Source organism: Argiope bruennichi, chromosome 2 (genome assembly GCF_947563725.1).
Source record: "Argiope bruennichi chromosome 2, qqArgBrue1.1, whole genome shotgun sequence".
Lineage (NCBI taxonomy): Eukaryota > Metazoa > Arthropoda > Arachnida > Araneae > Araneidae > Argiope > Argiope bruennichi.
In genome coordinates this window covers 120,835,625-121,068,479 of record NC_079152.1, presented here as the reverse complement: position 1 = coordinate 121,068,479, position 232,855 = coordinate 120,835,625, and the positions used below count along the sequence as shown (strand labels likewise).

General features: G+C 29.6%; 3 protein-coding genes and 2 non-coding genes across 5 annotated transcripts; 3 read left to right on the top strand and 2 right to left on the bottom strand.

Moving 5' to 3' along the window:
- Positions 1-3,202: 3,202 nt before the first annotated feature.
- On the bottom strand, positions 3,203-67,900 carry LOC129962314 (angiotensin-converting enzyme-like). Its single transcript, XM_056076060.1, has 28 exons — positions 67,802-67,900; positions 60,666-60,893; positions 56,097-56,261; positions 53,709-53,811; positions 53,133-53,276; positions 47,543-47,734; positions 39,486-39,583; positions 36,240-36,409; positions 35,597-35,721; positions 33,197-33,295; positions 31,591-31,735; positions 31,343-31,441; positions 28,904-29,027; positions 27,925-28,088; positions 21,569-21,706; positions 15,913-16,156; positions 15,138-15,302; positions 14,428-14,530; positions 13,391-13,534; positions 11,826-12,017; positions 10,188-10,285; positions 9,625-9,794; positions 8,060-8,184; positions 7,143-7,241; positions 6,648-6,792; positions 6,399-6,497; positions 4,082-4,204; positions 3,203-3,684 (listed from the first exon to the last, which is right to left on the bottom strand). The coding sequence occupies exons 1-28, from the start codon at positions 67,814-67,816 to the stop codon at positions 3,495-3,497; spliced, it is 3,906 nt and encodes a 1,301-aa protein (XP_055932035.1). The 5' UTR covers positions 67,817-67,900; the 3' UTR covers positions 3,203-3,494.
- Positions 66,710-66,782, top strand: Trnaa-agc (transfer RNA alanine (anticodon AGC)). Its single transcript has one exon. It is a non-coding gene; the product is annotated as a tRNA-Ala (tRNA).
- A 7,088-nt stretch (positions 67,901-74,988) lies between the features above and the next one.
- Positions 74,989-182,318, bottom strand: LOC129962313 (angiotensin-converting enzyme-like). The gene is given in 28 exon segments (XM_056076059.1): positions 74,989-75,490; positions 78,936-79,058; positions 82,327-82,399; positions 82,545-82,689; positions 85,010-85,108; positions 85,216-85,340; positions 87,504-87,673; positions 91,858-91,955; positions 96,112-96,303; positions 98,015-98,158; positions 100,319-100,421; positions 101,725-101,889; positions 103,057-103,284; positions 133,523-133,539; positions 134,836-135,017; positions 135,768-135,890; positions 137,592-137,690; positions 137,832-137,976; positions 140,073-140,171; positions 142,542-142,666; positions 142,944-143,113; positions 145,441-145,538; positions 146,368-146,559; positions 148,054-148,197; positions 150,783-150,885; positions 153,834-153,998; positions 155,810-156,065; positions 182,162-182,318. Coding segments are annotated over 27 exon segments (3,549 nt in total). The 5' UTR covers positions 182,200-182,318; the 3' UTR covers positions 74,989-75,490; positions 78,936-79,007.
- Trnaa-agc (transfer RNA alanine (anticodon AGC)) lies at positions 113,892-113,964 on the top strand. The gene has a single exon. It is a non-coding gene; the product is annotated as a tRNA-Ala (tRNA).
- A 28-nt stretch (positions 182,319-182,346) lies between the features above and the next one.
- On the top strand, positions 182,347-213,440 carry LOC129961073 (protein PFC0760c-like). The gene is made up of 2 exons (XM_056074883.1): positions 182,347-182,454; positions 212,055-213,440. The coding sequence occupies exons 1-2, from the start codon at positions 182,434-182,436 to the stop codon at positions 213,366-213,368; spliced, it is 1,335 nt and encodes a 444-aa protein (XP_055930858.1). The 5' UTR covers positions 182,347-182,433; the 3' UTR covers positions 213,369-213,440.
- Positions 213,441-232,855: the final 19,415 nt, after the last annotated feature.

The window sequence follows — 232,855 nt, the reverse complement described above, 5'->3', positions numbered from 1 at the left end:
AAAATATGCTAAATTGTCGAAGTTATCTCACACATATTTTCTTTTAAGATTGAAAGTTTTCATTTTTATTTTCAAATCATCAGCTGGGTAGATTCACTTTTTGGTTGATGCTTTTTGATTGCAGTTGACTGAATTGTACACGTTAGATTCAATACTTCTTTTTTGTTAGAATATTTCATTTGAAGATGAAATTCATTTAAATATGCAACACGGATGAAAATTTCATATTTGTCTGACTTTCCAACGATTTTACACTTATTACACTGAAGATACAAGAATAAAAAATTATCTCAGAGAAATTATGATAGGTTTTTAATATTTATCTCTTATTATAATTTATTTGATTGGTCAGATCTGTATTTTTAGACCGTGTAGTGGGAATTAACTTTTCTGTTACATTTTGATAGTAAAACCCATGAATGAAATATATTGTAATTAATTTTATTCTATGTGTTTTGAAACAAACGAAAAAATTTACGCTGAAATTTTGAAATAGCGCAGAGTACATTGTTTTGTATGATAGAAACTTCTGTTTAAATGATGTATCAATTACATTTAAAACAAATGCAGAGGAATTAATACTTTTGATAATTTCTTATTCCTTCTGTCGGAGTTAAAATGAATAGCACCTTAATATATATATGCATTTTTTATTAAAAAGAGTATGATATTTGATCTATTACAATATAAGCATATGCAACGAAGCATCAGTTACACTAATGCACTTATTTGATCTTACTTCCCGTTGCTAAACAATATAATTGTGAAAGGAATTACAATTTACTTTAATAATATTTTTCTTCTTCTTTTTTTTTGTTAGAAATTTCGCAGCTTTAATTATGCAAGGGGAAAAAAACTTGAGTAATTTATTTCTCACGCAAGCAATTAATACTATAAAAGAATGCGGCACTTCTTTTTCTTTAAAAAAACCTGTGCTAAATATTCATTTTCTTACATTGTTTTTTAAAGTCTGTAATAAGAAAGTGCTCAGGTACTACATGATTAAGATTCTTGTAACAGAAAAATGACTCACCTGCAAAATTGATTTTTGGATATTGATTTTTTAAAAATATTGTTCAATTATTGTGAAAACATATTGCCATTCCAATATTCCATACAATTCAAAAGCATTCTCTTTCAATTTTAAAAAAATGAAATTTCCTACTTCAGCGACATCCTCGATTATTTATTTCCTGTGAATCATCCATTATTCACCGAATAATATAGTTTAAAGAATATATTTTAATTAACGAATAAGGGAAAAGTATTTAGATCATAAAATTTAATAGGATTTGAAAAGTTTACATAATTTTCTTTCTCAAGCAGGCAACTTTAATTATTTTTTGCTGTTTACTGGATTAATAATTATTTCAATGTAACATTTTCATCTCTTATCTGGTTTCATGACAATTCAGAGATTGGTCTAAGGTTTCTCAGTTGAATTGCTCTTTTTCTTTTTAAACGGTCAATAAAGCGGGTATTTTTAATGTTATCGGTGTTTCTCGGTTTCAAATAAAATAATGAATTCAAACAGATCATTCATCTTTCACTTTCTTCCCCAATATAGTACATTTTGTATTCATCATCATTCATTGGGATAAGAATCCAATGTGTATTTTGGATTTCATTTGATAGATTGGGTACAAAATTTGACATAGTTTTAACAAAACCGCATATCAAATTCCATTCATTTCTACCTCATATGATGAATTTAATAAGGTTTTAATATTCTACTTTAAAGTGAGTAAATGCTATTAACATAAATTGATTCAAATTATTATAATTATATAAATTAAAAGTTTTAATTAATTATTCTACTTCTTAGATTGTTGAAGTATTGAGTTATTGGGATCACATATGCTTTGGATTTAACAAACAAACACCTTATCTGTTGGTGGATTCGGTCAAAAATTGATATACATTTACTGCTGTCTATTAGTGGGAAGGATCACATGAGAAATTTCATTCATCTAGATCAATGGTATTTGGAATAATTGCAATAGCCTCGTGGACGGACAGCAAAGAATATTTTCTAATGGTTAAGACATCGTTTAAAATTTGATACAAATCTTTAATTATTGTTTAAAAAATGCATGCCAAATTCCATTTAATTAATTTATGTCATTTTTAAATTACAATCTTCATCGGCAGGTAAATATTTTCCCATAAATGTGTTTTTTTTCAATCTCAAAGAGTTCTAAGTTTTGAAGGGCCGCGGTGGCCTGGTGGTAAGGTCTCGGCTTCGGAATTGGAGGGTTTCAGGTTCGTGACCCGAACCCTCCAATCCGATTCCACCGAAGAACCGTCGTGTAAGGGGGTCAGTTGCACGTTAAATCCGTCATGACCAAAAGTCCTCCCGCTGGTGTGGAGTGGAGGGTGCCAGCTCAGGTGTCGTCCTCGTCATCTGACCGTAGTTCAAAATGACGAGGTCCGTCCCAAAATAGCCCTAGTGTTGCTTCAAACGGGACGTTAATATAACCAAACCGAAATCTAAATTTTGAAATGAAACTGAAATGGATTGCTTTGTTGATAATATTTTCTGTGTACAAAAAAATTTAAAAAGGACACCACTTTTTAATATGTCATAGAATGGACGTGCTCAATATATTTTTTTGGGTTCAACGATGCCTCGATCAGTTGGATTTCCCCCTCTTTGGTAAAAGCATAAATCACACGTTTATAAGACGATTAAAGATGATCTCATAACACGAATTTCCAACATTACGACAGACATCCCCAGCATATAAGGCACCTTTGTGAGCATTCATTAATCGTTTCTTTGTCGAAATTAACTATATAATAGTAGTAGGGTAACAATTTGAAACAACCGCTTTAAAACATTCGTCTTCTTTCTGTTTCTGGCAGTACACCACAAGCTATGTTGTAACCATAATGCTAAATAAATGTTTTCTCATGCTGTCATGCTGTCAGATAAATATTTTTTCCTTGTTATTTTATTTTTTTCCTTTACTGATGTAATATCCTGTATTAGTATTATCGCAATTTCCACAGACTTCAAAGTAATTGAGCAAAATTTAATAGTAAAAAATTGGAGTAATTTTAGTTACACATTAAAAATTCGTAGTAAAAAAAAAAATGTTTAGTTGCATAATTTCAAAATAATTCACAAAAAATGTAATAAGGAGAAATAATACTTGCAATTATTTGTGGAAGCATTAAATAAAAAACACACACACACTAATTTTTGTAAATAAATAAATGTTTTATTTAAACATGAAGTGAATGACATTTTTCATATAATTGCTTTTTTTTTCTATAAATATGCACGGAAAAAAATGAAGAAAGAAATGCCGACAGATGAATACATATTTTTTCTTTTCATAGAATTCAAAAGCAAAAATCTGAAGAATTGTTCAAAATTCAACAGTGTCAAATCCTTGTATATGTATTCACTACAAATACATTTTAATGCTGTTGTTTCAGTTTCGATAGATTATTTAATGACTTGTTGACTATAGAGGATATTCAAAGCTTTATGGGCAGACCATAGGGTCGCTGCTGTTCCACCCCAAAGTTTCATTCTTGTTTTGAATTTTTAACCATTTCAAGAGGGGAGCGAAATACTCAACCAAGGGCTTGGCATTCATTTTGTGCGTTGCGCCCTGCGTTATAACTTTCATTGCTTCGTTCCAATGGACGGATTTACCAAGGCTCAACATATCACTAAAAATATAAAAAAAAAACTACATTAAGTATTTATCACATTTCTAAATGGTGGATATTTCCTTTTAAGGCATAAAAAAATCATTTAATTTTTCAAAATTCAAAAATAAGATATTGTATCATTTTACATTTTAAATTCAAAAACAGAAAATATATGAAATGAATAGCTAATGCTAATTTTAAATAGCATGAATAATTTGATAGCATGCCAAACAAATTTTCGCTTTCATTTACAGGAAATTGTTCAAGGATTTATGGCATTTTAATTTCATAATAGAAAGAAAAGAAGAATTATTATCAAGAATAATAATATAATGTTCATCAAGAATTATAATATTAAATTAAATTAAATAATTTAACAAAAATTGCAACTAAATTTTGAAGGTCATATACTTACCCCAACAACTGTCCTGCCCTCTTGTTCTTGTATATATCACATTTATGCAGAGGTCCTTTGTATCCCGCTGCATCGCATAATGCTTTATGGAACTGGAACTGGATAACATGACTGACGAAATATCTACAGAAAAAAATATTTCAAATTCAAAATATGAGAACAATGTAAACTTAAATATATATATTAAAATCTAAATTTAACCCTAATTAATTCCCAAATTTTTATCTTTATTTAGCCCATGTTATCTTCATTCCAAATTGCTCTCTTATATCCTGATCCAATTCTACCTTTATTATTTAATTAATTCTACTCTCTAAAAATTGTCAAAAAAAATTGTATATACTCTCTAAAAATAGTCTCTAAAAATCGTAGCTCTAAAATTGCTGAACACCGAGTGAAGGAATAAAAATTTGTTGATCTAAACACATTCTTTAAAAAAAAAAAGATCTCTATAATTCCCTTGTCTAAATAGACACGTATAATGAAATCCTTCTCAAAATCTCACAGTATATAATCATGGGAACAAATATTTCATTCTCTCTCTTCTTTTTTCGCCTCTGTGCGGACGTGCCTCATCGCTTCTGCTTGTACATAAATTATGCCTCCTAGGATGGAATAAAAGCGAAGTTTGAAATTCGAAAGTGTATTCTCTCTCTTCGGGCCTCTTTATTCATCGCTTTATTTAAAAATTATTCCTTAATATTTTTAAGTATATCATTTTGTAAAGCTGGATACTGGATTCTCTTCTTTAAAAGCTTGTTCAAGGAATTCGTATGCCTCTATATATCGAAAAAAGGAGAAAAAATTTATTAATTTTGAAGAGGACTGGTACGCATATTCATGATGGAATGGAAATACACATATGTTTACCTATGTAAAAATTAACATATCACGGAAAAATTTATCAAACTAATACAGATTATAACAACATTTACAGCAATGCAGGAAATGAAAACGATTTTTGGATTGGGATACAATTGTACAGAATGAATAAGTTTCAAGAAGAACTTTCAAGCTTTTATTTATATTGTTACAAACCTATAATATTGCTACCCGGCAAGAATAGAGTCATCGTAAGAAAGACCGTTGTACGATCGGTCCTGTACGTGCTGAGATCAATGAACTTAGAGCTTGGCGACAGACTTGGCGAGCATTTGGCGGCTTGGCGATAAATTTGGCGAGTTTGGCGACTAAATGGATAGTACCGGAAAGTTCGAGAACTTTCAAGATCCATCCACTAACAACCGAGATGCAGCCAGGTACGCCCTGATTGGTCAGAAGATTCTAGCCCCGCCTCCCGGAACTATAAAAGACGGGCACTCAGAAGCTACGAGGTTGTACCCACCCCTACTCTACAGACCTGATTCTTTCCTATTGGCCCTGACAACTCTCCCCCTCTCTCACACCCATGCTAACGGCTCTCTCGACCTGCTCCCAACTCAAGCTCGCCAGTTATGCTCCAAGTTCATGGCATTCTATAACGCCAGGCCTTCTATCAGCTAGGATCATGGAGATAGCCTTGCTACGCAAGGCGGGTGCTCCGGATAATTCTACCAAAAAAGCTACGAGGTTGTTGTTGTTGTTGTTGTGTGGATCGTCCGAGTCGTCGTGCGTATCGTCACAAGTGGTGTGAGAGGAGTCGGAGTCGCCGACACGTAGAGAAACTGGAGGATTAGACAGCAAGAAAGCTGCTGAACTAAAGCAATTAAATGAACTGCGTCATTACGATTAATTTGCGATATTTGTTGTAGAAGAAAATTTTTTGTAACAATATGTTAAACAAACAAAACAAAACAAGAATTTCCCTCTAAATAAATATTAGATTACTAATAGATACAAATATTTTTTGACTAATTTTCATAAAAGCTTCGCTTATGCCAAACTCAATCTTAAATGCATTTATTTACTTGACTTATTTATGATTAAAATGTGACTTTGTAAAAAAATAAAAATAAAATAAATAACTTCCTTGCTCTCTAGGGCTCAGAATTTCAGTGCGATTGTATGCTCTGATGCCATTACAACATATTAGTTCTTTCAGAAAATTACCAATTATTTAATTTTAATTAAATAAAATTAAATTTTTATACAATATGAAGTGTGCCATGTAGTTTAGAATCAGTGAACTTTTAGCAAGCTATTACTATATTGATAATAAGGAATTATGAAATATATTGATAACTGAAAACTAGAAAATAATAAAAATGTGAAAGTGTTAAAAAACACGTTTTTTTAGCGTATTAAAAATTTGAAATTTGCTTTATATATTCTTTATTCTTTTATGTTTATAAAATTTTTTATAATAAACTGTCCTTACCTTATATATGGAACATCGGCGATTACATGGTATTTAGCTGCTGCATCCAAATCATCGTTGGTTCTCTTGACTGGTGGGCAAAGTCCTTGGTATTTCAATCTGGATGGAGAAAAATAAGGCTGTATCTTTAAAATTATTAAAAATTCTTAAGAACTTTTAATTTAATTAAATCTTTGATTTTAAAATATGAAATATTAGATTTATATTATACTTTTTCATTTTTTTTAAATGACTGAAAGCATATTTTACCTAAGTTTCCACCATTCAGAGTTGAGTTCGTCTCTCTTAATACTGCCGTCAAACACTTTCCATCTCCAGGCGTCTATGAGATAGCCAAAAGGCAAGAAAGCAATCTTGTCCAAAGCTGTGTCCATCAGAGTGTTAATGTCGCTTTCTGTAAACATACATCTCTTAATCAATTGACTTCGATTAAGAAGTTTTTTAATAAATCATGATTAAATTATTTAAGGGAAGTCTTCAAATCATCAGTAAAAAGGATTATAAATAATTTTTTATTATATAATTATAATAATTTTATCTTTTTAAATCTTCATTGTCATAAAAGGAAAATAAATACAATTAATTTTTCTCTATAATTGTTGAAAATGCCAAGTTAATACGATCCAAATTTCTTAAATGAATTATTGTTATAATAATTGTAAAATAGAAAATCCCATAAAAATTAATAATTGATATTTTTTTGTTGATATATACTTTTTAAATCTTAAACATCATATTATTTACCCTCATCTTCCGATAATTCTTCAAGAAGATCTACTTCTTTCAGATGTTTTGGAGTTGCTACTGACAAAGCTATAGTGTCTCCTATTGCTTCATGGAAACCTGAAAGAAAAAATATTTTTTAGTTTAGTTAGTTTGATGTAAAATTTTATGAATATTTAGAAATTCGGTTTGATTTAAAAAATAAAATAAAATAGCTTTAAAGTTTTTATGATACAATAAGCTTTGCCTACATGTATTTTTACGATGTTTTTCGTATGTATTTATTTATTAGATAATTCAAACTTTCTAATTCTGATATTTGCAAGTTTTGGATAACAATTTATTAACAGGCTGTCTTCACTTCTTCATAAAAATATCAAAAGTGCAATGTAGTGAAAGAAAACAATTGTTGAAACATTGAGTATTGGAAGTTAAATTTGTATGTGCGAATTCGATGGAGAATTGTAGCCCAGTTTTCACAGATTCTATCCAATTATTTTTGACAATTATGACCGAAAATTAATATCATGGAAACTTACTTTCTTTTTCACAGGGGTTTAAATCGTCTAATTATTTGTCGCCAATATATAGAACAATCAGAAGTACTATAACATTTTCTAAAAATTCTGCATATCGAACATAATCGTAAAATTTATATATTTGGAATTATTTCCACACATAAAACTTTCAAATGAGTTAAATTTGTCTAATACATTAAATAAAGGAAGGTACAAAATATCAATTGAGTTTCAAATGATCAAATATTATATTTCAGTTCTTTAGTCGTAAAAGTATTTGTACATGAATTTTTTTATGCATGATATGAATATGTAAGCTAAATTTCCTACCATTTTTTTTTTTTTTACCATGAACTATAAATATCAATATATCCTTAAAACTTGTATAACTTGTATATTGTGCTAAGAAGGATTTCTTACCTGGATTTGCTCCTTCTCTGAAAACTAAAGGTTGACCAGCGTAATACATGAAATATACGATGTGGCCCATTTCATGGTGAACCGTAATGAAATCTTCCATATTTACCCGAGTACACATTTTGATCCTGCGAAATAAAGTTTTCCTCTTTTATATTGTTCGTGTCAAATAAAAAAAATTATTTACGCTAAAATTCTTCCCATGCTTTAAGTAATTTGTTTAAATTTATAAAGAAATTTCGCTTTTGATTGCTGATTTAGGAGAACATTCACCTTTGATGTGAAAAATTGATTGGATAATTAATAATGAAAATATGAATTTAAATTTGGAATAATAATTTAAACAGAATATACATGCATAGTAATATTTTCTGCCATTATTTTTTCAAATTTGTTGTCATTCATTGTTCTGTCATTATGGCGTAACTCACTTAAGTGAATGATACAAAACAGAAAAACAGATGGACAGATTTAAGTCCAAAAATATGCTTCTCGGACTTAGAAGGGGTTAAAAACGCGGTGATTCATTAACATTTTGAGTTCGAGATTTTGACGATTATAATATGTTCAGTTTGCATACTTTGTACAAGAGGAAGTAAAAAGTAATCGAAAAATATTTACTCTATTAAGTTATTCTAATTCCTTTAAAAGCTGCATAAAATATCAAAGAAATATTTAGTATAATGTTAATAATCAAAAAGTGTTAAGAAATGGAGTAATTTTTTAAATATGAAAATTTAAAGTTTCCAAAAGTTTTAATTAAAGTTATAATTATCATTTTGCTAATATATGGAGTTAGAAAGATAGTTCTGTAAATGGAAAATTTGAAATTTTCAGGCTTTCCTTTTTATAATCACACAAACTTTAGTGTTGAAATATTCTCAATAAACTTAAATAAAGATAAAAAATTAACTAAATAACTAAAACTTTTAGGAGGTACATCATTAATTGACTAATAGAAAGTTGATAAATACGTTAAGGAAAAAAATAAATTGCTGAACCGTTCTATTTTGAGCATTTGATCGAAAATAAATTCTTCAAAGTCCATAAAATTTGGTAAAAATTTTCTCTATTTAGAAAGGGAAGAATGAAGGGCAAATTCACTGAAGAGCGTTTAGATTGAGGAAAAAGGAAAGGATGGGTCTATTGGATAAGATATACTAAAAACGGTATTGGTAAGACGGCTGACACAGGAGAAAGAGAGAGAATAAAGGAAGAATGTCTATAACATCGTAAAAGCACTGCAACTTCTGTCCGTGATAAATGTCGTAATTCTTTGATCTTTACAACTCCTGATAAAAAATAAAATTTGTTGGCGACATTAGATGCCTAAGACAAAATTAACGCTATTTTTAGATATATCATCAATATTTGTCTCCTATACGAGGCCGTAACTCCGATGTAAACACGGAGAAACACTGTATATTATCATTCAAGACGCTCCTTTGCTATGAAATTGGAGCAGAATTGTTAACAATACTACATTCATAGGTAAATGATTTGTTCAAATTCTTGTATTTGTTTTCTAAATAGTTGTAATATAAAGAAAAGGTTTTTTTTTCTTTTACCTAAAATCTTTTCCATCTGCGAAGTCCCAAGCAGAAGCATGGCAAACCATTTCTCTGTTTTTCGGCTTTTCGATGATGGAGCGTTGCCAGAATTCTGGTGTCATTTTCTTCATACCAATGGAGGTGAAAAATTCTTCAGACATTTTAAACATGTCCATGGGGGTCATTATCTGCGAAAGTAATACGTTTTCAGAATTTTTACAGCCAGAGCATAAACTTTATCGATCAAAAGTTTTAGTTTTTTTTCGTGTTAAGACATGCGTTTCTCCTATGCGAAAAGAAACCTTTCTAATAATATTGAGTGAAAATTCATTTGCTACGTGGTAAAAGATGCAAGCATAATTTCTGCAATTTTATTTCATTATTGTTTAAGGTTTCTTTTTTCTTAAGAGATGTCAATAGACAGTTACAAATTTCAAACAATTTAAAATTTATTTAGGAATAATGATTTGGGAGAAAATGCTCCTTTTTCATGAGCATGCTCATTTTTTTAATGAAATGGGCATTGGACAGTTTCACTTACAAAGAAGCGAATTTGTTAAAAGTACAAGAAATAAATTTACCTTAGCTACCATTGCATCTGTTACATCAACGAACTTTTTCTTGGGATACGGTTTAACGATATCAAATATGTTGCCCCATGTTTGAGCCCACATGTTTCCTGAAAAAGAGGAAAAAAAAAGGAATAAAAGAAATTGATTTTTCTAAATATTAACTATCACAAAACTTATAACTTTTGTGTCACATCTTTCTTTGAAATTTATCACTACGAAATCAAACTAAACAATTCGTTAGTTGCTTTTTTTTAAAACAAATAGGATCGCTCTGTATCTGTCAGATACTCTAGTTTATATTGCTAACATTTGCAAACAATATAGCTTAGTAATAGAATAATGTAGATATAAAAACACAATTTAAAGTAGGCACAAATAAAAACACAATAATATTTTTCCAAAACAAACGAGGAAGAACAGCGAAAAATATTTTTTTCAGAAACATAGTGTCATCTAGTTATTGAAAAAAATAGCAATTTTGTATTTGTCAGAAAAGGGAGTGGCAAACATAATGTTAAAAAAAGAATCTTTCGATTGGAATCGTGTTGAAATACAAATCCATTGGTTATAGAAACTTAACCAACGCTTGAATCATACTAACGCATTTGTGAATTATTATTGAAATAATACTTGAAAATTACTTGAGAAAATTGATGTGCTGCAAATCCCCCAATTTTGCAAATAAATTTACTTCTTTATAGCTTCTTCCAGACTCATGTTCTAGATGATTTAGAATACAAAAACTTTAATTGAAAATAAATGCTATATTATTGTTGTTTGCTTTTTTTGAGAAAAATATATGAAGCATTAATAAATAATTAATTATATAATATGGAGAGGCAATATTAATTAGGCATGTAATATTAATTAGGTATGTAATCTGGGTATATTATATAATGTAATATGTAATATTAGGTATGTAATTTGTTTGATTACGGATCAACGATATAATGCTTAAGGCAAGACATTTTGAAAAAAAAATTACCAGAGAACTTCAAGAAACATTATAAAGTCAAATTTCGATAAGATGAATAAATTAAATAAAAAAAATTAGAAATTATCGTACAAAAATAAAATATATGGTTTTTAATAACGCTTCAGTATTAGTTGTTATGGCTTTACATATGTATAGCATTCTAGAATTTTTAAATTTTGTTTCTATCAATAAATGATAATACTCAAACAATTTTATGTATTAATTCGGGAACTTTGTCCTACCAATCCATAGATATGAAAAATAAATAAATAAAACTTGTTTTAAAAATTACTTAGGTATCTAAAACAACTAAATAATCATTAACAAATCGCTTAATATGACTATATTACTGGAATGATTGAAAATAAAAAGAAATGTGAAGTTGCAAATATATTTTATTAAAATTATCATTTAAAAGTAGGTATATATTATATTTAACCAACTAAACGTTTTTGTTATTGGAGGTTATTTTGAAACTTACAGTTTCTGTATATATTTACGTTTACTTCAGTTTATTAGCATTTGTACACTGCATCAAATGATTTATTCTAGAATGAAAATTTATTTTTATGTATTAAAATCTCTTTATATGATATTTTAAAGTATTTAATGTAATTAATGTAATGAGACTTTAAATTTGATTTGTCTACATCTGCGGTCTAGAAACTTACCGAGCAGATGTGCGGGAATTGGACCATCTGGTTTAATGCCACTATGTGGATAGCGTTGGATTAGCTTGCGTCTGACATAAGCGTGGAGTTGCTCGTAGAAGGGCCTGATAACGTTCCACAGTTCTTCTATCTCTTCTACGAACGAGTCACTTTCATATGCTTCCCTCCACATCTCCCCGTTATCCTTAAAACCTGTAAATAATTATGAAAAGCAATATTTTAATTTGGCTAACTAGAAATTCACTATAAAAATATATACTATACAATTCAGTTTCTATGTAAATTTACATTAAGATTAAAATTTACTTTACTTAACTTCAGTATAAATTGGCTTTATATATTTTCTGGTTGTTTATCAAGGAAAAAAATTGAATACTGTTCAATTTCATAAAAAGAGTATATCTGCTAGTGTCTGAAATTGTGCCATTCTCTGTTTGGATAAGCAAATAAAAAAATTTGTAAATAATTTCATTTTATGTGATAAATATATTTACAGCAGTATAAGCGCATTAGTTTATATATAATATGATTAAGTATTAAAAACCAGTTCCATATTTAATAAAATCTGAAGCTACCATAACTTTGCAATTAAAATAATTCATTTAAAAATAATTAAAAAAATAAAATTGAGTTCGCATGAATAACATGAATAATAGGCATAACACGATAACAGTATTAACCAAAATCTTTTATACTATTCATACTAATTTCAACAATTTGGATATATTTTTCTCAACGGAATTTCTTACTGTCTCTCTGCTTTCTTTTCTTTTCTTTTTTTTGCTAGATATACTAATCATGAATATTTTTTATTAAAAGTAACGGTAAGGGTTATTGTTACATTTAATTACAGCGAAGAGATTTTAAGGTAAAAATTATTTCTGAAAAACTAAATATAAAAAAATATTTGAATAAGAAAATTAAATAATTAGAATGTTATTATGAAACGTAGAACATTTAAAAAAACCGAATAAAGTAGCTTTCAATTGCAGTTGATTCGTTCAGGAATAGTATTAAAAAATAAGAAATTGAAATCATTTATTGAAATTGCAAAATTAATTGAAATTGTTTTTATAGGTATGAACGCTTTACTTTATCGCGATTTCAAACAAACTTTGTTAGGTCAATAATGATTATTTCTTGTTATTACTTGATATAGGAAGGGAGGCTTTTTCGAGACAGGCAGACCGATATTTTGCTTTAATTCTATCATTGTAAATTTTCAATAGTTTTGATAAAAAAGCAGTTGTTGAAGCCTTATCAATTTATATTTCTCTAAACTACTAATGAGATATAAAAAAGGTATAATTCTAATCAGGGCCCAATATCTAATTTATAAACTGGTAAAGATAGGCTCATAGTAATTGGAATAGTGTTTCAAATGACTTTAAGAATTACAGTAGAAATCCTGCATATCAATAAATATAATTTCGGTGCAGCTGTTTCAAAAGGACTATGGACTTATATTGCTAAGAAATCTATAATCATTTGTTATCAAAATTTTGATCTAGAAATCGCTGTTAATCAAAATTCTGATTTACAAATGATAAATAAATTATATTTACCATTCAAGCAAGCTGCTTCATTGGATAAGTCGACATATCTCAGAAATTTGTCCTTCACCACTTTGCCGGAAACATCTCTCCACTTGGTCCAAACGTGCTTCAGCTCTGCTTCGTTTCTGGAGTTGATGAGGATTTCAGTCAGCTCTGGAAATATTGCAAAATAATTGATTAATGAAGTGTTTTAAAAATAATTTTATAACATTTTTTTTAAAGAATCATACACATTTTAAAGATTAATATTGTTTAAATGAATCTTTTTTTCGTGAAATTACAACTTATAAATTTACAGACCCACAATATTATCCTAATTTAGTTTAAATTATATCAGAATTTTATTTTGATGTTTCCTGAGGGCTATATGAACTTAATATGACAATTTTTATATGTATGTATACTAACTGTAAATTGCGTAACGCGACATACACGCTCAACAAGACAGATTGTAGATCTAGAATTAACAAATTTAACAAATAGTTAATTTTTGAGTAGTATATGTTCAATTAGAACGGTCTTTTCAAAATTTTAATTATATTATTAATGAAAAGTTAATTAAATCTTTGACATTTGTCCTCAATAACTTCGGAAAATTTTATAGTACCAAATTCATTTTTACGACGCTTTAAAATTAAAACATGTTATTCAATGATGCTAGTTTTTCCCCCGCAACTTCTCTAATTTTAATAAATTTTTAAAATATTTCAAGTGTATTTTTCAACAATGACTTTCATCGCTTTAAATATTGGATTTATATTCATATACATTATTATGATATTAAATACAATTTTTTTGTGCATATGTTAAATTTTCTCAAAAGAAAATCTCCTGTGAATAATGTTGTCTATAGCAATGATCATCTCTCAGAGAAAAGAATATTCTAATAGAGCGAATTCGAGGTTGTTAACTTTCTCCTTGTAAATTGCCTTATCTTTCTTCCGTGTTTCGTGATATGGATTGAGTGACAGGGAGACATAAACATATTTGTGACTAAACACCCATTCTTAACTATTTAATGATTTACTCAATGTAAAAGTTCTTACCTGGTTCTAGAGATAAATCGCAATGTTTACTGTCAGTTGAATTTAATCGGCATACTTTCGCTTTCGCGTAAATATCTTGCATATCAGCAGTTAATTCACTAAGCTGCAAATAAAAATAAGCAATAAAATAAAGTGTTTTATAAACATGACTTCTGTTTTAATGTTAGTATTATCTAGTACTTAAATGCGTTATTAATTTTAAAGTATTATTAAAAAATTTATCGTGACTTATTTATTTTTAAGTTTCAGATAGCACTGATATTGGGATAAAAAATGTTCAGTCAAATTTCCAGAGTTTCCCATTTAACAAAGTACAAATATAGCCAAGGATGATTCTAAAACACAATGCAAGATTCTAACAATTCTAACTAGTAACCTTTCTGTAGTATCACTTTTATAGGAAGGCTCAATGGACTAGAAAATTAATAATAAAAGAAGGAATTTTAAAGAATTTTAAGCTTTCATTTATTAATAATTTTGTACATTATCATTTAAAAGTTTATCACTAATTTTTCCATCTTTTTTTCATTTTGTTTCAAATAACATAAAATTTGTCATTTGGCTTAATATATAATAGAAAACCTAGCAACACAGTGAATAGTTGTTGTTGCATAAAGTTAAATATTAAATCCATAATAAATATAAAATATATATCCAATATTCATATTATTAGATATTTATTAAAGTAAGGTATATAGTTAGTTCCATACCTCCGCAAATTTATCATCAGGCAAAGCTGCAGTTCCGAGGACGGAAAGGCTCTTGAACCACCTGTAAGCCGTTGCGTTTTTGTCTTTAAACTCCTTCCACGCAAAAGATGTTGCGTTTTTCCAAGTTTCTTTGGCCAGTTTAGCTACTTCTTGCTGCGTTTTCAACTAAATACCGGAACAAAATATTTCATAAGATTTTAATTCAGAATTTAAATATTCTCAAGTAAAAAATCTTCAATATTTATTTTCTAATATGTTATTTCATTGTTAATCAAGAAGGAATCATTCAAAAAACTTTCACTTCTGAGGTTTTTGGTGATAACCATATTATTTGGCTATTATCATATTTTAATGATGTAATCTAATAACCTTATTTAATAAATAGGTCTAAATAGGTTTTCTTTAATACTAAAGCTTTCGGCTTTTTTGCCATATGTTTTTGGATCTTGTCACATATTATATAAAGCGATTAAGACATTGTGATGGGTTTAAAAAAATATTTTACAATACATAATCTATAGTATTTGAGAGATGATATTTGTATTTTATATATTTTTAATTCAATCTGTTTTTCTAAGAATAATCAGATTTGTATTCATACATGATAGAATATCTTTAAAAGTTACAGCATCAAAACGAACAGTTGAAAATTTAATTTTCTTTAAATCCCATCTCTCCCATTGTTGAATTTGCTTTGGATAATTAAGTTCTTAAAGTAAAGCATCATATTTTTAAAAAAGTTTAATATATTATCATGCTTCATTTTAAAACTTACCATGACTTCTTTATTTGGTTCTGTAAGATTGCTTTGGTAATTCCAACTAGCGATGGCGGCTTTATTTACAGTTTGCGACACTAAACGATCATTGTTTTTGAGGAACCGCAAAGCTTCGTACACATTTGTGTTGCTTCCGCTCACGTACTTTTCTTTCACATTACTGCAATCTGCCGTTGCAGTCATGAAAAGACTCAGCAGACTCACAGTCAGTATACACCACATCATCTTGCAGATCAAGAATCTGCAAATGAAATTGTTGCAAAATAAGAAACGTACAGGAAAAAGAAGCACCAAATCATATTGCAAATCAAAAATCTATAAACCATACATTTTTTGTTAACTCCTTTAAAATAAGAAACGAATATGAATACATAATTGAGCTTACAAATCAAGAACAGATAAATCTAACTGATTTAAAGTTTGATGCATTGTAAATCAGACTGTGAGATTGTTTACATCAACCCTTTGAAAATTTGAAATTAAAATAAAAGGAATAGGATACAGTGAGTTCGCAATGAGCGAATAATTAAGTCGGGAAAAAATCGAATACAAACTCTTTCCCAAAATATTTTAAAATTCTAATATACAAAATAAATAAGCTTAAAACTCCTAAGCCTGATAAGAAAAATTTGAAATTACGAATATAATCTATGTTTAGGATACCTCATGCACAAAACGAGTTAAATGGAGTTTGGAGTGTGGTATTTGCAATAAAAATTTTACATTTGTAACAAATTTTGGATGATATTTTTTAGAAAGTCTGTTGGTTTATAAGTGATCATGATATCTTAAAAATATTAAGAACTAAATAAATTAAATTGGTCTGTAGTATTCATACTAGAATTTTAGATCTGGGCCAAATTTAGTTCTAGTGGCTCAAAGAAAATGATGTCCGCAATATTTCTATTACAAAATACATGCAAAACATAAAACGTGCTATATTATGTAAGTAAACAAGAAAGTAAAAATGAGAACACTGTTGCTGCTTATGCTTCAATAGCAAAATCATTTTCATAATAATATGCCCGAATAACAAAAGTATATGTTACAAACGGCATATTTTCTACAGAAGACCTAAATGAGGTGGTAGAAAAATATGCCACCAGACTGAGTGTCTTACATCTGTTAACCGATTATTAGTGTTTTTATTGATGAGATATAAAATAAAATAAATAAGATTAGTTCTTATTATTCTTTGAATAACTTTGAAGTGGCATACATCTAAATTTTAGAAAATATTTTAGCAACTTTTTGAAAATATCTATTATGTTCATTTGTGTTTGAATCAACAAGTTCCGATGTCGTAAGAAATGAAAATCAAGTAGAGAACTTTTTTTTAAGTAAACACTATATTATCTAGTAAGTTAATCGATCTCTTCTTGTAAATTCATTAAAAAAGAACTGCATTTTGAAAATCGTCAATAAAAAGATATCTAATAATAAAAAGATTCACTTATAGTGAATAATTGGTTATCACTTTGGATATTGAACAGATTTGATAACGAACACATTTGCAAAACATTTTTTACGTCTGGGGAAGAAAACATATTCATCAGAAAAAATACCACTGAGGAGTCGAATATCCATTAGCGGATCTCCAACTAGATAGACTAGACTATTAGGGGCACCAGGCTGAAATGGAACAGCAAACCGATCGATTGAAATACTTTATTTTCCGATACCGATTTGAAATACTTTATTGGCAAATAAACAAGTTTAGAGAAAACAAAACATACCAATCTATGAATGATTGGTATACGATTTGGGTAATATTAATACATTATCGAATATAGTTAATATCGAAAAACTATATTCCTTTATATTTCATTACATTCACTTAGAAAATTTATAAAATCGACCATGAAATGCCAGGAAATCTGGAATCATAATAGAAAAATAAAAGTAAATAAGATTTCACAAAGTTAATGAAATAAAAAAAAATATTAATCTAAAATACATCTTTGATACGCTAAAAATATGCTGAAACGTGAAACTAAATTGGTCATCTTATTAAAAAAAGGGGCTTCATGATTGTATGGGCCCGCAAAATAGCTTAATCTGACATTACATATACCTTAATGAAAAACAATCGATATTTGTTAGATTTCTTAACTTCTGCATCTACAATTTATTAGCTAAAAATAAACCTTAGAAATACAAGTAGTGTTTAGTGTTCTTATGTGATAAAGATGTCACGAAACTATACCAGATTTAAAGCATACAAGAGGTACAAAAGACTATGCAACCGCATTTGAATAAATATTCTAGAGGAAAAAATTCATCACCAGGGGAATAAATCATCGCCCTTGATTATGTATGTTTCCGGACTTTTTAATGCATATAAATCAAATAGTAAGCCATCATATAACAAATAATCTGATTTATGGGTTTATGGACCAAAAACAATCGATATTCTGCCCCATCTATGATTAGTTAGCAAAAAATTCAAGTAGTGAACATTTCTTTTGAGAATATTATATAGCTTATTTTATTATCTACTGTTTTTCTTGATAAAACGTTATTATAAAAACATACAATAAATTAATCAGAATCGCGCTATTTTATCATAATTACATTGATTTAAAACTTAATTTTGTTACGTTTGTAAAATTTAGAATATTAAAGATATTTTTTCCTTGGACATCTGTTGAATTACGCTGTTTCGAGTGAAACAATATATTTTAATAACTATAAAGAATGAGACCTTGTATTAGATGTTAATTTTTTTTTCAGTAAGAATTTTTTTCTGACTTTTTAGGCCTTTTTTTGTTTTTGTTTCTGTTCAGACATCCTTTTTTAAATCGAAGTCAATTTCACTTCGATTATATTCACATTTTGTGATTAAATTCTTTTAAAAAGTTTTTAAAAAATTTATTAATATAAATAATGAAATAAAAAAATATCGCCATTAAATATTTAAGAAAAACACACACCATATTTTTTGAAAAATTAAGCCAATTCCACTTTGATTATATTCAAATCTTGTAATTAAATTTTTAAAAAAATATTTTTAAAAAATTCCTAATATGAACAAGGAAATAAAAAATATTACCATTAGGAGAGTTAAAAAAATTTAATCTAATATATCTAATCCATCTAAAATATCTAATGCATCTAATAATTTATTCATTTAAAAATATTTTTTAATTAGGAGATAATTCAGATATCAAATAATATATAGTAAAATGTAAACCTTTACGTTTCAAACTTGTTTTATAATTGCTATTATGCAACCCACTTCCTTAAAAGGAAAGGAAATATACGATAACTTAGATTATTAAAATTTAACTAAAGTACTTCTATTTAACAATATACTGTTAAGTTTTATAGATAATATATTAATGACATATTTAATTATTTTAACAAAATGACATATGTTAAGTTTTATACTTACTTTTACTAAGCCTTTATAAATTTAAAGGAACTCTTCTTACATAGTAGAATTATCAATAAGAAATTATTACTTTCCACTTACAACAAAGATATTACTTAAAAGATGCCTTAGAAACTGAAAAACTGAAAATGCAACAACTAGCCTTTAAATGATAAATGTTCTCGAAGCTTGCAGCCTTTATGTACTGTGTTTTATCTTTCCTTCTTATCATTTCTTTACTTATCTTCATTATTTTGATGAATCAATTTCTGTTGCCCTCTTTTTTAGCATATGCAGAGGAAGACAAAAATATTATCAATAAGTTAAGGTAATTGAAATCAAACGAACAAAAATGATAGTACATTGTAATTTCACCTTTGATAAATATTCATTCAGAACCCGGAAAAGAAAAAAAAAAGAGAGAATTCTGCGATAGCCGGTTAAAAAAAAAATTACTTTCTGATATTTTCGAAACTTTCCTTTCAATTTACTATTGATAGCATTTAATAATGAATCCATTATCAATTTTTGAAAAAAATTTCTTTAAAATACTGATATACATATCTTATCTAATTATAAAACCATAAGTTTGACAAACAATATTATTTTTTTTAATTATGGGAAAAAAAAATAGAATCAATTTGTGCTCACGTAATACACGTCTAGTGCAAGGTTCCAATTTTCAAGTACATCTTGAAAGAGATTAAACAATGTAATATCAGAGCGCAAAGTAAGACACAATGCTGTCCGATCAGTCTTATTTAGTAGTTGTTACAGATAATGTAAGTCACATGACTATGATGTATACACGAATTGATTATTTTGAAAAAGGAAGGAGAGTGGAACACTTCCTTTTCGCAGCAGCTAGATAAATGATAATTAAGTACAAATTATTGCTTGCTCATATACGAAGGAAAATATATGAAAGTGAAAGTATTATCATCATTAATTCATTTAATTTGACCTGGAGCGTTTATTGAATTTCAATGTTTTAAACCCATATAATTATCATTAAAAAACATGAAATCAGAGCACAGGACAAAACACATTGCATTTAGATGATGAATGGCCTGTGCAGTAGTTATTATTTGACTGGAATATTAAGTAAATTAGCACCATAATCAATCTAAAAAGAAACCTTTTTTAAAAAGAAAAGAAAAAGCAGAAGCAAAGAAGTAAAATAATCTGATCTGGTACTTTTGAAGAATTTATACCAAATGAATTTCAATGTATTGGAAATAAATATTATTGGAATCATATTTATCTGTCCTTTTATGAAGAGGTAACTCAATAATTTCAAAGTGCGAGAAAGATAAAATTAGCTTTATAACTTTTTCGTAAAATTACAGAATTGCATAAAATTTTGGCAAAAATCGTTGACAACTTGTTGGTTTGTTTATTGATTTCCAAGTATATGAAATGATTAAAGAATTGGGGGAAAAACGCTAAAATGTTAGATGCCTGTGACTTGGTACGTGAATTTTTCAATAATATTTTGCATTAGTGCCAAATTTTACATTAAAGTGGCCAAAGAGAAAGAATGTTCTTATGAATGTGTAATTGTATCTCATTCTTACGCGTCGAAGTAGAGATGGGTTTAAGCACATTATGAGGGTCTTCTTTTATTAAAAGAACAATTCAGTTTAATCAATATATGTATATTCTTATTTCTCTATTTTAAAAATTAATATCACAAAAAATCAATTAAAGGAATAAAATCATTAAGAAATAATCCTTAATTATTAGTCCATTGTTTTCTCACATACAAATAAAAGCATTTAATTATCATGAATGATTATAAAGAAATAATAGATTGTGAACAAATATAAAATTAAAATATAAATTTATTTGTTACGTGACATTTTAAGTGCGAAATATGACATGACTAGTTGATGCAATCAAAATTAGTATTTCGATATATTATAAAAAAGCAATTACATATGCTTTAATTGATGATTTTAAAAATTCAAGCTGTAGTTCTAATATCTTATAATTAAAAAATATTTTTAAAATTTGTTTATAGGACATCTAGACTAATAGCAAGTTTAATCAACCAGCCTGGAGTCTGTTTTCAATTTAGAGGCCTTAGGCAACTGTCCAATCGTAAATCCGCCACTGCATCAAAACAAAATTTAAAATTCACCATATTGGGAATATAGGAAAAACTTCAAAATGGAATAAACACTTAAAGAAAGATTCAAAGTGTTAAACGCACTTTAAATAAAATGAGACAGACTCGCCATTCTTAGGTAAAATTGATTTAAAAAAATTATTACTTACCTTTTAATATACTTTGGTGATGAGGTGAAATAAAATCGTCTCAAAATTGAAAATAAAAAATATGAACCCTGAACTGAAGATTGGTAACAGAGTCTGTTTCTAATTTCTCGCAGAATGTGTATCTGAGGGCTCACTTGATATTAAAACAAGATGCATGAAACAAGAAGCATTCTTAATATTATACGTAGCACTTGTAAATGTTAAATGTCAAACGCAGAATGCCAACAAAAGGCGAAAAATAAGAAGCCCACCACTTGCTTCTTATTATGATAAAACGAAATATATGCGAGTGATGGAATGAGGGATCCATAAATGATTATGCACCTGTTAAAGGAACACCTGTTTTTAAAAAGTCAAGTTTGTACCTTCCAAATATTATGCACAGAAGATAAGTTATTTTATACGATATTCAATTAAATAGGGATCTAAAATTTGTACTGAAATAATAATTGCTTAAAATAGGAAATTGAAATCGAATTGAGGTTAATTTTTCTTGCGTAGAATAAATAGTTAATAAAATTTCTTATATAAAACTAAAAAAGGAAAACGTAAAACAAAAAATAATGATTGCTTATTCATATGTTATTGTAACAGTTAATATGCTGATGTGTTTAATGATTTTAAAACATTCTTTCTAAACCTGCTTTCAGCAATTCTATTCATAATAGGCTTGATTTTATACAATTAATGTAAAAATAAATATTTTATTTTCAATATCGTCTGCACAGTTTTTGAAAATTTATTTAAAAATAATTTTTGTATAAATATTAATTTTAATTTGGAATTTCAAAGGGTTTTAGAATTTCAATGCATTAAAAATAATTAATTACCAATAATATTAAAAATAATTTATGTGATCGGAAAGTTAATAATTTTTGCATTGGAACTTTTGTATGTATATTCTTTTTTAAAAAGAAAATGATTTATAAAATAAAGCATAATTCAGAATATAGAAAGTAAACAATCCAACAAAAACTATTTTCGAATTTCATATTTAAAAGAAAATTTATTTAAAACAATTTTACTGCGAATTTTTTTGCGTCATAGCTGAAATACATTTAGGGGGGAATTGCCAAATTTGAATCACTGTCATAACTTCAATTCTATTGAATATCTGGCTTTAAAATACACTAATTATATAGTAATGACGCTAATGTAATGCACAAAATCCATTTTTTAAAAGAGAAATTATTACTTGGTTATAATTAAAGAACAAATATACAAATTTAGATATTACAAAGCATGTTAATAAAAGGCTAATAATTTCTTTTCTGTTTTAAGGTCCTTGCGAAAAAAATTTCCTTGGCTTTTATTCAGTTTAATAAATTTATTTAAACCATTTAACGATCACATTAGGAAACTTTCTTGTTTCTTGAAAAGTTCTTTAGATTGTGGCGAATTGTTATGAATGAGAATAGAACCTGGGACTTTGTGGTTCGCAACCCAGTAACATGATCACGATACAAAAGCAATTGCTCGTGTGGCGTAGCTGTTAACTGACTTATAAGCTTTCACCCCAGACTCTCCCTCCAGTGAGTTGGAGGTGAGACGAACGATATGGTGTTGAGTGGTGATGTATTTAGCTGTTGAGTCTAATGCGCCTGTACCCATTTGAGTAGCGCCAAGCTTTATGGCGACCGTGTGGTTGTTGTTTGCTGCGTCAAGTGAGTCTGACGACTTTGTGTTGCTGCGTCAAGTAAATCTGACGACTTTGGTTTGCTGTGGGTAGATGGCGCTCGCCACAACAGCTGTACGTAGGTTGAAGGTTCATCCTCCGAGGTCACCAATGTAGCGAATTGTGATGCGCGAGGATAGAACCTGGGACCTTGTGGTTCGCAGCCCAGTAACATGACCACGATACAAAAGCAACTGCTCGTGTAGCGTAGCTGTTAACTGGCTTATAAGTTTTCACTACAAGATTAAACCACCAAGTGTTGCTTAAATTGAACTGTCTTACACCAATTGAATAATTATATGAATATAATCCGCTCTTCTAATATCTGATATTAGAAGTGCGATCCATTAAGCAATTAAATCATTAATAATTCTGATATAGTGGAAGTGGAAAAAATGGACATTAAAGTCAACAATTTTGGTTTAAAAAAGGAATAAAAACTAAGAATACGTAGTTTTGTATCATATAACAGAAAGTTTGAAGAATAGATATAATGCATAAAAAGTCATATTGGATTCAAACATTATGCGTAATTTTCAATTTGGAAATTAAAAACAAAATATTTTTCTTTAATTGGACTTAAAGGAATTGGGATCCCAATTTAAAAGATCGGTAATTCAATCTTGGCAACTAGTTTCTTATTTGTACAATCGTTTAGGATTATTTTTTCTATTTTTAAGTGTATTTGGCCAAAAAAAATCACATTTTTTTTTGAAGATACAAAATATATATATATATATATATATATATACTTGTTTTTCAAATTTAGAATGGCTCTTTATCAATGCACATTAAAAAACGATGATCTAGGTGGTCCAAATGTGAAGACTTTCTCTTACATAGTAAATTTTCTACTTTTATTACTATAGTAAATTGTATTTATAATTAGTTAATAATTAATAATAAGTCATTATTTTTATTTGAAAACATTAATATTAACATTTAATTACATAAAAAGACACAAATGATCGAACATTAGTAGTACGGACAGCAAAAATTTTATATTGAACTATATAGGACTTAAATTGATAAAATCAGTCTTTCAAAGATTTTATAAATATCTATCTATATATACATGCTACACAATGAATAGCAAAAACATTCTGTGTTTCTTAACAAAATAGAACTATAATAAATATTTGCTCCTTTTTTTTCATGGAAAGTGAAACGATAAAGAAAGTCAACGCCCCCCAAAAGTGGCCTCTCATTTTGACCCAGGCATACAAGATACTTTCTGTTGCGGTTCATCATAGGACATCGAGTAACCCAACGAAGGCCACAGCGGCTGAGTTCTAGGTCAACCCTCACGTTTGAAGGCCAAACTTTCTCTCTGTGCCCTTCAATCTACTGAGGGGACCTTCAAAAGAGGGCAACGGACGTTCAGCAACCCTGAAACGATCGAGCAAGAGCATTTTGGTAGGCGAGGGTCAGTGAATCCTTTCTCGTAGACTGCCCTTGATTTTTGACTCTGGGATCATTGATCTATCGTGAGCCTTGAAGAGCTGAAGTCGTTGTCTCTTTAATTAAGTTTGTAACTAGAGGTGACAGTTCAAACGAGAAGTTTTGAAAGACGATAAAAAAAATCCCCTAGCTGGAACTAAAAATTTATTGAATTTAACTGTAAATATCACTAAACAATCATGAAAAAATCCTATTTTATTATGTATTTTCAGAGATAGACGTTTTTATAATTAGAAATTATAATTAAACATTAACAATTCTTTGCTTTCAAATATTTATCACTTCATTATTTCTTAATGCTAATGATTAATAAATGTATTGACATTTGATGAATTATTTATGATTTGTTGTACATATTTATATTTATATCGTTACATTATAAAAGTGATATGTTTGTAATAATTTTAATAAAAAAAATTATTTTAAACACACTGCAAAACAACTTTCATCAAAGCTTCGATTGAAATTTACTTGTGGGGTAATTTGTTATGGCCTCATATTTTTGAACTGCAGTCACATATTGTGGACGGCATTTAAGTAAGTATACCCTCTCAAAGCTTCTATATCTCATCATAGCAGCAAGATGACCTTCGACTCTTGATAGATTTAACATGTGAGAATATTGTAAGAAATCAAATCTTTTGTGGAATTGGTATCGAACTATTATGATCAGAAAATAAAGGCCCTCTCAGGTTTCGCTCAATTGTAGCGAAAATAATCGTTAAAATGTACGCACTATTATTTCAAATGTATACACTATCATACACTCTATTATAAGTTGTTAAATAATGCATTACAGGTGAAGCAGCTGATGATTTTCAAATTACGGTTCTGTACGATCAGATTTTCTAATTCAGCATTTTTTCACTGAAGCGAAATAATTGAAAGAGTTAGATATTCTAACTAGTTTCATAAGATCCTACTTAGAGATGCGATTTTATATATAAAATTTACATTTACATCATCTTAAATTTATGACTTCCTCGAAATAGGATTTCTGTTTCCTTTTTCTAACTAGAATCGTTTCTGACGGGTGCAGCGAGCAGTCATCAATACACGCAAAGTTCTATAGTTTCCTATATATGTTCAACATTTCCATATAGTAGAAAAAAGTTGTACTACATATTTTAACATGGCTCTATCGTTAGACTAAGATGAATAGTTTTATAATTAACCTGCACAAGATTACCAAAACTGTACTTAAAAGCCTATTTAATTACCATAATACATTGATTAGCATTCGAAATATATTCTTTGGTAACAGATAAAATAAATAAATAAATTTAAAAAACAGATAGGCGATGAAATAATTTCTGTTGGATATCGTGCGTAACGCTCTTGTACTTAATATTATCATGCTCATAATGTTTTTACGGGATTGTAATTAATTGTAAAATGTGAAGTGACGATCAGTATTTTTCATCTCAGAAAAGTAGAAATTACCATAATGAAGAAAGGAGTTCAAAATTTGCAATTTTTGTAACACACACACACACACACACACACACACACACACACACACACACACACACACACACACACACACACACACACACACACACACACACAATTGGTATTTCTTTTATTATATGATTGAAGTAGAAAAATAAATGCATAAAAATCACAAAACTCATGTCAGAATTGTAAATATTTTATACTAATTCAAAAATTATTTTTATTAACATATATTTGTTGCTACTGCCGATGGGCGAGGATCGAACTCGCAACCTTATGGTTCGTAGCCGAGTAACATGACCACAAGACAAAAGAAATTTCTCATGTCTCGTAGCTGTTATCTGACTTATAAAGCGTCACCACATTACTCCCCCTTCAGTGCGTCGGAGGTGAGACGAACGATTTTTTGTCCTGTTTTTTTGCTGTTATTAGTGGTGATATATTGGCTGTAGCGTCTTATCCATTTTTTTTTTGGCTGATTATTTATCAGCTGCATTTTTTTCTCTCTTATTGGCCGATTATTTATCAGCTGCATTTTTATTTATTGGCCGATTATTTATCAGCTGTCATTTTATTTATTGGCCGATTGTTTATCAGCTTCATTTTTTTTTTCATTTTTTATTGGCTGATTGTTTATCAGCTTTGATTTTATTTATTTCTGGTAGAGGGCGCTACAACAGTTGTATGAAGATTTTTTGCGTATCACGTCATCGGGTCACCAATGTTGCTACTGGTGATAGGCGAGGATCGAACTCGCAACCTTATGGTTCGTAGCCGAGTAACATGACCACAAGACAAAAGAAATTTCTCATGTCTCGTAGCTGTTATCTGACTTATAAAGCGTCACCACATATTTAAACAAAACATACAGAGCTAATTCAAATGCAACTTATTTCTCACGAAATATTTATTAAAAAAAGTGTAAAATTTAAGGCAGGTGACGAATATATACCGTAAAATTACAATTTATTAGTAAAAGGTCTTAGCATATGTTGGTAAAAAAGAACACAGAAGAACAAAATACAGAGCATTTCAAAACAGAGGTTTACAAAGAAGGGACCCTTAATATCTTTTTTATTTTTTTAGATTTTGAAGAAGGTATTATCAGCAAGGTCGGATTATTAAATAGGCATAGAAGGGAATTGCCTTGGGGCACTACATTCTTGTAACATACTTAACTACTTACCATTTACAGGTATTGTATGATGCTATTAAACTATTAAACTACTATTTACTATTAAAAAATGTTATGTTTTATGAGTTAAAAGAAAAATTTAATTCTATTAATAACTATTATTTATTATTGCTCCAAAAAAAGTTTTTTCCATTTTTTTTACTGCTTTGTTTAAATTACGTTTAAACTTTAATTGTGCACTTTTTTATATGCAACGTAATGGAACTATTTTTTGAAAGTGATCAATCGTTAATCGCTTTGCTATTTCAACTTATCAATATTTGTTATTTAAAATTATTTAAATAAAGATTAAAAAAAATCTAGAAACTTTATTTGGTTTTGGAAGTTTAGAGAAGAAAAGGCGCCCCGAGATTTATATGTTTAATTCCTCGAAATATACAATAACACACGGAAAAAATTTCTATTCGCTATTTCCACTTTCATTTTCCGTATTGAGATGTAACTACAATACCTGTTTCAATGACAATTATATATGAAAGGCAAGTGGTAGCTGGTTCTAGTTATAGACAGATACATTTTAGTTAATTATATTGAACAGGCATGATTAGGGGCACGCCGTGGGATCGCTACTTCTCCATCCAATAAATTCGTCTTTGTTTTGTTCTTTCAGCCATTCCATGAGTGGGGCAAAATACTCCAAGATCGGGCCGGCGTCCATTTTTGAAGTCTTGCCTCATGTAATGACTCTCATGGCCTCTTTCCAGTGGACGGAAGATCCAAGGCTGAGCATATCGCTAGAAAGAAAATGCAACTTTTTTTTAAACACATTTTTATAAGAATTTTTCGCAGAGTTTGCTGCCCTCATTTTTCAAAGAGAGAAGTATTTATAATAATTATCAATAGCCTTTAAAGAATTTTAGAATTTTAATAGAAAAGAGGAAACTATTTTTATTTACAAATATCTTCCTTTTTGTTATTAAATTATTTTGATGAAAAGTGCGGTGCCTGAACCCTTATTTCTGGGATTTATTCCTATTTATTTTAGTTTTATTGAACTAGTGTATGAAGTTTTTATATCATCCATTAGAGTATCCATTAAGGTATTAGCATCTGAAACAGTTTCTCGAGACCACTTTCGCTGATTTAATATTTATCCGTAAATATTTCAAGTTAAAATGTTCTTTTACAAATTTACTTAATTTAATCTTAAGAAGTCAGAAATTTCTTGTATAGTGAATCCAAAAATTATTTTCTTAGATTACTGTAATTACTACTTTTAAAAGCAGCAGTTCGATAACAGTTTTTTTGCATTATATTCGGGAATCTATGATGGTAAAAAGAATGTGGATTGGGAATGTTTCTGATTACCTGGTTAGTCATATATTTTACTCTTTTGTCCATATTTGACTTAGTTGCTCTCGTTATATAGAGTTTTCAAGTTTCTGGAGCTATTAAGGTCGTTTATTTCATATAAATTCATAAATAAATGATGCTATAAAAATGATACCGGTTCATCTTATGCGATATTTTTCTGGAAAATGTTTTCAAAGATATTAATTTTATGTGTAATGATGTGAATATGATTATCTATTTTATGTCCAAAATTTACCTCAATAACTTTCCAGCTTTTTTTACTCTGGTATATGTCACATTTGTGTAGAGGTCCTATGTATCCTGCTGCGTCACATAGTTCTTTGTGAAACTGGAACTGGATGATGTAACTTACAAAATATCTGAAAAAAATGAATATATCATTATATTTCTTATTATGTAGGCATTTCTTCTTCGTGTGCCATTCAATAAATTCATATCTATTAAAAATTTGGGGTTTTGGATCTAAACATTATTTTCAGTAACAAACTATTACACGTCTAAATGAGAAACTAGGAAATATTATCCAGTCACTACTATTATAAAAACCACTTATAGTGTTTTTCTTGCTCTACGGTATATAATGCAACAATTAAGAACATTAAGAATTGCCGTAACAACTGCTTATGTTTAGATATCCATGACATAGTAGATATAGAAGAGCAACCGATTTGGTGACGGTAGATAATGCAACAATTAAGAACATTAAGAATTGCCGTAACAACTGCTTATGTTTAGATATCCATGACATAGTAGATATAGAAGAGCAACCGATTTGGTGAATGCATAATATTTACATCGGACCGAGAATATTAGAGATAAAAATACCCAAAAGTAATGGCTTATTCACAGAAAACTATGCTTAGGTGATTATACATTTCATATATAGCACAGCAATTCATTATTACTCATGTATGGTCATCTCAGCTTAACCGATTTCTTTTGGATATTTATAAGACCCCATTTTGTGTTTAGATGTGAATGTTACTAAATAGAAGAAAAGTTATAAGTCAGATCACTGACTCTTCGACCCACCCGAAAGCACACGGATAAATAATACTGAATGACCACCACAAAAGCAAGACTGGCGGGAACTGTGGTTAAGTCCTAAGGGCCATCACCGGCCACGGTACAACCCTTCCCGAAGGAAGTATGTCCCGTCATCGATGGGAGGAGCCAGATTCCCCACCTTTTTCTGTACCATCCAGGGTGGCGAGATCCAACCAGTAAGTATAAAATTAAATCAGTAACCATAAAATTAATTCATTATCTTTTGGTCTTTGATTTTATTAATGAAAATGTTTAATGTATCAATTAGATGGCTTTCTTGGCAATTAGGAAAATTCTCTTTAATAAGCAAACACGAATCTCACACAGATTTTTAAAGGGTCTAAATTCTATAACACAAAATATTAATTATATATTATTGTACATTATATTACATTGCACAATATATTATTGTACATGATATCTCGTGTAAGTTTTCTATATTATGAATGCCGTACAGTGATTATATATTAATTATCTAGTAAAATATCTTGTGTTTTTAGAGATACAATCAAAAATTTGCGTAAAAAAAATAGAAGAAATATAGAATTGTAATGCATAATTGGAAAATTCTTTGGTTTGTCTGAAAAATTCTTTGGCTAATAAAAATAGAATGCATTTGATGTAATGTAAATTGTAACTGTGTTTAGAGGAGTAATTTCTGCGAGTTAATGCTTTCTAAAATAACTGGAGCACTGATATGTCATGATTTCTTGTCTTTGAACTATGTTTATGAAACATGAATGATGTCGAATCAAGGCACGAAACCTGATACAGCTGGAAATATTACACGTGCGTTTGATTATCGCTAAATTTACTGTCATAAATAGAGATTGGATCAGGTTAGAATAGAATAATAAGAATAGAGAGATCGAAAACAATTCGCATTTATCCTTATAACTATGCATATAATATACAGGATTCACACCTATATCAGTTACACCCCCCTGAATTTCTAAATGGTGCAGCCTAGTCCATAAAATTGGTACCAAGATATAATAAAAAGGCTCTGCCCTGCTCGATGAGATGACTTAAAATGCTATCTATCGAAACATTTTGGAATTAGCAACTCTACCTTGTAAACGGTGAACGATACGAGAAAGAAAATTGTAGACCAGAAAAAGAAAACAGAAAATTGTAGAACATTCTCGATTTAATACATCCTTTCTTCTTTGCATTCAGGATCATTTATTTATTTTACTTAAAATCCTCTCCGTTAGCCGCTATGTACATTTGCCTTCCTGAATAGATTTCTCGCTGCGCACTGTGCAACATGGAATAGTTTTGGGTATTAATATGCGCAAGGTATCATTTTATATTAAATCGAGAGTGCACTGCAACTTTATAATGAACGTTTTTATCGTATCTTTCATCATTTACAAGATACGCCCAGTATTTCCCTAATTTACCGATAGATGGCATTGTAAGTCTCATTTAATAGCGAATAACTATTTTACTGCATCTAGACACGAATTTAATGACCTAATCTGTCACCGTTTAGAAGTTAAGGAGTGCATAACGAATATAAGTGTGAACCCTATATTTTTCTGTATAATAAAATGATTTTGATTAGGCATTCATTTCTGATAATTTTTTTTATGTTAGAGTGATTCAATATAAGAATGCAAACCTAATATAAGGCACACTAGCGGCAACGTGATATTTTGATGCAGGATCAAAATCATCCTCAGTTCTTTTCACAGGTGGGCAAAGTCCTTGGAGTTTTAGCCTATAAAAGAAAATAAAAATAATTTTTATTTATTATTTCATTTAAGCACTTTTGAAACCAATTTTCGTCGTATATTCACACTATTATGTCCATATAGCATTTTCAGGCAGTTAGCGCTTCTCTCCGATAACTAAAAATAAGCATTTTACCTGAAATTCCACCACTGTGAATTAAGCTCTTTGCTACTGATGCTTCCATCGTAGACTTTCCATCTCCAAGCGTCAATCAGATAACCAGAAGGTAAAAATGCTACCTTATCCAAGGCCATATCCATCAATGCGTTGATGTCATTTTCTGAAAAAGTGAACTTTTAATAGCTATCTTTTTTAAATTAAGAAAACTGCATCATTGCTAGGACTTGCAACATAATTTCTAAAAGTATGTGTCAAAGTTACAACATGAGATTATTGAAACACTAATATACCATACCTATTTTATATCCTTCAACAAATATTAATGATTTACAAATAATTTAAAGTAACTAAATGATTATAACCCACTTCAAATTTTGATGAATCCATGTTTTAAACTTTTCCGAGGCCAGAAACAGTATTATTAGAAAAATATATGTTACGTATGGTTTTATTCATTTGTATTTAAAGTGCTTGTAAAGTGTTGAACATAATTTATCAGCATAAAGGTCTTTATTTATCTGAAAGTAATTCAAAGCAATATAAGTGGATATAAGTTATTAAGATATTCGACATACGATTTTATCTTCAAAATTGTAGATGAATGTACAAAATCCAATAAAGCTTTAAATGTTCGTCGATTTTTATCTCAGTTTGAAGGCCACTATTAGTAATTCACAGCAAATCAGGAATTTGTCCCTTGAAAATCGGCTATTATTTTTTAAATCTCAAAAACTGTCACATTTAAAGTAAAGAAAAGTCAAGAGCAAAGGACCAGAGTGACACCAATTTAATATGAAACGACATTCTACATAGTTCGATCACTTGTTAAAAGAATTCTGATCCAAATTCCATGACATAGATTACAATATTGCTGCTGGTTGTAAGGAGGTTGTCTTTGTTTTATATAACAGAGGTTGCCAGGGAAGTTATTAAATTTAAAGCAATTTTTTAATAATGATAAATAATAGATTTCAGGCTTTGCATTTCATTTTCTATTAAATGAAATTTAACCGAAGCTTCCATGATTTTAAATATTCATTAGTGACTTCATTAAGTTTTATTAAATGAAAATGGGTTTTTAGGCCTTAAATTTTTCGGTTTTAAGGTTTATATTTTATAAGTTTGTGGATCTTGGCAACTTTCCTAATAATTTTAGAAAAAAAAAATAATTAAATTAAATAAAAAAAAATATTAGAAAATATGTTCAATAACTGTCATAATGCTGCTTATATCAGAATTACGATAGTCGCAATTTCCTAATTTAGTTTACAGTTAACAAGCCCTTTTTACTTTATTTTTTTAAGCTTATTATCAGACAAGCAAATACATTCTTATAAAACTTTTAATTTTCTAACAGTTGATGTTATCAAGATGTCACTGAGAAATTCATAATTATTCTTTTACAACCATATTTGATGAGAAATCATCCATACCAGTTCTTTTTTTGCTTTTTTATATTGAGCACTATTTCTGTACAAAGGGCATTAACATAGTAATGAAACATTAGTGTATGTAACCAGTTACACCGAGAAAAGTTAAAAATATATTAATTTGGCATAAATAATGTGTTTTGTTAAAAGACAGAAAGGAAAGAATATTTATATTTCAGAATGGCATTTACCGTAATCTTCTTCTATCTCTTCTGTAAGTCCTATGGCTGCTAGATGTTTGGGCGTAGCCACTGATAAAGCTATCGTATCACCAATCGCCTCATGAAACCCTGCAAAATTTGATTATTTTATGGCATTGCTTTTATTTTATTGATAATCTGACATTTGAATTTTTTTCATAGATTCAACTTTTGTATACTCTATTTTAATCGCCTCTTTCTTTTAACCATGAATACAATTTAAAGCAGAAATGCTGAAATTTCATTACATTTGTCTTATTTATTTCATTCATTCATGAGAATTGGAATTTTATGTTTGACCCTGATCGAATTCGTCTCCATACTGATCTGTTGGCCAAGATTAGCAAAAAGTCAGAGTTACCTGAATTTACTAGACAAATTCCGGCGTCCTGGCATAGGGGTAGCACTTCTTCCCCGTGATCTAGGCGTCCCGGGTTCGAGTCCCGGTATGGGCATGGTTGTTCTTCTGTTGTTCTATCTGTGAGATGTGTGAATGTGCCCTCCTGTAAAAAGGGGTTGTGCAAGCGAATGAATGATGCGTGAGTGGCAAAGTCGTACTCTTGGCCCTAGTTGGCGCTGCTATAAAAAATAAGAGACGTCCCACTCAGGCTTAAATCGCTGTCTTCGTAACAGCGGTCTTGTCAGTGGCAAGTGCCATAAGAAACAAACAAACAACAAACTAGACAAATGTCTCTGGAAACAATTCATAGCATTCCACCTTCGACTCTAAAAATGTACACTGATGGCAGTAAAGGAGATGGTGGCGTTTCTGGTAGTGGCGTGCACATTGAGACTCCTGAGGCAACTACTGATATTTTGTTTAGAAATCCTGTGAACTGTTCTGTATTCAGGTCTGAACTTATTGCAATCTATAAGGGACTTCAACATATCGACACGTTCTCTGAAATTGTCTTCGGAGACATTTGGATTTTAACGGATAGTCGTGCCTCTATACAGCACCTTTCTCATTGGACGAAAGTGGGGGGCAAGATTAACATGAATATCTTAGTCCTTATTGCCAGGCTCTCCGCTGAACACTCTATACACTTTCAATGGGTCCCCTCACATGTTGGTTTAAATGGTAATGAGATAGCGCATAACTTAGCTAAGACTGTCTCAGCTGACATATTTCATGGTGATGCAACACTAACTTATTCTGAAATCTCCTCTATCAAAAAGATGGAGTCGAGTGCACCTGCTCATCCTTGGTACTTTGGTAAGGGTCCTGGTTGGTATCACCGCCTGAATATCTCTAGAAAACAGCAAACGGCTCTCTCTCGTTTTTTGAGTGGACACACCAAATCCCTCACCTTCCAACACGGACGGAGGATCTTTACTGAATGTCCTTGGTGCAAGGCAGATCATGCCTCCCCCAATCATATTATTAAATGCTTAAATTTTATGATTTTTGAGATTTTAAGGGATCCGCTATTGTTTTTGGATTTTTTAGAGATCTTTGGTTTTATGGAGGTGGTATAGCGCAGCTAAAACACCTGGGATTAGAAACAACAAGAACAACATTTCATTCATTATAACTTCATTTATTTACCAGAAGATGAACTCGTCTATACAGGCTATTATTCTGTTGACATTATCTCAGATTAGCAAAGAAATTTATAGCAATTAGATATTCCTCAACAAAATATTTTTGAACTTCCAGTTTTAATAGACATATCATACTATTACAATTTTTTTGCGCTATTTCCAAACCTTCCACCATTCAATTCATTGTGCTATGTTTTTCAATACTTTTCTATCTGTGCCTTTATAGATCCTTTATAAAACATAAAATAACAATATTTTAAAAATGACGCAATTTAAAATCTTTTCACCATTGCTTGATTTTGAAGTTAAACCTTTATTGGGATTGTGAGTTCAGCAAAAAAAAAAAAAAACGTATCAAAAGCAAGCTTAATACTGAATTGTACTTATTCTACTAATAAAAGAAATGTAAATTATGCAAATATTAAACATAATTCTTTTTCCTTAGCTTCCAATAATAAATGCGATTAAATATTTGAAGAAATAATTACAACGGTTTGAGTTCCATTCTCAACAATGAGAATATTTTTGTAAAATATACTTAAAATATTTTAAAATATCAATTAAATTTAGACTAAAGAAATTTACAGCTACTAAATTGGTATCATTAAAAAAATTTTTAACTTTAAAATTGTGTAAAAATTTCTTTTATATTGGAATATTTTATCAAAAAGTAAGGTGGTAAGGGTCAAATTCAAACATATTTAGAATCAATAAAAATTAAATATCTCATTTATTTAACTAAAATTAATATAATTCCTCGCTTAAATATTGATATTACACATAATATATATTGATATTATTATTATTATAAAATAATACTTCTGTACTGTTAAATTGCTTATTTACCTGGATTTGCTCCTGACTGAAAAAGTAGAAGCTGATGCGAGTAGAGCATATCATATATTATGTGACCCATTTCGTGGTGAACTACAATAAGATCTTCCATATTTACGCGTGTACACATTTTGATTCTGAAAATAAAGATTTCAAGAACCAATAAAATTTGAAAATTCGGATTAAAAAACAAAACTAAAAAAGGGGGGCGGGATTTGTGGAACAGATCTCCAGACAACTTTTAATAACGAGCGTCATTCTGTTTCTTTTGTCTTTAACTGAATGTTTCAATTTCAAGAAATGACATAAGATAAATCATATTCCTAAAGTCAAATTTATGTAAATAATATTTATTAACAATAGCATGTTTCCTCAATATTTACTTTGTATGAATGAATATATCCTTGGATTTATTTTAATTTTGACTCTAATTTGAACTAAAGAACTAAGAAGTCACTGCATATACCAAGATTTTGAAACAATTCGCACACAGGTACTCCCCCTTTCCCCACACAATTACATTTTCCTGTAAAATTACTTCTTGCAGATCTGTGAAAAGGTTATGAGCACACAAGTTTTGGAGCTCACTAAAAATAATCAAATGATGAAAAGTATGAAATCTTAAATTCATTGAAAAGATGATTTGTGATTGTACCTGTAATCTTTTCCGTTGTAGAAATCCCAGGCTGAAGCATGGCAAACCATTTCTTTGTCTTTCTGTTTTTCAATGATCGAATAATGCCAGAACTCAGGTGTCATCTCTGGTAGGCCCAAAGATATGAAGAAGTCTTCTGCGATTTTAAACATGTCTAACGGTATCATTTTCTAAAATAAACAACAAACAACAACAACAACAACAGCAAGCAATATCAGTTTTTCGGATGGTTTAAAATTTGCTTTATTCTCTATTAGCACTTGTATTATAGGCAAAATGCATTTAAAAATGAAATATATGCTTAATAATGAATTAAACAATGTAACTGAAATAAATTAACTCAGATGTTCTCAAACTATGGGTCGCAATTATTGCTAAATCACGTGTCAATTTTCGGTGGGTCATGATAAGATATTCAATGTAATGTTCATTCTCGGATTCTGAAGCCCTACGCACCTTTGCGCATGCGTTAGAAGACGTTTATTTCGTCAAAACGAGGTGAGAAGAAAGATGACAAGAGAGATGTTTACATTTAGCAATGAGGAGAACTTAGAATAATCGCGATATTAGGAGACGTTCAATTTTCTGCGTGTTAATCCTTAGTGAAGTGCAAGCGTCGGAAAGTGCCAGTTTCGGGAATTTAATATAGATAACTTTTCACAATTTTCAAAAATTTTATATGGTCTTAAAATCTCCGTTTAGCTACACGATAAAAGAATTTCCGCAATGTACAAACAAACGACTCGTGGGTGTTCAGATCTTGATCATCTAATCAAAAACTCTTTTTCGTTATGAATGTTCAGTTCAATTTGATTAAGAATTATTTTTGCAGCGGTTCGTTGCCATTTGTGTAACATAAATTATATTTCATTTAAAGGTCTTTTTCTAAATAAAATTTTCTTTTTATGCCAGGAAACCTCTTTTGGAAAGATCATGTGCTGTTTGGCTTAAAATAAATAAACGGGAAGTGGTTTTGTTATAGACTAAGTTTCTAGGTTTAAGTTTAATTGCATAAAATTGCGGATGCAATTAAACAAAAGACTGAAACTCTTCAAATAATATCTGGACGTAAAATAAATTATTCTTAGAATTAAAAAAAAACGTAAGAAATATTTCAAGTAGTTTTATCCATTTTTACTTCATGCTCCCTAATAAATTAATTGATTCATTTATTAATTTTTCTAAACAAACGAAGAATTTTACACTAGTATTTATAAATTCTGAAATGTGTTCACAAAAGTCTGCTTATATTTGTACAATGAAATGTTAATGTAAAAAGAGTGTGAATAAATATTAATGCTTTCTGGTTCCATATACTTAAGGGAGAACAGTTATTTGTAAATAAATTGGAAATGAGCTATATAAGGAGAAATGTTCTTAATTATTCTCCCCCAACAGGGCAGTCCCTAAAGTACCTGGATAACCGGCCACCAATTAAAGAACGTGATGTTCGCTATTTTAATAGACATAGTATTGTTGTGGGGTCTAGTTACCTCCATTCTAGTGACGGGATGCATAATGGTTAATGATGGCCCTTAGGTCTCCAACCTCAGTTTTCTACATCTTGCTATCGCGACGATTATTATTTAATCAATCCTCGAGTGTTTAGACAAGGTGTGGTTACTGTAACGCAGTTATCCATTTTCTCTATTTTCAATACTTTATTGTAGACGCTTAGAAGTTCCGGTGGAAATTCTTAACATTGATAAGGGATTTTCTATTTCAACAAATGCTTTCTGTTTATGCCTACTGTCGTGAATTTTAGAAATACAGTAGGAGGGGTGAGCCAATACAAATACATCATTACTATAATGAGTAAGAATGGCATTCTAAATTTGAATTGGAAAAACAATATTACCGGAAGGAAAGTAATTTTAATCAATTGGTAATATTAATTCATGATCGGCAACAGATAGATTTTTACTATTGTGGCATCACTTAAGTTATTGCATCAGCCTCAAATATGGTGGAACATTTTTAGGCCAATTATATTTATATATTTATATGTATTATTATATTTATATGTATATATTGGATCATATTGAAGATAATTATCGCTGAAAACACATTCGATTATTTTATATTTCATAGTCCTTGAGATTTTGCATTAAATAAACTCGTCACATCTACCAATTCGTATCCTTTCATCGATATTGTAATATTGCGTCATTCCATATGAAGAGAGTTTTTCAGATAACTTTAACGAATGCTGAATAGATGCCTGATCAACAAAGTCTGGTTTTCTCGATCATATGCCACTTTTTGAAAAAAAAAAGAGGTTCTAAATTATGCGAGAATCTTGGGGATATATCTATTAGGAGCCAAAATACAGGATTCTTCAAGATCTTTAGATGTATTATCGTGGGAACTATAAAAACGGAGGCGTACCCAAGAGAATGATCCCTCTGTTTAGAGTGTTTATCTTTAATGAGTTCTCTCTGAGTGTTGTGTACTGCTGATATTTTTATGTGCTGTTTTTGTGAACCTCATTTCTTTGGGTTTTGTTACTTGCATTTCAGGTTTTCTTGCTGTATAAAGTGTCGTTATTTACAAATGTGCTTGTTGCATGTTTCAACGCACACAAATCGGATGGATTTTACTTAACATTTTATTAAAAAGAAAGTTTTCCTTAAAATTTTTCTAATAATTCTAATATAAAGATATTTGTGCTTTTATATGGTTTGTGAAGTTACCGAAAAGCAAAATATATTCTTCTCTCAAAGCTGATATATTCCATATTAACATCATTCTTCTGCTTGCTACAGCAACAAGGAAGTTGTAAGGCGGACTGTGGCTGAGATTTTAATTTTTCATGTATAATTTTAATTATCAGTTATAACAATCTCTTGACGTATTATCTCGGTTCTTAGCAGAAAATTTTAGAGGTCGAATTAATGGTTTGAAATTATCGCTAAAATGTATTGTCTTAAAAAAGGATTTCTATTTTACCTTTGGTCTTTTTTCCAATTTTTAGTTTAATTTTTACATGTGCATTTTTATATTACTTATAGACAAAGAACGAATAATAGGATTGTATTACATAAACAATTTTATTTAACAATTTACGAAAATTTCGTATCAATTGGCTTTTTTTGACTGAATAATTGTTAATTTAGATTTTTTTTGTTTTAATTTTCAGATTGTGGAGGTCAATATACAAATACAATTTGCTCTGAAATTAAAGAATTTCAAAGGAAATTCAGTTTTCGAATTATAATAAAAAAGATGAATAAAATTTTGAAATACCTTTTTCAGCTCTATTTGCTTTAGATTCACATACTTTTTATTGTTATATGGCTGAACAATATCAAATATGTTATTCCAAGATTCAGACCACACATTTCCTGAAAATTAAAAGAAATGAAAATTATCAGTAAAATAATATTGCATCAGCCACAAGCGAGGATAAATATTTTATAACAAAGTAAAAATTCATTGACCCGCTTTTTCTTAGTTAGTAAATTTTGAGAAACTAAATTAAATTTCTAATTTTTATTTTTTAAAGAAAAAAGTAACACAATCTGTAAAAAGTGCGAATTTGAGGAATTCCTAATTTAATCCCTGAGCCCGAATATAATTTTTTTGCTAATTATGTCGAATTATGTTTATGTGTATGATCTCATGAAATCAATCAGAGAGCAGGATGAATTTGATATGTGATTTTTACTCCAAAATTATAGATTTTTATCAAAATTTGACGAAATCCATTAAATGGAAGTCCATATGCATATGATCATAATAATTCAAAAACTCAGTCATCAACATAAATCAAATCTACTGGTGAGTTTTATTACTAGGATTATTACTAAAGAGATTCAATTTATCTTCAACCTATTGAGTCTTTTTAGAGGTGAATATCATGCGTTCTTTCCAAAAGAGATTTTCTAGGTCAGAAAAGAATTTTTGTGTAAAAAAAAAGGAATTTTTAAAAATAAATTAACAATTATTTATTTGAACGATAATGAACCATTTTCAATTTAATACGTATGCATAATGAACGTTCATAACGAAAAGGAATTCATCTGGATTTCTAATTTAACGAGAAGGCTCTAAGGAAGAAGCAACCTGAAGCAGAGGCCCAAATTGGAGAAAGAGACGACGAGACATTCAGAGCCGGCCTTCTCTTCAAAGGGGCCTGGGCGCAAAAAGTCATTTAGGGCCCTAATTTTTTGTAAAGGAAAAAAAAAAAAAATACAAATCTGAACATATGTTATTAATGCATATTTATTTAATGTGTGATTTTTTTTTTTGCTAATACATCAATTATTTTAGGAAAATTATAATTTTTTGCAATTTTTTTTCCATGCATTTAAGCGTTCTGAACACATGCTTGATCGAAGATAATTCTTTATTAATTCTAAATTGCTGAAAGAGCGCTCAGCACTTGCTGTAGTAACTGGCAACGTAAAGAAAAGTTTTAACACAGTTAATACATTTAGAAATAAGTCATTATAATTATTAGTAGTATGCATTGCAATATGTCTTGTGCGTTTTTTACATCGCTTTCATTCAAAATCAAATCCCATGACAAACAAATTTCTTGGATTAGGTTTTCATCTATGTCTGTGTTATAAAACTTTACAAAGTTTTTGGAATATTTCTCTAATTCATATTCATATTTTTCTAAAGTTGTTATATCGGAGATTAATTTGAAATCAGAAATACTATTTGGTATACTTTTAAATCCATCTTCTATTTGTACATAACAGTATCAATTGCAGTGTTAAAAATAACATCTAAATTCCTCTACTGGCTTTTTTTATAACTTCGAAACATAATCTTTTACTTTTTTCGAATTCGTTTTTCAGGAAAATTTTGTTTGTTTTTTTTTAATTTTCAAATTATGTGCTAACACTTTTGCTTCGCCGAAAAATGTGTAAAAGTTAGTTCTTAAATTTTAGATTCCAATTTTAATTTTATTGACTAAATTGAAAGCCGAGTCAAGAACCATTGTTTCTGCTTGAAATAGTTTATTGATAGTGTTAATTTTGGAAAATATTGCAAACAATACTATTAAACATAAAATAAATGAAATTTCTTGCACCTAATAAACTTTTAATTTCGGATGCCGCTGTATTATCGTTACTTACATCATTTAAACATGAATAAATTCTTCGAGGGCGTAACAAATTCCTTCAATCTGTATATACACTGCTTTCACCTAATCTGTTTTGGCTTCCCAACGAGTGTCGCATAATGGTTTAAGAGTAATGTTTAAATGCTTTGCAGAATTTCCCATCTTTTTCCCATTGCAGAAAGTAAGTAATATAAACATTGCAATATCCCCAAAAGTGTTTTTACTTTATATACTGCTGTAAGCGGCATCACAAATTAATAAATTAAAGGAAAGTGATAGGCAAGAAACATAAATGGCATGCGGGTTTAGAGAAAGTATTCTAGATTGCATTCCTTTACATTTCCCTTTCATGTTACTACCGTTGTCATATGCTTGCCCTCTACAATTCATAATATTGTTACAAAACCTGTAATTTTGCTTCCCAGCGCGAATAGTGTCATCATAAGAAAGACTGTTTTACAATCATCTGTATTGGATGCTGTCGGATACCGAGCCAGTGCTCCCAGAGCTTGGCGACAAACTTGGGACGAATTTGACGACAAAATAGATAATGCTCAAAACTTCGAGAATTTTGTCGATCCGTCCATTAGGAACCGAGATACGCCTGATTGGTCTAGAAGATTCTAGTCCCGCCTCCCGGGTACTATAAAATGCTGTCACTCTCAAACTTTGGTTGTTGTAACAATATTTAAATCAAGCTCAGTAATCTTTCCAATAGAGTTTTTGTTAGTCTTTCTCCAGTCACATCAGTTACTTCAATGAACCTTATAAATGACTCGTTTATAGTTAACCTTTTTTCTTAAAATTTTACATACCTAATAATTATTGAAGTTTGTTCTTTATGTGAAATATCAAGAGCACAACCCATTTGAATACTATAGTACATGGCTGGCTACTTTTATATCATGTTTAATTTTGTTAAGGACTTTATTTCCTAATGCAGAGATAATTTGCTTTTTTGAACTATGTGTTAAATGATGCACAATTCTATTTTTCGAATTTATTATTTTGTTTATATGATCCGTTGGTACAGGGTCGTATTTACTTAATAATTCGATCAAACATAAAAAATTTTTCATTATTAGGCTATCCTTTCATTTCGCGATTTCCTCAAAGTGGAAGATTATTTATTGGAAAAATAGAATCATTTAACTAAATTTGTTTTACCAATAGTTGAAAGTAAATGTAATCGTTTTAGTTATTTTTTCCAAGCAATAAACGAATTAAAATGACTACTAGAACGCGAATGGTCTTGGATTACAGTTGACAGTTGTAATCCAAGGAGAATAGTATATCTTCTTTTGGAGAACAATATACAATAAAAACATAACACAGAGTCTTGCGTTTTTGAATAAATGAACCATCTGCGAAGTTGGGTTTAACCATTTGGCATATTTTTAAAGTAGTACGTAGTGGAAAATGCCTTCCTTCAGTCTTTTTACCTTCAGCATTTTTAGCAAATATTCCCTTGTGTTGTACAAATCTGCTTTAACACAAAACATTCTAAATTTATCAATTATAGTACTTGGTCATAAACCAGGACCATTTTTACTCTCTTGATCGTATTTGTTAATATTATTTCCGTCATTATTTTCTGATTCGGTCATATTTGTATAAACACACGGTTCTTCAACAAATTTCACCGTTTCAACATTTTCATTTCAAAATTGTGTAGTTAGAGTAGAAATTTCTTCCCCAGTTCAAGTTTGAATTGAAATTTCTGAAGTTGAAGCAATTTCTTTTCCAGAATTACTTCGAAGCCAAGAAAAACGATCTACTTGTGACTTCTTGTGAAGTTTAGCTTTTCTTCTTTTCTGATAACTTTCTTTTTTGACACCAGAGCAATACTTTATTGGCATGGACATGGTTATATCTGTTGTTGTTGTTTGTTATGGCACTTGCCATGGACAAGCCCGCTGTTACGAAGACAGCGATTTAAGCAGGTGGTGGAGCGTCTCTTGCTTTTATAGTAGCGCCAACTAGGGCCAAGAATACGACTTTGATAATCACGCATCACTCATTCGCTTTCACAACCCCTTTTTACAGGGGGGCACATTCACACATCTCACAGATACAACAACGGAATAACAACTATGCCCAAACCGGGACTCGAACCCAGGACGCCCAGATCACGGGGAAGACACACTACTCATACGCCAGGACGCCGGCATGGTTATATCTAACAGTATTAAGCAGTTTATAGAATGAATGATCAAATTAATATATGCTATACTATACGCTATTACCTGGTAAGTGAGATAAGTGACTGTAAATCCACTTACCTTCTATTAATAATATTTGCACACTTGCACTAGACCAGGATCAATGTGCCATTTTTTTTAATTTTTTTTTTTGTGGATCAATGTGCTATTTTTTTTCTAAAGAAATGTTTAATGAGGTATAGACGTGCCATGAAATAATTTTAACTTCTGATTTTTGGGAAAATAATAAAACTAAATATTAACAACTCAAAACTGTTTATTTACTACGAATGTATAGTAGTAAATTTTATACGCGTAATTAAAAATAAAGTGACATTAGTGTGACTTCTGTTGTAGCAGATTAGATGACAAATAACCTATATTAGGATTGTCAGTTGTTACTTTTATCAGAATGCCTGCTGAATTGGATTCATCTGCCAAATGGTTTCTAAGCGAGTCTTTAATATTATTCATCTCTTAAAATAATGACTCGCAGGCATAGGTAGATGAAAATGTGGTTAAAATAGCATGAGCCAGCTTCTTCAAACAATTAAATGTGTCTGGAATCGAATTCCATGTATTACTGGCATTTTCACTTATATTACTTGTTAATCTTTCTATTTCAATCAAATCCAACTTTTTTGTTGTTTCAATAAATTTTTGAATCCATATTGAACTAGATTGGAAATCAATCACTTGCATTTCAAATTCTTCAATTTCCAACCAATCGTATTGGTACAAGTTCAGTTTATCAAATAAAGTCACATCAGGGTACATAGTAAACTTGAGCACCTCCAATAATTCTTTGAACTGAGAAAATCTCGACGAAAATTCCTTGATTGAAGACTCAATTACAGAAATAAATTCTTCTATAACTTTTTCTTCGTCTGGTTTCTCATGTACATCTAAATCTTTGATATTTTTTTTTTCAAGTTTGGGAAGTACTTGTAGTTTTTTGTAATAATATCGTTTCTGAAAGCAAGCAGTTTAGCGTCAAAAGTGCGAATGAGATTTATCATGACGATAATTGTTTCATTTGTGCCTCTAAGCTTTAAGTTCAATTCATAGAAATGTTGGCACATATCTGTAAAAAACACCAATTTTGAAAGCCACATAAGATTCAACACTGAGAAAAAAAATTTAAAATTTTTGAACGAACCAAAACTTTTTGGTTCGCTTTTTTGGCAAAAGGATTTGTGATTTGTTTCAAAATGCCGTTCCACAGACAATGTTTTACATACCACTGTTCCAGAACATAAAATGCACGCCGCTTTGTCCTCTTTACTTATCATGCCATATTTCTCAGTCCACCAAGTTTGAAATTTTCTGTTACACTTACTGTCTTGTATTTTTTGTTTCTTTGCTGAACCAGCCATGTTAAACAACAGTTAAAAATCTTAAATATAACACAAATAAACTTTAAAATGCAGCTTTTTCAAAGAAATTGACTAACGAAGTACAATCCTACCAATACGAATTGAAACTACTTCGAAGTTTGCATATAATGACGTTACACTCACTTTACAGAGTGCACGACGGTACGAACCAATGATATTGCACGATTTTTTCCATGCATAAAATAGGCAGGGAATGGAAATATGTGCACCGCGATAGATCTTTCGCGTTTGTTAATAATACTTCATAGTGAAATCTGTTATTTTGAAATAAAATGCAAACCGATTTGATCGGTGACGTGCCTAAAATATTGTGTCGCGTGCCATTGGTTCGCCATCCCTGCACTAGATTATAATGCATACTGTAAACTTCATATATTTCCGTATCCGTCAATTGCTTCATTTAAACTTCTTCCTTAATCCTTCTTATTCCGGTCGTGGCCGGTGAAGAAGTAATGCAGTGTGCATTGCTAGGAGTTGATCGTTTAATTTATCTTTATTTTACTTTTAGTTTCAAAAACTTAATATAAACAAATATGCACAGATGCACACATAAAATATATTACATTAGATGCATAAAAAAAGTAGATAGTTGATTATTTACAAGTCCATTTGAATCCAGCCTCATCCTCGACTTCTGGGAGCCGCATGCGCCCAGAAGTCGCGCCGCTCTGTCTTAACATGTCTGAATGGGATCTCCTTATTCATAAATGAACCCCCCCCCCCGCTTTATAAGTATCACTGCAATCGTTTCCCAATAACAGCGTAAGTCGAAGCTCAGCCAGACACATGGAAACAAACGTATACTTTCAGTATGTGTAAACGCTATTATTATGCAGAACATTATTTTAATTCTTGATCACAGTGGGGCACCTCAATCGGGGCACCCCGGTGCATAGCATCCACCGCACCCGCTAGATGGCCTGCACTGGAGACAGTTGCATCGTTGTCGTCTTTCCCAAAAAGATTTTCTGGGTGAGAAAAGAATTCTTGTGCGAAAGAAAGGATTTTTGAAAAATTAAACTAACAATTATTTATTTGAACGAATCATTTTGAATTTAATACGTATGCATAATGAACGTTCATAACGAAAAGGAACTCAATTGAATTTCTAATTTAGCGAGAAGGGTCTAAGGTAGAAGCAACTGAAGCAGAGGCTCAAACTGGAGCAAAAGGAAGCGAGACAGTTGTATCTTCATCGTATTTCCCAAAGTGATTTTCTGGGTCAGAAAAGAATTTTTGTATAAAAAAAGAATCTTTTTCATTAAATTTACAATTATTTATTTGAAAGATAAGGAATCATTTTGAATTTAATACGTATGCATAATGAACGTTCATAACGAAAAGGAACTCAATTGAAATTCTAATTTAGCGAGAAGGGTCTAAGGTAGAAGCAACTGAAGCAGAGGCTCAAACTGGAGCAAAGTCGACGAGACGGTTGTATCTTCATCGTATTTCCCAAAGTGATTTTCTGGGTCAGAAAAGAATTTTTGTGTAAAAAAAGAATCTTTTTCATTAAATTAACAATTATTTATTTGAAAGATAAGGAATCATTTTGAATTTAATACGTATGCATAATGAACGTTCATAACGAATGGGACTCATATGGATTTCTAATTTAGCGAGTAGGGTCTAAGGCAGAAGCAACCTGAAGCAGAGGCCCAAACTGGAGAAAAAGTCGACGAGACGGTTGTGCTTAAAAAAGAAGGATTCATTGATTCTTCCCAATGGTTCTTTATGATTATGGTCTGGGTATTATTGTACCCTGGTAGCAGGTGAGGCTGCTTCCTAACCCTTCCTTTTATGTTGAAGGCTTAACTTAAACTCATATATATATATCGGATATCACGAAATGGGATATCATTTGATGAATAACTACTATGCTTAAATGCTTTATCCTATAAATAGTTAACTAGTCAACAAACAAGTGCTGTAAAAAATCAATGGAATTCAATCTCGCAAAAGTTTTTGCGTGTAAGAATAGAATTTGTATCACAAAATGCCTTCTTTCTCCTTTCTACGATTTTCATTATTAAATTTTAAAGATTTGTCATGTGACAGATCGAATTTCAGAAAAGTTCAGCTCAGATTCAGTGAATTTTTGTAACAAATAATTTGTTGGAAAGAGTTTTAAGATGCATAGTTCTTCAAGATGGAATTATCCTATCAAATGATATATATTCACTGATACTGACTGAACTTCTAGATAATGAGAAAGAATCCTAACATTTCGACGACTGACAGATGATACTTAGCAGTAAAGTATAAAAATATTGAATATATTTATGGAAGTAGAAACTAAAATACGATGCCCATTCCTTAATATTTATTTAGATTTTTTCCCCCAAAATTAAAGAATCTATATATTTTATTAAATTTCTATCACACTTTAAAATTTATAAATGCAATCCAATTCAGCTTTATAATGCAATTTTCGCATTAACATTTTTTTTAATCAAATTTTTGGTGTTAAAGATTACTATCAAACTAACTCACCCTTTTAAATCTCTATGGAAATTAAAGACATGAAAAAAATGTATTCCATTAAAGCAAATTCAGTTTTTATTAATTTATTAAATAAAGTGATTAAAGGCAGTAAATGACAGTTTTTATGGCTTCATCTATACTTACCAAGTATATGAGCAGGAATGGGCCCATCTTCTTTTATATCAATATGTGGGTAGTACTGAATAAGCTTGCGCCTTACATAAGCGTGCAGTTGTTCATACAAGGGTTTGAGAGTTTGCCATAATTCCTCTATTTCTTCAACAAATGTTTCGCTGTCATACGCTTCCCGCGAAAACTCTCCAGTGTCTTCAAAACCTGAAAAATAAAAGCCCAAAAAATTATATGAAACAGTTTCTAGAATCTAAATGACAGTGCATGCAGCACTATGACACTGAATTCCATCATGACGGTTTCTAAATTTGAGCTTACAAATTTTATGGTTTACAAGTTTTCTCATTACATGGTTTATAAGCAAGTTAGAAGGGTTAGGGAACACCTAGACAATTTAGAATCAATCAACAATAATGCGGTGGAAATGCTTTTCCGATCTGATAGATGGCATTGAATGAGCGATAGAGTTTTCGTTATTCTCGCACGGAGGATTATTTAAGATTTAGACGAAACTTCCAATATTTTACAGAGCCAATTTACATGTTTTGTCCGATCCTGAAGAAAATCCTTTTATCCTTTTCATTTGTCAGGAGACAATTACATAATTTCAGACCCCAAATTTCTACAACTTTAATTTGGCGAAAAACATCATCATCATCATTAAAAAGTCAATGTGCCGACATCGTTGCAATTTTCCTTGCGGTTCCAGCAAAATGGGTCATCGGCCGATTTAGCAGTAAATTTTGTAATAATGTGTTATGTTTGATCACTAAAAGATTAAAGATGTCGTTCGCGGGGTCTGGTCTATCATCGTAAGTGTCATACCTTCATTATTTCTTTTTGGAGAAGTCAAGACAATGGGATCACAATTCCTTAGGCATAATCAAGAAACTGGTTGCATGTATCGTGAAGAAAATAAAAAAGAAATTAAAAAAAAAACTTTGTGAATCTTCAAAATTTTTTGTACTGTAGTTATGAAGGATTACATTTTAGTTCATGGGCAGCAATTGCCTCTCCTTTTGTGCATTATATTACAAGCCGTTTTTTTATCTACATCAAACATTCACTCACTTATGAGGTGTCTTTTCTCTTCCCATATTTTCTTTGTATTCTATTTAAATTTTTGATCATTAATTTGTTTTTATTACATCTCGGAAGGCCTAATTTATGTACTAGAAGCGCGGACAGAACGTTTCCGTTCATGGTTCATGTTTTCTCCACTATAAATATTTTGCTATAAAATAAAATTCCTGTAACATGCCTCTCAAACCGTTCCGTGACCAGAATGGTTACGGATACGGGGGTATGAGACGGCGTTCTGTTCTGTATATATATATATATATATATATATATATATATATATATATATATATATATATATACAGTGGTGGTCAAAATTGTGGACACTTTTGAAATTCGTTATGTTTTCTAACTTTGTATGCTTATAGAAAATGTTACATTTCACAAAATGCAAACTATTACATATCATTTTAAAGAGAATTCAATGTTGATTTCAACACAAAAAGCAAAATACAAATATTTGTAATACAAAAAAATTATTCTTACTTTAATGTGAATAACAAATACAGAGATGAAGTGGATTGTAATGTCTAACTTTCCTGACAAATCACTATTCTTGTTTTAGGAAACAATCAAATATTAATAATTGCTAGCAGAAGTTGACATCATGTTTAAAGTTGGAACAAGTCATTATTGTGCTTTATTTTGTAGAAGGAAGACTGTTTTTTATGCAATCAAATTGCAAGTGAGAAATTTTGTTAAACCTTTTAATATATAGTTGGAATTTTTGTAAATATTTATAATATTTAATCAAGAAGCGATGGCACCAAATAAAGGAATAGATTGGACACCTAGAAAGAGAACTACGATTAGTGTGTTACAAAAAGTGGTCTTTCCTATGCTGAAATTGCATAGGACAGATCGGTGCATCAATGACTACATCTGGAGTCCGAAAGTTTTGTTTACGATATCAGGAGACAAATTCAATTAAAAACAAAGCAGGAGATGGCTGAAAAAGGTGCACCGCATCTGTTGATGGCAGTAGAATAAAAAAACTATGTCTTCAAGATGGAAGAATGTCCCCAGCGGCCATCAGAAGTCAATTGAAGGAGGCTGGCATTTATGTCAGTTCAAGAACAAAAGGAGAAGATTATTAGATGTTGGAGTAAGAGGTAGAATTCAACGAAAAAATCCTTATCTCAATTTACAGCAGCATATAAAAGGATTACAGCAAGGGAACACATTAATAGGACAGATAATCAGTGATCACAAATTATATGGAGTGTTGAAACAAAGGTATTGCTTTTAGGTAGTAATGGCGAAAATATGTAAGACATAGAATAGGCGAAGAGCTGCATCCTGACTGCATTCAAGCAACTATGAAGAACTCAATTAGTGTTTGGTACTGCCTGTCAGCAGATGGTTTTGGTCTCCTTCATGTTATCTATGCTATCAAATGCTAGAAAATACATTGTCACTATTCTAGAGCCAAAACGTAACTTTCCATCAGTGATCTCTTTCCCAATAATGCATCATTTATTTTTCAGCGGGATTCAGCTCCTTGCTCACAGCAAAAATATCGAATGAGTGGTTTAGTACAAAGAGCATTTAATTGTTATCATGGCCAGGAAACAGTCCTGACCTCAAAATTATTGAGAACTTATGGGGCCGTTTGAAAACTCTTGTATATATGAAGCGTTCATCAAATAAAAGAGAATTAATTGAGACTATTATCGTTTCCTGGCATCATGCAATAATCAAAGAAGAGCTTGAAATTCTGGTCAGCTCAATAAAACACCTGTCTGAAGCTGTAATAAAAATATAAAGGCTACCCTACTAAGTACTGATAACTCAGTGCAGTCATCATCATCTAATGTATCTCGATAATTATTGCCACTCAACATTTTTTTGTATTGCAAATATTTGAATTTTGCTTTTTGTATTGAAATCAGCATTAAATTCTCTTTAAAAGGATTTGTAAGAGTTTGCATCTTGTGAAACGTTACGTTTTCTATAAGCATACAAAGTTAGAAAACATACCGATTTTCAAAAGTGTCCACACACAATTTTGGCCATCACTCTATATATATATATATATATATTGGCTTCAAATTAGGAATGATTTTCAAAAATATAGATATGTTAAAGAAACGAATTTTGACGACTAATTCAAAATATAATCCCAAAAATAATTAGCATTCTGTAACATCACATTCTAATTAGCTTGGTGAATCCAGCTAATATATAGATAACATGTTCGTCAATCACATCGATTAATCAGATTCGAATAATCGGCAAATTTAGAAAACAAGATTTAAACTTTTAATTACGCAGTAATGTCAAAACTGTTCATTGATAGTGTGGAATTTCAGCATAGAAGTTAACAGGAAAAAATCAATGAAAGTGGTTTTATCAACGTTTCTTACAAATAATTTACAAATTCATCCGATAATACTTATAAATGCTGTCGGTGCATAGAATCGATTGAGTGACCTAAAGCAGGGAATAATAAATCATCATAATAAACAAGTCAGTAAGAGTTGATTGCATAACAACGAATACAAATTATTTCAATGAATCAGTCAAGTGCAAGTAGCTTATTTACCATTTGAAGAACATCAAATTATTATCATAAACAAATCAAGATGGCAATATGTGAAATGTAGCGCCCTTCAGCTATTTTTTCTTTAATGAACAATAATTTTACTAAAAAATTGGCATCAAATTGCCAATGATTTTCTGCTTTATAGGTAAAGAGAACAAATCATTCGCCTAATTTTTTTTAAAGACATTGATGCCCTTTCAAGACTATATACTAAGAATAATCGGCATTTTGCATTGAGTAACATCAAATTGTGATTTGTATAACCAATCTAGAATAACATAACTTGTTGCACAATATTGTACAAAATGTTATGATATTATATTATTTATTATTTTACAACAGTATACAACTTTCCTATATTTACAATTAAAGTTTAACTTCAGAATCAAGTAATAATGAAACAGTTTTAACCTGCATATATTTTTTTAATACTTCTGCACCAATTTGTAAAAATAGTATATATATATATATAAATTACGTGTCACGTTGTTTGTCCGCGATGGACTCCTAAACTACTTAACCGATTTTAATCAAATTTGCACACCATGTGCAGTTTGATCTAACTTAAAAGATAGGATAGCCCTTTTTTTTAATTTTTAATTAGAATTTTAATTATTAATTAAAAACTAACTTTCCCGCCAAAAAAATCTTTTCATTTTCCCCACCGCCAAATGAGTACGGCTTCAGTTTTTTTCCCCCAACAGTCATGAGGCTAGGCTTAAGATTTTTCGGCTGATTATTTGAAACGATTCTATTTATTTTCTCAATGTTTGATTCATTTAAAATTAAACATTGTTAATGAATCGATCTTTCAGATTCATTCTTAAGTACTTTTGAATTAAAATAAAACCGAATAAAGGAAATTAAAAATTTCTAATCTGCATAGCGTTACCCCAACTGACGCAGAAAAACTCACGCATTTGCGTTAACGTAACTGGCGTTGAAAATTCACGCATGCGCATTGTGTTCTGATTGTTGACATGACAACCATTATCAACGGATGATTTAAATTATTTTTAGGTTAGTTGCATGTTTTTGTAATTAAATTGTATTTATGTTAGTTATATATTTTTTGTATACGCTTATAGTTTTAAGTACATCGTTTTTTTAGTTTTTTTTAAACCTGTTTTCAACCGGTTATTTTAAACGATTCGTTTTATTTTCTTAGTGTTTGATGCATTTAAAATTAAACATTGTTAATTAATCGTTCTGGTCATAATGAATCTGAGAATATTTTGTTGACATATTCTTGAAATATTATATAAATAAGGAAAGATATTCTTTAGTGACCATAAAGTTTAAACTCTCAGTGACTGTTTTCAGTAATCATATTACAAAAAAATACGTTTCAGTAAAAAATATTATTATATTAATTGCAGATTAATCCTTTCCACTTTAATTTATAGTATACATTCTACGGGAACTAACAGAAAATTAGAGAGATACATATTACGTTATGACTGAAGGCGTTTATAATATTATGAGAGAATTATATGACTATCAAAATTTGAAGTTTTAAAATATTTTGATGAAGAAGCTATTAAAGTAGGAATTACATAAAATATTTAATTATTAAAATTTTAACGAACATTAAGATTAGCGAACCGGCTGGTCGCAAAAGGCGGCTAGTATATATATATATATATATATATATATATATATATATATATATATATATATATATATATATATATATATATATATATATATATATATATATATAAATTTGGACTAATCGATTGCCAAAGGCGACTAGTATTAATAAAAACGTCTTTGAGGGAAGGAATGTTTATTTGTGTAGGTAAGAAAGGGTAAAAGTGTTATGATAGTAAGGGTACTTTAGAATTAGTCAAGTGGTGCAGGAAGAAATAATGGCTGGAAAACTGTAAGCTAGAAAATACATAAATTTTTAAATGAATCAGATTCCACTCAAAAATCTTGGTTGAAGAAGTTTCCGAAAGCGAATGCAATATTTACCATTCAGACAAGCAACTTTATTGTTTATTTCGCTCAAGCGGACAAACTTATCCTTCATCTTCTTTCCAGTCTCTTCTCGCCATTGAGTCCAGTAGTATTTCAGTTCAGCTTCATTTCGAGAGGACATGAATACCTCAACCAGTTCTAGAAATTAAAAAAAAATAAAATAAAATAAATAAATAAAAATAAAGGAATTAGCAAGTTATTCGCACTCATTTAAAAAATGTTTTATAATTTTTATAATTTGCCATTTTTTTTGTTAATAAATACATTTCATTTATTACAAAGGTATAAGATAATTTAACTCGAAATTCATTATAAAAGCAAAATTTTACATGGAATTTGTATTATTAATTGTGCAATTTTCAGAAATATAGATAATTTATTAAATTTATTTAACTTTTATTATTTTTTGTTTCAATATCGATAATTATATGAGGTAAATATTTTGCAGATGAGCAAAATAAATTAAGAACACAATAATCTAGATGAATGAAATTTCGAATAATCCTTCTATTCAAAGTTTGAGTATATATCAAATTTAGAACTAATTAGAATTTTTTCAGAAATTCTTACCAGGTTCTAAAGACAAATCGCAAGTCTCGCTACTCGACTTATTGAAACGGCAAAGTTTGGCTTTTGCGTAAATATCTCCCATATCAGCAGAAATTTCAGCTTCCTAAATATATAAATAAATAATTACAGTACTATCATGACTCCTATTTTTGTATTTACGTAAATAATGTTCCCACTGAAATTTAATTTTCATCAAGTTTAGATCTGTGTATTTATTGAGGATTTCAATGGCTGTAATGTTGGATTAATTTTATTTCAAAATTATTACTTTAATTAAATAAAAATAAAAAGTTTTTTTTTTATTTTATTAGTGTACTGAAAATAGGCAATTATTTGATTTTTATCAAAAAAAAAAAAAAAAAAACTGCAAATGTTTAATATTTAGAAAAAAGAGCTGTACGTAAATTGAAAATTTCCTCTCATTGATAATCCATATGTTACCGACAATTTGATTAATCGGTTAGTATTAATAATAACTGAGATTATTAATAATAATGACCACGATTAATATTTGCAATAACCGGTTAATGTCATAAATCGATTAAACACTTTTACCGACTATCTTTTATAATAATTGATTAATCATATTGATCATAAAATATGTAATTAAAATAATTAGGGAAAAAAAACCCCAAAGAATCAATCCTCCAGTCCACCTACTCATATAATTCCTAAATTTTGAAATTTTATATGGAAGTTTAAGACCTCTTAATATACTTCATTTAAGATCATCCACTTCCTACCGTTCATTTACGAGAGAAATATCAAAAACATTAACGAATGCACTATGCATTCTCCATGGACTGTTTTCCTAGCCCCATTTATTTCATATAAAAATTTGCGATGTCTATACACATCAATAAGGTCCCCCCTCCATCTCCCTTTACGATAAAAATTCAAAAGCTCTATTGAATTATACATTTTTTATGGGAGATAAACTCCCCAATTCCGGAAAGTGGTTTTGGCTCTTGTTATTCCATTTCAAAGCTCATGATATTTTTGTTTGTCATCACTGGTCTCTTGCACTCCTTTCCGTTTTTTATGAATTAATCGACACAGCCCCAACCTAAGCTACTAAACCGATTTCGTCAATTTCCGCACATAAGAACTCTTAGAGTTTATTATATAATATAAGAGTTTAATTTTAATCGGGATGATAAGATGAAGATCACTAAAATTGATTAAAGTGACTAATTTTATATGGCGACCGAGCATATCTAGAGTTTCATAGTTGCACAAATTCCACTAGCGAATTTAATTCCGCGCTTAAGCAGAAGATGAACCGATTCAAAACCACAGATAAATAGAGCTAGTTGTGCCGTAGCGTTTTGAAATCTCTGTTAGAAGATGTTGACGAATACATAGTCGTCGACTGAAGTGCGAATAAGGTTTTTCTATTTAACGGACACATTCCCAGTTGAAATTCATCGCCAATTAATGAAAGTTTACGGAAGGAGTGTAATTCAGGAAAATAAATATGGGTTTTGCGCCAGAAAATTGGACTAGGCAGAATAGGTAGGCGCGACTTATAAAGTTGAGTGCTATCAAAGCCACCCACTATAGATGCCAACAGGTGCTGTGTTGAAAGTCTAATTTGACGATTGCCTGATGAAAGACGATTGTCGCATTCATGTGAAAGCGATTTTACATTAATCCAGTATCTAGATTGGTAGTGAATATTATGCACAAAAACTACTCTAACAGAAGATGAGTTTTTACTGGATAACAAGGCAACTCTCAGACGACCATAAAATCAGCGAATAGTGTTGCCTTTTCAATATTTAAAGTGTATCAGGAAGAAGATACTCCTTTACTGCACTGTATCCTTGCAGATTAGTGAAACGTGAGTACATCATCTGTGACGCAGAAAACACTTCAGAATCGATGCTGAAGTTGAAAAATCTATCCTTATTGCGACATGAAGCTTAATTTATTCTATGCCGATTTAGATAGATTAGCACAAATATTTCAACAAACATGGTGATTATGTAGAAATATTATGTGCACCAATTACCACCAATTCTATGTGTACCAATTACCACCAATTTACTTATCTCTTATATTTCGTGAATTAACTTTTTCTTTCAAAGGACTTACCAAAGGACTTTCATAGTACTTACTTAATTTTACTTTTATCTTACTTTTTGAACCACGACCATATCACCAATATATTACTCATATACTGATGATATGGCTGTACGCATCTTTCTACGCACTGTTGACGATGTCGACATTATATATATATATATATATATATATATATATATATATATATATATATATATATATATATATATATATATATATATATACACTGAAATTTAGATAGAATGAATATATATTAATTAAAATTTAGGCATTTTTTTACCAAAACCAAGTTTTTCTTACCTCATTACGCTCTTCTTTCGGTAAAGCGTTTGTCCCGATAACAGAATGTGCCTTGAACCATTTGTAAACTAATTCATTTTCATCTTTAAAATCTCTCCATACAAATGATGTAGCATTCTTCCATATTTCCATGTGAAGCTCAGAAAATTCTTGCATCGTATTCATCTAATTAAAAAAGTATTTTAATTGCACAATAAGAAAAGAGAATACAGAAAGAGTTACTTTCTCGCATGAAAGTATACAAAAATACAATGCAATTATCATCAAAAAGTACAACTTCGAGATTATGACAAATCTTTACGTTTAAAGTCTTCTTATGTCTGTTTTAAACTGATTTTAGAATTATACGAAGCCATATGGCTCTAGAAATAGGAATGTAAGTGACGCAGTATCATAAGAACATGATAAATCAAAAACACATCATGACAGAAATGAATTTATTACAGTTTTGACACCAAATTATAATTTTCTATCCAAATTTGAACGAAATTAACGATGGAAAGTCTGTTTTTCTGTCCATTCGTATATATGCTATAAAAATTTATTTAGTATAAAAGCAAATAGTATAGTTAATAATAGTAATTGTTAATATAATAATTATAGTTATAATTATTAAATAAATATAAGTTAGTTAATAGTTAACTAAATATAAAAATTTAGTGATAGTTAAACAAATATAAATTCAAACTTTTGTATCTAAAAACATGTATAAAAAGGCTAATAATTTCTTCGCTTATCAGGTTATATCTAATTTCCCTTTATTTTCTACGGTAACAAGTTTGTTTATTTTAGTGTCTTTCCATTAATTAATCTTAAGGTTTAAAAATGTTTGGTATCGGCTTTCTAAATAGCTTATATTGTTACATTAATTCCTTTAATTCTTTTGATTTTTCCGGAATTTTCGGTTTTAATTCCGGTATTAGAAAAAAGAAAGAAAACGCAGGTGTTTCTTTGTTTTATTTGGCAGTTTTATTCATGAGTGTAAATATCTCAAAAAATAATGTGTAACTTATAAATTATAACAGTATATAAAGAGTCACAAAAAAGTGTAAATATCACTATTCAGTCTGTGGTACTATTACAAATTTTTGAAATGTGATCTTAAAAAACATAATGCATCAATTGTACTTCATTAAGCCTGGAGCGTAATTTTGTTCAAAAATTACCAGCTGTCGAAAACGCTCTTTCGGCATCTGCGCTAGTTGGTGGTACTGTTAGCAATGCGCGATATACTTTTTTCAAGTATTTTACCTCTAAATCCTTCATCTTCAAATAAATCGATTTCTCGTCGGATGGTTTTGGATATAACTGATTCCTGTATTGTATTTTGGTTTGTTGATTTTCTTTTCTTTTTATCGCTAATTCTAATTTTTGTTCAAGAAACAATTCCTTTTCACTATCGACATTAGTGTCATCATAATCTTCGGTAACTGTACCGAATTCTTCTGAATGTGGATAGGTTAGTGGGTAAAAAATTTTAAGAAACTTCAGTTATAAAAACTCATATATATCCTCATCAGTTATAAAAACTTGAAAGAACTCTCCCTTCAATTTATATCTTACATTAACTCGTTTACTTACAAATACGAAGTATTTTGTTTCGATCTTTGTAGTGAGATCTAGATAATATTTTGAATTTTTTTCCCATTGAACTACTGGATGAAACACTGGAAACAGGTCTGCTGTTTTGTTATAGAGAGAGATGGAAATTTATTAACATATCATGTGTATATTTTTTGAGTTCTTACTTTTGCAAACGCGAAAAATAAACAGATCGACACAGAGCCAGATTTCTGACCAACAAGGGGATGGTACGGGGTTGAAATCTGAGATCGGTATGAGATTTAATATAATGATAGTTTACATTTAGAATGTTCATTCATGAAAATATTAAAACGCAATGGCCAGTCATTTTCGAGAAAATGGTCCTCAAACTTTTGGTAAAGTTTATATACTGATAACTTGGCTCCCGTTCGGATGATCCTGATGGCATGGTTGTCGAGGTAACCGTCTCGTATACGGACTGTCAGGTACGAACCTGGCTAGGAATTTTCTTCTTTTTTATAACTTTTATTCAATTCAAAATTTGCAAATACTTTTAATTAATATGTTTTTAATTTTTTTCAACCAAAATAAATATTTATTATCAAACTACATAGTAATAAAATTAAAATTTTAAAAGAAAAAATTATAAATACAGATGCATTTTTTAAGCAAAATAAAATTATTTGAATTTAATTATTTACTTACAGATAGTTTTAATTAATACGCTACTTATATTTATGCAAGTATAAATGTTTATTATTTTAATACTTAAATTATAATTTAATATTTTAAAAAATAGTAATAAAGAATTTAAATGGTGATAATTATTAATTATAATACTCACATCGTAAATTTTTTTCAATATTTCTAAAAAATTATCCTATATACATTTACTTTCGGTTATATACAAGAACCAGAATGGTAACTATAGTAAAAACATTGGAAACAAAATATATTTCGACTTCTTGCACAACTGATAAATGATGATTGTGCACAAGAGCAAGGCTTCTTTAAGAGATCTATGAGAAAACAAATGTCGTTTGCATTTAGAATTCTCTCATCAGAAAGTTAGGCAGCGTACCATGCATACCCTATCAACTTATTAAAAATTGGTGATGACAATTGATGGTGTACAATTGATTGAATTTTTAAACTATCTTCGCAAGAATTTATTTCTTGATCATGTTCGATTAAATAGGAATTTTGTATACCCTTAATACGTTTTGAACCATCTGCCTACGCATTCAATAAATTAACACCTGCTCTCTACTATTTCTTTTGATTACTGCAGTTGGGGACGTCTGCTTACATATTCAAGAAATATCAGCTCTCCCTTCAATTTTTGATATAAATACAGCTTCGTTGAGTTAGAATTGATAATTTATTATTATGAAAATCCAAGAATTTGAAAATTGTTTGAAAATGATGCAAACAAGTTAAATTATCTGTAGCCATTAATGTTACGTTTTTAATTATTTTTCCTTTAAACATTAAATTATAATTTAAGTATTAAAAGAATATGCATTTACCCTTGCATAAAAATAAGTAGCATATTAATTAAAACTATCTGTAAATCGTTAATTAAATTTAAATAATTTTATTTTGTTTATAAAATGCATCTGTATTTATAATTTTTTTCTTTTAAAATTTAAATTTTAATATTATGTATTTTGATATTAAATATTTATTTTTGATCAAAAAAATTAAAAACATATTAATTAAGAGTATTTGTAAATGTTTAATTGAATAAAAGTTATTAAAAAAGAAAAAAAATCCTAGCCAGATTCAAACTCTGACCTTCCGCACACGAGATGGTTACCTAGGCAACCATGCCATCGGGATCATCCGTACGGGAGTTACGTTATCAGTATATAAGCTTTACCAAAAGTTTGAGAACCATTTTCCCGAAATTGACTGGCCATTGCATTTTATTATTTTCATGAATGGACATTCTAAATGTAAACTATCATTATATTAAATCTCATCCCGATCTCAGATTTCAAACCCGTGACCTCTCCTTGTAAGCTGAACGTGCCAAATAAAATAAAAAGAATATAAATATAAATGATATTATTAGCAAAATAAAAAAAATTAATATTAACAGCCTAATCGGAAGTAGTTGCCAGATAAACACAACTTAAACAGAAAAATTTGTAAAAAATAGAATTTCTATGAAATTTAAAATATTTAGGGCAGAACATTTTAAATACTTTTTTTGGTCTCTAGGGTTATTTGGAGATTTTCAGATTAAGTCAAGAACCCCAAGATAAAGGGTTTACTTGACAATTTTCTTATTATGCAAAGATCGCCAAGCTCTATTATATAAAAGACGTCAATGTGATTGCATTCCCGGATTTACTATGCAATTTTCAGATTACATGAAGATCGCCAAAGTCGAGTTGTCATTAGCCAAGTTCATGACAGTTTGAATTTTTTGGCGATTTATCTTTGGGGCAGTAAAACTAAATAAATGGGAGAGACTGGAGCTAGTTGTAACAATTTTTGGGAAAATGCTTGTATTTTTTGATATATTTACGATTCATTATTATAACTATTTTTTCATAATTCAACTAATATTCATTCACCATATGCATGGAAAAACACTCAATAATTTTGTTTATTTTAGCATCAGAAATATTTTTTTCAGCACCTGTGACAAGTTTTAATAATAAATATAACAATATTTAAACTTACATTCTGTTTACCAATATTTTATTAATTAAAATATACAAACATTCGGATTTTATGTAAAATTTATTAAAATAATGAAATTTTGGTGTAAAGATTTCATACCAAATTTCAGGTATCTATTGCAGTTTTAATTTAAATTTCCTGAAAGACTGGTATAATTACAAAAATATACTTTCGCATTAAGAAAAGCCTAAAAAATGAAAATTTAGAAATCGAATTTTAATCAAATACTGTACTTCCTCTTTGTATATGCCTCAGACATGAAAATAAAAATGGCATTATTATAGACGACAACATTAATGCCATCCGCCAGGAAAAGGATAAAAAAAATACCATTCTCGCTCTGTTGAGTTCAGAAAGATCACTTTCGTAATCCCAGAATATTTGCATTAATCTATGCAGGATGTCCGATGATCTCCGCTCCGTATCTGTGAGGAATTTCATGGCTTCGTAGGTGTTGGTGTTGGATCCACTCGGGTATTTTTCTACAGGAAAACTGCACTTAGCAGTTGCGGCAGCCAGATGGTTCAGTGCGAAGAAGATCAGCAAATACATCATCATCTAGAGACAGAAGATTCTTTAAACGTATATAAATGATTTCAATCCTAAGAAGTAGAGAATATTAAAGAAAGTGATTGTTTGGAGTACGAATTCATCACTAGTATTTTGGATCCATAATATTGCTTACCTGTACAGTTAGTTTCATAGTATGGAGATAAATTTATAGATATTTTAATAGATGCTGAATATTCGCTAAGTCAATGACCAATTTGGCCCATTGGCCATTTAGAGACAAAAAGGAAGGTTCTAGAAAACACAAGGATTATGATGATATCTCGATTAGGAGTTGAGCTTTAGAACTCCTTTAAGAATATTCGTAGCGTTGTCAGAAAAATCTATGTAAACAGAAGCTGCTAAAGCGAGCCAGACAAGTAAATTCACTTTGAAATGTTCAATGTAGGAAGCACACTGTAGTTATATTCTGAGAGGTTTGTGCAGTTTCGGTTGTTTAATAACGATTTGTTGGATTCTGTGTTGTTGATTACTCAATGTGCTGTCTTGTGTGCACTTGCGCTCTGTGTTTCTACCTATGCTTCATGTTTATTTGTGTCATAAAGCATTGTTATTCATTACTGAATTTGTCGGACTTCTCACCATATCCTTACCAGATGAATTTCCGAAACAATATTTAATTGATATAGCTTTAAAAAGTATGTTTTTTTACCAATATTTTAGCAGTTTTGTGTAAAAGAAAAGTTTTTACCGCAGAGTTTTAGAAAATGTGAAATTAAGTTTCACAAACACAAATCATCTATCATATTGCTTCATAATTAATTCCGGAGTGAATAGACTGATATTTGTCCACTTAATCAAGATAAAAAAAACTTTCTTAAAAAAATCCTCATCCTAAAGACCTTTATTCTGAAAATACTTACCTTTTTGTCGATTTCATTATTTTTCTACAACACATTAGATTTTTTTTATCCTTCACTTTAAGTTCATATAGTTTTCTCAAAAATTCTATGATTTTTTTTTCTAAAATAAAAAGGAAAAATTTCAACCTTTTCCCCGGTACTTTTCATGAACACATTATTTCACATCCATCAGTGCATTTCATTTTTCAACCTTTTCATTGAACTGAATTTAGAAGAAAAAATTAATAGCTTATTTAAAAAAAACAATACTGATAGATTTGATATAATCTATTTTAAGATGTTAATCGTTTTATCACCAATCTTATATTTCTTTAAAAAAGTTTTAGAAAGAAAGGACTGAATTTAAGATTTTATTTTAATGAGATTTTTTTATTATTATTTTCATATAAAAACTACTAGTGCAATATATTAAGTACCTTTGTCTTCAAATTTTTATACTCGAAATATTGTACGTAAATCATAATACTATGCAATAATTTATATAGTTCATTTGAATCAGATCTAGGCTTTTAACGGTATCAAATATTCATCATGACTCATGTGAAACTCATTGGTTCAGGTGAGCCAGCTAAACAAGCTTTTAGAAAAAACTCTTTAAAAAATGTTAATAAATTTTATTATTGCAGGGAACCACAGCACAGTTGAACTATATTTATTTGGATTATATGGGGCCAGATTAGATCCGCATAGTAAAAAAAGAACAAAAAAAGATATTTATTAGGAAAAGAATATTTGTTTGCATTGTACGAATTTAATGAAACTAAAAGCCGAGTGCTGTTTGTTTTGTATATTAATACGTTGCATTAAAACCTCATACTGGGAAATACTAATCGAAGTGAATTGTTCCGTTGGATTTTTTGGAGTTTACTAGGAAACTTTTGTTTGTGGATTACTTTATTTTCCTCAAAGCGGATTGGAATCTAAATATATTCTTCTAAGTGCATGGTATTTCTTTGTCACTGCCATTTTCCAAAAAAAAAGCCAGGTGGAAGTTTTTGAGCTATTATTACAAGGAGATCTATTAATTTCATGTTCTTTTAATAATTATTTTTCACATCTAAACTCAATTTATAACAAAAATTTGACTTTTGATTACTTGAATATTTTCTCCTTCCAAAACCCCAATATGGCTTTGTCATTCTTTTATTTGTTTCCATTTGTAGATTTCTTTTCATACCTTCTCAAAAAGACACGGTTCCTTTTTTCTCTCCCAATGTTCATTCACCCATCCCGTCTGATTTTGAATCCTCATGACTCTTAAGTACAAAGGCGTTACAGTTAAAGAAAAGTTATTCTCATTAGTTTTTTTTTTTTTTTTTTTTACATCTCTAACTTGACCTCGATTCATTTCTATGTATATCAGTGCTTCAAAAAATATCTGTGCATCTGATATTCTGTAATTTTAAATCAAAGCGAGAAAAACTTCTTAATGATGCGAATACAATCCACAATGATGTCATAAGAATCTAAAATTATAGGACACGATAAACATATCAGACCTTTTTTTCCATATAAAGCTAAACTAAAGAAAGGCTATTGGAACAAAACCAATAATGTAAGTGATAAAACAGTCTTAAATATCGCATTACTTTCAATAAAAGTTATTATATTTTATTTTTACATTCTGTAATTAAAATTTCAAGGAGCAGAAATTATTTATTTGTGCTTACTTAAGAAAAATTAGTGCAATAAAAGTTCTATAATTTTCACTATAATGTTGTAAAAATATTTAATAAAAACTTTGAAATTTTAGAATATTCTAAATTTTATAAACATTATTTTATATTATAAGCACATCAATATACTAAAATGATATGGAATATATTATATTGTACCGTCGAAGTATGCAGGAACAGGAACCTTATTTATGTACTAGCCGCCTTTGGCGACCAGCCGGTTCGCCAATCTTAACGTTCGTTTAAATTTTAATAATTAAATAGGTTGAACCGGAGTTTAACCCCGTTCTTCGCCAAGTTGCGATAACGCACCAAAGCTGGCAATCTTTATTATGCACTATAATTGAACATCTGCTTCTTTGCTTTTGAACATTTCGCAAGGCCGTTGTTTGCGGTTTTTAAAAATTTCGCCAAGCAGGGGATAAAACTCCGGTCGTACCATTAAACATTTTACGCAATTCCAACTTTAATAGATTCTTCAGCAAAATATTTTAAAACTTCAAATTTTGATAGTCATATAATTCACTCATAATATTATAAAGGCCTTCAGTTATAGCGTGATATATCTCTCTCTAATTTTCTGTTACCCCTCGTTGAAATTATACTTTAAATTAAAGTGTAAATGATTAATTTGCAATTAATATAATAATATTTTTTACTGAAACAAAGCATTTTTTTTAATAATATGATTACTGATAATAGAGTCACTGAGCGTTTAAACTTTATGGTCACTAAAGAATATCTTTCTTAATTTATGTAATATCTCAAGAATTTGTCAACAAAAATTTCTCAGATTCATCATGAACTGATCGATTCATTAACAATGTTTAATTTTAAAGGCATCAAACACTAAGCAAATAAAATGAATCGTTTAAAATAATCGGTCGAAAACAGGTTTTAAAAAAAAAAAACTACTTAAAAAACGATGCACTTAAAACTATAAGCATATACAAAAGATATATAACTAACATAAATACATTTTACTTACAAAAGCATGCAACTAATCTAAAAATAATTTAAATCGTCCGTTGGTTGTCATGCCAACAATCAGAACAATGCGCATGCGTGGATTTTCTTCGCCAGTTACGTTAACGCAAATGAGTAAATTTCTCTACGCCAGTTGGGGTAACGCTATGCAGATTAGACATTTTTAATTTCCTTTATTCTGTGTTGTTTTAATTCAAAAGTAATTCAGAATGAATCTGAAACATGGATTAATTAACAATGTTTAATTTTAAATGCATAAAACATTAAGAAAATAAACAGAATCGTTTGAAATAATCCGTCGAAAAATGTTAACCCTAGCCTAATTACTGTTGGGAGAAAGAAACAACTGATGCCTTACTTATTTGGCGATGGGGGAAATGGAAGATTTTTTTGGCGGAAAAGTTGGCGGTGGGAAAAATGGAAGATTTTTTTGGCGGGAAAGTTAGTTTTTAATTAATAATTAAAATTCTAATTAAAATTTCAAAAAAAGGGACCCCAGGTGCACATTCCCGACCTCTAAGGTATACATGTACCAAATTTGATAGCTGTATGTCAAATGACCTGGCCTGTAGAGCGCCAACACACACACACACACACACATTGAGCTTTATTGTAAGTATAGATATAGATGAACTACCTAAATTATAATTTAGAGTGCTCACTTTCTTGAAGGCCCTATCAAAACTATTCTCGTGAAAGCAAGGAATATATGTTGAATGTACTACTTAAGTGTGCTTATATATCAAATAATTTATAACATATATCAAATAATTTAGAGATTCATCAAGTCTAAATACGGAAATGAGCTTGTAGTGATCGTAGCGCCATCTTTTACTCATGTTATTCTAAAGCGCTACCTATCTACTTTCCCTAATACAATCAATGTTAATACTTCTCCCGGGGAATCCCCGTTCTGTGTATACGTGCGCTAAGCAGCGATGTTCCGATAGTTGTTAGTGTAATAAAGAGTTTATTTTTCTAATGGCGATGAAATGCTTTATACAACACTCTACATAAGCATCACCACAAGCTTGTGTCATAAAAGTTGACAGTCCGTCTTTTCATTATCAAATCATTTTGAAGCAGTTTCTTTAATAATGCACTAATTAAAGCTTTATTCAACTTTCCATTTGAAACAGAGTTTATGTTAGTAATTCTAGTCTTTGCAGGAAATAAAAAAAGACATGATTATTTACACTATCTCTATATGTGAAGGAATAATTTGGTAGGGAAGTTTTGAATTTTCCTAAGGCTTGATTGCAAATGTTTGTAAAATTGAGGCGATCTCTTACTTTAGTTCATTTTACTTTTAAATCTAAATAATTCTTGCTCGACTAATACTTGTTAGCTGTTTTCAATTAACTTCAGTCTGCAACTCATCAATATCTTACAAGATAGAAAAAAGATTAACTCAAAGGATAGTTTTTTTTTTTAACCCCAAAGTTCAGAAAAATGATGTTAGATATTTAGGGACGATTGACATGTGATTGCGACACCACGTGAGAAGTCTCAATTAAAGTCAATTCCATTTACTCGTATCTGCTTATGATTAGATGCTGTTTAAATATTTAACAAAGAAAATTCTTCTTTCTTTTTACACATCTGTATCTACAAACATAATTTTAAACCTAATTTGAAGTTTTAAAACGTAGTTTTATACAATATATTTCAGTTAAAAGATTCTTTACTGCTAAGATTATCGGTTATATCTTCCTAATCAAATTTCAGACAACAATCGCCTAGTTATAAATATAAAGCTATACTTTTGGAATAAGAGGTTCTAAGTTCGACTTGATTGTATCAAGATCTTTGAATCCATTGTGTGAGTTAAAACCGATGTCGAACATCAAATATCCATACAAGGGCGTGGAAGCTCAGTGGGGTGTTAGTCAAGATCATCGCCCCGGGATTCAAAATTACGAGGGTTACTCCAAAACAAGATTTATGTTGCATTAAAACGAAATGTTAATGTAACTATACAAAACATTTAATCAAAATTCAACTAATAAAGTTATTTTAAGAACCGCGTAAGGCTTCATTAATTCTCAAATTTTTTATTATGTGAAAATGTACTGTTGAACTATCAACATTTTCATTAAACGTTGCCAGACAACCAATTAGATCTCTCTACATTTCCTGTTTCTTCCTCTGCATAGCCTCTAGGAACCAAATGTGTCAAAACGCTGCCGTTGTTCCCTGACCTACATTTATGTTGGTCGCGAATAATTATTCGGCGAAAGTTTTAGTTCTGAATTGTAAATGATTACTGCAGCGTGAAGGGGGCGTAGCTCAGATGGTAGAGCGCTCGCTTAGCATGCGAGAGGTACCGGGATCGATACCCGGCGCCTCCAATCATTTTTAAAAATTATATTATTTTTGTTGAATACTCGCAAATAATGATCGAAGGAAGTCAACCTTCAGATACATACAAAATCTAAGATATGTTTTATTTTCGTATCAATGATGCTCAATCTTATGTTTTATTTTGCAAGATGGGAATAAATTTCATAAATACAAAAAGAACTTTCGGAACCCAAGATGAAATTTTTAGGTAAAAATGCATCACGTTTTCAAATTGTATTTTCCAGATTGGAAGTACGATAATTGATGACATCAATTTTAAGAATTCAGTTTTGATTGAACATTATTACTTTACTATCCGTGCCATATAGAATAATGAAAATAACTTAAATATTTTCGTAAATTTCTTAAATGGAAATTTTAACAATTTCTACAATATTTCCCTTTAGCTGAGCGTATTAGAATCTTTAATTTTAAAAAAGCGAATTTTTTTGTATTATAATTTATTAATATAATAAAATACAGATTTTAAATTAAAAATTGTTGAAAAATTAATGATGATGAATATGCACAAATGTTATTTAGCATTTTGTAAATTTGGACGAAAAGAAAAGAAAGACACATATTAATCACTATAAAGTTTTTGATGTCACAATTTGATTCAGAAAAATTAAAAAAATAAATTATGAAAATCTTTTGCGGTATTTTTATTTTAAATATTAAAAAATATTAACAAGATTCTAATGTAATACAAAGAAATCTGAAAAATATCATTATTTATTATAAATTACATTACATTATTTACATCATTAGATTACATAATTTTTTTTCACTCATAGGTATGAATAAGAATATTTTGTAATACGAAAACAGTAGATATAATTTTGAATCGCATTAGGAACAAAAATAAATAATAATGTAATTGCTGTAATTGCGAAGCATTACAAAAAAATGTTTTCAGCTAATTTTAAAAGCAATCAATTTTGTTATTCATTTAAAAAATTAAATAATCTATTATACAACACAAAAAAAAATTCTTTTATGAAAACATTAAAAGTTATATACCAACCTGTACTTTTCGCATCAACTTTTTGTTTGTAACCTATTTATTAGAGAGAGACAGAGAGAGAGAGAGAGAGCGAGAAAAAATAACTTGATGGAATAATAACTGCCAATTAATTAAAGGAAGTCGCAAACTGATAATTTTTTTTATGTATGATAAGAAATTCATAACGTTTTTCTTCTTCTGTTGACAAAAAACCTTAATAATGCATATATATTCAAAAGGTCAAACTGATAGACATTTTAATCTCGAAAGGACGTCAATGAAGCAGTAAACATTATTTAACTAGAGAGTGAAATTCTTTTATAGCTTGAATCCTCTTGCAACGAAAAACGCAGAAAAATATATTTATTTTGAAACAATCAGGAAGATAAAACAACTAATACCCAACTCTAAATCACTGGTTCGATTTCATCTATTATTTTCAAATGAAAGATCATGACCCATAAGTTTGTTATCCATTCTTACCATTTACCCTTTTCCAAAGAAATCTCAAGTGCTTTATACCCTTTTACAATACAAATGGGCAAAACACTCACGGCATAATCGTTCCGCCTCCAACCGATTTCGCCATTTTTTTAATTTTTGTTATAGGAAAGCTCAAGATATCTATATGCATCCTTAATGCTCACCCATCCGCCTTCTCTTTCGAGGAAAACCATAAAAAACATTTTCACTTTACATTCTCAAACTTTTGCAGTCCTCTAACACCAATCAATGTGCCGATTTCATCCCTTTTTAAACCATATGAAAGCTTATGGTCTTTTAGAGATATTATAAATGTTCTCATGTTACATAAAGCCTCTATTTTTTGGAGAAATAACTCCCCCCTCCACTACATTGTAAGTTTCTAACTTATAATGTCCCAAAGCTAACCACTCTACTGATTTCATCGAGTTTTATTTTCTATGACCCCCGTAAATGTGTCATAACAAATAATCTGACCATAACCTTCTTTCGTTATCGAGAGATATAGCCAACGAAATTACCCCAAGACAATGTCAAAAATGGGAGAAAAGAAGAATAAATAAATAAATATTAAAAAAATGCAAAAATGAAAAAAAGAGCCTAGAATCATCTTGTCCATTTAGAGTTTATGTCAGAAATAAAAACAATCTACAGACTTCTATCTTTTACCTGTATTTTTTTTAATCCAATCTGGGCGCAGTCTATTTTACAAGGAATTGTGTTAAGGCAGTTGTTTTTGTTCTTCATTTTGTCTTTATTTTTCTGTTCTTAAGTTTGTTATTACTTCTCTTTGTTAAATTTGACTTTTGTCCTTTGCTTTTTCGTTTTTCACAAAATTGTTTCAAGTATAAAATTCATCTTTGACTTCTATTATGACTCTACATTTCAAAATAAATAATTAAATCATATTATCTGCTTTTTAGGACTGAATTTACTATTGATCAAAATTTTTTAGAAATTTTATATTTTATCCAGTATTTGGAATAAAATTTAGCTATCGAAATTTGCATTAAACAATAATTTAAAATGATTTCAAAAGATTTATATACAGGTGAAACACGAGGATTATAAATTAAAAGAGAAGAAATTGACAGTATATATATAATGATATTTTAAACTTTTATTTCAATTTTAATTAATTTACAAAGTTTTATCTTAATTTAGCACATAGTAAGTTCATTCTCTTATTTCTTGATACAATTCCACTTTCTCTTCTTAATTAATTCAAGAGAAGTTTTATAAAATTGCAGAATCGGCTAAAGACCGACACATTCACACGCTCCGCGTGAAGGGATAAAAAATGTAAAGTAAACACATTCTTTTTAAAAGATCCTTGTGTTTCCTTTACTTGTGATTGTCATGCGCCAGAAATCCTTATCAGAATCTTAATAATATATTAGCACTGTAAAAAAATATTTTCCCTATCCATATCTCATGTTATATAAGACGAGAGATAATTTATTTCGCGCTTCTTCCCGTCTTCTTCTTTTGTGCCGCACTGTGGCGGACGTGCCTTGTCCGCGCCTTCTTGTAAATAAATCCTGCCTGCCTCCCGCGAGAGAATAAAACGAACTTAAAAATACAAAATCTCTTCACTGCTTGTCACACCTGCATTCTGCTTCACATAAAATAATGCACACACACACACACACACACACACACACACACACACACACACACACACACACACACACACACACACACACACATCGTCTCTTTTAAAAACGTGCTGCATTACATATTTTTTATTTAAATAATTATTTTCTTGTTTCTAGTTTTGTGAATGTGACATTTTACATTCGATTTTCAACTAACTTCCATATGAGCTACACCCTATATCAAAATTTGTGTCTGTCAGACAAGAAAACTATTTAATAAAAAAGTGTTTAAAAGAGAAAATTGTCAATCATTACTTCTACATGGAAAATAGATTCCGAACACATATTCGAAAAAAGTACGGACCGTTTCAAATATTTATAAAATAAAATTGTTGGTAGCAAGAGAAAATTACCCAAGCAGAAAGCGATTGAAAGTACTTACATATGTAGCAACAACAAATAAAATAATAAGCACAGTTTACAACATAAAACAGCTAAACAAACATAATGTATACCAGCTTTGCCAGTAGTATGTTGTTTAACCTAGAAATGTTTGTAGAATTCTGCATGAAAACTATCTAACAGGAAATAAATGATAAAGCATGGGTTTACCTAAGTGATTGCAACAAAAATAGGTGTATTTATTATAGGAAAAGAAGAGAAAAAAATGTACAATTTGATTCCGTCAATGCAAAGAAACTTTCAGTAAGGAGTTTATCATTATAACAGAGTTCTCATACAATGGAAAATAAAAAATGAGAAGAGTGGAAAAATATTAAACTCAATACACTATCAAGAGAAAGTCTTACGTCGAATATTTACCAAAGGAACTAGATTTCTTTACTTCTAATGGCCTTCAAAGAGTGAAACTAAATCATGACTGAACTTCAAGTTATACTTCTATAAATGCTACTGTATTCCTTGAAAAATGAAAACTGATGTAGGTATTGCATATGTACCTTTTTTACATTTCGGTGCGAAGTCTCTTGACTTTTTTCTTTGGCAAATTATGCCTTAAGTCTGTTGAAAAAGTGTTTTCCAAATATAAACCTACTACGATTGATAGACTCTGTCGTAAACGGAAAAGTAGAAGAAGAATACTAATCAATCCCCTTACGGAAAGTCCATATATTATTGAAATCACATTGCAGACTTATAATCCAAAAAGAAAACTATCAAATTAAACACTAAAAAACAGACTTAACATTTTAAATCGTTCTAAAAATGTATAAGCAACCTCTGTATTTTATTCTTTTGTTTTTAATATTTTTTTTTATAATCTGCTCTTTGATTGAATTATTTTCTTTGTTCCATATAACAATATATGGCTCTTGCGCCAGAAAGATCACAAAACAAATCGACAACTCCAGCATCCATTTCGGCAGTTGTTCCTTATGTTATGAATGACCTTCATGGCCCAGCGGACGGAAGCATCAAGGCCGAGTATATCGCTGGAAAACAAATGACACATTGTCAGAAAAGAAAGAAAGAAAGCTTTCCTATTTTTAAAGAATTTTTTTTAAATACACCCTCATTCCTCCTGCGCCTTTTTCAGTTATTCTTTTCAAATAAATTTCAAAGCTAAATAAAAGAAATTGTCTATTTGATAGATAAGAGAGACAATTATCATTTTTGAACACCTTCAAAGATAAATTCTTTTTTTATGTTAAAAGTAATAGTTGAATTCTAACTTTTGAGATTTATTTAAATATGGTGCGTTTAATTTTATACAAAAGAAGAATGCTTCCATATTTCGCTTTAGTTGTAAATCTCTTCTAATAACAAAGAAAAATGTGTGTGTTGGCGTTCTACAGGACAGTTCGCTTGATCCAGAGATAGAAACACAGAGAAAACGTTTGGCCCAGATATACTTTGAACTGAGAAAATAAGTAGCTAACAATGTTTTTTTATATTTTATTAATTAAAAAAAAATTACATGCTAAACAAATTAAATTTGTAAAAAAATACAAATTTATGTAATTTGTATTTCTTAAAAATTAAATATTTTATGTAATTTGTATTTCTTAAAAATTAAATATTTTATGTAATTTGTATTTCTTAAAAATTAAATATTTTATGTAATTTGTATTTCTTAAAAGTTAAATATTTTATGTAATTTGTATTTCTTAAAAATTAAATATTTTACGCAATTTGCTCTTTGAAATGCCACATTAGCTTAATATATCTAAGCTTCAAATTTTGATAACAATATAATCTACGCTATTACAAAAGACTTAACCCGATCTGTTCATTGCACAATGTACATCTATAATTTTCTGTCAGCTCCCACAAAATTTAAACTTTATACTGAAGCGGAGTGATTAATCTTTTATTAATACAAAAATATTTGTACAATAAGTTTTCACTGAAACCAAACATATATTTTTTTCAAAAATATGACTACAGAAACCATAATCGTTTAGTACTGGAGTCTTATATGTGCTGCAGAAAATTTTATAAAATTTTTGCAACAAAGAAACATTTAATAAATATGTCTTGGATTCCAAATTGAATTCAATTTTTAATTTTCCTTTCAAAAATTAAAAACTGAACAAATATTAATTTTTTGTTTGTTTTAATCAATAAGTGTACTTCTAAAAAATGATTAACTCCCCATTTTATAAAATCCTACAGACCTAAGGAAGCATAATCAGCGAACCATTCTTGACACTCCAACATTGAAATAAAAAAACAGTCCCTTTTGTGATCAAATCTAATTGAGTTTTGATTATCACTTTTTTAGGATAATCAACAATTTCATAATTTTAGTTCATTAGCCTTGAAGAAACAACAATTTTATATTAATCAGTCTAACATCTTTGCATACTCTGTCGGGAACATCTTCTTTGAAATGGAATAGTTTAAATCGCGCGTTTTTATAAGATAGTAATTTTCCAATTTTCATAATTCACTCAGTTTTAGTTAAGAACTGAAAGAGTCTGAATGGACCTTGATTTTTATTTGAAACATTAGTTTTTAAGAATATTTTAATAAATGTGAGTCAAAGGGCAGAATAAAAAATGTGTTATTCATCAGAACATTTACTGATTCAAACTGCACAAAAAATATTCTTTATTTCATTTAGGCCATTTTTCCAATCAGATATGCCAAATATTAACTGCGATGTTATTATCTAATTATCATAGTTTTACCTTTTTAACAGTCTAAATATTGCTGAATGTGTGCTATAAAAAATTGTTCTGTAGTTATTTTTGATGATTTATAAATATATTTTTATGCTTGTTTGATGTTGCTGACAGGCCCATGTCATATCGGATGAAAGCTAGACTTAAGTTGAAAGCTAATTCTTCTGCTTGGATGCTATGCCACGAGCAACGCTGTGCGGATACTGCTTGTGTTTCTATATAATAAATCATATAATACCATATATTTCAATATGACTCGAATATGAGATTATAACTATTAATATCAAAATTAACTTGTGTATAATTATCGAAAATATTTTAAAATAATATTTAATTACTATAATATATAGATTTATACTCGAAATTTATTTTTCGTGTAATAAACAATTTGGAAGGCGAAAACCTTATTCTGATTTTATTACATATAAATAGAATCCATGATATTAGTGCCATTTGTAACGAATGAATCAATATTAGTGGGCAAAAATGTGAAATGCCTTTAATTTATTTTTAAACTCATAAAACAAATCAAGAAGTTGGAAAAGAAGTTGGGGCTCTAATAAACGAGATGGAAATAAATCATTTTCGCAGAGTTTGTTTTGTGTAATTTACTGTATATTATACTTATTTTATTTGGGTAATTTACTTTTGTGTGTATATTGTTACTACGTACGTACAAGTTTGTAATTATTCACACACACATACACACACACACACACACACACAAACACACACAGACACACACACACACACACACACACACACACATATATATATATATATATATATATATATATATATATATATATATATATATATATATATATATATATATATATATATATATATATATATATGGTTGAGAAAGACGTGTATTAAAATTTTTAACAGTTTAATTGTTTAAATAAAACTGGAAAACATTAAAAATGTATTGAAATATTGAAAAACTTATTTTTTTTAGACGAGTGAAACAGAAATATTGAAACACATATTAATAAACGAACTAAATGAAAGAACAAACAGATGTTAAAATAATAGCAAATATTTCAGTTCAAAAATAGTTTTTATACATATTTAAATACGAAATACAGAGTTCATTTATATACGACTTATTTTATTACGATATATTTATTATGGAAAAGGGAAAGATTTAAAGCAGCCGATGAAAAATGTAGCACAGACGAACACAATAAAGTAAAATTTCAGGAACAGATTCTGACAAAAAATAATATTGAACAGAATGCAGTGTATTTAAAAACAAAAGCTTACAATGGAAAGTGCTATTGATATATTTTTTTTTTGTTCGAGTTATAGGACAGATGATATAAGGTGGAAAAATGAAAACAATTTCTTTTTGCTAATTCTATTCCCACCTTTCCACTTGAGCAGGGTTGGTTTAATAAAAAACATTGTAGGCACCTGCCTAAGGTCCCCAAGATCTCTACTTTTATGTAGTATTTAATTTTAATTTTGTTCTTACATTTAAGTTACAAATCTCTTGCATTCGAATTCGTTCATATGAAATCGATTAAATTTTGTAACTTTATTTTCTTTCTTCCTATTGTATTCTTTATTACATTTTGTTACTCGAATTTACATTTGTAATATTCGAATTCGTTCATATGAAATCGATTAAATTTTGTAACTTTATTTTCTTTCTTCCTATTGTATTCTTTATTACATTTTGTTACTTCTATTTTACATTTGTAATATTCGAATTCGTTCATATGAAATCGATTAAATTTTGTAACTTTATTTTCTTTCTTCCTATTGTATTCTTTATTATATTTTGCTACTTCTATTTTACAATGTTTTATAATTCTATAAAGCGTATGTAGCTTTATAATTGAAAGAAATGCACTGTCTTTTATTTAAATAATAATTATATTGTGTTAATTAAGTTTTGCCATAATTTTTTTCCATTTTGCTTAACATTTTAAATATAGATTTTGAAATTTTTATCGTGAAAATATTAAATCTATTGTTCTTGAAAGCGATTCGAAACTAATGTTTTGTTATTTTAATTTACCAGAGTTTGCTACTTGAAGCTGCTTATACGGAGATTAATATAAAAAAAATCAGTTTAAAAAAATCTGCTTTTGAATTTCGGAGAGGAAAAAATTAGGGATCCCAAGACGTGCATTGATTAAGGACATTGCAATGCTTAATCCAGCCTGCTACTGAGGTGTAAATATGATACCCGCTTCTATGAATATTATATATGAAAAGCAAGTGGTAGCTAGTTCTAATTATAGACAGATACATTTTAGTTAATTATATTGAACAGGCATGATTAGGGGCACGCCGTGGGATCGTTACTTCTCCACCCAATAAATTCGTCTTTGTTTTGTTCTTTCAGTCATTCCATGAGTGGGGCAAAGTACTCTAGTATCGGACCGGCATCCATCTTTGAAGTCTTGCCTCGTGTAATGACTCTCATGGCCTCCTTCCAGTGGACGGAAGATCCGAGGCTGAGCATATCGCTAGAAAGAAAATACATCTTTGTTTTAAAAGAAACATTTTTATAAGAATTTTTCTCAGACTTTGCTCCCCTCCTTCAGTACTTCGTTTTTCAATTAAAGTAGTATTTGCAAGGACAATCACTACCAAATTTAGAATCGATGAGATATTAATCTATTTGATAAATAATTTGATATTAATTTTAGTTCTTTATAAACCCATTTAGCATCACATTTAATATATAGTATATATATGCTACCTTTTCGTTTTAACAATTTTTTTTAGCCCTAGAGAAAGTGGGATTCCTTCTCTAAAGCCTGTGTAATTTATCAGCAAATATCCAGTATTGATAATAACAAAGAATGCTCGTTGTCAATTTCTAAAAAAATGCAGTCTCTTTAATAACAAACAGAAAACCGTTTTTTAAGAATATTTTTAGGTGGTTGTTATTTTAATACTGTGTTTGAATTCTTAGTTCTAAAATCTAGTGCTTTTTAGTGATTTTTTTAACCCTTTGCGTCGCCGAGTTCCACTATATGGAACAAATAACCTTACTCGTTTCGTGAAATTCAACTATAAATGTAATAAAATAGGTTTAAGATTCACTTTTTACCTTCTTTTTTAATAATAGATGACAATTTAAATCAGGCTAATCCATAATTTTCAGCAATAACGCGTTTTGTAAAAGCCTATTTTTTTGAGGAATTTTGTTAATTTTTTTCTATTAAAAATAAATTATTTATTTTATATAGTTTTAAATTTTTTATAAAGAAGTCTTATATATAATCTTTAGGCAAAATTAGATGTTCTATCATCTGGAACATTGGACCGGTCGTGTTACTCGGCGGGACGCTACGCTGGAAAGAAAACATTGGTGTCTTCGTTTTCTTTTCTCCTTTTTTAATGGAAAATGAATTCAATGAAAGGAATAATGTTTGGGAAGGTCAGAATTCTTGGAAATGACCGACCTTTACTCTGAGTCTAAAGTTTTGTGGTTTACTGTTTTTTTTTTTTTTTTTTCGTCTATAGCTTTGTCATCTTTACTTAGGCCTGCACGGAGTGTCCCGCTCTTTATTTTCAGTTTCGCTAACGTACGTTTTATATAACAGTGTAAATATTTTTAATTATATATATTATGGCTTATTTTTCTATTTTCAATGTAACTGTACATTTTTGTTGTAAATTAATTGTATTGAAAATGGTGCGGTGAGATAAACTAAATCTTTCCGAAACACCAAAACTACTTCAAGTATTTCCTTCCAATAGCGAATCTCAGCATGCCTCCTTGTGGTGCATCTTGGACCATGCTAAATCTGCTTCACAGGTATAAAGTAGTCTTTTTTTTATTCAAATGCATGAGATTTTACGCCTTTTCGCGCTTTACTGCAATGCTCACTTTTCAAAACTGTAGTGGCGAAATGTTTCAGCTGATGGAACACCCACAAAATCAAAAGGATAAGTACAATCCCTCATGAAATTTTACCAGTGTACTCCTATAGGCCTAAATAGGTTATCTACAACTTTTTTTTATGTGAGATTAAAATTTAAAGGGTAGTATTAAGAATCAATCATTATAGAGATAGACTTTTCAGAGACTTCGCGTTATTTTTATGATATCATATTAAAAAGAATATCTCAAATCTTTGATAGCTCTTTCAGAGAAATTTTGAGTTTAACTTTATATCTATTCAATTACCATTTTAATCGTCAAATGATGCAGTGGATAAGGTGAAAGATTTGCCTTAAATTTAAATTAGATTACTAATATTTTTGGAGAAACAACAATGAAAGATAGATCGAAATACAGCAGTTCGCATTCATTGGAGTTTATTTTTCACTAATTTATCACAATTTTAGTATAAATAAAGGAGTTGTATAACCAAAGGGGAATTGTAATTTTCCTTTTTTATTACTTTTTCATATATGAAGTATAGAGAAAGTATTATAATTTTTCAAAAAATCGCGATTTTGACGAATCAAAGTCCGAAAAACTCATTTTTGGCGTTAAATCGCTTTGTATGCCAATCATCTATCTCTCTGGTTTTAAATTAAGTTCCAAAACAGATACACGCATATTCATCTTTTATTATAAGAGAATGTGTGCATTTGTGGTGGCGCTCTACATTCCAAATCCTCTGACATACAGTTGCCTAATTTGGCACAAATACACTTTGAAGTATCATAATCCTAACCTTCAGAAGGATTTTTATGAAATTTAATTTATTAAATTTTATGTGAAATTTCGCGAAAAAATATCGAAGTTATTACTGACAAAACCAATTTTTTTATTATTATAAAATTTAAGAACAGCAGCCTTAATGAATCCATTTAAATGCCATGCAAATTTTTCTCAAATATAGCGCTTTTTTAAAATACATTTTTTTCATAATTTTTAACAATAGATTTCAATGTTGAACTGAAATTTAATTGAATTCATTATTTCGTGAAATATTTGATTACCTGATTTTTTTCAATTGCTGAAAGTTATACAAGGAGATTTTTTTTAAATATCTGTGTAATTTGCATGAGGAACATGTACTTTAAATGAAGTTACAATGCCCAAAATATTAGAACGTAGAAGAATCAGATAGTTATGTTTTTATTAGTACTATGATGTCTTGAACATTGACTCTATTAGGATATTTCGTATATATAATGACATAATGTTTTTAACCTACAGGATAGGTTAAAAACACGACTTTAATGTTCGTTCCAATTTAATCTATTAAGGTGCTTTTCTTAGGGAAAACTTTAAGTTGTACTTAGGAGCTTTAATTTAAATTAAGTATAGTAAAATTTCTAGGAGAACCAGCTGGTCACCAAAAACGACTAGTGTAATAAATTCTAATTTAATTTGCTTAACATGTAGCCATTATTTTAATAAGTAGTAAGTCGATAGTTTAGTTTCATTGTATTGAGTCGTTATGTCCTTTATAGGAAAAAAATTGCAGATTAGGTACATTTCTGGTTATCCGGTTAGTCATAGATTTGTAGCTCTGGCAACAGGAACTCAAATGCATTCTACTTGTGGCGTTGGCAACAGCAGCAAAAAAACTATTATTATTTAAAATAACTGGCTGATGGAACACTGTAAAATGTTGTCATTTTCTATTTGATTTTGCTGCAGTTCAAACTTTGAATTTAGTTGATCATTGATGTGCATCGCATATTTTTTCATCAATTATTTAAAGTGCTTTAAGAATTATTAATTAAATTCATGTTTTTTTTAACGGATGAAGTTGTGTATTTATTCTCCACAGCCAAAGATTTCAATTTTTTTGTCCAGATTTGACTTAATCGCTCCCAGCACTTAGAGCACTCGGTTATTTCGTATAAATTCATAAATAAATGTTGTTGTTATTAAAAAGATACAGTTTGATTTTCATTATTTTGAAAGAATTTTTCGACGACATTAATTTTATGCCTAATGATGTAAATATAATGACGTATTTAAAAGCCAAAACTGACCTCAATAATTTCCCAGCTTCCTTGCTTTGGTATATGTCACATTTATGCAGAGGTCCTTTGTAGCCCGCGGCGTCACATAATTCTTTGTGAAACTGGAACTGGATGACGTAACTTATAAAATATCTAAGGAAAATGAAAATATGAGTACATTTCATATTATATAGACCATTTTTCTCACTATGCCTTTTTAATAAGTTCATATCTATTCCATATTTGGATTTCTGAATTAAAGACATTATTTTCAGTAATATCTATTATATATCTAAAAGGGGAACTAGGAAATATTGTCAGTTATCATGATTGCCATTTTGGCATTTTCCGTGATAGTTGGTAGATTACTCAACATTTAATCATGTTATTACGAATCTATAATATTTTTTCCTTGCGCAATATGTCTCATAGTAAGAAAGGGAGATTTACAGGTACTTTGAATGAATATTGAATCAACGAGCCTCGGCTTTCATTTGGCGGCGAATTTGACCTCGGCGGCGAATTTGACCTCGGCGGCGAATTTGACGAGTGATTTGAGTTATGGGCATTTATCTAAGAAATTCTGTACCCTGTCAGAGAATATATATAAACGTGAAAGGCTGAATTCTCTCTTTGAAGTGTTAATCTCAGAGCGATAGCTCTTCGGCGATTTTATGATAAGTGGTAGACAGTGCTATGCTAGTTCTTAATAACGACGAACTGCTTACCAGTATGTTGTTGATTTCTGCAATTGCTGTCTTTGGGTACTCTTTGGCTATGTTTTCTGCCTGTACTTAGAGATCGTATTTATCTATTATTGAGTCTCTTCTTATCGTACATTTCTTGAAGTTCATGTAAAACAACTGATTCTATTTAAAAATCTATTGTGTAATAGATATAGCAAAGCAGCTGTCTTGTTTAACGCATAAAATTCACACTTAATAGAGAATGTTATAGTTAAATCATTCAAAAGCAAAGGCTTATAACGCGAGAACAACATTTGGCCAAGACTAAAAATACTATATATATATATAGGACTTGTGGTCATCTGTTTAACCCTTTAAAGGGCCATTTTTTTCTAGTCATATTGCCGCATTGAAAAGAGGCAGTCGACTCTCCATTAATCAAGAGATCGCAAGTTCGAATCCCACTGCAGACAATGCGATTCATAGTCTATGTAAATATTTAATTCCTTGCTTTTATGTTTTCCTTTATTTCATTTTCCAGAAGATTCTGAACATTTCTTTAGTTTACCAGACAAGTGTTCTGGACTTTTCTTACTGTCTCCAGAAAAGTATTCTGGAAATTTCCCTGCTAGTATAAAAGCAGAAGATTTGTCAGTCATTGTATTCTCAGTTCTGAGTTGAGTTAATAAATTGGTTTAGCTCTACTTCTTGTGTGTGTCATTGAGTTCCACACTAGAGTACTTACGTGACTATTTTTAGTCTTGAAATTAGAATAAGAAAAGGGATTCATTTAGCTTAATAGATAAATTTAATTTGCTTAATTAATTAATTTGATTAATTAATAATTAAGTAACAAATCAAGACGCATCATTTTGTGTAAGATGAAGAACTGAAGCATCTAAGTTTCTGTCTTAGTAAAAAAAAATGTCAGAACTTATGTTTACCTACATAATTTCATACAAATATTGATAAATTTGGTGGGAAGCATACTTCCCACGGCCCTAGAAAGGGTTAAATGATTTCTTTTGGATATCTGTAGAAAGGGCACGTTTCATTTCAACTTCAATGGCATTAAACACAGAAAAAGGTATCTGTCTCATGATTTCTTTCACGATGGACATTATCATTGCTCTGTGGTTATTCTTCTATACTTGCATTTTTCTGGCACTTCCAAGATATTTATGCGAATCTAACTGTTATATTTATTTGTTTTTCTATGCGAGAAATCATTTTTATCCTACTCTTGTTTCAGTTCAGGTAAAACAATATTGAAATTCTTCACAAAGATGCACGAAATTTTAGCAACTTTTTGTATGGTCATTCTGAATTATGGCATTAAGATTAAAATTGTATAATATGGAAGGAACATTAATTATAAAAGTAGATTATTTGATTATCAATGACTTTATTAATACAATTATTTAATCTATTACTTATGGAGAGAAGAACACTAATAGTAATAATTTATATACCTACACACATGTAACACCTCAAATCCTGCCGAATTCTGGTTCTTTGCTAGTTTTGCCATTTTAAACTTTAGGTTACAAAAACCTCTTAGTGTAATAGATGGTAACCATAAAGAAGTTCGCGAAAACTTCCAATTTTTTTCTTTCTTCGGATTCTATAATTTTTATCAGTAGAATTTGTTAAAAATAATCATTCAGATTTGAAGCATTTCGTTAAAGATTTGCTATATATAAATATATGAAAATATATTTTGTTTCATTCATCAATAATTAAGACTTTTGATTTTTAATCTGGATATCGTAAGTTTGTTTTCAACCCCTTAAATATTATTAAGATGAAAACATTTGTCAACCCCACACATACACACACATATATATACTATATATACACATACATATATATATTATTTTGAATACCATATAATATAGTGAAGATAATTCAATTATGTTATCGATTATCGTGTGTTAATAAGGACATGATTAGTATTTATTTAAGGAAAGTAATGAGAAGAAATGGAGAATTATGAATAATAAATGGAGAATTCTCTAGTTTTTTCCCGAAATGTTTTGCTAATTAATGTAGATTATAAGAGAAATAATGTAAATTTCATCTGTTTTATGAGGATTAAATTCTGTAAGATAGTATTTCCTTAACTAACTGTTGCACTGCAATGCCATGATTTCTCGGCTTCGAGATATTCTTACGAGCCATGTACGACTTCGAATTACAGTTTGAAACACAGAGGCATTGAACATGACATATATATTCGCCTGGTATTCTTTAAATTTATTATCATGGAAAAGAGGACGGAACAACTAGGCGAGAGATCGAAATCAATTCACATTTATATTCATAACAATACGTATAATATATTTGACTCCTATTATGATTAGAAACTTTTTGATGAGATTGTTGCGACATAAATCGTAAATATTTTATTTAAAAGTAGCTAACGATTATTTTAATAATTATAAATTTTATTTTGTAAATAGTTGTAAAATTCAGATTGGCAACAGTGATATTTTTTGGAACTTTTAATTTGTTGTTTAAAAACGCTGCTAGAATTTTGAATGAAAATAAGTTGATGTAAATTTGATAATATTATCTATAATGTAATAAGATTTAGTTTTATAGTAAGTTTGTCTGCATTTTAATTTTGTTGACGCACGAACACAACAAGATATTCGATTTTCTTATAGTTTTATATAAATTAGAGTGATTCATTATAAAAATGCAAAGCCTATGTAATCCGAATTAGTAGCAACATGATATTTTGCTCCAGGATCAAAGTTGTCTTCAGTTCTTCTCACAGGAGGGCAAATCCCTTGGTATTTTAAACTATAAGAAAATTAATATTTTTATTCATTATTTCCTTTAAATAGTTTCTAAACCATTTTCATCATATATTCATATTATTATGCCAACATAGCATGTTTAGAGCGGTTAATGCTTCGTTCCTATGTTTAAAAATACTGATTTTTACCTGAAGTTCCACCATTGCGAATTAAGCTCATCACTGCTAATGCTTCCATCATAGACTTTCCATCTCCAAGCGTCAACGAGGTATCCGAAGGGTATGAAGGCTATCTTATCCAAGACCATATCCATCAATGCGCTGATGTCGTTTTCTGCAAAAATGAGCTTTTTAATAGCCATCAGTTTTAAATTGAACCATTAGCAGCATTACTACTATTTAGAACAGAATTTCTGAAACTATGTATCAAAATTATAACATGAAATTATGGAAATATTAACACGAAGTACCTATTTCATAACTTTCAATGAATATTAATATTTTGTAAATAATATGGATAAATGAAATAATTTTATTACTCTTGGGTTTTCTTTCTCTAATAATTAAAATGCAAAAAAAGCAAAAATACAAAAAAAAAATCAAATTTTCAAATTTTAATGAATCCACGTTTCGGACCTTTCCAAGTTCATATGTTTGTTTGATTGCTAACATGGTATTCAAAACGCAACTATCAAAATTAATACAAGAATTTCGAATCTTTGACAACTTTACAACAGACACTAAATTAATGGAAAATACTAATATAACGGTATTTCTGGAACATGGTTCGAACTTTCATTCGAAAATATAGTCTTATGCAATGGAAAATTATGCAGTGAGTTACTTAAGAAGACGCACAAACTTAGATGAATGTAGATATTTTTTATTTATGTCATTATCTCTCATGATGACGATGAGATAAAAGAAAACATTTCTATTTCCGACCTGATCTCTCATGATGACGACAAAACAATCAAACACGTTTCTATTTCAGTCATTATTTCTCCTAATGACGGCGAAAATGGCTTAACGAGCATAATACGTTGCTGAATCTTTCTCGTAATGCGAAACATATATTAAGCGAAATAATTTTTTTCTATATTCTATTGAGTACAGAGTAGAATCTAAAAACTTCAGAGACAATTTTGCGAACAAGCAAAATTCCAAGATAGATATCATCACACTAAGAATTGAGTAATTTCAATGCGATATGTTGTTGAATTTCTTCTGAAATATACGACTACATCTATGTGCTTTAATTTAAATAATTACAAACCATTCTCGAAATTATTAAATTACAGCCGCTAAATTGAAAAATATTATCTCCTATTTTCACATGAAATTGCCATTTCTTTTTATAGCATTACACAATATGAACAGTAAGATCCAGAAACATATATTCAATATTCTGAAAAAATTTTTTATTTGACAACGGCTTTATTTCTGCCAATAAAAAAAGATTCAAATATATATTCGAACGCGCGATTTAAACCTAACATAAATTATTTGAAATGCGAGCAGCTATTCAAACAGCAAAATGTGTTGGAAATAGAAAAATATTAAGGCACTGTATTTGCAATAATGGCTGATGATAGCGAGAATGGGTCTTAACATTATATAGCAGATTATTAGAAGAGCAAGATAATATTTCTTAAAAATAATTTGGCCAAACTATCTGCTATTGAAAGCAATCCCCAAGTTTTTATTGAAGCAGTGAAGCACTTCAATATCTACGAATTTCATTCTGTAGCGACCTCTATGGGCCTTTTTACCAAATCTTCTCTCACCCTCTCTTGACCTTTTTTTTATTGGGGGGGGGTAAAATTTGGAAACATAAATGTGGATTGAAGGTAATATTGATATTGATCTGCTGCAACTAAAAATGAACTGAAACTTCCTTTTTGTTGTGAATTTTTATCGTAAGTGTATACGAATGGATTTTTTTGATGTTTGCATCTGAAAGCATTGGATAACAACCAGTGTTAATACACATCCCAAATTCATAGTTTGAAGTTACAGGAGGTTACTGTTTGAATTATTGAATACATAAAATGTTTTTCAACGTAAGTAGATTATTCTTCAAGAATTTTTCAGAAATTTTCATAAGAGTTATAATTAATCGAAATCTAGATGATTTCCTTCATGTTTTTCAATTCGAATTAATGATTTCGAATAAGTTATCTCATAAAATTGGTTTTGGTACCTTAAATTTTGAATAATTATGCCTTATATTTTATTAGGTTGCAGATTATAGCAGTTTTCTTTATAACTTTTGAAAAATTTACTTATCCGTAATTATTTAGTTGACAACTAATAGGGGCCATTTTTTAATTTAAAATCTCTATTAAATATGTCAAGAATCTTTTTTTTAAGTTTCTGATTTCTTAACAATTGAAGTTATCGAGATGTCATTGAGAAATTATAATTAAATTTCTCCAACCATATCTGGTGGAAAATCATCCATGTCAGTTCTTTACTTTTTTAATGTGTCATGATTTATTTCCGGACAAATGACTTTGACATCGGGGTGAAAAAAATTAATGTTCATAATCTGAAGTTTTAAAAATTAATAGTTTGGCATAAATAAGGTTTTGATAAACATTTAATATAAATTAAATTAATGAGTATTTACAATATTTCGAAATGGCATTTACCGTAATCTTCTTCTATCTCATCTGTGAGTCCTATGGCTGCTAGATGTTTGGGCGTAGCCACTGATAAAGCTATCGTATCACCAATCGCTTCATGAAATCCTGCAAAAATTATGTTTTAAAAAAATTTTCTTGATGGTTAGACATTAATGTAATCTGCACAGATCTCACCTTTATACACATTTTGTAATGATAAAGTGTCTATTGACATGGATTTGCTCCTGATTGAAAAGCGTGAAGCTGATGTGAATAGTGCATATAATATATTATGTAACCCATTTCAGGGTGAACTACAATCAGGTCTTCCATGTTTACTCGTGTGCACATTTTGATTCTGGAAATAAATTTAAATAATTAATAAAATATAAATATTCAAATTAATTAAAAAGAGAGATTAATAAAGAAAAAGAAGCAAGTATATGGAGGTCAGATCTCTAACCACTTTTAGTAAAAACTATAACAATCGTTCCTTTATCTTTAACTAATCATGCCAATTTTTGTACAGGCACAATTTAAGCTTTCTATATAAAGATTTTATGTGGGGTTTAATAACGACAGATTGTTTCTAAATTCCTTATTTCGAATAATTTGTATGAATGAATGTGTCCGATGATTTCATCTAGCTTGAGATAGCTGTTTCACATTATCAGCAACACTCTAGTAGTTCAACTATATCGCAGAATATTTTTGCACAAGATTGTCCAATATTCTTATATACATTCTTATCTACAATTTATATATAATTTCATAAAAATATCATAGAAGTATTATTGATGTCTCCTGGTGAAAAACAGTATTTCGTAAATAAAAATCATTGGAAGCTTCATGAGACTAAAAGATAATTATTAAAGTATGATTATAACAAATTTTATCATGGCTGTATGGTTATGTAATTTTATGTGTATCATTTTACAAATATGATGTGAGATGAATTAGGACCAATTCAGACGGGTTAAATGCGCAGGACTGACAAAGGATAAGAAATAAGATTGGTGCCAGTAAAATAAAATGATTCAGATATTATTTGGATATTTTCGTAGCAAAGTATAGATATCACACTTTGCACTCTACTTTCAATTAATCCTCTTTGCGATGAAGTTAGGTTAAAGAAATCACAGGGCCATCTAGGTCCTGCAGGCAACAATTAATGCACCGCAATATCTGGTCTAGTTCTGAGTCAATGATAATAATGGAAGCCAAGAAAAATATACATAAATTTTCCTTCTAATTGTTCATTATATGTTAGAAATTTTGTTCATTGTAAGTTCTTAACTGAAGGATTGGTTAAGTAAATAGAAGATATCTGTTTTTACTTTTTACTTAATTTTAATTCTGTTTAAAAGTTTAAATTGAAATGTAAGAAAACAAAATGTATGCTATATTTTTATTCATTAAAATTCTGGTACTTTCATTAGGACTTTATAAATTATAAACTGCGTTGTTGTTGCTGCTGCTTATCCTACTTTGATTGAACACCAATTCAAACCAAGAGATCGATTCGCATGTAAGATTGTAAACTTTATCCAGCGCGATGGACGATGCTGTATTTCAATCAATTATATGCGACTGATCCATGGAAAGAAGTACAGTGCAGCTTCAACTTCACGTGAGAAACCTCAAGGACTGAAAACGACTTGTCCTCGTTGTGTTTGCTAAGACTTAGCTGGACATAATGGGCTGGCCTTCATGCCTTGGTTGGCCATACTAGGAGAAAATCTCCCGACGTTCTTCGTACACCTCGTCCAGGGACACCCTCTCGCCACTAGCAGGACTTTGGGAGAGTTTATGAACTGTTAAAGTACAATATTTATTTTGGAGAAAAAAAATTTTCGAAGAAATAATACTGATGAGGAATAAAATCCATCAAATTCATTATGCCAATCTCAAAACTGAAGAACCCCTTATGAAAACATTTCACAGCTATAAATGAAATAATCATTCTTTAAAACATCGTTATCAATAAAAATTAATCTCACTACACTACAGATGTTGCTGCTGAATCAAGCTGAATTACTAAAATTAAATTTTTAACGGTAGTAAAGGAAAACCTTAAACGAAATTTTATTGTATAAAGATTTTACTTTCACCGATTGTTAATTATAAACATTCAAAATAAAATTGACAGGCGAAAGTTACGGCCCAAAATTAAACACTTATATTTAAATTTTGAAAATATTACCTGTGAATAATAAAGTATTAAATTAAATATTATAAATATGATTAGAAAAATTAAGATTCCAGTTCAAAAATTATATTATTAATTAAGATTTCAATTCACATGAATTAAGATTTAACAGGGCTTATTTAGTTCCTGAATTTAGTAAAAAATTCTCACTCTTGTACTCTCTCTTCACGCCCACATAATTATATTTAAGATTTCCTGTAAAATCACTTCTTACAAACCTTTAAATAATTTATAAGCGTTAACTTTTGAAGTTCACTCAAATTCTTCAAATCATGGAAAATGAGATATTGAAAGGATGGTTTGTAATTATACCTGTAGTCTTTTCCGTCGCCAAGATCCCAGGCTGAGGCATGGCAAACCATTTCTCTGTTTTTCGGTTTTTCAATAATCGAATAATGCCAGAACTCTGGGGTCATCTCTGGCAGACCCAAGGACGTAAAGAAGTCTTCTGCAGTTTTGAACATGTCTAAAGGTGTCATTTTCTGTAAAAAGAAGAAACATTACCAGTTTTCGAATGGTTTCTAAATTTGCTTTATTGTCTATTGACTCCAGCATCGGAAGAGAGAGTTATCCAAAAACAAAATATTTGTTTATTAATGATAAAACAGTGTAAAGATGACAATAAATTAGCGTCTTGAAGCAAAATGAATTATTCTAAATTAAAAGATTTTAAATAGTTTCATGCATTTTATTTTATATTATATGAAAAGTTAATGCAATTACGAATCAAGGCATGTTGTTAATAGGTTCCTTTAAACAAACGAAGAATAAGATCCCACAAAGACTTGCATCGTGTAGTAATGAATTCGCAAAGGTTTACTTATATTTTGCCAATAAGATGACAATCGAGATCTTGGTTTAAGCCTTAAATTTTAAAGCTAAATTACTTTCTTCACGAAAAGTGCTTTCATAATACAAAATTAATGAATAATCTTTCTCAGTTCTGTACAATACAAAATTTAAAAGAATTTAAAATGTATATGTTGAGTGAAAAGCAATGCTAACGCAAAAAGCAGTTTATTGAGTTTTATGAACTTGATAAGCTGTATTTTATATAATAAGATGAAAAGTAGCATAAAATTTAGAAATTGGTACCTAAATGATATCATCCTTTGTACCTATGTCTGTTCTTGCATTTATTTGTTCTATATGTATGTAAAAAAACAAAATGATTTTACGTCGTAAAATTTTTAAATTCTTATATTCAATGTTTTAGCATGTTTTAGATCTCTCAACCCTAAATAGAATAGCAATTAATAAATAAATGGCCATCTTAGTTCCATCGTTTGGCATTTATATATAAAGCATGCCCGATGTTCTTAATTTAGGATTTGTTTGGCAGTGGGGAAAATATGAAATCTCTAAGGTGATACTGGCATCTTAAGAGATTAAATTTTAACTCAAGATTCAAACAATTTTAAGAAAAGACAGCTGAAAGGGCTATTTGACCTCAGATATTAAATTTTTTTTTCTTGACTTAATACTTAATGTAACAACACGTGTAAATGTCTTAATACAAACTGCTTCTATAAACAAAATTCCTCTAATTATACAATTAAGAAATGCTCATGAATTACTTTTCATGGAGCCCCGTGCATCTACGGAATGCCAACGTAAAGAAAATAACCATTGTATCTTTGTTGTATTTATTTGCTTCCATTAAAATTTTTAATTTTTTACAAAGAGGATTAAAATAAATTCCAAATTCCTTTGAGATCCACGAAAAACCAGAAATATTCCACGTTCTTAAACAAAAATACAAAACATTATTTCAAAAATAGAAACAAATGCGCGAAAAGACACATACATGCACGCACGCATACACACGAACGCAAACATGCACTCTCACATACGAGTGCACGCAAGCACACACATACACACGTGCGCATGCACGCAAGCATGCACACACACCAAAAAACAATTCTTCAGAAAAATGCAACAAAAGAACTAATGGCCTTTCAACAAAAATTGTCGCATAATCGGAGAGCTGGCAGAAGTCGGAATGAAAATTGAGAGATGATGAATAGTATCATTGGTCATAAACAGTCATCTCCTGATGCTGCAATCTGAAATATGTACTTCCTAGTGCTGAAACATAATTTATTTTTTGTCGATTAAAAAGGAAAAGATACCGAAAAATGTTTCCATTTAGCATCATACTACATGAACTATACCATATTGAAGAAAATTATTGCGAAACTGAGATTCGATTATAAGGACCGGGATAGCTTAGTTGGTAGGGCTTTGGACTCACGTCCCTTGTGTAATGAGTGTGAACCCCGCCGGCCGATCACTCTCCGTTTATAATGTGGCTCGAATGTAGTACTCAGAACGGGATAATACTTTCCATTTTAATACAATGCAAATTTAGCACTAGCTAAATTTGTATTGCAGTAAAATTTATTAACTACACAATTTAGCTAAATATCTATATTATTTATAAAATTGCTATTTAGGCAGATGTCTTCTTTTCTTCGATGTATTGTTGAGCAAATTTTTCTAAAATGTTTTCGGAAAATAAACGCATGCTTGTTTCTATGTGGTCTGTGATCCCGGAAAAAAAGCAAAATACATTATACTTTTGTGCACAAACTATGTGAACGCCATTCTTCTATCTGGTTACATTTACAAGATAGGATATGGATGAGGATTCTAATTTTTCGCGTGTAATTTTAAATATGAATAAATTGTCACTTGCGCAATCGTTTCTGTCCTTGACTGAACATTTTGGATGTCGGAAATGATTTGATTTGATTTATTTGGGTTTTTCTGGAGCCATGATGTTCGTTGCATATTCAAATCAAGCAGAGGTCGGTCCCAGAGGAGCAACATTATTGGATAATCATTTTGTAACTGGAAGTACGTTGTATTTCCGGGTGAACTATCATTGGATGTTTGTTCTTTTTAAGTAAAAAGAACAGACACCGCCAGTGTGTATATACCGTAGCTGTATACTCTGCAAGATGCAGACCTTTTAGTTTTTCATTAAAAGAATTTTATTTTAATCTAAATGGGCTTTTTTATACTATTTTTTATACTTTTTTATACTATTTTATGTTATTTTTGTTGAGTAAAACTCAAACTATGTTGACCATTCTGCGCCAAACAATAGGTAAAATTATATAATTTTAAGACAGTCATCGAAGGGAGTATGAGGAGAAGCCAAAATGAAATCAAGATTCAGATAAATGGATAAAACTTTATGGACTTTAAAAATGGAAAGAGTTGGACATGAGGTATCTTATCAAGCAAGAAAGAAAATGGAGTGCAAGACTTTTGAAAAAACTGTAAACTCTGGGCGTTGAAATTTAGACATTCAGACAATATATGCTGTACAGACATTTGACAATGACATCTCGAACACGGAGGCGGTTGTTCACTTAGCAACAAGTGAAATGGGTGAATCTAGTGTGTCCAATGCGTAAACGAGTTAAAATAGTTTTTACTTTTCTGTTCGCAAATGAGGACCAAGATTGCACATGGGGTTTTTGATAGCATGAAGTTTGTTGTTTGTTTCCAGGTCCCACTGTCTCTGCCATTTAGAATAAACAAGCATTTTAATAAGTTTCTTTATGTTGCTCACAGGAATAGTAATAGCGATTGAAGCAATCGCCAATATGGCAGCCTTGTCTGCCTCTACGTTACTTAAAATTCCAACTTGGGATGGTACCCAACAGGATAAAGTAGTATAAATACGAGAAATTAGTTTATTAAAAATATCTAAAACCTTTAAAACCAAAGGATGAGGATGAGGATAACTGGATTTTAGAGAATGTAAAACGCTTAAAGAATCCGTATAGATGATAAAAAATTTTATCCTGGTTATTGGAAATTTCTTCTAAAGCAATAAAAAAGCACTCATTTCTGTAGTAAAAACTGAACATATGAGTGAAATTTAAAAGAGGAAACTGTATGAGGGAAAACTACAACAAAAGAGACAGGAGTAGCTAATTTTGACCCGTCAGTAAAAACTGGATTAAAATTTTGATATTGATATCTCTGTTCCAAGAAAATTTCTTGAACAATAAATAATATCTGCTGTATCTGACTTGATAAAAGTTTCAAAAGGATTCAAATATTGCTCTTCAGGGATTTTCTGAAGCGGGAAAGTATTTTCCGGCTGAGGAGCTGCATGGACAGGCAGTAGATTTAGGTCTAAAAGAACTTTTGTAAAAAAGACAGGCATGAATGACATGGCTTGCAAATGTTGCTAAAAAATCTCGTCGTATGAAAAAATTCCCATTTTGTCGCTTGATATCTATCCAGTTTTAACAAGCTTCTAATCAGAAATCGAAAATAATTTCGAAAACATTTCGATCGTAATGTTTTCGAAAATTAAAGTATCGAAGCCGTTATAAGGAGATAGATGTATTAGATATCTTATTTTTCACTCACAGAAAAATCTTCAGTTATATTTTTACTCATACATTTTCATATTACTTGTAAACTACGTGTGAATTTGCGAAGCACTATACTGCATAGGTAGTTATTTTATTTAAGAATATACAAAAATTTCGTTATCAATTTTTGTAAATTTAGAGATTTTGATTTTAATTTCCAGATTATAGACGCCAGTGTTTAAAAATATTTTGTCTCAAATTCAAAAATTTCAGAGAAAATTTAATTTTTGAATAATAAATAAAATAGTAAAAGTTTTTTCAAATACCTTTTTCAGCTCTATTTTTAGCAGATTCACGTAAGTTGTATTGGGATATGGCTTAACAATATCAAATATGTTATTCCAAGATTCAGACCACATATTTCCTGAAAAATAAAAGAAATATAAGTAATCATTAAAATAATATTATTTAAAAGAGTTGCCATTTGCTAGAAAAATACGTCCAATAGTTTACAAATTCCTTAAATATTGATTGACATGTTTTAAAAATCAATAAATTAATTCTTAAAATTATTGTTTTTACTTTCTTGTAGGCGATTAATTAAAATAGGCAAAAATTCTATCTTGAGAAGTCGATGAATCTCTCTATATTTTTTTTTCTTGAATATTTTTTCTTTGAATAATATGTTTTCATGAACAAGATAACTCAAAGTCAACCAGCGAGTTAAAATTGTATATTTCTATCAAATTTGTGAAGAAATTCGTGCAGAGAAGGTCAGTGTATATGTCCGTCTATATGCATATGAGCATAATTCAAAAATTCGTTCAGAGGTGGAACTGAACATATGTTTTCATTTCTAAAATCGAAGAGTGCTATTAAGTTTCTGATTAATCATATCTATAGGCTAATAGATTATCCTCATATAAGTGAATGTAATCAACGATTCAAAAATTCATTCAGCTATGGAGGTAAAAATAAATAAATGTTTTTATTATTAGAATTGAAAATCTTTATTGTTTCACATCAAACATATTTTTGGATTAATAGTTTATTTTCACATATGTGAACGTTCATATATGCCATGGCACAATTGGAATTATGGGATCTTCTGGTGGAGAACTGTACACTCCCCCAAAATTATATGCAAATTAAATGTTTTCATTTGCATTAAGTAGTGTCAATAGTAATGAAAATAAAGAAAAGAGACACAATTTAATTAAAAAATTTTATAATGTTATTTTTTCCAACCAAATATTAGTAAAATTTGAGCTATTTGTCATCATCAAACATCTTAATAATCGTAGTGACTACAGTGATTTTATAGTGACTACAATATGCATGTATTTTTTAGCATAAACAATCGAAATTCATCTCTGTGGATGTTATTTGAAGCTCACTTCAAATTTTGCACTAAGCTTTTCTTAAAATCTGCATTTCAGATAATGAGTGAACTCGGTTTTTTTTTTCTCTCACTTGTAGCATCTTTAAGGAAATCTCAAGTTTCGTAGAAACCAGTTTGAAGTGCATTAAACGATCTTGATGTCAAAATGTGGAATTGGGCATATAAAGTTTGAGCTAAATCCATTCAATAACTAGGTGATATGTTTCTTTGTCTATCCTTATGTATTTATATATTGTTACGAAATTTCCGGAGCTTCGTTTGGATAGTAGAAGTTATATGGTGTGGAGAACGCTCAATCAGCAGGCGACAGTAGAAAATAGAAACAACGACATTTATTTACACGAAGACACACAAGACAGCACAAAGACGACAACTATATACAGCACAGAAGACGATTATCTTCAGCCGAGACGTGCAGCATACACAGCAGCATACAAGACTCTCTACTGCAGACAGTAGCGCACAGCTTAGTTCAGCACTAGCTTGACTCCTTCGCTGCTCTGCTAATCTCTGGAAGACCAGTTCTTTACCGTCGATTCCGACTACAACTCTTCAATTCACGACGACGACTCTGGTTCACCACTCCTCCCCGGAAGCTGCAGCTCCTTTTATAGGTCTCAGGAGGCGAGGCTAGAAACCTCTCAACCAATCAGGAACGTTAGAGGCGTGTCTCGGTTCCTACTGGACGGATCGGGAAAATTCTCGATGTTTCGGGCATAATCTATTTTGGCGTCAGAGTCGCCAAATGGTCTTCAAGTTGGTCGCCAAGCCCTGGGACCTCCCATGGAACAAACTATGCTGGGAAGCAGCATCACAGGTTCGTAAGAATATGATAGATGAAAAAAACCAAGGAGCATGATAAATGAAATATAGTTCCTGGTCTTGACACAAAGGAATGATCTATAACAAATTTTGGGGTCACCTTGTCAAACAATAAACATTTAAACTACAAACTAAACTAAATCTATATAATGAAGTTAAAGACAAATCGTACCGTATTATGGTGTTTATTAAAGAGAAAATTGAAGAGTAAACTTTACTGCTAATTATTAAAAGAATAAACTCATTGACTATAAATAAAGTAAACGAAAAAAATGAACAAAAAAGAGAAGAAACTCGACACAATCACAATTTTATATAGTTAAAAATAGAAATTGTAGATTTTATTACATATGGAGGATGAATTTTAACTGCACTGTCTTTTTTGTAAATGACTGCCGTAATTTTTTTTTCTGTGACATTATTGAATAAAGTAACTATTACTTAAGATACTTTCAGCAGTGATGAGAAATTAGAAGAAAGAGAAAAGAGATTAGAATCTCTAGTTCAAAATACCATACACAATATTATTTTAAATTGGATTTCTGTATTATGATTGTATCAATCATTGCATTCGGCGCGAAGCAATTTTCACATCATGCAGGTTCCAGAAACAATATCAGCAAAATACTATCAAAACGTATATTAAGATAAGCGACAATGAAAACTCTGTTTTGGAATTTATATCTGAAGAAATCTATTTTTATCATAATTTTTACTTGTCGAAAGTTCAATAGTGAAAAGATTTAATAAAGCAATAAAATTTGTTTCAGTTCCTTTGCAACAGTAAAAAGTAATATTAAAAATTATGTTTAAAATTTATTCAGAAAAATTTGTTAAATACAGAAAAAAATGCTTAGAAAGGAAACATATTTCACTGATTAGCTAATTTTTTAAAATCTAAGATCGTACAAAATTAGTTTTTATGCCTTAATATGTCTTGATGTAAATATGTCTAACCTTCTGAAAACGATAACATTTCACTCGGTTTTTAATTAATTTAAAATCAAACTAAAACTGAGAAAGGCCTTATCTTAATTTTTACATAGGAAGTATTATGAAATATAACCATATTTTTTTAAATAAAAGTTTTTGCAGTAATTTCGTTTAAATAAAATCATTATTATATTAATATTCAATTAATCAAAGCTTTGTTAAATATTATTTATCTTCTCCAGAGAAAAACTTACGCTTTTAGACGATATATGCAAGACTATAAATTTCGAATAAAATTACTAATCTGTGAAAAATCGATGAATTTTTAAATTCCAATAATCTTCAACATTTGTTACATTTAATTATACTAAAAGTCGAAGATTTCTTGTGTACATATCTGACTCAAAAAATTAAGCTCATAGCACTTATTTAACAAATGTTAAGCGCTAAATCTCCCTGTTGGGTTGAAAACAGAACTAAAACTCACTTGTACTGAAACTCACTTAATGAAATGTCGCATGATGAATTATTACCATGCTCTAGCTAAGGTATCTCGTCTTGTTAGCAGTTAATCCATTAGGAATAAAATCAGTAAGAAAAAAAATCCATTAGGAATAAAATCAGTAAGAAAAAAATTCCATTAGGAATAAAATCAGTAAGAAAATAAAATCCATTAGGAATAAAATCAGTAAGAAAAAAAATCCATTAGGAATAAAATCAGTAAGAAAATAAATCTATTAGGAATAAAATCAGTAAGAAAAAAATCCTTAGTACTTTCATTGAAATAGTTGCTCAACTGAAAATACTTCTGTCTTTTTACAACGATTGAGAATTTCCCCCTTCTTTTTAGTTGCCATGAGGAAGATTGAATTTCTGAAAAGGTCAGCCCAAATTCAATGAAAGTTTTGCATTGGAATAATTTTTGTTGTGAGTTCTCCGATGTTTCAGATGAAAGCTTTCAAAATAGAATTGCTGTGTCAAACGAAATGTTCACTGATAGCATGCATTTCTAGATAAAAACGAAGAGTCCTAACATTTCGAAAGTTGACAAATGGTATTTAACAATAAAGTATAAAAAATATTGTATGTATTTAATCAAATTTCTAGTTAATAAAAGATGTGCATTCTTAAATATTTGCCTTGGTATTTTTATTTTCAAAAATTAAAGAATCTATTTATTTGATGAAATTTTTTATAACACTAGAAGATTCTGAAACTATATGCAAAAGCCCACTGTGTAATGCAGTTGCAGCATTAACTTTTGCTTTATATTTTTTTCGTAAAAAATGATTTATAGTAAATTAACTCGCATTTTTATGATATTCCTCTATATTCCTTAAGATAAATACAGTTCCCATTAATTTGTAAATAAAATGATTAAATGTAATAAATGACAATTTTTACTGCTTTCATCTATATTTACCAAGTATATGAGCAGGAATGGGCCCGTCTTCTTTTATATTAACATGTGGATAATATTGTATAAGCTTGCGCCTTACATATGCATGTAATTGTTCATATAATGGTTTTAGAGTTTGCCACAATTCCTCTATTTCTTCCACGAATGTATCACTTTCATAAGCGTCCCGTTCAAACTCTCCAGTATCTTCAAAACCTGAAAATAAAATTTGAAAAATCATGTTAAATAATAAGTGGTACCTAAAAGAACTGTACGAATATTGGGTTCGCAATACAAGGCCTTAAATTTGTGATTACAGAATTTATCTTTTTTATAGCATGACAATGACAAATTCAGTTTTTCCATTCACACCTCCCAAATCTGATCAGATCTTTTGAATGGGAACAAATTGTAGACCTCCCTCTGTCTCTCCCTGACATACACATTGTATAGTCCAAACTTGACGCCGAATGATTTTCACTTTCTTCTTTATCTAAAGTAGTTTCTCGCCGACAAGCACTTCTTAGATGAGGTGGGGAAAAAAATAATAGGTAGAATAACCATTACAGACTGGTTACCGTCAAATGTGGCTGATTTCCATGATTTAGGCATACAAAAGATTGCAGAATGTTATGACAAATGTTTAAATAAATATAGAAAATATGTAGAAAATAGAGAAACGTGTAAAATATTAAATCACATTTTTCTGTGATGTGCTTTTCCTGTGACTTATGCTTTATAAGAAATTCATCGGATATATATATATATTGATGATTCAGCAAATATACGTAACAAAAACCCCTCCAACACGCAAACAATTAATTCTATTCTCGGCTACTTAGTTTGATAATAAGCCATAATGATCCGTAATGTTCATAATTATTTTATATATGATAATAATTAATAACTGAGTCCACCTTATAAAAATTTTATTTGAATAACAATTAAAAAAATTATCCCTTTTGACTTTTAACAATGAATACGATTATTAAAAAAAAAGACGTGTTTTTGTTGTGGTTACAGGAATCGCAAAGCCAAAAATAATAAACATCCAACAATAACAGACAAGCGGGAAACAAATTGAGAGATGGTTTTTTTTTCGGAAAGAAAAAAAAAAAAAAGAAAAAAGAAAATCGATTTATCAAAAGAGTGAAGAAGATAGTCATGACTCCAAGTCGAGTTTGCTCTGATCGCAGCTCCAACGCCTCTAAATTCAAAGGGATAAAGGTTGCTTTTTGTCTTCAAATCAATCAATAAGTTATGTGTGTAGGGCTTTCTGGAGCTACTCTACCCACTAGTGTTTCTTTTGCTGTTTTTTTTTTTTTTTTTTTTTGCTTTTTTTTTTTTTTTTTTTTTTTTTGCTTTTTTCTATTTTTACGGTTGAAAGTGAAAGCGATTAAAAGTGAAAAAATAAGTAAAGTATCGGAGTTAAAAAAATGAAAAAATATGAAAATTCGATATAAATAAAGAAAATTTAGCTTAAATAAATTGCATTGAGCTACAAGGTGCAGCTCTGTAACAATAATGGTCGAGTTGCTATTGGAGTTTAGCCCTCCTATTTCTGAGGGGAAAAAATTGAGATCATGTATATTTGCCTGTGAGTTTGTGAACATGATAATTCAAAAGTTTAAGCATTTACATCAGAGGTTGCAACCTGAGTTCGAATCCCTGCTGATATACAGCGAATTAATTGGAGAAGCGTGAAATTTATGCTAGTATTTGGTGAGGATGTGGGGCATTTTAATAAGATTTATTCAATTAAATTAAAATTAATTTACATTTATTTAAAGGAATAACCAAATCATACAAGGGGAAATAAAGGTTCAAAATTCGGTTTGTCAGAGTATACGTAAATAGACTATAACACTTAGATTCCATTAAAAATTGTTTCTTGAAGAAATTTTTCAAAAGTATGCGAAACATTTACCATTCAGACAAGCAATTATGTTGGACATTTCGTTCAAGCGGACAAACTTATCCTTCATCTTCTTTCCAGTCTTATCTCGCCACTGTGTCCAGTAGTACTTCCGTTCAGCTTCATTTCGAGAGGACAAGAATATGTCTCTGAGTTCTAAAAATTTGAAAAATGGAAGTGAAAATAACAAATTATTCATGCTAATTTTGACAAATGATTACATTTTATAATTTATTTTTCTTGCTTTTGAAAAAAAAACTGTATATTTATATTATATAAAAATAAATTTAACATGACATTCGTTTCAAGAGTAAAAATTTAAAAAAATTAAGTTTATGTAATAATAGGATAATTTTATAGACAAAGCGATAATTTATTAAACATCCTTTTTTCCAATCCAAATAAAACTATATTTTAAAACACTAGACTATGAACAAGCTAGATTCAAAGTGCAAATAAATAGTTCAAAAAAAAAAATCCCGTCTATAGTTCTTCTACTTAAAGTTAAAATCTTCATCAAATTTTGGACCAAACAATGTATTGTGTTAAGTATTTTTACTAAGTACACAATAAAAATTTTCCTTTGTATTATGAAGTTGCATATAAAAGTTCATATTAAATCTTTGTTTATTGAGAATGTTGTCGTTTATCCTGAATGAAAGCATTATCTGAGAAATATATGAAAAAAATTTAATAAAATAAATGTTTTAAAGCACAATTTTATTAATATGTTTAAAGGTAAATTTTTTATTTTAATTATTTTCTTTTTAGTATTTTTCATGCTTTATCATTATAAATACTAGAATACTCAAAGGAATTTTTTCAGAAATTCTTTACCCATTCGTGTCTTTCGTAAAGAATCAAAATTTAATTTAATAACTGATCATTAAATTCTTAAAGTATTAAAATAATTTAATAACATCGAAAAATATAAGAAAATTTGAAAATTTTAGAACAGGAAGTTAATGAAATTCCTGTTACAAAATTGATTGGCATTTTTTATGAAAGAAATTTTTTAAGGCTTCTTGCGTTTTTTTCTCCAGATCAAGCATCTTCTTCCTACCCTTTCGAAAGATTACAACATTAGGGAAACAGAGATTTAGAAAGAAACTATTTTCAGGCTTTTCAACATTTGTAAGTAAAATCCTCTAGAGCTTACACAAGAAATTCCATTTAAATTTATCTATAATATCTTGTATTACTTATCATTAATTATTTCTATATTTTCCAATATTACTTATTTTCAAACTTTTTCAATTTGAAATTTAATGTGGCGAAAACATTTTCCGCAATGAAAAAAGCGTTTCAAACACAACTTCTAATACCACTGCGTTACCGGCTACTCTTTTCTTGGTTAAATCATCTGATGGGAAATTTAAATGTGCATACCTAACGATTACCTATGAAATTTTACAGAGGAAAAGAACAAAGGAAAATCGAAGCTCTAGGAAAGAAATTGCTTTGGATAGCGAAAATTCTATAGAAACTTTCTTTTTGACTAATGTCTGATAGGTCAAATGAAAACTGTGCTAGATTGTGATACGCTTAGATATTACAAGCAAAACCAAAATTCATACGAGATAAAATTTACACGCAGAAAGAAAAGTTGGGATACTACAGATCCAAGTTTAATATATAACAGCTGATCCCGCTTGCAATATTGCCGAATTGAAAAGAGGCACTCGACTCTCCATGGCCGAAAGGTCATAATACTGATCTCATAATCAAGAGATTGTAAGTTCGAATCCCGCCAGAAACAATGTGATTCACAGTTTGTGTAAGTATTTAGTTCCTTTATTTCATGTTCCAGAAGATTCTGGACCTTTCTTTAGTTTACCAGATAAGTGCTCTGGACTTTTCTTACTGTCTCCAGAAAAGTATTCTGGAACTTTCCCTGCTAGTATAAAAGCAGATGATTTGTCAGTCACTGTGTTCTCAGTTCAGAGTTGAGTTAATAAATTGGTTTAGCTCTACTTCTTGTGTGTGTCATTGCGTTCCACACTAAAGTGTCTACGTGACAATATAATGCAATAATATATACAAGAATATGTAGAATTCGCCTAAAATTTATTCCATTCTAATGAAGATAGTTTCCGAAACACATACCTTATAGATATTACAAACAAAATCAAAATAATATGTGATAAAATTTATGTACTGAAAAAAGTTTAGATGCTACGGAAACATCTCATGCATAGGAACAGTACCACAGTTCTTACACACGAGATGGCCCTACTTTTAATGAAATAGTGCAATTCAGAATATGTAGAAATCAATTATTGCGTTCGTTTGGAGATGCTTTTCAGAAGTTTTTACCTGGTTCTAAAGACAAATCGCACGGATCGTCACTCAATGAACTGAAACGACAAAGTTTCGCTTTTGAGTAAATATCTTCCATATCGGTTGAAATTTCATCCATCTGAAAATATAATTACATTTTACTAAAATTATTTAAAAAATATTATTTGCTTAAACAATGTTTCTATTGAAATTTAATGTCCGTCAACTTATGGATATATCTACTCATTTTCGATCGAAGATTCTAAAGAGCGAAATGCTTCATGAAATTACTTTTAGTTAAAAATTATTTCTTTAAATAAATAAAAATAAAAAAAATTAAATCATTATTTTATTAATTTTAATTTACTAAGAGGTGAAAAGTATTTTTAAATGAAAAACTGGTAGAACAAAATAAAAACGTAAAAATTAGGAGCGCCGATCGAGATACTACATATAAATTACAGTTTTAACCACATTGTTAACATATTTTAATTTTGGACTGAATATTTAGGTTTGATATTTTTATATTTATTGTAGCTTAATTTTCTTATAGTAGGTTAGCGTGGTGTTGAGATTATATTTTTTATTTGATCTGCAAATTACCGATGCTAAAATCATATCATACTCTTTAGTGTCCTATAATAAGTTTCTGTTTAAAGGGTTCCGCATTTTTATTAATTTATGCGTTCTAGATTTCAATTTAAAATTCATTAGACTCTTTTTCTTCTTGACATTGATATTGCTTATTTCATTCTATTTTAGTCATACGATTGACGTTAGTAAATATCTTCGTTAGCACGATTGGTATTCAGGAAATACGTTATTCCTATTCTTAAGAAATTTCTTCTGGATATTTCATCTAGAATCAACTGTTCCTAAAAAAATCATTAATTTTTTAAAATACTAATTCAAAAGTAGATTGTTAAATTTATAAAAAAATATCGAGTTCTGTAAAATATGCAGAAAGCCTTTACACTCAAATGAGATACTAGATACATAGTTTCAATACGTAGCAGATAGTTTTACCACTTTTATTTACATGTCGTTCTTTTAACGATATCAGTGTTTATTTACACACTGCTTTTAGTAACCAATCCCGATTCTACATTTGAAATGTAAACTCCTACAAATATTAATTTTTGAATATTTAAATATTCTTAATAGATGATATATCCGAACACTGAAATCGTGACATTCACATGTTAACTCTCAAAACCTTTGCATATTGCTTTCTTTCTCTAAATTTTAAAAACATGTAGAAATAATATTACATTATAATGTCTAGTGACACGATTGCTCACGTCTATTTATATGATGCCTGATTATTTTGATATACATTTTAGAAAGGAACGACATATGAAATGATATTTTATACGAAAGGAACGATATTTTATATGAAATTTAGAAAGGAACGATTGTGACGAAAATTAACTTTTTCTCACTTCATTGCGCTCTTTTTCCGGTAGAACGTCTGATCCGATAAAAGAATAAGCTTTGAACCATTTGTAAACCAATTCGTTTTCATCTTTAAAATTTTTGCATGCAAATGATGTCGCATTCTTCCATGTTTCCAGGAAAAGCTCAGAAGATTCCTGCATCGTGTTCATCTAATTAAAAATAGAAACGAAATTGTTAAAATAGCACAAATAGAGAATGGAAAGAAATGACTAATTATTTATTCCTTCCTATATTTAAAATACAGAAGGAGTTACTTTATTCCATACTAGCCGCCTTTGGCGACCAGACATTTCGAAAAATCTTAATGTTTTTTAAAATTTTAATAATTAAATATTTTATGCAATTCCTACTTTAATAGCTTCTTCATCAAAATATTTTAAAATTTCAAATTTTGATAGTCATATAATTCACTCATAATATTATAAAGGCCTTTAGCCATAACTTAATATGTATCTCTCTTTAAATTAAAGTGGAAATGATTAATCTTCAATTAATATAATAATATTTTTTACTGAAACAAAGCATTTTTTTGTAATATGATTACTGAAAACAGAGTCACTGAGCGTTTAAACTTTATGGGCACTAAAGAATTTCTGTCTTAATTTATGTAATATCTCAAGAATTTGTCAACAAAATTTTCTCAGATTCATCATGAGTAGATCGATTCATTAACAATGTTTAATTTTAAATGCATCAAACATTAAGAAAATAAACAGAATTGTTTGGAATAATCGGCCGAAAAATCTTAAGCCTAGCCTCATTAGCGTGGGAAAAAAACTGAAGCCTTACTCATTTGGCGGTGGGGGGAATGAAAAGATTTTTTTGGCGGGAAAGTTAGTTTTTAATTAATAATTAATATTATAATTAAAAATTCAAAAAAAGGTACCCCAGGTGCACATTTCCGACCTCCAAGGTATGCATGTGCCAAATTTGGTAGCTGTAGGTCAAACGGTCTGGCCTGTAGAGCGCCAACACACACACACATTGAGCTTTATATAAGTATAGATAGATGAAGGATATAAAATGAAAATTATTTTCACTGAAAACTATATGCCCTTGAAATTTTGGTAAATCTCTTTTTAAATCTGTCTGTCTCTGTTTTAAACTAATTTTAGAATTGATAATTCCATAGTTAGTTTTTTCTGATCAAAACAGGTTAGAAAATGAAAATTAACTAATTAGAAAGTTTCGAAATCGAATTTTAGACTAGTGCAATATTCTCTTTGAATACTTCTTATAGAGGAAAGTAAAAATTTTAAGTTGCATTTTAGATAAACGTTAGTAACACCTACGAGAAAAAGGCTAAAAATTATTACCATTATCACTCTGTTGAGTTTAGAAAGGTCACTTTCGTAAACCCAATATATTTTTGATAATCTATGCAGGATGTCCGATGATCTCCGCTCCGTATCTGTGAGGAACTTCATGGCTTCGTAGGTGTTGGTGTTGGATCCACTCGGATATCTTTCACCAAGGAAACTGCACTTGGCAGTTACAGCAGCCAGATGGTTCAGTGCAACGAAGATCAGCAAGTACAACATCCTCTAGAGACAGAAGATGTTTTAAATGTAAGGATTTTGTAAATGATTTAAAATATAAGAAGTACGGCACATTAGAGAAAATTGTTATTGAATGCTATCTTTCATCATAGCAATTAAAAATTTTGAGTCTCAAATTAATCAGTACTTAATCGATTTAATTTAGAAATGTTTTATATTTAAAGTTCTTGTCAGCTTTATATATCAATATTTTAGCTTAGAGTTTTAGAAAAAATAAAATTAATAATTAGCGATGAGCCTAACAGCACAAAACTTCTATTACTTTGATGTATTATTCCATTGCGGAATGAATAGATTTACTACTTCTATCAAAATGTATCCGGAATCGAGGCATAAAAATTGTATTAATTTTTTGTTCCAACTTCAATGCATTCTTCTTCAATGTAATCTTCTCCAAATGTAGTGTATTTCTGCAAGTGTTTTTTTAGTCATCAAAAACAGGCTTAAAATAGTGTTTATGAAATCTTCCTGAGTTCGCAGCAAATTTATTTATATTGAATTAATAGGCATAAAAGGGTGACTACTCAGAGACAATTTGAAAAGTGGAAATAAGAAAAAGTCCAATCATGCCATCTCAGGTGAATCCAAAGCTTACGTAACTGCATTTGCTGAGTGTATGCTTAAAATCTAATGAATAATTTTTGTACTGTGAAAATACTCATTACCGTGGTGCAAGATCTCACTAGATTTCTCGCTATATTTCAGGCAATTTTCAGCGAACTGTTTTGCGTAAACCTACCAAAAAACTTAAATAATAATTTTATTGACTGTCTAGATAATTAATAGGAATTTATATTGCACCACATAAGAGTTAAAGAAAACAGTCAACATTACATTGATTTTTGAGACAACTTTGACCTGTATCAGTCTTTCCGCCTTACTTAACCTTTTGAGTACCATTCATTTGATTGTTAAAATGCATAAATCTAAGTTTCAAAAATAGTAATGATGTATTTAAAAAGAGGAATCGTTTTGAGAAAGCACATTATTGTGTTTAGAACAAATTCAGATTGCTTGGAACAACTCGAGGAATATCGCAACCTTAAATGACCATTTAAAATTGCTTGCGAGATACAAAATCATATAGAAACTTGTTCACTAATATATCATATCATCAAACAATGATCACAAAAAACCAATTCTTTTATTTCATTGATATCTTGATCATTAATTGAATCTGTCAAATCACAGACACATCTATGACGGATTCTCTATTACCTTTAAACTTTTAATACAAATTAAATATTATTGTTTCACTTCTTTAAAAAAAATTTTGAAACATTTCAAATACTTTTGTAGCAAAAATTTCACAGCTAAAACAAAATTCAATTAATTTTGTTCGATCAATTCAATTAATGTTTAACATACGCCATTTGCAGACGATATATGCGACGTATATATTTTAAGTATTTCGGTCACATTTTGATCCCCGTATTATGCTATGGAGTACGTAATATGTTCATATACATAATAATATAATATAATATACGTAATATGTTCATGCTATGGAGATGAAAAGAACGATTTTTTTTAATTAAAACTTCTTCCTCAATATTTATATTTTGGAAGTACTTACTTTTTAAGTGATTTCGTTGTTTTCTAGGATACGCCTATAATTGAGTTAAAAATTCTGTAATCTTTTTCTTAGAATAAAAATGTACAAAAATATAAACCTTCTTTTTGCAGTTTCTATGTTTATTGCATCTTATTTAATAACTATCAATAAATTTTATTTTTCAATCTTTTCTTTGAACAGAAAAAAAAATGCGTTATCAGTATCCAACAACTAACACTGATTGGTTTAATTTAATAATCTATTATAAGGTGGAGATGATTTTATCACCAATCTTATTGTCCTTGAAAAAATTTTCATAAATAATCGCTCGAGTAAATTTTAAGTTATAGTTTAAAAATATATTTTTGTGACTATTTTTACGTAAGAACTACCAGAAATGTATTTAAGTACACATGCACACGTTTGTTTTCAAAATTTCCTGCTTAAGACATTTCGTTGTATTGGTATCAAATACAATATATGACTCGTGTCAATTTAATTAGCTGAAATGACCTAATCAATTTTAAATAAATGAATTGTTTTGATTTTACAAAAAATTTGAATAATGCAGGAAACAAATGGGCATAAAAACTCTACTTACTTGGCTTATTTGGAATAAGACCCGAATAATTAAGAAGGGGAAAATGAAATTTGTTTACAAGGTATTACTTTAATGACTATAAAAAAGCGTTTTTACGTTTTATATATTTACATTTTATATTAAAACATCATTATCATCATTAAAATAGTTTATTCTGCTTTTCTCAAGTTTATTCAAAATTTTTATTTGTGGATTGCTTTTTTCCCTCAAAGTTCTAATATATTCTTTTAGGTTCATGGCATTTTATATTCATGGCCATTGTATTTTTTCTATTCTAAGGAAAAGTGAGATGTTTTGTAATGTAATTGCAACCAAGTTCTTCAATACAAGTTCTTATTAAAAATATTTTATTTCTAAACACAATTAGTAACCAAAGTATGACCTTTAATCTCGTACATTTCTTTGCAATGCCCCAATGTGGTCATATCTCTGTTTTTATTTGCTCTTTATCAAAAATATAGATTATCTTTTACCCATTCCATTTGTTCAAGAACTAGTGTTACTCTCATTAGTATGTTTTATTTCTCGCATTTTCACCTCGATTTCTTTCTGTTCATTTCAATGCTAAAAACAATACTTGTGATGTTTCAGGTATTTGAGAGTGAGTCATTTTAAGTCATAGGAGAAAAGCTGATTAAATATACGAATTTAATTGAGATGATTTCATTAGAAATCAAAATCAAACATCACTTAAATCGCATTAATAGAGCATTCTCCATAATAAAATTAAAATGTGAACCTTTCTTGTAAATTTTTTTAAAAATAAAAAAATAAATAAAAAAGAGCTATTGCAATAAAAATAAAAAAATGTAAATGATAACATGAAATCTTATACCGCATTATATCCAATGATGATAATTATATTTTATTATAAGTTCTTTGATTAAAATTTCTAGATAAAAAGATTTATTTACTCACTCTTATCTTAGAAGATATATGATATAATTTTCTTTACTAAATTACTTTTATTATTTCAATAGATTGAAAAGAGTTTTGTGTATTTGACAGAAACCTGCAGAATATCAGGATATTTTATAAACTTCAAACACAATTAGTAAAACAATTTTACGACTGCATGATTCTTTTACTCTAAAGTGTGAATACTATCAAGTGGGAAATACTAAATTTACGGATTACAGTTAAAATTTTAGTATGCGATAATTTCTTGTAATAATTATTCTGAAATAAATTTTTAAAATATATTTTCAGCATTTTTATGTTTTGATTTAAATCGATTTTGAATTTAAATTTCCCAAATTAACTATGCTACTTTATTTTCAGAGAACACAAAAAATATTTATTTTATCAAAATAGTAATTAAATATATACAAATCTCCAGCTTTCACTTCAATGTTTGAGCAATTAGATGCAAAACAAGACGATGTAACTGTTATAAAGTAGGAAAAAAAACTTGAATTCTCTGCAGTCTAGTTATAAGAAATATAGAAAGAAAAAAATTAAAGGAATTATAACTGCCAATTAATTAAAGGAAGTTACTTACTGATTATTTTTATGCATGATAAGGAATAATATAGTGTTTTTCTTCTTTTATTCAGCGAAAAACATATTACGTATAACCTGCAGGCATATGCATTCAAAATGTCAAATTGATAACCGTTTTAATCTTCAAAGGATGTCCATGTAGTTGTCAAGGTTTATAAGCTTTATTTAGTTAAAGGTTAAATTCTTTTGTAGCTTGAAGTTTTGTCTTGATTAGAACGACGCAGAGAATTCATATATTTTGAAATAATCAAAATGGCCAAATCCTAAATCCCAATCATTCGTCCGATTTCGCCCATTTTCTTAGAGAGGTCAGAAAGCTCATGACCTCTCAGTTGATTACTAGAGGTAACTTAACCTGCTCATCAGCTTTGTGACAAAATTCATTGCACAGTTCCTCAGCCCCAACCACAGCATCTATTTCGCCAATTTCTATTACGCATGGAAGTTTAAGATTTATAGATACATTGTTAATGGTGGCCTGTCCCATTTCCATTCAAGAAAAATCACAAAAACTATATTTCATTGCATATTTATGTTCCCCAAACCAGTCACTGTGATGATTTCGTCAATTTTTTAATCCCATGGAAGATTACGAGCCCCTACATTTGTCATGTCCCAGCACCGCTGCCTTTCATTTTCTAGAAAAAGGTCAAAATAAATTTTTATGGCTCACTCAACCTCAATAACTGGACCGATTTCTTCAATTTATTCTCCGAATAATTTCACCTCTTTTCAAGCATAGTTCACCTATCAGATTATTTAATTATTATATTGCAAACATGCATTAAAACATTACTTTATTTTATTTGAGATAAGATTTAGTTCGTTTAAAATCGATTGAAATGCCTATATTAATATTACGGGCGTGCAATTTCTCATTGAAGGCAATTAATATCTTAATTATTTTCTTCATTTTGTAGAAAAAGCTATTTTAGTATTAACTGTAAATATTACGTAATTCGTCTCATTCTAAATTAATTTTGATTTATTAATTGCAAGCGTTGATTCTAAATAGTGCTTAAGAGTATTACATCCTTTTATGCCGAACAATTGGAAATGTTTGACCCTCCACTTTCTCCACTGCAATAAGACAACAGAGCATTTTTTATGGTTGGCTTCGTACTATAGCAAAGGGAATCGGATTTGCAGTTCTCTTTTATCCATTTGATCACTGAAAAAAAAGCTTTGGATTATTTCCCTAACGATCTGTTGTGTCTAAATTTTGGCACAAATTTAAAATTTTAGTTCTTTATACGAGCATATGGCCAACAACATATGGCAATACACATTTTGACAAATTTAGTTCAAAATTAGACATAGATTATAAAGTGGCTAGTAGGATCGTTATATTATCTATGCGATTTGCTATCATTCACATTTAGAACCATCTCTATCTCTACCAACAATAAAGATGAATGTGTTTGTGTTTGAGTGCTTTTTGGTGTTCCGCAGGCCAGTACGTTTGACCTACAACTACTACTTTTGATACATAAGTGCTTCGGAGGGTGAGAACGAGCAGCTGAATACGAAATTTTGAAATTTAAATTAGAAGTTTAATTAATGAAAAAAAAACCAAATGAAATTTTCGCAGTTTTAGGAGATAACTTCTAAAAATATTATAGCATATATATCCTTTTATATCTTCTTAAAATTCTAAGAACTACCTTTTCAATGAAAGCAATTTTTGCCATATATTCATTATTTCTACTTAAAAATATTTTATGCGAATTAAATAAGAATCAATGCCATTGTTGAAATAAAATTCAAATCGTTTTCCTTGTTGCTTTTAATATTTAATTCCAGCTTTTTTTTTTCTCCCAATGTTGATGATCAAGATATAGATATTAGGTTGTTTTTTCAACAATGAATAGGTTTACAAAATACAATATTAAATTGTATTTTGTTTCGAATACATTTAATAGAGAACGTATCCTGTGTTTTTTACCTCATTTATGCACATATGATTCATGTGCAACAATTATATGCACATAAATAAAATTTTTACATTTTATATATAATTTTTGTTACTCATTTGAATGAAAATGGTGCTTAAAACTATAAATTCTATTTTTACTTGTAATCAGAACGGAACTTAGTTTTAAGTAAAGAAGAAAAAAAAAGAAATGGAACGATTTCAAGTTTGTTGTAATATAAATTTGTAAGAAACCAAGAAACTGTTTGTAAGAAAAGTCACGAATAAAAATGATAAAGATTGCTGTAATTTTCTGAGCATTAAGATTTCTTTCTTTATGTCCTAAATTTTAAGGAATTCTTAATTCTTCATCTTTTATCTATAATTCAGTTTATTTTATATGGAATTTTTTTAACGTCGTGTCATTTTGAATTTCTCATATTTTCTTCCTAATATGTTCCTTTATGTATACTCCATTTTAGTCTTACTTCCATTTTCTCTTTTTAAGTTCGTGAAAAAAGATTTCTTGACAAATTTAATTTGAAGTTTCTGCTATTTTCCTTGTAGAAAAGTTTCATGCAAACAATTTGATATAATGCATCGTCTTCCTATATGACATTTGGTTTCAAAATAAATACGTGAATCTTGTTCACTGCATTTCAGGCGTGAATTTACCGATTATCAAAATTAGAGAGATTTTTCCACATTTCATATTTTATCCAGCATTCAAAACAAAGAATATGGTTATTAAAATCTGAACCAGTAAACAATTTAAAATGATTTCAAAACCTTTAAACGTAGTTTAATCATTCCAAAAAAAAGCGTAGAAAGTGGAAAAACATGTAGTACCATGATAATATTTTGGCTCGGCCTTAAAACACAAAATTTTAAATCTTTAACATATCCAATTTTGAAAGTGCTAAAGTTGAACATATAAATAAATTATAGCCCTTTTTAATAATACAAACTTTATTAAATTTATAGTAAACAGTACTTTTCGAAAAACAGAAGCATGATAATTTTTTTATCTAGCACTGTTCTTCTTCTATAGATGACCAAGATATTGCATCACTATCCAAATGAAGGAATACATATTAATCTTTAGAATTTTAACTTTATTTCGGAAATGTTTCCCATATACAATACACTCCCGAGTATCCTGCCTAATCTGGTGGATGGACTGGCCGGATAACAAAAAAGCCGGATTGTTTGGAGATCTATGAATTCATTCCTTTGCCCACGAATACCAGAAGACAAAGTTTTTAATCCAAAATTCACTGTAATAATAGGCATTTTCTCGATTCTTATTGAGATCTAAGCCCTCCGTTTATCTCAATATGGGCGCCGTTTATCAATGAATCATATTGACAATCAAAATCAATTGTTTGGGTGATTTTTCTTGAGTTTACTCTGAAGTTTCTGTATCTTTTTTTTCTCCTCAAAACTTTTTAGAATAAATTCTTCACTGCAATACAGCATATCTTTGTCATTGTCCTTTTTCAATCGAAGGCTAGGTACAATGTTTTGTGTCACAATTACAATGGGACTTTTTCAGGGCGTAATGTGTTATGATTATTTTTGCTCTACTTTTACAACTGAAATCAAATTATTCGATAAATAAAATTTGACGTTTGGTCCCGTACATTTTTTTTCTTTGCAAAACCTTCATTTTGTCTTGCTGATTTGTTTATATTTGTCTTCAGTTGCATATTTCTCCTAATGCTTTCTTAAAAAGAAAAAGATTTTTTTCCTCCACATTTGCCAATCAAAGTTGTTTAGAAATTTTTCAGGATTCTAAGTACAGAGGTTTCTAAGTTCAGGATTCTAAGTGCATTGCTGTAACAATACGCCATTTTTATTTGCATGTTTTATTTCTCGTACTTTAATCTCGCTTCATTTCTATTTATTTCAACGCTTAAAAAATATCTGTAGTATTTGAGGTATTTGATAGTACACAGAACGCATACTCGCAGGTCAAACCAAATCAAATATTCAAACAAATATCCAAATCAAATATAAAACCAAAATCAAATATCAACAGTAAACATAATATCAGAACTTTTTCCGAAAAATAAAACTTAAACGTGAATTTTTCCTTGCAAATCTTTATAAAAAGAAAAATGCTTCCTAATAAAAATAATAACGCAAGTAATAAAAAGATATTTAAAATATTATATTATATACAATAATAATAATTATGTTTTATTATATATTCAGTGATTTCAATATGAAGAAAGAAGAATTACTTATTCTCGCTTACATAAGATAAGTTAATACAATAAAAGTGCTGTAATTTACACTAATTGTTGTTAAAGTATTTAACCAAAATTTGGAAATTAGAAATTATAGCATATTCTAAATTCTAATAATTATTTTTTGATAATATAAGCACAATAATATACTAAAATGATATGAAATTTAATTGAAATGCTGAACTGTACCATTATATTGTATGTTGTTTATACAAGAACAAACTTTATATGCTACTTTTAAGGATGTATATAGACTTAAAAACTAATTTCTTAAAAGCTCCCACCAAAAATTACCCGAATCAGCAAGTGTTATATATGCTAAAGTACTATTTAAATATATTTATATCCTAAATATCTATATCTAAATCCCAAACTGAATTTATTCCATTTTCAGTCAAGATTTGATAATACATATTTTCCGCTGCTAAATTATTTTGGAGTGATTCCTTAACAACGAACTAAATACACTTTTATTCTATTTTCAAATTGAAGAGGAGTAAATATCAATTTATAATAACCATATGAATTTTTTAAAGGAACTAAGAATAAATGTTTATATACTACCAGTAAAAGAATAGTCTGGCGTGGAAGTTTTTGAATTATTCTAATTCTTGATTGTAAATGCTTGTAAAATTAAGGTTATGTTCTACTTTAAGTTGGTGTCAATTTCTTTTCGAGAAATATTCATCAATTATTTTGAATCAATTTTTTTTTTAAAAAACCAATTAATATTTTACAGGAGAAAAAAATACATACTATTATACCAGTAAAGGAAAACAATGAAAGACAGGAGAAAACGAATTACTGTCATATAAGTGAAAAACCATATGAAAATGCCCCATTGAAGTCCATTCCATATTCATTCACATGCATATGATTAGTGTCAATTTGACACTTATCTTCAAAACTTTTCTTTTCCGATTGCATATGCAAAAGTAAATTTAAACCCAACTGGAAATCACTCTCCATATTTTGGACACGATGCCGTTCAGTGAAACACATTGATAATGTATCCAGAAATAACTTTTCAACTTTAAGGCTGCAATGGCATAGTGCAATGGCACCACCCTTGGATTCTGGAAAAAAATTTGTGCTTGCGTCATTGATGTACATTTACTGACATCGTATGCCAAACATCCCTTAAAAAATATAAAAGTTTGGAGAAAGAGAGAGCATCAGTTCAGGTATCGTCTTCATCATCACAAGCGGTTTAGAACTATCCCTGTCCCAAAATAACACTTGTGTTTAGGTATTGCAATACCGGGATACCGAATACCAGTATTTTGAGCCATTTGTACAATTTTGTAATACCAGTATTCACAAGTTTAAATGCAGTTTTTTTTTTGGTATTTACTAGACATTTTTTTAAATTGCCTCCACTATATGTTCAGGGATCACCAACATAACAAAATAGTATACGTTTTTGTTTTTATGTCTCCCTAACGGGCGGAATTAATTGGACTGTGAATACAAAGTTGCATCGTACAATCAAGAGAAGTGATAAAATACTTTTTGACAACAGATTGTAAAAACCTCCGCGCTTTTGCGTAAGCGTTTGGATGGGTTTAATTCGACAAAATAGGGGTGAGAGGAAAGATGAAAGGAGGAGATGTTTACATTTACAGAAATCGCACAGAAGAAAGGCATACCGAAATAGAAAATGTCTTACGGTATTTACATAATTATAATGATTTTAAAAATTAAATTGGAAAAGAGACTAACCAATTCAAATCTGATCAAGTTTATAGTAAATTTTCTCAAAATTTGTTACCTACAAACCTATCCAAATTCAGAAGAATTCGGTACAGTTCTCGAAGATTGTGATGACACTAATATCAATAGTGAAAACGAATTGTCTCTTGAACACAAATTAGAATTAGCGATAAACAAAACAAAATCAACAAATAAAAATACAATACAGAAATCAGCTATATCCAAAACCATTCGATGAGAAATCGACTTAGTTGAAGATGAGGGATTTAGAGGTAAATACTTGAAAAAAATATATCGCGCATTGCTAACAGTACCACCAACTAGCCTGGATGCCGAAAGAGCATTTTCGACAGCTAGTAATTTTTGCACAAAATTACATTCCAGGCTTAATGACAGTACAGTTGATGCATTATGTTTTTTTAAGATCACATTTCAAAAATTTGTAATAGTACCACAGACTGAGTAGTGATATTTACACTTTTTTGTGATTTAAATAAACAAGATGTTCTTTTACATTTTTGTAATTCTTTATATGCAGTTAAAATTTATAAGTTACAAATTATTTTTTGTGATATTGACACTCTCTAATAAAACTGGCAAATAAAACAAAAAAAACGCCTGTGTTTCTTTTTTTTTTCTAAAATTTCTGCTACCGGTATTAATATTTAAAAAATATCGAATACTGGTATTGAACTTTTGGTCCGATATTGCAATCCCTACTTGTGTTGTTTCAAAATAGGATATTAATATAACTAAATCAGATATTTAATCAAGTTTCGGCCTTTAAAATGTAAAAGAATTATCTTAAGACCCATTTTTTTTAAATTCCATAATATAATACTGGTAAATTGGACAATTGGTCGTTGAACGTCGCGACTCTCATAGACCTAGAATTCGACCTTTCTACATCTTCAACTTTCTCCCTTTGTAAGGCTTTTGAAATCAGCTATTTGTGTCAACAAGTTGTTCGTGACTGACCTGCTTTTACATCAGCCTCGAATAGATTACTTTATAAACGTTTCAGAATTGAATCGTAACTGACGTGTTTTGTCCGAAGGGGGCGTAGCTCAGATGGTAGAGCGCTCGCTTAGCATGCGAGAGGTACCGGGATCGATACCCGGCGCCTCCATTAGTTTTATTTACTGTTCGTAACATTAATTGAAGGAATTTAATGCTTAAATTAATGCAGAACAAAAATATTTTGTTTTCATATCAAGTCACCTGGTGGAGACCTTTCATTTCCTTCGGAAAGAGAAATAAGAAATTTGAATAATTAAAAAGGTTTGGGAGGTTTGATTTTTTTTATCTGTAGCAAAAAAACTTTTTTTAAATGGATCAAAAGATATAATCAAAATTTAAGATATATCTTGGCCACATATTTATATTTAGCTGCTAATTTGGCATGCTTGTTATCACAGCACATTACAGTTAAATTCCGTTAACGAAATTAAATCATTACTTTTATTTATTTATTTTGGATTTTAAATCGTACAAAATTAAATAATATTTGCTATTACAAGAAATATAATTTAAATAAAATTTATTTATAGAAGCATAGATTTTTGGCTCTCAATAATAATCGACATTAAATACATTTGGTTATTTAAAAATTATTGTTCGAGTTAAATTTTCTAAATTTAAAATAAGGCCTTTTATTGAAAGATTTATACATCCAACAAATTTTTAAAAAAGGATAGATTATTTAAAAAAACAGATGGATGAAAATGCAAAAAGGACCATCAATATTTAATAGGATGTTGTTAATCTTTAAACACATGATGTTACCTTTACTCAACATTCCAAATTTTGTCTTCTAAAATATTATGAAAATAAATTTTAAACTTTAATGGTTGTTGCTGCCAATAAGATACACACTAAAATTATTATTAAATGAATTTACAACTAATAGGCGGCGTCTTGAAAACTAATAAAATATAAAATAAAATTGATGTGATTGCATATCATTTCTATTTTGTTTACACGCTTGAGAATATTATATTTTATTTCGCAAAGATGAAATAAAAGTGGCTAGTTGAAAAAAAAGATATTTTGAGACCGAAATTTACCACTTTTTTCGGCTTTTTGATGGTAATTTTTTCCAGTTAAATATTTGTTTGTGTTGTCAAGTTGAAACAATAGGCAAAAGATTTCGTTAATCGTACAGAACAATAAATAGTTTTTATTTTGGATAACCAGGATTGATTAAATATATTGAATGAAATTTGAAATAAACTACTTATATTTTATATCTTATAATTAAGTTTCTGTTTTAGAGAAATATCTGAGTTCAAGTATTTCAAATGTTTGTCTGTATTTCATCTAAGATATTTTTCTATAAAATTTTCTGTGTTTTTTTTTCTTTGATATTTTTCAAAATACTTAGAAAAACGTATTTAATTGAAAAATGTATTGAAGAATTAATTAACAATTCATTTAATAAGGACGATAAAGGGAATATATTTCTATATGTGGATTTTCCACATTTCAAAGGATGGCAGTAAAAAAATGCAAAAAATATAGTGTTGATTTGCATTTCAATAAAAATAATTGTGTCTAAAATTACCACATAATTTCTTAAATAATATCAACATGTATTTATCATTATAACAGAATAAAGATTTTTTTTATATTGCACATTGATTTTTATATTTGTATCAGAAATTAAATATTTTGAAAATTAATTCGTAGAAATTCTTTTTTAAAATTCATAAAATTTACCGGTATTAAAAATTATATCCAGAAAATTTTTCCTATAAAGTTTTACGTTACGAATCCAATTAGCAACACTAAACTTTAATCGCATTATTTTGATTTTTTTAAAGCATTTCAAGATATTTGTAATTTTTTTTATTAATATTTAAAAGCAAATTTTTTTACTTGCCGTTACTTGAAATAAAATATGATTTGTAACGAATTAATCTTAAGATTCATTTTTAAAAAATGGAAGTGAAAATACATTTTTAATTCTTTGTTTTTAAATCATGCATTTAAGGGCTAAGGAAAAATTCATTGCTTTTTTAAATCTCAGCTTTATTTTGTAAATTTAAACTACATTAACTACTGGCATTAACTTTAAGAGTTCAAGTTCTTATTCTGCAGTATAATTTCGTACTGAAGAGAACCATGAAAATAATTTTATGGTCAAAAATACTTCCATAAATTTCTCAAAATAGAAAAAGTTCTGCACTATTTATTATCATCTGATGATTACATTGGCATCTCCAATTTAAAAGGGCGAATTATTTGCACCGCAATTTAGTTACACAGTAAAACACAGATTTTTTAATTACGAATTTGTTAAAATTTGTGATCTCAAGCATCCTCAATTGTTAAGAATTGTTAAATACTGAAAATGCTGAATAAAATTGTATAAATTTGAGTAAAAAAAGGGAACAATTAATTAAAAATCATTGTGAACTTTTAATATCGCATTTTAATTCAAGAAAATTAGAAACTAAATTGTGGACGGCATTTTTATTTTAAAAATTTGAATACTTTGAAATGACTTTATTCTAACATAAAGAAAAGTAATAAATTTTATAAACTTCAAATAAAATTGTGTTAAAATCACGAAATTCTTCTCTTCATGAGTGTGAATACAAACAAGTTGAAATATTAAAATTGTTGATCACATATAAAATTTTGATGCGAGATTTTTTACTTTATGAATTGTCCTGCGAAATATTCTTTACAAAATATGTTTCCAGATTATATTTTTATTTTAAGAATACCGATTTTTTAATTAAAATTCCGAAATAATTATTCTATCTTTTATTTTTATTAAACAATTATATTTTTATTATTAAACAATTTAACAAGCATTAATTAAACATGTACAAACCTGTAACTTTCACATGAACTTTTTAGCAATGCAAATTCGAAACAACTCGATGCAACTGTTACAAAGTAAAACATCTGAATTCTCAGCAGTCTATTTATAAGTGAGAAAGAAAAAATAACTTACTAGAATATTAACTGCCAATTAATTAAAGGAAGTCGTTTGTGATAATTTTTTTATACACGATAAGAAATGTAACAGTATTTTTTCATAGTTAATAAAGATAAAATAATAAATAAATAAATGAAAAAGACGAAGTTCGCATAACGTACAGGAGTGCATAGGCAAAATGTCAAACTGAAAAACATTTTAATCTCGAAAAAATATCCAAAGATAAGTGGTAAACATTAAGAACATTTTATTTTTCTAGAGGTTACAAATCTAACTTGAATCCTCATCTGGACTCGAAAAACGTAGAAAATCTATATATTTTTAAATGACCAGAAATATCAAACCGCCAATCCTAAACTTTTTGCCCGATTTTGCCCATTTCATTTTTGAAATGTAATGCCCATGATTTTTAAATTAAGGGGAGGTGGTGGCCGTGATATAAGTTCTTAGCTTCTGGATCGGGAGGCGACAGGTTCACGCCTCGACCATACCCGCTTATACGCAGGTGCTCATTAAATCTGGCGGAGCCAAATGTTCTCTGGCTAGTTTGGAAGTTGAGTTGAGAGAGGGTGCCATCTTAAGTGTCTTCCTCGTTTAAAATTACGAAGTCCGTCCCAAAATAGTCCTAGTGTGGTTTTTAAAAACGGGGCTTTAATATAATGAAACAAAATGGTTTTTAAATTTGTAGTCAATGGTTACTTGCTTCTTCAGTTCTACATGGGAAGGAAAGCTTAAAAGCTCATCATTCCTATATAGTTCTCCAGTCAAATCCATTGTACCGATATCGTCAGTTTTTATTTCGTATGGAAGCTTAAGAGCATTAGAAGTAATCAATGATCAGTGACCTTCCTTCTTCTACCATTTTCTTGAGAAATCCCAGAAAATCTATTTCGTTGTACATATTTAAACGTGTAGAGTCACCCAATACCACTCATTGTACTGATTTCGTTAATGTGAAAATTTTATGAAAGCCTGTGATCTCCTGGGGCCGTCATTAATTGAGTACTTTCTCCGCCTTCCAGTTTCTTAAAATATCTCAAAATAAAATAATAACTTTTAAGAAAGATTACTTTTTCCCCATTGCTTGATTTTGAAGCTAAGTTTTAATTGCGAGTACAATAAAATTTCGAACATTTGATTAAAAACATATTATATATTGAAACTTACTGAACATGGAAAAATAAGCAAAATCTTGATGTCTTGACTATCAATAGAGGGAAAATTCCAGAATTAACAACAACAATGAAAAAATTAGAATTTCACTTCCACAAAGTAGTCTATTGTAGTAAAATAAGCTTAAAATATTTTTAAAAATTGATTAAAACAGAAAAAAAATACATAAAAATAGTATAATTAAAAAGTTAGAATTAAAATAGATAATTAAAATCATTAATCAATTTCTTTAATACTTTCGGAAGTTATTCTTCACTACACATATTTCCCCGTCTCCAAATTATATATGTGCCACGTTTTGTAGCTGTAGTTTAAACGGTTTGGTTTGTTGAGGCCGGCACATACCTGTACATAGACATACATACATTCATCTTTATTAGCTTAGGCCTTCATTGGTGAAAATGAGTTTCAAAATCATAATGCGAAGAAATCCGCGAGTAGGATATTATAATATGACAAGTAATAGTCAAGAGAAGGCGCCTTGTCTTTTAAATGATTTATCAAAAAGAAAATAAATTCTTCAGTGAAAAATCTTCATTTCGAAAATGTTTCTGGATTGAAAAGTCTATATCTCCCCACTTATCTTTTTCTATAAACAGTATTAATTATTAATTTTCTATTAATATGCACCATTATAAATTTTCTATTCATTTTCAGAGGTTTGTTTAAAGATAACTCAATCTTCATGAAAAGTTAAGTCTAAATTTAATAAATATTTTGTTTGTAACGAATAATTTGCTGCGGGAAACCTTCAAATGCAAATTCTTTCATAAGACTTGAAGATCGGCATAGGGATATCGCGTCCTGGCATAGGGATATCGCGTCTTCCCCGTGATCTGGGCGTCCCGGGCTCGAGTCCCGATTCGGACATGGTTGTTCTTCTGTGTTCTATCTATGAGGTGTGTGAATGCCCCCCCCCCCTGTAAAAAGGGATTGTGCAGGCCAATGTGACACATGAAGTAGCTAAGTCATACTCTTGTCCCTAGTTGGCGCTACTGAAAAAGAGCCGCTCACTCAGCTTAAATCGCTGGCTGATAACTGTCAGCGGGCTTGTAAAGCGCCATAAGTCACAGGTCGAAAGACTCTTCGACCTTAGCCTTATGAAATAAAACAATGTTCACGGATATCGTGCACTTCTAGATAATAATAGTAAATCCTATCACCTCGATGAATGAAACATAATTAAATGTTTAGTTAATACTTAATAAAACCGAAAGCATAACGTTAATCTTGAATGTCCATTTTTCATTATATTCTTCAACGTAAATCTTTCATTGCATTTTTCAACGAAAATCTTACTTTTTCTTATACCAAGAGCGAATGTCCACGAACCTCTTTACGATTCCTTAGTCTTAGTCTTAACGATTCCTTAGTCTCTTACGATTCCTTAGTCTCTTTCGAATCTCCACGTTTCAAACCGAAAAACTCATTTTTGGAATTATGTCTGTCTATATGCGAACAAAATAATGACAAAAAAATAACCTATTGAGTTAGATCGATGAAATGTGATGCATTGCCCTTTTTACCAAATTTATAGATTTCAATCAAATTTTGAACAAAATACATTACATTTGGAGATTGTCTGTTCTACTATCCGAAAATAACTTTCCACAATAACTACAAAATGGAGAAAGCTATAAGGATAAAATTTGAAACACCGATTTATATTTAAATCTGAAATGTAGATATATGTTCAATTTAGAACTAAATCCCTCTAGGTGTTAACTCTCTATAAATATGTAAATTTTGTATGCATGTAAAAGCGGTGACTCAAAAATGTAAAGTCTGTAAAATGTAAAGGCAGCGACTCAAAAATATAAATTGTCCATTAAATACGGTGTGTGACCTTGAGACTCATATTGTAGTTTAATATCAACAGTTTGTTTGCAATTTCAATCAGTCGGAAAAAATATAGAAAAATATATATTCGGTTTTTCTGGTACTTATGTATTTTTCACATTCCAGCAATTAAATGCCGCCTCCCTCCTCCAAAAATTTTTTCCAAAAACTAATCCTTAATAGGCTTGTCCGTATTTATTGCTTGTCAATTACAAGCAGTTAATAATACACAAATAACAGTTTTCTCTACTATCAAGTACACAACTCTTACATGGAAGACTCTGGAAATGAAAATCTGAGTTCCCAGGATGTTCAAGCCCTTGTTCAGAGTACACAATTATATGGTGTAAGTAACATATAAAATTTGTATTTCATTATTTTTTCAGAAATACATTGATTGGTTCAAATAATTTAAAATTTGATTCTTACCTCACTTAACTTTTTTTCCAGGGTCTAGATAAGAATGGATACTTCCTATATTCTTTTAAAATGCATTTAGTTTTTTTTTTTTTAGTTAAATATGTGTAATAGATGACAATACTATTAGTGCTATCACCCATATCTGCCAAGTAAAGGAATAAATATGGGATCTTGTTAAACAATTATGTGGATACTGCTGTATAAGCTTGAGCTTCACATAGACTTGCAGTGGTTCATATAATGTTTTTGTTTTAGGATTTGCCAAAATTTTTCTACTTACTCAAATAATCATTAATAAAATTTCCTATTATTTAGTGAATCAGATGTCCAATAAAATAATTGGAATGAAGGAATTTTTGAAAATGAATGAAATTTTAACCGAACATGGAATTTTATGGAATGAGTTTACTGATCTTGTTATTTATCCTTTATCTGCTGATTAGCCTCATCATGACACTGAGACTATTAGCATTTTAGTTCAGTTTCGTTTCGTAACCTTGCGAATATTTCAATGAGTTCTAAAACATTTATTAAAAATAAGAGAGGTTATTCAGGCGCATCTTTACAAGTAGTTATATTTCACAATTTATCTCCCCCTTTTGAAAAAATGTTGCATGTTTTTTTTTAAATTTGAGATATTTTAAATTCAGCAAGAACATGTTTCGAGGACAAATATCTTTAAAAAATATGTACTATTTATTTTAAGTGATTATAAGAAAATATACAATGCATTGAATTGTTATCTGCTTTAAAATGTAAAGATTATTTGTAAAACATCTTTATGTTTATTATTATTAAAACAGCTTTGTATTGTTTTAAAGTTTTACGGGATCATAGATAAGCAACAGATAAAAATGACTGAATGTGTTGTGTAATAGTATCTGTGAAAAGAGAAGACTGGAAGGTCTTCTTATCAATAATGTTTTATCTATATATTGATAACTGATTTTGTAATAAAAAAAATCTGAATTAAAATAACAAAAATCATCTATCTATTTTTGAATCGTCAATAAAATACACCCATCAGTATTTAAATTCTATTTATATAATAAAATTTGATAAAATAGTATGCATTTTGTTTCATTTCATTAATTTGATTCACTTCAAATCAATTAAATATAATGTTCAAATGATTAACAGATACAAAAAAATGCCACGTTTTTTTATTACTTATTGTCGAATGTAACGGTTATATGTAAATAAACACCACACACACACAAACGTTTCATGTTGCTTCATTGGACATTTTTACAGTTGCACAATCACCATTTTCAATTTGTATCAACCTCCTAATCAGGCTCAACTACCTCTGAATTTCCTTGACTTGTCGAATAAAAACACCATTTTTCTCGGTGATCTGAATGCTAAACACCTGTCATGGGGTTGCTCCACTAATAACAACAGGGGCTGTGAACTGCTTGAAGCTACCGATGATAATGCTTTGATATTTCTCAATGACGGTTCGCCAACGCATACTTCCTTTAGTTATGGAACTTCTGAGGTCCTGGACATCACTTTAGCTAGCCCGAGGTTTTATAAGTTTTGCAGTTGGAATGTTCTAAATAGCATTGGTAGTGATCACCTACCCATCTTGCTTAATATTAAGGATTGCAAGTATTCCTTGCAGTCCGTTAGTTATTACTGGAACTTCAAGAAAGCTAATTGGAATAACTTCAAACAACTTACCGAAACTTTACTTGGCTTTCATCCAATGAGCGATAATGTAGAACAGGAATGGCTATTTATAAAGAGTACTATCAAACACGCTGCCCGGTTTTACATCCCTTGAGGTAACATTAAACGTTTAAACCTTCCGATCGGCTTAATGATGCTTCCTTGACTGCCCTTTTCGCAAAAAGAGATTTGTTACTCCAAGCTATTTTTGCTTCAAATAACATTACTGACAAGGTTAAGCTGAATAAATTAGATGCAAAAATCAAACAGCTTTATATCATCCAGAAGAAGGAGTCTTGGAAAAAACAATGTGACAGCATTGATGCTAGGGCTCCTGATTCAAAATTATGGCGCCTTGCCAGATCCTACAGCAAGGACCAGCCTCAAGTGGAAAGCTGCAATATTTTCCTTGACTCTGATGGTCAAATTCCTCAGGATAACAAAACAGCTGCGAACATCTTGGGCAAATTTTATAAAAGCATAAGCCACTTGAGCTTTGCCAGAGATGATAAACAGTTAACAAAGCCAAAAAAAAAAAAAAAGGTCTATAATTGCCACACATCTCTGTTGGGAAGTCACAATTTCTATTATCTATTCTTTATGCACGAAATGGATGTACCCTTGAGGCATTGGACTGTAGAAAATTTCCAGGATCAGATAATATCCATGGACTTATGGTTAAACAACTCGGTGCCCAGGGAAAACAAAGACCTTTGAAGTTCTTTAACCTTTCATGGAAATTGGGTTGACTTCCTCGGGAGTGGAAGATGGCTATAATTATCCCTTTCCTAAAACCTGGAAAGGATTCTAGCTCTGTGGAGAGTTTTAAGCCCATCTCGTTGACATCTTTCGTTTGCAAGCTCATGGAGAGGCTTCTCCTGGCCAGGTTGAACTTTTATTTGTCCTCAAATGGACTTCTCCCAAAGGAGTAATATGGCTTTAGAAAAGGACATAGTATAATTGATCAGATATAATTATTTTGCCAGAATGTCAGAGATTCTCAAAACTTAAAACCAACAAACCACACTGCGGTTGCCCTTTTGTACATGTGTAGAGCCTTTAACAGAGTATGGAGAGAAAAGCTCATTACGAAACTTTATGATGTTTTTAGTATTAAAGGAAGAGCCCTGCTTGGATGTCTGATTTTTTACAGCTCAGATCGATTAGAGTAAAATACAAAAACACTTTGCCTGACCCTTTTAGACTGAGACATGGATTACCTGAGGGGTCAGTATTGAGCCCGTTATTGTTTTCTATATATATTGCTGGTATCGAAGAGGTAATCAGTAACTACTGTAACATGGGACTTTTTGCCGATGACATCATCTTGTAGCATTCTGCCTCTGATATAGGGAGGATTGAATCTAACCTCAACTCTGCATTTACTGAGGTATGTGCGTTTGCTGAAACACATAAACTTACGAAGCCTCAAAGTCTTTGGTTACTTTCTTTACTACCAACAGACGACTTTATAACTATCAACCAAGTGTCTTTATGAATGGCTGTCAATTAAATTATGCAATAAATGCCAAATATTTAGGCTACATTCTCGATCAAGAGATATTGAGCAACCGACATATAGAGGCTCTTGTAAATAAATGTAGGAAAAGACTCAACATACTTCAATATATTTCTGGACGAGACTGGGGTGCAGACGCTAATACACTGAGAACCACCTACATCTCTATGATCAGACCAATTCTAGAGTATGGTTTCCCAATTTACTTTTGCGCCTCAAAAGCTAACTTAGACAAACTTGAAAGAGTGCAATTAAGGGCTTCAAGGATAATTACTGGCCTTCGTAATATATGCCCTAATGATATTATACTGTACGAGAGTGATCTACCACCTCTTTCTCTGAGAAGTCACTGTCTTTCAAAATATTACAACACGCTCTTTAGCTACAATGATCAGCACAGAACTTCTGCTTATCTTCATTCATGGCATAATAATAAGTGTTTTAGGAAACACAACCCTTTTTCCTTCGCAAAAGAGCTGGGTCTACCTTTTGGAGATGTGGAACCACATTCCTTAAAGTCTTATTGGAATTTTAAGTTTAACCCTGATCGAATTCATTTCCATACTGATCTCTTGGCCATCATTAGCAACAAGTCAGAGTTGCCTGAATTTACTAGACAAATGTATCTGGAAACAATTCATAGCATTCCATCTTCGGCTCTGAAAATGTACACTGATGGCACTAAAGCAGATGGTGGCGTTTATGGTAATGGCGTGCACATTGAGACTCCTGATGGATCTACTGATATTTTGTTTAGAAATCCTGACAACTGTTCTGTATTCAGGTCCGAACTTATTGCAATCTATAAGGGACTTCAATATATCGACACGTCCTCTGAAATTGTCTTCGGAGACATTTGGATTTTAACGGATAGTCGTGCCTCTATACAGCATCCTTCTCATTGGACGAAAGTGGGGGACAAGAGTAGCATGAATATCTTAGACCTTATTGCCAGGCTCTCCACTGAACACTCTATACACTTTCAATGGGTCCCCTCATATGTTAGTTTAAATTGTAATGAGATAGATGATAACTTAACTAAGATTGCCTCAGTTGACATATTTCATGGTGATGCAACACTAACTTATTCTGAAATTTCCTCTATCAAAAAGATGGAGTCAAGTGCACTTTGGAGAGTCCCACCTGCTCATCCTTCGTACTTTGGTAAGAGTCCTGGGTGGTGTCACCGTCTGAATATCTCTAGAAAACAGCAAACGGCTCTTTCTCGTTTTGTGAGTGGACACACCAAATCCCTCACCTTCCAACACGGACGGAGGATCTATGCTGATTGTCCTTGGTGCAAGGCAGTTAAAGCGTCCCCCAATCATATTCTTAAATGTTCAAATTTTACTATTTTTGAGATTTTAAGGGATCCGCTATTGTTTTTGGACTTTTTAGGGATCTTTAGTTGCATGGAGTTGGTATAGAGCAGCTAAAATACCTGGGATTAGAAACAGCAGTTACACAAAATTCAACGTTTTGCTGAGCTAATTATGGTGCTGTAAAATATTATCAGAAATGCTTGTAAGAAAGCTTGGCGAAAGCTTCGTTTAGTCAAAGGGAAGAGGATATAAAAGAAATCAAAATGATAGATAGCAAACAAAAAATTGAAGCGAGTGCTAAAATAAGTTTAGCAAATTGAATGCGCTTGGCTCATTTGCAGCTCACACTACTATCTAATCAAGTGATCGCTTCTCTGTTTTTATTAAGAGATAGTAAAGTAAGGGTCATTTAATTAGTTGCTTTGTCAAAATATCAAACTCGAGTCATGACAATGAAAGTATTAATCGTCGCTAAATAAATAATGCGCTATCACTTGTTTACCGAAATTGATATTCATATCTTTGAAAATATTCCTCTCACAAGACTGATTTTTGCATTATCTTAAAGCTCAACCTTTTTAATGTTTTCAGTTTCATCTCAACGCAATTTCTTTCGTCGGTTTTAATGAATTTTTAAATTTAATTTGATTTATATATAGTGTGCTGTAATATCTTTTGGTATTTCCAAACATCTCGTCCTGTCTGACCTTAAATAAAGTAATTCTTCAAAAAAAATTTTTAATCAGATTAAAATTGCCAAAACGGCTTCAGTTTGAGTTATGTTTGATTTGCAACAAAATATTAGTATGAGAGGAAAAATGAATACATACATTTATTGTGTCTTTTAATGATTAAATCCTTCAACGAATAATTATTAACGATGTCATGTAAAGTGATCATTCTCAGTCGCATAATAACAGCCAAAAGCTTATAAACAAAGCATTCCTTTTTATCCACACAAAAAGTTTTACTCAAGATTACACACATTGAAAGACTTTAGATCGCAGCAATTGAATAATATGTTACACAGTTCAATGCGTCGTTATATATTTGATAAAATGTCATGCGATTATGATGACATTTTAATTAACTGCATCACATTTATTCGATATTTTCTAGTCCAGGCTGAATTAAATTATTTGATTTGTTTAAACAAATAATTGGAATGCAATTTAAAAAATTAAAGAAAGATTTAAAGAAAAAATAAAAATAAACAAAATTATTTAAAGGAAATAAATTATTTTGTACAATGACTCATTTCAATTAAAAATTTTACTTGACTAACTATACAATATTTAGAACTAAAATCTAGAAAGAAATTTGTTTCAGTGGTCACCCTAAAACTTTCTCGCATACTCTCTAATAAAGGCATTTACCTAGAGAACGTCTTGTATGACACTGGCATACAATAGTCACGAAATATTTATCTTTGACTTGAAGCTTGCCCTTTTATTGAATCTATCGCTTGATCCTTGGCAAATGTTTTGGCGATCAATCTTTAGCACGCAGTTAAAAGAATCCGAAAATCGAATTTGTGTTTTAGAAACGTTTTGCCCAACCAATTGAAACAGAAATTTGACACAAAACTTGATTTCTTTTCACAAAATCATATACCAAATTTGAAATATTTAAATCATTGCATTCTACAATTGTTGCTTTAACATGATCTTGACAGCATTCACGGTTGGATTTTGCTCAAAATTTGATAAGTGTCCATAATGTAAATGTTTAATATAGTATACACCGAATATTATTCATATACTGTCATAGTTTTGTAATTATCGTTTTAACTTATATTCGAACATCCGTACAGACAAACGTCTCTTCTGAACGGATCAAAATTTGATAGAAATTCATAAATTTTGTGTTTTTTCATCCGTCTAGCTGTAATCAGTTTTCAGTTATATTTGTCGCAGACAGACAGTCCTTTTACATTAAACTGATGAGAAATATCAAAAACATATATACACATTATTGTATCATACTAACTACACGAAGTGCAAGCGACAGACATTGTATAGGAATTACTTTTTAACAATACTTCATGAATTTTACAACATTTGTGTATATAGAGCTAGAGTAGATTAAATTACCAAATATAATAATGTAACAAAACATTTCCCCTTTTCAAACAAAATTGAGGTACATATCAATAATTCTCTATTAAAGTAAATTCATAAATATACCATAAATTCATAAAAAAATATATTCATAAAATTACCAGGATCGATACCCGGTACCTCAAGCTTTTATCCTTTTACTTTTTGGTACTTGAAGAAACATGATAGATATTCACATTAATTATTGACATGTTCATTGATCCGAAATTAAGTTTTGAGTTATGAACGAACTGTTTTTTCGAGGCAAGCGTCGTTCTCTCCGCTCGACGTTTCAGTGCAGTCGCATGTTTCTTCATGTTTATTTTGTTACCACTTGGTTTGTTAGATTAATATAAGATTCAGAAGGTTATGAAAATCCTACAGAAGACTATCTCCTGATTCCCAGGCATGAACAGAAAACAAGGACTTTGACAAACTCTCAACTTTCTTTCTACATCATTTAAAATATCCGATTACATTCGGAGGGGCTTTATTAAAATGATGATATTTGAAGTTATATTTTTCCATCATCAAATGACATTAAAACAAAAACATAACATATATTGCAAAATTATTTTATAATTTAAAATATTACTTAAATTATTTGAGAAAATTTAATTACAATTTTTTGCAACATATTTGAACCTGTTTCAAGCAATCTCGATCGGAAATTAGATGCATAAATAATATATCTTTCATTAAAAATATAATAATTGATTTATTGGAAAGAATTTTACGAATGATTCAAATTCTATACAAAATACTAGAATCTCATTATAAAATCATGCATTACTCTGGAATTTTGTTTTTTTTTTCAATGTGTAAGAGCTGCTTAACTTTACAGTGGTGTTTTGGCTCATTCCCAAGACTGCATTATAAACAAAATGAATGCCAAAGTTCGTACAAATGTTATTTTTAATAATATTTTTGTGATCGTGTTGGAAAAAGGAAAATTTTTTGGGAGAGTTTTTTTTTAAGTTTCAGTGAGATGAAAGAAGGATTTTTCTTAAAAATTTCCAAGTTGATAAGTCAATTCTTTCTTTCCTTGAGCAGAATTCACTTCCTTAAGTCTTTTATTTTGGAAATCTTTATCTTTCTTCCACTCTAATGAGTATTTATTATGATTTCTCATTTGCAGGCTCATTTACTCATTTTTCTTGAACTTGGAAAATCCTTCTTAACTCCCCTGGTGAGAGTTCCATCAGTTAATATTTGTTATAAATGTCATAATTTAATTACATCCTTAAAGATTTATTTCCAGGTTTACATTATCAATAGAAAATCAAGATACTTTCGTAATTCAAAATTAAGTTTCAGTTTTTCAAAAGTTTTCATTTTCCAAAATTAGGTTTCAAGTTTTTGATATAGAGAATGAAAAAAAGAAAAGTACAATAAATTTAAATCATTGAGATAAAAATTATTGGAGAATGCTTATTTATAGTATTGTTTGCAATTCTATTTTTCTACTGTCAAGTTATATTCAAATGCCTATAATTCCATTTCTATTTATCCCAAACGCAAAGCAGAAACACATTTGTGAATATAAAAGAACCAGCCTTTAGATAAGATTTTAAGAAATATTAATGATTTGTGGTCAAAAATGAGTTATTTACGTAGGTAGAAAAACAAAAGAAAAATTTGGTCTTCTAAACCAGATGACATGCTTCTGTTAATTATCACATGATTACGTCATCACGTGAACGAACTCCATTGAAAGATATGATCATTTTCCATTGAAAGATATGATTTACGAATTCATATTTTTCAAAACAACAGAATAATTCTTTCGAAGATTTATACCTCCACACTATATTTTGTAATCCATAATTAATGCATTTGCAAATATTTTTGATTTAGAGTTATTTAGTTGAAAATTCTCAGATTGTAATAACGAATTATTTTCAATATGTAAAATTTCTAACAAAATTCCAGCGAAAATTATATGAAAAATGAATATTAAACCTACAAAATTTAATAATATAAAATTATAAGCAAGAAACATATTCGTAGCAATTCATTAGTTAAAGCGTATGTCGAGTTTGGATGCCTTCTCTGTAAGTGTGATGTTTTCAGCCAAATAGTTTTTGTCATAGCTTTAGTTTAGTTTAGTTATATTAACGTCCCGTTTGAAGCAACACTAGGGCTATATTGGGACGGACCTCGTTATTTTGAACCACGGTCAGATGACGAGGACGACACCTGAGCTAGCACCCCCCCCCCTCTCCACACCAGCGGGAGGACGTTTGGTCATGACGGATTTAACGTGCAACAGACCCCCTCACACGACGGTTCTTCGGTGGAATCGGGTCTCTAACCTGCAACCCTCCGGTTCCTAAGCCGAGACCTTACCACCAGGCCATCGTGGCCTCTTTTTGTCATAGCAGTTGCTGTGGGTCACTGGCATATTTTTATATCAATCATGGTGAAAGTGGATAAATTGCATGGAACTGAATCTCTAATAAATAAGATAGCTAGCAAGGGGCGTAACTTGCATGGTAGAGTGCTCGCTTAGCATTCGGCGGGTACTGCGATCGATACCCGGCACCTGCGGCGCAATTTTTTAACTATTCTCTATTATGCAGAGTACATAAAGAAAAAAATTTATATTTTCATATCCATCACAAACAAGTTTAATCATCCGGAGTTCTGTACTGAGTTATAAATGAGGACGGACGAATAAAGGGGGCGTAGCTCAGATAGTAGAGCATTTGTTAAGTGGGGGAGAGGTACCGGAATCGACACCGCTTTGATCGCGCTGTTTTTGTTTCCCTTGATGCTGAGTATATCAAGAGAAAATTTATACTTCCATATCCATCTCAAACAAGTCAAGTATTGAATTATAAATGAGAGGTAACAGGCAAAACAGGGTTTGGCTCAGACGGTAGAGCATTGGCTTAGCATGTGGGAGGTATTGGGATCGATACCTGACGCTTCAATTTCACTATTTTATCTGTATTTGTTTTCATTGATGCTGAATATATTAACCCACTGGGTGGTTTCATTCTGTGTGTAAAACTTTTCGAAAATATTTACAGCAATAAAACCAGAAAACTGTTGTAAAAGCGCATGGATTTTTCAATAGACATGTACTGAAAGTGTTAGTAGGATTTTTTCTGCCCCTCTCTAGGTTTTGTGCGGATATCTGTCCCCAAGCTAAATACAAATTGCCGCTCATTCAAGTCAGATTTTATTGCTTTCCTTTATTGTGCGTGGTTACAAAAGTCAAGTATTTCTAGGAATACTGTAAGTGACGAAAGTTCCGCAGCATTTAAACTTCGATCTTCGAAGAGTGATAATATCGATATACGAGTAGTTGCCCAGCATAAATATAAATAGACACATATTGTCTTAATTTCTGCTAAGAACTGTATGCACAAAAATTAATTCCGATTAGCTAAGTATTAGTATTTAAAATTTAATTTAAATATAATTTTCTAATGTATACACTCTTTTTATAAAAAATGCAATGCAAATGTAGATAATAGTATATTCTAATTTTCTTCCTTTCTAAAAAAACACAGTTTATTGCTACATTTACTAGCTTTATCAAACAAGTAATTGACAAAATGTTCAGTTACAATTAGGTCTACATTTTTTAATTTAATGAATTAAATATGTAAAACACTTATGATATTAAAAAATTTGGCATCATTTCACTTTCTTGCGCTTATTAGGGACTGCTTAGAATGGAAATAACAATGAACTGAAATCTTTATTATTATGGATTCAACGAAGGAAAGCTGTTTTGCTTTAAAATGAACCATAATATTTGTCCAATGACCATTTATTAATCATGTTATGTCTACATACCATTTTAACATCAGTAAATGTTTTAGAAGGCAATAAAATAACGCTTTTATGTGACAACGAATATTTTAGGAGCCGACCAAATATTAAAAAAAAAATAGAATTAAGAAATTTTAAATTTTAGAACAGAATTTGAAAAAAAGATGGAAAATCTTAAGTGTTGAAAAGAAAATTTTTCTTTATTTTTGCAGATTATTTCCTTGAATGTAGAAGGAGTACCAAATTATATAAGAAAAAGGAACTAGTGCTGTTTAAATTTCTGTGCAATTGGAATGCGTGAATTTTACAAATACTTGCCAGTCTGCTTGAAAACTCTCGAAACTTGGAGGAATTATTCCATGTTTAAAAGTATTTATTGGTGTATGCATTTAATTTCACTTATGATAGAAATAAGCATTCTGCTATATCCAGAATTGCTGACATTCAACTTTTCAGTTTTGAAATAATAAAAAAATAAAAGAGATTTTTTTTGTTTCCGGAAATTCATAAAATTCTATTTTGCTAATGCTTTATGTAGGACATTAATACTTTTTCTATTGAAAGAGCCATCATAAACCGTATTCTAAAATAGGCAGAAATTAATAAACTTGAAAGATTAGAAATAATTTTTTTTATATAATTTGATACTTTTTTAAATAAATCTAAAGCATACATTTAGCAAACAAATTATTAAAAAACGTAGCTTATTCATACATCCTAGTTCAGCAACGGACGAAGTTATCTTTTGATATAATTAAATAAATAATATTTTTTGTGTGTGTTTCGTTAGAGGAAAGAATAATTCACAGGTTCATTAAATTTGATCCGTATGTACTATGGTCCAGATCCTGGAATTTCTCATTGTGGGTTTAACATAAATTCAGCTTAGTTTTCATCTATACCTATGCATTTTGTTATTAAAAAGTAATAATCGTGCTGAAGGAATACAGTTAGTGGCCTGAATTCACAAAATTAACTAATTAAATACTGATAAAAATGTCCTTATTTTGCAATTAGTTTCTAACTTTTAAGCTGATCCATTGATTTATGATAAATTTACTTTAGGTTTGACTATTTCGCATTTTTTGCGATTTTTCCTCTCGTTTCATTTCAAATTTCGAAACCAAATCGAAAATATCGACCTAAAACAGATAGCGAAATATTAAGTGATAATTTAAACTTTCTGATATATCACAAATATGTTAAATCCTCCAAAGATATTATAAGGTTACAAATAAGCGAAAACAAACGAAGGGGGCGTAGCTAAGATACGGGAGAGCTCGCTTAGAATGCGAGAGGTACCTTGATCGATACACGGCGCCTCCATCACTCTATTTCAAATATTTAAATTTTGCATGATGCTGAGAATATTAAGTGATAATGTAAAATTTCAAACCATCAAAAACAACAAATTCTCCGGAAATATGTATTGGGTTATAAATAAGCAGAAAGATTCAATGAGGGCGTAGCTGAAATGGTAGAGCGCTCGCTTAGTATGCGAGAGGTAACGGGATCGATACCCTGAGCCTCCATCGAGCTGTTTCAAGCATTTAAATTTCGCATGATGCTGAGGATATCATGTGATAATTTGAACCTTCAAAAACCAACTTAATTCTATGGAAATATGTATTAGATTATAAATAAGCGGAAATCTTCGAAGGAGCGTTGCTGGGATGGTAGAATGATCGTTTAACATGCGAGAGGTACCGGGATCGATTCTCGGCGACACCATCGCTCTGTTTCAAACATTTAAATTTCGCATAATACTGAGGATATCAAGTGATAAATTGAACCTCGAAAACCAACTTAATTCTATGGAAATATGTATTAGATTATAAATAAGCGGAAATCTTCGAAGGAGCGTTGCTGGGATGGTAGAATGATCGTTTAACATGCGAGAGGTACCGGGATCGATTCTCGGCGACTCTATCTCTCTGTTTCAAACATTTAAATTTCGCATGATGCTGAGGATATCAAGTGATAAATTGAACCTCGAAAACCAATTTAATTTTATGGAAATATGTATTAGATTATAAATAAGCGGAAATCTTCGAAGGAGCGTTGCTGAGATGGTAGAATGATCGTTTAACATGCGAGAGGTACCGGGATCGATTCTCGGCGACACCATCGCTCTGTTTCAAACATTTAAATTTCAGCATGATGCTGAGGATATTAAGTGATAATTTAAGCTTTCGAAGCATCAAAAACCAATTTAATCCTATGGAAATATCTATTGAGTTCTAAATAAGCGAAAGCTTTCGAAGGGGACGTAGCTCAGGTGGTAGAGCGCTCGCTTAGCATGCGGGAGGTACCGGCATCGATACCCGGCGCCTCTACCGTCATTTTTCAACTATTTTTTTCCATGATAATGAACATATTCAGAGAAAATTTATACTTCCAATTACATCACAAACAAGTTAAATCTTCCGTAGATCTGTATTGAGTTATATCTCTTCAGATTCAAATGAAAGATTTCTTGCTTGTTTAGATTAGCATTCTATTCTGATGTCCATAAGAATGGCTAAACTGTATCGCCCAATTCTCAGTCATGAATAGATGGCGATGTCGAGAGTATGGCTAACTCTTCCTCTCTCGAACTCTGCTTATCTTGAGTTCTCTGATCAGAAAATTTCTACTCTGAAATTTTGCTGATATTAATTGAGAATGATCTTGTTATATACAATTTGGTCAAAATTAAAAGATCTCTATTCTGATCTCTGTGTATAGCGAAATACTCAGTGTAAAGGCTCCAAAATTGTTGAACATACTATTCAACATTCAGGAAACGAATTACGAGAAAAAAAAACTAGTTCCAGAAACGCTGATAGATGGCGCTGTAGAACAGAAAATGTGCTAAAAAGCCACGAATAACCACAAAAAAAAACACATGATGTATGGAATTTTACCTTTCTAATTTCTATATCTGATATGAAAATAAAAGAAGATAAAAAAAAATTGAAGAAACTGAAACTGTCATTGTTACTGCAATTTCGCTTTTTAAGTGCAAAAATTTGCATAAACCTCTGATTTGCTGTTACCATTCTAGGCATATAAAGGATAAGTTTGGGAAAATGTCATTCTTATAGCGATGGCTTCACGCTTTGCTTGTGAAGTTGTTTTATGAAAACAAAGGAGATACTGCAACTGCACATCGAGAGTTTTGTCGACTTGAGAATTTACACAAAGAACCAGGAAGTACCAAATATGGTCGAAAATTTTGTTATACCCGCAACAGCACCAATGTCTTAATTCAATTATTTTATTCAAGATGAAACGTCTTCACACATTGGACTATGTGTATAGCAGTTTCTTCGGCAACATTTTTCTAATGATAGATTAATTAGTTGTGCGGCAACTTAACCATGGCGCTGTACAACAGAAAATATGCTGAAAAGACTCAAAATACTCATTTGTAACACATTTTATTCGAACGTATCAAACGTTCCATCACAAGGACCTTATCGATGCAAGGGAAACTTCTCAATGGGTTCCCTTCTTCCAGATGTAAAATCTGCATTCTTTGAACAGCTTGTTCAACTGCTGATCGTTATTGGTCGATTGAGATGCTTCTCACATACAGAGTGATACTGTCTTTCAAATCTGCCAATCATACCTCGATAAGCAAGATTTCCTAAGTATTCCATAAGCCAAAAACCACAGGGATTAAGATGTGTAGAACGGGATTGTTAAGTTATGTAATTTTAAATAATAGTTAAATAACCTGACCTTAAGAGTACTAATACACACACATGTATGAACACAAATAAACGTATCTGTATCTTCTAGCGAATACTTAGTGACTCAAATTGTGGTATGTCTAATGTATAGCGTATCCTAATTTTTTTTTCACGCACAAGAAGTGTAAATGCCTTCCAGTTTTCTAAAAAAATATTACAAATAAAAGATTGAATTCTCTAAATAAAAAGAACAGGATCATTTTTGTAAGTTAACAGAAGTTTAATTTCAACAAGTGAAATTTTACACATATCACTGCTTTCAAAACATGAAATGCACACACATATATAATGAAGAACAAAATAAGGTATAAATTAGCGGCTTACAATGGCGACTTTAGAAAGATGATTTGAAATCTCACTTAATCATCTCGTAACAGATCAAAATAATGGATAAAGTGTTTTTGAGATATTATTTAGGATATTTTTATGATTATATATGAAATGTGATTGCTATCGGTGGTATATTAAGGATGCTTATGGACACATCATTGGGTCGTCACTTTTCCATCCTAGGACTTCGTTCTTATTCTGTTCTTTTAGCCATTCCATGAGTGGCCTAAAGTAGTCCATTATAGGAGTGGCGTCCATCTTATCCGTTTTGCCCTGCGTTACTATTTTCATAGCTTCTCTCCAATGGACGGAGCTTCCAAGACTCAGCATGTCACTGAAATAAAGAAGAATGTGTTACACGTTGACTATCTAATGTCACGTAAATACATAAGAATACATTAGATGTTGTTAATATATTGTTACTTAAGTGCACAAGAATGCGTTGAATGTTATTAGACATTGTTACAGAAATACTCAAAGGTCTGATGAATGTTGATCACATTTATCGCATTACAACAAAGTATATAATGAAATTATAATTTATTTATTCTTTTTACGTATATATTGTGTAGATTATTTTTAACAACTATGGAATGTTCATCGATTCCCACTACAACTTTCTGTATTTTCCAACTTAAAGGCCCTAAAAGAAAGATTTTCTCACCATCGAATGATCAATGTGATAAGTAACAAACTTCTTGTCACTGCTTTTGGGTGGCTGAGATAATACCTATCCCCTCCCTCCTACAGTGATGAGAAACTGCAGAAGGGTAAATCAATCGCAGTGTCCAAAACGCGACATTTTAAAGAGCAAATTTGCTTTTCAGAAGTGAAAATTTCGTTAGGTGTGACAAACATTGCAAGCTGTTGACAGCAAGGTTAAAAAATAAATCGCAAATCCATCGTGAAGTTCAATTTCAGATGATACTTAATGCGTAGCTGTACATAATTAGCTATCAAAATTCAATTTTGAATATCTATTACATTTCAAATAACGTTTAATTAAAGACTAAACTACTATTTAAAGCCTCATTTTAAACTTTAGCACACAAAACGATTGAGTTGATTGAATTTGTAAACTTACGTTAACAATTGACCAGCCTTCTTGTTCTGGTATATATCACATTTGTGCAAAGGACCCTCATAGCCAGTTGCGTCACATAACGCCTTATGGAACTGGAATTGTATGATGTAACTTACGAAGTACCTATTGGACAAATACATATCAATAATTAAGAAATATAAGGAAAGCATTTCACAAATAAAAATGATGAATACTTTTACTTTTAGATAAAAACATCAATTAAGCCAGCAGTAAATGTAATGCTGCCGTAAATCCTTACAAGAATTTAAAATTATTCAGAGAGATTTTCTTCGGCAATCAAATACAGTACATTCCCAAGTATCCGTTTCGTGACTATCCGGCTTCCGTACTATCCGGTTTAATTAAATGAGAAAGAGAAGGCGTTGTATTGGCAACATTGCCAAGGCATTGAAAGCTGGCGTCTGCTATGATCCTCCTACGTGTCGCATGCAAAATACAAGTAATGGCAGAAAAAGAGTAAAGTTCTGCTCCTTGTTCATTGTTTCGTCAGTGTTTAATGATCTCAGTTGTTGCAGCAGACCGCCGTTCCTGATTATAAGTGCACAGTACGTACAGTATTCGTAAATTGTTCATGGGGTATGCTTAATGCTTTTTTAAGTGTACCACAGTGAAGATTACAGAATTTATGTTAAAATGTGAACAGTTCATATCCTTTAACTTACTTTTTCTCTAATAAATTCTTGAAACGTGCAGTGCTGTATAAACATGTATAGACTATCAGTACTGAGCCTTCTATTTCAATTCTACACCTTACAGGCAATTGTTTCTATGATTCACTGGGTCGAGGCCATGTTCACATACTGCATGGCTTGAGATAAATGGAGGGCTTAGTACTCAATATGAAGTGAGAAAATACGTATATTTATCAAAATATCTACTAAAAATAAGTGAGTTTTGGTATAACAATTTTGTCTCCTGGTATTGGTAGGCAAAGAAATGAGTTCAGAGAACTTCGCCTATCCGGCTTTTTTGTACCATTTCGCCACATTAGGCCGGATACTCGCTAGTGCACTGTATCAATGTTTCCAATAATAGATTGTTTATGCATGCCATCATAGTAAGCGCGGGTGACATATTCAAAGATGAGTTTGTATTGGAAAAATTACTCAGTATTTATTTCCCATATAACCCTATCAAGATAAAGTAAAAATTAATCTAATTTTATTAGGAGAATTGGTGACGATAGCATCTAGAAGGAATCGTTTGCTTTGCTATGGGGGATAGACGTTAGACGTAATAAGAATGTTCCATAGATACGTATTTTTAACTCCCCGCGACTGTCCAAACGTGAATGGGTCTTCATTATCATCGGTTATTTTTCATATTTTGGTTTGGTTTTATGGCACAAGGACCAGATTTGGTTATTCTACGCCAAACATTTGTTAGACGGTTTTCGTGTTAAAAATTCTTTAAAAAGATGCAATTAAATCCGATGTAAAATTTGAATTTCTTTTCAGAAAGCAAAATTATTCATATTTTTAATTCATCGAAATCTGAGATTCAGTTTCATCTCCGGTGATTATTCGTTAATTAAATAGAATTTTAAAATTTCAAATCGGCGATCATGTTGAAATAAATAAGCTATAATCGATTATGTATATTTCGTCAGAGAAGTAAATAAACTAGCATAGAGACATGCTAAATGTATGCACTCAATCATGTAATAAATAAAATACAACAAATTAAGGACTGAATATATTTTCGACAAAATGCTCACACATTACTGCCATTTCATGATTTCCTATACATCTTATATTCTTTTAATTGTATTTAGCTACTAACCTTACTAAGGCAACTACTAACCTTATATAAGGAACATCAGCAGCAACATGATATTTGGCTGCCGCATCTAAGTCTTCATCAGTTCTTCTGACTGGTGGGCAAAGACCCTGGTGTTTAAGTCTAGAAAAAAAATTTAAAAAAATAAACCCATTTTTGTATTGTGCTTCAGCTTCATACTGAGATTATTTTGTCAACTTCTTAAAAGGCAGGAACTAAGCTAATTTCTTAGCAGTTAAAATCTTTTTTAAAATAAACACTTACCTGAGTTCCCACCATTTTGAATTCATTTGTTCTTTACTAATGCTGCCGTCGAACACTTTCCATCTCCAGGAATCGATGAGATAACCGAAAGGCACGAATGCGATCTTGTCCAAAGCAGTATGCATCAATGTGTTAATGTCATTTTCTATGAAATAAGCAAATTCTATAGTTATATAGTTTCATAGTAAATACATTTAATGACATAATCAAAAAATTTTCATTAACAAAAAATGCCGTTTATATTTTATATTTTGTGCAATTCTTTTTTTCATTCTACATCTATGCTGGAGCCCAAATTTTTCGATTGCTCCCTGCTCAATGTGAGAAAAAGGTTCGCTTAGTAGTTCGTTTATTTTTCACGAATATTCTTCGGTTTCTATGTAACTTCTTATATTCTCACGAGATTTATCTTTCTGCAATTTCTAATATTAAAATATGGCGAAAGCTATGAATGATAGAATCACCAGTAGATGATACAGTTCGTTTTCCGACGAGATTCATAAAATTAAACAACTTATTTTTATCGTACGATATCTATTATCGGCATATTAATGTGATAAAAAAGTGCCGGGAATGGCGGCATTGAACAAAAGGATCAATTTATTTGTTAAAATGTATTGAATCTCCTTCAAAATAATATCCTCTGCTAATATCTGGACTGCTATTAACATTTTTTCCTATCATACAAATATGTCTTAAAGTCGTTTTTGTGAAGCCCCTTTTGTGTTCGTAGTGAATTTTCTTTTATCGAATTAATAAAAACAAAATCACAAAAAATGGGTCAACAATTTTATGGAATTAATGTGTAACGATGGAAACCATGGAACATTAATTCAATATTTTCAACTGTGAAAAAGGGAAAGTCACATGGTGCCTTATGAAGTGAATAAGAAGTTTATGGAGCTAGGCTATATTTGATGATTTTTTTATGAAACATGCATGATTAATAATGGCACTATGAAAAATCACATTATCGCTGATTATTTCACCACAGTTTTCGTTGTTTTTGATATTTTCCATATGAGAACTTGTTCATTGATGCTTCTAATTATTAAACGATGATCACTAAGTGCCAATTCTCTGATTTGATGATAAGCCTAAATGAATGGCTTTTCGGAGCATGATTCGTCCACTCAAGCTTCATTAGCTTCTTTAGACATTTTATTCCACTCAAATTTTCTTATTTTTGATAGTAAATTGTCTTTAAAGGCTTCACGCAACATTTCAAATACTTTATTTTTAACAAAAATGGCTTTGAGCAACCAAATTTTAATACATATTCTTCACGCAGTTACATTCACCGTTTTGAAAACTCCATAAAGTCACGCTCATATCTCATTAAAAATAAGAACTTAAACGATAAAAAAAATCCTCACTGTTGACAGAAGTATATAGAAGTTGAAAAAATATTTGATAATATCGAAGACTATAGAAATTATAGGTGGAATTTTAAAGAAGCATTCCGGATACTTTTTATTACAGTAGTAAGACTACGTTCGTTTTTAAACATAATAACTATTCATAAACACATTACCAAATTCAGGATAGTTTATTTGGCTCGAATGGTGAACTTTATAATTTGGTAACATGAGCTATTACAGATTATAGAGAAATTCATTTTATGTTGCGCAGAAACTTAAATTTCAAAGATGGAGATAATATTGAAGAAAAGAGCATAAAACTAGTATATTTAAAGAACAAATAGAAACATATTTTGCATATAATTAAATATTTTTTCATTACTTTCTCAATGATTTAGAAGCTGGAAAGATGTTAGTTAAATAGGTAAACTTAAGTCCTTTTATTACAGATAATGACATTTCTTACAGACTTTGACTAATTAAAAAATGAAAATAGAAATGAAACGATAAAAAATTTTAAAATATATTGTGCGAATTGTATTTTTAGCTTCAGTTTGTTGTAGAAATCTTGTGATGATAAATAAATTACATAATTTCATTATCGCTCATTCTAGATGTACACAGCAATCAATAATCTCTAATTGTATTTGAAGATAAATTTATGAATATTGAAACATAAATATCAAAATGTTCTCCAAGTTTTCGCTAGATTTTTTTCTTGCTCTAGCTCTCTAAAACTTATGAAAGACTTCACAAATACATTTCTAAATGATTTGGTAAACAACATTTTACAATGTAGGTATCGAATTATATTGCTAAATTTTGTACATATTAGTAGTTTACAAAAACAATATAAAAAGTATTATGCAAATTTTCTTACCATCGTCTTCAGCTAATTCGTGCAGGAGTCCAACTGACGCCAGATGCTTGGGTGTTGCCACTGACAAAGCAATGGTATCACCTACTGCTTCATGGAAACCTGAAATTATTAATTCATATTGCATTAATTTATTTATAAAAGTAAAACTGTTTTAATTACAAAAACTCCTTTTCAAGAATTTTTTTTTTCATTTTTTTTATCAACATTCTCATATACACAGTATACTTTTCAACCTGGTAGGGTGGCATGTTGGAATTCTGAGAAGGAGAAGTTTGCGGTATGGCGGTTGATTCTCGCCATTCTAGTTGGTATAATAAGGTGTGAAATCGTGCTATCATTTGCCGATGTCGGGACGTGCATCTTACGGTAGAGGTTATACCGTGACTGGTGATGTTCTATAGGACTCAACCATGGTTCCCACCTAAGCTGACGTAGCGTTCATATGTTTGAATATATCCGCACGCCTTCTAATGGGATAGAGTAGATATAATATGACTTACACAGCATACTAAGAGAGGGTAATGTAATCACTTTGGAAATGATCGTTAGATTTTGATAAATTTTCACGTTTGACATTTTTTGCGATTATTTTTATACAAACAATGACACCAAACCGAAATGAATTAGAAGCGGGAAAGTGTTATGTGATTTCAACCTAACAATGATAAATTTGCATCAGATTTTGGTTAAAACTCGTCAGAAGAAAGTCTCACAATTCATCTATTGATCTTCAAGTAAATACGATGGCATCAACTATAATGATATTACCGATAAAATGTGTCACCTTTGGTTTCATCGTCTTAATTGCAGGCTAACGCGAGCTTATTGGATCAAATTCGTCACAGGATTGATTGTCTGTTTGCTCGTTTGTCATATATACGAGCCTAAAAGCATAACAAACCAAATTTTTTAAAATAACATATAATTTTGACATGGAAATTGTAAATCTGTTAAATTTGATTCCGATCAATCAAAAGAATGAGACCTAAAATGTATATTCGATTCGTTTCGCTATATCATGAATTTTAACAATAAAAGTTTCATGTGGGGTAAATATACGGAAAAATTAATGAAGGAACATTCCCATTTTAGAGCTTATCGAGTCTGAAAACGAAACCATTTTCGGAAATAAAGTTGTCAATAAACTTGGAAAAGTGATTTTTTAAAAACGAAATAAAGAAGTTGAGGGAAGAACACTTCCACTAATTATTTTTAATATTCGCAATCATTAGATAATGGAACAATGATGCATAATGTCAGTGATACCACTAATAGAACACGGTGGCATCAACAAATCTTATTCTAACCTCCTTTAGCGACATTTGTACGCCTGGAATAGCGATTTTGTTTATTTTTAATTAATTCTTTTGTACATAATTTAATCATGATTACTGTAAGAAAATATTTTTATATTTCAAATTGTGAGTGACAATAAAGCGATGTTATTTTAATAATCATAAGATATAAGCAGATATAATTTATATCTTATATCTGTTCTATTCATTGTGCATATGAGCCATCCTATTAGAGTCTAATACCATGATATCATAGTGTTATTAAAAACGTAACTTTCCAGACAATTTATGCTCCAAATTTCACGGTACTATAAGTCATATCACTGACTTATAGTAGAGAGTCATATCACTCTTCGACCCGCCCGAATCCACACGGATAATAAATATTGAATGACCGGACCGCCGCAACAGCAACATTCGTGGGAATTGTGGTTGAGGGCTAAGGGGCATCACCGGCCACGGTACAACCCTTCCCGAAGGAAGTACGTCCCGTCATCGATGCGAGGAACCAGACCCCCGCCTATTAATATTCCCTCCAGGGTGGCGAGATCCAACCACCATGCCAGAAGCATCTCATCATCTTCTCGAAGTGTCCCCCCCCGGACTTAACTTTCCTATTCTTTATCCAAATTACATAGATATTAAGCAGAATTTTTCTTCCTTACCTTTCAACAATGAAATAAAATCAAGCAATTAAGTATTTGACGGACATATGAAAACTATTTGAATTTCAGTTCAACAATGAAATCTATTGTTGAAAGTTTTGAAAAAACCTATTTTTAAAAAAATTGCCAAGAAGAAAATTTGTGCGATAGTTAAATTGATATCATTAGAAATCATTAAATGATATTATATCATTAGAAAGACAATATTTTAAACTCTAAAATGGTGGGGAAATATTTTTTTTTGTTGCTATAATTTAATTTAACAATTTTGGAATCTATTGCAGTAAAACAACAGAATATTATTTAATTTTTAATTAATTAAAATGCTGATTAAAATTTTTTTAAAAATGCTTGAAGTGCATATTTCCACCTTTCAGAACACATCTATGAAAAATTCGGTAGCTCCTCAAGCGGTATGTATTGTAAAGCACCAATAGACACAGAGTGAGTGAGACATACGCATTCATCTATCTTTATTAGTAGTAAATATAGAGAGATAGGAATCGGACCTGGGTTTGCTCCTTCTCTGAAGACTAATGGCTGATGAGCATACTGCAAGTAGTATTCAATATGACCCATTTCATGGTGAACGGTAATCAAATCATCCATATTTACACGTGTGCACATCTTGATCCTAAAAATAAAACCAAAGTCTAAAGTGTGGACTATAATATAAAATTTTTATTATTTTTAATTCTTAAATATGAAGCCAGAAAAATTTTAAATAATGAAACACTCAGATTAAAAATCACAGAAGAATACATCTAAAATGAATATATATTCATTTTTAATTTGCTTTTCTAATTAGTAGTATCAAGTAATTTTAACTTTTAAAAGAAATGATTGAAATCACTAATCCGCATATTGCTGTGTTAGGTAAAAAATTATTGCCCATTAAGTTTGAGTATTACCTGAAATCTTTTCCGTCAGAAAAGTCCCAGGCCGAAGCATGGCAAACCATTTCTCTATCTGTAGGTTTCTCGATGATGGAGCGATTCCAGAATTCTGGGGTCATCTTAATCAAACCCAGCGATGCGAAGAAATCCTCTGAGCTTGTAAACATGTCCAATGCTGTCATTTTCTGTAATAAAAAAAGACTTTTAAAATTCAAAGAATTTGTGTATTATAGAGGCACAAAATAAATTTTGTATTTTAATAAGGAAAAGTAAAAAAAACCCATTGTGCTAAAGAAAATCACGTGCAACAGCCCTGGTAAATCTATATCTTGATCACACTTTATCTTCCGCGGTGCTGCAAGTTCAAAGGCTAACCATCTGTCACAGTCTGTACTCTCGTATACATGTAAATGCGATGACTTCAAAACGCAATGCCATAAACATATGAAATTAATTATGTTATTTTGTGGTTATATTTGCAGCTCTGTGCCAAAATTAATTTGAAATCGGTTGGAATAAAGACGTTTAAAATACACTTTTAGACAAGATTAGCATTATTTGTGTGCCTGATATATGTTATAACTGACATTATGTATACATTATACATAACATTACATTACACATAAACTGTTTCAAGGTAAAAATTGAAAAATTGATATACAGGCTCATGCCGTGCCTTCAACGTTTCACATCAGTTTTCAGATGATTTCTCAATAACCTTAATATACCTTCAGAAATGGCTTTCGGGCTTCTTCCCCATTTCTGCTTTTTGTGCCGCTCTGTGGCGGACGCGCAATGTCCGCGTCTCTGCTTGTAAATAATTATGCTTTCCCGATGGATTAACAAGAATTTAAAAATATAAAAAGTCTCTTCACTGTCTTGAAACTGCATTCTGCATCACATAAAATAATGCTTACACACACACATACATATACATTATATATATCACATTTAATACATTATATTATATATAATGTATTAAATGTTAAAATTGTGCACCAAATATTATCCATTTGGTTCTCACATTTTTATCGTGTAGATATTCTGACATCCAGACTTCCTCTGATTCATATCGTTCAAGATTAGATAGAGATCTACAAATGTAGCATGGAGTTAATATACCATATTGTTTGAGACGAGGACTCAAAATGTTTCTGAGTCTTCGCCTTTGTAAAATTTTGGACATTTATATATAAAAAAAATGTGTTTACCGTAGTCGAGGATGTCTAAAGAATGGAAATTCGACAAAACCTCAACATCGAAATACAATATTTTCAATGACGATTACAAGGTTTTTCTTCTTATATGCTTCATACACGAGAAAGTAATAAGGGAAAGAGTTTTATTGATTTAGAGTTTTACTGATGCATTTTGATAATATTGAATTTATTCAGACTTTGGCTTATTCACTTTGGAAATTAGTTATGTTTAATTTTAGTTAAATCGTTTAGATATGACTTCACGCCCATGGCTCCGTAAAATTGTTCGACATTATAGCCATATTATTTTAATTGCATTATATATGTTCTGTTTATCATGTGCATAGTCTTATCCGATAGAGACCATTTCTATAGCATCATAACACTATTAAATATATATAAGTACAGTTCATCTAAATTCGAGGTATTGTATTTTCACTTTTTTTATTCATTGTGTAATTCTACTCAAGCATTAAACAAATTTTTTTAGCTTTCAGAAATGCAAGAAAATGACGAGATTATATATTTGATGAAACAGTGAAAAAAATTTGAATTTTAGATAAGCAATGTAATCTATGGTTGAAATTAGTCAAAAAAATATTTTTAAAAAATTTCCAAATTTTTTGGAAAAGTTTGTTATTAAATTGGAATAAAGCCGATAAATTTTTTTTTAAATTTTGAATCGGCGGAAAATTAATTTCTGTACATAAATATTTTCGGAAATTATCACAGTATATATATCAAAAATATCTAAATTTTTAATTAATTAAAAAAAGTTTTAATTACTCCGAGTTCCACATTACCGTTCTTCAAGGTATATTTATACTAAATTTCATACCTGCAGATTAAATACTCTAGTCTGTAGATTACCAACAGAAACGCACATTTTTCTTAATTCTTTGTAGAGGTACTTGAAGCCATTAGTATAGAGCACTCAGTAATAGACGGTTTTTCCTTATGGTATTTTGATATAAACCAACTGATGGAAGGCTTGCAAATTTTAATTAGATAATTTTGATGGCAACAACTTGATTGTGATTTTATTTCGAGATTGTTTTTTTAATAACTCAATGTACAACGTGTACTATATACAAAAATTTATAACGAACATTGTGCCGGTCGAATTCATATTGGATCTTAATGATAAGCAATAAAAATATTCGCACCAATTTAAAAGTTCCTTATTTGTATGATTTTTTTCAAGATCCACTCTTAGTAAAATTGTACCATTTGCCTAAATTTTTTTTAACTTACAAAATAAAAATTTGCAAACTTTATAAAGGAAATTATCTGGAAAAGGAGATAAATTTTACCTTCGCTTCCATAGTTTCCGTTACATCAATAGAGTTTTTCATTGGATAAGGTTTTACGATGTCCAGAATGTTACCCCAGTTCTGAGCCCACATATTTCCTGAGAAAAAAATTATTAATTATTTCAGCTGTATCTACATATTATCACAGCGAACATCAATTCTTTACTACAAAAATAGAATACTCTCTTACTCTCTCTCTCTCTCTTTGAAATATAAAGAAAGATGTGTTTGCATATAAAATATTACAGAAAAAGAAAGTCTGAAGGATTAATTGTACATGTTAACAACATCCACTGCTATGCTAGTATTCTTTTACATACATTAAAAATGGGTGAAATAAATGTCAGCTTCATCTTAATGCAATTTAGTAGAGTGGCATCATTAAACTGGTTATTTTTTAAATTTTAAGATGGTATAATAATTATTTTTATGCCATAATAAGTATGTTTTTTAGAAGCTATAGTAAAAAAAGTTACTTATTAATTAATAAAAATTCTTAAAAAATCGTTCGATCCACACCTTCTAAAATATATTTTTACGAAATGGCTATGTGTTGATGACTCTTGGTCTAATTATCTATCCTTTAGAATGCATATCCTTTACAAGTATGGATTAAAGAAAACATATCTTTTTACAAGTATGGATTAATTAATACTGTAATGGACAATTCTGTCACAACGTAGCCACTTAAATGCAAAAAAAAAAAGTCTATGTCCAGAAGAATTTTTTTTAGAGCTGAACAGGAACAGTTATCGGCGAAAGTTTGAATCTTTGCGAAAAACAATTTATCCTATTTCTATTTTTCATTATCAATATATTATTACATTTAAATAAAAAAAAATTTAATTCCTAGCTGCATCAATCTGTGTTTAATAAAGTTCAAATTCTGACAGATCATTTCATAAAAACACATATCGTTACACGTACCTAACAGGTGCGCGGGAATGGGTCCATCTGGTTTAATGCCGATATCTGGATACTGCTGCATCATCTTGCGTCTGACATATGCGTGCAATTGCTCATAAAACGGTCTGATCGTCTGCAACAACTCCTCTACTTCCTCTTCAAAAGTTTCGCTTTCGTAAGCTTCCCTCCATAGTTCACCAGCATCTTTAAAACCTGTAATTAAATGCAAATTATTTTTACTTTCACTGTTTTAAGTAATGATCTAGGATTCAATTCAGCATACTTCTGGAAATTTCTTGTCAAATTTCAATCCATATGCATAATTCAGAGGCGGATTTAAGCATTTTACTGCCATCTGAAGCGCACATTATGAGATTTCTTTATATGATCAATTTAGTTTTACATTTTCACATTTTTGTAACATGTTTTATTTTAGATTAATATTTATTTTATTGTAATAACTTGTGAAAATATACTATATTAATTATTATGATTCTATCAATTATGGTCCTATTAGATTGTATCTATTAGAACCTTTATCTATTATGATTTTCTTCCCGGCATCCATGTTTGTGTGAAATATAATTGAAGCAGAATTTGGTCTTTATAAATATTCTGATAACTAAATGGACGCAATGAATCATAAAGAAATATGAACAATTATACTTGATCAAATGTAAATATTAACCATATACTTCATCATTCGCAAAATTTGTATTTTAATTAATCAGCTAGAAAAATAAAATTTTTAGTCGACTTACTTGCAGTTTCTTTCTAAGATTAACTGGCCTATGTAGTTAAAATGGTAATGGCCTTTATTTAATTAGTGTCCATTACCATTCCACTGTTATACTGAACGCCTAGAATTCAATTTAATTGTATTGTAATAGATGGCACCATGGTTTCTACTAATCCTAAGTGCTAAGTCACATAACCATAAATTTTAATAAAAAAGCGAGCTGCTGGCATTCGCTCGAGAGAAGCTTCTTCGTGTCCGATATTGATGTGTAGTTAATAATCTTGCGCTACGATGGCCCATAGTTTTGCAAATGGGTAGGCATCTTCTTAGGCTTCGCCCTTGGTGCCATCTAAATATTTTACTTCTAACTTTAATGTAATTAATCTTTCCCGTCCTAATTGTTAATGTCCTTTAAATTTTGTTTACTGTAAATAAATTATTTGTTTTTCTTTAAACGTTACTTCTTTTTTAAATCAGTACCCTAGACACTGATCCAAATAGGATTGAAGGGGCATTTTGTCCCACCCAGTCCTACATAAATTATAGAAACTTAATTGCATTAGATTCGAATTCACTAAGATATAATATTTCAAAATTTAATCGGAAAAGTAAAGTAAACGTAATCGGAAAAGGATAGCTATATATTTGATTTTTATATATGATTTTGGTAGAAAAATAATAATTTCAACTTAATTTTTACTAAAAAATTAATATAAAATCATTTTTTGAAATTTTTGCGGCAACGTATTTATCAGATTCTAAATTAGCGTTAAAAGGAATTTCAATATGAATGGGAAAAAATTATTTAAATGGATTCAAATTATAATCCTTCTCTTGATATATTAATACTTTGGTGCATTTACATTTTATTACTAAAAATATTTTATCCTACGCAACAAATTTAAAAATTTAAACCAACATAATTCCAAATAGTTGTTTGATATGAGGATTAAATAACAGATATTTACCATTTAGACAAGCAGCTTCATTGGATAATTCAACGTATCTGAGAAATTTATCTTTCATCTTTTTACCAGTCGCATCTCGCCATTGATACCAGGCATGCCTCAATTCAGGTTCGTTTTTGGATGTCATGAACATTTCAGTGAGCTCTGAAAAATTCGTAAAAAAAAAAAAAAATACATTTAAATGTTAACATTTACGTAAAATGTAAATAACACTCATATATTTTAATTTCATATATGCATTTATTCTTGGTAATGCATTAATTGTTAGCGGACAGAATGCACTTATATATTTATCATTTAATATGCACAATTTTAAAGAAACAAGAATGCTATATTATTTAAAAATATAATACTTTTGAATCGCAATCAAATTTCAAAAGTGATAGCCTCCAAATTTCCATTCTGCATCAATTTGGAGACATTTGATCATTACCGCAGATTTAAAATGCACCAACTCAACATCTTCGGCAAAACGTCAGAGAAATCAAGTCAAAAAATCCTTAGTTCTCTAGCTCCGAAACTGGTGAAACACAGATCGATAAAGAAAGAGAGTAAGACTAGGGTCTGTAAGAGAGGTGATAACAGTAAGTAATCGCGGTTTTTTCAGCTTATACATGAGAAATGAGCTTATTAGTGTTTTGAGATTTCTAAAATACTTATTTTAATCAAAACTATCCAATAATTTATTTGCTTATGTCTAAATGTTCCTCAGTGGTATAATTATTATAATAACAAAGATGACTAAAAATAGCACTACATAAGGCATCAAAACTAATTTGTCGGCATCAAGGTTAATGCAATTATACATGCCATTATATTAAAGACGAAACATGAACACTGATTGGAAGAACCTAGTAATTTTGATTTTTTGTTGCGTCAAACTTGTTTAGTTATATTAATGAGTACGACCAGAAAATAATGGAATTTCCTCTTAATAATTGAAAAAAAATAAAGAATTATAAAAGAAAAAATGAAAATTTTCTCTGCTGTTTAAAGAATTACTTTTAATATCTAAAAATTTATAAAATGATAAAGTAAATTGATTACGTAAGTAAAGTAAATTGATTGCGCATTGTGGCTTCAAGCGTCTATCTATAATTCTGAAATGATGCTCCTCAAAGCGTCCGAATTTATTGTAATCAAAAGGTTTCTTTTTTTAAAGTAACTAAAATAACTTATTATATAAAATTGTTATGAATATATAAAGTAATATATATCTATAAGATGATTCCTAAAGAATTTTAACAATTCAATAATTCATAAAAGAATGAAGATTCCTACGAAATCACTGAACCCCAACATTTGGCAGTCTAGTGTATCTGAAACGCCATTTGCCTTGAATAGTAATGCAAGTGCTTAGACCAAACATAAAATAGCCAACACCACCTATACTCCAACCTCTCCTATAAGAAACACGATCCATCATCGAGATATGACGGATATAATCACAACAGTACTACTGTATTCATCAGGGAATTGAAAACCTGCCTATTTGCGTTTGGCAACTTATTTGGTACCTACTCATCATAGAAACTAATTGATTAAAAAATACTGCCTGCTTAGAAAAAAATGTAAATAAAGTCGCGTTTTTCTTCAATGAAACCACAATTCATCGGCAGTACATTTTACAATAGTTTACTGAATGGAAATATGCGCTACATAGGATAAAAATTTGAAAGGAATAAAGGATAAGAAATGGTATACATTCTACTTTATTCAAGATCATGCTACCAGGAAAGGAATGATGTCTTTTGAAGCACCAAGAGCAATATTAGACATGCTACATCACAAGTGCAATAGACATATTGCTTAATATCAAGAAAAAGTGTGTTTCTTCGTTTGAAGTCAAAGTTCTCAGTGAAAGAGGGCAGACTTAACATTTAGAAGACATTCTTACAGTCAGGATCTTATAGTATGTAACATATTGCAGAAGCAACTGCAGGCCCATCTGTTGGTTCAAACTGTAAATTATGATAGTAAATTCTGCTTTCATAAAAAAATATCTTCATTTGTTTGAAAATTGTTTTGTAAACTTTTTATTATTAACTCGGTTCAAGTAAACTTTATACAGGTAGGCCGGTTTCTATTTCAAGCAAGAGGTTCAGAATATAAAGGGAATTATCACCACAGATGTCATCTCCTTACATCCTGCATCCCCGTTTGAAACAGAAGCCACCCACCAGTATAGAATTTGCTCGGTCTGATTGAACCAGGAGATTAGAAATGAAAGGATTTTAAAACTTCTCAGATTTTCTTTCTCTTGTAATAAATTTTTAGAAATTAATCACAAAATGTCTTTGGCACTTATTTACCATTCTTTTTGTGCTAAGTTTATATTTGTGATATTTTCGAAATATATAAATTTCATGATGAGTAACATATGCATATTTGAGAACAAATTGGATTTAAATACTAGTTTTTGTATACTGCGTTTGTTACATATTAAAAACAATGGGGAACAATAAATCAGATCTTTTTATGTTTACATTGAGCTTGTACCTGATAACGTCGCTACGTCTTTATGAATAAATACTGTTTTGGATTTGAACTTCAATAGCACTTAATACCTCTTATCACTTATACTAGTTTTCAATAACACGAGAATATTCGAATTTGTTAATGTATATAGTAAAGGTTAGTATTTTGTCATTGATAAATATCTAAATATTGAGGCTAACAATTGAATCTCAGTGCCTTTGATACATTGGATATGGAATCGAAGTATTTACCTGGTTCTAAAGATAAATCGCAAGGTTCATTATCAGAAGCGTTGAATCGGCAGACCTTCGCCTTGCTGTAAATATCTTGCATATCGGCAGATAATTCTGTGAGCTACAAATTATAACAAAAGATCGCATCATTTTCAGGAAAACAGTTCGATCACTTCACATTATCTCTCTAATAACCTTGACCGAAACCAGACAGCCTTTTTGTTACATATTATATGTTATTTGTACTCAAGTTTATCGCATTCGCAGAGGGTATTGCATAAAGCTACATAGCATAAAAGCTATCTTTAAGCAGTTTCCAAAAAGATATAAATGTCACAAAATACAAATGATTCATAATCGTTCATAAAGATAAAGTACACCAGGAGAATTTATTTTTGGAATTCAATATGTAATAGTTGAAAAAAATAAAGATTAATAATAGTGGTATATTTTGATTATACGAAACGCAGGTAAAAACAGGTTTTGATGCTTCTCCTCATGCTGTCGCATATGTTTTGAAGCCGCCCAAATTCTTCAAAGCTCTGGACTATGTAAAAAGATGTTGCGACATAACTGCATTTAATAAGATCGCAGTGTGTTGTTGCCTTTAGTTCAGGAGTAATTATAGAAAGATCTATAATTATTTAAGAAATCCAGTAATTTCTTAAAATTGAAGCCTTAATATATAGCCAAAAAGAACTACAGGTGTTGTTGTTTTTTCAGATATTACATTACATTTACGGCTTCACATTAATAAATCTCATATCTTATTAATTTGCAATAATTAAAAACAAACAAGGCTCTTGAAATAAACCTCTTATAAAATTAAATTCCTACTTCTTTATAATTATGGAACCCGACTTTATTAGGTGATTTTCAAATTATGCCAAGATCACATGCTATGTTATGTACAAGATTCTACGATTTCGTGAAGATGGTTTCTTGGCGATTACTTGGCTTACTTAGCGATTTTGAAATGATTACGCCAAGAACGCCAAGAGAATAGGTTTCCTTGGCAATTTTCAGATTACGCCACGATCGCCAGGGCCAAGTTAGCGACGGTTTGCTTCTATTTAGTGAATTATTCCAGGGCGTAAGAATAAACAAAGTGCCACTAAATTATTTTCCATGGTTTCCTCTGATCTTGAAATTTTGATTACTCCCATCAAGAAGCTTTAAATGCTCCGAACCTTTTATAGAACGAGATTAATGTTTTGCAAGGAGAGGGCTGGAAAATTGAATTCGAGATTAGACTTATTATAATGGTAGTAATGTCTTTAGGTTGTTCATTCATTAAAATATTAAAGCCCAATAGATAGCAAGTTTCGAAGAAAATAGCTCTCTAACTTCCAATATCGCTTATATAGTAATAATGTGTATATTGTATCAAGCCTTTTACTATTTTATTTGTAATTATTTTTCACAATTAAGAATAAAATTATGATTAAAATATAAAGTGAACGAAGATTATATTTTTGCGTTATAAAAGAGTTGCATATTAGTTAAAACTGTCTGTAAGTTGTCAATTTTATTTAAAATATTTTTATAATTTTTTCAGAAAGACAATTTCATGTCTTCAATCATTTTTTATTTAAGATTAAATTATAATTCAGATATAAAAAGAAAACACATTTATTTTTTCCTATGAAAATGAGTAACACAATAATTCAAGCCATCTTTAAATTATTAATTTATATAATTCTGAATGTTTTTTAAATGCATGTAAATTTGTCTTATAAATATTAAACTTTGGTTCAAGAATTAGGAGAAGAACATTAATTTTTGTATAAAAATGAAAACATATTAAATAAAACTATTTGTAAATAGTTAAATTAAATTGAAATAATTTTGAAAGAAGACAAATAAAAAAATTAAAAGACATTGTCCTAAGACCAAACTTGGGTCTCGCGAACAGTAAGCCAGAATCTTAGAAACAACACTGCACTGGTGATCGGTGACACATTTTTAGTATATTAAGCTATGCTGAAAGTTTGAAGGCCATTTTCTCGAAATTGGCTAGCAATTACGCTTCATTATGCTAAATCTCATCTCGAACAGTTTTACAACTCGGCCCCTCTCTTGTTACGAGATGAAATCAAACACAATTGTTTAATTTCGTATGACCAAGGAATAAACAAAATATGTATTATGCACAATTAAATTGATTAAAAATAAACTTTATTATTTGAATTTGTAGTTTATTTCGCTTTATTTGTAGTATTTGTAGTTGTAATTTCTAGTTTTTAAATAAATTATTAAAATAGCTCCTAGAACTTGTTGTTTATCTTTCTTTAAAAAATTAAGGTTTGATAATTCAGCTTTTAAAAGATAACAAGTGACTTTTAATATTAACTTTCACAAGACAGCATTGCTGTAAAGAACCGATATCAGCTGAAACAAATTTTCCTTGCTATTTAAAGCAATTGCTGCATATTTCTTTCAAAAAACAAAGACATATATTTATTTTCCCATTTCTGAAATTTTTAATTCGATTTAGAAAATTACATATTAAAATTCGATAAGAATAAAAAACCTTTTGATCGGGAGAATTTGTTTCATTTTCGAATGATTTAATCGATTTGTTTCGTAACAGTTCTCAAATGATTTTTAGAACATCAATTAAGAATTCATTAATAAAAGTAAAATATAAAAATATTTTTAAAAATAAACCACTTTTATAAGTGTAATAATAAAAAAAATCACTATTTTATTAAACTTATGACAATAAGATATTTCTTCCTTAAAATTTAAATTTTAGTTATTAGCAATAAGTATTATAAATATTTATATATATGAACATCTCAGCTTGATTCTAAGATAAAAACTACATCTTGAAAAAAGCAATTGTTGAAAGTAAAACATTCTACCAATAATATCGAATGCCCTTTCGCACAAGAGATTAAAAAATATCAATAAATTAATATATATAAAAATTCAGATTACGACTGTCAAGGTTTTTCAATATTTTATAATACATTCATAAAATATTCTGTTGTGAATTTTCTTTAATCTTTGTTTTTAAACAGAGATATTTGTATGAAACTTGTAAGTTGAACGAATTTTTCTCACCTCTTTAAATTTTTCTTCTGGTAAAGCTGCGGTTCCTAAAACAGATAGACTCTTAAACCATCTAAAGAGAGTTTCATTTTTATCTTTAAAATCTTTCCATGCAAATGAAGTTGCATTTTTCCAAGCCTCTTTTGAAAATTTTGCTGATTCTTGCTCCGTCTCCAACTACGGACCCAAAAGAGAGAAGAAAAATTAAACATTTCATCAACTTTAATACCAGAGATAATTGTTTTTTCATAATATTTCTTTTCAAATTATTCTACATTATTAGTAACCGAAATTATCATTTTTTTTTATTATTGAGATAATATAATGCCTAAAAGTGAATGTTTGTTTGTTCGTATTTTGCGCGCTGCTGTACCGTTCATCCGATTACGATAAAACTTTGCCAACTAATTGCACTTGCGCAAAGGTTTTAGGCATATTACGATTATTAGCATGTTATATATAATGGAAAGTTTTCTAGTAAAAACAGTAGTTTTTCTATTTATTCAGTGAATTGACAAACGATATTTCAGTTATAAAAGCATATATCGTGTTGATTGCTTAGTGAAAAAATATGCCTCCCAAACGTTTTAGTATATCTACCAGCGCAGCCTGTAGAATAAGCGGATTCGGGCTTCTCAAACAAACAAGGGAAGACAAGCCAGCAATGAAGCAGATTTGTTTGCGAATTGCAAATTCACGTGTTTTAGAATCTCAAAATCAATATGCGTTAAGAATCGTAAGACAACGTTTATGCGCTACCCGATCACGCGCATCAGAATCAGAAGATAAACATGTGGCAAGAATCGAGGAAACTATTCTTAACGGAAAGTCGAATCGAGAAGATGTGCTCTTTCACGCATTCCCATTATTCCCACCAACATGCCTTTTGATTTCAGACGACTTCAATTCCCCATTGGACATGGATTCTCGATGACCATCAACAAGGCGCAAGGTCAATCACTTCAAGTGTACGGATTGAACCCAGAAAATCCTTGTTTTTCACATTGCCAGTTGTATTTTGGATGTTCACGAGTCGGTCAGCCAAGAAATGTATTTGTTTTCGCTGAAGACGAAAAAACAAAAATACTGTCTACCCTAAAGTAGTTTACTCGAATAATAAAGTCGAAAAAAATAGAATATTATGTATACTTCTTCTTTGTATATCATTCAGTTTCAATTAATGTATTCAATGCCGACAAGAAAATAAATACAATTCTTTCCATCATTCTTACTTAAACAAGATAGCTATTACAAATTTCAAACGATATTTCCAAAATTACTTCTTCTGCGGCAGTAACGCGCCGAATACCAGCTAGTGTCTTATATAAAGACGGATATATATGATGTCCATTCTTAGCTTGTAATGATAACTAATTTCTTAAGTATTAGGGACAAGCACATACAGTCGGAAAAAAACCAATGTAAAGAATTGTATTTATGTTATCTGAATATAGACTTCTAAGAAGATTAGAAAATCTAAATTTGTACGCAGTTCCTCCATCCTGTTACTCACATTTAGTAAATTAATCTCGAAGCCTTCATATTTTAAGCAAAGAACTATCCATTCCATTGCGATCAAAATTATCAGAGCTCTCATTTATGGTACTTGTCGGTTGTAACGGTTCACCAAAAAGCGCCAAGAAAAAATTTCGCCAATTTGGCGATTTCGGTTGGCAGCATGTGATTCGCACGTGATTTGATCTATATTTATGAACATATTTATTATATATATTTATGCACTAGAGTATATTTTTATAATTTGGCAAAAGTTTTTCTTGGCGCTTTTTGGTCGTCGTTAAAACCGATAAGTACGTTCTTCGATCAAAATTATCTGATTTATTTATATACATCCACGTTATTATTCAATTCATTTATTATCCAAACATGTTAATTGTCCAAATGGCCTTGAATTATTGATATTTATCTATATTATTTTTAATATTATATATCTCTTATTCTATTATCTTAGAAATAGCCTCTGTTCTTACCATAACTTTCTTGTTGTGTTCGGTAAGGTTGCTCTGGTAGTTCCAACTTGCTATCGTTGCTAGGTTTGCTATCTGCGATGCCATCTGATCGTGAGTTCTGAGGAATTGCAGGGCTTCATCAACATTCTTGTTGTTTCCGCTGACGTATTTGTCTTGCACAACATTGCAACCCGCGTTTGCTGTTACGATGAGATTCAGTAAGCCGAAAACCACTGGACACAGCACCATTTTGAAATTATGGTATTTTGTAGGTATTCTGCAAATAAAACAATTGATCATCAACATTAAATATGAAAGGAAATATCAGCAATTAAAAACAAAAAAATTTTAAATAACCTCAGGAGTATCTGAAAAATCGATTCAATGTTGATGATGTAGGAAATTAATGTTATCGAAAATGAAGAAATTTTCTAACTGAGATTGTACTAAACTAATACAACAGAAGATTCGTTTTTTACAAGAATTACTCTAAAGAAAATCGTAACTCCGAACGCTATATGGTGGAACATCAAAAATTTAAATTCAAAATATTTATCCTTAAAAAATTGTTGTACCATTACATAAAAATTTGAACCATTACTTTAATTTTTTTTTGAACATAATCAATAAACAATTTTGAAAGAATAGGATTTCCCGTTCCTTTCACCAAAATATAGGAGATTCAGACTAAATATTTAACAAAAGTTATAAACTTATTGCGCTGTCAGTTTCATAAACTCTCATAAATTATTTCTCAAACTCTAGTAATATATTACGGCGTTTTTTTAATACTTATTTTTAATTAACGGTTTTTAATTAAAAAAACCATTGGCGAAATTTTTATCTGAAGTTTTTTCAGGTGGTAACTAAAGCCAATAACTTAATGTATTTACTAAAAAGTCTGATTCATGTCGAATTTCTAGAAAATTCATCATCCCATCACATGCCTCAAGGAAATTACAGAGAAATAGATATTTTACAAGGCGGATTTCCCATCAATCAAGTCCCATGATCAACATTTACTGATATTGATCTTTTATATAGTCTGTAACATAGCGATGCCACTTCGCTTTTTCTTTTCAACACACTTATAATTTAAAGAATACTTTCTACTTAAAAAGACAAAATCTGCTGAAACAGTTTTCTATTAAAACCCCAAAGTTTCAGATTCAAAAGCAAATATTTGCTTTAAAGCAATTGGTTTAATGAATAATCAACGAAATAATAAAGATATGCTATCAAAAAAATGCGTATTGTCAATACTTTTATGAAATGTCATTAGTATTTTGAGTTATTAGATTAGATTTTCAGGATTTAATGTTTATTTGTAGATAATATATCTTACCAACTGGATTTAACTAAACCTCTTTTTTCGTGATTGAAATTTTTATTTCTGTAAATGCTAAATTTATCAAATCCTCTTTTCAGCAATAAACTTGATAATAATTCTCTTATTTGCAGCATATATTATATTCTTCTTAGAAGTATGAAACCGATGCTAAATTTGAATTTTTCCAGTAGTATTTCATATGAACTGTGATATTTGAAGCTAAGATGATATAAACATATTGAGGAAATTAATATATTATTATATATTTAAAACAGAATTTTAATAAACAGAGGAAATAATTCAAGTCTAATAGAACATTTTGATATTGTTTAAAGCGCAACAATATTTCCATTGTGATTTTCATCATAATAATCTGCGGTTCAAAATTACGAGGTCCGTCCCAAAATAGCCCTAGTGTTGCTTCAAACGGGACGTTAATATAACTAAACCAAACCAAACCAAACCATCATAATAATCTGTAACCAAACAGATTTTGGAAGTTAAAACTAAATAAATCACTCTGATGTAAAAACTTTTATTCAGAAAATGGATACTATCTCATTCTTAGTTTTCAAAATTTTTTAAGTAATACATAATTTAATTTAGGCTTACACAAGTTTTACTAGGATAGGATTCGATGTCATGAGAAAAACGATCATATATCATCTCATCCTTTCAACAAGTTACTAACAAGCTAAATATTCTTAAGATAAATCTTATTGAAATTTTTATCATTAAATTTTTTCCGTAATGTATTTATCATGTTTGATTTTTTAAAATTCTATCGTCATCCGTATCACAATAGAAATCGCTAAACGTTTATCTCAAATTCAAATTCTCTTTCATTACTTTTTTCAGACAAATTATTAAATGAAAAATCTGTCATAATTCGAAAACCGAGCTTCGCTTGGCAGAGTATCTCTTTTATCTCTTTTCTTTTTTCATTTTTTAAAAAATCGTAAACAAAATTCTCGTTTAAAGTTATAAGCGAAATTTAATTGAATTGCAAACGCGCGATCCGAAGCCCTAACCACTACTGAATCCCTGATATGCTTATGTAGATTCTATGTAGCCACTTGTTAATATTTAGTTATAAAAAATGTTTCCTTGTGGAAAATCGCGTTTTTTTTTTCAGGAGTCACTTATGTATATAAACTTTGTCTAAATATAAAATTTGATCCAAATTGTTAGAGCAATTTCAGAGGTATACGAAATAAATTTATACATACATATATATTATATATATATATATATATATATATATATACAAGAATTGTTCGTTTAAAGTTATAAGATTAAACAGTTTTAACGATCTTATTCGTGCCTATTTTGTATCCATAGTTGGGAAAAATGCCATTGGAATTTATCTCACATTTTGACTTTGATTGCATATTGTTCGCTTTACTACATTTAGCAAACTTTCATCCATAGAGCAGTTATAGCTGAAAAATCAAATAGTAAAACCCTCCGCAGTAATGCCATATACTATATCTTCTAGAAAGCTCACTTTAAAACCGCAGGCGAATATAGTTTTCCTTAAATCAATAGATTCCTTTCTTTCATCCTGCAGATGGAAAAAAAAAACCTATTCATATTCACAACTTCAAGTTTAGTTTTGACCCTAGATGTCACTACAGTTTTCATTTCATTGAGTGGAAGAAGTGGAGTTCATCGTGTGAAACCTTGGAATTATTACAAATACATTTTTCTGCGCATTAATTTATGTATATGAGATGCATTTGATTATGCCTTCATTTCTATTCTGTGCTGTATAAAAGAAACATGGATTAATTTGACGAATGTCAATGACATTGTGAATTTAAAAAGAATTAAAATATTTCAATAATAAAGTCAGTTGCATTCCTTTCAAGTATTGTATAAATTTAGGAAATCATGGAAAGAATGAAGATCCTTTAGGAACTTATTCATTCAGAAATGAAACTGAAGATTCAAATAATGAAGGAGTTATTGTGAATGTTCAGTCATGGATGTAGATTAACATGTATATAACGTTCCTCATGCTCAGCTAGAATCTCCTTTTTGCTAAATTTTGTCTTTATATTAATCTGAAAAAAATTATATGCATTTTTCACTTGGGAAAACATGTCCACTGAAATGGTGCAAGCTGTATTATATCTATTTTAAAAAGCAAAAAACTGTTTCTATCCCTCTGTTATATAAAAAGTCTTCACTAAGTTATGAATAATAATATATTAATGCAAAATATCTATCTAAAAGAAACATAACAATATTCAGCGGCCCTCGGAGAGTTAGTACTACTGAAATATATCATATTCAACACAGTGATACGCAAAAGCAAACTTAAATACAGAAAAAAATGTGTTATTATTACAGTATTCAACCTAACAGGCTGTTAAATAGTGAATATTAATAGTGCGATAGGCACAAAGGATAAGGCCAGAATAAACTTATTGAAATTTATATTATATGAATAGTTGCAAAGAGTTTAAAAAAAAAGTTAACTAGTTACGCTCATTTTTCCCATTTGGATAATTTTTACTAAGATTTAATTCAAATTGCTTTTTAACTGTATTGCTTTATTAATTATTTTGTGGAATTAGTGATATATTATTCTATTTCTAGATCAAATTAAATTTTTTAAAAGAGTTGCTCGAGATGTTTACACTGATATAAATATGTTTGATCACACAAAATAAAATTATTTATGTCAATCTTTTTCGATTTTGTGTTTTCAAAGAGAAATCTACCAAAAATGTCTAAAATATCATTTTTGAATTGTGAAATAGTTTGAGTAACTAAAAATTAAGCTGACAATCTCTGAAACACCACTTAACAACAGGTTGTTACAACAGATTTTTTTTCCTAATATTTCATAACAATAATTGTTAATAAACTTCTTTAAGAACCAATAGACAAAGAAAGGGATAGACATATCCGAAATTAATAAATATAGAAATTTTCGGTTGAAAAGAATGGTATACCACACTTACTCCATTAGTTTGAAAATCAACCACCACGACCAGCTAGCTTACCGGTCTTCTCTGGTAGAGAGACCGAAGTTCAACTAATTTAGTAAAAAGTGTGTATCAGAAATAGTAGCAGTGTTTACGCTCCGCCAGTCCGTGCCCTGGGGTCTCAGTCACCAGAACCTGATTCTGGCCATGCGTGAAGAGCAAATCTAGAATTAATAATCTTCTGGAACGGCCCAACACTCAGGTCAACTTTTCATAATACTTGACGCATTTGGATTAGGTAGTCAGATTGAGAGGAAAGAAAAAAAAGGGAGAATATGACGAAAGTTGTTTTTGACTCTGTCTAAGTTTGAAATGATCATTTGAATTATGTCTGTTCTCTGAATGAAGGTTAGAAAAATAAATATAGGATTGGTGTTGCAATTTACTTTGACTTTGCTGGTTGACATTATAACAGAAAATTTACATATCAGGTGTCCTTCTTATACCATCATTAAATGTAGCTTCTTCAGCATATTAAAACTAATCATTAAATAGAAGAGATCATCTTAAGAGTAATGGCTAAATAATGGTGTTTAATATTCATAAAATGTTAATTTTTTTTTAGTCCCCGTTTCTTATTTTAAAAGAATACAGATGATTTCCTTGGGTCGTTTTGAGATAAATTTATGCAAGCCAAATTGTAAATAAGTAATGTAATAATATTTTCATACGCACATTTTATAAATAATCGAATATATATGAAAAAGCACGTAAACTGTTTGTTTCTATTTTCCAACAAACTATTTCTAATACTATTTTAAACTAAGACTTTCTATTAAAAAATGAAAAAAATAACCAAATAGACAGACGAGCTTTAATTCTTAAATCTACGTATTTCTTTCGCATTCCTAATTAAATAACACACGTTTTTCAGGAAATTACACATTATTTTAATTTGGGTAAAGGCTTTAAGAATATCCTTAGGCTTTCGAATATCCGAGGTCAGTGGTGGTTTGATCGTTAGAGACAAAACTGTAAAATTCTTAAAATTATTTTCAAAAATTATATTTTCGCCTTTTTTTGAGTTCACTTACATCTCCACTCTCAGAGTTCAATGACCAGCGAAAATGAATACCATCTGGACTCTAAAATTTTCTTGCATGCTCCCTAATAAATGTGCATTATTAGCTTATGCCATTAGTGAGCAATCTTTACCAAAGAACCAAGCAGCGATTTTTGGTGATTAATTGCTAAGATGCGGTTAATACAGAAGCACCAGAAAGCCGAATGTATATTTTGGGCGCCTAATTCCTGATTGAAATCGAAAATGAACACAGATTTACAAATTTAATCACAGAGTTTTATATTAAATTTGCCATATTTAAATCTTTGCATTTTTAGATTATCATGCTTCCATGCTTGTGAAAGTAAAATCGACAGATGGTGAATCCTATGACGGATTTGGTTCCAAATTTTGTTACATCTGTTCTTAAAATGTTTAAACTGAGTAACAAATTTTATACATCAAGCTCTCTTTGTTTTGTTATTGTAGTGTTAACATATATTCGAACTGCCAAATCGACAGATTTCATCAAGGCTATCTGAAATGTGGAGTTGGAATTTGGTTAATGGAATTGAAATTTGGAGGGGTTTTTTTTGCGATTATAATACTTTTTTTAAACGAATTCACATACGAAAAATAAAAATAAATAAAAACATAGCTATTAGAAAGAAAATGATCCAACAGACAGTAGAACGGGCTGTATGTCGAGAGCCCGAGAAAATCCATGGCACACATAATAGTTTGGTTGATTTGAGAATCAAATACAATCATTTCTCCCTTTGAATTTAGAAATACAAGAATTGCATAAAGGTTAGATTTGGTTTAAAATGTCACCAATTGATCTTTTTGGTTGTTTATGAATTTAGATATCGACTCTTGTTGCCTCAAAATAAACACATATAGTTTATTAAATATGTGTTTTCTTTTATTGGAGGCAGCTCTTCGAAATAAGGTACGTAAATAATTTTCTAAACATTGAGATGAAGCGTTTTCTGAAGGATTAATTATTATTAAATATTACATGAAAAAAATGATGACGTTGCAGACTATTTATTGCACATCTTATTTGACATTCATTTTTGGACGAGTTCTTACCAAGCCGACTGGTGGAAGAAGGAAATGTATATGAGAAGAAAAATACTGATGCTTTTATTTGCTGTACTATCTTTTCACCACTCGTAAAATATTCTGTTGACAAAACTACAAGGAAATGATATCATACATAGGTTATGTGATATTTCTGAAATGCAGCAAGATTCATGCGGGGTTTTAAAATAAAAAAATTTAGGCTGCTCATTGGTAAAGTAGATTATAAAAAATGCGATATCTCGATAAATATATTTCGCAGCAGTGCTAATTTCTACCTAAGGAACTGCAGGTGACCAAGTTGTGAAAATGTATCCATATAAATTTTGTGTTTTAGATTAATTGCTTCAAAGATTTTATTACAGGTTATGCCAATGTCAAAATTATGTCAGTGGAAGCTTACTTCGAACTGTTACTCGCTACAGCTGTAAAAAGTTGCAATCTGTGGTAAAATTTACTTGGTTGCGCATGGAGTAATGATGCGTGAATACAGAAATATGAAGCTTCAATGCCTTTTTTAGATTTTATGATTTTGTTTTCGTTTCTTTCTTTCTAAATGTCTTTTAATCTTTCTCCTTTTTTCAAATGTTTCATTCATCATTTTTCAATCACCTCACTTTTATATTCTTTCACAGAAAACGTTTTTTTGCTTGTTAGGCATTGTTAAATTATCTTCATTATTTAAATTATCAAGAATAAATTATTCCAATAAATATAATTTTTTCAGAAAAGGAAATAGTGGCATTTTGAAGACTTATGTTTCTATAATTTTTGAATTTATTGGGAGTAATGGGTATATTAAATAGACATTAAATTTTACGTATTTAATGTTTTGAAGCTTAATTTTTTACCTGACATTAAATTCAAGAATTCAGGTTTATTATAAATGAAAGGGTGAATTAATAAATAAAAGCGTTCATATAATTACAAAACACTTTTCATTGCTTTTTAGTTGTTATCATTTACTACTGCAACATTAGATTAAATCTGAATTTCGCTGAAGCAATTATTTGTGGTAATGAAATCTGAATGCTTTCATACTAAAGATGTCTAAAAATAATTAGTTTTTTTTATGCATTACTAGTAATCTTTGGCGACTAGTTGGTTGGACGGGAATATTATATATATTTGATTTCATGTAAATCCTTTTTTAACTACCCCATATTCATGATTCCACAAAATTGTCTGCATTAAAGCCGGATTATTTTAATTGTTTTACTAAAGTTTCATTTATCACGCGTATGAACTATCTAATGGAGACAGTTCCGTGACATCATAGCGCTTTAAAAACGTAAAAATCCGGTTAATCTATTTCCTAAATATCGCAATATTGTAACTGTTGTCTTATAAACCATACAGATATTAAACAGAATCCTTCTTTTAGCTTTCAACAATTATTTGATGAAACAATGAAAACGGTTTGAATTTCTGAGCAATAATATGATATCTATGTTATGATCTAAATTGTACAAAAAGCCGTTTTTTAAAAATAAAAAATTGCAAAAATTCAGTGAAAAAGCGCACAACCATTAAATCTGCATCATCTGTCAAAATTGTAATTAGAATTTTAATTAATTAAAAATTAAGCCGAATTTTGGCATTTTTCTGATATTTCTAAAAATATCTTGACATATTTTAAGCCAATATAAATTTTAATTTAAAATTCCATTAAATTTTTTTAATAAATTTGCTCATAAATGCATCTTTTTATCCTCCAAAGTAACATGCGCCAAATTTGGTAGGTATAAATCAAACGGTCTAACCTTTAAAATACCAACACACACATACATACACACTCATCATTATTATTAATATAGATTCATTCTTTTGGGGTATCTTTTTTATAAAAGAAATTAACAAATGGTATTGATCGATGAAAAGAAAGATAATTTCAATGTTTTAGTAATTTTAAACCTCATTAAAATTATAACGTAAAAAAATATAATTATTTCAATCATTGCGTTGTACTCATAAAATAATCGTATTTAAATTTAAATGCATAAAAAATTAAAATTAATTTTAAATACTTAAAGCTGATACAATGTTAATCTGATTATTTCATAGCAGAGTTACATCGTTTTTCTTTGAAACATCTAAAAAAAATTTAAGGCCATGTTATAATAAATAGTTAACTATGTTTCCCCATAATCAGAGTATTATAATTCTCAATATTTCTATCAATTATGTAAAGCAAATTATGCAAACATTGCATTTTTTCCCCTTGTGATTGGTAGATAGCGATCACATGACCCATGACACTCGAGGTTCGTTTTGCTAGTATTGTTTGAAATATTCAATGAAAATTATTAATAAGTCGTTGTAAGTACCTGACGGAGAAATCGCTACAAAAAAGGAAAAGTAAAGCTTTGATTAATACCAAATTAATAGTAAACAAATTTAAAATAATAGTATTCATTAATTCTACTATTAGACACATCGTTCGTGGCAACAATAATAAATAACTTTCCGGTTTGTTCATTTTTTTCAATTAGCTGAAATCTTTCGTTTCTCAACTATGAATCGTCTGAATACCTCAGCAATCCACGAATTGGGATCATAGTTCCAGCGATTATTCTAGGTTTGTGGTCAGAGAAAGATTGAGCGCGACATTTTGAGGTTATTGAAGCGTTGGCCTGTGGAGACTTTGACAAGTCAGAACAAAGGCGCACTTATTTATAAATACAATATTACTACTGATTCAAAAAAATGATGAAGATATGCCATTTATATTGAAAAGGTTGCCATTTCCAATTCGACTAGCTATAGCGATGATTTTATGGTCATCACGAAAGAAAGAGTTTTTAAGTCACAGGGTCAGACTTTTGACAAAGTTGGTCTGATTATTAATGAGAAAATTTCAATATTTTTACATTGTTAATTATATGCATCATTATACAGAGCGAAACTAGAGCTTGAATTAGAATCCAGATAAAGTAGAAATTAAAAATGTTGTTTTTGTTATACTTCAGGATTAACTAATCCACGCTTTAGCAAAGTTCGCAATGAAATTTTATGTCGAGGAAGCAATAAAGATAAAAGCAGTTTCTTAAAAAAATAAGTTTATTAAAGATAATTAAAAAAATCAATTAGCTCATCACTGGAGCAATCAAAATTATACTTTCATATAAAAAAGGAATTACCAGACCTTAGGCAAACGATTCGAACCGTTCCATCACATACCGAGACGTCTCATTCCTTCTTATATCCCTCTCAAAAACGCGAACCGAGGTTTTTAAAGCAGTTAGATTTGCATAACAGTTATTGCCAATCACTAATCTCTAAACTTAGAAAAAGGTCGGGTTTGAATCAGTCAGTTGTTTACATAAATTGAGATCATGATGAGGAATTGGAAAAAACAACACAAAGACGTCATAATAATTCGGATCCAAAAATTCATTTTTGTAAACAGATTCTTTCTAAATATCCAACAGTTTTTATAAACAAAAATATTGCTGTTGTTTTTTACCAACATGGCATCTTTAAAGATGCTGTGAGTTGGTAAAAATTAAACAGCCTAAAAAATTATAGTAGTTATCTTTTAATGGTATTAAAAAAAGTTTTATTCAATTTGTTTACATTTTTTTAAAATTTCATGTATTAATTTCATTCCTACCGAAAAAGTTAAAATTATGATAAGATTTCTTCTAAATTTTAACTAATACTAGACTATTTCTTTTCTTTTTTAAAAATTGGAATTGAACTTTTTTGTTTATGACATTTTAAATAAAAGTTTTTACATTTTCTTTTGATGTCTGGAAGGAAGGAATCAATCCCCCAGGAAACCCCACTAACTAGAAGACATGCATAATTTGAAGACAACATCGGGGTTAAGGAGCGAAAGCAAGTAGGGGATGAAGCCCCCCAGTCATTTAACACTTAATCATCCGAAACACCTGATTGTGTCAATTAACAAACAGTCAAAAGGATAATACATGTGTTTCATTATACCAGGTAAATGAGAAAGAGAAAAATATCAGCAGATGCCCCAGTTCTAAAAAGGAAGTCGCATAATTAATTTGACTTAAGGAAGTAGAATAATATTAATAATTGATTGACACACATTAGAATGGAGTAGTCCAAAAGCGTATGATAAATAAAATAAATTATAAAGTCATTTTGTATGGTTTAGAAAATCTAGTGTATCCTGAAGTATTTCTTCGAAATAAGTTATTCGGAAAATGATTTAAAAAAAAGCAATTTTTACAGTTTAATTTGGATTACTAATTTTAACAGACTTTTAATAGATTAGAAATTACATCATTACTGACTGCCTTCTATTTAAAATATGAAATAAAACTCACATATTCATTAAATCCATGTTATAAATGCATACGAAATCCTGTTAAAATTATTAGTATGCTAAAGATCAGTGTCTATATGATATTATAATTATTTACACAAAACAAAATATTTCTGCTAAGGCCATTAAGAGACATAAACATTTTGAACACCGTTCAATAGAGAATTCAGTAATTAAACTCAAGTAAATAATATTTTAAGATGAAGTTGTAAACCATAAAAACTCATTGGAAATTTTAAAAAAATGCATGAAAAGTTCTAATTAAGATGAATAAAAGATGTTTCAAATCTCTTCGTTTAAAAATGCTCTAAAATGAAACTGACAATTCCAGAAAATATGCTTTTTCTCCATTTCTTCAGTTGCATCGCTATCCCATGTATTTAAACTGAGTGGCCCGTTAAGCTTTCAGTTGATAATTACTTCTGATTTAGCCTTATTTATCGAAAAGTAATCTATATATTTAAAATAATGGCCAAAACCTAAGAAGCAATCTTTGAATATTCAAACTCCAATGTATCTATTTTGCCAATTTTTAAATGAAAATTCATGGTCCATGATATGGCATCAGAGATCAACAATCTCATTTTACTTTTTAGTTTCGAGATATATCTCAAAATTGCTGCTATGCTGTTTGTTCTCTAAACAAGGCAAATATTTAACTGTGTCCCGCCTCACTGATTTCGGTAATTTTCACTTCATATGAAATCTTATGGCCTTTCTATGTGTTATCAGTAATCATCTACCACTCCCATTTTCGAGAGATATCGCAAAATGAACCTTCCCCAGCATCAAGAACTGGACCGATTTCGTCAATTTATTTCATCCTTTTGCAAGTCTAACAAATCAATCAGGAGGCTTCACTTTCATTGCACAAGTTTAAAAAAGTGCTATAGATATGCATACAAATTTAGTTAATATGGCGTCCAAAGAATATTTTCAAAAGCAATTATTTAGAACAATACCTTATTTTATTTATGGATTTGAAAACTAAACAAAGCTAGCTAGTTAGGCTCTAAAAACAGCTTTATATTTTAAAATAAAATTGCTTTCCGTAAAAGTTTAAAGGAAATAAAAGAATTACACGAAAAAGTTATTATTAAGATAATGCATAATTATCTCTAATTTCTTCTTTTTCAGGGTGCTTTAAAATGAAAAATGATGAAATTTCCTCAGTTACAGTGAAATAGTCTCTCCTTCCTTTTAGAATCAATTATAAATATTGATTTAATTTTAATAAAAAAAATTTTGGCTATTTCCTTTTTTTAATTATTTTACTTTATCTGTTATTAGCTACTTTTTTTACCAGCTCGTTTGCCAAAATTTCATTAGTTATATAAAATTTCTATTGAATCGTCTGCTAAATGTTTAACCATAATGGCCTGAAAGTATTTTTAAATTTTTAAATTTTAATAAGCATATAACTCGTAGTAATTTAGAAATCTCATACAGTTAGATTCATTCTGCTTTACGCCTCTCTCATTTTGAAAAATTGCATTTAAAATTTTTATTTTTATTTTGAAAGCAAAATGGCTTAACTTCAATCTGATTGAATTCTTTACTGAATTGAAACGTTTGCAAATATATAGAAACAAAAAGAAGAATCATTCAACATTGTAGCTTTATGTATACTACAGAATATATTTCATGATTTACTAGGGATAATTAGATTAAAAAATGCAAGAAAATTCAATAAGAAAGCAAGACGCCAAGTTAAAAAAGGATAATACAATGTTTAAATAATAATGTCTAAAAATGAGATAATTTTTTTTAAAAAAAAGTATTCATATTTGCTTTCTTTTGATGTTGAAGGTTAAATGTAAATGCCACAGTATTCAAAAATTTTGTTCAAAGCGGGCTTTAAATAGCAAATTATTCAATATAAAAAAATACGCCAAATCTTTCATCAACGTTGAAAAGAAAAGTCAGGACAATATATTAGTAACAACAATCGAAACGAGTTGAGCTTTATGAAATGAAACTATGAAAATGTTGTTACAAAATATGCTTAAAAACATCTTTTAAATTTAGTTAAATTTAGACTAAAGAATTTCACTGCAAACAAATTGACATCATTAATAAGATAATTTCTCTAATTTTAAGGCCGTATAAAAACTTTTTTGCACGGTAAGATTTTGGAAATTATCGCTAAGTAATGCTAAAATCTTACTTAATTTTTAATTAATTATTTTTTTAAAAAAACCGCTATGATATACACATTACCATATGTACTAAATTTGATAACTGAATCAAGCGGCCTGGACAATACAGTGTCAATGGAAACACACATATGTTCTCTTTTGATACCAGAAAATATAGAGATTGTAGAAAAAGTTATTATTTTTTAGATCGTTTGAAATGATAAGACTAATACGGAGTTCAGAGCTGTTGATACATTTTTTAAGTATTTTTAATGGAATAAATAAATAATCGTTTGATTTTAAAAAAATATTTCTACAAAACTTATTTGTTCAGACTTTAATTAAATAATCGTTTGATTTTATAATGTTTTTAAAAGAAAATGTTTTTAATAAATAAAAAAATAATAAATATAATAAATAAAAAAATAATAAATATAATAAATAAAAAAATAATTCTTTAAAATGAAAAAATAAAACAGTTTTCTTTCTAGGAAAACTATTCTTGTTGTATTCTCCCAGAATACTAAGGAACTACCTTTTCCACAAACAATTCGTTCTTGGACTTCTTTTTGATGCTTGTCGTTTGACTAATGTAACGATAACAAAAAGTGATAGCTTGGAAATCATACTTTTTCTTGCAATTTTTTTTACAAAAAGGAACAGAAATTGAGAATGCAATTCAGAAAAATAGGAACCCATATTATGGACTTGATATAAAATTTGATAGTCCCCTCCCAAATTTTGGAATGTTCATCATTATTTTTTATTTCAAGCATATAAATAAATTTAATTTTTTTTTTCAGTTTTTAGGCACTTTTATTTTATACGATTTGTTTCAATTCTTCAGATATTCTGCGATAAAATCTTCACTTATTTCCTATTGTGCTAGTTTTGAAATTTTGTTCATTTGTATGATTTCTATTGCAAAATATGGATTTTTATATATTCAGAACTTTATTATCGGTTATATATTAATTTAATTAAGTTTTGATTCCATAGAAGAAGCGCTAGGTTCCAATGAGTTTGAGAAAAAACATAATTTCTTGATTATTATTTTATAATTGATTATATATTATAAATTTTTAATAAAATGAAAAAAGTTGCCCATACATATCTGTTATAAAATTACTTTTTAGTTCACAAATAAAAGTGCGTTTTTAAAAATTAATTTTATAATTTAATATAAAGAATTTTTAAATATAACAAATGTATAGTGTATGCCGAAATATCTAAAACGCCATATATCTTCAAAACTTCCAGGATGCAATCTTTGTCTCGAAATCAATGCTTTTTCAATGCATGTTTCTTATATTGGAAAATAAAAATATTTTAATATGCATTCTTGATTAATTTGTATAATGCATTTTATGTATAATACATGTATGTATAAATGCATTTTAAATGTGAAATACTCTGCCTTTCACAAATACAATTTTAGATATACTGGATTTTTTTTATAGAGCAGAAACTGAATCAGATTAATTAACATGATATTCAATTTGTTTTTAATTTATTTATTGGCATTGCCCTTGACGTGCTGAAGAAAATTATTTTGAGACTGAGAGAGAACAAGAAGACTGAAGAGAGTCTTTAGTTCTCAGTCTCAAAATAATTTTGGAAACGAATGCGGAAAAACGCATGAAACGCAATCCAATTTTTTTCGATAACAACATATATATTGCGAAATTTTTGCTGCTCATAATAGTTTTCTGAAGACAAGTGAAAATCATACGCACCCACATGCAACAAATATCATGTTTATTCATATGATGCTTTTCTTGCGAGCGCTGAATCTTAATACTTCCCACGCTTTCTGCTGAAATAGCGTACTAAAATAAACACAAAACAACTTGGAAAAAGCAAGTTCTAAGATTTTGTTGCGAAAATATATAGGACTAAAATAAATCATTGTATTATGTACAATCCACAAAATTTGATTTTACTAGTATTTCATGTGACAACCTATGAGATGTAAAGATGAGTTAAAGAAAACAACAAAATATGAAATGAAATCCTAAGATAAAAAAAATCCTTATTTTTAATTAAAAATTATTATATCATTCTTATAAACAGGAAAGTATTTATCAGGAAAGCTTTCTAATATTAATTATTTGAAATCCTATATATCCTAATCCTATAAATCCTAAGTCCCTATAATGATGCCAATGTCATTTTTTTCATATTCTAGCAAAGTGTAGCAACTCTACTAATTATATTATGATGGAATTTTCTTAGAGTGGTTGTTAATAGTATATATGTATGGCCTGTTAATGATTTAATGAGAAAATATCATTTATAAATCATATTAGACAATTTTCAAAATTACGTTTCTAAGGATTTTTATGTAAGATGATGGAGAAATAATTTACAAGATTTAAAACAACATATTACAACTGCTATTCCATCTATAACTGATCTAGTGCGTGTAAATGCATGGTGTGAAACTGAATATCGCTTGCACATGCTACTCTCATATCGAAATTTATCGATTTCAACAGTTCACATATAAGTAATTAAGAGAATTTTGTTTCTAGACCTTATAGTCTGTTCATTGCTTAATTTTGCAATCTGTCCATGAAATCTCGAATGTTCTGCACTATCAGTATTAATATAACATTTTTCCTTGTATTAGTTTAGTTGCGAATAATTAGATGAACATATAGAACACGCACTCCACTGACACAATTTAGAGCTATTTCCCACAAAAGGAATTCAAGATATTATTAAAACCAAAGCATGTCTTTATGATAATACGTACTAATGATTATGAACTCTCAAATCATTCATCCTGCAATTTTTAAGAGCCCTATTTTCTTTGACAAACGTAATCGTAATAACACAAATAATGATGAATTAGAAATAACTGATTATTTTAGTTAGTGAATGCTAATTTTTAAGTTACGTTTTTATAGCCGTCCTTTTGAAATCTTTATAACGAATATTAGGGAGAAAGAAACGTTATTCTTATTGCATTTTATGTCAGAAAACATTTCCGCTTTTTTTATTTTCTTAATAAAGATATAATAAATTTGAATCCAGCTTTGAATTTATATCATATTCTATTAATAAAACTATTTTTCTAAACAAATACACTATTGCAGTAAACTATATAACAAATTTAATGTTAATGAAATGTCATTTATTTCTAATTATTATATTTGTAAACTATTAAGTTGTTTTATTTACTTCGTTAATTTAATACCAAGCTCTCCAAATTGGTTTCTTTTGCTTTTTTTAATATATTCTTTTGTATTCCTTATAACTGCATTACTTTGAGAGAAGGTTTTTATTATTCATCTAATCTAATATAGCAATTATGGAGAATTTTATCTGAAATATGGTTTCATCTTGAAAATAAAGATATTCTTTTATTCTCCCTAAATAGCAATACTAAGTTGTGCTTCCTTTTAAAAACAAGCACGATTATTCTAAAATGTGCATTAGTTCTATGAAAATTCATTATCGTAATTCAAAAAAACAAAACTTTCTCAAAAATTTCTAAACTTGAATATAAATTTCTTTTTTAGTTATTTATGGCGTTTTATTGATGGGTGATTTATTTAAGCGAGAAAAGATTTATCGTCTCTAGCTTTCAATAGAATCCAATTTTTATTTAAAACAATCTCCTGATTCAAGCAGAATTAGCTCGGAATTCCTAATTAAGATAACTTTCTTATGCTTATAGAAGTGACGATTATCATAGGCTTTATAAGACTGAAAAATTTCAGGGAACAAGGGATGTACGGCATTCTCAAGCACCCCTAACAGAATGTATATTTTACTTTTTACAGCCAAATATTACGATGGAATTGGAAAATAATCCTTTCTCGAAGGTGCTAGTTATCCTTATAACGTCATGGAGCTTTCTGCCCTGCATTGTTCTGTTACATATGTAATAACTTGTTATTAAATCGACTTAACATATGGTCTAGGTCTACCGCACGACGACCCGCCTACCCGAAGTAGTGTAAGACCTTGAAGGTCGCCGGGGCCTTATTTATTTATTGAAATGTTTACAGATATCGCCAAAATATGGGCGGTAAATAAGAGTGTAGCTTATTTAAAACTTAACATGTAGCGCTCGTTGTACTTTTTAAATTAAAATAGGACAACAAAGAAGACAATTAATTCTTTGTTCCAGCCTTCTTATATTCTTGCTATGTCACTGATTCCGTTAGTCATCTTTTTAAGATAAAATGATGAATTAATGGTTTCTGAGCAATTGCATTGTTAACTGTACAATCAATTCTTCTGTGTGTACAATATTACTAATAATTTACATTTCAGATAGCATTAGACTAAGTGTACTATATGTAAGGAAATGTCTAATTCAAATTCGACACCATGATGAATCAAAATTTTGTAATCAATTCAGAAAAATTAAGAAAATTCTTAAAATAATCCATCAAATTGGTATCATTGATTATGTGTAATATTAAACAATATTTACGGATGTGATTTGTACCCATAGTCAATAATTTGCCAACAACATATGTCAGTGTCAATGTACTGAAGTTTAATGATCCAACCAAGTTGACAAGACATGTCTTATCCTGAAGCTACCTTTGTGAAGGTTAACATATTATAAATCAAGCATGAAGCATATCTTGTTGATAGGAATGCCATGTCAAGTACGTAGCATGTTGAACTCTATTAATAAACAGACAACGTAATCTGAGGTTGCTTTAAATGTCATCGAGAAGCTGAGTTCGGTGACACACTAAATAATATGCGGGCATTCAAATTGACCCTTGAATAATTAAAAGACGATATTCCGGTCCGATAAGCGTAATTTCTTTTGCATCGTGTGTGAATGGCCTGGTCGTTTGCGTCATTGCTCTGCGAAAATATTTATTTTAGTGCAAGGATTGGAACAAAACCAGTCGGATAATAAACAGCAAAGCTTTAAATTATCTTCCACTATGAAATAACAATTCTTTTTTATCGTTCTCTTTTTTTACGATTCTTTTAGGCACGAAAATGACATATTCTGTCGAAACGCAAATGCAAATTAGGTGTCTTTTTTTTTTTTTTTTTTTTTTTTTTTTTGTCTTTTTGCTTAGAGCATAATGGTCCATCTGAAAACAGCCGTGGAAAAGGAACCATTATTTATAGCTTTAGATTTCAAAATAGTTAATAGCATAAAACACTTGATGTGCAGTACGAAGCCAGCAAACAAAAGTTTGATCACTCGTTTAAATACTAACAGAAGGATCTTAAGTATTCATGTCAGATATAATAAAGAAGAGACTGCTTCCATTACCACATGATGAGACGAGATTCAAGGAAGTCATTTACTCTAATGGTATTTTATAAACCTGTTTAAAATCCTATGTTCATAAAAAATAACTTATTTAAATCAATTTTTGAGTTTTTTATTATAATTTTTTATATAAATACAGATTTTAAGTGATTTATTCCAACTATTTTGCATTTACCTGTTTTAAATATATTTCAAAAAAAACTTCAGAAGAATGTGAATACTTATTTGGCGTAATATTGCTCATATTCTGGTTCTTACTCCATAAGAATCCCCTCCATCAAACCAGGAAACAGAATTATTACATACATATTTATTTAAATATAAACAAATTAATGTTGCTTCATTTGGCGCAACTAGCAATGTTGCTTAATTATTACTTTTTAAAAGATTTTTATTTTAAGAAAGGTAGTCTCCGAAAAACTCTTGTAAATGAAAAAGAATAAAACAAATTTGAAAACGCTAGATCATTATTATTATTTGTAAAAAGCTGTCATCAATCAGAAAACATTTAAATTCTTAGAAGTATTGGGATCAAATCTTGCATACGTGATGATTGTCAAACATGCAAAACTTATTCCGTTCATTTTGAGTAAGTGGGTAGGGGAATATTGTGATATCAGAATACATGTGAAATAGTACGCCATAGATATTAAGTAATACGCTCAGTTATCTTTGTCGGGTGAATCTCACTCAAGTAAAATAACAGTCAGCATTGGCTTCTAATATTTGTTATTCAGCTGCTTTGTCCCAAAATAGAGAAAAGTTCAAGTGCACGACATAAATCCCTGTTTCAAAAAGTAATTAAGCCGATACTTGTTCCTCTTGTAGGCAGTAAAATAGTAGTATTGTGAGCCATTTAACACCATTATTGTGAGCCATTAACATGAATGAATCTGCCTTTTTGTACAGATTTCATTTGGGCCACTCGTAAAAGATGTCTATTTTGCAAGATTGCCAACATGTTGTTGTTTGTGGATCCCTGATCATTCAATCTTTACCATATACCTTTGAATAAGATAGGCTTTAATTTTTTTTTTTTACTGGAAAGTATCTGGAACATTGCTCAGTGTTTAGAAAGAAATTGTGTAAGGATTAATTCACAATTCTGTCAAATAACAGAACACCACTTTGAATACATAAAATTATCCAGATTCAAATAGCTCAAATACATGTAATATTTTGTAATATTGAATAAACGGTTAATGAGTTAAAATCAATTGCGAATTTAAGCTCCTAATGTTAAGAAACAGTTCCCTTTTTATTTCAATACTAGCCGCCTTTGGCGACCAGCCGGTTCGCCAATCTTAATGTTCGTTAAAATTTTAATAATTAAATATTTTATGCAATTTCTACTTTAATAGCTTCTTCATCAAAATATTTTAAAACTTCAAATTTTGATTATCATATAATTCATTCATAATATTATAAAGGCCTTCAGTCATAACGTAATATGTATCTCTCTCATTTTCTGTTAGCACCCGTAGAATTTATGCTTTAAATTAAAGTGGAAAGAATTTTTCTTCAATTAATATAATAATATTTTTTACTGAAACAAAGCATTTTTTTATAATCTGATTACTGAAAATAGAGTCACTCAGCGTTTAAACTTTATGGGCAATAAAGAATATCTTTTTTAATTTATGTAATATCTCAAGAGTTGGTCAACAAAATTTTCTTAGATTCATTATGAGCAGATCGATTAATTAACAATGTTTAAATTTAAATGCATCAAACACTAAGAAAATAAAACGAATCGTTTAAAATAAACGGTTGAAAACAGGTTTTAAAAAAACTACTTAAAAAACGATGTACTTAAAACTATAAGCATATACAAAAAATATATAACTAACATAAATACAATTTACTTACAAAAGCAATTGCAACTAACCCAAAAATAATTTAAATCATCCATTGATAACGTTGTCATGGCAACAATCAGAGCAGAATGCGCATGCGTGAATTTTCTTCGCCGGTTACGTAACGCAAATACGTGATTTTTTCTACGCCAGTTGGGGTAACGCTATGTGGATTAGAAATTTTTAATTTCCTTTTTTCTGTTTTATTTTAATTCAAAAGTACTTCAGAAGGAATCTGAAAGATTGATTCATTAACAATGTTTAATTTTAAATGCATCAAACATTAAGAAAATAAACAGAACCGATTGAAATAATCCGCCGAAAAATTTTAACCCTAGCCTCATTACTGTTGGGAGAAAAAAAAACTGAAGCCTTTCTCGTTTGGCGCTGGGCATAATGGAAGATTTTTTTGGCGGAAAAGTTGGCGGTGGGGAAAATGGAAGATTTTTTTGGCGGGAAAGTTAGTTTTTAATTAATAATTAAAATTCTAATTAAAAATTCGAAAAAAGAAACCCCAGGTGCACATTCCCAGCCTCCAAGGTATACATGTACCAAATTTGGTAGCTGTATGTCAAACGGTCTGGCCTGTAGAGCGCCAACACACACACACACACACACACACACATTGAGCTTTATTATAAGTACTAGCCGCCTTTGGCGACCAGCCGGTTCTCCAATCTTAATGTTCGTTAAAATTTTAATAATTAAATATTTTATGCAATTCCAACTTTAATAGATTCTTCAGCAAAATATTTTAAAACTTCAAATTTTGATAGTCATATAATTCACTCATAATATTATAAAGGCCTTCAGTCATAACGTGATATGTATCTCTCTAATTTTCTGTTACCCCTCATAGAATGTATGCTTTAAATTAAAGTGTAAAGGATTAATCTGCAATTAATATAATAATATTTTTTACTGAAACAAAGCATTTTTTTTAATAATATGATTACTGATAATAGAGTCACTGAGCGTTTAAACTTTATGGGCACTAAAGAATATCTTTCTTAATTTATGTAATATCTCAAGAATTTGTCAACAAAATTTTCTCAGATTCATCATGAACGGATCGATTCATTAACGATGTTTCATTTTAAATGCATCAAACACTAAGAAAATAAAATGAATCGTTTAAACTAATCGGTCGAAAACAGGTTTAAAAAAACTACTTAAAAAACGATGTACTTAAAACTATAAGCATATATCAAAAAATATATAACTAACATAAATACAATTTAATTACAAAAGCATGCAACTAACCTAAAAATAATTTGAATCATTGAAAACAGGTTAAAAAAAAACTACTTAAAAAACGATGTACTTAAAACTATAAGCATATACAAAAAATATATAACTAACATAAATACAATTTACTTACAAAAGCATACAACTAACCTAAAAGTAATTTAAATCGTGCGTTGAGAATGGTTGCCATGCCAACAATCAGAACACAGTGCGCATGCGTGAATTTTCTTCGCCTTTTACGGTAACGCAAATGCGTGAATTTTTCTACGCCAGTTGGGGTAACGCTATGCAGATTATACATTTTAATTTCCTTTATTCTGTGTTATTTTAATTCAAAAGTACTTCAGAATGAATCTGAAACATGGATTAATTAACAATGTTTAATTTTAAATGAATAAAACATTAAGAAAATAAACAGAATCGTTTGAAATAATCCGCCGAAAAATCTTAACCCTAGCCTCATTACTGTTGGGAGAAAAAAAGAACTAAAGCCTAAATCATTTGGCGTTGGGGAAAATGGAAGTTTATTTTGGCGGAAAAGTTGGCGGTGGGGAAAATGGAAGATTTTTTTGGCGGGAAAGTTAGTTTTTGATTAATAATTAAAATTCTAATTAAAATTTCAAAAAAAGGGACCCCAGGTGCACAATCCCGACCTCTAAGGTATATATGTACCAAATTTGGTAGCTGTATGTCAAATGATCTGGCCTGTAGAGCGCCAACACACACACACACACACACATTGAGCTTTATTATAAGTATAGATATAGATAGATAGATATAGATATAGATGTAGATATATATATACCAGGTATGTTGAATCTTCGACAATGATTTTTATACATACAGTATATTAGTACAATAGCTGGGATCATTGGCAACATAATGGGATAATTAGCAACAACAACATTCAACATTTTGTAACTACATATAAGAATTTGATAACATATAATTAATACATATTAATGAGGAAAATGCAAAATAAATAAATTAGTCAGTTAAATGTTCAGACAAATTTTACCTGTGTTAATTTGATATAACTGTGACAATTTTTTGAATTATGCCTATGATATTAGTTCCCTCATATATACATGCAGGAACAGAAAAAATTCTCTAATGAACAAGAGATGTGAAAATTGATGAGCGATTTTTCATTAAAATTAAACAATACATATTGAAAACAATACATATTCTTCTTTTCTTTTTTTTTTCATTATGTCTTGAAAGTTCTCAAATCATAAATATAATATTCTTGCAGCCAGTCATGCTGAACTAATATTTTTAAGCATCGCAGCATTTTATTTACTTTTACCTGTATTGCCCCGCCCCCCTCAAAGATCCAAGAAAAAAACCCTGTTTTTTTAATAACTGTTTTTAATTAAATAATCTTCGTCACTATATCCTATGAAAAAATTTTAAAATGCAGAAGTGAGGGAAACGAATTTGGCAACGAACCAGACATCTTTGAACAAATAATTTCAGAATTTAAAGATGACGTAAAAATTATTTTCTTTAAGTACTCTTTCCCGAAATTATTACTGAAAAAAAATCAAAGTTTCGAATTTGAAACAAGACAATTTACCAAAGAAAAAAAGTAATTTTGATAAGCTCCAAGCAAAAAAAGTTATATAACGTGTTTTTTATTACACATCATAAGTTCCATTTTTACTTAAAAATATACAAAAAAGGCACTGAGAACAATAATATATGCAGAAAAAAATAATATCCTCTTTTCTCCTTTTTCTTTTTAATTCTAAAGCGTTTTAAACAAAAGGAAAGCTTTACAATTATGATAAATGGTAAAAGTCTGTTGTTTTCTCGACCTTATATGCATACGGAGACAAATGCTACAACTGGGAGCCGTTAACCAGACATAATTTCTCATTGAAGTTCCGAAATAAGAAAATTTTAAATACATTGCAATGCTTTAACATCCCAAAATATTATTCGGACAAGGAAAGATTATGAATTATTTTTTATTATATATGATATATTAAAGCGTTATGTAAATAAAATACACCATTTTTAGAATTTTGGGGGGTAATTTGCTTTGAGCTTTCAGTAACAATTGATGCATAATTCGAAAAACAATTTATAATTGCTATTCCAAATTAAGCGATAGTTTAAGATTCTACAAATTCGTATCGCAGTTTTTTCTTAAAATAGGTGATGTTTTATTGTTTATGAAAAGATTTTCCGAATATCCATAGAGTTTATTTAATGAAAAATAAAAATAAAAATATGAAGAAAAGGCAGATTTTAGGAATCTAAATTTCATTAAATTTATAGTATAGGATTAAATCGGCTAATGATTCATTGTCTTAAATCTATAAGAAAACGTAGACAATTTATTTCAAAAAATTTCAAAGATAATTTTTAATGAACTAAGGAGTTAAAACCGAAATGTGTGCAAAAAAAATAACATTATCAACTGAAAAAAAATTTTAATAATATAAATATTTATTACAGTAAAAACTTAATTAAATTTTTGATACTTACGGTTATAAAATTACAGTATAGCTGAAACTAGGAAAATGCTTTTTATTGTAGCAAAGATACGGGAAAGTCTATCTACACAGGAAGATGAAGTCTTCTGGTTACTGTATAAAATAAGATTTAACTCTCATAAAGCTTCTAGAAGAGTATTGGTCAATAGCCGTCTTCAGTTGTTTTCAACACCTTCAATTTTAAACAGATTTTTATCTAATTTTTATTTCTTATCAACCATAAAAATAAAACGGAGCCACTTTTATAGATGATTTGATCCTTCTTCGCTGCATATGCGAAATTTGTAAAAGATGTTTAAAAACACTTAAATGAAAACGAAAAATATTTATTAAAATGATTTTGTTTTCAAATCGTCTGATGTTATTCCGTAAAAAAACGATCTTGAAAATTCGAAAGGTGATTTAAATCTTAAAATTATTAGGCAGAAAATAATATTTTAATGTTTTCAACCAAAGAGCTTACTTTTTGTATTGGGCACTTAGGGAATTTAAAATTAAAAAGCTTTAATTGATTTTTTTTACTTCATTTTAAATTAACATAAATAATTTTAAAACTTCTAGATATTTACAGCAAAGTTCTATATAACAAGCTTTAATCAAAGCTAGTCGTTAATAAATTGGTTTTAAAAATCGCTACTATTCTGAATATTAAAGTTATATGTCATACATACATTTCTGCAAGCTGATTTCGGTTTTACAAAATAAAATGAATATAGTATTTTGTAAAAAGAGGATGAAACAAGATGGCTTATAATATAAACTTTTATAGTATAAAATAATCGAAACACTTTTAACTTGGTCGATAAAGAAAGTGTGTGTGTGTGTGTGTGTGTGTGTGTGTGTGTGTGTGTGTGTGTGTGTGTGTGTGTGTGTGTGTGTGTGTGTGTGTGTGTGTGTGTGTGTGTGTGTGTGTGTGTGTGTGTGTGTGTGTGTGTGTGTGTGTGTGTGTTAGCAGAACTAGCCATTTGACCTAGAACAACCAAACTCGGCACCTCGGCACATACATAATTTGGGAGGTGGAAATGTACCTTCTCGGAAATATTTTTAAAACCTCAATTAGATTTTTAATTCATTAAAAATTAAGGGAAATTTTGTTGTTTTTCCCCGTTAACATCTTAAAAGTATAAAATGGTTTTGGAATCATCTTGAAATTCAATTAGTTACCTTTTTTTTAAGCATACCAATTTTTTTAACTATAAATTCATATAAATAACAATTTAGTTCGCAAAAAATAAAAATAAAATTTAGCTAAGGTGGTAAAAAAGTTAAACGTATTTAAATCAATGACTTGTTGATTAAGTTAAAGAGTGCTGTAATTGGAAGTTGTAGTTACCAAATATTAAGTGTGATATAAACATGACAGATTATAAAGTGATAATAAGCTCCAAACAAATGCAGTGTTCAAAATTATTATTTTATCGGATCTCTCAAGAGTATTATTACATAAATAATTAAATGAATAATTAATATGCCAATGTATTATAAATAATTAGCCATACATTAATTTATTTAATAATACTTTTAATAATTCAGTGTAAACACATAGTAGTTCCAATATTTTATATCTCACGGATTACGTATTCTTTTACAAAGTTAGTTATTTCGTAGCTAAGATAATAACATTATTTAATTTGCCCTAACTAATGGCCTACTCAACACAGCTTCCTTTTGGGAAATACTCCACTAAAATTAAAGCATTTCAATCCCATAAAATTTAAAATTTAATGTCAAAAGTTGCAATTATTTTTGTGCTCGTAAGATAAAATAAGTAGTATATTATTTTGATAACATGGTTAAAATTGTCCGAGAAAACATTTCAATAAAATTGGAATCATATTTTGAATAAAAATACTGGAATAAAAAATAATATAATTTTATAAATATTTAAAAAACTAGCAGTAAAAATACGCCAAATTTTTTTCACAGGGAATAAATTGAATGTTAATTCATCACTTTAATCCTTTTCATAGTCATTTACTGACATTTATACTACCATTTTTAATTAGTTTTAATTTATATCTATATTTAATTCAATGCAATTTACATTATACTCATTTAAAACTGAGAACTAAAATGTATTTTATTTCATATGGTTCATTTTTTGAACCATAATGTTCAACATTAATTTAAACCTGATGTAACGCCCAAATCCTATGACAAATGCTACTGAAAATCTGCCATTTAACTTTACGTTATCTTTATGCTGTATGATGATAATTTCTTGCTGCAATATTTTGGTTGGTTGTACAGCTATTTAATATATTATATCAAACTGGTTCACCAATGCGTGCTCAGGAGAGAAATTTTCATCTAAATATTTTTAGTATTTTTTTTTTTTTCCAAAATTTCGAATGCCATTTTTTTTTTTTTTTTGATTCCAGAAATTTTCCAAATATTTTTGTTTATAAATTAAAATTTACAAACAGTAAAGCCAAATTTTACCAATCTCTGATTAATATATTATTTCCAAAATAAATTTGAGGTATGAAAAAGAAACTACATTTTACAAATTTTGAAATTTCAAATTACAAAAAAATTTTTAAAAAATCAATATTTTGATCATATTCTAATAACAAGCATATTAAAAAGAAGAAGAAAAAAAGAAAAATTGATTCTTTCCTTTTTGGTTTTAAATACATATAGACTTACCTTTTTTTAACATTTTTTATCCAATTAATTGGTTTCATTTTAATTAAAATCTCAATAAGAACTTTGTTCAATATTTGGAATTTTAAAATTCACTATCTGATAATTTTTTTTCTTTATTTATATTATAAATAATTTTTTGCAGTAAGTAAACTTCCTTTCCAAAAGATTAATCAGACCAACTTCATTCAGATCTTTTGTGCGTATTAACCAAAGGAAATCTGAGCAGCACCTGCGGTGCGGGACTCGAAGGACATCTGCCGAAGTACTTCAAAATGAGGGCTGATTTTCAACAGGTAGCTTTTTAATATTCCATTCAATTGCTTTATCTTTTATAGTTACGCTTATTTTAAGATATTTTTGGATTAAGCTTGATTTAGAAAGCAAATATGTTTAATTTGTTAAATGTCATTAATTTGAATGTTTAATTAATTTGATTAATTAATGATTGATTGAAAAATAAAGACACTTCCTGCTAATTTGTGGTAAAACAAGAAATAGCTTGCTCATTAAAAAGTTCAAAACTTACATCAAATGCTTTAGGCGTTGTCACTTTGCCAATTAATATACAGTAATTATAATAATAAAAATGAATTGATAACTATTTTAATCATGGAAACATCATTGCATCATCAAAGTGTTTATTAATATTAATGTGGTTTTTGAAGATATTAAGAGATAACAGCTCTACTCATAAGTGGTAAAGGAGGTTTAATTAAAAATATAAAAATTGATGGATTTGATAGAAAAAATACTTCCCTACAATATTAAATAAATGGAAAAAAATAAGAGAACAAAAGGTCTAAGAATCAAAAAATAAGTATACAGATTTTGATATATGAATTCAGGTTAATGTATGTTTTGAATTTATGATCAATAATGTTCGAAAATTTCCTCTTGTGTAAAATAAGAAAATGTAATTAAGAATAACTTTGAATGGAAAAATAAGCAAGTGAATAAATCAAACACAACACTTTATGAGAACATGTGAGTGTCAAACAACTTTTCTTGTTCACTTTTATTTTAATACTAGCCGCCTTTGGCGACCAGCCGGTTCGCCAGTATTACCGCTCGCTACAATTTTCAATTAAATATTTTAAGTAACTTGTCTCTTAATAGCTTCTCAAACAAAACATTTTTAATCTTCAAATTTTGATAGTCATACCAAACTTATACTGTTGTTTAGATTGTTTCGTTCAATTTACTATATATATTTTGCTAATGTGTTGTCATTTCCGGTAAAACTTCAACTTTAATTTAAAGTGGAAATGCTGAAATTGCAATTAGTATAAAGATATTTTTTAATGAAACCAAGCTTTTTATTTTATTTATCATTTTTATTGTTATTTATTTATTATTATTATTATTATTGAATATGAGTACTGCAAACAGAATCGCTCGGTATTTAAGTCTTATGTGAACTATAAAATATTTTTCATAATTTGCGTAATATCTCAAAGAATAATTCAACAAAAATTTCTCAGATTCAGCATAAAATTCAGTTTTTAGTTTTGCTTTCAAAAGGATTGAAATGAAATCAATAATAATATTTTGTTCCGGCCTGTAAATATATTTCAAAAATGATGAAGACTAAATTTTACGCAGTAAGGTATCATATTCTGAGAAATATTCTGGATACACCAAATTTTAAATAAATGAATGAATGAATGTTTCTATTTTCCAAGATTAGCTAAGACTGATTTATGAAGTTTTGAATGTTAAAAATTTAGAAAAACTCAACATTTTCATAATCTTAGGCCAATTAATCTTGAGAAACCTGCGCGCTGATTGGCGTATTTTCTTTAAAAGGATCAATGGAAAATCTAACATTTTCCTTTTTCTTTTTTCTTTTTTTGAATAATGATATTTAAATTTTTATAAATCAGTCAGTTTAAGTGATTAATTTTGTTGATTGGAAATTAATTCTTTATTTAAAATATTAGTGTTTCAAGAACATTTTGTTAAACGTGATTTCCACAGCAGAAGCTTTATGTAAAATCAAAAATTAGTTATATATTAGAGTATTTATTGGATCAAGTTACATAAAATATAATCATTTTCCATTTAGACCATTTTAGCAGATCTGTGTCTATTACTAAAGGTTTACAAATTAGCAGTGTGGCCCTGATTTGAATGGATATCCTGTTCATATTAAACAAAACTTGCCTTAAAATAAAACTGATTTATTGGATTAATAATACAGATAGTGTAAAAGATCATAAAATAATTTTTCTTGAATTTATTTTTTAGAAAAAAATATTTCATATTTGTTTCATTTCCTACAGACACGTGACGAAAATCATATTTTTGCAGATTTCATTTCCAAAAAGATTTAATTTATTTTTAAATGGAACTTTAATCGATGTGATGGCAACACTTTGAAAAAAGCTAATTTTTTCCCTATGAATGCGAAACGTGCTCGTGCAGCTTAAATTTTATTTTTATTTTGTACGAAAAAAATTGTTGAAAAATATAGTTAAATTATTTATTTAAAAATTAATTAAAAATAGAAATTTAATTTTAAGGTTAAAACATTGGTATCATTTAAAAGATAAATTTTTGATGTTTAACTTGATGTAAAAATCTTTTTTGTGCGGTAATATTTTCGGAAGTTATAGCAGAAACACACTGAAATTTCGCTTATTTTTTAAATAAATAAAATTTTAATTAAAAATTCGAAAAAATAACCCCGAGGTGCACATTCCCGGCCTCCAAGGTATACACGTGCTAAATTTCGTAGCTGTTGGTCGAACGGTCTGGCCTGTAGAGCTCCAACACACACACACACACATTGAGCTTTATTATAAGTATAGATTAATAGCCTTTAGCGACTACCTGTTTCGACGAAACTAATGTTCAATTAAAATTTTCAAATAAATATTTTAGCTAACTTCGCCTACTAATGGCTTCTTTAGCAAAATATTTTTTAACTTCAAATTTTGATATTCATTAACTTATACTAATATAGAAGCCTCGCAGCGTTATGTTCATTATAATGTCAGCTCCCTTATGATTTTAACTTAAAATTGAAATGCAAGTGATCGAATTTCAATTAATGCAAAAACATTTTTGCCCAAATCAAACATTTTTTTCAAGAATATGAGCAAAGAAAACAGAATTCTTCAGAAGAGAAGTCTAAGGAATATTTTCTTATAATTTAGGCAATATCTCAAAAAGTTATTTAATAAAAATTTATCTGAATCATCATCATACAATTCAGGTTTTAATTTTACTTTCAAAAGGATTTAAAGGATGTAAATGATAATATTTTATTTAAATAAATAAATGTAATTCTGAAAAAATTGTGATTTCTAAGTTTTATACAGTGTTTCGAATTGTAAACAATTCATTAAAAATTTCTTAAAACCCAAATTTAAAAAAAAAGAAGAAAAGAACATTTCAACTACCGCGTTTATTTCTGATCAAATTATGAAATATTAAATATCAATATTTTAGGACAATAAACAATTTCATAATTTCAGACTAATCAATATCGGGAAAATTCCGTGTTCTGATTGGTTTATCTTCTTTGAGATATTCAATGGAATGGTACAAAACTCTGTGCTCTCATACGATAGTAATATTCAAATTTTCACAACTCAGTCAGCTTTAATTGAAACAGAGTGGGTCCTTCCTTTTATTTAAAACATTACTGTCTAAAGAATATTTTATTAAATATGGCTCATGGGATCAAGAGTCTGCATAAAAATATAAAATTCATAATTCATTACAATATTTACTGACTCAAACTTGTTAAAATAGTTTACATTTATATTTTTTTTCCAATAGAAACAATTGAAATTTAAATGCTGAAAATTCTGGAAATATATTTTGAAATTTTTTAAATTTGTTTAAAAATCTTACCCTACAGAGTTTCTAAATTAAAATAATGTAAATTTAATACTCTGTAATACTCTTATAAATTATTCTTCTTTCTGATTCTATGAATTTCAATATCATAGTTAATATTATTAGCAACAATTTTATTCGGGTTTTTTTTCACAACTTCTGTAACTTAAACTTGAGCAATAGCAATCCACGTGAGCTTGATTTTCTAACTCAAAGCATTTTAAGATTGTTTTTAAAACTGCAGTTGCCCCTTTTTAATTTTCTAAATAAATTATATTTTATAATTCATATTTCCTTTGATTTACGTATTTACATTCTGGACATTTTTCTTAAAAATTGTATGCCATGAGAGACAAATATAATAAATTTCAACAATTTGTAAGAATTCAGTTCTAACTTTTATGATTTATTTTATTATACTTCAGGGAAAAAAAATTATCAAATAATTGTTAAATAAATAGATTTTCTTCAGAGGATGCAGACATTCATAAATCTTTAAAACTGTATTTTTGTAGATAGAAATACAACACTGAAATTCTACAAATACAAATATCTTTTTAGGAATTTGTTTCAAAACCTAGATTACTTTTACTAATCAGTGCATCATTTTCATAAGTTTTATCAATCAATATTAAGCAGAAAAGCGGCAATTTCAATATTCTAAATATAATGATTTTTCTCTGGAAATAACTTTCCATTCAGCCACACATTTAGTACATAATCCATTTTACTAAATTTAAAATTTAGTTTCTATTTTATATCTAATCATCTTCTTTTAAAAAACTTTATAATTCCCACACAGTGTGATTATAATTTGATGATACAAATAAATACAACTATCAATCAAATGTTTTATTCCCAGTAAATAGTAATTTCAGCAAATTGTAAATATCGAACACAATCGACTAATCAAACATTTGTTGTCACCAACTGAAGTCCACGCTGATTATTTTGGAAAATACAATAAACAAATTTAAAAGAAGTTCCGGGTGGCTACATTTTATCTACTTTGATTGTAATTCTCGTATAAAACCAGATGGCAATACTGCTTTCAAGATTGAACATATTGTATAAAAGAAAAAAGTTATGCAGCAGATAAATCTTTTCTGATAAATTAGTTTTCAATTTTGATTTTAGTTTTTATGAAGCTACGATTAAAACTTCCGTTTCTTTTTTTAAAACCTGGAGAAATGTAAGCATTATCCCACACGATTTTTGCTTTCAATCAAATCTATCGTTCAGAGATTAACATTATGATAAAATGAAGAAGATCCCTTAGCTTAAGCACGACGACTCGAAGCATAAGCATTGTGGAACTACAGCACTCATCTGGATCCCCTGATACATGCGCAAGATTTTCAGTTTGCTGATCTTCCCTATGTTCATCATTTTACATAAGCAACATTTGGATACATTTGTGCATTTTTTAAAAGAAAACACTTCTTCCCATGCCTAACATAATATGCAAATAAAAGCTAGCTTCATTCCATTCAATAGTTAATAAAACATATTTTTGAAAAAAGAAAACTATTTTACAAGCATACCGTATATACTTTAGTTAAAATATAATAGCCTTTTATATATAAACGTAATAGTATAATGTAAAATGTATTGGAATATCATGAAAAAAAGTTCTGTGAACTAACAAATATAATAGAACAAGCCAGCGAAATCTGTAACATTGCATCCATTTTAAACATTCTTAAACATTCTGGCAATTTGTATAAATTTTTTATTACAATTTTCGGTAATTAATATGTGACATTCAAATTTGAGATACTTTTAATTGGATAGCAGCCCTTCCAAACAGGCATACCTTCTAGACATTATCACCAATCGCCATCGACAGTTATCATATTCTCGAAAATAATGGCTGCATTTGACTTCACATAAACGTAGTAATTATTTTTCAAGATTCCATAATCAATATCTTTTAATTATTTAATTGGGGAAGACATTTAATTTGTGATATTTGTGAAGTCTTATGTTCGTTATGCCTATGCACGTCCCCAATGAAATTAATTCCCGCGATTTCACAATTGTACGATAGATGTTACTGGACAAGCCATTAAACTTTCGCCTACAAACTCTCTCATGCTATGTTGAAATTAAAAATTATTTTTCCTCTACCGAAAGTGCAAACGATTACAAATAGAAATTTTATGAAGTTTCTGGTTTGTATCTAAAAGCTCGAATTATTTCCTTAATTCGCTTGAGATCTCACTTAAAATTTAAGCTTGATTATAAATGAGAAAATAATGAAAATTTATATAATTCACTAAAGTAAAACCTGATTTAAAAAAAATTGGACAAGAAATAGAATCTTTCAACATCGAAATATGTGCTTATTCATAATTTACTTAATAGTTTAGAGTAATTTTCTTTTATACAAATTGAATAAAAAATTCAATGTCGAGTATTAAAAAAGCAAAAGTTAACAAAGCAATCGTAAATTTATATCACAGGAAAGAAAAATAGAATATAGAAATGGACAAAATACGAAAAAAAAATTGCAGCGCTAAATTAGTTTAATTTACTTTAAATAAATCCGATGATTTCAAAGCTTTAATTATGCAAAAAAACAAATTAGCTTTGAAATTATTGTTGTTGTTGTTTTCAATCTAGTGACACAATTTTGGCAGAATACGTAATGTAAAAAGTTTTTATAAGCATGTCTTTTTTCTTTTTCTACTTATAAGGTTCAACTATTAATGGTTGATTAAGTCTAGTGACTGTTTTCAACAGTTTCAACAACAGTTTTTCAGAAAACTGTTGTTGAAACTGTTGAAATATTTCAGGCAAAACGAATCAATAATATTTTGAAGCGATGAATTAAAATTCTCAGATAAAATTCTTGAACAAGTTGTTACAATCAGATTTATTCATTTAGATATCAAAAGTGATTAAGAAATTTCAAAATCAATTTATAAATATTCTTAATTATATCCCTAAAATCTTAATGATGCATTTGTACATTTAAATCAGCATTATTCTTCCAAAAATGCCTAATAATTATCATTTATCTGTGCTATGAAAATAAAAAAATTACTGCATTCAACAAAAATTTATAATATGCATGTTTCTACTCGTGTTGAACGAAAATATTATATCCAGTGCTAATAATTTCTTATATTTGTTTAATTTTTGCCTAAAGAAAACATTATGCATATTTGTTTTGAAAAATTTATTATATAAATCTAAATTTATATTTATTTCATATTTATAAAATAATGGTTTTGCATTTGATTTTTCCCTTCGCTAGTCATAAATTTTTGAAATTGTATGCACTTCCGTGTTCTTGATAACGCATTTAAATAATTGCATACGCATCAGGTGCGCCATCTACTAATGAATTTCAGAAAATATAATCTCATCATTAGAAAATAGAAAAAATTTAAAATAAAAAAAAGCCCTTCTGATTTGAAAAAAATATGCTTATATATTGTTTTTAATTAAATTTATTAAATACTAGATTTATATACATATGTGAGCGATTCCATACTAAAAAACATTATATTTTTATTATGTTTATTAGCATCTGACTTGCTTTTCTAGAATTATATACATATCAGCAAGCTAGCGATAAAATAATCTATACGAATTAAGAAAATCAGAAAAAAAACCACGCATCAATCAAACTGTCACTTTTAAGAACTTGATTAATTACTTTGAAATTATTGGTGGAAATGTTGATATATGTTAGTTATGATCTGAAAGAAAATTAAAATCCATTAGAGGAAAAAGGAATTTGAGATACTAGTTTTAGAAGATTTTTGTTCTTAATAACCAATAATGTCATGCTTAATGAATTTTTGGTAGAATAATTTTTGGTTATATAATTTTATGCTGGACGTCCCAATCCTAGATGGATACCATTTATAAAAACATATAGTAAAAAAATAGAGGAGAGACCACTGTTTAGTTTTTTTTTTTTGTTTTTTTTTTTGCGTTTTTAAAATGTTAAAACATTTTCATTTGACTAGGCCATAATTTATCTTGTACCGCAATATGATATCCTCTGGTGTTTTGTTTTGTTTTTTCGTAAAACTGATTTTTTTTTTCCGTCTTGCACATTTTTTAGTAAAATGAATTTGTCAACAATTTCATTTTTTAGGATTCAGGAGTTTTTAATGGAATTTATGAGAATGTGTTTGCATGCGCGAGTTTGCGTGTCTGTCGTCCTCGTCATCTGAATAAAATTAAAAACTGAAAGGTATGTCACAAAATTGCAATCGTGTACTCTTTTTTCGATGTATAGAGTTTTCGTTGTCATATTTTTGTTTATTTGTGGAAGTGAGAAATAAATACAAGAATAAACCATGACTGAATACAACTAATTTTTTATAAAACTAAACTAAACTAAAAAAAACTAAAACGAATTAAAAAGTCATTAAATAAAATTTTAATGAAACTTTTTAAATTCAAGATGCTTTACAGATTCATTTTTCCCCTGTTATTAAAGAGTCTACGAAATTATGTGAAATTTCACAAAAATAGCACTTTTTTGCTAACAATTTCACTAGTGTTCACTGCTCTTAGTTTTAAGATGTTCTGAATTTATTTATAAAATATGACACGGAATTTTATATTATGCTTTTAGTATTCTATATATTATTTCAGTTCCCAATATCACTGCTTCTAAACTAATAATGCAAAGTTTGCAGCCATTAATAATATATGAACAGAATTTCTACCGGCTTTTGATATTATGTTACGTTTAAGGTTTAATATATTGTTCGGTTAAAATTTAAGTAACAAGAAAAATAAAAAATAAAACTGCTTGACATTGTAACATTCTGTATCCGCAATCTTTTTGTACCTTTTCTTAATGTTTTAGGAATCTAATCTGTATAAATGAAGCAACTTAACCTCACTTTGGTCAACTTAACCCAATTCGAGTAAAACGTGCCGGAAAATCAAGCAAAACATACTGTAACTATTTGCTCAACATATTTCATATGCGAACGTTTCACATAGTGTTACTAATTACTTGTTACATCAATTAATCAAATATTCAGGACGTTACACGTCTAATTATAAACGTCTAACACGTTTAATAGTAACACCTACTGATGGTAAATAACTGCACTAACCTTTCTTCCAACCAAGAGAGAGAGAGAGACCGAGAGGTCAAGAACAATCTTCGACTTCTTTATATAATTAAGAACTGCTTCACTGACCTCACAGAAGGCAGAGACGAAAGTTAATAACAATTATTATATCGATCAGTGCACACAACATTCGATTAATATGCGAAGTAGTGAAACTGAAACATTTATCCTCTCATCATATCTAATTATTGAAGTAATTAATTTGATAATTATATTTAATAATTATATTTTGAATAATCAGAATTCTAATAAATATAATTTGAGTTAATGAATATTCAGAAAAATATTCTGGCACAAAAAAAATCATTTACTTATACGCAATAAAATCTCAGTGCTTGTCATTTAAGTTCATTGTTTATTTGAAAACCATCAACTTCTGTAAGTTTTTTTTTTAATTTTTAAAAGCATATTTTAATCTGAAAACATTTTAATTAGAATAAATGTAATAACAATTACAATAACATGTATTTAACCACTTTCAATTGAACACTTTGAAATTGTAGGCTGTTGCTTGCTTCTTAATTTCTAGGAACGAAAGAATTCTGGAAATCTATGAATTGGCGATTTTCTAACCTTTTTCTTCATATAACGCCCTGAAAGTTTCCACGTAGAAATTAATCTTTCGAGTTATTTTATGCTTATTATAAAGTCTTTGTGAATATTTCCGAAAATTTCCACAGAGAATCTAATGATTTCAAGAATTATTATTGTATAATATTCTTTGAAAGTGCATATTTGAACGAGCATTTATTTGCTTTTCTTTAGAGATAATTGACATAGAAAGATGCTTTATCTTATAAAAATATTGATAAAGGAACCGTGATCGAAAAAATAATGCGTATCATCCGCCTTTCATAAGAAAATTTCGTATATGTTAGAAAAATATTTCATTAAAACCAGTCTTCCCTAACTGATTTTATTTGATTTAAAAGTTACTTGTTTCGGACACAAACTGTTCAATTGTATTGATATTTTCTTTCATTTACATTGATATTCTAATCCATGACTTTCTCTAAAACTCCATAGCTTTTATATTATGGGAATGTATACCAGAACTAGTTAACAACAAAATTGACGACAGATCGTTAAATACAAAAAGGTTAGTTTGACAACACATTTTAACTATTGTGAATGATATCTTGGCATGATTTACAATTTTCAAAAATAGATAAATAGAGTCATATTCTCTCGAATTTATAAAAATAACATGTATTTCGGTTTTTCTTGGCATAGTTAAATCATAGAAATTTAGTTGTGCAATTACAACAATTTAGTTGTTCATCTTACGGTATCAGAATTCGTCAATTATTTGTAATTGAGCATACAACTTTTGCTTTCATCATGAGGTTGTCGTAAGTAGGCCAGTTCTTATTCGTATACTGTTAAATTGTACGCCAGCCCACCTTTTGCTGTAATTATATCAAATGACTAAACTGATAAAACATATAATAATGCAAAAAAAAAACTAGCAAACTTTTTTAAAAAAAGACATATGTTATTAAAGTAAAAAAGGCATAATACAGCTGGATCCTTCAAAACTTAAAAATTCTAAAATCTGAGACAAAATTAAGCCAAACAATTAAAGAAATTGCAACAATTTTAAAAGATAATGCTTAATAGTGAAATATAGCACGAGCATATAGAATTTTTATCTTTATTACGCGTACTAAAAGTAAAACTAAAAATGTGTATCGAAAACGTTTTAACTTAACGTTATAAAAAATATACGAATGACACTGATTAAACAGTAAAATAAGTTTAATATTTCAAAAGAAAATGGAATTGATAAAATTTATGTTTAAATTAATTTTGAAAAGTTGATTGAAAATCAAAGAAAAATAATACGGCAAAAAAATTGTTGTTAAAGATAATTTTTTTGAATTTAATATAATGTAAAAGTAATTTTGATATGATGTTTCGTTCAGAAATTTTGGTAAAAAAGTATATAATTATTTAACCCCGTTTTATCCCTTTTAGAGGATTGTAGAAGACTTTTAATAAGGAGGTCAATCATTCCAAGTGCTAAGGAATATACGTGCTAAGGAATCTACCAAGAAATATGGAATTATATATGGATAAAAAAAATGAGAATTTTGAATTGTATATATATATATAAATATTTGATTGTATTTAGTATTAAAATTTTAACGTTTTAGAGCAGCAATAAAAGTGCGTTTTAAAAAACATTGTATTAAAAATTTAAATACGTTGAAGGATGTATTTTTTATTTGTAGTTTTATTACAAAAACTACAAGAATTTTCTTTTATAAAAATTACATTTTAGTAAAAAAAAATCTACTCCAATTTTTGCAGGGAATAGTAAATCCTTTTACTAATGACTAGTAGACTTATTTTAAACTCTACGATTGTTTTTGATTCGACTTTCATCTTCATATTTTATTCCTAGTTCTTCGTGCAGAAAATAGAACTGCGTCTTGTTCTTTTCATTTTGAAAACCTTGAGCAGTTCATGAATATTTATGTGTACTCCCTCCTAGATATTTCTAAAGATGCTAGTAAAAATTTTTGGGTATATATATTGGAATTTAATATTATAAAATCCTACATTTGCTAAAAATTCATTATTTTCCTCCAAATTTTAATATGATTTAAATTCCAGCTTGCTCAAATCCAGTTTTTAAAAATATATTTCATATTCCATGGATTGTAACTTAATGCTATTTATTTGAAAACAAGTATTTTTGTCGCTTTTCCGTGATAAATTTTGTTCATGAAAAAGATCTTACTATTCAATATTGTAAGAATTTATTAAATAAGATTTTAAAATTCAGTAGATAAATATACTGGAGCTTAGTTAATGCGAATAGTTTCATAATATTTATAATTTTCTTTAGTTCTTTATATTTTTTATAAACATAAATAAAAATATTATTTTTAATTCTATTCACTTTTTTTATTGGCCATATATAACAAATATGGCCATAAATTTTGTCTCCAGTAATCAGAAATGAAAAATTTTTTAAACCTTTAATTCTATCAAGGACTTAACAGCTGTACAATATGAAACTTTTGTATTACTTTGTAAGAAAACAATTAGCTGTACAAAAAAGAGAATTATACAAAACATATTATATATTTTAGAGCTATACAAAAAATCAATATAATTTTTTTATCTTTTTCAAAAATATGTGAATACTTCAATTTCGAGTTGAATTATTTACTTTATTGAATAATTATTGTATTCGAAATGCTGCTTGCTTATTAAAACAACATACTTATTTTTTTAAATTCATAATATTTAAAATTATGAAAATTTTCGATTTAATTAACGATTACTTTATTATATATATCTGATATTTATTTTTTTCCTTATATATTATCTATTAAAACTATAAAATATTTAAAATAAATTTTTACAAGTCTATTTATTTTAACAGTATTTTGTTCTTCTTACACATTTTAGATTCAATTTCTTCTTAATTACAATTTTAGAATAAATTGAGTAGTTGAAATTTTTAAAAGTTTCGAATTGATCAAATTCCACAGTTCAATTTATTTGAAATAACGACTTTGAAAATGTGTGTGGGTGAGTCTAAAGAATTTATTAAAGTGGTATTTTTTGATTGTATGTTAAATCTAAAGTATGGACATTTACATGAAATTGCTCGAATAAATAATAACAATTTGCTATTAAGAACTATTTTCATTTTAATTTGACTGATTTCACTTATAGAAAGAACAATTGAAAAATTAAATACTAAACAATAATAAATGTTTGTTTATACAAATATTTTTAAGTGGCAATTTAATTATATTGTTACAAGCCTGTAAAGTTGCTTCCCAGCGCGGTGAGTTATATCACCAGAAAGACTGATTTACAACCATCTATATTGGATGCTGCTCGGGTGCCGAGTCAGTGATGTGATCCCAGAGCTTGGCGACATACTCGGCAACCATTTGACGACGAATTTGGCGACAAAATAGATAATGCTGGAAACTTCGAGAATTTTAATGATTCATCCATTAGGAACCGAGATACGCCTGATTGGCCAAGAAGATTCTCGGCCTGCCTCCAGGGAGCTGTAAAAGGCCGGCATTCTCAAGCTGCAGTGAACCAGATCGGAATCGTAGACAAGTAACGCGTCTTCGAGAGGATAGCGAAGCAACGGCGGAGTGCCAGCGTGTGTGGACCCCACGCTATTGCTGAACTGGGCTGTGTGCCGAGTCCTTTGTCTATTGTGGAAGCAGCATCAAGTTGTGTATAGAGTAGTCAGTCGTGTGGGAGTGAATCGGTAGTTGGATATAGCTAAAGCGAGGAGACAGTGAGAATTTCAGCCATCTGGAGAGACCGTAGAGCGAAGCTCCGAAGATCCCCTCTACTGCTGGATTCTGTCTGGCCGCTTTGACTGCAGTGGTCGATTACTACTTGTGGGCTACTGTTTAATGTAGTGTCCTGCTGTGTGTTCGTCTCGGCTGTTTATAGTTGTCGTCTTTATATTTGTCTCGTCTGTGTACTCGTGTTCTTCGTGTAAATCACGAAAGTCATCGTTGTTTTCTACTGAGGCCTGTTGATTATGTTTTCACACCATACACCCACTACAAACGAATTCGGTGTAATCCGTAACATTTGGTGTCAGAAGTGGGAGAGTGGTTAACATTGTATGGCGCTGTCGAGATCCTGAGCGGAAATGTCAGAAAAGGTTGATATGAGCGTATTTTAGGCTAATTAAAGAAAATGCAGGAAAGGAATCGAGTTATGCAGGGGAAAATGCTGGAAGATATTCGAGCTTGGCGAGAGGAAATGCAAGAGTTCAAAACATTCAGCAAAAGAAAATGCGACAAACTTAAAAACCATATTGAAAGCCGATGCGATCAATTTTTAGATAATGTCGACAGTTGTGCCGGAAGAGTGATAGATGTCCAAAAAATAGAAGAAGACGTCCAAGATGTCACAGAAGAAATTCAGGGATACGGCCAAAACCAAGTGGAAGAAGAAAAGGTATAGGAACGAATGGAGACCTGTGTAACCGAAAAAGGAGCTTAGCGACCCAGAGTATGAACCGAAGTTTAATAAGATGAGGCATGAACAAGGAGATTGTCAAATAATTGCAGAGATAAAAACAGTCTTCTCCGAATGAATCCTCTGAAGTGGAATCGGAAGAGGGGATGGAGAAGATGAACTCTCCTTGAATGGGTCTGTTAGTGGCGACCCATGCTCGATGCCAATAAATAGAGAAATTAATGCGATCCTGTTTGGAATGGATTCGTCCCAGATGTTAAAGGGACAATCTCTCTGCAAGCCTCTTGGTATCTCCTTGCATAGTGCTACGGATGAAGGCTACGTGGCTGGAATCGCTGATCCTTGTAGTCTCAACCTCGACTTCCTAAAAGAATTCTGCCCTGTGGCGGATTTGCATAGGAGTGTGATGCAAGCAGGAACCGACGAATTTTCTGTGTATCCAGATAAGTTAGTCTTCACTGAGGACCCCTTCCCGCAAAGGCAGATGCACTCTTCAGAAGATCCTGTATTGAGAGCTCCGGACAATTCTCGAGTGACGAGAATGAGCGGGGAATAGGCTGTATTATTCCCGTGAACGCTTTGGCGACGAAGGCGAATCCCTGGCATTCAAGTGGACTCCGGAAGGCATTCTTGACCATCCTGATATTTGGTTAGTTCGACGAAGGAAGTTCATAGTGACCGACCAACCAGCCTGGCAAAAATTCGTTCCGGAAAATTCCGTGGCGATACGATGTTTTGCTCCTTGGAACATCTTGCATTTTAAGAAGCGAAATCAAGTCTGGGTGTTTAATCCGAAACGACGCAGATGTATTGGTCAAAAGTAATGAGAAGGTTCAGATAGATCTTTAGTTGATAGACCAATTTAGTAAATGATATCATCACCGAAAGTGCGAAGTCGCCCAATGAAAGATCTAAGAATGTTCACATCGATCGGTGGTCTACGCCAGCTGTTGGATTGCAATGGGACTGCGGGGCGTCGGTCCTTGAAAAGAGGAGCAATGCTACAAGCCTGTAGTGTTGCTTCCCAGCACAGTTCTATAACCAGAAAAACTGATTTACAATCATCTGTATTGGATGCTGCTCGGGTGCCAAGCCAGTGATCCAAGAACTTGGCGACAAATTTGGCGACTTTGGCGAGAAAATAGATAATCCTGGAGACTTCAAGAATTTTAACGATTCGTCCATTAGGAACCGAGATACGCCTGATTGGCCTAGAGTCTTCGAGAGGATAGCGAAGCAACGGCGGAGTGTCAGCGTGCTGAACTGCACTGTGAGCCGAGTCCTGTTGCCTATTGTGGAAGCAGCATCAAGTTGTGTGTAGAGTAGCCAGTCGTGTGGGAGTGAGTCGGCAGTTGGATACAGCTAAAGCGAGGAGACAGTGAGAACTCCAGCCATCTGGAGAGACCGTAGAGCGAAGCTCTGAGGATCTGCGCTCCTGCTGGATTCTGTCTGGCGCTTTGTGAGATGTGATCGATTACTACTTGTGAGCTACTGATTGCTGTAGTGTGCTGTCCTGTGTGTATGTCTCGGCTGCTTATAGTTGTCATCTTTCTATTTGTCTCGTCTGTGTACTCGTGTTCATCATGTAAATAAATATCGTTGTTTTCTACTGAGGCCTGCTGATTGTGTTTTCGCACCATACACGCAATACATGAGAACCCGGCGAAATCCGTAACAACATTCTTAAATATTATTCGAAATATTCTAACAGACAATCGAAATATTATTACAGACAAAGAATAATTTTTTGGTACTTGTAAATTGATGTACAAGATTTATTAAAAATTCTTATGATTTTATCTGTATTTCGACAGTTTAATCCATGTTTCTGTGGTTACTGATGCGTTTGTAATTGAAGGCACAGTAAATTTCCCTAACAATGTGATTTGAAGCTTCATTTGGTGTTTTTATAATCAACTGCATGAATGTCGACGTTGATCAGACGTCTAATATAAGCCAGAACTGATCAGTAACACTTCTAGACTAAAGCCTTTAGCTAAACGTAATCAAAAAGGTGAGAGAGTAAAATAAAAATGAAAACGCTTTTATAAGTTTATTCAAAAATATTAAAATAATATGAAGATAAAAACTCCACAAGCATGAGGCACTTATAAAATTATTCTAAGTAAGTTGATACTTTAATAATATTCATGACGAATTTTTATTTTTGAATGTATGTTTACAAATTTTTTTATGAAGTTCTATGAATTTATTTCTTTATGGTATTGTTTCCAGCAAGTTATTTTATTTTAATTTCCCATTCATGATAAAAAAAAAAATTGTTTTCTTCTTAGAGAAATTATAGCTGAGCAATTTTTAAAACCTTTTTATTTTCATCATTTTTAATTTTTAATGTATCATAATTATAAAAATTATTGATATTTTAATGAGTTTTTTAAATAAATTTACAACTAGTTTATGTCTTTTACATAGAATAAAAATGTAATGAAAAATGATCGAATAACTATTAATTTTGTTTTACAAAATCATCTCAAAATGGGCGAAAAAATTAGCCAAAAAGTTCTTGGGAAAATATGAAATTTATTAAATGAAAAAAGTTTTAAGTAAATAAAAATTTTAATTGCTTTGTTATTTATCTTCTCTAAAAACAGGTAATCAGCAACAAAATCATATAACTATATTCAGGAACACAATACATCATTTATATATATTATATTGTAAACAGGATATAGAAATTCTACATAAGTAGATTGAATTTCTCCGTTTTTTTTTTTTTTCTCCTATTCAAATGAGTTCTTTTTACATTTTTGAATAAAATCCTTTCAAGCTCAGTATTAATCGTCACAATTATTTTACATTAAGTTAAATTCTATACTGTATATCTGATAATTTTTTTAATTTTATTTGCATCCAATTTTAGGATATGTACTTATTATAAGTATGTTGATTGTAAGAGAAATTCACCAGCAAATCAAACTTGCACGATCTTCTGTTTTTCCGGAAATTGTCTGTTTTTGGAAAGTGAAGTGCGCAATAGGATCGTTTTTTAAAGCATGCATAGACTGCCTGCAGTTTAACCAAATTATCTAATTGACTAACCTGCAAGGATGAAGGACCTACGTATTTATATATTTTCAGCGATAGGTTTTTTGACTGTCTTTAATTTAGTAAGTATTTTTCTTTAGATTAATTCAAAATGCCTAAATTGCTTCGCTTTTCACAATACTAAATGTAAAAATAATTATATTATTATAGATTTTGATTCATTGTTTCTATGTTTCTGAGGAACTGATTAATTTTGAGAGAAAAAGCATTTAGAATTTTTTTTACAGCCAATTTAAAAAAAAAAAAAATTGGAAATTCTTGAAAATTACGTAGATTGGCAGATAAATTAAAATTAAGTAATTAAAATTTTAGCCTACGAAAATTGTTAGGGAAGCTTCAATCTACTAGCTCAGTCATGGCTTCAATCTACTAGATAGTTAATGTCAACTTCAAAATTACAAAAATCACGAGAGATATAAAATTCACATTTAGCGGTAGTTATATAATAAAGAAAAATTTTATCTTTGTTCTCTTGAATTATTAAAAATACCACAAATATTTTGCCATGAAGGATAATTCTTTACTGAAACACTCGCATTCAGAAATTCTAACTAGTTTTATAACATTCATAAGAAAAAAAATACTTGAGACATAAGCATTGTTTCCAACCATTTTATAACCATTTGATGGTTATTTTTTTTTCAAACGAGATTTTTATTGTATCCGAAACTCTGTAATTTAAAGCTTAATACAAAAGTAATATGACTATAATGGCAAGCAAGACTTGAAAATTGTTAACATATATTTAATACCAAACTTTTGATATTAAGTTAACATGTTCGTTTTCCACTTTCAAACACTTTTTGCCAAATAGACATGGACCAAACTTTTCACGAAGAAAATAATTTTTATTTTTAATATCCCTTAGTGATATTATTTCAATTGATTTTTATTTGCATTTATGTGCAGGCATATTGAATTCAGACAGAGCGGGAATAGAAAAATATGTTTTTTATCTTTATACTTAAATAAAAAACTCAATTGTTTTATAACCAAAAAATTATTATATTAATTAAATAATTGAAAATTCCACTAATCTTTCAAATTTTTTGACCACAGGGAATTTTATTACAGCCGAGTTTCCTATTAGCAGTTGCTTTATTAAAATTTTATTTCAAAAAAGGGCAGCTTAACTTGCAATGACTATTTAAATTAAAACTCAAAACAGTATAGATGTGATAGATGTGTCGCACTATTTAAAGAAAACATTAATTATCGTGAAATTTCTTGAATATACTGAGTTTAAAATTTCCTTTCAATGGTTTCTTGAATTAGATGATAATAACTTTATTGGTTAAGACATCTTAAATTCAATTATCCAAATTTTCGACTCGCCAAATTTTACTCAAGATTTATTTCATGCTGTAAACTTCTTATTGGTAAAAATGGGATTTCATATAAGATTTTTCGCTTGCTTCTCAATGTACTAGAATTCTGATATTTTTTACAGTTACGTGTTTCCGACTCAATTACAACATTTTAAGATTTTCAGAATTTAATTATCATTTAATCGATTATTTTTAATCATATCTTGATTTTGTTTAAAGGGGTCATCTTGTAAAATTCGCAAAAGAAATTTTTTTACAAAATTCCACAATATTTATAAGAATAAATTATAAAATAAACTAAAGATTAAAAATTGTAAAAAAAAAATTTATATATAACCTTTTATTAGAGTGCTAAAAAACAGAAAATCTGGAATCAGGATAAATCGGAAATTATTGAAGCTTTGAAAACAAATGCCATAAGAAAATTAAACCACGCTAAAATATCATAATAAAAAATGAATAAGCATCCATTAAAAATTACACGTAATTATGAATGAAAGTGACATTCTAATTTACTTTACCTTTACCCTATCACTTACCTTTACCCTTTAACACTTTTACCCTTTCTTACCTACACAAATAAACATTCCTTCCCTCAAAGACGTTTTTATTAATACTAGTCGCCTTTGGCAATCGGTTAGTTCGGTTGGTTGATAGTTCATAAATATTTCAATTAAATATATTTTGTCTAATTCGAACCTAAAATCTTTCTTGGCAAAATTTATATATATATATATATATATATATATATATATATATATATATATATATATATATATATATATATATATATATATATATATATATATATATATATACTAGCCGCCTTTGGCGACCAGCCGGTTCGCTAATCTTAATTCTCGTTAAAATTTTAGTAATTAAATATTTTATGTAACTCCTATTTTAATAGCTTCTTTATCAAAATATTTTAAAACAAATTTTGGTAGTCATATGATTCACTCATAATATTACAAAGGCCTTCAGCCGTAACGTAATATGTAGCTCTCTAATTTTCTGTTACCCCTCGTAGAATTTATGCTTTAAGTTAAAGTGGAAATGATTAAAGTGCAATTGATATCAGATTTTTTTTTCTTTTTTTTTTTACTGAAACGAAGCAAATTTTTTTAATATGAGTACTGAAAACAGAGTCTCTGAGTATTTAAACCTTATTGGCACTAAAGAATATCTTTCTTAATTTATATAATATCACAAGAACTTTTTAACAGAATTTTCTCAGATTCATCATGAACAGATCGATTAATTTACAATGTTTAGTCTTAAATACATCAAACACTCAGAAAATAAGCAGAATCATTTGAAATAATCTGTCGAAAACAGGTTAAGCCTTCAAAACATGCGTGAATTTTCTACGCTAGTTGGGGTAACGTTATGCAGATTAAATTTTTTAATTTCCTTTATTTTTTTAATTTTAATTCAAAAGTACGTGTTTAATTTTAAATGCATCAAATATTAAGAAAATAAACAGAATCGTTTGAAATAATCGGCCGAAAATTTCTGAAGCCTAACCTCTTTAGAGTGGGAAAAAAACTGGTCTTACTCATTTGGAGGGGGGGGGGGGATGAAAAGATTTCTATTGCGGGAAAGTTAGTTTTTAATTAATAATTAAAATCCTAATTAAAAATTCAAAAAAGGGACCCCAGGTGCATATTCCCGACCTCCAAGGTATACATGTACCAAATTTGGTAGCTGTAGGTCAAACGGTCTGGCCTGTAGAGCGCCAACACACACACACACACACACACACACACACATTGAGCTTTATATAAGTATAGATAGATTAATGAAAGAGCATTTTAAAACTCAATTATCGTAATTCTCAAAATAGTAATTAAAAGTTAAAAATTAAGTTTAAACTTTAAGATATTATTTGCAAGACTTGCAAATACTAATTATAATACATTTTACATTAAAATTTGAATGACTCCTGTATGTACAAAAATTTAGTATGTATAATAAAATCATTAAAAATAAAAAATAAACAATAAATTAATACTTAATTAAATAAAATAAATTAATTAATAAAAACTAAACTAAATTAAAGCTAAAAAATAAAGGAGATTTGGACCTCTAGAGTCAAAAATTACAGTATGATACTAACGTAGATTTGATACATTTTCTTTCTCTCTGTGTGTCCTTAATCATATGACAGCGATAACATAAAAATTACGTTTATTATTGTTGATATGTTCGTGGCTATAAATTCATTAAATAGAACAATGAAAAGTATTGTTAAAAGATGTACTTAAAAATATTTTTAACAATTAATTGAAATGAAATAAATGAATAGCACGGTATCACTAAAATTCGGTGCCACTGAAAAGCTCAATTTTATGAATATTAAAGGTTTAAAATGGATTTTGTAGAATAATATGATTCGAAATTATGGAGAAGCACACAACTTTTTGATTAACTTTTTTTTAAATTAATTAATATAAGTCCATTTTCTTAAAGTACACTTACTATCTAAAGTAAAAACATGCTAATTTTAGAAATTCCAAATTCAAAGATCTGTCTCATAAAGCAGTATTACGAATAATTTTTTCATTACCCGAAACGTATGTCGCATCGCACAATTTACATCATATATGTGTATCATTCGACAGACATTGCATTTTTAACAACCGTATTGAAATGTACCAATCCTTCTAGATTAATATTTCAATTTGAAGGTAGAAGAAGATTATCTATGGGCAGGCTTATTTTTAATTTTAAGCAGTGATCAAATGAAGAAGATATCTTAAGTTTCCATGCTTCTTTTAACATCCATGCAATATAAGTAAATGGATTTTATATCGCTAAGATTTATTTAACGTGCGTACAACTTAAGTACAAATCATTTTAAATGCACAAAACAAAATTTTGCAGGTTTTCAGCAATTTTATAGAGAAGGAAATGAATTAATATTCTTTTTTACTAGTATTTAAAACAGAACAAAATCAATAATAAAAAGTGCAGCTACGGGCTGAAGTTAATCTTCTTTTTTTTTATTCGTTTCATTTGAAAACTAAAACAATACCAAAATGGTTAACAATATGAATTAAAATATTAAAAAAGAACTTTTGTTAGTATACTAAAAAAAAAGTTTTTTAATTGAAAATCAGGAGATTACAACAAAATTGTAAAAGCAAGAGAAGCTGTTACAAACACTTTAAATAAACTAAATTTTAATTATACTTAGTATCGTTAAATATAATAAATATTTCAACATTTCCCTTTTCATGATATTTTTGGATTCATTGTTGATCTGATAGAAACAGTTCAACTTAATTTTCATTTTATAATTAATTCTATCATTTATTATTTCATTCGCTGATTAACTTCTTTATGCTATACATTATTACTATTAATTTATGCTATACATTATTACTTTGAAAATGTATTCATTATTTTTAATAAATGATCAAATTATATACATGTACAACACCAACATTAAATAAACTTGTATTCATTGTAATCATCATACAATTTTAGACGAATCACGTTTCTAAATTGCTTGCTCTCACTTTGAGATTTTTCAAAAAAATAATTATTTTGTTATTATAAAGCTTTTTAAAAAAATTCTCCATTTTACTGAAATTATTTTCATTTTTTTTTATTTTAATGGTTTAATATTTTTTTATTATGATCATTTCGTAATTCTGTCATCAAAATTTTTCCTCAGTTTTATAATCATAATTCGACACATATATGGAATCTAAATTTAATGGAAATTAATCAATTAATTGAGAAATAAGTTCTGAAAATTATAAAAATATTTTTTTTTATCAACCTCTTTGAATTTAAGTATCCTTACCCATAAAAAAAAATTCTTCAGAGAAGTCCCATCTTTATAGGCATGAAAGAACTGAAATTAGATAAGAACATGCAAAATTATTTAAAAAATTCGGATTCGGCAATTTATTTCCTGATTTTACATTTTATCCTACCAATTCTACAATCAGATGCCCTTCATATAATTCCGTCTTAACCAGACAAAAATTTAAAATGGCAAATCATTTTTTTTTACATTAGTCGAGAAGCAATTTAATATTATCATAAAAAGAAACCTTACTTACAGAAGTAAAAAAAACCACCGCTATAAGTAATCCTGCAGTAACTTACACATCATTCTGAGGAACTGCTGAAACTTTGACATCTTTTTCTTCTTATATTTTTACCCAATGCGTCAACTCACCCGTTACTAGTTCACAGTTAAGTTGAAGTATCTACCATTGTCTCGAATGGGGAGAAAAGAAATAAATTTGTTAGAGCGTGTCATCTTCGAGTTATTTTGTGATTTTTTTATTTCTATATCATAATAAAAATTCTGATCCATCTGTCTGACTTTTTTTTCTCTATTAAGAATCGCGGCCTAATGAAACTAGTGTCTCAGAAAATCTCCATAAAAATGTTTTTCATTTGTTGCAAAAATTTATGCTGATATAATAGTATTTTATTTTCTCGTATGCGAAGGAAACATTGCAATCATCAAAAATTTTGACCTTGAGATTTTGGGAAACGTTCACGTACTCGGCAGTTGATATGATATTATGACTCTGTAAATATCTGTATTAATTTTAATGTTAACTAAAACAACAGAAGTGGTCTTACCAAATTTTATTTTCGATGTCTGGCGCATGATAGCTTTGCTTTAAAACCGACTAAAACAACAATTTGACATAGAACCACAAATTTAATAAAAAGATCACATAACAAATTTACTTTAATTAAACTATTGCGTTTTTGATTTGTCGCAATTACATGATTGCGAAAGAACAGGCTGACAGACTTGAACTCTTTGACAGATTTTGTTCGAAATTCGATCAAAAAAGTATATATTTTACTTATTACCAAATTTCAGTTATTTGTGTTGTTGCGTTTTTGAGTTGTCGCAATTACATGATTGCGAAAGAACAGGCTGACAGACTTGAACTCTTTGAAATATTTTGTTCGAAATTCGATCAAAAAAGTATATATTTTACTTATTACCAAATTTCAGTTATTTGTGTTGTTGCGTTTTTGAGTTTGCGCAATTACATGATTGCGAAAGAACAGGCTGACAGACTTGAACTCTTTGACAGATTTTGTTCGAAATTCGATCAAAAAAGTATATATTTTACTTATTACCAAATTTCAGTTATTTGTGTTGTTGCGTTTTTGAGTTGTCGCAATTACATGATTGCGAAAGAACAGGCTGACAGACTTGAACTCTTTGAAATATTTTGTTCGAAATTCGATCAAAAAAGTATATATTTTACTTATTACCAAATTTCAGTTATTTGTGTTGTTGCGTTTTTGAGTTTGCGCAATTACATGATTGCGAAAGAACAGGCTGACAGACTTGAACTCTTTGACAGATTTTGTTCGAAATTCGGTCAAAAAAGTATATATTTTACTTATTACCAAATTTCAGTTATTTGTGTTGTTGCGTTTTTGAGTTTGCGCAATTACATGATTGCGAAAGAACAGGCTGACAGACTTGAACTCTTTGACAGATTTTGTTTGAAATTCGATCAAAAAAGTATATATTTTACTTATTACCAAATTTCAGTTATCTGTGTTGTTGCGTTTTTGAGTTGTCGCAATTACATGATTGCGAAAGAACAGGCTGACAGACTTGAACTCTTTGACAGATTTTGTTTGAAATTCGATCAAAAAAGTATATATTTTACTTATTACCAAATTTCAGTTATCTGTGTTGTTGCGTTTTTGAGTTTGCGCAATTACATGATTGCGAAAGAACAGGCTGACAGACTTGAACTCTTTGACAGATTTTGTTTGAAATTCGATCAAAAAAGTATATATTTTACTTATTACTAAATTTCAGTTATCTGTGTTGTTGCGTTTTTGAGTTTGCGCAATTACATGATTGCGAAAGAACAGGCTGACAGACTTGAACTCTTTGACAGATTTTGTTTGAAATTCGATCAAAAAAGTATATATTTTACTTATTACTAAATTTCAGTTATCTGTGTTGTTGCGTTTTTGAGTTTGCGCAATTACATGATTGCGAAAGAACAGGCTGACAGACTTGAACTCTTTGACAGATTTTGTTTGAAATTCGATCAAAAAAGTATATATTTTACTTATTACTAAATTTCAGTTATCTGTGTTGTTGCGTTTTTGAGTTTGCGCAATTACATGATTGCGAAAGAACAGGCTGACAGACTTGAACTCTTTGACAGATTTTGTTTGAAATTCGATCAAAAAAGTATATATTTTACTTATTACTAAATTTCAGTTATCTGTGTTGTTGCGTTTTTGAGTTTGCGCAATTACATGATTGCGAAAGAACAGGCTGACAGACTTGAACTCTTTGACAGATTTTGTTTGAAATTCGGTCAAAAAAGTATATATTTTACTTATTACTAAATTTCAGTTATCTGTGTTGTTGCGTTTTTGAGTTTGCGTAATTACATGATTGCGAAAGAACAGGCTGACAGACTTGAACTCTTTGACAGATTTTGTTTGAAATTCGGTCAAGAAAGTATATATTTTACTTATTACTAAATTTCAGTTATCTGTGTTGTTGCGTTTTTGAGTTTGCGCAATTACATGATTGCGAAAGAACAGGCTGACAGACTTGAACTCTTTGACAGATTTTGTTTGAAATTCGATCAAAAAAGTATATATTTTACTTATTACTAAATTTCAGTTATCTGTGTTGTTGCGTTTTTGAGTTTGCGCAATTACATGATTGCGAAAGAACAGGCTGACAGACTTGAACTCTTTGACAGATTTTGTTTGAAATTCGGTCAAAAAAGTATATATTTTACTTATTACTAAATTTCAGTTATCTGTGTTGTTGCGTTTTTGAGTTTGCGCAATTACATGATTGCGAAAGAACAGGCTGACAGACTTGAACTCTTTGACAGATTTTGTTTGAAATTCGATCAAAAAAGTATATATTTTACTTATTACCAAATTTCAGTTATCTGTGTGGTTGCGTTTTTGAGTTTGCGCAATTACATGATTGCGAAAGAACAGGCTGACAGACTTGAACTCTTTGACAGATTTTGTTTGAAATTCGATCAAAAAAGTATATATTTTACTTATTACTAAATTTCAGTTATCTGTGTTGTTGCGTTTTTGAGTTTGCGCAATTACATGATTGCGAAAGAACAGGCTGACAGACTTGAACTCTTTGACAGATTTTGTTTGAAATTCGATCAAAAAAGTATATATTTTACTTATTACTAAATTTCAGTTATCTGTGTTGTTGCGTTTTTGAGTTTGCGCAATTACATGATTGCGAAAGAACAGGCTGACAGACTTGAACTCTTTGACAGATTTTGTTTGAAATTCGATCAAAAAAGTATATATTTTACTTATTACCAAATTTCAGTTATCTGTGTTGTTGCGTTTTTGAGTTTGCGCAATTACATGATTGCGAAAGAAGAGGCTGACAGACTTGAACTCTTTGACAGATTTTGTTTGAAATTCGATCAAAAAAGTATATATTTTACTTATTACCAAATTTCAGTTATCTGTGTTGTTGCGTTTTTGAGTTTGCGCAATTACATGATTGCGAAAGAACAGGCTGACAGACTTGAACTCTTTGACAGATTTTGTTTGAAATTCGATCAAAAAAGTATATATTTTACTTATTACCAAATTTCAGTTATCTGTGTTGTTGCGTTTTTGAGTTGTCGCAATTACATGATTGCGAAAGAACAGGCTGACAGACTTGAACTCTTTGACAGATTTTGTTTGAAATTCGGTCAAGAAAGTATATATTTTTGATGCGTTAACTGTTACCAAATTTCAATTACCTAATTTGTTGCATTTTTGAGATGCATTTATATGATAGACTGACAGATATTGAATACTTTGACATATTTCGCTTAAAAATCAATTTTAAAAGTGTATATTTTAGAAGCTAAACCTGTTACCAAATCACAATTACCTAAGTTGTTGCGTTTTTGTGTAACTGTATATATTTGCATGCGAAAGCCACGCCGACAGAAGGTCAACTCCTTGACAGATTTTTTCCCAATTTTGATATATATTTAAATTTTAAATGCTGAATCTATACCAATGTGTGTATCAAATTTTATCTATTTAGATCTTGTCATCTTTTAGTTATAATATAAATATGTTCCCGGACATGCCGTCTTCTTCTACCTGTCTGGATTTCGTTCAGTATTGGAAAAATTTTTTACAATTTGGGATTAAAATAGTACATCAGATTTCATCTGTCTAACTCAAAGTATTTCTGAGTTATCGAGTTCATTGCTAAAATGAGATAATTCGGACTCAATCACGTCTGAAATGTGAAGATTCATCAAAATCTCCAGTCAGAATTTCATGGCAATTACAAATTTTTTTTTGTACGTTTCACATACTAGAAAGTTCAAAGGATTGTATTACGTTGAAAAGGAAGCTAAAAAGATGTAGCAACTTGTAGAATTGGATTAGTTAATATTGTTTTCTGCGTTTCATGAAATCTACTTTTAATTGTTTTCCATAGTTGCAATTATTATTCTGATCTGATAAATTTACCTTTTATTTGCATAATTATTGAACTGAAGAAACCGAATGCACTGTTGTATGTGGCTTTTAATATTGTCCAATAAGCGGTACTTCTCACCTCGAACTCTCCTCTGCCAATTTAAGGGCGAAAGCATCATGTGATCAATGACGTAACATGGCGCCATACAGGATCTGAGAATTGTTAGCAGTTCCGATATATATGGGGAAAAAACATAAAGTGGAAAATATATATATAATGGTTTACATATGTCAGTTTAAATTGTATGTCAGTTGTCAGTTTAAATATATATGTCAGTTTAAATTGTTAAACTGACTATCAAGAACGGTTTTGTAAGTTTGAGCCGGAACTTGTTACAAGATAAGAGAAGAAGGTTGGAATTCAAACAACCATTTTCAGAGTCTAATTAAAAAGTTATGAATTTGAGAGGAAAAGTATAAACTAAAAACTGCAGATATAAATAAGGCTTAAAAGCTGAGTTGTTCAAATGGTACAGTAGCTAGATCAAGGTCTGATTAGATCAGGAGTAAATTATTTTTTTAAATGTAAATTAGGGAAAATGTTCCTTTTTTTTTTTTTTTTTTAACTTGAAGAACATTTCTAAAATTCCACTTAAGTACATCTTCCATTGTCGCAATTATTAACTGTGAATTCATTTTCTGTGGCCCGCCAGCCTGCATGAACATTATTATTTAATGTTTTTCGAGACTAAGGCAAAGCTGCGGTGGCCTGATGGTAAGGTCTCGGCTTCGAAACCGGAGGATTTCTGCTTCGAGACCCATTTCCACCGAAGAACAATCATGTAAGTGGGTCTGGTGCAAGTTAAATCCTTCAAGGCCAAACGTCCTTTCGGTTGTGTGGTGTGTAAGCTTGGAGAGGGGAATACCAGCTCAGTGGTCGACTCCATCACCAGACTGTGGTTCAAAATAACGAGTTCCCTCCCAAAATAGCCCTAGTGTTGCTTTAAAGCGGGACGTTAATACAAACTAAATCTAGCTTAAGTTACCACTGTATAAAGCTTTTTTTTTTTTTTTCTCCTTTTTCAAATAATTTTTATTTTTAATAAACGGATCTTTATGTTTGCATATCAAAATTTAAAGCAATATTTAAAAAAAACTTTTATATATATACGCGAATTCTGATTGATCGAAAAGCTATTTCGAAGACTCTACTTTTCCAAAAGTCGATTTTTTTTTTCAAAAAATGATACAGATATCGATCCGAAATTTTTATCATTTACTCTCTTCTACGCAACTCGTACTTAAATGGAATTCCAAAAATTTCGCTCATATTGAAAAAATATGTTTTAATATTTTTTTCGAATTTGTACTTTTTTTAAAAATCTACTGTTGAAAAAATTAAGCTATCTTAACCTGCTGCAATTTATTTTATAAGTCTTTTTAATAACTTCAATTTTTTTACTCGTTTTCGCCGTTGAATTAATAACATTGTATTAAATCGTCAAAATTGGTATTTCAATATCCACTCCCTCCTTCCTAATCCGATAAAACTGCAGGCTTAAAAATTTGTTTTAGATAGTCAACTCAACGTCTTAAAATCAGTTAAGTTGCTGCTATGTATTTATTTCTATGACAAAGTACAATTCGATTGTGCTATAAATATAGGTTTCTTAATTCAACTGAATTGAAAAGGTATCAAGCATCATAGTTGCCAGGGGCTCCAGTTTTTGAAAGCACCAAGGAGGCAAAGCGGTTGAGGGTTAATATTATTTTTTAGGAATAATATGAGGAAAGAAAGGAAAAAAGAATACCATGCCTGTGGAGCCATTTGTTTTTGGAAGGACACGGATAAACGACTAGGGGCGAAAAAAAAACCTTATTTTACAGTACTTTCCCATACCACGCCAATGCTTCGACCTACATAAGAAGCCATATTTTTTCCTATTACAATGACTTGTGCTTTAAAATCCCCATCCAATCCATTAGAATCATCATCCGACAGGAAAATTGTTCATCATGTATTCGCTCAAAATCCTTGCGTAATTTATAAAAATGATATGATAATGAAAACTGTATCTGAAGCATACTTTCGCACCACACTATGGAAAGTTCGAGCCATGGTGAAAGTTTCATCAATATATATTTCTGTTCACGGAGCTCAATTCCCATACCGCGCTTTCTTCTGCCATCATTGCAGATGCTAATTAGAAAGAAATATTATAATTTTATACCATTTTATAATTTTAGAGAAAATAAAATCTTTCCGTTATTTTTTTCTGGGTAAGAAAGGAACGTATCGTCTTGGTTTATAAAGAGTGTCCCAAAATTAATGCAATATTCTAAATGTGCCACCATTCGTGCAGTAAAGTGTTAGCAACCCTATAAAAAACATTTGAAGGCTGACAGTTTAGGGTTAGTAGTAATGAACAACATGTTTTCACTGTTGAAAAATATTTGAAAAATAATGAAAGTCTGGCGGCCACAATTCGAAAATTTGAGAATTGGCAACTAGGTCGTGTTTTTTAACACCATTGGATTTCTTTTTATGGGTTTTTTTTAAGTCAAAGGTATATGCCAACAAGTCCATAATCACGTGTGCATTGAAGGAGGAAATACAATGCTGCTTCAACGAAATGCAGCCATATTTATGCAAAATGATCGTATGTGTCAGCAAATCCATGAAGGCCATTTGTCCTAAGTGTTACTCTATACATAACCCTATACTGTGTACTTTACGATTCAATAAAAATATAACAGTTTAAAGAAAAAAAATTGTTTTTTATTTAATTCAAATCTTAGTTAACACTTTATTCTACCATGTAACATTCCATTTTTACTAACCCTAAACTATAAGCTGTCAAATGTTTTTAATAGGGTTGCCAATACTTTACTGCGCGAAAGATGGCAAATTCAAATCGTGTTAATTCTGGGACACCCTTTAGATTATGTTTAATTTCAGTGAGCACTGAGTGAAGCAAATGATCATAAGATTTATCATTATTTTTAAATAATTAAAAATTTACACCATTCTGTAGAATTTAATTCAGTTTCCAAATCATATTATATTTTTATCATCAGCTTAAAATTAATAATTTACAAATTGCATTTCAGATGTACGCTGAGAAGGACAGTAGTGAAGAAGAAGGTGTCATAAATTCGCAGTTCCAGTATGAGCAGAGCAAGAAGGATGCGAGAGCAAAAAGGAATGATCCATCAATTTTTCGAAGGAAATTATTAAATGTCCTATCTGCAAACAAAACCTCAGAAGTACAGAATTGTGACGATTCCCACTTTTGCCAAACAAAATTAAATGGTAGTGATGGTGCTATTGACCATGACTTCAAAAATAACAGCAGCAAATCAAAAATTTCCTTTCGAATCTCAAAAAATGAAACTGCAAAACTTTCCAGAAAAAACAACTGTAAATTTCTTAAGGATGGTTGCAAATCAAAGAAATCAAAACAGAGAAAAGCAGCCGATAGCAACAGCAGAAGGTATGGCAGAGCAATCACGAAACCTTGTAAGAAGCGAAATAATAAGAAAAAGTTCTCAAACTATGATGATGAGAACATAAATAATTATGACGTGATTGATGAGGATCAAGATGCTGATTTCGGGAATGATGAGAATCAAGCTGATTTTGGGGATGATGAGAATCAAAATGCTGATTTCGGGAATGAAGAACAAGATGAAAAAGACATAGATTTAATTCACGGTTTTGATGAAGATGATGACAATGATAAAGTCCTTGATGATCAAGATGACATTGCTAATTTGGATGTAGATAATTATAATGAAAATGAATCTTTTAATATAAATGGTAATGGAAAAAAAGGCAAAGGAAAAATAGGCAAAGGAAAAAAATTTCCCATTAAAGATTATGATTCCGAAAATCAAGATAATTACAAATTCTATAACTCAGATAATGATGAAGTTCATAAAAATGAAGATTACGATGACATTTTCGATAATGGTGAAAACGAAGATGACAATTTTAATGAAGATGAAGGCGGTCTAAGTAAAATTCCAGTGGATGACGATTATGATGAGGATGATAATGGTATAGGTGGTGTTCCAGAGGATACTGGTTACGATTATAATGAGGTTACAGATACAAGTGGTAATCCAGAAAAGGTATACGATTATGATCATTATGAGTATAATTATGATCATACAGAAGACGGGCAAAGGGAAGAAGAAACAGAATATGATGACAGCAAGGGCGATGGTTTCCACCAGACTCGAGGTACTGAAATACCGGGAGGCCTCGGAAAATATTTTGTTTACGTGAATTGCACTACTTGCAAAATTAAAAGTCAACTTGTTGTGTTGGCAGGAAAGAAAACAAGTAAACCACCAAAAGTCAACGAAATAACCACTACATCTACCAAAAGAAGGACAAGAAAGGGAACAAAAGGGAAATAGTCAAAAAATGAGCTGCAGGCCTCTAAGGAATAGATATATTCGATTTGATGGTTACAAAGCATGTTTTTTATTTGTCAGAAGTTAATTAAAAAGTTGTTTAAACATTGCTTATTCTTTGTTTAACTGCATTCTGAAAAAGTGCCTATTGTTTCAAACCGATGATTTTCCACAAAATAGACCTTTTTTTTCAATTCATTCTATTAGTTCACACTCTCCCTATATATATTTATATATCTTGTTTAAATTTCCAATCGTTAATAAAATATTTTTTATTCATCCACTCAAGTTCAAATACATTTTTTAAACTTGTAGTGAATGGCATTTGATGTTAATACAGTTTTTTCAAATATTAATTCATTAAGTATTAAATTTAATTAATTTTTAATACTTTAAATAAAGTTTTAGCAGTTTATAATGAAACTTCAAATCAACAAGCAGTAGCTTAATCGGTAAAGTGAAAGTATTTCAGTATTTTTCACTTGAAGGTGAAGAATGCGAGTTCAATTCTTGCGAAAATCAATAATTTTTTTGATACTTAATAATTTTTTTTTGATAATTAAATAATAAAAAGTAACTAAAATAAAAATTTTTCTTTGTTGACCTAAGTAGGAATTGAATTTTAAAAAAATTATATTACTTGTTTTTTCAAAATATTCACAAAGCAATATTATTACTTTTTCTTAATCATTTCTCCAAAGCCCACTATATTTCATAAATAAACTGATTTTTATATAGTTAAAATGATTAGTAACCAATGAATCTCAATCGAAACTATTGTGCCGATTTCGGCAATTTTATTTCATATGGAAGCTTATGATCCTTAGCCACGTCACAATGATTACTTGTTTCTCAATTTCCGCGCCTTTTCAAGGAAAAACATCTTTAAAAAAAACTACTTAGTACATTCTCTAGGGAAAATAATCAAGACAGAATCCCAAGCCTCAATTACCGTTTAGATTCTGCCAATGTTTGTTCTATTTGAAAATATATGACATTTAGATTCATCATCAATGTTAGCCTATTCACTTCTTTTCCTTCACCCTCCATTTTTGAGAGTCATTGCAACACAAAATCTTGACACAACCCTCAGTTTCATCAGTTGGTTCGATTTCACCAATTATCGCGGAACAATATTTTTAAATAGTACTTTTATTGGTGTCATAAGATGTGGTTCATCAAAAATGTTGATATTATACCAAATAATGCTATTAATATGATATGCAAATAAGACAGCTAGTTACCTTTTAAAATACAAATAAAACATGATTAATGAAAGCGAATAAGATAATATCTTTCTTTTCTTGTGTTAATCATTAATGCGAGTTCATGCAACTTCTAAGTAAAAACTGAACTGATCTATTTCATAATTTCTTTATAGTTTCTTTTAGAACCGCTTATCAGTAGTGAAAAATTTTAATGAGATTCAAACCTCTAGTTAGGAACATTGAAACATTGACATTGTTTTAGACTTGATTGTTGTACTTTTATTTGTTAAAATATATATATATATATATATATATATATATAACTTAAACATGAATAAATAGCAAAGATCAAACAGCAATCTGCAGTTTTTTTTTATTATTATTTTATATTTATGCTATTTCATGATATTCTCTCTTTTCAGACCAAATTGTAGATTATTGCTAATATTTTCTTTTGGTAATTTTTTTAAATATTATATTCGACATTGCATTTTTTCCCCTGAATATTGCATATAAATTACTTAAACGCTCTGTCATGAGCATGGCATTTTCTACTATAACTTTATTGAGTTAATATATGACAGTCATATCTGAGATATTGATAACAGGATAAAAGTCTTTCTGGATGACACATCTTCTAATAGAAAAAGAATAAGTCATAAAAGAAAATTTTAAATTTAAATTTATTTTTAATTGAGAATATTATTAAACCTTGAAAAACCCTTTTTTGCTAAGCAATTGTTAATCAAAAAATAAAATCAAACAAATCTGTTAACTCTAGATAAACCGATCTGTACTGTATATTGTTTTCAATAATTTTCTATCATGCACGCGTGCGTGATTTTTCAATGTAGTATGCCACCTTACAAACATTATCAAGTTAAAATTCTGAAGTCCTCCATATTGTCTGCTTACAGTTCAAAATTAATGCTTCCAACTTGAATCACAAAATAGAAATCTGGTGGAAATGGTGATTTAATCGAACAAATCCATTTATAACAAAACTTAATTTAGAAAAACTGAAAATGAAACCTTTTAAAACATATCTCAAAAAGTTTTTTTTTTTTTTTTAATTATTAGCTGAATTTCTTATTCTAAAATTCTTGCATCCACTCATTTCTTTATGTTGGTCAAAACAGCACTGTTAATTTTTAAGAAAACGTTTTTAATGTTAATTGTTAAATACATGGTGGTTGCAAAGTTTATCTCTGTTTACAAAAAATTATTGTGAAAAAACTATTATAATTAGTACTTTATTACTTCGATACAGTGTTAAGACGTTTATAGTTTTTTAAATAAAAACTTCTTTTATTAATAAATTTCTGTATGATCAATCTTGCTAGGTCGAAGAATATCAAGGAAATATTCCAATTGTCGCCAAATATTATACAACATTTTAGCTGTCACAATAGACATAACATCTATTTCTCTAACTTTTAATGCTTCAATATGTTTAAATGATGTTTTCAAAGCAATTTTTTTTCTATGTAACCCCCTAACTCTAGCATTGAACAGTAATAGCTAATTTGAATTCAGAAATTAAAAAACGCATTTAATTTATTCGTTGCCGCTATTTTGAAAGCAATTGAATGTAAAATTATTATTTCTGCATTAGTTGTACTATCTGGAATTTTAAAAAATTTTAGTAATAAGTCAATCAAATTGTAATAATTATATGATATATAGTCTACCTTCGTGTTTAGTTTAATACAAGATATTTTGGAATGTATTCATCCTATGATCTAGTTATTCAAAAGTAATTTTTCAGGGAAAAAAAATACAATACATGATATTAAAAATCCAACGAAGTCAACTTAATTCAAAGCTTCAGTCAGCAACAAAATCTTATTTAGTTTTGTCAATCAAGTAAATAAGAATTGTTTAATTACTGCAATCAAAATTACAGGGTGGTCATAAAATCTTTTTCTGAATACGAAGAACTATTATACGTAAGAACTATTGACAATAATATTGTAAAACATTTATTCCATTATTTTTAATCTTCATTTTTTTTTACAGCGTACTATTTTAAATACTTTACAACATTCTATTCAATGTGCCAGGTATTTTTCTAATTTCCTGTCTGTATCTCTATGCATCCACTTATATCACCGAAAAGAGCAGCATCGTTTTAAAATGAGCATATTTAAAGCTTTTATTCCATTGCCTGGTTTTTAAATTAAAACTTTTAATTAAAAGTGTCATAAAAATTCAATATTTTATTAAAAAATATATACTGAAATCTACTAAGAATAGGGGAAAAAAGTCGGTGGAGGAAACGCCAGTATGAAATATTAGTAGTAGCAATGAAAAGGATTTGAATTTCGTTTCAACAACGAAATATGTATAAAATATATTTATTTTTTTTAAATTGGAAAAATTATATTGTAACAAACTTTATAACCACTGGAAAGATAAACATAATACAAGATATTGAAATGAACTTTTATTTATCGATGCAAGTATGCGAGTTATATTGATGAAATCGACATGAAATGGCAAAGAATTGAGGTTGTGAAAAATTTAATTAAAGAGATTTCAGACGAAAGAAGTAAAAATTCGGATCAAGCCGAAAACGAAAAGCGTTCATTAGAACAAAAATTGCAGATTGAAAGGCTTTCGCTTTTGCGTGTAGAGAAAGAAATAGAGCTTTTAAAGCTCAAATCCTCATCCTGTGAGCTTAGCGATAATGAACAGAGTTTTAGTTTAGAGAATTTAATTAAGAGTATCAAAGTTTTGACGATTCCTGTTCCCAAAAATGCTGAATGTTTTAATCTCTTTTTCAATTCGCTCGAAAAAGCTTTCAAAATAAAAGGAGTTAGTGATAAATTTAAAGCGGAAATTCTATTAAATCTATTAGGGGATAGAATTGGCAATTTAATGGTTTATATCAAAGAAGAAGAGTTGAGTGACTATGAAAAAATTAAATCTATAGTCTTAAAACAATTTCAACCAACTTATCAAGAATGTCTAAAACAATTTAAAAGTGCAGTAAAATTGCCAACAGAAAATTATGCGCAATTTGCTTCAAGAGTTAGATCTGTTTTTGAGTATAACATTCAACTTCGTAATGTGAATGATTTTTCTAAATTGTGTGAGTTAATGGTTTCTGATCAGATTTTTAGCACTCTTCCTCAAGATTTAAAAAGTCATATCAGTATTGAACAAGGAGAATCTGTTTTTAATGTGCAGGAATTAAGTAGAGAATGTGATTTATTTGTGGCTTCTAAAACTGGAACCAAAACTGAGTGCAGTTCGTTTTCCCGCGCAATCGTTACGAATAAAAATGAGCAAAGGAATTTCGGTAAAGGAAATTTTTAGAATCGTAATAGAAATGTTTCTAAAGTGTTCTTATCGAATACTTATTCTAAATGCGTTATGTGCCAGAACAACCACTCAATATTTAAATGTCAGGAATTTCAAAAGCTTTCTGTTAGTGATAGAGTTGCATTTGTGAAATCCCAAAACTTATGTTTTAAATGCCTCTCACCAATATGCAATGTGAAAAAGTGTTCTGCAAGAAATTACTTTTGTAATAAACCTCATAATAGGTTACTTCATTATCCCAGAGAGTTTGATCATTTCAGTGGGAGTGGTAAAAGCGAAACTAGTACCATAGTTAATAAAGGGGAAAGTTCAAAATCAACTTTAAACCCGGAAGTTAATTCCTTTTATCCTTGCGCAACTAATGAAAATGTGCAATCGACATTTTCAGCTACGAGTACGGTTGAAAATAAACAAATGAGAACTGTACTGTTAAGCACGGCTAAATTTTATATTCGAGATAAATTTGGGAATCTGCAATGTGTTAGAGGGTTGCTGGATGTAGGAAGTCAGTCCGATATTATGACTTCGGAGTGTGCAAACAGATTAGGTTTAAAACAAGAAAAAATAAATGTAACAATTTCATGTTTAAATAATTCCTCAATGACTGTTACCAAATTTATTAAAGCTGAAATTTCAAATGCTGATAAGAGCTTTAAGCAAAATTTTGAGTTTCTTGTTGTAGATAAAATCACTGAGTTAACCCCAATTAAATATTTAAGTGTCAAAGAACAAATTCCTTCTAATATTAATTTGGCTGATAATTTTATGGTTCCCCAAAAAGTTGATTGTCTCCTAGGTGCTAAATCGTTCTATCATTTGTTGAGGCCAGAAAAGATCTACTCATCAAATGCAGAGTTGTTTTTTCAAAATAGTGTTTTTGGATTTTTGGCTTGCGGTAGTGTAATGGAATTTGATTCCCCAAAAATTCATTGTGGGTTAATTATTGATGAAGATTTAAACAATACCATGAAAAAATTCTGGGAACTAGAAACTGTTGAGTTAGAGACCCCTAAATCCCAAGAGTCAAAAATCGCTGAGGAACATTTTGTTAAAACTCATTATAGAGAGCCTAGTGGAAAATATGTAGTCACATTCCCACTTAAAGAGGAACCTAGTTGTTTAAGCGAGTCTAAAAGTATAGCATTAAAAAGATTAAATTCACTTTGGAATAAACTATCTCGTGATAAAACGTATTTAAAATTGCATGAAGAATTTATTAATGAGTATGAAAACTTGGGACATATGAGAGACATGACTCATGAGACAGAACCAGAGACAGTGTATTACATGCCCCATCATGGAGTATATAGACCAGAGAAAATGACCACTAAGCTTCGTGTAGTATTTAATGCCTCTAGTGAAACCACGAATGGAAATTCATTCAATAGCTTGCAAATTAATGGGGGAATTGTGCAGGAGGACTTAATTTCAATTATGATGCGATTCCGCAAACATCCATATGCATTTATTGCGGACATTGAAAAAATGTATAGGATGATTTACATTCATCCCAGTCAGCGAAACCTACAAAGAATACTTTGGAAGGACAGTGAGTTTGGTCCTGTGATTTCACTAGCGAAAATCTTTCTACAAAAATTGTGGCTTCTGAATCTTCAATGGGATGATCAGCTTCCCCCTGAAATTCATAGTGAATAGGAGAAGTTTTCAAACGAGTTACAGTGCATTAACAACATCAAGGTGAGCAGATGTATTCTTCCATTTTCCGACGTCGAAGCTATAGAGCTTCATGGGTTCAGCGACGCTTCTGAAGCTGCCTTCGGAGCTGTTGTGTACTGCAAATCCCAAACACCTGCTGGTGAGGTTGTTGTCAAGATGCTGGCCAGTAAATCCAGAGTGGCTCCACTGAAAAAGCTCGCGATCCCGAGATTGGAGCTCTGCGCTGCTGTGCTGCTGGTGAAATTGATGCAGCGTATCCAGTCAGCTCTTCGATTGAAAGTGTCCAATACCTATTACTGGAGCGATAGTATGATTGTGCTGTCATGGATTAAAAAAGAGACGTCCCAGTTAAAAACCTTCGTGGCAAACCATGTAGCCACACTTCAAGACCTTTCGTGTCAGGAGCAGTGGAGACATGTTTCGTCAGGAGATAATCCAGCTGATCTTATCAGTCGTGGTGTAAATCCGTCCAAAATGCTCGAGAGTCACTTGTGGTGGGAAGGCCCTGCCTTTCTAAAAAACAGTGAGTATCCGTGCAGAGAAATCTCTGACTCTGTGATAAAGGACGATGTAGACTGTGAACTCAAAAAAGTTGACTGTGAAAGTGTTTTAGTTACTACATTGAACAATTCATTTGTTACTGATATTCTTAATTGTAGTAATAGTTATACTAAAATATTGCATGTATTAAGTTATATTTACAGGTTCTTGAATAATTGTAGAGCTAATTTTCCTAAGAATTTTGGAATCTTAAAAGCTATTGAATTAAAGGAATCTGAAATGAAGCTCCTTAAAATTGTTCAAGAGGGAGACTTTCACAAAGAAATCAAGTCTCTCAAGGTATCAGGTTTTGTCAATACTGACAGTCAGGTAAAAAATTTATTTCCCTTTTTGGATGAAAATGGCATTTTGAGAATTGGTGGAAGACTTAGCCACAGTGATTTAGATTTTGATAGTAAATTTCCAATTCTTTTATCTAAAAATCATAGACTGTCTTATTTAATTGTAGAACATTTTCATCTAAAAAATTTGCATGCTTCACCACAATTATTATTATATCTCGTAATTCAAAAATATTGGATTATAAGTTGTCGTGATTTGTGTAAAAAAAAAATAGTTCATTCATGTATTGTGTGTTTAAGGCTAAACCTATTACTTTAGACCAGATAATGGGAGATTTGCCGAGAGATCGAGTAACACCTAACTATCCATTCAATGTGAGTGGAGTTGAATTTTGTGGACCATTCTTCATAAAATATCGCAATCAGAGGAAAGGTATTTTAAACAAAGTCTATGTGTGCATTTTTATATGCTTTGTAACCTAAGCAATTCATCTACAGATTGTGAGTGACTTAACGAGTGAAGCTTTATTGCTACACTAAAAAGATTTTTTGCAAGAAGAAGCAAATCATCAAAAATTTATTCGGATAATGCTCAAACTTTTATTGGAGCGAATAGGGAAATTAAGAGATTACTTGAGATTGTAATTGATCAAGATAAAATTCTTGCTGAGCATTTACTCTCAGAGGGAGTTGAATGGAAATTTATTCCACCCCATTCACCCAATTTTGGAGGCCTTAGGGAGGCTGGAGTGAAGTCCTTTAAGTATCATCTGAAACGTGTAGTAGGTAACGCTAGGTTAACTTATGAGGAATTTTTGACAGTTACAAATCAAATTGAAGGAATTCTAAATTCCAGATCATTATCACCATTGTCCTCAGATATAGATGACTTAAAGGTCTTGACCCCGGTACATTTTTTAATAGGCAGGCCTATCAATGCAATAATTGAACCAGATATTACGAGTATAGACACTAATAGGTTAAAATTGTGGCAAAGAGTAACGAAAATTGTCCAACTTATTTGGAAACGTTGGCATATTACCTATTTAAGCCATTTACAAAATCGCACGAAATGGCAAATAATTAAAACCAATGTCAAGATAGGTGATTTGGTACTGTTGAAAGAAGAAAATTTACCAAGTACCAAATGGGCCATTGGCGTGGAGGTAACATCATAAGCCAGATAACAACTTCCGGAGAAGAGTGTACACTTCTGTCTAGTGGCTTTGTTACTCGGCTATGAACCCTAACGTTGCGAGTTCGAACCTCAACCCGCACAATTGGTCGTATTTTGAATATTTACCTCGGTAAGAATGGTAACGTAAGAGTTTGTGATGTGAAAACACAGAAGGGTGTTTTCAAAAGAGCTATTTCCAAATTGTGTAAATTACCTATGGATAATAGAATTTAATCAGTGTAATATTGTATAGTGATTTAATGTAATTTGTATTTTTCCTATTGATGTGTAATCTTATATTAGTGTTCTTTATTGTGTGATTAATGTTATTACCTTGTAATGTGTAGTGTTTAAAATCTGAATTTGTGTGTTTTTATTCAGCACTGTGCATTGAATTGTGATATTTCATAGTTTTTCCTTGTGTGTGTGTGTTGACAACATAATGTCAAGGCGGGCGGTATGTTCCGACCTGTCACTGTGCTGCCCTCTTGCGGCAAAGGGAAAAACACTTCAGTGTATTGTGAGCGAGTGTGTGTGCGGCAGCAAGAGCGTGCTGCAATGATGACCAGAATAAAAGGAAAAAGAGTCCAAAATTATTCTTGTGTGGTGATTTTTTTAATAATGCGAGAGCAATCGACATAAATATAGTGCGTGTGTGTTCATGCACATCACCATAATATACACAATTGTGAATAATACAACAGGTTTATATTATTAAATTAATGAAAGAATCTTTTGTTTTGAACCTCATTTATTTTATAAATTTTGACTGCTGTCAAGCAAAGCAAAGAGTATAAATTTGTTTTATTAATAGAATTTTATTTTTGGTATGAAATATCACTTTTCTTTTTATATGAATGTAATCATTATGGGTGTAAAATGTACCAAAAATGTAATGCTGTGAAGTTGGTGAACATTCATGTTTTGCACTATAATTATTTGATAAGTCTTGATTGCTGTCTAGCTGGATGAAAGTATATAATTGTTAAATTGGTAACAAATTTTAAAAATAACATTTGTATATATACGTTTATTTGGTCTACTCTTAAATTGTGTCATAGCATTTAGAAAGAATTGAACCTCCTTTTATTAAAGTTATTATTTATATGTAATTAAAATAAAAACAGATATGTCAGTAAGGTAAATTCTTTTAGAAATGGATGACATGAGTTTTTTTCATTATTGCTCTTTGAAATTTGAGATTCTGCGCACAAATATAGTTTGCGGTTTTTACAGATTGGAGTAAGTCGTTGCCACCGGATGTATACCCCTGATTCTACCGGATGTGAACCAAAGTTCATCGGATATGACGTAACACTTTGTTGACGTCATACTGGTCATTTAGCGCGGGCTTTATCTAGCAATCAATATTTAGTGACTAATCCTTTTTGTTTTTGCCCTGCTGTACGTGAGACGTGTGTATGGAATCTTTTACACTTTTTATTTGCTTGTGGAGATAAGAATTCTTTTTGTTCTTTTATATATTATTAATCTATATTGTTTATTTGTCTTTCATTATTTATTCATATTATTTAGGGTTTTTTTTACTTTACTTAATTAGAATTAGTATCACTGAACATACTAATTAGGGTTAGTTAGGAAACAAAAAAGTTTCTTTGTGCTTGTATTTTATATTATAAACTTTTATATTTAATTTTACTATTTGTTTTTCCGTAGATTAATTATATCTTATTATTATCTATAATCTGAAAGATTTTAATTTCCAGATTAGTGCTAACTTGGGAAATTGTTTGATTGTTTTTTACATTTAATTTGTGTATTATTTCAATTTTTTAATTATTCAGTGGTTTATTGAACTTGATAGTTTCAAATTTAATTGTGGTATCTAATAAAAATCTTGGAACATCTTCTGTATATTGAATCTTATAATTGTTTTCTGTTTTGCTCTGTGCTTTTTTGGCAGTTTGTACAGAATTTTGTTACTATTACTAGCTTTTGAAAGAATTCCATTTTTCCATTTTATCTCACTGTTTTACAATGAGGGCTCTCTTTATTGGCGATTCCATGATCAAATACTTGCATAAGTATGTATCTGTTGAATCACTTGACTTTCATTTGGACATTGTTTCCTACCCTGGTGCAACTATTGAAAGATTAGCTAGCAATATTTCTGTGCACAAAAATTATGACTGGGTCTTAGTGCATGTTGGCACAAATAATGCATCTTTGGATACTATTGAAGTAATACTTAAAAAATGTAGAGCTTTGGCCACTGAGGTATTACTTCATAACCCAGGTGCAAGAATAATTTTCTCGAATATTGTTCCAAGAGATTTTGATTTCCTCAGAAAGGAGTATAAGGAATCGGAGTATTATTTACAGACACTAAACTATAAGGTTCGAGCCATAAACTGTGCACTTAAAGAACTATGTTATTTTCAAATGTTTTTCTTTTGCAGTTCTTGCCAGCCATCTTGGAAAAACTATCTTGCAAGAGATGGCTTGCATTTAAACAGATGGGGTAATAAGCTGCTTGCAGGTTGTTTTCTTGAATCCTTAATAGGATGCATTTCAGCAGATACAGCATCTAAAAAGGTATGCATGAATACATTTTTTTTTCTCACAATGATTTTAAAAATTTATGCAAGCCTGAAGTCGATAATTTATAATTGGTTTTTGTTTTATTTTCGCAGATTGTAAAGACTCAGTCTTCCAACTCTAGTTTTTCTTTTGATGATTCAGAGTTACCTCTATTGTCATCTTTTCCCGCAGCATTTGTTTCTTCTGCTTGGCCAAAGCAAGAGTCTGCCAAGCCAGTTTCTAGGCTTGTGCAACCTGCTAGGCCAAAGCAAGAGTCTACAAGGCTAATTTCTACACCCGTGCAACAGTCAGCTGCTCTGCTGACGAAAGATATTTCTTCTCTGCCATCTTCTAAAGGTAATACTCAATTTGTACTGCCTGTGATCCCATGCATTCCATTCAATCAGTTTAGTGAAAATGTTTTTAGTAGTATTCCCACATCAAATAAATTTTCAGTTTTGGCAACAAATTGTAAAATATTGCATGGTGGAGGTGCTCAAAATTGTTCCTATTTTAAAAACTGTGTTTATTGTGGGAAAACATATTCTATGCGGTCCTCGTTTTCAAATCACCTGAAGAAATTTAAATGCCCTCAACCTGTCAAAGACTGTTATCCTAAACTATGTGAAAAATGTTTGAAGTCCTATTCCTCTAAATCTTCTTTTACAAATCATTTAAATCAATGCAACAAATCAAAAACTCGTGTTTTCTTATCCCCATCTGGAAAAAATTTCAGTAGGGTTTTGGAAACAAATGCATGTCGGAGAATCAGTGGCAGGACCTGCAAAGGATCTACAAGCAAGTAGAGATATTAAATTAACATCTTCAGTTTCAGATATTTGTCAAAAATTTAAAAGTCCTTCCAAAGTTAAAAATACATATCCTAGAATTTGTAAATTATGTTTAAAGTCTTATTCTTCTAAATCCTCTTTTAGCTATCATTTAAAGCGTAGCTGTAAATCTGAGGTTCAAACTGTATCATGTTTGCCAGTTAAAAGTAACTGTATTGTATTGGATAATAACTCTCACAAGGAATCAATAATAAACCCCATTGCAGATGTAGGAATAAATCAAAATGTACATAATTCTCAATTTATGAGTAATAATTATGAAAAATCCCCAAAAAGTTAAAAATGTAGTAGCATTATTCCTGTAAAACCTTTTAAAAGTCATCAAGAAACTTGCAATTTTACCAAGAAAAATGAACTGTTTTTTTGTGTACAATCTGAGTGCAATCAAGTCTTTTCTAATCTATGGTATTTAAATAAACATCATAGTGCTGTGCATCAAATTCAGAATGTCAAAACATTTTCTTTTGATTCTTTTAAGATTTGGTTAGAAGCTGTAAGTTCTTCTACTTATACTTTTTTCCGGAAATCAACAGGCAAAAAAGTTTTGGGTGATAAAACATTTCATTATTATGTTTACCAATTTTTTTATCCTTCATATCTGTCAAGGATTCAATCAAGAGTAGAACGACATGCTAATCGTAAAAATAGAAAAGGAGTAATACCTTTCCATTTGAATTGCCCGTTTAGAATTTGTGTGTGCGAACATAAAAATTTAGTGACAGTAACATATTATCCAGTTCACAATCATCATACTGGGTATGAAAATACAAGATACCACCCACTTAAAGAAAATACACGTAATTTAATTAAATCTTATTTATTGCTATCATTTCCTGTTTCAAAAATAGTAAGCTTAATTCGTGGTGATGCAGGCTGTCGGGATAAAAGAAATTTCTGCCCAACAAAAGAAGTTTTTATTTCTCGGAAGACTATACAGTCTTATTCAAGGCATCTACATAATACAATAAAGCCGATTAATGATGCCATGTCTGTTTTCTGTACTGTGGAGAAATTAAAAAATGAAAAATATAATCCCATTTTAATTTTCAAATTACAAAAGTCGGATACTATGGACCTTCTTATTTGGATAGCTTACCAAATTGTGAAAATTCTTTTGCATTAGGTTTTCAAACTGAAGCTCAAAAAGACATGCTTATGAAACATTCCCATAAAATCCTTTGTATTGATGCTACCCATGGCACAAACCATTATGATTTTTTTCTTTCATTGCATGTGCAAGATGAATATGGTCAGGGATATGCTGTTGCGCATTTTATTACAAATGATTTAGATTTTCGTACATTAGTGGCTTTATTTTCTAGTTTACATTGTCGCATTCCTAATTTGATAATACAGTCATGACTGATGATGATGGTTTTACTTTTAATTCTATATTTGGTCCCGATATCAAGCATCTATTGTGTCAATGGCATGTATACCGTGCTTGGAAAAGGCAGTTGACTGTTAAAGTCCATGATAAATGTCTCCGTATGAAGATGTCGTATGAATTATTAAATGTAATGAATGAAAGGTTTCTAGAGGATTTTGATAATAAAGTTTCAATTTTTATTAGTAAATATTTAAATGAATGCCAAAATTTTGTTGATTATTTTGTAAAAAATTATTCCACCTGCTATAGACAGTTTCCACATGGTGATACCAATACTAATAATTACTGTGAATCGTTTCATAATCAGTTAAAAACTGTATATTTTGAGCATAAATTTAATAGGTGCATAGATGAGCTAATTTTAACTCTTTTAAAGATGGAAACAGATAGGTTTTTATAATATTCTTCTAATGTTGTAAATAATGTTCCATTAAATTCAAATTTCAATAAAACTATTAAAGAAAAGCATGAAATTGGTGTAAAAATTCCTATTAATGATACAGTTAAACATGATGATCAATGGTTAGTAAATTCACAGACAAAAAAGGGAATAGTATACTCAGTAAAAAAAAATTACAGATGTTTGTCTTTTATTAGATCATTGCTGTTTTAAATGTACTGATATTAACTGTACAGTACTATGTAGTCATTTGTATGTGTGTTCTTGTGAAGACAATAGTAACCTTTGCAAACATATTCACAAAGTACATTTATTGTATTCTGAAATGAAAACATACATAACAGATGATTTTTATGCTGTTGAAAATGAAAGAAATGCACAAGGAATTCAGCCCCAAATCTTAAATTTGGAATTGAAAGGTAATGTTTCGTCTGAATGTTTTAACACAAAAGAAGCTGAATGCAAAAAACTATGCTCCGAGATTTTGGAATTAATTAAAATTCCTCGTATTCAAGAAACTATGCTAACTAATGTAGTAAATTGTTTAAATACTTTAGTATCTGGTATGCATGGAGTTGTCTGTCACAAAGATGATCCTGCTCCTGTCACGCCTCGGGTATATGTTGCTCCCAATCAAAAAATTCCCCCACAGATTAAATTTTATAAAACTTCTCAAAGACAAAAGAGGAGAAAATCATTTCAGGAAAAAAATGGGAAACGGCAAAGATTAAATGAAAAAAATATTGATGAACCTGACAGTATTATAGATGAGATTGCACCTTTACAATCGTATCATGCGGGAGAAATTTCTAAATGCTTTAGTCGTGATGAAAAAAGTAATGATGATCCTGATGGTCATAAAAAGGAAATTATTCCTTTAAAAGCTTATTCTGCTAGAGAAAATTCTGTATTTACTAGCCTTAATATATTCAATAAATTTAGTAAGATGAATGCGGATAATCCTACTGCAACAGTAGTAACTATTAATAATATCAATCTTTCTTTTTATATATTAAAATCTTTAGATCCTTTTGTTACTCGGAAAGACGAGAATTATCTAAAGTCTGTGTCGCCGAGCTTTAAGAAGGGTTGGCTTTATGATTCTGCTATTGATGCTTTTCTTTTTCTGTTAACCGAGAAATTCAGAAATTGTAAAGCAATAGAATCCTTGCAATCAGTTTTAATTTTTAATCAGAAAGATATTCTTAAATTTTCTTGGATTCAAGAGTTGCCAAATCTAGATTTATTAATTATCCCTGTCAATTTAAATTGTCATTGGACTTTGATTATTGTTAATATAAAACTTAAAACATTTGAATATTTTGATCCACTTGGTGGCAGACCAGATAATAATACTGCAATTTTGATTAGGAAGTGGTCTAAGATTTTAAATAAATTGCTTAATTCAGAAAGCCACTGGCAGATACTTTTTCCACCTCATATAAAACAAACTGATGATTTTAATTGTGGAGTTTATGTAAGTTTTTATGCACATCAAAAATTGAATAAATTTTCTTTAACTCAGGACTTCAACATACTTTCATTTAGAACCCTAATGTTTGAACAGATTACTAAAAGCTTAAATTTTTAAATCTTTTATTGTGAAAATTTTAATTTTGATATTAATTTAAAAATAATAAATTTGATTAATTGTTAATCTTACTTAATGGGAATTATCCCTTATCCCTTCTAAATTTTAAACACCATAAACAAACAATTCCCAATGGTTAATTTTAAGTGATTGTCTAAAGTTTTTTAGCTTTCTCTTAAACTTAACTTTTAGGAAGTTCTTTTATTATTAGTTTCACAGAAGATTTAATGCAAGTTATGATTGCTAATCTCAGTGAGAATAGATAATTTTGGAAATAGAGTGCCTTGATGGTGTCAAGAAAAGGTAAGTGACTAAATTCAAAAATTTAAGTTAATCACATATTCAAAACAGGAAGAAACAAGCTCATAATGGAAGCAATATACTAAAAACGACTTAATATAAGTATATGATTGTGTTACTTTAAATTGTTCTTGTCTCATTTTAATGGGTTTATTAAATGTTGTTTGTTATTTAGTGAATGTAATTTGAATCAGTATATCAATAAAAGTTCACTGTGACTAAAATAGTATATATTTTTATAAGAAAAATAAATTAATTTTTTATACTGCAGTTTATATTGTTATATTGTATATATTTCAGTTTATTTATTTTCTCCTGTCTTAAAATAAAGGAACAAATTCCCAATGGTTTAGCTGAAAAGATTGTCCAGAAATTTCTGGCTTTCTTTTTAAGCTTTTAACTTTTAGGAAATTCCTTTATGAAAAAAAAATTTAGTATCAGGATAAATCCATACCAGAAATTGTGGTGAAGCTTACAAGCCAGATAACAGCCTCTGGAAAGAGTGTACACTTTTGTCCAGGGGTCTTGTTACTCGGCTACAAACCCCAACGTCACAAGTTTGCTCCTCGTCCTCATCAATCTTCCTCATTGGTGACCCTGGCTCTGAACTAACAAATGTATCCAAACAAGAATTCAAGAAATAAAACAGTAAGTGACAGCTAAGAAATGGAACATTTTCCATGCTATAGCTGCGTTGTATTTAAAATTAAAATAGATCATTTAGATAATATGAAAAGAATTATATTTCATTTGTTTAGTGTACATTCTTATAGGGGGGGGGGCATAGAAATCTGTATAAAATTATTTAGATGTAGATGGTTGAAATATATGTAGAAATTTATAATGTTATATTATCTATTCATTGTCTGCATATTTCATCACTTTGCCATGCTTGTTAAAAATCTGCAAGGATATTGCTGAGCTTGATTTTTCTTCTTTCAGCTCATATAAAGATGTATAGTTCTCACACTCTGAAGTGAAACAAAACAATAAGAATAAGTTACATTATTACTTTTCACAAATTACAGATTTTTAATGATTCTATGTTATTTTATTTTTCCATTTATACCTATTACTTAATGATTTCTTTTTACATAGTTAATAAATATAATTAATCTTTTTTTATCAATTAATTTTATAAATGTCTCCCAGATACAGTTTTCTTTTCTTCATTTTGCAAATGAAACAAATTTATAAGTGCTTGGAATAGTATATAAAATTAGTGAACTTAATAAAATTCATCTATTTCTTTGGCACATTGGAGTACTGAGAGAATATCATATATTTATAACTTGAAAGAATAAAATAAAAATGTCAAAATAGAAACAAATTTTATATTTAACAAAATTATTTATGATTTTGAAGATTTGTATTTTAAAAAAATGAATTATAGAGTGGCAATAAACTATCTAGCAAGGTAAAAAAAAGAAAAGAAAAAAAGTACTGTTTCCTGATTTTATGTTTTATATAATTTGCTACACAGCACATTTTTGCAGTGTCTTGCTTGGAGTCAGTTGACTGAATATTTTTTGGAAAATGTGACTAGGTTATTGCCAATATCCAACGTAAAAGGCCATGTCTATGAAGTTAAGAATAAATATAAAACATCTTTTTAGTCTTTTTTTCATAAGGTAATGAAGATATTTGTTAAATATTGTAAAATTTTTAATTATGAGTTAAGATTTTTTATAAGCAAAATAGGTATGTGATAAATCCTAATTTTAAAATGACAAGTGAATCACTAAAAAATCAGCTCATTCAGTTATAAAACTTTTCCTGCCAAATGCTGATATTGATTGTTTATGCTCTTAGGGTGTGAGTGGGAAATTTCAATGGAAAAAAGAAAGGTAGAATGTGAATACTGGATTTTATGACTATACTTCCTACTTTTAAACTTTCAGCTTGAAAAAATAAGTTCTTGTCTTTTTTTTTTTTTTTTTTTTTCTTTTCTTTTCTAGAGAAGAGCTGATTTTCCGTTTTTTCTGTGAAATTCAGAAAGAATGAGTACCAAATTTATAGAAGAAAAAAAATAATTAAACTGTGTTAAAATTCTGTAAAAAAAAGAAGTCTCTCATAATATATGAACATTATATTTGGACTAGTTTTTCCTTACCAAATTTCATTTGAAGGCTATATTATTGCATGCGATTTTTTTTGGGTGAATTAAATATATTGGATCTAAAAAAACTCTGTAAAATTTAGGTAATTTTCATTTTTTAAGAAATGAGGTTTCATTATAGTGTTGACAAGTTTTTTTTAACACATAACCAGTCTGAAGAATTAATAATTGTATGAATTTTTTATCCAAGAAATTTATATCCTAATATTGAAGACAAACTATTTCTTTTTATCTAAATGATGAATGAAACAGCTTGTCACTGAAATATTAAGCAATTTTTATTTTTAAGAAGTCAATCATGCGGTTATTTCTTTTAATAATTTTTCACATCTGATAGTTTAGCAGCTTATGTTCCTTGAATTGTTTTTATTCGTGTAAAAAAAAGTTCATTTTAATGAAAAATATCTTCAACAGAGTATATGTTGATAGTCTGAATACAATTCTGCAGTGCCTGAATATGACCTTTTTATTAAATAGACAACTGCTTAGGGCCCTCTAGATATTTTTTTTTTGTGTGGCATTTCCGATAGTTTCATTTTGTACTGTCGCCTAGTGTACAAAAGCCGTGCAAACTTAATTATTATTATAAATATTGATATTAATTTTAGAATATTTTTCTAGCAGTTCTTTTTTTACTTTTAGAACATTTTTCTACCGAAACTTTTATATTTTGTTGTTCCATAATTAAAAAAAAAAGCTGCATTATAATTTAAAATAAATATATCAAATCTGTAATTAAATATTATTTAGATTGTCTTTAAAAAGTCTTAAAACTTATTTTGTGTTGAATTCTTCGAAAATTTAATTTGGCATGGCGATATACTGAACTTTAGAAAGTGATCCGCAATAAAAATTTTTGTTATTTCAGTTTGATGAAATTTTCTTCTTAAAACTGTTTATATAGATATTGTTAAGGAGAGGAAAAGAGAAACGACCCCTTGAGGGTTTAATTGGCATTCGAAGACTTCGTTTTAGTCCGGTTCACTATCTGACTTAAGATCTTCAACTTCTTGGAAATATTCTTTATAAGAATTTTTATTATGATGAATGGGTTTATTTTTCCATAACACTCCTTTAAAGACTTTCATTCTAAATTTCTAAACGTTATTCTGTCTGACTACTAAAAAACACAATTGCCCCAATGATAGAAAATCGTTTTCAATTGAATTTTTTAGAATTGCAAATAAGTCCTTTAATTCGACTTTAAGAATACATTGTGATCAGAGACGTGTTGACAGGAGAGGGGATTATTGCTCCTAAATATTTTTTTCCCGAACTTGCTCCACATTTTGGTACTTTTCATGATAATACGACTGGAATATTTTATGTTTGATTCCTCTGATTTTATTGTACCGAAAATAATTACTAACGAATATACTTAATATCTTTGGAATGTGTGTGAGTATAAATTAATTATAATTAGTATATTAAAAAATACTTTTAAAATTTTATATAAATTACAGGTAAAAACACGCACGGAAATAAAATAAATTTCATCGGAAAACTCATTTTTGTATTTTTAAAATAATTTAAAAAATGGTTTGTGTCTGATATGCTTCAAAATTATTGAAGGAAAAATGCTGCAAAATCTAATTCAAATTTTGAAAAACTCTTCCTTAATCTTTTAAAAGGTCATTTTTTTTTTTACACAATCGCGATTTGTTAAAATATTTTTAGGATTGAATTTGGCTTAAGAAAAGTGACTCATTTAGCTAATTACATTAATTAAATTTGGTTTCTTGATAATTAAGTAACAAATCAAGACACACTATTTTATGTGAAATAAGGAACTGAAGCATCTAAGTTCCTGTCTTATAGAAAATTTGTCCCCTCAGGGGCTCACCTTCTTTAGGTGGGTACAGGTGTTCCAATCCCGAGGTACCCAGGGATCTTTACTCTTTCTTTTCGCTTCCTACTCCTCGATCCCTTTTCTCTTCTTTATCCCCTTCTCTCTTAAAATCCCCCCTTCCCCTTCTGTTTTCTTCATTCTTCCATCTCTCGACGGTAAGCGAGGGAGCTTTCCATGAGAAGCTGTCGCCGCTCTGTTTGCTTCTTGCTTCGCATGGA

Coding starts and splice junctions, on each gene's coding strand:
- LOC129962314 (XM_056076060.1), bottom strand. Junction 53,277..53,708: donor CGATTTGTCTTTAGAACCTG/GTAAGAATTTCT, acceptor TTTAATTTCTAG/AACTGGTTGAGGTATTCATG. Junction 15,303..15,912: donor AACCAAATAAAGAAGTCATG/GTAAGTTTTAAA, acceptor TCCGGTATTTAG/TTGAAAACGCAGCAAGAAGT.
- LOC129961073 (XM_056074883.1), top strand. CDS start 182,434: ATGAGGGCTGATTTTCAACAG. Junction 182,455..212,054: donor TGAGGGCTGATTTTCAACAG/GTAGCTTTTTAA, acceptor ATTGCATTTCAG/ATGTACGCTGAGAAGGACAG.